This window comes from Lutra lutra, chromosome 15 (assembly GCF_902655055.1).
Source record: "Lutra lutra chromosome 15, mLutLut1.2, whole genome shotgun sequence".
In the NCBI taxonomy this organism is placed as follows: domain Eukaryota; kingdom Metazoa; phylum Chordata; class Mammalia; order Carnivora; family Mustelidae; genus Lutra; species Lutra lutra.
In genome coordinates, this window is record NC_062292.1 from 64,093,174 (window position 1) to 64,348,401 (window position 255,228).

The 255,228-nt window shown below is 53.3% G+C and overlaps 3 protein-coding genes and 63 non-coding genes across 73 annotated transcripts; 30 read left to right on the forward strand and 36 right to left on the reverse strand.

Annotated features, from left to right (window-relative positions):
* Nucleotides 1-256: 256 nt before the first annotated feature.
* Nucleotides 257-47,953, reverse strand: LOC125085926 (Fc receptor-like A). 8 transcript variants are annotated; one of them, XM_047704864.1, is made up of 8 exons: nucleotides 47,753-47,953; nucleotides 43,964-43,984; nucleotides 42,383-42,637; nucleotides 39,335-39,589; nucleotides 38,659-38,781; nucleotides 36,810-36,866; nucleotides 34,670-34,707; nucleotides 34,216-34,585 (listed from the first exon to the last, which is right to left on the reverse strand). In XM_047704864.1, exons 1-8 carry the CDS (start codon nucleotides 47,862-47,864, stop codon nucleotides 34,508-34,510), a joined length of 939 nt encoding a protein of 312 aa, XP_047560820.1. In that variant the 5' UTR covers nucleotides 47,865-47,953; the 3' UTR covers nucleotides 34,216-34,507. The 8 variants fall into 8 exon arrangements, with proteins under 8 accessions (XP_047560817.1, XP_047560818.1, XP_047560823.1 ...); XM_047704863.1 differs by having other exon boundaries at nucleotides 42,383-42,640; XM_047704866.1 differs by lacking the exon at nucleotides 36,810-36,866.
* Nucleotides 47,954-95,539: 47,586 nt separating this feature from the next.
* On the forward strand, nucleotides 95,540-102,186 carry LOC125086328 (low affinity immunoglobulin gamma Fc region receptor III-A). Its single transcript, XM_047705575.1, has 5 exons — nucleotides 95,540-95,677; nucleotides 96,364-96,384; nucleotides 96,734-96,988; nucleotides 99,807-100,061; nucleotides 100,805-102,186. The coding sequence occupies exons 1-5, from the start codon at nucleotides 95,638-95,640 to the stop codon at nucleotides 100,981-100,983; spliced, it is 750 nt and encodes a 249-aa protein (XP_047561531.1). The 5' UTR covers nucleotides 95,540-95,637; the 3' UTR covers nucleotides 100,984-102,186.
* Nucleotides 102,187-103,695: 1,509 nt separating this feature from the next.
* On the reverse strand, nucleotides 103,696-103,769 carry TRNAN-GUU (transfer RNA asparagine (anticodon GUU)). Its single transcript has one exon. It is a non-coding gene; the product is annotated as a tRNA-Asn (tRNA).
* Nucleotides 103,770-112,582: 8,813 nt separating this feature from the next.
* TRNAD-GUC (transfer RNA aspartic acid (anticodon GUC)) lies at nucleotides 112,583-112,654 on the reverse strand. Its single transcript has one exon. It is a non-coding gene; the product is annotated as a tRNA-Asp (tRNA).
* Nucleotides 112,655-113,506: 852 nt separating this feature from the next.
* On the reverse strand, nucleotides 113,507-113,578 carry TRNAG-UCC (transfer RNA glycine (anticodon UCC)). Its single transcript has one exon. It is a non-coding gene; the product is annotated as a tRNA-Gly (tRNA).
* A 548-nt stretch (nucleotides 113,579-114,126) lies between these two features.
* Nucleotides 114,127-114,209, forward strand: TRNAL-CAG (transfer RNA leucine (anticodon CAG)). The gene has a single exon. It is a non-coding gene; the product is annotated as a tRNA-Leu (tRNA).
* Nucleotides 114,210-119,752: 5,543 nt separating this feature from the next.
* Nucleotides 119,753-119,823, forward strand: TRNAG-GCC (transfer RNA glycine (anticodon GCC)). The gene has a single exon. It is a non-coding gene; the product is annotated as a tRNA-Gly (tRNA).
* Nucleotides 119,824-127,736: 7,913 nt separating this feature from the next.
* TRNAE-CUC (transfer RNA glutamic acid (anticodon CUC)) lies at nucleotides 127,737-127,808 on the reverse strand. Its single transcript has one exon. It is a non-coding gene; the product is annotated as a tRNA-Glu (tRNA).
* Nucleotides 127,809-128,113: 305 nt separating this feature from the next.
* On the reverse strand, nucleotides 128,114-128,185 carry TRNAG-UCC (transfer RNA glycine (anticodon UCC)). The gene has a single exon. It is a non-coding gene; the product is annotated as a tRNA-Gly (tRNA).
* Nucleotides 128,186-128,999: 814 nt separating this feature from the next.
* Nucleotides 129,000-129,071, reverse strand: TRNAD-GUC (transfer RNA aspartic acid (anticodon GUC)). The gene has a single exon. It is a non-coding gene; the product is annotated as a tRNA-Asp (tRNA).
* A 559-nt stretch (nucleotides 129,072-129,630) lies between these two features.
* On the forward strand, nucleotides 129,631-129,713 carry TRNAL-CAG (transfer RNA leucine (anticodon CAG)). The gene has a single exon. It is a non-coding gene; the product is annotated as a tRNA-Leu (tRNA).
* A 1,617-nt stretch (nucleotides 129,714-131,330) lies between these two features.
* Nucleotides 131,331-131,401, forward strand: TRNAG-GCC (transfer RNA glycine (anticodon GCC)). The gene has a single exon. It is a non-coding gene; the product is annotated as a tRNA-Gly (tRNA).
* Nucleotides 131,402-135,101: 3,700 nt separating this feature from the next.
* TRNAE-CUC (transfer RNA glutamic acid (anticodon CUC)) lies at nucleotides 135,102-135,173 on the reverse strand. Its single transcript has one exon. It is a non-coding gene; the product is annotated as a tRNA-Glu (tRNA).
* Nucleotides 135,174-135,478: 305 nt separating this feature from the next.
* Nucleotides 135,479-135,550, reverse strand: TRNAG-UCC (transfer RNA glycine (anticodon UCC)). Its single transcript has one exon. It is a non-coding gene; the product is annotated as a tRNA-Gly (tRNA).
* Nucleotides 135,551-136,364: 814 nt separating this feature from the next.
* TRNAD-GUC (transfer RNA aspartic acid (anticodon GUC)) lies at nucleotides 136,365-136,436 on the reverse strand. Its single transcript has one exon. It is a non-coding gene; the product is annotated as a tRNA-Asp (tRNA).
* A 558-nt stretch (nucleotides 136,437-136,994) lies between these two features.
* Nucleotides 136,995-137,077, forward strand: TRNAL-CAG (transfer RNA leucine (anticodon CAG)). Its single transcript has one exon. It is a non-coding gene; the product is annotated as a tRNA-Leu (tRNA).
* A 1,618-nt stretch (nucleotides 137,078-138,695) lies between these two features.
* On the forward strand, nucleotides 138,696-138,766 carry TRNAG-GCC (transfer RNA glycine (anticodon GCC)). The gene has a single exon. It is a non-coding gene; the product is annotated as a tRNA-Gly (tRNA).
* Nucleotides 138,767-142,465: 3,699 nt separating this feature from the next.
* Nucleotides 142,466-142,537, reverse strand: TRNAE-CUC (transfer RNA glutamic acid (anticodon CUC)). The gene has a single exon. It is a non-coding gene; the product is annotated as a tRNA-Glu (tRNA).
* Nucleotides 142,538-142,842: 305 nt separating this feature from the next.
* On the reverse strand, nucleotides 142,843-142,914 carry TRNAG-UCC (transfer RNA glycine (anticodon UCC)). Its single transcript has one exon. It is a non-coding gene; the product is annotated as a tRNA-Gly (tRNA).
* Nucleotides 142,915-143,729: 815 nt separating this feature from the next.
* Nucleotides 143,730-143,801, reverse strand: TRNAD-GUC (transfer RNA aspartic acid (anticodon GUC)). The gene has a single exon. It is a non-coding gene; the product is annotated as a tRNA-Asp (tRNA).
* A 559-nt stretch (nucleotides 143,802-144,360) lies between these two features.
* On the forward strand, nucleotides 144,361-144,443 carry TRNAL-CAG (transfer RNA leucine (anticodon CAG)). Its single transcript has one exon. It is a non-coding gene; the product is annotated as a tRNA-Leu (tRNA).
* A 1,611-nt stretch (nucleotides 144,444-146,054) lies between these two features.
* On the forward strand, nucleotides 146,055-146,125 carry TRNAG-GCC (transfer RNA glycine (anticodon GCC)). The gene has a single exon. It is a non-coding gene; the product is annotated as a tRNA-Gly (tRNA).
* A 3,704-nt stretch (nucleotides 146,126-149,829) lies between these two features.
* Nucleotides 149,830-149,901, reverse strand: TRNAE-CUC (transfer RNA glutamic acid (anticodon CUC)). Its single transcript has one exon. It is a non-coding gene; the product is annotated as a tRNA-Glu (tRNA).
* A 307-nt stretch (nucleotides 149,902-150,208) lies between these two features.
* TRNAG-UCC (transfer RNA glycine (anticodon UCC)) lies at nucleotides 150,209-150,279 on the reverse strand. The gene has a single exon. It is a non-coding gene; the product is annotated as a tRNA-Gly (tRNA).
* A 1,463-nt stretch (nucleotides 150,280-151,742) lies between these two features.
* TRNAL-CAG (transfer RNA leucine (anticodon CAG)) lies at nucleotides 151,743-151,825 on the forward strand. Its single transcript has one exon. It is a non-coding gene; the product is annotated as a tRNA-Leu (tRNA).
* A 1,607-nt stretch (nucleotides 151,826-153,432) lies between these two features.
* Nucleotides 153,433-153,503, forward strand: TRNAG-GCC (transfer RNA glycine (anticodon GCC)). Its single transcript has one exon. It is a non-coding gene; the product is annotated as a tRNA-Gly (tRNA).
* Nucleotides 153,504-157,027: 3,524 nt separating this feature from the next.
* LOC125085602 (collagen alpha-1(I) chain-like) lies at nucleotides 157,028-159,812 on the forward strand. The gene is made up of 5 exons (XM_047704065.1): nucleotides 157,028-157,071; nucleotides 157,252-158,038; nucleotides 158,085-158,226; nucleotides 158,403-159,009; nucleotides 159,110-159,812. Exons 1-5 carry the CDS (start codon nucleotides 157,028-157,030, stop codon nucleotides 159,810-159,812), a joined length of 2,283 nt encoding a protein of 760 aa, XP_047560021.1.
* TRNAE-CUC (transfer RNA glutamic acid (anticodon CUC)) lies at nucleotides 157,101-157,172 on the reverse strand. Its single transcript has one exon. It is a non-coding gene; the product is annotated as a tRNA-Glu (tRNA).
* TRNAD-GUC (transfer RNA aspartic acid (anticodon GUC)) lies at nucleotides 158,363-158,433 on the reverse strand. The gene has a single exon. It is a non-coding gene; the product is annotated as a tRNA-Asp (tRNA).
* Nucleotides 158,996-159,082, forward strand: TRNAL-CAG (transfer RNA leucine (anticodon CAG)). Its single transcript has one exon. It is a non-coding gene; the product is annotated as a tRNA-Leu (tRNA).
* Nucleotides 159,813-160,661: 849 nt separating the features above from the next.
* TRNAG-GCC (transfer RNA glycine (anticodon GCC)) lies at nucleotides 160,662-160,733 on the forward strand. The gene has a single exon. It is a non-coding gene; the product is annotated as a tRNA-Gly (tRNA).
* A 3,669-nt stretch (nucleotides 160,734-164,402) lies between these two features.
* On the reverse strand, nucleotides 164,403-164,474 carry TRNAE-CUC (transfer RNA glutamic acid (anticodon CUC)). The gene has a single exon. It is a non-coding gene; the product is annotated as a tRNA-Glu (tRNA).
* A 304-nt stretch (nucleotides 164,475-164,778) lies between these two features.
* TRNAG-UCC (transfer RNA glycine (anticodon UCC)) lies at nucleotides 164,779-164,850 on the reverse strand. Its single transcript has one exon. It is a non-coding gene; the product is annotated as a tRNA-Gly (tRNA).
* Nucleotides 164,851-165,665: 815 nt separating this feature from the next.
* On the reverse strand, nucleotides 165,666-165,737 carry TRNAD-GUC (transfer RNA aspartic acid (anticodon GUC)). The gene has a single exon. It is a non-coding gene; the product is annotated as a tRNA-Asp (tRNA).
* Nucleotides 165,738-166,297: 560 nt separating this feature from the next.
* On the forward strand, nucleotides 166,298-166,380 carry TRNAL-CAG (transfer RNA leucine (anticodon CAG)). The gene has a single exon. It is a non-coding gene; the product is annotated as a tRNA-Leu (tRNA).
* Nucleotides 166,381-167,997: 1,617 nt separating this feature from the next.
* TRNAG-GCC (transfer RNA glycine (anticodon GCC)) lies at nucleotides 167,998-168,068 on the forward strand. The gene has a single exon. It is a non-coding gene; the product is annotated as a tRNA-Gly (tRNA).
* Nucleotides 168,069-171,743: 3,675 nt separating this feature from the next.
* On the reverse strand, nucleotides 171,744-171,814 carry TRNAE-CUC (transfer RNA glutamic acid (anticodon CUC)). Its single transcript has one exon. It is a non-coding gene; the product is annotated as a tRNA-Glu (tRNA).
* Nucleotides 171,815-172,119: 305 nt separating this feature from the next.
* Nucleotides 172,120-172,191, reverse strand: TRNAG-UCC (transfer RNA glycine (anticodon UCC)). Its single transcript has one exon. It is a non-coding gene; the product is annotated as a tRNA-Gly (tRNA).
* An 813-nt stretch (nucleotides 172,192-173,004) lies between these two features.
* Nucleotides 173,005-173,076, reverse strand: TRNAD-GUC (transfer RNA aspartic acid (anticodon GUC)). Its single transcript has one exon. It is a non-coding gene; the product is annotated as a tRNA-Asp (tRNA).
* Nucleotides 173,077-173,635: 559 nt separating this feature from the next.
* On the forward strand, nucleotides 173,636-173,718 carry TRNAL-CAG (transfer RNA leucine (anticodon CAG)). The gene has a single exon. It is a non-coding gene; the product is annotated as a tRNA-Leu (tRNA).
* Nucleotides 173,719-175,335: 1,617 nt separating this feature from the next.
* Nucleotides 175,336-175,406, forward strand: TRNAG-GCC (transfer RNA glycine (anticodon GCC)). Its single transcript has one exon. It is a non-coding gene; the product is annotated as a tRNA-Gly (tRNA).
* Nucleotides 175,407-179,079: 3,673 nt separating this feature from the next.
* On the reverse strand, nucleotides 179,080-179,151 carry TRNAE-CUC (transfer RNA glutamic acid (anticodon CUC)). The gene has a single exon. It is a non-coding gene; the product is annotated as a tRNA-Glu (tRNA).
* Nucleotides 179,152-179,456: 305 nt separating this feature from the next.
* Nucleotides 179,457-179,528, reverse strand: TRNAG-UCC (transfer RNA glycine (anticodon UCC)). Its single transcript has one exon. It is a non-coding gene; the product is annotated as a tRNA-Gly (tRNA).
* Nucleotides 179,529-180,342: 814 nt separating this feature from the next.
* TRNAD-GUC (transfer RNA aspartic acid (anticodon GUC)) lies at nucleotides 180,343-180,414 on the reverse strand. The gene has a single exon. It is a non-coding gene; the product is annotated as a tRNA-Asp (tRNA).
* A 559-nt stretch (nucleotides 180,415-180,973) lies between these two features.
* Nucleotides 180,974-181,056, forward strand: TRNAL-CAG (transfer RNA leucine (anticodon CAG)). Its single transcript has one exon. It is a non-coding gene; the product is annotated as a tRNA-Leu (tRNA).
* Nucleotides 181,057-182,673: 1,617 nt separating this feature from the next.
* Nucleotides 182,674-182,744, forward strand: TRNAG-GCC (transfer RNA glycine (anticodon GCC)). Its single transcript has one exon. It is a non-coding gene; the product is annotated as a tRNA-Gly (tRNA).
* A 3,676-nt stretch (nucleotides 182,745-186,420) lies between these two features.
* On the reverse strand, nucleotides 186,421-186,492 carry TRNAE-CUC (transfer RNA glutamic acid (anticodon CUC)). The gene has a single exon. It is a non-coding gene; the product is annotated as a tRNA-Glu (tRNA).
* A 305-nt stretch (nucleotides 186,493-186,797) lies between these two features.
* On the reverse strand, nucleotides 186,798-186,869 carry TRNAG-UCC (transfer RNA glycine (anticodon UCC)). Its single transcript has one exon. It is a non-coding gene; the product is annotated as a tRNA-Gly (tRNA).
* An 814-nt stretch (nucleotides 186,870-187,683) lies between these two features.
* On the reverse strand, nucleotides 187,684-187,755 carry TRNAD-GUC (transfer RNA aspartic acid (anticodon GUC)). Its single transcript has one exon. It is a non-coding gene; the product is annotated as a tRNA-Asp (tRNA).
* Nucleotides 187,756-188,314: 559 nt separating this feature from the next.
* TRNAL-CAG (transfer RNA leucine (anticodon CAG)) lies at nucleotides 188,315-188,397 on the forward strand. Its single transcript has one exon. It is a non-coding gene; the product is annotated as a tRNA-Leu (tRNA).
* A 1,584-nt stretch (nucleotides 188,398-189,981) lies between these two features.
* On the forward strand, nucleotides 189,982-190,052 carry TRNAG-GCC (transfer RNA glycine (anticodon GCC)). The gene has a single exon. It is a non-coding gene; the product is annotated as a tRNA-Gly (tRNA).
* A 3,701-nt stretch (nucleotides 190,053-193,753) lies between these two features.
* Nucleotides 193,754-193,825, reverse strand: TRNAE-CUC (transfer RNA glutamic acid (anticodon CUC)). The gene has a single exon. It is a non-coding gene; the product is annotated as a tRNA-Glu (tRNA).
* Nucleotides 193,826-194,130: 305 nt separating this feature from the next.
* On the reverse strand, nucleotides 194,131-194,202 carry TRNAG-UCC (transfer RNA glycine (anticodon UCC)). The gene has a single exon. It is a non-coding gene; the product is annotated as a tRNA-Gly (tRNA).
* Nucleotides 194,203-195,016: 814 nt separating this feature from the next.
* On the reverse strand, nucleotides 195,017-195,088 carry TRNAD-GUC (transfer RNA aspartic acid (anticodon GUC)). Its single transcript has one exon. It is a non-coding gene; the product is annotated as a tRNA-Asp (tRNA).
* A 559-nt stretch (nucleotides 195,089-195,647) lies between these two features.
* TRNAL-CAG (transfer RNA leucine (anticodon CAG)) lies at nucleotides 195,648-195,730 on the forward strand. Its single transcript has one exon. It is a non-coding gene; the product is annotated as a tRNA-Leu (tRNA).
* Nucleotides 195,731-197,340: 1,610 nt separating this feature from the next.
* TRNAG-GCC (transfer RNA glycine (anticodon GCC)) lies at nucleotides 197,341-197,411 on the forward strand. The gene has a single exon. It is a non-coding gene; the product is annotated as a tRNA-Gly (tRNA).
* A 3,714-nt stretch (nucleotides 197,412-201,125) lies between these two features.
* On the reverse strand, nucleotides 201,126-201,197 carry TRNAE-CUC (transfer RNA glutamic acid (anticodon CUC)). The gene has a single exon. It is a non-coding gene; the product is annotated as a tRNA-Glu (tRNA).
* Nucleotides 201,198-201,503: 306 nt separating this feature from the next.
* On the reverse strand, nucleotides 201,504-201,575 carry TRNAG-UCC (transfer RNA glycine (anticodon UCC)). Its single transcript has one exon. It is a non-coding gene; the product is annotated as a tRNA-Gly (tRNA).
* Nucleotides 201,576-202,930: 1,355 nt separating this feature from the next.
* Nucleotides 202,931-203,001, reverse strand: TRNAG-GCC (transfer RNA glycine (anticodon GCC)). Its single transcript has one exon. It is a non-coding gene; the product is annotated as a tRNA-Gly (tRNA).
* A 1,617-nt stretch (nucleotides 203,002-204,618) lies between these two features.
* TRNAL-CAG (transfer RNA leucine (anticodon CAG)) lies at nucleotides 204,619-204,701 on the reverse strand. Its single transcript has one exon. It is a non-coding gene; the product is annotated as a tRNA-Leu (tRNA).
* A 559-nt stretch (nucleotides 204,702-205,260) lies between these two features.
* TRNAD-GUC (transfer RNA aspartic acid (anticodon GUC)) lies at nucleotides 205,261-205,332 on the forward strand. The gene has a single exon. It is a non-coding gene; the product is annotated as a tRNA-Asp (tRNA).
* An 813-nt stretch (nucleotides 205,333-206,145) lies between these two features.
* On the forward strand, nucleotides 206,146-206,217 carry TRNAG-UCC (transfer RNA glycine (anticodon UCC)). Its single transcript has one exon. It is a non-coding gene; the product is annotated as a tRNA-Gly (tRNA).
* Nucleotides 206,218-206,523: 306 nt separating this feature from the next.
* On the forward strand, nucleotides 206,524-206,595 carry TRNAE-CUC (transfer RNA glutamic acid (anticodon CUC)). Its single transcript has one exon. It is a non-coding gene; the product is annotated as a tRNA-Glu (tRNA).
* Nucleotides 206,596-209,456: 2,861 nt separating this feature from the next.
* Nucleotides 209,457-209,530, forward strand: TRNAN-GUU (transfer RNA asparagine (anticodon GUU)). The gene has a single exon. It is a non-coding gene; the product is annotated as a tRNA-Asn (tRNA).
* A 12,336-nt stretch (nucleotides 209,531-221,866) lies between these two features.
* On the forward strand, nucleotides 221,867-221,938 carry TRNAE-UUC (transfer RNA glutamic acid (anticodon UUC)). The gene has a single exon. It is a non-coding gene; the product is annotated as a tRNA-Glu (tRNA).
* Nucleotides 221,939-227,605: 5,667 nt separating this feature from the next.
* On the forward strand, nucleotides 227,606-227,678 carry TRNAV-CAC (transfer RNA valine (anticodon CAC)). Its single transcript has one exon. It is a non-coding gene; the product is annotated as a tRNA-Val (tRNA).
* Nucleotides 227,679-255,228: the final 27,550 nt, after the last annotated feature.

A 255,228-nucleotide genomic window follows, 5' to 3' on the forward strand; every position in this document is an offset into this window, starting at 1 on the left:
TCCAATTGAAACCGCTGCATTAAATCCATCTCACTGATTTTCTTTCAGTCACCAGATTCTGGTCTGGGCAAAGGAAGGTAACTCCTGGTCTACAGAGATCAGAACTTATATTATGAGCGAATATATAATTATGGCTAAATTCTGAGGATCACTCTGTGCACATTTATTTATACTCACCTATCTCTGTTACTCTAACAAAATACTAGGCAATTTGTAAGACTATTTATGTGTGTGTAAAGGACAGAAAGAGGAAAAGTAGAAAAAGTCGAATTTATTGGGAGTAGTTGAGCAACACTGCAAGTGAATTATTTACTCATATTTGGCAGAACTCTTTGTGGTCTCAAGCTTCAGGAGGGCAGATAAGTTCCTCAGTTCTGTGACCAGGTGACCAAGGAGAGCTCTCATATCCTGCATTTGTTTGAGAAGAATGCCCATCTGGTGATGCAGATGGGGATCTGGCACCTGCGCAGGAGCAGAGAAGCCTGGATCCTTCGAAGGGGTGGACAGTGGAGGCTGAGGTCCAGGGGAGCCTGCTGGAGTAGGTTCTGGAACAGCTGATTTCTGAGGAGCTGGATTCAAGGTGGGGGGTGCAGTCAAGCTGGAGGGACCTGCATTTTGAGGTAAGAGGCACATATTATCAGAGTGAAGTCTGACTCTGGCCCTAACCTCATATTCATGGTCAATCTTTCTTGTTTTCTGAAAGTGGCTGAAGACTCCCTCGTGGTCAAAATTTGAATCTGAAGCTTGGCTACCTCAGTTTGAAAATCTTTAGTGATGAGGCTTCATCATTATAGGGCTATAGATATTAGCCAATTCTTTCTATCAAGGCAGAACCTAATTCTGGACAGTGTGGATGTGGTAATTGGTTCTAGGTCAACATCTTCACTGTATATGACATTAGTATAATTCCTCGTCTTTGTGCCAGCCTTCAGTGTTTTGAGGACACCTTCACTGGCCCCTTGGGTCACCTCTTCTTCAAGATGAGTATCTTCTGCTCCCTCCATTATTTTTCTTATGACATGGCTTCAAGCCCCTCATTGCCCTAGTTACCACCTCCTCTGGATATATTATTTCAGGTCAAGTGCAGCCTTTTTAATTGGGGGTCCCTGAACTGAACATAAACTCCAGACTACCTCATCTTCATTCTAGATACTATATTCCTGTGGATTCCCAGAGTTCATGTAGGGAGCAGAAGGTCTATGGGGCAGCAGCTGTGGAGCTGGCTCAGGTCTTGGTTTGGTGAGTTGTGCACCGTGGTCTGAGAAAGAAGTTCCCTATCTGTGTTCTCTTCCATCCCCAGGGACTCTGGCTTATTGTTCCTGGCTCCTCTGTGTCCTTCTTAACCTACTTATACCAAACCCCAGCTCATGGGTTCAATCTTTTCCATCACTTTTCATACACATCTGACAAACACGCACTAACTTACCCTGCACCCGGATCTCCAGCTTGGAGCTCTGTTTCCAAACCTGGTTGTCCTCAGTTGCTGCCTCACACCAGTAGGACCCAGAGTGTGCCTCTGAAGCTGTGGGGATCTGTAGTTCTGGGGAGAGGCCTCTGGCACGCACTATCCTGCTGTCCTTATAGAAGGAGTAGAAGAGGCGGGCGGTTGACCTCTGCAGGGGCAGTTTTGTCTGACAGCTCAGGGTCACCGGGTCTCCCTCTTGAGGCTCAGCTGAGGGGGTGGCTCTGAGAAGTGGGACTGGAAATAGTTCTGAGGGAGAGAGAGGTGAGAAAAAAGAGTTCAGCCATCATACATTCAGGTGGACCCATGCCAGGCAAAGAACCCAGCCACAGTTTCTTTCCACTATTTTCATCAGTAATAAACACTCTTAGCAAAGCAGGATCTGAGCCTTTCAAATCTTCTCTCTCTTCAACTAGACAAGATTAGGAAAGACCCAGAGATGGACAAATCTGACAATAGTCCAGACACCCCATCAGTGAACACTGGGAAGCATGGATCTGTAGGATAGAGCTGTGGTAAGCACACTGGGCTTGGAGAGGGCTGAATGACTTGAGAACGTAATAAGGAGATGCTGTCCCTCCTGAAACCCAACTTGGGCATTTGCCAACAACCTGTTCCTTAGCCTTCAGTGATCTTGCCACCTCCAGTAACAGACAGTCTTGGTCCCTCTGTGTCTCTCCACCTGCCCTTGCCATAATGACATTCCCTTCAGCTCTCACCTTGGACCTTGATGGCCACAGGAGATGCTGTTTCTGGGCTCCCAGGACCAGGGCTTCTGAAGATGCCACTGCAGTGATAGTGCCCGCTGTCGGCCTCTCGTACCACGGCAATGGAGAGTTCCCTCTTGGGTCCAGGAGGACCCATTGCTGAGCCATCTCGGTAGAAGGTCACTTGGGTCAATGGCCAGTCTTGCCAGGCCTGGCAGCGTAGAATCAGTGGGTCTCCCTCAAATATAGGGCTGACTGGACCTTGGAGGATCAGCCAGTCTGTGGCTCAAAGCAAGAGTTGAGTGTGACCCTCTGCCTTCCTTAGGAGTTCCCCATGGTACCCACATAGACTTCTCCCTAAGCTTTCTCTGAGAGTCCAGGTAATTCTTGCCCCTAGCTGGGAAAGCAGAACAACTTCTTTAAGGACTAAGACTGAGGGAACCCTGGCTTTTGTGGGCTGAATATGGCAAAGAAGGCACAGTAGTCCCCCCTCATCCACAGTTTTGTTTTTCATGGTCAACTGCAGTCCAGAAGCAAATGATCCTCCTTCTGATATATCATCAGAAGATCAATAGTAGCCTAACACTACATCACAAGGCCTAGTCATTCCCCTCCCTTGCCTTATCAAGTAGGCATTTTATCATCTCACATCAGCACAAGATAGGTAAGTATTAGTACAGTAAGGTATTTTGAGAGAGGGAGAGACCATTCTTATAACTTTTACCATAGTACATTGTTATAACTATTCTATTATTAGGTATTGTTTCTAATCCCTTACTGTGCCTAATTTATATTTTATCATAGGTATGTATGTATAGAAAGAACAGTATATTTAGGCTTTGGTACTCTCTGCAGTTTCAGGCATCCACTGGGGGTTTTGGAACATATCCTCCATGGATAAGGGGCAGGAGGAGCTACTGTATCTCATCCCATGGCCAGTTTCTGAGGGGCAACTTCCTGAGTGGGTTGGCGGGCTAAACAGGCAGGCTGGGGAAATGGGAGAAAGAGAAGGTCTGTACTTCCCGAGATCTCACCGTAAGACACAATCAGATGGAAGGGTTTACTGAAAGTGTAGCCCTTGACCTGGAAGTCAACTTCCCTTGGGGCTGTGAAGTCCTCCTGGGAATCGCAGCTGCTGTCCTGGGTCCTGACTGGTCCTTCACATTGCAGCATCTCAAAGCTGGCAGCTGAGGAGGGCATGGTTTGAGAATCAGAAAACAATGTTGTGACTTGGAGGAAGAAGACTTCCCTCCACAAGGGAATCTCCAGGGGGATCATCCTTTTTAGAATGAAAAGGAGAAGATGCCAAAACCCATACGGGTCTCTTGACCCAGTACTTTGAACTTGATTCACTGGCTTTCCAGGGTTTTCAGTGAATGGACTGTGGTATGAGGAAGAGGGCAGGGAGAGAATGGCAGAACGTGAACTCACCAGCATGACATCCAGCTGCTGGCACAGGAAAACAGAGGCCAAAGGCAACGATGACCCCAGAGCAGGCAGACACAGGACACAAGGGAAAGGCAGATGATCAGATTTTAACACTTACTGGGAAGTGTTTAATGTACGCCACACACCACGAGACACTTGAACACATGATTTTACTTAGTCTTGACAAGTTTTCTAGGTATGTGATTTCATGCCCCATTTTATAAAGTTAAGAGAAACAGGCTTAGAATAGTTCAATAACTTACCCAAAATTTCAAAAGGAGTAGGGAATGGAGCAAGAAAGAAAGGTTGTCTGAGTCCAAAATCAGTGTTCTCTTCACTTCACTGTTTAGACTTGATCAGCTGTAGGTCTCAGACCTTCCTTGGGGATTTCCTTCCAGATTTTCATTCTCTCAAAATTCCCTTGGTTCTTCATCCATGAATATATTATCTACCAATGAGCTTTCAGGACCTAGTGGTGTCTCCTCCTCCCTTGCTCCCTCCTTTCAGGTCTTCATTTTTCAGCTATCTCTACCTTGATGCCCACTGTCCCCTAAACTTTCCTGGCAGCTGTAGAGCCCTTCCAGTGTCTTTCTCTGCTCCAAACCTCTGTTCCCAGTCTGTACCGGTAACTGTGGAACAATTCTTTCTTTGCTTCCAGGTTGAAACTCAGAGTTTATTCCTCACTGCTTCTCCTCCATCTATCTCTTCGCTCCATGGTTGACTCAAGCAAGGTAATTTCCATTCTTCCCATTTTCATTCCTGTTTCTTGTCCCTTAATCCCTCTCCCCTTCTTCTGGCCCCATAACCATTCCCATACACTCAATCCTTCACTCCATTCTTTCCTGACCCACTTGCCTTTATTCCACTCCTGAAAGCCCAAAACTCTTCTTCAACCCTGTAACTTCCCCTAGCAAGGTCCTTTTCCACTTCCTAATTCTCACTGCATCAGTACGAGGTGTTTTCTTTAGATCCTGCTTCAACTCCCCTCGCCACCCCGCTGCTACCTTTTTCAGTTCCTCTGCTATCATTCAACTAGACTCAGCCTCCACTCCGTTTTGAAAATGAACTTGTGGGTTGCCAGGCACTTTCACTCAGTAAATTATGTGGTAGGTATTAGGCTCATTTTACGAATAAGAAAATGGAATTAGAGGGGCACCTGGGTGGCTCAGTTGGTAAAGCATCTGCCTTCAGCTCAGGTCATGATCCCAGGGCTCTGGGAGTGAGACCTGCATCAGGCTCTCTGCTCAGTGGGGAGTCTGCTTCTCCCTCTCCTGCTACCCCTCCCCAACCCCAGCTTGTGCTCACTCACTCTTTCTCCCAAATAAATAAAATCTTTTTTAAAAAAATAAAATGGAATTAGGGCTACAAAAAGTGAATTTTCCAAGGTGACATAGAGCTAGTTAATAGAAGAAGGACACCATGAAACCAGACGTCTGGAGTTCTTGCCATGATATCAGTGCTGTGTCTTCATACAGTCACCCAGTCCTATTTCTACTTCAGTAAAAGGATTCAACAATTTTTTTTGGGGGGTCAGGGACAAAGCAGATGCTAAAAATTCAAACATAAATTTGACAAGGTTAAAAAACAAAAGCAAAAACAAAAAGCGCTGTCCCTGTCTACAAATAACTTGGTTTAGTGGACAGCAAGGTCATATGAGGAGATGATTTCATGAGGAGGAAGGTAATAACAAAGACATGCAACAGGCAGCCCCTGGGGCAGAAACAAGGGTTCAAAGAAGCTTCCCTGGAAGATGGTACCCATGCAGAATCATCAGGGGATGCCTAAAAGTTTGTGAGTGAGAGGGAATGGGGCCATGGAAAGAGTTCATTTCAAGCAGAGGTAGGAGTTTGAGTGCAGCTTGGAGATAGGGAAGAACGTGGTGTGTGAGTGGATAAGTACGAGCCGGTTGGGGTTTATTACAGCATAATATGCAGGCCTCCCGGATAACAGCAGAGGCTGCAGGGTTAAATAGGAACCAGGTGATGGTGGGCCGCATGTGCATTGGCTGCAGAGCGCAGAATCCATTTCAAGGGCACAAGGCTGAGACATGGAGGTTAGTCAGGAAGTTACTGGACTATCCAAAGTCCACAATGATGAGGGCTTTTCCTAGCATCCTATTAGTTCTGTCTCTGAGAACAGTTTAGAAGATACACTTTGCCAAACTTGCTGATTGATCATATGCAGAGGATGAAGAGGGAGGAGTCTAGGTGTTCTCCCAAGTTTTTAGCCTCCATGCATGGGTGGGTGTTATGAACTGAGACAGACACAGTGAAAGATGAAATTAGGGAGAGGTAGGGGCCAAGAGGACAGCTCTGGTAATATTGAACTGAGATACCTGTGAAACATGCAGATAGATATGTCTTGTGCAAAGTTGGATCTTTGTGAAACTCAAAAGCACAATTAGGGTGGGTGATATGACTTTGGATTCTTAAGTAGATAGCTGGAGTGGTAAAAATGATACAGATAAATGAACTCACTAAGGAGATTGTGTAAAGAGTGTAGGGTAGGGAGGCAGAAATTCAGCAGTAGAAAACACCAGCCTATAAGGGGAAGAGAATAGAAGCCACCAAAGAGACAAAGACAGGTACATGGAGTGCAAGGAGAAAATGGCATGTGGACAAAGACTCGTACATGGAATGCAAGGAGAAAATGGCATGTGGAAGTCAGGCAAGCAGGGAATGCCGAGAAAGAATAAGTGACCAACACTGCCCAATGCAGCAGAGAAGTCCAGCAGCAGAAGAGCTAAAGGGTGGGCAGTGGCGCGGTCAATATGGAAGTCATTGCACCCGAGGCAAAACTTTCCAGTGGAAGCCAGACTGGGAGCACTGAGGTAGGAGTGAGAAGTGAGGAAGTGCAGAAAGCAAATGCAAACTACTCTTTCAAGAAATTTGAGAAAAGGAAGGAAAAAGGTTGAGATGGTAGCTCAATAGGGTATCACAGTCAAGGACACTTTAAGAATGGAAAAGGCTTGAAGATTTTTATATTCAGAAAGAGCCATTCAATCCAGCACACCAGACTTTCTAATACCTATCCTTCACTTCCCACCTGCACATTGCTTTTCGGGGCCAAAGTCAGTCCACATATCTTTCCATTGATCAAAGTCAGGCATATCTCCAGTCCCACACCAATGTTCAAACATATCACTTACCCAGTAGCATCTGTACTGCCCAGAGCACGGTAGGAGAAAAGTAAAGGACCCCAGCTGTGAGGACACAGCCCAGCTTCATGGTGACTCTGTTTAGGTCTTCTGCAGCCTCTAACACACTGATTTTCATCAACATGAAACCTCTCAAATTAGAAAAGAGGAAGTAATCTAACTGTCTCATCTCCTTGCATCTGGGGCCTATTTTCAACTTCGTGATTGGCTTTCACCAGTCAGATTTGGCTAGGTTGGCCCCAGCATCATCTACACCCTTAGGGTTGTGGATGAAGTATCAGCACTCTCAGTTGTTCGAGAACTCCCCCACAGAGCTCAGAGAACTTCCCAAGCACAAAATTGTCTGATATCCTTCTGGACTTCATGACACCCTGGGAAGGGCCAGTACAACAACCCTTCATTTCACTGGTGAACCAGCTGGGGACAAGGAGGAAGAAACTGCTTGAAGGCAACACGGAAATTCACTGGGAGAGCAACGATGAGAATTCACGTCCTGCCCTATCTTGCTCCAAGGCTTCTATGTTTCTAGTGACCAGACCATCAGAGGGGGAAGTAGGTTGGTAATGGCACCCGATCAGATATCAGATTAGTCCCTTGGGTGCTCCAACCATTCAAAGCCCACACAAATTTGTACACAAATTTCTCTATTCTCATGTCTCAGCTCTCTGTTTCTGCAGCAAGATTAAGGCTATTCAGCCTCAGAGGAAATCTGAGTATGAGGCAGGGAGAGTCCCCTGGGAAAGAGGAGAGGAAAGAAGAAAAATGACTTCCAGTGGACACAGCAGTAAGCCCAGGGCTCAGGCTCAGGGCCAAAGCTTGAGCAGCTGATTCTGGGGAAATTAGAGACAGGAGGCATCTGATAGCTGGAGAAACCTAAGGAGACTCAGGAATACGGGTGATATGGAGGCTATAGCATCTCTCTGTGGCTCCAGGTGGCTTTATGGGGACTGTTGTCCTTGCCTCTGAATGTTTGCTGTTGGATCGAGTCCTCCTTAATGGCAAGGCTTATACCTCTTGTCCCAGGAACGACACTCCTTAACCCTCCCCATCACAATACTCACCATGAGATGAAACAAGTCATCAGAAATGGGAGAAATGCAGTCCTGCTTGAAGGCAGAGGGAGGGCCAGCATGACCCTTCAACTGTGCAAAAACCACAGATCAGAGCAGACATATTAGCAAAATGAGCATGAGAGAACGGATATTTCTCTATCTAAAATAAGTCTTAGAATAAATTTTCCATTATCAGAGAGGCATATATTTTTGTGCAGGTGGCCCCAGGGAATCCATCGGGGGTTGAATATGGGCGTGGGGAGAGTCAGTGAGGCAGTAAGCCTTGCAGCTGACGTGATGTGAAAGACCCAGCAGCCTCAGAAGAGGAAGAAAATTCTTGGCCAGACCTGACCAAAATTAAGAAAACGAAATGTGTTTATACGGACCTCCACTCCTCATACTCCCTAGAATAGAGTCTCAAGGGTTAGATAGGTCTTCGAGGGGCTTCTAAACCAACCACAAAAAATCTTTCCCTTCTCACGCCACCCACACTATCATACCTGCATTGAAACCCTCTTCCATACCAACTGCATCAACTCACAAGATCTCAATATGAGAAGCAAAAAAGCCTCTGAAGACATGGGGTGAAGCTACATATTCTTTACACTTAAATTCCTACTAAGGCTCTGGGAAATTTTACTCACTTGAAGCCTGATCAATGAACTATTTAGAGTAGGAGAAAAAGGCAACCTTGGGTCTTGCTATGTGCTTATGAAGACTGAAATCCAGTTCACTGAGTCAGCTCTGCCATCAAGATCATCCCAGAATTCTCATGGGGAGATGGGACAAATCCTTGATTTGACCCCATCCCAACACCATGGGTTAATGGCTGTTACCATTCCTAGCTGCACCTGGCTTGTCACTAGTGGGCTGATGCTTATTTTTCCTTTGTTTTTAATTGAGTAAAGATACTCATAAAAATCTGATTTATGATACTCATAAAAATCATACCTCAGTGCTCCCAGTCTGGCGTCCACTGGAGGTTTAAAGAATAATGACGTAATATGCAGTTTTGTACCCTCACCCAGTTGAAGAAATAGAGTGATACCATTATCCTGGATATACAGTGTGGGTCCCTTCTGATGACATTCTCCTTCCTTGTGATAATCATTCACAACCCTGGTCTTGTGTTTATTGTCCCCATTATTTTATAGTTGCAAAATTTAGTAGTTTTGAACTTTTAATAAATAGAATCATATTATATTTATTGTTCTGAGACTTGCTTTCTTCTTTTTTCTTGTGAATTTCTTTTATTAGCCTTTTGCTTGGTCCTTAATTCCTTATCTGCCATCCTTCAGGTTAGGTGTGTGTGTGTGTGTGTGTGTGTGTGTGTAGGACATTTAAACACAATTTTTTAAGAGTAGTTTTTTCTTTTAAGAATAATTTTAGATTCACGGTTTTCGATTTTAGATTTACAGTTAAGAGTAGTTTTAGATTCAATTTAAATTGAGGGGAAGGTGTAGACAGTGCCCATGTACCCCTTGCCCCTACACACCCACAACCTCTGTCATTGCCAACATTCTCCCAAGAGTGGTACATTTGTTACAGTTGGTGAACCTACACGGACACATTATCATCACTCAATATCCATAGCTTACATTTGGGTTTATTCTTGGTGGTTACACTCTAGACAAATGTATAGTGATAAACACCCATTATTATAGTATCATGTGGGGTATTTTCACTGCCTTAACCACTCTGTGCTCTGATATTCATCCTAAATCCTAGTAACCACCAGTCTTTTTACTGTCTCTATAATTTTGCCTTTTCCAGAATGTCACAGAGTTGGAATTATACAGTGTGTAACTTTTTCAGATTCACTAGCTTCACTTGGCAATGTGTGTTTGGGTTTCTTCCATGTCCTTTTCTGGCTTGATGGCTCATATGTATATATTTTTTAGCCCTAAATAAAATAAATAAAACTACTATGGATATTATATACCAGCTGTTGCATACACAATGGCTTATTTATTTATTTATTTATTTATAGGGAGATATAATTGAAATATAACATTATATTAGTTTCAGGTGTACAACGTCATTATTCAGTATTTATATGTCGCAGAATGACTACCACAACTCTAATTAACATCCCTCACCACACGTAGTTACACATTTTTTTCTTGTTTTGAGGACTTTTAAGATCTACTCTCTTATCAGTTTTCAAATACACAATCCAGAATATTATCTTGAGTCACTACGCTGTAGTTATTGCCCCAGGACTTACCAGCTTTCATTTTTACTGAGCAAACAACAGTAGACTGGCTGCCTCCAGAAGTGTAGGTGTATGCTTCACTTTTTTATTTTTAAGTTATTTCTGTAAGTATGTATTATGTGTGGATTGCTATAATTTTTATTGTCATAAAATACACGTAACAATTGACACATTACCCATTTTTAAGTGTCCAGCTCAGAGGTATTAAATACATTCGTAATACTGGGCCACCATGGCCACCACCTATCCCCATCACTCCTTCATCTGTGAAACTGAAGCTCTGTCCCTGTTGAACAATAACTCCTCATCTTTCCCAGCAGAAGTTCATCCACTGTTCTACCTTTTATCTCTATAATTTTGACTAAGTACCTAAGATAACTGAATCAAAGTATTTGGCTTTTTTGTGACTGGCTTAGTTCACTTATTATAACATCTTTAAGATGCATCCATGTTGAAGCTTATGTCAGAATTTCCTTTCTTTTTGGGGGTGCCTGGGTATGTCAGTCAGTTAAGCATCTACCTTCAGCTCAGGTCATAAACCCGGTGACCTGGGACTGAGCCCCACATCAAGCCTTGCATCGAGCTCCTTGCTCAGCGGGGAGACTGCTTCTACCTCTGCCTGCCTCTCTGCCTGCTTGCGCTCTTATTCTCTCTCTCTGCCTCTCTGACAAATAAATAAATAAACTCTTTTAAAAAATTTCTAAAAGAATTTTATTCCTTTTTAAGTGTAAATAATAAATATTCTACTATATTTTGTATATACACATATATATGTGACATGTATATATATGTGTGTGTCTGTATATACACATATATAATATGTGTATATACAGACACACACATACCACATTTTGCTTATCCATTGATGGACAGTTGGGCGGCTTCCACAATTCAGCTATTGTGAATAATGCTGCTAATAAGTACATGGGTGCACAATATCTCATTGAGACCCCTCTTCCAATTCTTTGAGGTATATCCTCACAAGTGGAATTTCTGGATCATATAATACTATTTTTAATTTTCTGAGGAACCACCATTCACCTGCCACAGCAGCTGTATATTCCCGCCAGCAGTGCACAAGTGTTCCAATCAAGTGCTCAGAAATACTTGGCATTTTCTGTTTTTTGTGGGGTTTTTTTTTCTGCTAGTAGCCATCTTAATGGGTATAAGGCAGTATCTCCTTATAGTTCTGATTTGCATTTCCCTAATGATTAGTGATCTTGAGCATCTTTTTATGTGCTTATTGGCCATTTGTTTATCTTCTTTAGAAAAATGTCTATTCAAATTCTTTGCCCATTTTAAAACTTGATTTTTTTGTTGTTGTTGAGTTTTAGGAGTTCTCTATATGTTCCGGACATGAACTCCTTAGCAGATTTATGATCTAAATGTTCTCACTCATTCTGTGGATTGTCTTTTCATGATGTGGACATTGTCTTTTTTTTTTTTTAAGATTTTTATGTATTTATTTAACAGACAGAGATCACAAGTAGGCAGAGAGAGGTGGGGGGAAGCAGTCTCCCCGCTGAGCAGAGAGCCCGATGCAGAGCTCCAACCCAGGACCCTGAGATCATGACGTGAGCTGAGGGCAGAGGTCCCAACCCACTGAGCCACCCAGGCACCCTGGACATTGTCTTTTGACGCACAAAATGTTTAAGTTTTTATAAAGTCCAATTTGTCTATTTTTCTTTTGTTGCCTGTACCTTTGATGTCATATCCAAGAAATCAATGCTAAATTCAATGCCATGAAACTTCTGCAATATGTTTTTTTCCTAAGAGTTTTTTAGTTTTAAGTCTAGTATGTTTAACTCTTTAAGAAACTGTCATGCTGTTTTTTTAAAGTTGTTCAACCATTTTACAAACCCACTCACAGTGTAGGAGAGTTTCAGTTGCTTATTCATTTCTTGCAAAAGAAAGACAAAAGGAATGAAGGGAGGGAGCGAGGAAGGGAGAGAGGGAGAGAAGGATGGAAAAAGGGAAGGAAGGAGGGGAAAAATCAGGAAGGGAAGAAAGGAGAGAGGCAAGGGGAGGAAAAAAATAAAGAATACACTCAGGGCTAGCTTCAGGTTGCTCAAGTAGAAGCTGAAAGTGTCCATTTAAGCCAGACGTGAATTGACATATGCTAGACGCATGCTTTCCGTGCACAGATTTTAGAACATACATTCAGAAAGCATGCGCAAGGATGCCCTGAGTCTGCTAGGCACCAAACCTATCTTGCTCAACTATTTCTCTTTCAGGAAATGGCTCCAATTCCTTGAGAAAACTAATCCCTTACCCCCAGGACACTAGAAGTATGAGTAACTCACTCTGCTGCCAGGTGAGTCTCATTTCATAAGGAAAATGAACATTTTCCAGGAAGATAGTGCCCTGAGCTTTTCCTTTAACTTGACACCTGGCAGCAAATAAAAGAATTAAGGATATTTCACAAAGGATAGTGCCCTGAGCTTTTTCTCCTGGAGAAATTAATACTGGTTGAGGCTCTTGGGCCACAAAAATTAAAATAATATATATGTGCGTGTATCTTTTTCTTATGCTGTGATGGGTCTGCAGAGTCTTCCAGCAAAACAGTAATTCTGAGCTGGCAAGATACAGTACAGAGAGGGCCAGGTTCCTGCTGGAGCCCAAGGTGATGGTCTCTCTCCCTTGTCTTTGCTGCTTTATTTGGTCCCGTCAACACAGAGCACAGCCTTCAGTTCTCAGCTGCCCCGTGTATTGCTTCATGGCATTTGTTAATTAACTGAAATACATCTCTCAGTGTCTTTGTCGAAGTAGACTATCTAGCAGAACTAAAGTCTTTCCCATACCTCCAACATACATGAATGAAAAATGAGTGTGTCAAGTAACTACTTCCTATTTGACAAGCAATCTTACAACTATGTATTCTGTGCAGAAATGCAGAGATGTAGAGATGTCAATTACAACATTACTGCCCAGACAACACACTCTAAAATAAGATAACCAAAAAGAATCATGGATTTCCTTCGGAAAGTGATTTTCATTGAATATGGCAATTTTTTAAAGAAGTTCTTCTATGAGTCCCCCTTAGTCAAGTTTTACTTCCAAAACAGATTGATATTAACACAGCAAGTTGGTAATTATGAATATTCACACAAGTCTCTAACTGCTCAGGAAAACAAGACTGACTTTCCTGTGAAAGTGGTTAGTTTAACACCTTAACAAACTGGATTTTTTAGGCCAGCTTTTATGATGTAGAAGGATAATGCTCCCTCTGTTGATTCAGAAGAGAAGGCACGCTTCTTTCATACCTTTCTAGACTCCTTTTATTAGTTACAAAGACTTTCATTTTTAAGTTTAGGGCCTGAAATTTTATTGGTTTATCACTACAAGCAAAAAGAAGTCTATAAAACTCTATTTTACTGTTAGAAATAAGTAAGATTTTAGTTAATATAACAACATAAGACACACAGTTCTGTACCTATTAAGCTTCCAAATATTTTTTGCAACAATACTTGCTCATTGGAGAAAGTGTAGAGAATACAGAAAAAGGAAATAAAGATATAAAAATCATCTGTAATTCTTCTACCTCGAGACTTTTCTTATTGATATTTTGGTTTATTTTCTTCTTGGGTATTCCCCCCACCCAACAAGCTCAGGGGAAACATAGACTGTGATTAATTTTATGTACTGATAGAAAATAAAAATGTAAATATGTATATTAAATACATAAATCTCTTGGGGCGCCCAGGTGGCTCAGTTGGTTGGGTGTCTGACTTTTTTTTTTAAGATTTTATTTATATCTTTGACAGAGAGAAAGATCACAAGTAGGCAGAGAGACAGGGGGAAGCAGGTGCCCTGCTGAGCAGAGAGCCTGATGTGGGGCTCAATCCCAGGACCCTGAGACCGTGACCTGAGCTGAAGGCAGAGGCTTAACCCAGTGAGCCACCAAGGCACCCCTGAGTGTCTGACTCTTTATCTAAGCTTGGGTTTTGATCTCATGGTCACGAGTTCAGGCCCTGTGTTGGGCTTCACACCAAGAATGGAACCTACTTAAAAATAAACAAAACAAACCCCCACAAACAAACAAACAAAAATACAAAACTCTAAAAAAATTTTTCTAAAACTCTAGAAATCTGGAATAGGAAATGTGGAATAGAGGTACTCTTCCTTATTTCCTTACTAAATGAAACTAAAAATTTTGGACATTACATATAAAAATAAAACCTTTAAAAATGTAAAGAAGAAAGCAAACCAGTTAGGGCTCTTGGAACCCAGGGAACAAATGACGGTAAGTTCCCTGGGTTTTCCTTTTGCTTTTTATATCTCAGACTTGGAGTTGAAAGAGCCAGCAACCCAGAAATGCAGTGGCACAGAAAAAAAAAAAATCCCCAGCAAAAGTCTGCTCTCTTTAGTCAAAGGACTGGGAAAGGGACAGTTTAGCATGACTGAAACCATTTAGACAGTAAATGTTCTACTTCAGCAACATCAGAGGAAAAAGACATCCCATATGTATATATGCTAAACAACAGATCTGCAAAACATGTGAAGCAAAAATGATAGAAAAGTGGACAAATTTACAATTATAGTTGAAAGCTTCAACACTCCTCTCAACAACCGTTGAAACAACTAGATAGAAAATCAACAAGGATATAGAAGAACCTACAACACCATCAACCAACAAGATCTAATCCATAAGAGGAGAAAGGACATTCTTTTTATGTGTCTGTATACTAAAATAGACCATATCCTGGGCCAAAAAAACTGCTCAACAAATTTTCAAAAATTAAAATCATGCAGAGTGTGTTTTCCAGCCACAATGGAATCAAACTAGAAATCAATAATAGAAAGAGAGCAGAAAAATCTCTAAACAGTTGGAAACCAAGCAACATACTCCCAAATAATCCACAAGTCAAGGGAAATTAGGGCACCTGTGTGGCTCTGTCAGTTAAGCATCTGCCTTCAGCTCAGGTCATGATCTCAGCATCCTGGGATGGAGCCTGACATTGGGCTCTCTGCTTAGTGGGGAGTCTGCTTCTCCCTCTGCCACTCTGCCTACTTGTGTGCTCTCTCTCTGTGTCAAATAAATAAATAAAATCTTTTTTAAAAGGGGGAATTAAAAAAAGATACACTGGACTGAATGAAAATGAAGATACAACATATCAAAATTTGTAGGACATGGTTAAAGCAGTGTTGAGAAGGAAATGTATAGCACCAATTGCATACACTAGAAAAGAGAAAAATCTTAAATCAATTATGTAAGCTTCCTAGAAAAAGAAGGGCAAAATAAATCCAAACAAGAAAAAAGAAGGAAATAATAAAGAGCAGAAAAACAATAAAATTAAAAATGGAAAAACAATAGAAAAAAAATCAGTGAAGTTAAAAAAGAGAAAATTAATTTTTCCTGGAAAGACTAATAAGACTGACAAACCTCTAGCAAGGCTGACAAAGTAAAAAGAGAGGAAGAAGACATAAATCAGCAATATCTGGACAAAACAGAGGATATCACTACAGAAACTGCAGATATCAAAAGGAGAGTAAGGAAATACTATAAATAATTTTATACACATAAATCTGACTTAGATCAAATGGGCCAATTCCTTGAAAGCCCAAACTACCACAATTTATCCAAAATTAAATATATAAGTGAATAAACCTATAATTTTTAAAAGATTTTATTTTCTTGACAGAAAGTGAGAGAGACCGAAAGAGAGAGCACAGAAGGAGAGAGAGAAGCATACTCCCTGCTGAGCAGAGAGCCTGACATGGGGCTCAATCCTAGGACCCTGAGATCATGATCTGATCCAAAGGCAGACACTTAACTGACTGAGATACCCAGGCACCCCAAATAACCCTATAATTATAAAGGAAATTGAATTCACAATTTTAAAACTCCCCCAAAAGAAATCTCAAGGCCCAGATGGTTTTTCTGGGGAATTCTGCCAAAAATTTAAAGAATTAACTTCAATTCTACACAGTTTTTTTGGAATATAGAAGAGGGGACACATCCCAGGTCATTTTAGGAAGTTAATGTTACCCTGATACTGAAGTCAAACAAAGAATACATGTTATTTTCAAGTGCCCATGGAACATAGTTCCATGGAACTATATACTGGGGCAAAACAAATACAAGCTTAACACACACACACATCACAGACTCGTATCTGCCATGAATATAAATGCAACAATCCTTAACAAAATATTAGCAAATAGAGTTCAGTAACATATAAAAGGAATTATACACCATGCCAATGTAGGGTTTATTCCTGGAATACAAGGATGGTTCAATATTTTTAAAGTATTCCATTTAAGCCACTGTATTAACAGCCTAACTAAGAAAAGTCACATAATAATGGTATTCAACTCAAAAAAGCACTTGATAAAATCAACACCCATTCATGATTTTAAAAACTCTAAAAAAGGGGGGTGGAATAGAAAGGAATTTCCTCAACTTGATAAAGAGCAGCTACAAGACCTACAGTTAACATCATACTTAACAATAAGAGACTGCATGCTCTCCCCAGAGATGGGAAGCCAGGCAAAGATGACTGCTTTCAAAATAACTCTCTACCTTGGGCCAACTGTCTAGCCCCAGTGTTGTTGTTAGGGACGCCACTGGGTGATCCAACAGTCAATTTTTTTTTCTCGCCTCTGGGATACCCCTGGAGAGATCTAATTTTCTCTCACTCTTTCCTAATGCCTGAGAGCCCCACACTTCTTTTCAGTAGAGGTATTAACACTCATACTGATACCCCTGGACGGACAAGCAGTTGGCTCCCCCTTCATAGATGTTGATATCCATTCCCAGATCTGGGCAACTCAAGCTCAAGGGGTTTGGTCCTTAACACCAGGGCCTGTTCCATACACCTTAAGGACCCTGCAGCTTTCCCTCATAGAAAAGGTTTTTTGGGCATAACAGGACACTGTTGCTCGTGGATACCAGGATATGTAGAAATAGCACAATCCCTCTATCGATTGCTCAAGGATACTGAGACATCTGGTATCCATCTATTAATGTGGGATCCAGAGTCAGAAAAAGTTTTTAAAAATCTCAAGAGGGCCTTCCTCAGCACTCCAGCTTTAAAGGGAATGGCCTTGGGTGCCCTAACCCAGGGCCAGGGGCCAGGTCACCAGAAAGTGGGACATTTATCAACTAGACCAGAAGAGAAAAGGTGGCTCCAGTATCACAAAGGGAACTGACTGGTTTTCCTTCTATTTCCAAAACTGCCTGAGGTACTGGGTTCCTTATGGTGAGCTGTTTTGGAGGAGCCACCATGGAGACACCTGGGTCCCATCAGTCCCAATCAGGGGCACTGGCCACCTGAGTCCTCATCGACTGAGGTCCCTGAGGGCAGATTTCCAGTGTCCTCCTCCACAAATGGGACAAGGGTTACAGGGCCTTGGTTTTTGCCACTTGGGACATTCTCACTTCCTATATCCTGGGCGGCCACAGTGGCCAGAGCTTAGGGAGGCTAAGCGACCCACTGGCAGCTTGTTAGAACTCTTCTAGGATCCCCTCAGGGCCAACAGCCAACTTCTGCATTTTTTCCATATATCTGGGAGCAACTGGGTCTTTAAGAATGATCTTGGCCTCAGATCGAACTGGGGGAGGTAGCTATGTATTTAATGAGAGCCTCTCATAAGAATACAATAAGAGGGACACGTGGGTGGCTCAGTTGGTTAAGCATCTGCCTTCAGCTCAGGTCATGCATAAGTCCAGGGTCCTGGGATCCAGTCCCACATCTGGCTCCTTCCTCAGCAGGAAGCCTGTCTCTCCCCCTGCCTCTGCCTGCCATTCCCCCTGCTTGTGCTCTTGTGGTCTTTCGCTCTCTCTCTCTGACAAATAAATTTTGTCAGATTTTATTTATTTATTAACAAATAAATAAAAATCTTTTTAAAAAGCACAACATTAAAAAAAGATTACAATAAGAAAACTCTTGGTGTTTTCTCCCTGAGTTTGGGTTGACAGCATCATGTTTACCAAGAGACCCAAATAGCCAAATACCAGAGACTCTGAAGGCTATCTTAACAACTACACATGAAAACTTTGAGACGGACTAGATTAGACACCATTTTTTACCAACAGACCCAAATATCCTTTAAAAGCACAAACCTATGTCTGATAATCAATGCTTTAGCACTTCATCATATTTGGAAAAGACACAGATGTAATCCCATTTATCATCCAAAAAAACTTACTTGCCAATTACCCAGGAAGATTTTGAAACAGACAAGATGAGCTGCCATTTTAATGGGAACTTACTTGACCTTCAGCAAACCTAGATAGAATCATCCCCGGTTCTAAACCACATCAGCTCAGACAGAGGAGGAGATGCCGTGTTTTTTTCCACCAAATTGGAAACACACAGTTCGTGGAAGCCCAGAGGAGACAGGGAATTTCCCAAAACAGAGTTTCAGCAGCTGCTTAGGAATATTCCTTAAAGTCTCTGACCCGAGGCAGAACTAAGCATAGTTGGCTCCAATTATAGCCATTGACCTGGGAAATGAATGAGGGAGAAAACCCCATGTACCGCTCAGTCCCTGTATGATGCAGGCTTGGAAGTGATAGCGATACCAGTTTCCAAAGAAATCATTAGGGTCCCAACTGGGGTCTTGAGGTAGTACAGCATGGTCTCTAGTCAGAAACTGAAGCCACCCATGGACTCATTCATCCCTTGATCCTGGTATCTTTCAGCAGTGGCCAGAACCCCACATTTTTCTGCTTTGGAGAGGGTCTGATTTAACAGACCCAACTTTGGAAAACTTTGAGGTACCCCTTCATCTCAGGTCTTGTAGTGGCACCTCCACTTGGTCCCTCTTGGAGCACTACCTGTTCGTGCAGAGGGTAAAGCCCTTGAGCACCTGCAGAGGTTCCAACATCGGGTGGGACATGTACGGGGATTTGATCTTACCCGGGGAAAGTTGGAGCCAGTGGTGGAAATTCCACTGCGGACTCCACTTACCTATCTACTTTTGATGTGGAGGTGGTGTTTCTTTGTTTCTTTGCCCCACCCAGGAGGGGTGGGGCCCAGAAGACAGCAGCCCAAGTCTGGAATCCATTCTACCTTGCTGAGATCAGAACAAAAGAAAATGAGCTGCATTTTTCCCTGTTGAAACTTGGAAGTCAAAGTCCCTCAGGTGGCCATGCCCCTCCTCCAACTTGTTGTACTATGGCCATGCCCCAGAACAAAAGAAAATGAGTTGCCTTAATCCAATTAAAACCAGGAAGGCATCTAAGTAAATGATACATTGAGTGATTTACTGGTCTGATTCTCTTCCTGTAGCCTATAATGCCAGGAAGGGATTGTAAAGGAGTAAAGATCTGGGTCAGGTCTACAAGGAAAGAGGAAAAGTTGTCCCTTACCTCAGTTTCTTATAGTTGATCAGGGAGACTTGGGAAGAAAGGAAAAGATGTCCCCCACCTCAGTTTCTCATCTTTTTCCTGGTGTGTGGCCCTAGCAACTCATGTCACTGACAGCCAGAGCCCCTGTGCCCTCTCTGAGACTTGCTGGGAGTAGTAGCACTTACCCAGGCTTGGCCCTCCTTCCAGAGAGTGACTCTGGTTTCCCCACCCTTAAATCTCCCTTAGAAGTTGATAGATACACTAGACTTCTTTTAGTAGAATTGTTCTGTCCAGCATAGCCACATGAAGGGACAAGATGGGGCACCCAAGGAGGGGAAGTGCACCTGGGTTAAGCCCTGATTGAACTGAAAAGTTAGAAAATCTTTTAAATCTTAGTTATTTTGCCCTGCTTGGTCATTTCTTCACATGGGTGGTATAGCCAGTCTGAGCGTTGTTCTAGTAATCAAGATAGTGGACCTGAGAGGGTTGTCCTAGGAAAAGCAGTCTTGTCAACAAATAGTTACTAAAGCAATTGTTTTTCCATAGACAAAAAAAAAAAAAAACAAAAAACACCAAGACAAAAACCCAACCCAAGTCTCACATCTCATTGGAGAAAAAAAAAAAAAGAAAGAAAGAACAGAAGGAAGGAAGGAAGAACTCCAAATGGATTGTGGACTTAAACACAAAATGTTAAAACTTCAAATCTTTTTAAAAAAATACAGGAGAAAAAAATACAGGAGAAATTTCTTTGAGATCTAGTCCTAAGAGTTCTTAGACATGATAGCAGAAGCATGATCTATAAAAAGACAGAAGGTTTCACTGGATATGTTGCAATCATAAATTGATGGATTTAATTTATCTAAGAGTAGTTATAGAAATCTATGTTACAAGGTGTTTGATGAAAAGTCTTAAGTAATCTTGTTGATAGAAACTGTATAATTTAAACACTCTGATGAAATTGTGGTTTTCATAAAAATAAAAGGAGATAAATAAGGAGTATTTAATTCCAGTGAACACAGGAATACAGTAAACAAAGAGACTACACTGGTGAGGGAAATATCTTAGATGATTTTAAATATGCACATATTCCTTGGTATTTAAAAATATAAAAGTATTAGAATTAGGGAAGTGGATATTATTTAAGACTAAAAGTTATTGCAGGGCGCCTGGGTGGCTCAGTCGTTAAGCATCTGCCTTCAGCTCAGGTCATGATCCCAGGGTCCTCGGATTCCAGGGTCCTCAGATGGAGCCCCACATCCTGCTTGGCAGGGAGCCTGCTTTTCCCTCTCTCACTCCTCCTGCTGGTGTTACCTCTCTCACTGTGTCTCTCTCTGTCAAATAAGTACACAAAATCATTTAAAAAATTAAAAAATTAAAGTTATTGCAAATAGAAAAGATTATAAGGTACAAGATAGAAGACAAACAAGAGAGAAGACTTGATCGAAATATCAAAAGTTAATTCTGTGAAAAGCCCAATAAAATAGGCCTTTGACAGGTCTGATTAAGACAAACAGAGGTGTAACAATGTCTCTAGTATTCAACCGTTAAACAACAATATTTTGTTTCATATCTATGAAGTCCTGTGATGACCACAAATCTTGGTCCTGTTGTTATAGAAAATTGAGTTATAGGGAGTTGAGTTTATTTCCCTGAAGAGGAAAATGGTAATAAGAAGGAAGATCCTTTTCCTGAAAGATCCCAAGAAAGGTTCAGGAATGGGAGGAATTAAGTACAACACAAGATATAGATCAGGAATAATTTTGAAAATAAAAGGCTATCTGGAAAGCCTGTATAAGCCCTGCCCCACCCCACCACCATAGTTAGATTCTCAAGAGAAATTGAACAAGCTAGCACGTGCAGGTGAGTTAAGGTGAGTTGAGTAGGTATGAGGTGGGGTATCAGTGGCATCCAATATACCATCCAGGCACCCTTTTTCAGGACTCCTTGGCAAAGTCATTTCAGCCAAGCAAGGAAGTAAACCAAGAAATAGGAAGACTTAAGATTCAGGGAAAAGGTTTAATACAAAAGACAGATCCAGGAAAGTCTCAGGACAACAGCAATTCAGGGGGGCCTAGACCTCAAATGATCCAAATTAGTGCCAAAGAACAGAGAATTCCAAAGTAGACTTTTTGCTGATGAAAATAGGGGGGAGAGAGAAGAAAGAAGGAAAAAGGAAGGAAGGAAGGAGAGAGAGAGAATGAGAAAGAAAGAAAAGGAAGGAAGTAAGGAAGAGAGAAAGGAAGAAAAGAATGGAGAAAGAAAGAAAGAAAGAGGGTTATCTTGATGATTCAGTTGGTTAAGCGACTGCCTTTGACTAAGGTCATGATCCTGGAGTCCCTGGATCGAGTCCCGCATCGGGCTCCCTGCTTGATGGGGAGGCTGCTTCTCCCGCTGACCTCTCTCCTCTCATGTTCTCTCTCTCTCATTCTCTCTCTCTCTCAAATAAGTAAATAAAATCTTAAAAAAGAAAGAAATGAAAGGGAATGGAATGGAAGGGAAAAGGAAAAGGAAAGAAAAGAAAAGGTGAAAAACTTCCTGGTACATTCAACCACTTGGGAAATAGTATTAAGTTGTTTCAGAATGTTTTTGAAAAATTTGGGCTAAGCTAATAATAGACGCATAGACAACTAACCAAATGACAAAAATGAAGCAGTTATTATCTCTAGAGAGGAAAAGATTGTTCAGAAAAGGAAATGTAATCAGAGAACACTGTGTGTCTCAGTAATGAACAGTAGTCATAAAATCGTGATAAAGCTGCATTGGAGCAATGGGTAAGGAAAGTGGGAAGTGAGTAACTATGGTATAATAAGACTAGTCTTCATATTCTATGGTAGGAAATCAGATGGATAATATCTAATATTGAAAAATCAAGAAATAGCAACAGATTATACCATTGGGAAAAAGGAGGTAAATTAACAGAAGACATAGTTAAAATTGTTGAAAAGCATTGTTTCCTGGGAACAGGACAGAGGAGAGGCAAGGAAAAGGTAAAAAAACAGATATTTCTTATTATATGCCTTATGTTCTATTACATAATTCAGATTGTGTGTGTATTACTCTAAAAGAAAATTTTAAAAATTATCTTAAAATGAAAGAAAGCACTACCTTCACATATACATTAAAAAACATTTAATGCAGAAAAATCATAGACCACATCACCATGCAATGAAAGCAGAAAATAACAACAAAGACAATAACGCTTATTCCTCCTGGAAATAAAACAAACCAAGAAAATACAACAGCCTTCTATATCAAACTTAAGAAGAAAGTAGAACTAGGGGCACCTGGGTGGCTCAGTCAGTTGAGCATCTGCTTTTAGGTAGGGTCATGATCTCAGGGTCCTGGGATTGGCTCCCAGCTCAACAGGGAGTCTGCTTCTCCTTTCCCTTGCCCCTCCCCCAACTCGTGCTCTCACACTCACGCTTGCTCACTCTTTCTCTCTCAAATAAATAAACAAATAAAATATATGAAAGAAGAAGAAAGTAAAACTAAAGCTATAGATCATCTGTAAACAAGTAACGACAGGAAGACATAATGAAAATCCAATGGATGTAGCCAAAATAACAAAAAGAGGAAAAGTTATAACCTTTGTGAATTTGTTTATAAACAGTTTAGAAATAAATGAGTGATGCAGTAAATCTAAGCCCAATAAAATAAGCCTTTGACCCACCTGATTAAGATAAGCAGTGGCCTTTATTAAATCTAAATACATAGAAGAAATAATGCATTAGGAAACAAAATGCAAAGATGTGATTGATAAGACAAAATCTGTGACAGGACTAATAAAACAGACAAGGCTTTGGCAAGTCTGATTAAGACAAACAGAAAAAGTGGTCAAGGTGGTTGTCTCTCAGAATGATTATGGTGGGTTATGGTGGGTGATTATGGTGGGTGATTACCTGTTCTAGTGATTGATTTAAGAACCCATGTTACTAAGTATGTTACTTAGTCCTGACCAATATGATATGGCAAGCTTTCTGGAGAAAGTTTGAACACTCTTTTTTTTTTTTTTAAGATTTACTTTTATTTATTTGAGAGAGAATGAGAGAGGGAGAAAGAGAGAGCATGAGAGGGGGAAGGGTCAAAGGGAGAAGCAGACTTCCCCATGAGCAGGGATCCCAATGCAGGACTCAATGCTGGGACTCCAGGATAATGACCTGAGCTGAAAGCAGTCTTTTAACCAACTGAACCACCCAGGTACCCCAAGGTTCAACACTCTTAAGAAAGAGACACATAGAATGGATAGTTAGTCCCTCTCTTTCTCTAGATTTTTGGGTATGATGCTCAGAGCTGCTATAATCATCTTGCTGCTAGCCCAAGGGCAGTGCCTAGGGAGTTGCAGAAAACTGAACCCAGAGTCTTGATGTACTGGAGACATCCTGTCTCGACTTTTTTTATGTGAGATAATATATTTCCTTATTGTATAAGCCAATTTGAATCACGCTTTCCTGTTATTTCCAGCTGAAATCATCTAACTGATAGAAGAAAGCAAGCCCAAAAGCTAGGTATGAGAGGGGGGAATGTATATACAGAAACATAAATTATTATCAAAAAGTAGAAAAAATATAGTGTACAGTTACATACCAGTAAAATGGATTTTTCAAACTTGACTCCAAAAGAGATAGAAAAGCCTGAGGAGGCGGATAATGACAGGACACAAAAGTTTGTCAAAGATCTATCCCAAAAAAGGCATAAATCCCATAGGATATTATAGAAGGAGTCTATCAACTTAAAGTATCTACTATAAGGGGAAGTTGACAGACCTTAGAAACTACAAGAAACAGCGCAGATTTAAGGATGTAGGAAGTTGGTCTCATTCAGGCAGTGCCACTGGGATGAATGAACTTCACCTGCCTCCAGTCTAATCTGTTCCAGATTTAAATTCTAGGGAAACAGCATGTACTTGACCAGTTTGGGCACTCGCTATCCTCCGGAATCAGGTTTGAAGTCCACCCACCTACCCACATGGACTGAAAGAGGCAGTAGATCTCTTCTGCCAAAGCAAAAGCAGTCTTTGTTACTAAAATTAGGGGAAATTCGCGCTGGGTAGGGAACAGTAACAGAGTGTATTCTAGTCAGATAGGCAAAAATTAAGTGCCCAACATTGACAAGGGTCCCAGGAAATGGGCACTCTAAAATACTTTGGGAGGATACGTAAGCTGCTTTTTTTAGAGACAACAGGAGAGTATCCTTTAAGCCAATGATTCTACTTTAGGAATTTATCCTTCAGAAATAGTCACACATGCTGTCAAGGATATCATCCACAGAAGTTATTTACTGCAGCATTGTGTACGATACTGATCAATTGGAGACATTTGAAGTGTTGGTTAAATAAAATATGGGGCGCCTGGGTGGCTCAGTGAGTTAACACCTCTACCTTTGGCTCATGTCATGATCTTAGGGTCCTGGGATTGAGCCCCACATTGGGCTCTCTGCTCAGTGGGGAGCCTGCTTCCTCCTCTCTCTCTCTGCCTGCCTCTCTGCCTACTTGTGATCTCTCTGTCTGTGTCAAATAAATAAATAAAATCTTAAAAACAAACAAACAAATAAATAAAATATGGTCTAGCATTTATACTATGGGATACTATATAACCCTTAAAAAGAAAAAAAAGTTCCACGGAAAGAGCTCCATAATATATTGCTAATCAAAAGAAACCAACTGCAAAAGCATATGTAAAGTATGGTCCTACTTATGGTCTTTTAAAAACCATAAAAAAACATAAATATGTGTTAGATGCATACAGAAAAGTCCAGAACCAAATCCACACCAAATGTTCAACAGGAGTTACTTGTAGAACAGGGAACAAGATCAGGTGTGGTGAAAGGGAACATTCACTCTTACTTCTTTATATGTCTGTAGTGTTTGAATTACATGCTTACAGTGAGCATTTGTTTCTGCCTATGTGTGTTTATGAACATGTAAAAATATTATATGATACAATTTTTTAAAGATTTTATTTATTTATTTGACAGAGAGGGAGATCACAAGTAGGCAGAGAGGCAGGCAGAGGGGCAGGGGGAAGCAGGCTCCCCACTGAGCAGAGAGCCTCACGTGGGGCTCGATCCAAGGACCCTGGACTTAGCCCACTGAGCCACCCAGGTGCCCCGATGTGATCCAATTTTTAAAGTACATGCACCTATTGCTACTGAGAGGAACACAGATTGGCACCCTTTAAATGTTAACATTGGTTGTGGCTTATAGGCTTATAGGTGTTCTTAATTATCTCTTTTGCTTATCTGTATTTTAATTTTATAAAAAGAGTATTAGGTAATAAAATAGCTTACTTAGAAATCTTTATTTCCTTTTGGAAATAAGTTGCTACCATGTAATTTATAAATTACATTATTACTATAAAAATGGGCAAGAATATGTGAACAGGAAAATCACAAAAGAAGAAATATGAATGGCTCATACTCTGAAAGTCTCTAATTCTATAGTTTGGCATAAAGTAAACCCTCAATAACCTAGTAATCGTATTACTACTATTCCTTCTTATAATGATAGGTGAGTGTGAAATCTGATTGTGGGACTATAAAATGTGAGTATCATAGGGATGGCTGAGCCACCTGGATAACTCTGTCTGTTGAGCATCTGACACCATTTTGGTTCAGGTGATGATCTCAGGGTTGTGAGATCAATCCCTGCATCAGGCTCCACACTGGGGGATGGAGCCTGCCCAAGATTCTCTCTCCTTCTCCCCCTGTCCCTCACCTACTCTGCTCACATGCACACAGGCTCTTGCTTTCTCTCTTTATATATATATAAAATAAAATAAAATAAAATAAAATAAAATAAAATAAAATAAAATAAAATAAAATAAAATGTGAGTATCATGGAAAGCCATGGGAACTATACAGGAAAGGAAGCTGCTAAATCCTGAATGCAAAAATGCTACACAATGAAATCAGAGGCCCAGGAAAACAAGGCCTCTGCAAGGGCGCCGGCCAGACCCCCAGAGAAGCTGTCAGTCATGTTTTTAACCTGCCAGGATGGCTTCCCTGAGAAGGTCACATCCTTCTGGTAAGTACAGGAGAATAGCAGGGTCAGGAAGAGTCAGCAGTCTCCATGAGAACTCATCTGAAGTTTTGCTTCCGAGAACTGGTATTGCAAACAAAATGATTGTTTTTTTTGCCGTGGGAGGAAGAGGAAGAAGACGTGGAAACTGTTGGGTCCACGGTCAAAGGAGCGAGACTGATACAAAGCGAAGGTCAAGCAAAGCTTTATTTCGCGCCAAGCATTGAGAATCAAACTGACCGGCGAGGGCCGTCTCTTGCGAAGAGGCAACCCCTCCCAGCCTCACAGACTAACTTTTATAGAGTAAAGGTCATGTGGTTGAGCCTGACCACACACAGGTGGCCAATTGAATTACAATTCACCCTATAGTAGCTATTTGAACTAGCCTATCACTCTGGTCAGAATTGGTGCCCGAAAGGCAGGGCCCACATTCTCGGGTGGTTAGGGAGGTGCTTTCCTGATTGGATGTCTCCACTTGGCTTGACTCATCCTTGTATTCTGGGCTCTCTTACCTCCCCCTGACCTGACACGTCCTGGTATATGGGCTCTGTTATCAGGGGCTGGTCGGTCATATTTTACTGGTTTCCCAGACTTGTTTCTTAGTAAGTTCCTCTCGGGGGGGTGGGGGGGGCAGGGTCAATCTAAGTTTACTGCAAAAACAACAAAATGGCTCGCTCTGGCTAAGTAGGCCCTTACAGAAACCAGGAGACCATTTTTAAAGAAGAGTGTTCAGTTTTAAGAAGAGGATGCTTGGGAGTCAAGATGGAGGAGAAGTAGCAGGCTGAGACTACATCAGGTGGCAGGAGATCAGCTAGATAGCTTATCAAACCATTGCAAACATCTACAAATCCAACAGGAGATTGAAGAGAAGAAGAACAGCAATTCTAGAAACAGAAAATCCACCACTTTCTGAAAGGCAGGACCGGCGGAGAAGTGAATCCAAAGCGACAGGAAGATAGACCGCAGGGGGAGGGGCCAACTCCCAGCAAGTGGCAGAACAATGGAGCACAAAATCAGGACTTTTAAAAGTCTGTTCCATGGAGAGACATCGCTCCAGAGGCTAAACCGGGGTGAAGCCCACGCGGGGGCAGCATGGCCCCAGGTCCTGCAGGGTCACAGAAGGATTGGCGGTGTCTGAGTGTTGCAGAGCTCGCAGGTATTAGAGGGGGGAAGCTGGGTACAGAGACAGAGCCGAGGAGTGAGCTCTCAGCTTGGGGTTACCTTGAATTGGTCACAGGCTGGGTGAGCTCGGAGTGCACCCGGAGGCCGGGGAGACGGGAGTGATTGAGAGTTTTTTTTCCAAGCCTGGCCAGAGGCCAGGGAGACAGGAGTGACTTTTTTTCTGAGGGCGCACTGAGGAGTGGGGCCCCGAGCTCTCAGCTCCTCCGGGCTGGAGATTGGGAGGCCGCCATTTTCATTCCCATCCTCCAGAATTCTACAGAAAGCATTCAGGGAACAAAAGCTCCCGAAAGTGAACCCAAGCGGATTACTTAGGCTGGCCCCTGGTAAGGGTGGTGCAATTCTGCCTTGGGCAAAGACACTTGAGAATCGCTACAACAGGCCCCTCCCCAGAAGATCAACAAGAAATCCAGCCAAGACCAAGTTCACTTACCAAGGAGAACAGTGGAATTCCAGAGGAAGAGAAAGCAAAGCATGGAATTCATGGCTTTCTCCCCATGATTCTTTAGTCTTGCAGTTAATTTAATTTTTTTTTATTTTATTTTTTTTTCTTCTGCTAATTTTTTTTAACTTTTACCCTTTCTTTTTTAACATTTTTAACTAGTTTATCTTAACAATACCTCTCATAAAAAATAATAATCTTTTTTGAACCTTCATTATTATAGTCATATTTTATCCTTCATTGTATCTAACTTTATTTTTTATATACACATAGGGTTTTTTCTTCTAAAGAATTTGGGATACAACTTCTTCTAATAGGACAAAATATACCCTAAATCTAGCTCAGGGCTTGTTCTAGTCTCCAGCCTGAGCAAATTTCTCTCCACTTTCTTTTTCTTTATTCTCCCAACTAACTTATTTTATCGACTCCTTTTTTAAAAATTAAAAAATTTTTTTTTCATCTTTATAGGCATATTCCACTTCATTGTGTTTACCCTTATATATGTTTTTCATTCTTTAAAATTTTTTTTGGGGGGGCGCCTGGGTGGCTCAGTGGGTTAAAGCCTCTGCCTTCAGCTCAGGTCATGATCCCTGGGTCCTGGGATCGAGCCCCACATCGGGATCTCTACTCTGCAGGGAGCCTGCTTCCTCCTCTCTCTCTCTGCCTGCCTCTCTGCCTACTTGTGATGTCTATCAAATAAATAAAAAAATAAATAAATCTTTAAAATTTGGGGAGGTAGTTTCTTCTAAGAGACCAAAATACTCTCAAAATTAAGTGGGTGATCCTGTTCTTGTCACCAGTCTAATATATAGATATTTTTTCTTTTTAAATATTTTTTCTTTATTTGTTTTCTTTTTTAATTTTTTTTTTCCTGAACTTCTTTTTATCCCCTTTCTCCCCCCCACAATTTGGGGTCTCTTCTGATTTGGTTAAAGTGCGTTTTCCTGGGATCTTTGCCACCCCTTTACTATTTTATTTGCTCCTTCATATATTCTTATATGGACAAAATGACAAGGCAGAAAAACTCACCACAAAAAAAAAAAATAAAGAAATAAAAATAAAAGAACAAGAGGTAGTACCGAAGCCTAGGGACCTAATCAATACAGACATTGGTAATATGTCAGATCTAGAGTTCAGAATGACGATTCTCAAGGTTCTAGCCAGGGTCAAAAAAGGCATGGAAGATATTAGAGAAACTCTCTCTGGAGATATAAAAGCCCTTTCTGGAGAAATAAAAGAATTAAAATCTAACAAAGTTGAAATTTAAAAAGCTATTAATGAGGTGCAATCAAAATGGAGCTTCTTACTGCTAGGATAAATGAAGCAGAAGAAAGAATTAGTGATATAGAAGACCAAATGACAGAGAATAAAGAAGCTGAGCAAAAGAGAAAAACAGCTACTGGACCATGAGGGGAGAATTTGAGAGATAAGTGACACCATAAGACGAAACAACATTAGAATAATTGAGATTCCAGAAGAAGAAGAAAGAAAGCAGGGAGCAGAAGGTGTATATTGGAGAGAATTATTGTAGAGAATTTCCCTAATAAGGCAATGGGAACAAGCATCAAAATCCAGGAGGTGCAGAGAACCCCCCTCAAAATCAACAAAAATAGGTCCACACCCCACCACCTAATAGTAAAATTTACAAGCCTTAGTGACAAAGAGAAAATCCTGAAAGCAGCCCGGGAAAAGAAGTCTGTAACGTACAATGATAAAAATATTAGATTGGCAGCAGACTTATCCACAGAGACCTGGCAGGCCAGAAAGAAGTGGCATGATATATTCAGAGCACTAAACGAGAAAAACATGCAGCCAAGAATACTATATCCAGCTAGGCTATCATTGAAAATAGGAGAGATAAAAAGCTCCCAGGACAAACAAAAACTGAAAGAATTTGCAAACACCAAACCAGCTCTACAGGAAATATTGAATGGGTCCTCTAAGTAAAGAGAGACCCTAAAAGTAGTAGATCAGAAAGGAACAGAGACAATATACAGTAACAGTCACCTTACAGGCAATACAATGACACTAAATTCCTATCTCTCAATAGTTACCCTGAATGTTAATGAGCTAAATGCCCCAATCAAAAGACACCGGGTATCAGAATGGATAAAAAACCAAAACCCATCAATATACTGCCTACAAGAAACTCATTTTAGACCTGAAGACACCTCCAGATTTAAAGTGAGGAGGTGGAAAACAATTTATCATGCTAATGGACATCAGAAGAAAGCTGGGGTGGCAATCCTTATATCAGATCAATTAGATTTTAAGCCAAAGATTATAATAAGAGATGAGGAAGGACACTATATCATACTCAAAGGGTCCGTCCAACAAGAAGACCTAACAATTTTAAATATCTATGCCCCTAATGTGGGAGCAGCCAACCATATAAACCAATTAATAACAAAATCAAAGATACACATCAACAATGATACAATAATAGTAGGGGACTTTAACACTGCCCTCACTGAAATGGAAAGATCATCCAAGCAATAGATCAACAAGGAAATAAAGGCCTTAAATGACACAGTGGACCAGATGGACATCACAGATATATTCAGAACATTTCATCCCAAAGCAACAGAATACACATTCTTCTCTAGTGCACATGGAACATTCTCCAGAATAGATCACATCCTGGGTCATAAATCAGGTCTCAACTTGTATCAAAGGATAGGGATCATTCCCTGCATATTTTCAGACCACAATGCTCTGAAGCTAGAACTCAATCACAAGAGGAAATTTGGAAAGAACCCAAATACATGGAGACTAAACAGCATCCTTCTAAAGAATGAATGGGTCAACCAGGAAATTAAAGAATAATTGAAAAAAATTCATGGAAACAAATGATAATGAAAACACAATGGTTCAAAATCTGTGGGACATAGCAAAGGCAGTCCTGAGAGGAAAATATATAGTGGTACAAGCCTTTCTCAAGAAACAAGAAAAGTCTCAAATAACAACCTAACCCTCCACCTAAAGGAGCTGGAGAAAGAACAAGAAAGAAACCCTATACCCAGCAGGAGAAGAGAAATCATGAAGATCAGAGCAGAAATCAATGAAATAGAAACCACAAGAACAGTAGAACAAATCAACGAAACTAGGAGCTGGTTCTTTGAAAGAATTAATAAGATTGATAAACCCCTGGCCAGACTTATCAAAAAGAAAAGAGAAAGGACCCAAATAAATAAAATCATGAATGAAAGAAAAGAGATCACAGCCAACACCAAAGAAATACAAAAAATTATAAGAACATACTATGAACAACTTTACGCCAACAAATTTGACAATCTGGAAGAAATGGATGCATTCCTAGAGACATATAAACTACCACAACTGAACCAGGAAGAAATAGAAAACCTGAACAGACCCATAACCAGTAAGGAGATTGAAACAGTCATCAAAAATCTCCAAACAAACAAAAACCCAGGGCCAGATGGCTTCCCAGAGGAATTCTACCAAACATTTAAAGAAAAATTAATTCCTATTCTCCTGAAACTGTTCCAAAAAAATAGAAATGGAAGGAAAACTTCCAAACTCATTTTATGAGGCCAGCATCACCTTGATCCCAAAACCAGACAAGGATCCCATCAAAAAAGAGAATTACTGACCAATATCCTTGATGAACACAGATGCGAAAATTCTCACCAAAATACTAGCCAATATGATCCCGCAGTACATTAAAGGATTATTCACCACGACCAAGTAGGATTTATTCCAGGGCTGCAAGGTTGGTTCAACATCCACAAATCAATCAATGTGATACATTAATAAAAGAAAGAACAAGAACCATATGATACTCTCAGTAGATGCTGAAAAAGCATTTGACAAAGTACAGCATCCCTTCCTGATCAAAACTCTTCAGAGTGTAGGGATAGAGGGCACATACCTCAATATTATCAAAGCCATCTGTGAAAAACCCACCACAAATATCATTCTCAATGGAGAAAAACTGAAAGCTTTTCTGCTAAGGTCAGGAACACGGCAGGGATGTCCTTAATCACCACTGCTATTCAACATAGTACTAGAAGTCCTAGCCTCAGCAATCAGACAACAAAAAGAAATTAAAGGCACCCAAATCAGCAAAGAAGAAGTCAAACTATCACTCTTTGCAGATGATATGATACTATATGTGGAAAACCCAAAAGACTCCACTCCAAAACTGCTAGAACTTGTATAGGAATTCAGTAAAGTGTCAGGATATAAAATCAATGCACAGAAATCAGTTGCATTTCTCTACACCAACAACAAGACAGAAGAAAGAGAAATTAAGGAGTCCATTCCATTTACAACTGCACCCAAAACTATAAGATACCAAGGAATAAACCTAACCAAAGAGGCAAAGAATCTATACTCAGAAAACTATAAACTACTCATGAAAGAAATTGAGGAAGACAAAAAGAAATGGAAAAATGTTCTATGCTCCTGGATTGGAAGAACAAATATTGTGAAAATGTCTATGCTACCTAAAGCTATCTACACATTTAACGCAATCCCTATCAAAATCCCACCCATTTTTTTCAAAGAAATGGAACAAATAATCCTAAAATTTATATGGAACCAGAAAAGACCTCGAATAGCCAAAGGAATATTGAAAAAGAAAGCCAAAGTTGGTGGCATCACAATTCCGGACTTCAAGCTCTATTACAAAGCTGTCATCATCAAGACGGTATGGTATTGGCACAAAAACAGACACATAGATCAATGGAACAGAACAGATAGCCCATAAATAGAACCTCAACAATATGGTCAACTAATCTTCAACAAAGCAGGAAAAAATGTCCAGTGGAAAAAAGACAGCCTCTTCAACAAATGGTGTTGGGAAAATTGGACAGCCACATGCAGAAAAATCAAATTGGACAATTTCCTTACACCACACAGGAAAATAGACTCAAAATGGATGAAGGACCTCAATGTGAAAAGGAATCCATCAAAATGCTTGAGGAGAACACAGGCAGCAACGTCTTCAACCTCAGCCACAGCAACCTCTTCCTAGGAAGATCACCAAGGCAAGGGAAGCAAGGGCAAAAATGAACTATTGGGATTTCATCAAGATCAAAAGCTTTTGCACAGCAAAGGAAACAGTTAACAAAACCAAAAGACAACTGACAGAATGGGAGAAGATATTTGCATACGACATATCAGATAAAGGGCTAGTGTCCAAAATCTATAAAGAACTTAGCAAACTCAACACCCAAAGAACAAATAATCCAATCAAGAAATGGGCAGAGGACATGAACAGACATTTCTGCAAAGAAGACATCCAGATGGCCAACAGACACATGAAAAAATGCTCCACATCTCTCAGCATTAGGGAAATACAAATCAAAACCACAATGAGATACCACCTCACACCAGTCAGAATGGGTAAAATTAACAAGTCAGGGAATGACAGATGCTGGCGAGGATGCAGAGAAAGGGGAACCCTCCTACACTGTTGGTGGGAATGCAAGCTGGTGCGACCACTCTGGAAAACAGCATGGAGGTTCCTCAAAAAGTTGAAAATAGAGCTACCCTATGACCCAGCAATTGGACTACTGGGTATTTACCCTAAAGATACAAATGTAGTGATCCGAAGGGGCACGTGCACCTGAATGTTTATAGCAGCAATGTCTACAGTAGCCAAACTATGGAAAGAACCTAGATGTCCATCAACAGATGAATGGATAAAGAAGATGTGGTATATATATATATATAATGGAATACTATGCAGCCATCAAAAGAAATGAAATCTTGCCATTTGCAATGATGTGGATGGAACTAAGGGGTATTATGCTTAGCGAAATAAGTCACTCTGAAGAAGACAACGGTCACATGATCTCCCTGATATGAGGAAGTGGAGATGCAACATGGGGGGTTTGGGGGGCAGGAAAATAATAAATGAAACAAGATGGGATCAGGAGGGAGACAAACCATAAGTGACTCTTAATCTCACAAAACAAACTAAGGGTTGCTCGGGGGAGGAGGGTCAGGAGAGGAGGATGAGGTTATGGACATTGGGGAGGGTATGTGCTATGGTGAGTGCTGTGAAGTGTGTACACCTGGCAATTCACAGACCTGTACCCCTGGGGATAAATATACATTATATGTTTATAAAAAAATAAAAGAAAGAAAGAAAGAAGAAGAAGACACTCACTGTACACTCCAAAGCTTCCCTCTCCTCCACCTTACCCACTACCACCGTCCCAAGATTTTTATCCTCGAAAAGAAACAGATCAATCCACACTCCAACCAGTACAGCCTTTGAAAGGTAAAGGGCATGTTGTTTCTATATTTTATTATAAACGTAATACATGGTCTCTACAGAAAGAGAGTCTTGATGGCAAGAAATGCTGAGACTCAAAAGGAACCAGGACAGTCAGTCATCTGGGACCACACTCTCTGCGACTTTCACGACTTCAAGCTTCAGGATTCACACAGGTGTTCCTGGAAGGGTCCTTATCTTCCTTTGGAACCGTGGCAGTCCTCTTGTCCTCCCTCAGGGGAACTGGGCCAGGCATCCTGGTGTCTCTGATTCTCTTTCCCCCAGGGCCGCAGGCAAGATAATGAAGGCTAAATTTGGTTCTGGTAATCTGCCTCTGCCTCTTCCTCCGGGTGCAGGAGAAGTGAGTAGGTGATGGTATTCTCAGCCTAGGGAACACAGAAGGGAGTAATTCACAGGAATGAAGGCAGCAGAGGAGGAGGCGGAAGGAGGAGATGGCTGGGGTGGCTCACCTCAATTTTGGCAGCCTCTTCAGTATCAGTGACATAGGCTGTGGGCAGAAAGAACTGAGGTCAGGGATGCGTGGGAGTTCGGTCAGTCAAGGGTTAACCTTCTGCTGAGGTCACAATCTCAAGGTCCTGGGATGGAGCCCTGAATCTGCTTCTCCCTCTTCCTCTGCCCCCCACCCCCACTCATGCTCACTCTCTCTTTCTCTCTCAAATAAATAAATACAATCTTTAAAAAAAAAAAATTAGAACAGAGATCAGCCCACTGCACGGTGGTGGCCGCTACAGAACGAAGGCCCCAACCAGACACGAAGAAACAAGGACCTGCAGACCGAGTTCTCTGCGCAGACTCAGCCTCTGCTCCTGGCCACAAGGGCAGAGGGAGGCCCTCATCTGCCCTGCATGCTTTTCAGAGAATTGCTGACTTTTTCTAGAAATCAACCTGCCAGCTTTAGGAACCGGAGATCCTGGGGAAGAGATGGGGGGATGTTCAGTTATCACCGGGAGGTCAAGTTCAGTTTTTTGGTGGCCACAGTCTTCAGGGAGAGAAGACTGGGGGGCAGTTCAGCACTGGCCCTATGCAGCGGGTTGGGGAGGCGGGGCCTTTGAAGAATGTGAGGCTCCGCCACATTAAAACGGAAGAAAGCGCAACAGTGAAAGCAGCGGAGGGAAGGAAGCAAGCCAACAAACCAGGACTTTCCCTGGTAAATAGCTAAAACACACCAAATTCCCACATGTTTTTTGCCAGTGAACTCACTCACTCACTCACTCACTCACTCACTCACTCACTCACAGTGTGAAAAGTAGTCTCAGTATCTGCAAAGCAGCATTCCTTAGGCAGGGGTGGGGGTGGGAGGGTGAGACAGTGCCTCCTATGTCTCCACTCAGCCCCACCCCCACCCTGCACACAGTCTCTGTTTGCCATGCTCCAGATTCTGGAACAAAGCACCCCCTGAATTCTCCTTCTAACGCATTCTCAACGATCCTAGTGACCTAGCTCACTGATGGGAAACCATAAGACCCCCTGCCTCACTGTGGCGGGAGTGCTGGTGAAATGGATTTGTGCCGGTGGAGACAGAGCCAAACCTCTAAGGGGCTGTTCCAGCTGTGTTTGGGCTTTTCTCTAGATCTGGCTTGGCCTGGTGCGGGCTCAGGCCTGCATCCCATTGGTCACGGCCAAGAACACCAGGGCCTTGCTCAAAGCACAGCAGGACAAGTGCCATTGCGCTCAAGCTCTCGAATCTGTTGGTTCCGCTCTGAGTCATACTCCGGCCCACTGACGCAGAGCCCCTGAGGGCCTCTTTTTCCTCTGCTTCTGCTAGCCAGGAGCCCCTCGAGAAATTTCCAGGTTCCCTGGCGCTCTCGCTTAGCTACAGGCAGGAGGTCACCTGGGATACTCCTGCTCCCACCTGGGCCAGGGGTTGGAGAGTCATGGACTCTCAGAATGTCAGACCCAGAAGGGCTTTGAGGTCATCAGGCCAATCCGCCCATTTCCTCAGGGAGGTGACTGCATGCCATAGTGGGGAACGTGCAAGTTTCCACCTGCTGCTGGTGACAGAGCAATGGCCAGGCCCATGTTTAATAAACTTACACACGTGGGCACCAGAGCCAAACTCTGCCCAGCAGTGAAGCCCGGGAATGTACCCAGTCCCCTAGAACTTTCTCCAGCCCACATGTCCCCGTAATGCCTCATTCTTCCCCCATCACTCCCTGAGACAGACTCCTCAACCTGTCCAGGGATCATTTCCTGGGTCTCCCTCTCTTTTCCTCTTATTCCCATGTGTCTCAGTCTCACCACTCCTAACCTCTGGCCAGCTCTGCCAAACCCCACAGAAGGACCCAAACGTCTCTGGTGTCCTGTTCTGGAAACGTTCCCAGCATTCCCGGTTCCAAAGTTTGGACACAACCCTCCCCTCTCTATCTGCGGCAGGTGGTCCTTTCCCTCTCATCCCCAGTGAGGTCCTCTTCAGGCCCAGGAGTTAGTCTCAGAACGGACCAAGCGATTTGAGCCCCTGCCCTCCTCCACCGCCCCCTCCCTCTCCTGTGCTCCCAGCCGAACTCACACAAGCTACTTGCTGTGGGCTCCAATCCACCTGGCAGCCCCAGACAGGGCACCTTGAGCCCCCAAGCAGGGAACAGCACTCACCTGGTTCCTCAGGGAGGGGCTTTCCCATTTCCCTGTGCTTGGGGTTTCCTAGGGGAGCTATGAGGGGCACAGAGGAGGTTAGTAGAGGTACAGGGTGGGGCCTGAGTCCTCAGGCAAGGACCAGGGGCAGGAACGGGTTAGAACCAACAGAGACCCTCCCCTCCCCCACCCCCATGGAGATGCTTCTCTTCCTCCTCCTCCTCCTCCTCCCCTGCCCCAGACCTGCCCACCCTATAGAAGGGCCATTGAGTTAACCATGGGGACCCCTGGGACTGTCAGAAAGGCCATTTAGCCGTATCTTTCTCAGGCTTGCCCTGCCCTGTAAAAAGCTCTTTTCCCTCCCTCTCAGAGTCTCTGTGCATCTCCGTGGGGAGCCTGGCTGTGCACCGACCCAAAGGGCCTTGTGAGGTACGAGGAGCATCTTTTCTCCTCCCCTGTGGCTCCGAGTCTTTTTTCCTCTTCCTCCTCTTCTATCTCCGGGTGTCTTTAGACTTTCTCTCCTGCCAAGCTAGCTTTCCAGGCGATGAACCGTGACAACGTGCCTATTCCATTTCTAGGGCTCCTCGCCTCCTTCTCAGCTCCTTCAGGGTGGTACAAGGGGGGAAGGAACCGCTTTCCAAGAGTCAGAGTTCTTCAGGGCACCCGTCTGTGAACAGACGCACAGTGACCCGGACTCCCTGCTGGCAAACCGCGCTAGGAGCAGGGGCAAGGAGGGGACATGAACGAGGACTTCCCGGGACTTCCTTCCTGTCGTCTTGCCACCCACTCTGGAACACAGTTTCTGTTCTCTAATGTGGCCTCTGTGGTCTGCATGACCCGGCCCTTGCCCAAGTGTCTGCCTAGCCTCATCTGCCCTCCCTGCGCCTTGCAGGTTTTGGTTTCCAGCCGCACAGCCCTTACTGCCCCCTCCTCGCTCCTCCCCCAGCCCCTGTCCCAGCCACAGTGCTCTTCCTTCTGTGCCTTGGCCTCCAGCCAAGCAATGCTCTTCCAGGCCTCTCTGTCTGGCTGACAGCTACCAGCTACCCTCCAACACGTTCCCTCCTCTGTCAGGAGAGCGGCTCTCTCTCGTGTGCTGTTATGTACCCCACACTGGGCTGAGTGCTCAGCCCTGCTCAACCCCATACCATCCAGTGAGGTAGGTCCTACTAGTGCCTTCATTTTCCAGATGAATCAATACAGGCACAGAGATAGTGAAGAACTCACCCAAGGTCACACAGCTGGTGAGCTGTGGAGCTGAGATTTAATCGGGGGTGGGTGGGCGGTCCGGCTCCCCCTACGTGTGTTTTGGTCACTACATATACCACTGCCTCTTGCAAGCTTCTCTAACCTCTCACCTGGGCTGCATCACGTGGGCTCTCGTGGCCCCCCCTCCCCCCATCACAGCCTTGGTGACTCGACTACAGCTTTCATCCCACCTAACTTTAATGATTTACTTGTCCTGTCTTCCCCACCGCACTGGGAATCCCTGGAAAGCAGGGACTGGACTTCCTACCACCCAGGGTGCCTAAACCCATAAGGAAGTTTTTTCAAGCCTTGTTGAATAAATGCATGAATTTATTTAGCTCAGTCTGCTACGTCTGCATCTGCCTTCCTGCCTTTGGCTCAGGTCGTGATCCCAGGCTCCCTGTTCCACGGGGAGCCTGCCTCTGCCTCTCTCTCTCTGTCTCTTATGAATAAATACATAAAATCTTTTTTAAAAAAAGCGAATGAATTAACAAATAAAACATGGGGCTATATCTGAACTACAAGGATTCTCTGAGCCCAAAGAGGAGGGTCCCGGCTATGGTTGGGGTTAAAGCCTGGGCCAAGTAGGAACTGACAGCAAGAGGAACCCAGAAAAACCACGAACCTGAAGTTTGCTTTTGCCTGAGGCAGAACCAGGCCACAGCAGCCACGAGGATGGCCACTGCAGCCGAGCCAGCGACTGCAGCCATGACCGTCATCATCACGGAGGAGTCACTCCGGTCGGACTCTGGGGAAGACAGACCTCAGGACACGCAGCAGCCTCCCACATCCCACCCTGTACTCCAAGGCTTCTCTCCAGGAGCTGCTTTGTGTCTGGGTCCCTTGTCCCTTGTCCCTTGTCTGGGTCCTCCCCAAACCTCATCTGTGGGGATGACACGGCAGCTGGACTTGTGCCTCCCTGCCGACAGGTGTCTCTGCTCATCCAATAAAGGCAGACAACTGAGTGTGTGGGGCCTGAGCTCAGAGAGAGAAGGGAGGGGGACCCAAAGCCTCCCCTATTTGGAGGCTCCGAGACTCAATCCCACAAGGGCTAGAACTGTTGGGGACAAGTCATGTCTTGGGGGAGTGAACGGACATAACATGTGACCTGACTCGGAGCTCTAGCCCCTCCTGCTGCCCAGGGCCAATATTCTTCATGCCCCGTTCCTCCCCGCTCTGCCTCTGTGCCCACATGTGTGTGCTCTGACATTTCTTAGATCTCCCAGGAGGCCCCTACGACCTTAGCCACAATTGCCCATCCCCTCACTGTCCTCCTCCCTCCATCCTGACGGAGTTCCCACCTTGGACAGTGATGGCCACAGGCTGTGAGAGGCGCAGCATCTGGCCTATCATTCCCGTGCAGTGGTAGTCACCGCTGTGACTGAGGTTGGCTTCTGGGATGAAGAATGTGGAATTCAGGGAGGAGAACTGCTTGGATTTTCCATCCTGGAAGAAGGTGATCTTGTACAGGTGCCGGTTCTGCCAGCTGTGGCACCTCAGCACGATGGGGTCCCCTATCTGGAACACCAGGCGTCGGGTCTGGAGCAGCAGCCAGTCTGAAAGACACAAAGGGACCCTAGGACCTGGGAGGTCTTGACTCATCTCTGAGGCCATCCTTACTGGTGGGACACGCTGTGGGCGGAGGGAAGAGCTTGACACCTGGTGTCTCAGGGTAGCTCCATTTTGGGGGAGCTCTGACTTCATGGGCCTCTTCTAGGTCTTGGGTTCCTCCTCTGTGAAGATGGACATAACAATTCCACGCAGCTACAGCAGTTCCTGGCACATAGTAGGTGTTCAGGATAAGCTTGTCTTCTCTTTCCTGTCCTGGGAGAAGGCAGCTGCTGCCCTGTCCTGCCCAACAGGCTCTTTCAGGAGGAGAGCCCAGGGTGCATTCTGACCTAGGAGATAACATGTGAGGGGACACAGCAGAGACAAGTCTTTCGGAAGAGTGAGAGGTCATGGACCTCCAAGAAGTATTAGCTTATTTGATGTAATTTGGTAAATGTGGAGTTTTACTTCAGCAGAGTCTTTGAGGTCATTGGCCTGCTGTCTTTTTTCCCTCCCGATGTTCATCCTCTGACTGAGGAAGACGAAATATTTAGTATGTTTGTTGTGTAGGGAATAAAGCCTAAGGTAGAAATTTGTACTCCTGACCTCAGCTCACATGCTCCTTTACCCTAAAGCTGGAGGATGGAGCAGAGCTGGAATTGGAAAGAGAGTTAGAGGAGAAGACAACAGCAGAATCAGAAGGGGGGCACCTGGGTGGCTCACTGGGTGAAGCGTCTGCCTTTGGCTTTGGTCATGATCCCGGGGTCCTGGAATCGAGACCCTGTGTCGGGTTCCTGCTCAGTGGGGAGCCTGCTTCCCCCTCTCCTCCTGTGACTGCCTTCACCCTCAAACTCATGCTCTCCCTCTCTCTCAAATAAATAAATGAAATCTTGGGGAAAAAAAAAAAGAATTAGAAGGGAATGAGGGCAGGGGGGCAGGGTGCAAGAAGAGTGACGAGGCCAACCAAGTCTCAGCACTGGCTGGGGACACAGCCACGGATGCAGGAGGAGATGGTCAGTACCAAGGGAGTGAGTGACGACACAGAGAAGTCAGCTGCAGCTACAGCGGGAATTCGAGGGGTGGAGGGTGGCACCAGACCCTGTTCCTTGGGTGCCACGAGCTGGAAAACCCCAGCCCTCCTGTCAGGGAGGCACGTCTACCTTCCACCCAAATCCCTGCCTTACCACACTGCACAATCCTCCCCTTGGAGGACTGAGACCCTGGCTGGGCACTACGCACCAGGATGAGGCTGAGCCATCCTGGTTCCCTAGACTGCCTCTCTCACGAGATTGGATTAGGGCAGGTGGGGATGCCGAGATGTGTAAAGCGTTGAAAAAAATAAAGTAGAACCCAGAGAAAATACCAATGTTGCCATGTAGCACCAGCAACCAATTCCGGCACTTCTCTTCCCTGCCGAGGGAATCCCCATCACAGAAGACCTACACGGCTGGGAATGGTTTTTCTTCTGCGGAGTCTCTGCTGCTACCAGGTTATAACCTGGATAATGGGGACTATCTGCCTTCGGCTGGTCTGTGCAAGGGGGGCAACTTAGCACTCCTTAAGAACATTTGTCTTGGTGCAGATCTTAAAGGCAGGGTCAGGTTCCTCTCCATGGCACTCATGAGAGGTTCTTCAAGTAATCGAAGGGCTTTCCCACCCATCTGGGAACAAAACTCCTCTGCATTCTCCCGGAAGCCTTTCGGAGAAGTGATAATGCCCACACCTTCTTCACATGCCAGTGGCTACGTGGGGACACACTCAGTCTCAGGGGGTGGGATGCCCTCACCTCCTTGCCTTCCTGCAGGGGCAGGGGCACAGATGTCAGGCCTCAGGAGCTTCCCTCTGGGCCTGTCACTTCCTGCTGCCTGGAGAGGGTGGGGGTGACAGGCCTGCTGTGTGCTTTTGAGGAAAATGTAGGCGTCTGGGGAGGGAAAGGGCCTCCATGAAGAGTGATGATGACAATATTCATTGTCATCGCATGGTGGCTCTACTTTTTTGCCAGAAGCTTTGTAAAATCATTCATTTGTTTAACAAATATTTATTAAACCCTGCCTTTGTCAGGGGCTAGAAATGCAAACATAGTTAAAACACAGCTTCTAGGGGGCACCTGGGTGGCTCAGTTGGCTAAGTGTCCAACTCTTGGTTTCGGCTCAGGTCATGAGCTCAGGGTTGTGAGATGGAGCCCTGTTTCGGGCTCTGTGCTGGGTGTGGAGCCTGCTTGGGATTCTCTCTCTCGTCTCCCTCTGCCCTTCCCTCCCCCTCTCTCTCTAATGAGGAAAAAAAAGATCAACACAATTTTCAGGTCAAGTTGCATGGGTGCAGGGAGATGCTGATTCCCACAAGGACCTGGGGAGGGAGGCATTAATACCCCCACGAGTAGACAAGGAATCAAATCCAAGGGCAGATGAATCACCATGGATGGTGGTGTCCAGGCTGAAGACCCGGTTGTAGTCTGTCTATGCTTTGTGATGGCTACAAAAATGGGTTTTTAGGCAGTCAGAATTTCCTTCTGCTTCTCTCATACCCTACATGCTTGTCTGTAGCCTTGTAACCTTGCTCCATCAGGACTGAGGCAAAAGTGAGGACTGAGGAATCTCTTAGGACCGTCCACTGCCACCACACATACTAAGCAAAGGGGGTGGATGAAAAGGGAAGTGAGTGGACAAAAACATCTTCCAACAACTCACAGCCCTGCTTCCCAGGAAACAGGCTACCCCCCTTCCCTAAAAACCTCTGCCATGTTAGCAGATTTCATCTTTCCTTATTCACCCAGTCCCTCCCTGGGCCCTTCCTCCACTGACCGGAAGTCACGTCCAGATGCACAGGGTCACTGAGGCTGGTCTGGTCGGTCTGGCACCTGTACTCCCCACTGTCCTGTTTTTTGGCCTTAAAGCTGTAGTTGGAGTTGACCAGGGTTGGGATGGAGCTCCCATTATGGAACCACTGGGTGACATGGTCTGCAGCGGTGTGGGACCCCTGGCACTTCAGGGTCACATGATCCTCCTGGAGCACATTGACCCATGGGGGCTCGAGGTCCAGCACAGCCTTCGGGAGACCTGCTAAAGGGCAGAGAGAGGAAGAAGCAGGAGGAAAGGGGGACCCAAGAGCCGAAGCAGCCCCCGAATTTCAGTGAAGCCCCGTACTGTTGTATGACTATAGGTAATTCCTCTTACTCATGCGTCCCACCACAGGGGCCTACAGGAAGCCAGGTCCACTCAGGGAGCTTGACCTTTCCTCAGGAAGAGAGGGCAAGGTAAGAGAAAGGAAGAAGGGGTAAAAGAAACACAAGAAATATATGTATACCTCAACAGGGGTCACCTGAGGCAGTTCTTTCTTTTCTTTTTTCTTCCTTCCTTCCTTCTGTCCCTCCCTCCCCACCCCCACCCTCCCTCCTCCCTCCCTCCTCCCTCCCTCCCTATCCGTTCCTTCATTTCTTCCTTCTTTCTTTCCTTCCTTCCTATTTCTTCTTTCCTTTCTTCCTTCCTCCCTCCCTCCCTTCCTTCCTTCCTCTGTTTCTCTCTCTCTCTCTCTCTCTCTCTCACACACACACACAGACACACACGCACGCACACACGTGCACGCATGTGCACCCACACACATACTACACATACATACCTTTCTGGAACTCACCTTCTTCCCCTATAAACAGAGGTCTTTTGGATATTAGATAAACTCTCTCCAGAGCCGGATGAAGGCATCTGGTGGAGGTATCCAGCATGAGTCAGACATCAGTAACCTGATGTCAGTCTTTGCCCCTTAGAATAACCTATCCTCACACCCAAGTACAGAGGAGTCTCTGTGTTCTCAGAAGGATAAAGAAAGAGAAAGGCTGGAGGGCCAGTCTAGGGAGCCCTGGGTTCAGTGCCTCAGGGAAAACCGCACCCCACCCTCCTGGGATTCCTGGGAGGCAGGGAGTTAATTGCCACAGAGAAAGAAGTGTCCGGCAGAGTTTACAACACCAAGCTGCAATCTGGGGTATCTCCTCCTACTTCTTTCCAGGCCTTGAAGCCCTCGGATACATGCAAAGTGGAGGATTTATCAATACGGGAGATAACCTTGGCAGATGATGGGATTTTGTGTGCAACTGAGACTAAAAATGTCTGGGGTCTTGATTTTACTGAGAGAGAGGACAAGCTATTTTCTGTGACAGTATCTGTGATGTCTCACCCTAACAGAACCAGAAGGATTCAAGCACCTGCTGCCTATCCTGGGCTCCCTGGGAGGAGGGGAAAGAGAAAGGGGAGAGGGAGGGGCAGGGCATCTGCTTCCTGGCCCCACCCAAGTACTAGGTTACTGGTGCATTCAGGGCACCTCCAAGTGGGTGCTGGGAGCAGAGGAAGAGTGTGGCTGGGGGAGGGAGAGGATGTGGGTGGAACACTTACCAGGTGTCCCAGCAACTGGAGCTGTAAGAAAGTGAAGATCAGTCCAGAGTTTAGATTTGATGATTCATCATTACAAGAATCACTTCAAAAAAAAAAAAAATCCCTCCATGCAAATTCCCTTAACCCCCTTGCCCTTCCTTGTCTCTTGTTAAATTCAGCTATACAGTCCATGCCTTTACTTGTTCATCTGTGGGTCACTAAAATGAGCACACAAGCAGACGGATCAGTATCTCTATAAATTTGGGGTCACCATTTTCAAAAGGACATTGAACTGCCATTCTGACACGTTTTTCTAGTAAATTTGCTCTGCTGTTCTCAGCAGGGACACTCATCTTTTCCTCACTCCCAGAACTTTCCTGTCTTCTGCCTCCAATCCCTTCTTGCTTAAAGTGGATGTTTTCACAGAAAACAAAAGCAGTTGGGCAAGAAATCTCACACCTTCCCTCAACTCAAATGTCTAACCTCTCTGCCCCTCTGCCCAACTTCCTTTCTTGCTGTTCCCTAGGAAAGTCTCTCTCCTCCTCTCCAAGATCAGTCTCCACTCTGGTTCACAATCCCTGTCACCCTCACAAGGATTTCCCTCTCTCTGTTATCCCCATGCTCTTCTGCATCACCAATTTCTCCTCAGCTGGTTCTTTCCTATTAACATAAGCATAGTCCAGATCTTTCATTTAAAAAAAAAAAAAAAAAAGCTTCTCACTCGATCCCACATATAATTTCAAAATTATTTCTCTGCTCCCTTTCATAGCCAGATTTCTCAGGGTTGTTTTGTTTTGTTTTTTGTTTTCTACATGGACTGCACTCCTTTCTACTCATTGAGCTCCCATAACACCAGCCTTCTTTAAATTCTTCTCACTTGCCGCTCTTGTGTATGCAGATCCCTCCTCTAGACCCAGTTTTCTTTATCTCTTCAAATGGCTAGATCCTTGGGACACCTGGGTGGCTCAGTTGGTTAAGCAGCTGCCTTTGGCTCAGGTCATGATCCCAGCGTCCTGGGATCGAGTCCCACATCGGGCTCCTTGCTTGGCAGCGAGCCTGCTTCTCCCTCTGCCTCTGCCTGCTACTCTGTCTGCCTGTGCTCACTCTCGCTTCTCTCTCTATGACAAATAAATAAATAAAATCTTAAAAAAAAAACAAAACAAATGGCTAGATCCTTGCCTTACTCAAAGTCCCAGCTCAAGTGTCACCTCCTCAGAAAAAGCTTTCCTTATCATCCTGTTTATTATCCTCTCTTCTTCCCCACAAAGACTCTTCTTATCACAGTATACTGTTTACATCTTTGTGGCCCTTTCCAATTTATTATCCAATTTATTTATGCCTATTTATCCATTTATTTGTTGTTTATATCTCCCAGGAGAATGGAAGGTCAAAGGGGGCAGCAGCCATATCAATTTTATTTGCCAGTGCTCTGGGAAATCACTTATTGAATGAGTCTAGGTGGGAGATAAAAGGGGCCACAGTTGTATTGACAATAGGATGTGAAGAATATATGCACATGAGGGAAAATTTTTCTTAAGATTTTATTTATTTGTTTGAGAGAGAAAGAGTGAGAGAACTTGAGCAGGGTGGGGGGCAGAGGGAGAGGCAGAAGCAGACTCTCTGCTGAGAAGAGAGTCTGACTTGATCCTGGAACTCCAGAATCATGACTTGAGCCGAAGGCAGATGCTTTACTGACTGAGCCACCCAGGTGCCCCCACATGAGAAATTTAAGAGGCAATATTGGGGGAAGCTGGCCCTTGATGAGAGTGAGGGTAATGTGAGTGGATGGCTAGGGAAAAGGTTACTCATGCTCACACAAATAGAAATGTTAGGAAGAGGAGTACATCTGTAAGGGGAAGATAAGTTGAGTTTGAATATAGTTTGTTTCTGAGCCGGTATATCAGTGTGAGGGTGTCCAACCAGCAGGTGGAAACACAAAACTGTAGTTGACACAAGCAAGAAAGACAGGTCTGGAAGTTGTTGACACAGCAGTGATAGCTGAGAACCAGAGTGTGTCAGATTGGCAAGACGGATGATGTAAAAAGAAGTAGAACCTAAGAGGAGGGGAGGAGGAGCAACAAGAAAGAGATGAGAAGAGTGGAGAAAAGTCGTCAGCCATTTATTCATTCCACACTCAACCAACAGTCATGAAAACACACTCAATGGAGTCATTGTAAGGCAGACAAAGACCTTGTGCTTTAAGGTCAGGAAGGCTGTCTGTCTTGTTCATTGGTACATCTCCAAGTCCTAGAACAGGGCGTATTCACGCATTTATTTAAAGTTTAAACAAGGCAGTTTGTGGAATCTGTAGAAAGTAGGAAATGCAGTGTCCACATTGCCTGGCTGTAGAGGAAGAGCCATTTGGGGCAATGGGAATGTAGTGAAGAGGGGGCAATGGGGGCCTTAGTTAGTACACAACAGAGCAGCCCTGGAGGCATTTAAGTGTGGTGACTCAGCTGCACTTGAAGACGTCATGGCCTTGGTGTGCGGCACAGATTCAGAGGAGAGGAGACAGGAGCAGTCAAGATGGGGCCAGAGGTGTTGTCAAAGCTGGGTTATTGAGGGATGCAGTCAAATGCTCTACCCCCTGGTTACTGAGGTATGAAGACTTAAAGATAGTGCTCCAAATAAGGATGGGGAAAATGGAGCCCATCCTGGGTGACTTAACGAAAGGGCAAGTGGAAGAAAAGATCAAGTTTTGCCCAGGCGACTGGCACATTGGTGGCTGAGATGGACAAGCATATCTATCACCTCTCAAGGTCTGAGCTTCCTTTCCTTCACGTGAAAAATGACATAGTCCAATGCTCCTTTCACATGTTATTCAACTTCAGTCCATTTCATCCTGCTCATGAAGGAATACTCTCTCCTCTTCACCTCCACTTCTTACCTCAGTGTCATTTAGCAGTGAGGGTCGAAGGCTCCCAGAGATGACCAGATTTTACTATCAGTCATAGCACCTAACTCAAGAGTGGCTCCATGTCTTCCTCTGGGGCCATCGTAAGGTGTATTTAAGGGTGGGAACTCTAGGAATTGAGCTTGGAGAGATAATCCTAGCAACAAGGCTCCCCTAGCTGGCCTCCTAGACTTCCTCCCACTGGCACCCACCGTCCCTGACCTCCATCTTGACCTAGGACCCTGACTTTCTCCCTGATCACAGCCAGGACCTATCCTCATGTGTGTGTACAAGGAAGTATGCATGATTTCTCCAGCCGTACAATTGACAATTCTAGAACTTCCCAGGTTGTGTGTTCTCTCAACCCCTGCTCCCTGGATAACCTGGACCCTCTTTGCTTCTTCCCAGGGAAATCCAACACATAAACAGAATAAGCTGCTGCTGCTTAACAGAGAATGGTTACTTCCATCTCCACCCTAAGTGTCCTATTGCTTCCTCCCCACCCTTTATCTAAGACAGCATTCGTCCTTCCACCTAAGATTTGGTCCCTGTGAAACACAAATTTCTAAGGAAGGAAAACACCCTGGCCACTCATTAGTGACTCAAGTCCGCGTCACTAGACTTTCCTCAAGCAGGTTCAGGTGTAGGTGGTGGCAGAACGTCAGGGACCTGGCTGCCCAGTGATACTGGGCAAAAGACACTAAAAACTACAACAAACACTCTGCCAGTTTTATCATTTGCCAAGGCCAGTGGGTCTGTCAGAGTTTGTCTTCATCAGCCTGCTTCACCCTCCTCATTTTCCTGAACCGTTCCCATGCTACCCCTCATCCTCGCCAAAGCTCAGCCCAACCTGACAAAACAGCAGCTGAGTTAGGAAGGTGCAACTGCCTCTGTCCCTCATGAGGACACGGACTCACCCAGAAATAGCAGAGCTGTCCACAGCAGCATGTCCCCCAAAGGATGGCAGGGCATGCAATCGGCCCAGTCACCAGCAGCAACAGGGATGGGGAGGAACGAGGGAATCCGCATCAACTGTGGCTCACGTTGGCTCCAGCAGCACCAGGGTGGCAGGCGGAAGCTTCTCTTGAGACTTGACAGATTGTACCCGAGAGGACGGACAAATTCTGAAGTCCAAAAGAGGAAGTGAAAAGAAATGTTGTTTTATCATAGGCTCCTCCCCTTCCACCCTTTTTCCTCTTCACTGTTCCCTCCCAGAAGATTCGGAGCTTCCCAGAACAGGTCTGGCTCAGCCCAATTCCAAATTCACGGAAATTTTAGAAACTGGGAAACAACTTCCTCTTCTTTTGGGACACAGCTAGGCTCAACCTCTGAGAGTAGGAGGGGAATAGTCATCCAATTCAGCTCAAAACTTCCTATCTGTTCCTATCTCTTTAGAAAAGGCAACAAAGTCTACGGCCATACCACCCTGAACGCGCCCGATCTCGTCTGATCTCGGAAGCTAAGCAGGGTCGGGCCTGGTTAGTACTTGGATGGGAGAAAAGGCAACAGAGCAGAAGGTGCAGCCAGTTTTCTCTGACTTCTAGCTCCATTTGGAGGCCCAGATGCTCCTGAAACTGGTGATGGTGGGCTTGAGGCCACCCACCATCATTTGATTTTCTTTGTTATCATAATCTCTGACTTACTCCTGGATTGTGGAGCAAGAACAAGGATGTGTGTCAGGGTGGCACTAGGGTGGTAATGCTCATCCTCTTATTCCAGCATTCATTCCTTTATTTTTTTTTAAGATTTATTTATTTATTAGAGAGAGCACACTCATGCATGTGAGTGTGCAAGGGGAGGGGGAAGGGCAGAGGGAGGGGGATGAGAAGACTCCCCACTGAGCACAAAGCCAGACATGAGGCTTCATGTCAAGACCCTGAGATCATGACATGAACCAAAATAAAGAGTTGGACATCCAACTGACTGAGCCATCCAAGCACCTCTCACATTCATTTTTTTTTTTTGCTTGTTCCTTCAACAGACAATCTTCTGAATACCAACTTGTGCCCTGGTTCTTTATCTTTACCATCTTCAATCCCATCACTGCTTCTATCACTATGGCATGGTGAAGGAGCATGGGCCTTGAGGCTATATAAGTCTAGTTTTGAATGCCAGCTCAGATTGCTTGTCTAGGAAGGTAATCATGCCTACCCTTCAAGCAGGATTTCTCAGCCTCAGTACTTTTGACATTTTGGGTCAAATAGCTCTCATTGTGAAGAACTATCCTGTACATTGTAGAATGATTAGTAACATCTCTGGCCCCACCCACTAGATGCCAGTTTCACCCCTAGTTGTGAAAATAAAAATGTCTCTAGACATGGACAAATGTCCTCTCAAAGGCAAAATTTCCCCAGGTAGAGAATCAATGCATTCAAGGTCTTTGGAAAAGAAAAGAAAATTCAAGTACTAGCAAAATGCCTGGTGCATCATGCGTATCCAATGGAAGGCTGGTTTCCTTTTCCTGCTTTCTGTCATCATCTTCATCACTGTTTGTTCACCCTCAACATCTCTAGAAAATAAATTGCTCTTCTTTGGGCCCCTTCCTGGGGCCTCTTTCCCAAATGCCCTCATAGGAAGCAAGCTGCAAAACTCAAGGAACTAACACTGTAAAATCTCTTCTCAGATCCATAATCTTCAGAAATCCTCAGCTACAGGCTTTTACTACTGGCCCCATTCAGTGTTCCTACCCCAATCTACTTCCAGCTCTTATCTGATTTTTTTAAAAAATGTATTTATTTATTTGAGAGAGAGAGAGAGAACACGAGATGGGGGAGGGCCAGAGGGAGAAGCAGACTCCCTGCCGAGCAGGGACCCCTTTGTAGGACTGGATCCCAGGACTCCAGGATTGTAACCTGTAACCTGTAACTACCTGAGGTAGTTGCCCAACCAACTGAGCCACCCAGATGTTCTCTTATCTGATTTTTAGGTGAATTTCTTGACCAGTGACAAGATTCCAATGATCTGACATCAATACTTCAAAAATATCATTAGAAACTGATAAAGTTAACTTGTATATTAAGACCCACAAAATGGAAGCCCCACTGCCAGTGGCCTGGCCCATGACACAAAATCTAAACCTAAGTCAGCTTGCGCTTACAGGAAACACCTGTCAAGGAAACCTTAGAGACACCAATCACAGTCTTCCAACTCAGCTTTAGATAGCTTACCTTATCCTAGAAAATAGGACCTGCAGACCTCATAGGAAAATCCCCAAACTTCTAGCCAATCAAGCTATTTTCTAGTTGCCTCTTCTATTGCTCTATAAAACTCACTTTTCCTGGGATACCTGGGTAGCTCAGCTGCTACAGTGATGTACACTGTAAAGCACTGCACAGTCCTCAACCCAGTGGTACATCCCTTGTAGTTACTAATTTGGTTCTGTGAGACGTAAGGCTTAACTAAGGAAATGGGATCCTCAGTTTTCAAAGAATCAAGCGTGTCATTCTCTAGCATACCTGCTTAGTTGATGTCTAAGAACCACAGTCCTGGAAGCTGTAGGCATCTATAAAAATGGCAAAATCTTACTAAGACAAGCTAGAATTACAATGGCTTTAATGGGAAACACTCTGGCTTGACAAGATCATTCATTTAAGAAATGCACTTGAAAGTAAGATTTCCAACTCAAACAAACATAATGGGCTATTTTAATTGGTATGCAGAAGCTTCCAAAAGTCTTCAAGGTTCCAAAATTTATTCATTTATTTGAGAGAGAGAACATGAGAAGTGGGGGATCAGAGGGAGAAGCAGACTACCTGCTGAGCAGGGAGCCTGATGTGGACTGGATCCTGGAACTCCAGGATCATGACCTGAGCTGAAGGCAGTTGTTTAATCAACTGAGCCACCTGGGCACCCTTTGAAAGTTTTTTTTTTTTAAATAGCTCCATGGTCAGAAGTTGACCAAATTGGAAGCTGATATTCAGAGCCCAGTAGAAACTTTTTTTAGGTCTTCTCTCCTGAGCTAAATGAAACTATATACTCAGAAGAGAAGAAAAACATTCCAAAGACAAATAGCCATAAATTTAGAACATGGATTCTTTTGATTTGTAAATTAGTGGAAGGTATTTTCTCTGATATAAAGAAACCAACTGAAGAAAATGTAGTTGGCTGAGTGGGTCAACCTTTCAATGTCATTCAGGCTGCAACCCAGTTCTTTGAGGAATTAAAAACAGCTGTTTTTGTCTTATGAGTTGACTCTTTGCAAGAACAGAAATGCAACTCTACAAGCGATTCAAAGCCCATCTATCCTTTTTACCACTTCCAAAACCACCTGTATTCTTTTCAGAAGGCTTGTGGTATTGTCAAATTCTGGATTTAGGAAGTGGAAGTCCTTCTTGGAGGAACTTGCACTCTTCCCTGTGCTTTTGAAATAAAAACATACTACCCACTCTTCTCTATGAACTCCTATCCCATCTATCTCTTTGAAATGCAAACTTTAGATGGGTAATTCTTTTTTGTTTGTTTTTGTTTTTAGTTTCAGAGGTAGAATTTAGTGATTCATCAGTTGCATATAACACCCAGTGACCATTACATTATATCAAGTGCCCTCCTTAAAGCCCATCACCCAATTATCCCTTCCCTACCCCCACCTTCCCTCCAGCAACCCTCAGTTTGTTCCCTAGAGTTCATCATCTCTTGTGGTTTCCCTTCCTCTCAATGTTCATCTTATTTTATCTTTCCTTCCCTTTCCCTATGTTCATCTGTTTTATTTCTTAAATTCCACATGAGTGAAATCATATGATAATTGTCTTTCTCTGATTGACTTATAACTCTTAGCATAATACCTTCTGGTTCCATCCACGTCATTGCAACTGGTGTGATTTCAGTCTTGTTGATGGCTGAGTAGTATTTCATTGTGTATAGCCTACATCTTCTTTATCCATTCATCTGTCAATGGACATCTGGGTTCTTTCTATAGTTTGGCTATTATGGACACTGCTGCTGTAAACACTGGTGTGCAGGTGCCCCTTCTGATCACTATGTTTGTATATTTTGAATAAATACCTAGTAGTGCTTTTGCTGAGTCATAGGGTAGCTCTATTTTTAAGTTTTTGAGCAACCTCCATACTTTTTTCCAGAGTGGTTGCACCAGTTTGCATTTAGAATATAATTCTTATCAGGGGGAAAAAAAAAAAGGAAAGGCTATTTGGAAATTAGGCAAATGAAAAATCTTTAAAGTTTTCACAAATATTAATGAAAAGTTTAAACTATCTGAGCAGTTAACTTTAACTTATTCAATCTACCAGAAAAAGAATGTGGATCCAAGTGTCTCTTAAATTCCACATATGAGTGAAATTATATGATAATTTTTGCTTTATCATAGCTGTCACATGGTTTTACCAAAGCTTTATCATAGCAACCTCACAACTAAAATTTTAAAACAAAGGTTATGAAACCTCTGGTTGCATCTATCTGTAGGTCTATATTTGTATGCATGTTATAAATGTGTGATTTTTTTCCTATCTCCAGATGGTATTGCCAAAATTAATCTATAAAGAGAGCTCTATCTGATTGGTTTAAAGAAAATTAAGCATTTGTATAAGTCAAGTACACTCTCAGAAATTTAGAAAATAATGTTTTTCAAAACATTTCAAAAATGTTTTACAAATTCACATGATTTAGGATAATCTTCAGTAAGCAAATGCTAGTTTAAATTTATTGCTTTAGGGGTGCCTGGGTGGCTCAGTGGGTTAAAGCCTCTGCCTTTGGCTCAGGTCATGATCTCAGGGTCTTGGGATTGAATCCCACATCGGGCTCTCTGCTCAGCAGGGAGCCTGCTTCCTCCTCTCTCTGCTGCCTCTCTGCTTACTTGTCATCTCTGTCTGTCAAATAAATAAATAAAATCTTTTTTAAAAATTTTATTGCTTTAATAAAATGAGCATGTATTTAGACTTAGCATCATAAAGTATAATACTTCTATTCTACTGAGGTTTACTAAAAGTCACATAAGCTCATTTTATCTCATCTATCATCTTATAGAATTTGTCAGCAGGAAAGCTAAGTTCAAAAGATGGTTAGCTGTTTAATGTCCCTTGAATCTTTCATGAGTAATCTGAACATAAATATTAAGAACGAGCATATTAAATAGATGTAAGTAAGACAAAAGTTTATAAATTTCTTTTCAACAATAATGACGTTTTATGGTACATCTGCTTAAAAATAGTTGCCAGGGTGCCTGGGTGGCTCAGTCAGTTAAATTTTGACCTTTGATTTTAGCTCAGGTCATGATCTCAGGGTCATGATCTTAGGGCTGTGAGATTGAGGCCATCATCAAACCCCTGATCAGGCTCTGTTCTCAGTGTAGAGTCTGCTTGTCCCTCTCCCTCCCCTCACTCACACACTCTCTCTCTCTCAAATAAATAAATAAAATCTTAAAAAAAAATAGCTTCCAAAATCTTTTTGATAATTTGCAATTTTAATGTTATGCTAAGATATGTTAAATAATGGGCATTTGTTGACTATCTAGATCATTTCCAAATAAAACAAAATACTGAAATATTAATTATGGAACATAGGTTTATCCACTTTTGGCCTCCTTTTACAGAATAAGTAAAGGTGTCTGGGTGCCACATTGAAAACATTTACTATGAGGAAGAATACACTGCTAGAAACTATGAAATGTATTTATAAATTTGCTAATTCAAGGAATGCTAATCTAACAGTCCCCAATTATTTACTTCTTAGTTCAGTAAAAATTAATGATTTTGAGGGTTATGCATTCTAATATATGAAATAATACTGCTAGAAATAATAAAGGAAACATCTCTATGCAAGGAACATAGGACATGTTTTTGGTGATAAGTATGATGTAGGGAGATGTGTTTTTGTTAAGGGAAAAACAGAGTAATTTTGTCCCAAAGTAAAATAATTGTCTCAGAATGAGAAAGAAGGAAAAAAATCAGACAAAATTTAAATGGGTACAAAAAGTTATAGAATGCTTGTGGAAAAGGAATCTTGGGAAAGTAATTTTAGATGTCAAGCTGGCTAAGACTGGAATGGACCTATTTAAGTTTTTTTTTTAATTTTAAAGAATTTTAATTGAAAAAAATATACGATTAGAATTTGGTTTTCTCTTTGTAGCTGGCTCTGGAGGTTCCAAACAGACCAGGTCTGGCCACTCACCATTGAAAAAATCCAGACAGAGAGATAAGTGGTGGTTAAACAAGAAAGGAATGTATTTCACAGAGGCTGTCACGGGGAAGACATTAGAAGAATGTCTCAAAGACTGTCTCCAAAGTGCTGAAAATACTTCCAGGTTTATATAAGAAAAACGTGAGACAAAGGTCAGTGGGTACATGTAAGTAGGCAGTAAAGGTCATGTCAATCATTATTTGGGGAGGCAGCTGGGTGGCTCAGTGGGTTAAAGCCTCTGCCTTTGGCTCAGGTCATGATCCCAAGGTCTTGGGATTGAGCCCCACATCAGACTCCCTGCTCAGCGGGGAGCCTGCTTCCACCTCTCTCTCTCTCTCTCTCTGCCTACTTGTGATCTCTGTCTGTCAAATAGATAAATAAAATCTTTTTTAAAAAAACATTATTTTGGGGTCAGTTATGGCTAGGGGCTTGCTGGCTCAAAGCAATCCTTATTGCTTGAAGGGTAGTTTAGGTTCCCATTAAGGGACGCTTTGCCCACAGGGTCTTTTGCCCGAGTTGAGCTATGGGGAAAGAAGAATTTAATCAATTAGAAAGCTTGAGGTCAAATATCCCTGATGAACATGGATACAAAAATTCTTACCAGGATACTTGCCAATAGGATCCAACAGTACATTAAAAGGATTATTCAGTGGTGCCTGGGTGTCTCAGTGGGTTAAGCCTCTGCTTTTGGCTCAGGTCTTGGTATCAGGGTCCTAGGATTGAGCCCCACATCAGGCTCTCTGCTCAGCAGGGAGCCTTCTTCTCTCTATCTGCCTGCCTCTCTGCTTACTTGTGATCTCTGTCTGTCAAATAAATAAAATCTTTTTTAAAAAAGGATTATTCACCATTACCAAGTGGGATTTATTCCTGGGATGCAAGGGTGGCTCAACACTCACAAATCAATCAACATAATACATACATTAATAAAAGAAAGGATGAGAACCATACGATCAAAAAAAAAAAAAAAGAACCATATGATCCTCTCAATAGATGCTGAAAAAGCATTTGACAAAGTACAGCATCCTTTCTTGATTAAAATTCTTCACAGTGTAAGGATAGAGGGAACATACCTCAATATCATAAAAGCCATATACAAAAAACCCACAGCAAATATCATTCTCAATGGGGAAAAACTGAGAGATTTTCCCCTAAGGCCAGAACATAGCAGGGATGTCCACTATCACCACTGTTGTTCAACATAGTATTAGAAGTCCTAGCCTTAGCAATCAGACAACAAAAAGAAACAAATTCAGATGGCAATTCAGGCATCTGAATTGGCAAAAAAAAAAAAAAATAGTCAAACTCTTACTCTATGCAGATGACATGATACTCTACGTGGAAAACCCAAAAGGGTCTACCCCAAAATTGCCAGAACTCTACAGGAATTCAGCAAAGTGGCAGGATATAAAATCAATGCACATAAATCAGTTGTATTTCTATACACCAACAGCAAGACAGAAGAAAAAGAAATTAAGGAGTCAATCCCATTTACAATTGCACCCAAAACCATAAGATACTTAGGGATAAACCTAACAAAAGAAGCAAAGGATCTGTACTCTGAAAACTGTAGAACACTCATGAAGAAATAAAGGAAGACACAAAGAAATGGAAAAAACATTCCATGCTCATGGACTGGACAAACACACATTGTTAAAATGTCTATGCTACTATTGCAATCTACACATTCAATGCAATCCTTATCAAAATACCATAAATCTTTTTCACAGAGCTGGAACAAATAATCCTAAAATTTGTATGGAACCAGAAAGACCCCAAATAGCCAAAGGAATATTGAAAAAGAAAACCAAAGCTGGTGACATCACAATTCCAGACGTCAAGCTGTATTACAAAACTATAATCATCAAGACAGTATGGTACCAGCACAAAAACAGATACAAAGATCAATGGAACAGAATAGAGCCCAGAAATAGAGCCTCAACCCCATGGTCAACTAATCTTCAACAAAGCAGAAAAGAATGTCCAATGGAAAAAAGACAGTCTCTTCAACCAATGGTGTTGGAAAATTGGACAGCCAAATACAGAAGATAGAAACTGGACCATTTCCTTACACCACACACAAAAATAGACTCAAAATGGATGAAAGACCTCAATGTGAGACAAGAATCCATCAAAATCCTTAAGGAGAACACAGGCAGCAACCTCTTCGACCTCAGCCACAGCAACTTCTTTCTAGATGCATTTCCAAAGGCAAGAGAAACAAAGGCAAAAATGAGCTACTGAGATTTCATCAAGATAAAACACTTCAGCACAGCAAAGGAAACAGTGGATGAAACCAAAAGACAACTGACAGAATGGGAGAAGATATTTGCAAATGTCTTAACAGATAAAGGGCTAGTATCCAAAATCTATAAAGAACATCTCAAACTCACACCCAAAGAACAAATAATCCAATGAAGAAATGGGCAGAAGACATGAACAGACATTTCTCCCAAGAAGACATACAAATGGCCAACAGACCCATGAGAAAATGTTCAACATAACTCAGCATCAGGAAAATTCAAATCAAAACCACAGTGAGATACCACCTCATACCAGTAAGATGGCTAAAATTAACAAGTCAGGAAATGACATGTTGGCGAGGATGCAGAGAAAGGGGAACCCTCTTATATTGTTTGTGGGAATGCAAACTGGTGCAGCCATCTGGAAAACAGTATGGAGGTTCCTCACGAAGTTGATAGTAGAGTTACCCTATTACCCGCAATTGCACTACCAGGTATCTATCCCAAAGATACAAATGTAGTGATCTGAAGTGGCACATGCACCCCAATGCTTACAGCAACAATGTCCACAATATCCAAACTATGGAGAGAGCCCAGATGTCCATCGACAGATGAATGGATAAAGAAGATGTAGTATATATATGTACAACAGAAAATTACTCTGCCATCAGAAAGGATGAATACTTACCATTTATACTGACATGGATGGAACTGGGAGGATATTATGTTGAGTGAAATAAGTCAGTCAAAGACAATTATCATACGATTTCATTTAAAATATGTGGAATTTAAGAAACAAAACAGAAGATCACAGGGGAAAGGAGGGAAAAATAAAACAAGACAAAATCAGAGAGGGAGACAAACCATAAGACTCCTAATCATGGGAAACAAACTGAAAGTTGCTGGAGGGGAGGAGGAAATAGGGTAACTGGGTGATGGACATTAAGGAAACACATGATTCAGTGAGTACTGAGTATTATATAAGACTGACGAATCACTGAACTCTACTTCTGAAACTAATCATACACTATATGTTAATTAATTGAATTTAAATTAAAAAAAAAGAAGTTTGAGGTCAAAATGGCGGTAGTTGAAGGCCTCTTTCAGAAGGACAAAGTTTTGTTAGACTATTGGTCTTCTTTTTTAATTGAAATATAGTTGACACACAATGTTGTATTAGTTTCAGGTATACAACAGAGTGATCTGTACAATTCTATACTATGCTATGCTCACCACAACTAAATACCATCCGTCATTATACAACACTATCACAACACCATTGACTATATTCCCTATGCTGTACCTTTCATCTGCATAATTTATTCATTCCATAGCTGAAAGCCTGTACCTCTCACTTCCTTTCTCCCATTTGCCCAACCCTACCACCCCCACCCCTATGGCAACCACCAGTTTGTTCTCTGTATTTATGGATCTGTTTTTGTTGTTTGTTTGTTCATTTGTTTTTGTTCATTTTGTTCATTTGTGTTTGTTCATTTTGTTTTTTAGATTCTACTTATAATTGAAAATATATAATATTTTTGTTTGATTAACTTCATTTAGCATATCCTCTAGGTCCATCCATATTGGTCTGTTCTTGATAAGAGATTGTGAAAGTTTCTCCTTTTTTTTTTTTTTTTAAATTTATTTATTTGACAGAGAGAGATCACAAGTAGACGGAGAGGAAGGCAGAGAGAGAGAGAGAGAGGGAAGCAGGCTTCTTGCTGAGCAGAGAGCCCGATGTGGGACTCGATCCCAGGACCCTGAGATCATGACCTGAGCCGAAGGCAGCGGCTTAACCCACTGAGCCACCCAGGTGCCCCAAAGTTTCTCCTTTTTTAATCTTCTGGGTAATGTACCTGGAAAACAAAGATTTGATATCTTACCAAATAATTTCCTGTGCTTCATGTTGTCTTTATCAGGTCTTTGATTACTTAAGAAAACCCAGACTTCTCAAATTCAAAAGAGTTTAAGTTTTGCTCATAACTATGTAATTTTCCATATTTGATTTAAGATCTTCTATTGTCACTTTAAATAATTATGTATTATTTCATAATGATCTGTGGTTTTATTTAGTCAACTGTTCCAATCTTTGCCATTTGGACAACTTTCTTAAATCAAATCCTTTTTATTTCCTAAAGGGTCTCTGGAAACCTCAAAGGATTTATCACCTTGGGAAGGAGAGAGATTAAACTGATTAGGTGTACTTGGTATGTTAAATTATATGGGAAACACTGTAAAATAAAAAGTGATGAGGGGCACCTGGGTGGCTCAGTCGTTAAGTGGCTGCCTTGGCTCGGGTCATGATCCCAGGGGCCTAGGATTGAGCTCCACATGGGGTTCCCCGCTCAGCAGGAAGCCTTCTTCTCCCTCTCTCACTCCCCCTGCTTGTATTCCCTCTCTTGCTGTCTCTCTCTGTGTCAAATAAATAAATAAAATCTTAAAAAAAAAAAAAGAAGTGATGATAAGCCTTCGTAGGTTTTATGTGTGTGGCTATATGTTGCTGATTTAGGATTCCAGAAATTGTTTAAAGGTTCTAGAAACTTGTCAATACTCTCATTGTCTAACTGTTATCCTAAATTATTTTTTGCAACAGAAATAACTACATTTCCTTATTGAATGGGAAATTCTGACACCACTAGACAGATCAAAATTATAGCTCCTGGCTGGGTTGGCCAAAACTATTGACAAACAAAGTCGAATAAACGCAATACAAGTGAAGTCAATAACTCAAAAGATGAGATTTTGGAAAAAAGAAAGGGAGACATTTGTTTTGGGGGCTGGCAGCCAGGAGAGGTGGCCGGCTCAAGCCTTCACAACTGACCACTTAGCCCACAAGATGGACGCCTAGAGTTTTCTAAGGAGAGGTTGGAATGGGGGTGGTATGTGCAAGAGAGCAGGCTGAGGGCACATGATCATGGGGGGGTTGGCATGTGTTCAGCCCATGATCATGGGGAGGGAAGTGTGAGGGCCTATTTAGCCAGAACGATTCCATCTTGTTAAACAGTCATTTTGTTGTTTATGCAGTAAAACTTAAACTGACTCTGCATCCCCCCATCCAGGGGACTTACTTAAAAGCAAGCCCAGGAGCACCTGGGTGGCTCAGTGGGTTAAGCCACTGCCTTCGGCTCAGGTCATGATCCCAGGTCCTGGGTTCGAGCCCCGCATCGGGCTTTCTGCTCAGCGGGGAGCCTGCTTCCTCCTCTCTCTCTGCCTGCCTCTCTGCCTACTTGTGATTTCTCTCTGTCAGATAAATAAATAAAATCTTAAAAAAAAAAAAAAAAAAAAAGCAAGCCCAGGAAACCAGTCCCAGGCAACAAAGCCCAAATACAAGGGTGGGTCAGGCCAGATGGAGGTATCCAATCAGTGGGGGCGCATACTGTCTCCCTAGCTACCAAGGAGTGTGCGTCCTGCCTTTTGGGTGCCCATTCTGACCAAGGTGATAGGCTAGTTCAAATATCTACTATAGGGTAAACTGTAATTCAATTGATCACTTATGTGTGACCTAGCATGACTGTGCAGCTTTCTCTGTGTGTTACAATCTCATTGGCCACCTGTGCGTGGCCAGGCCCAACTACATGGCCTTTGCCCTTAAAAGCTAGTCTGTAAGGCAGAGAGAGGTCGCCCTCTAAGAGGCGCGGCCCTGGTGGGTCGGTTTGATTCTCGATGCTTGGCGCGAAATAAAGCTTTGCTTGACCTTCGCTTTGTATCAGTCTCGCTCCTTTAATGACGGACCCATTACTGGGGGACCTTTCAGGAAGGGGATGTGTGGGGGCAAGGGGTGTGGTCTTCCACAGGGCTTTTCAGGCCTGGCAATTGGGATGTTCTCAGTCACTGCACAACATCTTAAATCTTCATCATTGCCTCAAGAAAGTGAAATGCGGAATAAGCACAATGGGTTTTAGTTAGAGCATGAGTTAAGTGGTTTCTTTATTTGGCTCCCTAACACTTTAGCAAAGGTGAGATTCATAGAAAGAACCCTACTAAGAATTCTTGACCACTGACACTCTGCCAAATTACATAGTGTTGAACTGTGAGTGTATATATGGCAACTGAGGAAAGCTCCACCTGGTATCTGGTCCTGCATGCATGCCAGAGACTTCAAAATCAAGCCCATTAGAATGAGAAGATGCTGACATTGGTCCCTTCCCTTCTTGTCATGACCTCCATTCACCACTTTGTACCTGTTTTACTATTCTTCTTCCTCTTTCTGCCGCTTAGAAGCATAATGCTGTCACGTGTATTTCTGGAGCTCTTGCAAAGTGGGAAACCTGTTTGATCATTAGGTTTGCCTCCAAAGACTACACTTGGTCCATGATGCTTGTGATCCTGTAGTTCTGCCTGTTACAAACTTCTCCCTAATTTCCAATGCTTCGGTTTAATGGATCAAATGAAGCCCCTTCTCTACATGTCAGATTCCCTAAAATAAAGGACATCAAACGTGTTCCTTCATTGTCATTCAAAACAAAAACACAAAGCGATATACAGTTAACACATTAAGAGACCAAAATCAATACGTTACTATGTAAGCATATGAATGCTTACTAGAGAGGAAACATTTTATATATATTATCTCTAACACAACAATTTCAGAAGGTAAACTATACCCATCCTCATTTGCCCATGAAGAAACAGTTAAAGATAAACTGAGGCATACTAAAATTTTTTAGGAGTTTATTTCAGCAAAAATCAATTTCCATTGGGAATCCGGAAGTGGTTATGAGCGGTCCACAAACAGAACCTTAGGGAAGGACTTGCATAGGGAAAAAGTGGAAGCAAAGCAAGGTAATCATTTTGTCGGGTATACTTTAAGCATTTGCATTATTTGCAAAAGCCTAATTGGCTGTCCGTGATTTGTTGTGAAGGGGAACAGAATATGTCATCCCAAAATATGCGTCTTTGGCATACAGATTATGTTGAGGTGGTTATTTTTAAGTAACAGCAGACACATGAGAAGTTCTGAAAACCAAGTAGCAGCGACCCTTCTGTAAGGGACATTTACATTTATAAGGAAATCTCCATTTGTAAGGGGGTCTCCTCCCTTCAGGTGCCAGGGTGAGAAGGATGACTCTGAATCACAGGAAACTCTTTATCATTGGAGAAGGCACAGACTTAAATCTGTATAAGAACGTTACCCTTTACTGTGCTTTTCCTGATAACCTCCTATAAATGGCTCCTCCCTTCCCCTTGTAAATTTTTTTTCTTTTGTGTTTAGCTGAAGATCATATTTAAGTGATGGCTTGGGCCGTTGTGGGGAGTCACTCAGTTTTCCTGGATATTTCCCAGGATACAGGACGTATTGGTATTATTCAAATTCTGTTTTTCTGCTGTTAATCTGTCTTTTGTTACTGAGGAGAGGGAAGTTGTCTCAGCCCAGATCCTAGAAGGGTAGGGGGAAAATTATTTCTCATCCCCTACAAAACCAAATACAAGTCTCTCTATAGAAGTAGGAGCCTCTCTTTCCCATCACAGCTGGGAAAAGGCTAAAGAACAAAATACAAAGAGGTATTTCTAAAAGAAAATGGATATAAGTATACAGGCACATAATTTTTTTTTTTTTTTGAAGATTTAATTTCTTCATTGAGAGAGAGGCAGAGAACACAAACGGGGAGGTGCAGAGGGGAGGGAGAAGCACACTCCTTGCAGAGAAGGGAGCCCCACGCTGGGCTCATCCCAGGACCCCAGGATCATGACCTGAGCTGAAGGCAGACACTTCACCAACTGAGCCACGGTACCCCTATTTATTGAAACTGAAATATGGTAATGAGAAAGACTTGTTAGAAAGAAACAGTTTGATATTGATGTATTTGTCTGGAGATAGGAAAGGTATGAATTGTTTAAAAATAAGGAAAGCCCGGTGATTACGTGCATGGACTTTGGAGATAGCAAACCCAGATCAAAAGCCTTACCACCCTTACCAGATGTGTAATCCTAGATATATTACCCATCTTTTTAAAGCTCTGTTGTTTCATTTTTTAAATGGAGATTGTATTAGCATTTACTTTATAATGTTGCAAAGATTAAATGAGAAAATCCATGAATGATGTTGTTTTAAAAAAACAAAAGTCAACCGAGTAGATTTTGAAGATCTTATTGATTCTATTCAATGATTCATTAATTGGGCAGCATCCAATCTAGCAGATAGGAAGGAGGTCCGAGGAGCTACACAAAACGAAAAATTTTATAGGCAGAAGGGAGCAGAGAGAAGGAAGTTGTATAAGGCCAAAAAGATGATTGGTTATGGCAAGACTGTTTTCCTTTGCCGGGGCAGGGGGTGGGGGTGGCGATCATCAGGTAGATGACCTAACTTACGGAGATCAGGCAATTAGTGATTGGGATAAGATTCTATTTCTGTTAGAGCCAAAACTGTAGTTAGGTCTCAGTTTGACGACATGGAGTGTAGCATGTTGGGTTTTTCGTCTTGTTCTCAACAATGCTTAACACAGAACCGGGGGGCACCTGGGTGGCTCAGTCGGTTAAGTGTGTGTCTCGGGCTCCGGTCATGAGCCCAGGGTCCTGGGATGGAGCCCCACATTGGGCTCCTTGCTTAGCAGGGAGCCTGTTTCTCCCTCTCACTCGGCCCTCCCCCTGCTTGTGTGTGTGCTCACTCGCTCTCTCTCTGACAAATAAATAAGTTAAAAAAAAAAAAACCCGCCTGACATACAAATTTAGTCTTCATCATTACTGTCATCAAAGGACCAGGAGAGTCTCTTCTACTCTAATGAGGAACACTGTTTATGGACCCAAGTTGGAGAAGGCCAATCAGTGCTGTAAACTCCAGTGACTCCAGGTCCAGACACTCCCAGATTCTAGTCACCTGATTCAGGAGGTACTCTTTTCTCTCTTCTCTGCTTGGCTAGGTTCTGTTTCTCTTCCCCTTAACACCCTGACCACTCTTTTAGTGGATTCCCGTGATTGTTTCATCAGTTCTCTCTAAGGTTTCCTCATTACACCCACTTCCTCCAGAGCCCAGCCACCCACACAGCACTACAATCAGCTGCTGATCCCAAAAGAAGAGGAAGTCAGGGAGGAAAGGCAACCACAGAAGAGAAGAAAGGAGAAAGAACGATTGAGGTATGGAGGCTCTGGTTTGGGGTATCACATCCAGGTCCCACAGTAGCATCACCAGACCATCCTGGAAATTTCCTCTAGGAGTCCATGTCTTTAAATTAAAGTGTTGTTGTCTTTATATTGAAGTGTTTTCATCTTTAACAGCATTTTAGAAACACAATTGTCCTAAGCTGTGTGGGTCATTAACTTCAGAGGATGCATTTGTGTACCAGTCATCCTTTCTCAGAACAGCAGAGTACCCAAGAATTCTTGCAGAGGAGGGAGAAATAACATGACAGAAGGGCTCTTTCCCAGGAAGCCAAGACCTATGACAAAGTGAGGGGCTTAGACAACAGAAGGCTCTTTATCTCTAAGGACCTAAGTTAGGAAGGGAGGGGTGAGATCTGATTTTAGACCTACCTTTGCCACTCAGTGGTCTTGGACAAGGCATTTTGTTTCTCTGGACCTCAGCAAAATGAAGGCGACAGACAGGATGCTCTTTACCAGATATAACTTGCAAATATTTTCTCCCAGTCGGTGACTTGACTTCTGATTCTCTTGACAACCTTTACAGAGCAGAAGTTACTAATTTTAACAAAACCCAGCTTATCAATTATTTCTTTAATGGATTATACTTCTCATGTTGTATGTAAAAAGCCATTACCATATCCAAGGTCATCTAGATTTTTCTCCTCTGTTATCTTCAGGGAGTTTTATAGTTTTGCATTTTACTTTTAGGTCTGTGATTCATTTTGAGTTAATTTTTGTGAAGGGTTTCAGGTTGGTGGCTAGATTCACATTTTGTGGATGTCCAGTTGTCCCAGCACCATTTGTTAAAAAGACTGTCTTTTCTCCATTATATGGCTTTTGCTTCTTTGTCAAAAATCCGTTGAGTGTATTTATGTGGGTTTATTTCTGGGCTCTCTATTCTGTCCCACTATGTGTTCATTCTTTTGCCAATAACCAGGTGTTCTTTAAGAGTTCTTCTTGGTTTTGCCCCTTTATTAAGGAAGTTTGCTGAGTGTATCTTCAGCGAACATGCAACGAGGGAGAGCAGCCCCAGAGTCACCCGCCAGACACCCAGGTTTGCAGTGCGCAGCAAACCCTGCTCCTGCTAGGGACCAAGGTGTCACCAGCAGCGACTCCCACAGTGATGATGGAGGGGGGCCCACTCCAGGGCTGGTGACCACCAGATCTGTGTTTGGGAGGAGAAAAGGGAAACTAGGAGGTACACAAGGAAGGAAGAGAAAAGGCTAATTAATTTAAACCCATGTGTTCTCCATCATTGGGTACAACTTAACATTTCATAATGAATTTGTTGTGAGAAAATAATACAATTAAAAGTATTTGTGCAATTAAAAAAAAAGTTCTTCTTGTTTGGAGGCACCTGAGTGGCTCAGTTGGTTAGGTGTCCAACTCTTAATTTTGGCTCAGGTCATGATCTTGGAGCTATGAGATGAAGCCCTGTGTTGGGCTCCACACTGGATGTGGAGCCTGTTTAGGATTCTCTCTCTCTTGGGGCGCCTGGGTGGCTCAGTGGGTTAAAGCCTCTGCCTTCAGCACAGGTCAGGATCCTGGGGTCCTGGGATAGAGCCCAGAGACCTCAGGGTCTCTGCTCCGCGGGGGGCCTGCTTCCTCCTCTCTCTTGCTGCCTGCCTCTCTGCCTACTTGTGATCTCTGTCTGTCAAGTAAATAAATAAAATCTTTAAAAAAAAAAAAAAAAGGATTCTCTCCTTTCCCCAAATCCTCGCAAGAGAAATGTGTTCTCTCAAAAAAAAAAAAAAAAAATCAAAAACGTGTGGCACCTGCCTGGCTTAACTGGAAGAGCATGTGATGCCTGATTTTGGCGTCATGAGTTTGAACCCCATGTTGGATGCAGAGATTACTTAAAAATAAATAAATAAACTTTCGGGAAAAAATATCAAAAAGATTTTAAAACACTTAGTCAAATAGGATCATAGGTCACTACATAATAACTAGTGATACTTAGTTATCCGTTTAACCATGGTGACAATTAAAGATTTTGCAGACAGGGGGTCCTGGGTGGTTCGGTTATTGGGCATCTGTCTTCAGCTCAGGTCATGATCCCAGGGTTCTGGGATTGAGCCCCACATCGGGCTTCTTGCTTGGCAGGAAACCTGCTTCTCCCTTCCCACTCCCCCTGCTTGCATTCCCTCTCTCGCTGTGTCTCTCTCTGTCAAATAAATGAATAAAATGTTAAAAAAAAAAGATTTTGCAGACAAACACAATGTTAAATGGCTGTAAAAAGGGCAAACTTCGTTCTTATAATATTGAGAAGATTCGGTTTTCTTAAGCAGTCAAAGACCTGATTAAGACAATGTGAAGCACCAAACATTATTTTGATAAACACAACATTTTTGTTTTCTAGGCATGTCACTTCAAATGCAAAGAAAAGCCCCTCATAAGCTCTTGTTATTAAGAGCAGAACAACAGTCCAAGAAAATTTTGTCCTCTTAACAGATAGAACAAATTTTGGGGTGCCTGGCTGGCTCAGTCTGTTGAGTATGGGACTCTTGATCTCAAGGTTATGGGTTGTTAGTTCAAGCCCCACACTGGGTATAGGAGATGACTTAAAAAATAAAATCTCAGGGGTGCTGTCAGTTGAACGTCCAACTCTTGATTGTGTCTCAGGGTCATGAGATCAAGATGCGGGTCAGGCTCCAACTCAGCTTGGAATCTGCTTGAGTTTCTAGCTCTCCCTCTGCCCCTCCCCCTGCTCACAAGCACCCCACATGCTGTCTCTCTCTCTCTGAAATAAATAAACAAATCTTTAAAAATATGCCTTAAAAACAATAAAATCTTTAAAAAACAAATTTTAATTTTCCTTCTTTTGGGTGTTAAAACCCATTTTCTTAATTAAATCATTCCAATCTTTGCTAGTCTTGAGCATACATAAAATTCACTTTCAAAGATTTCTTTTCCACAAACCTTCTATGACTTCCATTTTGTTATGTTCAGATTTTGTCATTTCCTCTTTCCCATAACCAGTTTTACTTTAGTACAAATTTTCTTTCTTTTCCCTTAACCAAAACATCTCAATATCTCATACTTTTTCTTATCCAAAATATGTCCTATTTTTACTTAATACAAGCTGTTTCCTTATTACTTCTAGTAGTTTTAACCACATATATTATTTAAAACTAACTCTTAGACACTTTAATTTCTAGTGAAAACTAAGAAGCCAGCAACTGTGACCTGTTATGCCAGCATTCTTCGATTGGCAAACATATGAATATATGTCATAACTCCTAGAAACATGCAATTCTCTGTAGTACAGTCTTTCAATAAAGCACATGTTTATTCAATAAACTTGTGTTTATTAACAGACCCAAATTTATCTTTACTTTCTCTGTAATAAGGAGTCCGAAGTAGAGAAACCTATGCTCAGTAACTAATGGTTCTTTTTTTATCTTATGTAGAAGTGATCTAGATATTTGATAAATTTCCATTATTTGACTTAACTTGGCAAAAGTTTAAGGTTTTAAGTACCAAGGATATTTGGGAAACTATTTTTAAACACTGAATTATTCCTTAAAAAAGTTCACCTAAAACCCTGCTATTCTTCTTACATCTATTTAATTTATTGGTTATTAATAATTATGTTTAAATTACCCATGAAAACTTCATGAAACATTAGACAAAATCAGCCATTATTTTTTGCTCTATTTTTTGCTGACAAATTTTGCAACAGAGATGATGTAAACTTGTAAGCAAACCAAACCTTCCTTGGTGGGTTAGAAACTGGACCAGGATGATTCATCCCACAAAGAACACTTTTGTATGCAGCAAATAAGGAGATCAGGGGGAATGGCTTCCAAAATCTTAACTCCCTGGGGCTCCTGGGTGGCTCAGTTGTGATTCCAGGGTCCTGGGACTGAGCCCCAGATTGGGCTCCCTGCTCAGCAGGAAGCCTGCTTCTCCCTCTCCCGCTCCTTCTGCCTGTGTTCCCTCTCTCACTGGGTCTCTGTCAAAAAAAAAAAAAAGAAGAACCAAAGCCTTGACTCCCCAAGAAAGAGTGAATAGGTTCCTTTTGCTTGGAGTTGGGATGAAAATTTAGATAAGGAAGCCTTGTCAAGTATATAGAGGGGGCAAATGGTCATGCATGTGCCTTAAGGAACCATGTCCACCTGTACATTGTATGTTATGTAAATGAGGTTTGTGTTCCTCCTTGGGTGGAGATTTTAGTGTGATAATGAGGTAAAGGTAATGGTAGGTCATCTGAGCAGGCATGAGTTGGGGAAGAGAGGAGGAAGTGGTGTTTAGGGGAGTGGGGGAGGGGTGTCTGGTGGAGATTTTATCAGGGCAGTTCACTATCACCTGGAGGGGTCTGGGTGTTATTCTGGGTTTCATTTCCCTGAGTTAAGAAGAAGGCAAAAAAGAAGGGCTTAAGGAAGAATGTAAGACAAAGGTTAGTGAGTAGAAGCAAGTGGGCAGGAAATGACAAGTCTTAGGGTCTAGGTGATGACACACTTATTTGGCTAAGAAACCTAAGTAGAATAAAAGGTTGGATATCTGGGTGCCTGGGTGGCTCAGTCAGTTAAACGTTTGCCTTCGGCTCAGGTTATGATCCCAGGGTCCTGGGATAGAGCCCCAAGTTGGGGACTCTCTGCTCAGCAGGTAGTCTGCTCCTCCCTCTGCCCCTCCCCCCTCTTGTGCTTGCTCTCAATCTCTCTCTCTCTCAAATAAATAAAGTCTTTAAAAGAAGAGTTGAGGGGTGCCTGGGTGGCTCAGTGGCTTAAAGCCTCTGCCTTCAGCTCAGGTCATGTCCCAGGGTCCTCGGATCAAGCCCTGCATCGGGCTCTCTGCTCAGTGGGAAGCCTGCTTCCTCCTCTGTCTCTGCCTGCCTCTCTGCCTAATTGTGATCTCTGTCTGTCAAATGAATGAATAAAAATCTTTTAAAAAAATAAAAGAAGAGTTGAATATCTGCATTATATTCAATGTTAGTAACTCTAATACCTGTCTGTATTATTTAAACCAACAAATTCAAGGGCACCTGGCTGGTTCAGTTGGTTTGGTAGAGCATACATCTCTTGATCTTAATTTAAGGTCATGAGTTTGAGCCCTATGCTGGGCACAGAGATTGCTTAAAGAAAAGCTAACAAACTTAAACTAACTTTTATTTTCTGAAAATTATCCTAGAGCCTAGAACTTGAAAAAAATCTGGGTTAGTTTCTATTGTGTATCTGAAATTTAGAAATGGTTTATCTGTAAGTGCTTAATTTTAAGCCAATTAAATAGAACTCTTTTACAAATTAATCTTAGCAACACCATCCAGAGGTCAAAAAAACCCCACCTTATCTAAAATGTACATACATATAAACACAGAGATCTCACAGCTTCTGTTTCAAAACAATATAAAACACACTAGCTTATAAATAATAGTTGGAATAAATTTAATTTTACTCAACCCAATGGCTGGCCTATTACTATCTGTAGAGAAAACTTTGAAGATGTGTATCTGTCCGTGAAAGTAATCTTAAGGAGGCTATGGTATCAGGTTTGAGCACAAGAGCCCTTTACATATAGTCTGTATTTTTTAAAAGACTGTTTTTTCATTCTTTTTCTTTTTTTTCTTTAGTCTTTGGTGAGTAGGGGCATTGTTTCAGATACTTCTACAGTTGAAAACTGACCTCTGTGCTTCGGAGCCAAACATAATGCAAAAACAGTGACTGGGTATAAAGAAGTAAGATAGTTGATTGCTTTGCTGAGCAGAGGAGGCTGCAGAACGCTAAGGCTTTCAAAAACTGGAGGCCCCCCGGAAGGAGAGATGGGCGGATTGTGGGGTGGGTTAATAGGAAAACACAGGATCTACAGGGTCTAGCTGGGTTCCACAGGAATTGTGTCTGTGAAGCTTCAAAGACATGGTAACATTTATATCTTCAAGGGACAGAAAAAGTATTTCAGTTTCTCCAAGGACTTTGTTTTCCTAAGGTCAAATGATTTACAAAATCCTGTGAGAGAAATAGGGAGAGTTGTATGTTTGGTAAAAAGGAATAAATTGTTTTGTTTGTTTGTTTTTTTAAGTACTTATTTATTTGACAGAGAGAAACAGAGATAGAGAGAGAATACAAGCAGGGGGAGTGGGAGATCGAGAAGCAGGCTTCCTACTGAGCAGGGACCCCAAACAGGGCTGGATCCCAGGACCCCGGGATCATGACCTGAGCTGAAGGCAGACGCTTAATGACTGAGCCACCCAGGTGCCCCATAAATAGACTTTGGATTGCCTTTAGTGCTGCATTATTTATTTATTTATTTTTCTTGTTTTGCAAAGATTTGTAAGATAAGGACAATTGCTTTCAATTTTTTTCTTTTCTTCTTAAGTGGAGGACAATTGTACTTCCAATGCACTGATTTTTTTACAATATCTGCAAATGTCTGAAGGTCAATAGGAAGGGGTCTGAGTGGACCTTGATTTTTGTTCTAAGTGTAATTTCGGTTCTTCCATCTTATTAAGGGAGTCCCTATGGCTAGCTATTACACCAATAAGACCAGCGTTTAGAATGAGAGCTGTCCAAAAAATTTTTTTTCTTTCAAATATAGCCAATTTAAAGGATCCATCATCTGGTCATTGGTGAGTAGGATTTTATATTAATCTCAGAAGAGACTTAAACCAATAAGCTTCTTTATGGCTTAACCAAAGATGTGAGAGATATACTATAATAGAGTGCAAAAAAATGCAGCCTTCACAAGATCCAGAAAGTTCCTTCCCAAAGATAGCCTAAGAAAACAGGGGCGGTACTAATAAGGGCCCTATTTTAAACAGCTGTTTCAAAACACAGGAAATCATGTGTTTTCCCTCCTTTTGAACAGAATATGGTGACTTACCAAGCCAAAAGTTCACCACCTCCCTGCCCCCTTTTTAATTCCCTAACCTTGGGTCCTCAGCCTGTTCAGTCCCCAGCCTGCCAGATGCATATGCACCCCGTCCAGCTGATGGAGACCAGAGAATATTCTCACTGATCATAAAGGAGACAAAAGAAAACAATGACTGTCTCTGGGAGAAAAAAGGACCCATAGGACACAAAATTACCTACAACAAACTTTTACCAATTTGCTATCCCCAAGGAATTAGTTTCACAAGTATTTCCTTCTGTTTATCTGAATTTAGATTTTAAAAATGTACTCTTACCACCAGCACCTCCATTAGATCCTGCCAGCATATTTCCAGAAGACTGACTTGATAAGAAGTCTCACCTGCTCAGGTTTTACCAGAAGTCTCAGGATCTCTCAGCTGCGACAGTCCTGGGTGAACAATGTCCAGTCAAAGTTTATCCTGCCAAGGACACTGACTGCTGGGGAAGGAAAAACAGTTCCTTTACCCTCTAATACTCCTTTGATGGGGCTAAGAGTTAAATTGACGTGAGGCAGAAAATCAGTGCAATTACATTCATACAGGGGCTCCATCAGAATAGGAAGCCCCCAGGCAGTCAGGCAATTGAGGCTGGTATACCATCCAGAGCTAAAGAAAAGGGGGTAGGGGCCTGGGACTTCAAAGGGAAGGAACCTAATCAGAAATATGAAAAGGAGTAAATGTTGGGTAAAGAAATGTCTGTTGGACCATACAGAAACAATGGGACATAGAGAGGAATTTTAAGAAACAGACTTTGCTAAGTTTTTCCCTGTCTACCACATCCAGCTCATATTATACTGTAGGTAACTATGGTAATAGCTCCCTTCCTGGAAAAGCTCCTCTGTCTAAATTCCTTTAGGCAGTTTGTATAAGGTCAAAGTTCCCTCTTGAACCTTCCATTTGTTAAAAGTAATTTGCTACAAGTAGCCACACACCAAAGAGGCATATTTTAGGATGCATATTTTGCTCCCCGACCTTATTTCCAGTTTTACCCAGTATAGGCTGCAGACTCAGCTTTCTCTAATGCTGATTTCCAGCCTGAGGGTGAACAATTTCTCATAACCTGTTGGGAATGAGAGAGTTAGGATCCTAGAACACACCCAGGCAGACTGTCTTCTGAGGCAACAAACAGAAGGGTGAAACTAAGATACAGCTTACTATAAGAGCTAAACAGGCACTGAGCCAGAAGTGAAGAGGAATGTGATCACCTGGACAGAAAGCAGAAAAGTTTGTAGCCAGAGAAGCTGGTTAATGAGGTCTCTAGAGCAGAAGTACTGGAGGATGAAGAATCAGAAATAGATGAAGTGTGGTAGGTCTAGACTCAGTTTGGGACAAATCTCATCAACACAAAGGTCCTAAAATTTGTCCTTGTTATGCATCGATTGGAGGATTGCTAGGAAAAGACAAATCCTAGAAGCACAGGAAGGCAAGTGAAGATCTCTTCTGACCATAGCAGTTGAGTGAAGTTGCAAATATGAAAGGTATATGTTGTTCACTGAGGAGACTTAAGGAAAAGTACATCCAGTGGGCTTCAGTTTGTTAGTCTAGAAACTGGGAAAAGTCATTTTGAATAAGATAGTGGTAGTCACCTGCTCATCATCTGTTCTTTCCTGTGGCCCCCAGTCTCAGTAGAAGTCCCAGAAAAAGAGTCTACTCTAGCAAAGGTGCAGAGCAGGTGGGCAGGCTAGGGCAAACTTGAGCCCTGGCAGAATTGTGGAAGTGAAGCTAGTCTTCTGGAACCACTGGAGGGAAATGATACTGAGGCTAGCAATAACACCAAGTGCTGAGCAAGGGAGAACTTGCCCAAGGGTGTTTACTAGAAACTGAGTGACTCAGCCAATACCCAGTATTCTAGCCCTGTGTTGGCACTATACTCATAAAAGAGGTGGAGTGGAGGTGGGAGGAGAAGATAAAGAAATAAGAAGAGTCTCTGCCCTGAGGAAAATATCAGTATAATGGGGAAGAGATGATGCATGCAGAAGACAGATAGAAAAATAGCACAAATGCATCCTATGCTTCACCTGTATTAGCAGAATACAAAGAAAATTTCAATTTATGACTGAATCAAAAATTGAGGGAAAGTATCAATGTTAGTAAAAATGATTATTGATTGTAGTGTCAAAGTATTTCATCAAGACAGTTTGACTTTGGACACATCTACAGGTTAGCTGCAAAGTAGGTCTGCATATCAAGCAGTAATAACATACATGTGAGAAAACACTGAAGAACACAGTAGCTAAGAGAGGCTTAGACCATTTGTGTTCTGGGTGGTCATAAAATTGACATGTTTATATTACAAACAACATAGTCTCAGAGAAAACAAATACCAGTATCATGCAGTGGTGAGAACTTAGCATAGGAGAGACTGTAAAGTGTACATATAGTGATGAGAAGAACATAAAGAAAAGTCTAACACCATAGCTTGGCTCCTGCTTGCATAACCTCCTAGTCAAAATCAGGGGATGACTCTCAGTCACTTCAGATGAGGACTTTTATTTCTTATTTATTTATTTATTTATTTATTTATGTTTATTTTAGAGAGAAAGAGAGAACAAGCATGAGCGGCAGAGGAGGGGCACAGGGAGAAGAAAAAGAGAGAAACTTAAAGAGACTCTGTGCCAAGTGTGGAGCCCAACACAGGGTTCAATCTCATGACTCTGAGATCATGACCTATGCTGAAATCAAGTCAGATGCCCAACTGACTGAGCCACCCAGGCGCCCCTGGATGAGGACATTTAAAGCACACCATTTCTATACAGAAACAAGAAGAATGGGCCGAATGGGGATACAAAACAACCAGAAGGCAAACAGTAGATGGCAGTAGTGTCTTGACAAGTCAATAATCACTCTAAATACAAATGGATGGAATTCACCAACCAAAAGGTACAGAATGGCTAGACAGATTTTAAAAAACAAGACCTGGAGTACTTGGCTCGCTCAGTCAGTGGAGCATGTTACTTTTGCTCTCAGGTTGTGAGTTTGATCCCCATGCTGGGTGTAGAGATTCCTTTAAAAAAAAAAAAATCTTAAAAAAAAAAAGATCCAACTAAATGCTACCTACAGGAGACTCATTTCAGCTCTAAAGACACATACTGGCTCAAAATGAGAAAATGGAAAAGGATATTGCATGCCAGTGTAAACCAAAAGAAAATGGGCATAGCCATTCTAACATCAGAGGAAATAGACTTCAAGCCAAAAACAAAGAAAGACAAAGAAAGCCATTCTACAAGGATAAAAAGGTCAATACAAGAATACATGACAATCGTATACATGCCCTCAACATCGGATCACCAAAATATATTAAGTAAATACTAACAGATCTAAAGAGAGAAATAGATAACAATACAATAATAGAAGGGGACCTCAATATCCTCCTGTCAGCAATGGATAGGTCATCCAGACAGACAATCAACAATGAAATCTTGGAATTGAACCACACTCTAGAACAAATAAATTTAACAAGTATATACAGAACTTTCCATCCAATAGTAGAATACACATTCTTCTCCAGTGCACATGGAATGTTCTCCAGGATAGATCAGATGATAGGACACAAAACAATCTTAGCAAATTTAAGAAGATGGAAATCATACCAACTATCTTTTCTGACCACAATGGAATGAAACTAGAAATCAACAACTGAAAAAAATTGGGAAGTTACAAATATATAGAAACTAAACAACACACTTTTTTTTTTTCAATGAAGCTTTGATCTTTTTTTTTAAAGATTTTATTTATTTATTTGAGACAGAATGTGAGAGGGGAGAAGGTCAGGGAGAGAAGCAGACTCCCCACGGATCTGGGAGCCCCATGTGGGACTTGATCCCGGGACTCCAGGATCATGACCTGAGCCAAAGGCAGTCACTTAACCAACTGAGGCACCTAGGTGCCCACATTTGATCATTTTATTAACAAAATATAAGCAAGAAATACATCCCTCTCTGGTGCAACTTTTCAAATAATCTTACATGGAGAGCCTTGAGATGTATCAATTACAAAACATTAAACAACACACTTCTAAACTACAATGGGGCAAAGAAGAAATCAAAAAGGAAATAAAAACTTATCTTGAAACAAATAAAAATGTAAATACACCATATCAAAACTTATGGGATGTGGCAAAATCAGTTTTGAGAGGAAAGTTTATAGCAATAAATGCATATACTAAAAAAATGAGGGGCACCTGGGTGGCTCAGTGGTTTAAAGCCTCTGCCTTCAGCTCAGGTCATGATCTCAGGTCCTGGGATCAAGCCCCGCATCAGGCTCTCTGCTCAGCGGTGAGTCTGCTTCCTCCTCTCTCCTTCTTTGCCTGCCTCTCTGCCTACTTGTGATCTCTATCAAATAAATAAATTAAATCTTTTTAAAAAATGAGAAAGCTCTCAAATAAATAACTCACTGTATACCTCAAGGAACTACAAAAAGAACAAATTAAGCCTAAAGTTGGCAGAAGGAAGGAAATAATAAAGATCAGGGTGGAAATAAATGAAATAGAGACCAGAAAAACAGTAGAAAGGATCAATGAAACTAAAAGCTGGTTCTTGAAAAAGATTTTAAAAATTAACAAATCCTTATCTAGACTAACCAAAAGAGAGAGAATACTCAAATAAATAAGATTAGAAATAAAAAGGGACATTACAACTGATACTACGGACATGCATAAGACCATAAAAGAGTATTATGAACAATTATATGCCAACAAATTAGATACGCTAGAAGAAATGGACACATTTCTAGAAACACACAACCTACCAAGACTAAATTAGAAAGAAATAGTAATTCTGAACAGATCAATAACAAGTAAAGAAATGGAATCAGTAATCAAAAACTTCCCAACACAGAAAACCCAAAGACCAGACAACTTCACTGGAGAATTCTACAAAACATTCAAAGAAGTTAACACCAATCCTCAAACTCTTTCAAGAAGTTGAGGAGGAGAAGAAACTTCTAAATTCATTCTTCAAGGCCAGCATCACCCACCCAGAAAGAACACCATGAGAAAACGATAGACCAATATCCCTGGTAAATATAGTTGCAAAAATTCTCAACAAAATATTAGCATAAAACACATAAAAAGGATTCAAGAACACATAGAAAAGATTATACATCATGACAAAATGGGATTTATCCCCAGGATGCAAGGATGGTTCAACACATACAAATCAATAAATGTAATATATTTCATTAATAAAATGCAAAATAAAAATCACATGATCATCCTAACAGATGTAGAAAACGCATCTCATGAAAGATAAGATTCGTTCATGATAAAAACCCTTAGTAGATTGAGTATAGAAAAGGCATACCTCAACATAATAAAGGCCATATATGACAATCCCATAGCTAACATTCTACTCAATGGAAAAAAAATGAAAGGTTTCTACTGAAATGAGCAAAATATGATGTCCACTCTTTCTACTCCCATTCAATGTAGTACTGGAGGTCCTAGCCACAGCAACTAGTCAAGACAAAGAAATAAAAGGCATCCACATCAGGAAGGAAGAATTAAAACTGTTGCTATTTGCAGCTGATATTTTGCAAATTGAAAATGCCAAAGCCTCAACCATAAAACTATTTGAACTAATCAATGATTTCAGTAAAGTTTCAGGATACAAAATCAACTTACAGAAATTAGTTGCAATTCTACATACCAATGATGAAACATCTGAAAAAGAAATAAAGAAAAATATCCTATTCATGTTAGCATCAAAAACAACAAAATACTTAGGAATAAATTTAACAAAGGAAGTGAAATAATAAATTTAACAAAGGAAGTTCAACTAAAACTACAAGATTTTCCCGAAAGAAATCAAAGAAAACCTAAACATGAAAAGACATCCCATGTTCATGGATTAGAACTAATATTTTTTAAATGTCCATACTACCCAAGGCCATGTACAGATTCACAATGCCCATCAAAATATCAATGGTATTCTTCACAGGAATTACAAAAGAAAAAAGAAATCTAAAATTTGTATAGAACCACAAAAGTTCCTGAATAGCCAAAGTAATCCTGAGGAAAAAAAACAAAACTGGAAGTATCACAGTTCCTCTCTTCAAACTATATACCACAAAGCTACAGTAATAAAAACAGAATAGTACTGGTCTAAAAATAGACACATAGACCAAGAGAGTCCAGAATTAAACCTTGTTTGTATGGTCAACTAATATTTGACAACCCAGTTAAGAATACCCAATGGAGAAAGGGTAGTGTCTTCAATAAATGGTGCTGGGAAAACTGGACAAACAGATGCAAAGTGATGAAATTGGACCCCTATCTTGTACTACCCCCCAAAATTTACTTGAAATGGATCAATGGCTTAAACATAAGACCTGATGCTATAAAACTCCTAGAATAAAACTTAGAAGCTCCTCAACATTGGCCTTTGCAATGATTTTTTGGATATGACACCAAAAGTCCAAACAACAAAAGCAAAAAGTCAACAAATGGGGGACTGAATCAAACATGAAAGCTTTTGTACAGCAAAAGAAACAATGGACAAAATAAAAGGCAGCCCACAGAATGGGACAAAAAATTTACACACCTTATATCAGATAAAGGGTTAATACCCAAAATATATAAATAACTCATACGACTCAATAGCAAAAACAAAACAAAACAAAACCCCGAAAAACTTGTTGTAAAAATGGGCAGAAGAACTATACTGAGGTTTTTCCAAAGAAGATAGTCAAATGGCCAATAGGGACATGAAAAGATGCTTATCATCACTCATCATCAGGGAAATGCAAACCAAAACCATAAAGAGATATCACATATACCTGTCAGGATGGCTTTCATCAAGGAGACAAGAGGTAACAAGTACTGCTGAGGATGGGAAGAAAAGGGAACACTTATACACTATTGGTGGGGATGGGAATTGGTTCAACCACTATGGAAAACAATATGGAGGTTCCTCAAAACATTAAAAATAGGTCTACCCTACATTGAGCAATTCCACTCTGGCCAAATACCCAAAAGAAATGAAAGAAGAATTTTGAAGAGATATATGCACTTCCATGCTTACTGCAGCATTATTAACAACAGGCAAGACATGGGAACAACTGAAGTGCCCATCAATGGATGAATGGAAGATGTGCTATGCACACACATGTGCACGTGCACACACATACACAATGGAATGATATTTAACCATGAGAGAGGAGGACATCCAGCCATTTGTGACAACATGGATGGACTGTGAGCACATTATGTTAAGTGAGACAGAGAAAGACAAGTATTATGTGATATCTTTTATATGTGGAATTTCAAAAAGCCAAACTTATAAAAACAGACAGTAAAATGATGGCTATCAGAAGTTAGGGGTGAGACAGATGTTATTTAAGGGTACAAACTTACAATCAATAATAAAAAAGCCCTAGAGATCTAATGCACTGTACGGTGAATTTAGATAGAAATACTGTATCATAATCATGAAACTTGATAGGTCTAGAACTTAATTATTTCAATTACTGAAGAAAGGATAAATTTTTTAAAATATCTTATTTATTTATTTGATAGAGAGAAAGAGCGGGCATGAGTTGGGAGGGGCAGAGGCAGAGGGACATGTAGACTCCCCCTGAGGAGGGAGCCTGACACGGGGCTTGATCCCATGACCATGGGATCATGACCTGAGCTGAAGGCAGATGCTTAACTGTCTGAGCCACCAAGGCGCCCTAAATGGGGAGTACCCTAAAAATTACCCTAAAAAGGACAATTATGTAATGTGACAAAGGTGATAATCCTCACTACAATGGCAATCATATTATAATACATAAATGTATGAAGTTAACAAGTGCACCTTCAATTTATATGCTGTCAGATGTCATATATATTTCAAGAGAAATATATCAGAGAATATATCAGAGAAATAATCAGTGTCTTGAAGGGGGGGTTCATAGATATTAACCAAGCTGAAATTCAAAGGGAAAAGAAAGTGAAAAAAAGAAAATAGAACAGAGCATCTAAGACATGTAGAACAATGTAAAATGGTCTAACAGAAGTGTAATTGGAATTCCAAAGAAGAAAGGATGGGCAGAGGAAACGTTTGAGGAAATAATGGATCAAACCAGAGATCCAAGAAGCTGAGAGAACCCTAAGCAGGCTAAGCACACACATGCCACCTAAACACATCCTATCCAAATTCCTGAAAAACCAAAGAGAAAGTCATCAAAATACCAATGGACCTTTCTTTTTAAAAATCCCAGAGAGCTGGGATATCCGTGCCACCACCTTAGCCAGCCACCAATAACGTAACTGCTCCAGAGGCTATCATAGAGATCAACACAGCTAAATCGAAAATTTTTTTAAAGATTGTATTTATTTATTTGAGAGACAGAGCATGGAGGGAGAGTGAGAGGGAGAAGCAGACTCCTGGCTGAGCAGGGAGCCCGATGTGGGGCTCAATCCCAGGACCCTGAGATCATGACCTGAGCTGAAAGCAGCCGCTTAACCGATGGAGCCACACAGGTGCCCCTAAAATGAAAAAAAAATTTTTTTTTAAGAAATCAAAATGAGCAAAAGGAGAATGGCTGAGTCCGGTTTCTAAAGGATGCCATACAACTGTAGTCTCCTTCCAGAATAGGTAGAAACCTCCATTTAGCCGGACCTTATTTCCCAGCCTTCCCTTCAAGATGGAGATGTCAGGTCACCTCCTCCAGCTCCAGGTGGCAGCAGAAGGCTACCTACCTTCCCTCTTCCCTTGTAGGGGAAGTCCCTTTTCTTTCTAAAATTCAAAGTTTCCTCCCACTGAGTTGTCGAGATGTTGCCTTGGGTTCTCATAGGAAAAGCTCCTTCCATCAGAAGCACAGGGACTATTCAGAATCATCCCCCCTGTCTAAGAAGGGGCTTTGGAACCCCAGGGACAGGATATAGTCCTGTGTGATGTATCATTGCATTTTTCAGGCCCCAAATACTTTGATGTTGCTCATTACCTCTTTCCTCATGACTTAGGGTCCTCCTTGTTGCCCCTCTGATGATTCTTGTTACTCTCCCGAATGCTCATCTATCTTTACCCACCCATTAAATATTGGTGTCTGTTCAGCTTTCTGTCCTGAACATACTTCTCTCTCTTCCAATGATCTCTTTTTTTCATTTTTTTAAAGATTTTATGTATTATTTGGCAGAGAGAGACACAGCGAGACAGGGAACACAGGCAGGGGGAGTGGGAGAGGGAGAAGCCCAAGCAGGAGGAATGGGAGAGGGAAAAGCAAGTTTCCTGCTGAGCAGAAAGCCCTATGTGGGGCTCCATCCCAGGACTCTGGGATCATGACCTGAGCCCAAGGCAGACGCTTAACGACTGAGCCACCCAGGCACTCCTCTTCCACTGATTTCTTAAGTGGGGAGAGACCCCCCACCCAGGGCATGTATCAGAATAGGAAAGGAAAAGAGAGGTAGAGGTATAGTTTGGAAAGCTTATTCAGCATTATTATACCTTTATACTTATACATTTGACAAACCAATTTTGAAATTTAAGATATAATTAAAGAAAGATTAAAAATTTTTATGTTTATGTTTAAAAGGGTTGCGAATGGACTTCAAAGAATTGAGGGGCGCAGGCTGTCTTGGTCAGTGGAGTCTGTGACTCTGGATCTTGGGGCTGGGAGTTCAAGCCCCCCATGGGGTGTAGAGATTACTTTAAAAAATATCTTTAAAAAATTTTATTTGAGAAACATGATTCTGTACTTTTTTTAAAAGATTTTATTTATTTTATTTGACAGATAGAGATCACAAGTAGGCAGAGAGGCAGGCAGAGAGAGGAGGAAGCAGGCTCCCTGCCGAGCAGAGAGCCTGATTCGGGGTTCGATCCCAGGACCCTGGGATCATGACCTGAGCCGAAGGCAGAGGCTTTAATCCACTGAGCCACCCAGGCGCCCCTGATTCTGTACTTTTAAAATTATTTATTTTTTAAAAAAGATTTTATTTATTTATTTGACAGACAGAGATCACAAGAAGGCAGAGAGGCAGGCAGAGAGAGGAGGAAGCAGGCTCCCTGCCGAGCAGAGAGCCTGATGCGGGGTTCGATTCCAGGACCCTGGGATCATGACCTGAGCCAAAGGCAGAGGCTTTAACCCACTGAGCCACCCAGGTGCCCTGAACTTTTTTTAAATAAAGATTTTATTTATTTATTTGAGAGAAATAGCACAAGGGAGCAGCAGAACATGAGTCGGGGGAGGGGCAGAGGAAGAGGTAGAAGCAGGTTCTCTGCTGGGCAGGGAACCCAACACCGGGCTCAATCCCAGGACCTCCAGATCATGACCCCACCTGAAGGCAGACACCTAACTCACTGAGCCATCCAGGCTCTTTTTTTTTTTTCTAAATAGGCTCCAGGGTGGAGCCCAGTGAAAATATTGAACTCAAGACCCTGAGGTCAAGACCCGAGCCGAGATCAAGGGTCAGACACTTAACCGACTGAGCCAGCCAGGATTTCAATACAGCCAGAAATCCTGTACATTTCTTATTTCTTCTAATTTTATCCACACTTATGGTTCCTTCTACACCAGTAGTTCTCAACTGAAGTGATTTTGCCTCCCTGGGGACATTTGTCAATGTCTGGAGATAGTTTTTGGTTATTACAAACCAAAGGCTATAGTGGGTAGAAGCCAAGGATGTTGTTGAATATCCTCTCATGGACACAGCGACCCCCACCACAAAGACTCCTCTGGCCCCAAATGTCAACAGTGCTGAGGTTGAGAACCCATGCCTTGCTCCTTATAAGATGACTCTCTGGTCTTTGTTTTCACTCAACACTTTCCTCCTAAATTCTAGAGAAGTGTATCCAGCTACCTATACACTATTTCCTCTTCAACATTTTTTTTTCTAAAAAAATTCTCTTGCTCCTCCAAACTTGCACTTCTTTCTCTACGATCTACTGTTTCCTAAGTCCATGGACTTCACTTTATCCTAGGTCCCTTATTCTGCTTCCTTCCTATCCAACCAGTGATTAAGTGCTCTCAGCTTCTTTTCCTCCTGCCAGTTGTTAGCAGCATAAAATTTTGAGCAAGTCACTTAATCTTTCCATGTCTTGGTTTTCTCATCTGTGAAATAGGGACAATCATAGTACAACTAGCCTCATGGGGTTGTGGAAGGATTAAATAAGTTTAAGTGCTAGTACAAGGCATAGAAAGTGCCATGTACATACTTGCTGCTATTATTACCATTCGTAGTAGTGTAGTATTTCATGTCCTCATTAGTCCTTGCCTAAATTCCTGAAACAGAATCTTAACCAAGCTTCCTTCCTTCCAATCCATCTTCTCTACTGTTTTCAAAAAGTCTTACCAAGCTTTTTCATCAAAAGACGTCATTTAACAAATGAGTAACCATGAACGAGGAGAAGATATCTACAACGGGTGTATCTGACGAAGGAGTCTTATATCTAGAAGCCATAAGGTACTCCTACAAATCGGTAAGAAGACAGACAACACAATTAAAAAGTGAACAAAAGATTCAAACAGACACTCGCATAAGAGGATATCCAAACAGCCAAAGCGCATGAGAAAACACCCAACATCATTACTTACCAGGGAAATGCAAATTAAAAATACAATGCGATATAGCTATATGCCCCCTGACAGGCTAAAATTGAAAATGACAATACCAGTATATATACCTCAGTTAAAAACAAAACCAAAATTGGCCAACAGATCACGTTACCACCCTGCCCCCAGTCCTTCAGCGACTTCCAGGATGATATTCAACGCTTCAAGATGGCATCTGTACCCATCAGGGTGGCACATAGCATCTGAGGACACATCTATCACAGCCGTTTGCACCCCAATCCTGTGCTCCACGAATACCTACCTCCTTGCTATCCCTAAGTTCACCATGTGTTGCCATGTTTTTGCCCACGCTATTTTCTGTGAACAAAACTATTTTGCCAACGCATACTCACTCTTCAAGGCCAAACTTCTTCATGAAGCCCTCCGTGAGTTACACAGAGCTAAACTGTTGTTTGCAAGAGGAGGAGTCAGAAAAGAGTTGCTGACTCTCCAGGGATTTCCCTCTCACCACAGAGATCTCTCGTTCATGAACACATGAAGCCTGATGTGCCATATATAGGGACCTGGACATTGGGATAATGTAAATGGACTTTTTCTCTGAGCTTAGAAATGGAAGCTGTTCGCTGCTCTCTACTGCCCTCTGTTGAAACTAAGTGGGCAATGTGAGTCTAGGCTGCCTGACAAAGATACTCAGTTTTCAAGAAAACTAAACAAAGGGGCGTCTGGGTGGCTCAGGTCATGATCCTGGGGTCCTGGGATGGAGCGCCACCCCCCGCCCCCGCATCAGGCTTCCCTGCCCAGCGGGGAGCCTGCTTCTCCCTCTGCCTCTCCCACTGCTCATGCACACTCGCTCACTCGCTCTTTCTCTCTCTCTCAAATAAATAAATAAAATATTAAAAAAAAAAAAACTAAAGAAAGATCTGAGTGAGTGGCTTAACACAAAAAAACAGCCAGTCTAAGAGATTGGAAAATAGGAATGAGTCAGGTTCAGGAGCAAGAAGAACCTGATAATACTTTAAGCCACTTGCTCTGTTCTTCTGCTTGAGTGACTCTTGACATCAGACAATGACATTCAGAAACGATCTTACTTTCATTCATCTGCACCCTGGCTTTGGGTCCTTAGGGGCAAGGGTAGGATTTGAAGCTGTAGCAGAAAACTAAGAGTTAGATCCCAACATTTAAGGTCTGCAGTTCATCTAGGTTAGACTCTCCCTCTCAGTCCTGCTTTGTCCTTTGTCCACTGTACCAAGAGCGTGGGTCTTCAGCGAGGGTGAAGATTCGGGGGCTGGAGGGGAAGGAACACCGTCCTAAGCCAAGCATGTCAAGGGTTGCTTCTGGGGAGAGCGAAGCTGGCTTGCTCGGAAGCAAGTAATATTCCACCGGAACACTTGAAGAACTAACTGTAAATGAGATCTAAGTGAGTCAACATTAACTTCGTGTCACTAGAAATACATTTACCTCAAGGTCTCAGCAAATAAAGGAATCACTTTTATGGCTTCCAGTTAATTTCCTAAAGCACAATTCAGCTCGAGTCTGCCCTCTCCTTCCTGATGTTAAACTGACCCTGATCACTCACCTTTATGTCCCATGAGTACCTCAAGCCTAGAGTCTCCAAACCTGGACTTACCATGTTCCCCCAGCTCCATCCCGCCTAAATTCCTTCCCTCCATATTTCCTACCTTAGGAAAAGGCATCTCCTAAGCCAGAAATCTGGGTATCATTGTGGCTTCCGTCTTCTTTTTCATAATCCACATCTAACTTTGCTAGTTCTCTTTGTTAAATATCTCAACCCCACCACCATCACCTTAGCAAAAGAATCCAAAAAAGGATTGTAAAGTTTTATCTGCACTCCTGTGTTCCTTGTAGCATTATTCACAAGAGCCAAGACATGGAAACAACACAAATGGCCAGATAAATACAGATTAAGAGACAAATACTAAAAAAAAAAAAAAAAAAAAAAAAACCACTAAAAAAAGAGAAAGAGAGAGACAAATACTAAAGAAAATGTGACATATGCATCCGGTAGTATATTAGGCAGCCTCAAAAAGAGGGAAATCCTCTCACATGCTACCTCATGGATGAACTTCAAGGACATTAAATTAAGCAAAAAATGCCAGTCACAGAAGGACAAATACTATACCATTCCACTGAAAAGAAGTATCGAAGGTTGTCAGAACCATAGAATCAGAAAGTACAAAGGTGGGTGCCAAGGGCTTGGGGGAGGGGAGAGGGAGAATTGGTGTTCCATGGGTAAAGAGTTTTAGTTTTACAAAATGGGAAAATTCTAGAAACCTTTTGTATAGCAATGTGAATAGGTTAAACACTGCTGTACACTGCAAAATGGTTAAGGCGGTAAATCGATGCTGTGTGTTTCTAACCACAGTTTCTTCTGAAGTAGGGAGCTTAATAAAGCAAGTTGTTAGACAAACATCAAAACTCACAAATATATTTCAGAAGGACCACAGGGTGAGCCAGAAGAACCAAGCCATAGGAAACCCAGACTATAATAGAACTGAACGGTGATCAAATTCTCTCCAGGAAGAAAAAGATTTCTAAGCCTGGGGGGTAAGACAGAAGGAGGGAAAAACTTCTACATTTTAAAATTCCTGAGTAATACAAAACTAAAATCAGCTCAAAATAAACCACCAACTGCAAATTTTGCAAAAAAAAAAAAAATTTTTTTTTACTTATGCCCCCCCACCAAAGAGGTATTTTTATTATACAAGCCATCAAGGAGAAAAATAGAGATTGCTTCTCTGCCTTTTGGCTAAGATCAAGTGTAAAGAGAAAAACATAGAGTCCTGAGCAATAGGCAGGGCGGGTGTACCAACAGACATCCAAAGACATTTGGATAAACAGACCTTAAATGTCTGAGTGTGCCAGAGTGTGTCTTAAGTACTTCCCATCTAATAGAAATATACGAGAGGTGGGTGCCTGGGTGGCTCAGTGGTTTAAAGCCTCTGCCTTCAGCTCAGGTCATGGTCCCAGAATACTGGGATAGAGTCCTGCATCAGGTTCTCTGCTCCGCAGGAAGCCTGCTTCCTCCTATCTCTCTCTCTCTCTCTCTCTCTCTGCCTGCCTCTCCACCTACTTGAGGTCTCTGTCTACCAAATAAATAAGTAAAATCTTAAAAAAAAAAAAAAAAAAGAAAGAAATATACAAGAGGAAATGCAGCCAGTACAATCCATGGGAAGTGCTCAGCCATGGTAGTAATCAAAGAAATGCAAGTTAAAATGATGAAACCCCATTTTCTTTTTTTTTTTAATTTAATTTTATTTTTTTCAGTGTTCCAAGATTCAGTGTTTATGCATCACACCCAGTGCTCCACGCAATACGTGCCTTCCTTAACGCTCACCGCTTAACCCTAACCTTAACCCTAACCCTAACCCAAGCAAGACTCTTAACTACAGAGAGCACACTGCTGGTCACCAGAGAGGAAGTTGGGGGAGGACAGGTGATGAGTACTGAGTAACGTACAGAATCGTTAAATCACTCTATTGCACATCTGAAACAAATATAACACTGTGCATTAATGATACTGGAATTAATTTAATAAAAAGATTGCAAGGGGCACCTGGACAGCTCAATCGGTTAAACTTACAGCTCTCAATTTCGGCTCAGGTCATGATCTCAGGGTTGTGAGGTCAAGCTCTGCCTCACGTTCCGTGCTAAACAGGGAGTCTCCTTTCCTCTGGGCAAGGGAAGTGGGTCTCGAAGTGGGTTCTGGGACCAGCAGGACCACCATCACCTGGAAACTTACTAGAAATGCAAACTCAGGGCACCTGACTGGCTCAGTTGGTAGAGTATGTGACTCTTGATCACAGGGTTATGAGTTCAAGCCCTAGGTTGGGTGTAGCAATCACTAAAAAATACGTAAATAAACTGAGAGAAAGAGGAAGGAAGGGAAGAAGAAAGGGAAGGAGGGAGGAAGAAAGAAAGAGAGAGGAAAAAAAAGAAAGAATAATGCAAATTCCCAGGCACACCACAATCAGAAAATCTGAGAGTGAGGCCCACTGGTTTGTACTTAAACAAGCCTTCTAGGGAAGCCTGGGTGACTCAGTCTTTAAGCGTCTGCCTTGGGCCCCAGGCCCTGATCCCAGCATCAGGCTCCCCACTCAGTGGGAGGCCTGCTTCTCCCTTTCCCACTACCCCTGCTTGTGTTCCCTCTCGGTGTCAAATAAATAAAATTTAAAAACTAAAAAAAGGAGAGGGGGCCTTTAAAAAAAAACAAGCCTTCCAGATGACCCTGATGCAGCTCAGATACGAGAAGTACTGACTTACGTGAACCAGAGGTCACTCCCTGAGGCTAGGAAGAGGTCTGACCTCCATCTGTCTGAACAAACTCATGTTCTGTTAGCAAGAGAGAAACGGCGACAGAGCAGAGAGCCTCCTTCCAGGTGAAAGTCCCTGTTCTGGTGCCAATAATGACCTGAGCCTTTTAAGAATCCAAGTCAAAGGAGCAACACTGTCTCTTCCTTTCCACACATCGCTTGAAAATATTTAACATTTTTTTTCTCCAATGAAAAAAATGTGGCAAATGTTGTGTAGTGTAGGCCTGTGTGTATGTGGAATTACCATAAAAAATCCAGTTGCAGAAAAATCTCGTAATGCAATATGTAAACAGTATCTGCAACAAATGAACAGAATATAGAGATGTGTAGATGGTTATGTGTTCACACAAATATGAATGCATAGGGCAAGTTCGGGAAGGACACAACGTTCTCCGTGGTTCCTCTGGGGAAGGGAGAAAAGTCATTAAGAGTCACTTTCACTTTTGCTTTATTAACTTCTGAAGCGCTTCAGTTATTTAGTAACAAGAGTATATTATCGATTCATGTGCACATTTTCAAACAGAAAATGTTTAAAGCAGACAACGACCAAACACTGGTGAGAGGGACAAGGACTGAATCTTCAGGGCTGGTTCTGGGCTCTCCTCATACTCCTGCTGAGGCCTCCAAGCCCCTCATATCCCGAGAGATGGTATCAAGTAACGAAACCAAACTGTTTTTCCATCTCCTTTCCTAACCTTCTCTTGGTGTTACCTTTTATTTTCCTGAATACTGACTAGTTTGCATGTGAGTGAAAGTATGAGTTCAGGTTTTATGATTAATTTTTATATCTTAGAGGTACTCATTTGCTAGCTCTGCTAGAAAATTCCTTTAGTTCCCCAAAGTTGCCCAATGGCTTTCCTTAGGATTTTTGGAAGACAAAGTCCACAGCATTCTGTCGTGTCTAGAAATTACCATTGGAAGCCAGCCTATTTAAGATAGAAGGAGCTAGACATAATCATTACCTCACTTGAGGAATAAAGAAACAGGGGTTTAGGGAAGAGAAGTGGCTTGACAGCTAGCCATAGTCCTACGGAAACCGAAACCTGGATTTCCTTCCTCCTTGGCCCCCAAAACCACACCATCAACACTTCTTTTGAAACTTTAAATGTTTGCAAGTCGGGGCGGGGGTACTCTAAGTGTGTTCTCACGGGGATACCAAGGCAGGGCATTTATAAGTTGCTTTAGCAGACAATTTCAAAATTCTAGAACCTTCTTTAATGTCAGTAAGCTGTATCATGTTAATGAGCACAGCCAAAGTAAACAGGCTGTCACTTAAAGTCACACCACAAAACCAATTTTATTTCTGTGTTGTTTTCTCCCCCAGCCCCTGCATCTATGACTTCCTGTTGTTTGGAGTTGGCTTTTCTCTTTCCCCACAACCACCCCTGTATGTGCCACTGCACGCGTATCTGTTCCCAGACCTCTGCGTGCCTGTCTTGTGCTGTGTGTGTTTTCCAACTACATTTGAGACTCAGGGGTCTGTGAACCCAGGTACCTCTCCTGTTACCTTTTACTTTTCCAGGGTTTTCTCTACCTTCTGCTTCCTTGTGTCTCACTCTCTGCCTGGCCCCCCGCCACCTCCTTCTCTTCGATTCTGCCAGTTTCCTTTTCTGTTTCTTTTCCTCACTTTACTGGACGTTAACAGTGAATCTTTTTTTATTAAATGACTCTGATATTGATTGTATTTCAAGTTCAGAGATTACTACATTTTGCTATTAAAATGACCAAGTAGACTATTTCCTTTAAAAGGGAATTACATTTCTTTTTCCTCTCTCTGGGCCTTCATTGTTCATTTCTTTGTGGATCAGCGATGCTTACTGAAAAGTAAGGAGACATCTTTCCTGTAGTTAACATTCATTAAGACAGAACTGTCTTATCAGAGAGGATCTTTTTTTTTAAAGACTTTATTCATTTATTTGACAGAGAGATATCACAAGTATGCGGAGAGGAAGGCAGACCCCGCTGAGCAGAGAGCCTGATGTGGGGCTCGATCCCAGGACCTTGAGATCATGACCTGAGCCAAAGGCAAAGGCTTTAACCCACTGAGCCACCCGGTGCCCCTAATCAGAGAGCATCTTAACAAACACAGAGGCCATCTTCTCCTCTGCTAGTTGTAGAGACTGAGACCTGGTGGGATTCGGTGACTTGTTCTGGGTCACATAAGTTCGGTCTAGAACTCCTGGCCTCCCCATCAATATTCTTTCTCTTCATTAAATGCCAGATTTTCTCTCCTATTCACTAGTAGCTCTTTCCAGAAAGAGAGTTTTGTATCCTTTTAGTTGGTACTCTGTAAATAACCTATGTATCCATTAGGATGCCTTTGTCTCCAAGTAGCAAGCCTTGACTTAAACAGGCTAAAACAATAAGGAAATGTACCTCAGATTATAAAAATCTGGCCTGGTTGCCTCAAAAGTTCGGTGATATCAACGAGGCCACATTCTACCCCTCCCCTCCCTTCCTCTCTGCCCTCTTGGATGGTATGGCTTTGGCTTCATGCCGGCTGCCCTCAAAGTCTTACCAAGAGCTGCCCACAAACCTTGAGACATAATGAGTCCTTGTTCATGTCCAGTGGAAGAGAGATGCCCTTTCGCCCAAATCTGACATATAAAAGCCAGTCCTTTCTCCCCAGTCGGATCTTTTGGACAATGTCCCCTCTTCCCTCCCTTAGCCAATAAGAGCCAGGAGAAAGCTCTACCCTCGTGTCTTAGACCAGTCAGGATTCACCTCTGTATGTGGGATGACCTGAGCGCCTGAACCAAATCAGCACTGTATTAGGAAGGAAGAAGGTTGGATATTGGGTAGTGTCATTCCCTCATTGTACACCGTATTCCGCTTATTAAGTCAACAGAGTCCTAGCGATTTTTGAGTTGCAGAGAACTCGGAGATTACTGTGGATCTGAGTTCAAGAAGTCCTTTTTTCGTGGATATTTCAGCAATTGCACTACAGGGCCGAGCTGGGAAAATGCCATGAGGTTCACTGCTTTCTCGTGGCCATAATCGTACTCAGACTCTTGGGAGAGAGGGAGGAAGGGTTCCGTAATGTCTGCCTGGCTTTCTTCTTTCCAGTTAATACCAACCATCTCCCTTCTTCCTGTGATTGTTCTTGAATAAGATGAAAATTCTTTCCTTCCTTCCATTCTACACCCTCCCATATGTATGCACGGAGACTCTCTATTTTGAAGATTTTGCTTTAGGGGCTCCTGGGTGGCTCAGCAGGTTAAGCATCTGCCTTTGACTCAGGTCATGATCCTAGGGCCCCGGCATCTAGTCCTGCCCTGGGCCCCCTGCTCTGCCCGGAGTCTGCTTCTCCCTCTCCTTCTGCTGCTCCCTCTGCTTGTGCTCTCTCCATGTCTCTGTCAAATAAATAAATAAAATCTTAAAATAATAATAATAAAGATTTCATTTTAATCACTGTGCCCTCAAAGGATCAGGAAATCCTCTGAAAGTTACCAAAGTCGCTAGCTGTGCCACAACTGACATATGGCTACAAATTCTTTGACATTCTCTCCATCAAGAGATGGATCTGTATCTCCTACCCTTGACTGGGGGAGGGGAGGGACTTATAACTGTTCTTGTCACCAGGTGAACTGGGAAGACCCCAGGCCCTGGGCCCTCGACCCAGCCTGTCCCAAAGATGTCACCAAAGTTCTTGGTCGCCTCCAGAGATAGAATTCAAGGACAGACACAAGCAAGCAACCTAAGGGGAAAGTTGGTTAAAGTGAAAGGTACCCTCTAGAGATGTGAGGGCCTGTGAGCTCAAAAGATTGCTGCTAGCCCCTGGGGTTGAGTTTCTAGTGCTTTCTGAGAGTTGTTAACTAGGGGGTGGAATATTCATTACTTTAGGACAGGAAGCAGGGTTTTGCACTTTTTCTTCCTTATTTGGTCAGGGGTTTCCATCGTGGCATGGGGAGAGTGCTGTCTGGTTTGATCCGGCTCTGGTGGCCGGCTGCCGGGAAGGCCTCTGACTCTCCTGGTGCTGCTTGCAGATGTCCAGGTCTCCTGTTAGAACCTACCTAACCGCCTACGCTAACATTCTGGCTAGTGGGCGGCCGCGGAAAGTGAAGCCGTTCACCAAAGTGGCCGTTAAGAAAGCCAAAAGGCCTGTGGAGAAGTTCAAGTCTTTCCCTTAACACAAAACAAAATCTCCTTTTCTTTCCTTGATCCCCTCTAGCTACCATCTTCTCATTCTCCTTTCTTACTATCTTACTCGGGGTTCTGTAAGCAACTGTATCAGAATCTAGGTATATTAAGGAAAGGAAAGGAATTCCCTAGGTGGAAATTGGAGGCAGGTCAGTCTCTCCACTGCTGTGATGACCAGCAGCCAACCATCTCCTTCCCTTATGAATGGACCTCCCTTACAAGTAATAAGTGTCACTTATTCAGGATTCAACATTCCAGAAGTTGGCGAAGCCTAGATCACATGCCTGGTCCTTGGCTTCCGGTCTGAGTCAGCTCAGGCTGCTAATAACAAAACAGCACAGACCAGGTGGTTTAAAGAACAGAAATTTTGGGGTGCTTAGGTGGCTCAGTTGGTTAAGCAACTGCCTTTGGCTCAGTTCATGATCCTGGAGTCCCGGCATCAAGTCCCACATCAGATTCCCTGCTTTTTGGGGATTCTGCTTCTCCCTCCGACCTTCCCTCTTCTCATGCTCTTTCTCTTGGTCTCATTCTCTCTCTCAAATAAAGAAATAAAATCTTAAAAAAAAAAAGAACAAAAATTTATTTTCTCACAGTTCTGGAGGCTAACAGTCTGAAACCAAGGTATTGTCAGGGGTGGTTTTTTCTGAGTCCTCTCTCCTTGGCGTGTAGATGGTCATCTTCTCCTTGTGTGGCCACACAGCCTTCCGTCCGTGCCTGTCTGTGTCCTCGTCTTCTCTTCTTGTAGCGACACCAGTCATATTGGATTAGGACACACTCTAATGACTTTATTTTAACTTAACAGCCTTTCCAAGGTTCTGTCTCCAAATATGGTCACACTCTGAGGTACTTGGGGTTAGAACCTCAACAAATAGATTTGTGAGAAACACAGTTTAGCACATTACACTGACCCAAGGCAGGGGGGAAGGGGGCTCTGGCCCACTTGGCTTAGGTAGTAGAAACCAGTCACCACTTTCTATTAAGACTACTCACAGTGGGGGCTTCTTCAAGGGAAAATGAAATGCTGATATGAAGGGCAGTGGGTAAGAATCCTGGACAGCCTCAACAAAGGTCCATGATGCCTTCATAACGGAGATTCTCAGAAATAGTAGTAATTGATGAAAACACTTTCTCACTTCCGTTCGATCTTCAACCAAAAGTTATGAGTTTCTCTCCCCCAACCCCAGCCCCTGGAATTGTTCAGGCCAAGGTCAGGAAGAGCTCCCAGAAGCCCATGTTGAAAGGACTTCTTGAACTTTCTATAGCACTTAAACTCTATTGACTTCTGCCTCCTTAAAGGTCTCTGCTGCCTGGGCTTCCCTATTCTCCCCTCTTCTCTAACACCTCCCACACAATCTCCTTTGTCAGCTGTTCTTCCTTTTCACACCCTGAAAAGTTGCTGGGTGCCAAGTTTCTGCCATTGCTCCCCTTCTTCTCCTGCCCCTCCCTCCCATCTCCTCTACTTCCTTCCCTCACTGGACCTCCCCCTTTTTTTCTCACTCAATAGTCTGACAGTCAGAGAGATCTTACCCATACTATATCTGAACCTAGGTTCTCTGGATGGGCTTCATATGAAATGTCTTAAGTTATAGGGAAATTTATGTGTATATTTATTTGCATTTTTTCTTAGGAAAAGGACTAAACCTGTTATCAAAAGTTTAAAACAGCATGTTGATGCCTTCTAAATCTTATCTTTTGTCCAGCCCTGCCTTCTGAGTTCCCAGGTCATATACCCAACTGCCTACTTAGAATCTCCACCTAAGATCATAACTACCTCCAGCTTAATAATGTCAAGAGCTAAGATCATTATCTCCCCCTCAAAGCCTGCTCCTCTTCCTTCACTTCTTATGTCCATGAAATGTACCACCATCCTCCTGCTAACCAGATCATTGCCCAGACCCCTCCTTCTCTATGACAGAACCAATCACTCATCCAAATCCTGTCCTTTCTCCTTTCTTCACAAGTCTCTTAGAGGCTTCCGTTGCATTTCCACTTCTTTAACAGGGAGTCCCCTCTTGGCTACACTGTTAAAATAACTGCCCAACTTTTCCCTCCACCTTTGATCTCTCTCCTCTCCAATTTATTTATTGGACTGGTAGCAGAGTAATTTGTATAAAACATAAAACCGATCATGTCATTCCCCAGCTCAAAATGTTGGTGATTGCTTTTACATTCTATAAAAATTATTCTGAGAGAATCTAAGAAGGCATCGACTGTTCACCATGACATACAAAGTCCTTCATGATCACTCCGTAGATACTAAGTGCCAAGTACGTTGTAGGCACTGTGCCAAATGCTGGGGATACAACATAAACAAGAGGAACAGATTCCCTGCCCTCAAAGACCTTACTGAAATTTGACGATACCACAAAGGAAAAGCAAAGCTTGGGAGTAAGGAGATAGGGGGTGTCACAACTTCATTTGCGTCACCAGGGAAGGCCGTCAGCTCCTAGCCTGCACTTCTTTTTTTTTTTTTTTAAAGATTTTATTTATCTGAGAGAGAGAGAGAGAGAGCACAAGCAGGGGGAGCGGCAGGCAGAAGGAGAGGGAGAAGCAGGCTCGCTGCTGAGCAGGGAGCCAAGCAAAGCCGGGCTCAATCCCAGGACTCTGAGATCATGACCTGAGCTTGAGCGGAAGGCAGAGGCCCAACCGACTGAGCCACCCAGGCACCCCATCCTTAACCCTTTAGCTAGTGCTTCTCCTTTGTGGTTCTCACTAATCTGGTGGAGCTATCCCCGGCTCCGCAAACACGGCAGCCTACTTTACCCCATCTTTGCTCATGCCTCTCTGTTTGCCTGAAATGCCTTTCTCTCAAAACTTTCCTGCCAAACATACAATTGTCTTTTGTGATCCAATTAAAGTGTTCTCTCTCCCAAGTGGACCCGTCCCACAGATGCCTTCTTTATGCACAAACAGAATTTTGCAAATACTCTCATAGTCCCTACAGCACTGCAAGTGCTTATCTGCTGGTCTCCCCCTATGAAGGTGTGAGTCCCAGGGGGATGAAAACTGGCCTGGTAATCTCAGAACCTGGTGCTGTGGCTGGCATTTCAGTGTTGAAGGGAAAGTATGGGGAGAAAAGAAGGGAGAGGGGAAGGGTGCCTGGGTGGCTCAGTCAGTTAAGCATCTGCCTTTGGCTCAGGTCATAATCCTGGGGTCCTGAGATCCAGTCTCACCTGAGGCTCCTTGCTCAGTGGGGAGCCGGCTTTTCCCTCTGCCTGATTCTCCCTCTGCCTGCCGTTGTGCTCTCTCCCTGACAAATAAATAAATAAAGTCTTTTTAAAAAAGAAAGAAGAGAGGAGCTAGACCAAGAACATCTGTCTTTTAAAAACCGTGCATTTTAGCTACCCCATAAAATTAGCCCTTGCCACCCCACGCCCAAGCTGAGGCTGGCTCAGTAAGCCTTATGAAAACCTGCAGAGTGCTCCCCACTCTCACAGTCCTCCTGGGGCTCCCTCCTTCCTCTGCAGCTGATAGTTCCTCCCTGTACATGAAGACCACAGACAGAAGATGAGTCAGAGGAGACCATAAAACTGCAGAGAAGGCAAACTAAAGGGAATGCCACGGACCGCGAGCCACGTGCGAGAAAACCACGCAGAACTGTGAAGAACAGAGAGCGCAGGGGTGGGGTGGGGAGTCCTCCTTCAGCCCCAGGGTGGGGGCACTCTCCGGGCCTAAGTTACCCAGAGAAGCATCCTGTGCTGTAGCATGGGGCTTTACGTTTTCAGATGCTGGTCTGGATTTTGATGGATGTAAATGCTTCTCTTAAGAGGGAGCACTAGAGGGGCGCCTGGGTGGCTCAGTGGGTTAAAGCCTCTGCCTTTGGCTCAGGTCATGATCTCAGGGATCCTGGGATCGAGCCCCACATCAGGCTCTCTCTGCTCAGCAGGGAGCCTGCTTCCCACCTCACTCTCTGCCTGCTGCTCTGCCTACTTGTGATCTCTCCCTCTCTCTGTCAAATAAATAAATAAAATATTAAAAAAAAAAAAAAGAGGGCACCTGGGTGACTCAGTGGGTTGGGGCCTCTGCCTTCGGCTCAGGTCATTATCCCAGACTGGGATCGAGTCCCGCATCGAGCTCTCTGCTCAGCAGATAGCCTGCTTCTCCATCTCTCTCTGCCTGCCTCTCTGCCTACTTGTGATCTCTGTCTGTCAAATAAATAAATAAAATCTTTAAAAAAGAAAAAGAAAAAAGAAAAAAGAAGAGGGAGCCCTAGAAGGGATGCCTGGTTCCCAGTCCAAGTGGATCCTAACCAGACAGCTAACTGTGGGGGAGGCTCTGCTACCAGAAGTGGGTAGATTAAGGCGTGCACCAATGATCTCTACTAGGAGCAAAACAAAGCAATATGAAATCCTGAGAAGTGGTTTTGATATGATTTTGGAGTGGACAGGGGCATTGGTCCCAAGCAGTGGTCAGCAGACACCTGTGCCTGCTCCTCCTCCCCTCTACCACTGCCAAATGTCACATTTGTCTGCTGCTTACCTCCTGGCCATTTCCAAAGCTCTTCCAAGTGAGACCTGTCCCTGCTATCCAGGAGCCCACTGGGGCAGTGGCACGGCCAAACAGAGCCCTTTGATTTTCTGTCTGCAACCTAGATTTAAACAAAGTGGGGAGGGGAAGGGTACAGAGGTGCATGTGTTGGGAAGAAGGGTGCATCTGGGGAGCACAGAACTGGTTCCCAGTCACAGCACCTCCACCTTCTCCAGCAAAGAGCTCAGGCTAGCCCAGACCCAGTGGGTCCCTGAGGGCTGAGCTCACCTGAACTGCTGTGACTCAGCTCAGCCCTGGTAACGGTGGGATGAAGGTAAAGGGCTCCTGCTCTCTCCTCCCCGCTGCCCTTCCCTCCCTTTCTCCTTCCCTGCCTTCCCTGCAACCAGTGACATTCCCCCTCCCAGGGCCCTATTCCTACCCCACTGCCTGGGTTTCCTTTAACAGAGGATGTGAACCTCGTGGTCAAATTCATGCTAAGAAGTGCATTGCAGATCCCAAGGCACATGCATTTTGAATTTTGAAAAATATGCCGGTGCAGATAACGCTCGAGGGCGGGACACTCTCTGGCATCTCCAGATTTAAAAGTATGCAGGTGAGTGCTGGCTGGATGGAGCCAGGTCCAGGCAGTGACAAGTTCTGAGGTACAAACAGAGGTCACTCAGTGAAGGTTCTCCCCTCTTGAGTCTGGTCCCCAGGGTCCTGATATCTTGTTTTTGTTGCGGAATGGATGCAAATCCATAGGTTGGGGGAAAATACCTTGAGATGTACCAGGAGTCATTCTCACAGACTCTGCGTCACTGAATCCCTACGGGGGGGGGGGGGGGCGCACATGCCAACTCGGCTTCTCGACCAGACTTTTTTCTTACCCTTCCTGCCCTATCGTGGGGCTCACTTGTCAGAATTCTGGTTCAGAAATCAGATGACATTCTGGGAAAAGGAACCTAGAGAGTAATGAGCTGGGGGGTGGGGAGAAAGACTATTTACTTCCTCTCTTCAAGGGAGCTGCATGTGTCCCTCACGGGCTCAGTGAATCTGCGGTGACTCGTTCACTCTGATGCGGCAGCATGTGGCAGCTGCTGCCCTCAACGGCTCTGCTGCTTGTAGGTGAGTCAGAGTCACTGGGACTGAGAGAGAAGCTCCAGAGGCCCTGGGTTCAGCGGAGCCCACTTTTCAGGCCAGGGAGGGTATCCCTACCAAGGAATAGGACCCCTTATGGCACGGCACGGAGCGGTCTCCTTGGAGCTCCCAGGACAAACTACCGGGGGCCTAGAGACAAGAACTCGGGCTCAGATTTGGGGATAACCAGAAAGCGAAGGGGGCCTGGGGAGTCTCTGTTACTTCACGCTGCTGGGGCTCAGTTTCCCTATCTGTACACTGAAGACTATGGACCAGATAGATGGTCCCGAAGTTCTGTCTCTTCTGTTCTGACATCCCTGGGTTCCCCTCTAGGACTTCTGATTTCCACCCTTTGCGGAGGACTTGGGTTGAGGCAGTCTCTGGCTTGATTCAGGGAAAATCGATCTGTGCCTTTGTTTTGGGTGTTTGAGTTGGGACTGAGGAGGAACGGAGTGGTGCTGAAAGCAGGGGTGTGGGTGGAAAGAGGACAGGAGGCATAGACACTGGTGACCAGAAGGCAGGCGGCGGGAAAGCTAGCTGCCATACATATCTTGATTCTTGGTGACATAGGACTCTCAGGGCAGGGGCTGGCAGGGCAACGTACACTCCTTCCACACTCCAGCTGCCTGATCTATGCTTCTGCTCAATATTTGTTTCACTGTTTTGTCTTGCAGTTTCTGCCGGCACGCAAGCTGGTGAGTCTGCTCTGTGGTCTGGGATGGAGGGAAGGAGGGAGGTGTGCAGTGTAACAGCCGTGGAACTTTGGGAAATCTGCACCGTGTGGGAAATGGCTGGCTTCGGGGTGTCAGGGGGCACTTTTCCAGTACAGTCGGGCTTGGCCCTAGGCTTCTCTGGTTCATCTTCCTCAGGTTAGTGAGAGGCCAGAAATAGGGCTAAGTCCCTTGAAGCCAAGATGCTCTAAGTCTGAGTCACAGACCAAGGCAGAGTCGCCAACGTGGGCTCGCTCTGGCTCTGAGCCTCCCCGGGAATGCCAGTGTAAGACCCCCCCTCCCTGCCCTAACCCACCCTCTCTTGGCTCCTCAGCGGACCTCCCAAAGGCTGTGGTGGTCTCAGACCCTCCAGGCAATAGGGTCCTCACGTTCGACAGTGTGACTTTCAAGTGCCAGGGGGCCAATCCTTCTGGGAACCATTCCACCCGGTGGCTGCACAATGGGACCCTCATCTCAAGTCAGACCAGCTACGTCATCGAAGCTGCCAGCGTTGAAAACAGCGGCGAGTACAGGTGCCAGACGGGCCTCTCCGAACTCAGTGACCCCGTGCAGCTAGAAGTCCTCGTGGGTGAGTGGGTGAAGGGGAAGGGGGGACTCACCAATAAATGGTGAAAACGGAAGACTTGAGAAGAGCTGAGTCTTGGGGGTTAAAATTGAGATGAGATGACCTGCGGCCCCCCTGACTTACATCACCATTGTAGTCTTAGCCCCAGGCAGGCCTTAGGCCAAATGTCAAAAGCTGGCGCCTAATGGACCCAGGACTCTGCAGGGCACAGTCCCCGCAATCACCGTCCCCATAGAATGTACCCCAGGGAATGGCGTCACCTGAAGGTCAGGCTGTGCCCTTAATGCTCTCTCATATTTATTGAGTAATGAATGAATCTGTTCTTATGACCTCCATCTCCTTCTGACCCTTAGATGCACATGTTCTAAGTGACCCTCCAAACCCTGCTGGGCAGCCCAAGGTCCTTTCCACCTCTCTGTCCCCATCAGTGCCACATCAGTGCCACACTCAAACTTAAAACTTCAGTGTAGGGTCGCCTGGGTGGCTCAGTTGGCTAGGTGTCTGACTTCAGCTCAGGTCATGATCCCAGGGCCTCAGGATCAAGACCCACATAGGGCTTTCTTCTCAGTTGGGGCACCTGCTTCTCTGCCCCCCTACCTGCTTGTGTTTGCTCTCTTGCTCTGTCTCTCTCTTATTTAAACAAACAAACAAACAAACAAAAACCAAAAAACAAGCTTCACTGTAAATCTCTCCACTCAGAAAAAGGTGAGGGAAGGGTATCAGACACAGGCTGTGTCTGCTGTCCCTGGAGTCACACCACCTGGCCCAGAACCCACAGTGTCCCCTCAAAAGCCTGATGCTACTTCAATGGCTGCCTCAGTTGCGCGATGTGTATGGGTGGAAGGAACCTGGAGGAGAAGGGGGGGCCCTGATGGTGGTGGGCTTGTAAAGGATTTCATGGAACTGGGCCTCTGGCGCTGATTCTTATGGCTCCTTAGCCTCTGACCACCATGTAGCTGACACGGTCCTCCTGCTACGGAGTTACGGGGAGGAATGTGTGTTCTCTGACTAGGTGAGACATGGCTACCTTTGACCAAATAAAAGGGAGAATTACCAATAAGAAGCAATAGAAAAATCAAGCCTGAGAGCTCTTAGTTTGCCTCAGAGTTTGGTGTAGAAGCTGGCTTTAGAAGTCCCGTCAATAAAGACTGTACTAAGATGTGACTATAAGCATTAACTTCACCAGGAGAAATTCTTGACTGTCTTTTTTTTTTTTTTAAGACTTTATTTACTTATTTGAGATAGAGAGAGCATAAGCAGATGGAGAGGAAGAAGCAGGCTCCCCTCTGAGCCAGGAGCCAGATGCAGGACTCAATCCCACGACCCTGGGATCATGACCCTGGGATCATGAACCAAGCCAAAGGCAGCTGCTTAACTAACTGAGCCACCTCGGTGTCCCTACTGTTCTGTTCTTATTTCAAAAGTCATCTGGGTTCAATTTCTAAAATATATTTGGGTTCTAAATTTCTAAAATATAATTGGGCTCAATTTCTAAAATATAGAAAAGTAAAAGGGAGAAAACTAAGATGGCTGGTAGTCCTGTCCCTCGGGGAAAAGCCCTACTAATGTGTAAGCACATTTTCTTCTTCTTTTTTCTCTGCTTATCTGTTTCTTGTATTCTGTCTTTCTAACTCGGCCTCGTCGACGTTTTTCTTGTGTCATTTAGAAATGTATCTGCAATGCCGTCTTTCATTATTTTGGTCAGCTTCCTGACCGTGATTTCGTGTTTTCTAGGGGTGAACTCCGGTTACGTGGCAAGACAGTCCTGGTGATATAGGATTTTCTGTCTTGAAGGTTCTGCTCAGTGGTGAAGCTGGCCTTGCAGAGGCCCTGGGGCCCTTGAGAAAGGACCAGCTACCGTGAGCACTACCGGTCACGTCCCTCTTTCCTCTCCTTGACTTTCATTCTGAGTTGTGCTTCGCAGTTTCTGTAGCCACTTCAGGGGACACCCAATGACCTTATTCCCACAACTATCTATTCCTTCTGAAGTCTACCCTTCCTTTATTTTTTTTTAAAGGATTTCATTTATTTATTTGACAGAGAGAGGGAGAGAGCACAAGCAAGGGGAGTGGCAGGCAGAGGGAGAGGGAGAAGCAGACTCCCCGCCGAGGAGGGAGCCCGAAGTGGGGCTCGATTCCAGGACCCTGGGATCATGACCTGAGCCGAAGGCAGACTCTTAACCCCCTGAGCCACCCAGGTGCCCCTCTACCTTTCCTTTAGTGGAGCAAATCATCATTTTCTCTCTCTTTTTTTTATTTTAAGTTATTTATTTATTGAGAGAAAGAGAGCATGTGCGTGCATGGGTTGAGGGGCAGAGGGAGAGCGGAGAATCTGCAGCAGATGCCAAGTTGAGCACGGAGCCCGACGTGGGGCTCTATCCCACGACCCTGAGGTCATGACCTGAGCCAGATCCAAGAGCTGGACATTCAACCAACCGAGACACCCACCCTTTGGTGCTCTACAAATCATCATTTTCAAATGCAAATTTTACTCTTTGACCTAGAACTTATGGTGGCTGCTCCTTACCTGTCATAGCAAACCCCAGGGCAACCCTAAGGACCCTGCAGATGGCTTCCCCCGACCCTCTTCTCTTAGATCCTCTGCCCTACCCTTATGGTTTGATTTGTGCATCCCTCTTCCCCACTAGACAAAAAGTCCTGGTGTGATGTGAGTTCTCCTGCAGGGTCCCGTGGGCATTCTCCCAAAGCGAGCTCTGCAGGGATGGCTCCCAGGCCGGCTCTCTGTGACGCCCTAGGATCTGGGTGTTGAGTGTCCCCTTCCCGCTGAAGCCTCCTGGGCCTGTGGTCTCTGTGTCTTTCAGGCTGGTTGTTACTCCAGACCCCTCGGCGGGTGTTCCAGGAGGGGGAGCCCATTCGGCTGAGGTGCCACAGCTGGAAGAACAAGCCCGTCTGGAATGTCCAATACTTCCAGAATAGAAGAGGCAGAAAGTTTTCTTATGATAATTCTGAGTTCTACATCCCAGCAGCAAGAAGTGAACATAATGGCTCCTACTTCTGCAGGGGGCTTATCGGGAAGAGAAATGAGTCTTCAGAGGCTGTGGACATCATCATTCAAGGTAAGAGCTGTGCAGCCCTCGAGGGTCTGGGACCCCTGGGCAGGAAGTCTGCATTTGCGCTGTGAAGATGAGTGGAGAGGAGATTCTGGACTGTTCCACAGGCTTTTTTGACAAGGGGTTCTGAAGGCTGTCGTTGACTTGGCACGAACAGAAGCCACATTTCCTGCCCCATAAGTACACCTGTCCCTCCTTACCCCGATCAAACCATGTCCGCAAGGTTCTATGTCCCTACAGTGCTGACCCATCTTCGCCTGCCCTTCTTCCTCTCCAAGCCTCAAGTCCTAGCCAAGAGCCAACCTGGTGGGCGCCCCTCGCATGCTCACAGAGAGACCATAGGAACTGGGTCCTGGCTCTGCTGTTCATTAACCACGTGACAGCGGGTAAACCAGTAGTCTCTCTGAATCTCCAGTTCCCTTTCTGTAATGTAACAAAGACAAGACGACATTTATTGGGTACCTTTCAGTGCGCTGGACACTGTGCTAAGTGCCTCTTTCCACGCACCCGGTTTGACCATCCCAATGACCCCTCACCACAACGATATGAGGTTATCGCCTTTACAGATGAAGTAACTGTAACAGAGTGGGGGAAAGGGGAGGGGCGTTAATGGGTCTCTAGGATCACACCAAAGATTCAAAGACCTTTATATTTATTTAACCACTAAATAAAAGGAAAGAATTGGACAGATGCCAAATTTCATGCCTTAACAACTGTCATTTTTCTCCCCCCTCTTCTTCTCCCATTAGGTCCACCGGTTCCATCCACCTCATCACTCCTCCCATTTTGGCCCCATATCCCTTTCGCCGTGGTGATGGCACTCCTATTTGCAGTGGACACGGGACTGTATTTTGCTATGCAGAGAGACCTTCATAACTCAAAGCGGGCCTGGAAAAACAGCAAAGTCTCCTGGAAACAGGGCCCTTAGGACAAATGGGGGTAGTAAAAGCAGCACCTCTGAGCCTCTTTCTGGATTCACCATCCCATCCTCCCCACTAGGCAGCTCTGGGAGCAGCAGGAAAAGCACACCTCAGGGTCTAGGCTGAGGGTCCTCCACTCAACTCCATTTTCTCTCGGTCTCTGCTAGAAAGGAAAGGTCTGTGATCTCAGAGGCCAACCATGAAGCCTCAGCGAGCAGACACAGTACTCAGACTTGAAGTCTCAACGCTACCCAGATACTTTCTCTGCCCGACTGTCTGTCACAACAAAGCCACAATGCCGACTCTGGATGGTGACCCGATGTATAAAGTAGTTCTTAAATAACAGGATAAGGAGATAAGAAAATTATGGCCAAGGACCAGCTGAGTAGTGGTCTACATCTGTTGCTCCAGGACGGGTTGCCTTCTAGGCACCCTAAAACCCCTTCCAGACAGATTGTGGGGGCTGTTGAGAGTCTAGGGGAGAACAGCACAACCAGCGAAGGGAGTGGTTGAGAAAGAGCAAGGCAGTCCAGGACCGACCGGGGAGACCCCGGCCTGCGCTGTCTTCCTAGAACGTGAGCGGTGCTGTAGGTACAGAAAAATCACAGGGGTGATGTAGAATTGATTTTTGGGGGGAGCCCCTGTCAGAACTGGGACGGCGTGTGAGTACTTAATGATGAACCGCTCTCAATGGCAGGAGTAGAAAATGCTCCCAGAATGGGGTTAGGGATGGGAGGTCCTGGAAAAGAGAGCACAGAAGAAACTGTGTCCATAGGGAGGAGAGACACATCGCTGCCGCAGAAGCAGCTCAGTGAACAGAGATCCCTCTGGGTCTGAACTGAGAAAGCATGACGGGAAAGAGCCAATGAGAGCTGCTCAGGAGACAATGGGCCAGCGGTGAGGACATGTGTGGGCCAGGATAGTAGGAATTAGGGAGAGGAGATGAGGGGACTGTCACCCGCTTTCTGCTTCAGTATTTAATATATACCTCCAGCTTCACACTATTCATCTGACAAATGCTGGATGCACCATATGAAATGTACTCGACTCTGCTGTGCTGAACTCTGAAACTTGGAAATCCCTTCCCCAGTCAGTGACTATGGATTTGGGGAGTGGGGTCACGAGCGTTACTTGTGGGAGAAAGCTTAGCTGTCTTTCTGTATTAGAAGCTTTCAACAGAGCATTTCCTGATTCCAATAAAGCTTTGGACAGATCTTGCTAGCTGCTCTCTGAAGAAGGAAAAACTGTGATAATAAGACCCAAATGGTAAAATCCATTTTTCCTCCTGTTGTCTGAAAATCTATCAGGGATGAGTTTGGATACTGAAATCATATCCGCACAGCTCACATGAACCAACCAGTTGTGGACTCACCAATGTTGCTGAGGCAACTGAATGAAGGGACTTTTATGGGTGGTGCGGGATGGGAAGGTGGGTGGCCAGGTGGGTGGCCCTTAGAGTCAGTTCCTGGCAGGTGGTGGGCAGGAGAAGGCACCCCCAGGAAGGAGATAGGGGCCTGGACAGAGGCATAGATAGGGTCAGTCTCATTGTGTGGGTTATGAGCTATACCCCAACACGATTGAAACTTAATGTCTGAATATTACATGAGATCCAGACATGAGGCAAGTGCATCAGGAAACCCCAGATGGCCAACTCACATCTAGGGTGCCTGGGTGGTTCAGTAGGTTGGTGTCTGCCTTGGCTGAGGCTCTCCACTCAGCGGGGAGTCTGCTTCTCCCTCTGCCCCTCACCCTGCTCGCTCGCTCTCTCTCACTCTCTTTCTCTCAAATAAATAAATAAAATCTTCAACTCACATCTGTTTAGTACCTATAATGCCCCGAGCTTGGGTTTAGGTGCCGAAGATAGAGAGATGAACAACACGGAGCCATTCCTGGAGGGGCTTTGGTTCCAGGGAGAAAGGCGGGAGGAGAGAAGGAGGAACAGCCTCGGAGAAGAGGCTCGGTTTCCCAGTGCGGAAGGACGAGTGAGGGTTTACCAGGCAAAGGGGACAGACGCCGAAGGTCTATGCGCAGAGGTTCAAAAGCCAGAGGCGGACTCAAGAAAGTAGGTTCGCTGTTTTCGAGGGTAGAGAGCCAGGGAGGGAGAGGAGCGAGGTGAGGGCCGGATCTCGAGAGGCCCTGCCTTCCCAGCTAAGGAGAGCCCAGCCGGCTGAGCAAGCCCTGGGGGATTTTAAGCAGAACACGTTTGCGTTTTAGCAACAGGTTTGAAGGCGCTCTGGCAGCTGCGTGGAGAAAGGAGGGCAGAGGGGCGTTGAAGACTGGGGACCCCCCTCAAGTCAGGTAGTTACTGCAGTGACCCGACGGGGGAGTGGTGAGGCAGTGGAAGGCCGGGAGGAAGGCGCCGGCCGGACAGGTGCTCGGAAGGCGGCCTCCCCGGACGCGGGTCCGCAGGGGGACCGGAGGGACTGAGGGCCCAGGCTCCGGACGCGCCTGTCTCCGAAGTCAGGGAACCCACGCACGAAGGCCCGCAGCCTCAGAGGCGCTACCGAATTCGTCTCCGGCTCGTCAGGACGCGTCTCCTTTGCTCGCAAACATTCTGAAAACACCAGTTTCACGGGGCCCTTTTCGTAGAACCTGACTCAAGCCGCCAAAAGTCTTGCTACCGACCGCGGGGCGGGGAGCGTGAGAACCCCCCACGGTCGGCGCCTCCGCGGCTTCCGCCGCCCGGGAGGCACACCCCGGGGTTCAAAACGCTCAGGCCCCGTCCCTGGGTGGGCTCGAACCACCAACCTTTCGGTTAACAGCCGAACGCGCTAACCGATTGCGCCACAGAGACAGGCGGGAGTTGCGGCCTCTGCCAAGTCAGTTCAGCGCAGAGAACGTTCGCGCGGCTTCCTCCTGCGCCCCAAAACCCGGGGGTGGGGGTGGGGGCGGCCCCAGGGAAGCCGGGCGCTCCCCGCGCTGGCTCGGGCTCGCCCTGGGGCCGCCTCGGGCTCCCCGACCCGCCGCGCAGCCGGAGCAGCCGCGTCTCTGGGGGGAGCCGACACCGAGGCTCCCCGTGGGCTCGCGCGCTCGCTTGGTTTTGCTCCGGGAAGCGCAGCCAACTTTCCCCCCCGCCCCGGTCTGGCCAGTTGCTGTGTCCGCGCCAGCCTGTCCCTGTGCATATTTAAAACACGGCATCGCGCGTCCGCTCCTGCCCCGCAGCATGAAACCTTGAAGCAGCCACAGAGCGAGGCCACCTCCGCCCCCGCTGCTCCGACGGTTTCCGCGAGCGCCTTGGGCCCCGGACGGACGCAGAGTTTCTAAAGGCCGTGACTTGGGGGCTTTCCCACCGAAGTATCCGGATCTAAACAGCCAAGGGCAGGGACCCCGCACCCAACACCATCAGCGCCGGGATCCTGGTCCGGGCTGGGCCCCCCCTTCGCTCCTGCCCCGGGGAAGCTCCGCTTCCGGTTCTCGGCGCACGTGGCGGCCACAGGCCTACCCACCCGCTCCCGCCGTTCCTGGCCGCACCCGGCACCCACAGCGTGAGGAGGGTCCGGGGGCCCCTCGCAGCCTCCGCCCAGAACCTCCTCTTCCTTCGGCACCACCACCCTCTACTCGGGTCCTGTTAGGTCAGGCCACAGTGTCCCGTAACGCTGGTGAAATGAGCGAACACACGAGTGTAGACGGATGTCCATCGCGCGCGCGCGCGCGTGTGTGTGTGTGTGTGTGTGTGTGTGTGTGTCCGATAAGTTCGCCAAATGATCTCCGCATTGAGACTACCTTTTTTCTTGCAATTTTACAAAAGTTTGTTTTTAAGTGTTCTTTACTTTATAAAATTATGGTGAGGATAGATGATAGTTGGGGCTGTGGTTGTTTTACAAATTTCCTAATTTGGCAAAATAAAAAGTTGGCAACTTTATACTGATCATCAACATGTTACGGGAAATTCTACTCATCCGAGAAGTCCAGCTTTGAGGACCTCTACTGTCACCTTCCCCTCTTTTGTTGGACCGGCAGCAGGAATTAAAAATTACTTTGCAGTTCATTCTAAACACACATACATTTCCTGTGCTTCACTTTGCCTGTACCCAGTAACCAGAAAAGAAAGCAAAAACAAAACAAAACAACAACAACAACAAAAGAAAACACCACACACACACACACACACACACACACACAAAACAAAAACAAGAAAAACTGGGGCATGGCAAAGAAAATACAAAATGGGATGGTAAAATAAATCCAAATATAACAGTGAAATCAGAATATAAAGAAATGGAGAAATTTGCCAGTTAAAGTGGATTTTTTTAAAAACATATTTTATCCTGTTTTAGAAAAATAACATTAAAACATTAAAAAGAACCAGAAAGCTTGAATGAAAAAGAATGGAAAAAGATATGCCAGGAATAGCTAACAAAAAGAAAATTGGCATATGGCTATATCATCTCAGACAAAATAAAGTTTAAGAAATAATGCATTATGGGATTGAGATAGCCATCAGATGGTAATAAAAGATTAAACTTGTGACAAACACATAATAATTCTAAAAACATATGTATCTAATAAAACAGCATTAAAATATAAAAACAGGAACTATTTGACCTGCAAGGGAAGATTGACAAATTCATTTACAGTGACTCTTTGAATTCTACAGTGAGAGATTTCAACATATTACTTTCAGCATTCAATAGGTCAAGCAGAGAAAAAAATTAAGTATATAAATATGTATATTTATATATATTTGGTTTAATTGGTTTAATATATATTTAATATTTAATATATATTTACAACTTGGTTTAATATATATTTACAACTCTGCAACCAATAATTTTTGGTGACACAGTCTTCTCAAATGCTTATGGAACATTTACAAAATTTGACTTTATATGAGGCCATAAAACAAGTCTTAACATGTATCATGAAATTGGCACTATATAGAACATAATTTTTGAACATAATGCAGTTTAACTCAGAAATCAATGACAAAATACCTTTTAAAACCCTCACATATATGGAAAATTTAAAACTTGTGTTATTTAAGCACGCGATGGATCAAAGAGAAATTGAATGGAAATTGAAAAATACTTAGATTGAATACTAATAAAAATATAAACACACCCATATTGTGGATTGCTCAAGGTTTTACATGTGTTCTAGGGAAAAGGAACATTATACCAACCTTTAGTGTTTAGCACATGTATTAAACAGTATTTTCTGTTAAATATATCTGTTAGAAAAAAAATAATAGTCAACTTTTAGAATGCAATTAATCCTGTTACAAGAAGGGAAATATACAGGCAATAACATTCTGTTTTGTTTTTTTTTTTAAGATTTTATTTATTCATTTGAGAGACAGAGATCACAAGTAGGCAGAGAGGCAGACAGAGAGAGAGAAAGGGAAGCAGGCTCCCTGCTGAGGAGAGAGCCCAATGTGGACTCGATCCCAGGACCCTGGGATCATGACCTGAGCCAAGGGCAGAGGATTTAACCCACTGAGCCACCCAGGCGCCCCCGGGCAATAACATTCTGATTAGTCAGGGCCATACCAGCTAACTCTCCCTCAGGAAGAGTCATCTTCTAGGGTCTGCTTTGGCTCTCCCTGGACACCCCAGAAAGCCAGTCCCCATATCACTGTGGGCCAACTCTAGGAAACTCTATGTGGGCACTGCCCAGAGGCCATTCATTGCCTCCCAACCTGCAGGTTCAATTTAAGCCAACCTACTGCGAGTCCTGGTTATAGGTCCCTGTCCCTGTTTGTCTCCCAGGACAGGGCTACCTGAACCCTGGTCCAGTGAACAAGAGCCCAGTGTCAATTTGCCCTCCCCTAAGACCGTGGCTGCCTAATACCACTCAGTACTACTCTGTGGTCACCCTTGCTTGGGGCCACTTGGGGGAACTGAAGCCTCCACCCAACCTTGGTACCAAGAATCAGGAAATAACAGAGAGCAGCACATCAGCCAAGTGTTGTGGCCTTTGCTGGCACTGGTGGCCAGCCTGTGGTAGGAGGGAGGCTGTAAGGCCAACCGGGCCATGGGGGAAATGTGGGGTTCAAAGGTGACTGAGGGACAGGCATCCCTTTTCCTCAACTATATTGTATTTTACCTTCAATTCATGGGACAAGGTTCTCTTTTTTTAAATGGTTGGGAGGCCAACCATTAATAATTGTCTTAGGAATAGAAGGATAATTAATGCTTACTCATTGCAGGCTACCATTCTAAACATCTATTAACTCATTTGAGAATTATAATTATCGTCATTATTCCTTTTCACATATGAGGAAACTGAGACAGAGAGCCAGGATTCAAAAACAGGCAACTCCACAGAGCCCCTGCCTCACAGCTGTACTATGTTGCCAGCCTGAGTGGCTATGGCCAAGATAATTACACATACCATTCCAGTAAATGATCATTGTGTAATAGAGAAAACAGATGTATAAAACCCTCAGACAATATTTTTTTTAAAGATTTTATGTATGGGGGCGCCTGGGTGGCTCAGTGGGTTAAAGCCTCTGCCTTCGGCTCAGGGCATGATCCCAGAGACCTGGGATCAAGCCCCACATCAGGCTCTCTGCTCAGCGGGGAGCCTGCTTCCTTCTCTCTCTCTGCCTGCCTCTCTGCCTACTTGTGATCTCTGTCTGTCAAATAAATAAATAAAATCTTTAAAAAAAAGATTTTATGTATGTATATATGTATTTAGAGTACCTGGTGGGGTGGTGGGTGGGAACTGAAGGAGAATGAGAGAGAGAACCCCAAGCAGACTCCCTGCTGAGCTCAGAGCCCCATGGGGAGCTTGATCCCACCACCTCAAGATCACCACCAGAGCCAAAATCAAGAGTCAGATACCCAACCGACTTAGCCACCCAGGTGCTCCACAGTTAATATTTTAAAGCTAGGGGGAAAAACGTATTACAGTTGCTGATTCAACAGAAGATGACAAAGGATTCAGTACCATTAATACCTATCCTTTCCTAATTTCAGGAAAAAAGTCACCTAATGGCTATCAACCTACTGGAAAGAAATTGCAGGAAGTTGTTATAGTTCCCCATGTTAAACCAGGGTTCAGATAGCAGCATCATTTAGCTAGTGAGAGCTGTATCAAACAAAAGCAACAATTATTAAAAATCAAATATTTAGGAGATGATTTGGAAGGTTGTTGGGAGGCCACGGCATGGTTGGAGTCGTGGATCAAACCAGGCCTTGACCTGTGTCTCCTTTAAAGTCTGGATGCCTTGATAAGTGGTTAAGGACAGGAAAGTTGAGTAACACCGAGAAAGGGTCTGTGCTACGTGTCGTGCGCTCACCTGTGTGACTTCCCACACACTCTCCCTACAGAAGGGAACAATGTGGTCAGGGTCATGAATTCTTAGTTGGTCCTTGTTGTTCCTGTACTTTCCATAACCCACTCCCTGGTTGATTGTAACTTCTTGTATCAATAGTAGCTAATGGCATTAGCCGTAACTACCTGGCATCACGAGATCTGTTTGTAGTTAATGTAAACTTGTTATAGGAACTTGCGGTTATCTGACTAGATACTGATGTATTATTCCTTCTATTGTGGTCTGCCTTATAAATGCTTGTAAGATGTGGAATAAAATCAGCACTGTGGGACATCCTCCTCAGTGGTCCTCCTGCCCCCATCTCTTTGTCTCTTAATTTCTTTTCACCATCCTCTTACCCTCACATTCCTGATCGATTTGTCGCGCCAGCCGCGACAGAAGGTTGACATAGTATTTGCACTACAACTTACATTACCTGGGAACCAGTTTTATGAGATACATAAATGCACATTTATCTATCTATCTATTTAAGGACTAATATGGAATAGATGAAATACATAAACTGCAACTGCATAAAATCTGAATACCATTCATGGCCACATGTGTCAATATGAATGAATCCTATAAAAATAATACTGTGTTAAAAAAAACAAAAACAAAAAAACGGGACGCCTGGGTGGCTCAGTTGGTTAAGCAGCTGCCTTCGGCTCAGGTCATGATCCCAGCGTCCTGGGATCGAGTCGCACATCGGGCTCCTTGCTCATCGGGGAGCCTGCTTCTCCCTCTGCCTCTGCCTGCCATTCTGTCTGCTTGTGCTTGCTCTCTCTCCCTCTCTCTCTCTGACAAATAAATAAATAAAATCTTTTTAAAAAAAAAAAAAGCACCTGAGTGGCTCAGTGGTTTAAGTGGCTGCTTTTGGCTCAGATCATGATCCAGGGTGCTGGGATCAAGCCCCGCATCAGGCTCCCTGCTCAGCAGAGAGCCTGCTTCTCCCTCTCCCTCTGCCTGCTGCTCTGCCTATCCGTGCTCTCTTTATCTCGCTAATAAATAAATAAAATCTAAAATAATAATAATAATTTTTAAAAAACTAGTTGCAAAAGAATATGTACCATCTGATACCAGTTACATAAATTTTTAAAGTGTAAAAACATAAATATATATATATATATATATATATATATTTGATAATGCATACACATGTATTGAAATTATTACAAAAGCCAAAGAAAGAATATACATAAAATCAAGAATAAGGGTTGCTCCTTAGTGGGAGAGAGACGCCAGATGTAGAGAGATTACTTAGATTGCTTCCCATTCAAGGATGGGCACACAGTAGGGTTCTTTATCACAAGCAACAGAATCTACTCTAGCTTATTTAAATACAAAAGGATTTAGGGTTAGGGTTAGGGTTAACCCTTATCTGGAGGGCTTTGCCCTTCATGGTGAGGTTAGCCTCCATAAGGGGCTAAAGGGCTAACAAGGTTAGCCCTTTATGGAGGGCTACAGATAACTCACCAGGCATTGGGAAGCCTGAAGAAAGAGACTCCAGGCTGACTTCCAGGAATAACTCCCGGGAACCATTATGTATACAAGGTTGCCATGCTATCTGGCAAAACTGCTACAAAATAAATTACAAAGTTTCTGCTGTTTCCAGTCACCCGCTCTAGAACAAAGTTGCATTGGCCCCTATTTACCGGTCTAAATTTGGACCGGTAAATTCTCTGTGTCTCTCCATGTAACTCAGTTACAAATCAAAATCTCACTGAAGTACACACCGTTGGTGAAACCTAAGTTTCAGAACCCCAGCTGCAGAGGAATCTAGAAAATGTCATTTTTAGCTCCTCCTCAACAGCACAGGAAAGTAAACTAGAATAATACTGGGACAGGTGTTGAGCAAACCAACCCACATATCTACTACAGTGAGTAAACTGGAAAGTAAAAATAAAATAAAACCAACACCAAATTAAAATATAAGCAGAGCATGTTCCCACCTCTGCCTCTAACATAGAGAATGAGGGGATGAAAAGTTCTAAAGAAATACGGTGTCATGGACTAGGGTGGGTATATTCTGATAAACTGTGGCAAAGTTCTGTGCCTCTTTTTGTTCTTAAAAGACAACCTGGGAGTGGAGAGAAGGAAGGGCTCCAGGTCCATGTGTTGGATTCCTCCCAAATTCCTGTGGAAAAGATCCCAATGGTGTAAGAGGAAAATTTATATCATCCCATTGACCCACAATATCTAAGAGAAAGTTTGCCATCTACTAGGTTCATGATAAACAGTTCATAATTCAAGTGGAGTCAAAACTGTCTTGGAAATCAGAGTGGGACATCATTCCCAGAATTGAATATCAAAATCATGAGCAAGAAAAGACAAGAAAGGACAGCAGCATAAAAGAATGCAAGCCATTCTCTCCCAGTCATTCACAATATCCAAGAGGAAGCTTGATATCTTCTGGTTTCTCTATTGTCTCATGGACCCAAGCTGGGACTAGAGTCAATTATGTGTTTTGCTTTGTTTGAGAAGGATGTTTGGATTAGTAGCCGTCAATGATGCAATTTCAAATCTGTGGTTGAGGGATAGGCTAGTCAATGAATTGAATGGAGAACCATCAGGTGGAGGGTTGGGAATAGAGTTATAGACTTACCGCATGTTATATCTCAAAATAATGTCAGAAAGAATTAAAGGGATAATATCAAAAAGCAAAAGGAAATAAAATTACTAAAAGGAAAAAAGGGCAAAAACTGATCTGATATTGGGGTGGGAAGGAATTTTCTATATATGAAAAAAAGTTTTAAAACTGCCAGGGGAAGTATTTGACTACATGAAAATTAGAAACTTCTGAAGTTCAAAAACACTATGAATAAAATTAAAAAGCAATCCCACTTTCCATCATGGTGAAGAAGTTGCAGGATGCTAACCACTCCATGGATAACAATTATAAACTCGGAACAACAACAACAAAAAAACCTCATCTGTAAGGCAATCAAATCAGATTGAAAATAAAGAGCATTCAAGCCCCAGAAGAAGGAATCAAAATGGGTGAGATCCTCATCATGAGGGCACTCAGACTCAGTGGTGTAAATGAATGCAGAAAATTAGTCTTACTCCCCACGCTTTCAGTGAGGCAGGGCTTAGGGCTGCCAGACTGGATGGAAATTGAAGAAGTCAAAGGCAGAAAAGAGATAGTCTCATCCAGGAAAACCAAATCTACAAATCAAGCCCTCTTATCTTTGGCTCACCCTTGAACTGAGTATGCACTGACCACAGATTTCATGGAGGCCATCATGAAAGTAATTGCTGGGGGAGTGGAAGAGTACACAGCAGAGATTTCAAGAGCTGGTTCAAAAGCAGAAAAACACTGTGACAACAAAACTGCTCAAAAACAGGAGATTCCTTAAAGAAATGATGATGTGGCCCTTAATATAGCACAACGAAGCCATTAAAATAGTGTTTTAGACTAGCATTTAATGAATTTAGAAATAGTTGCATTTTAAAGTAAACACCCAAGTAGGTTAAAAAATGATTTGCACAATGTGATTCCAGCTTCACATTTTAAAAATGCAGAAGAGCTAAACACGCAGCAAAATATTAGCAGGGACTTCCTGTGTGATGGAAATATGGATGCTTCTTCTTTCTTTGTGGTTTGCTTATCTCCCATATTTTCTACATGGACTATCTTACTCTTATATTCAGGAAAATCAGTATCTTTTCAAAGCATGAGCATATACTGTGTGCCAGCTGCCAGTGCAGGGCACTACTTCAAAGGACTTTAGCCCCAAAGAGTCTGGAAAATTCTTGGCTCCTCCACATTACAGATGAAGAAACCAAAACTCAGAGGAAAAAAAAATGGCTTGAACAAAAGCAAAGAGCTGCTTAGTGGTGAAAGGACCGGGATTCTGATTGCCAGACTAGTGCTCATTTCTGTTTACTCACCTTCGTTGCAGTGAGGCCGCGGAAAGATCGCAAACTTTTGAGAACGTGGGCTGGCCTCTGCTGGATAGCGGTATACCCAGGAGAAAGAAAGAAGGAGGTAAGTCGTTCGTGTGGGAGAGGGCAAGAAAGAACGGACAGTTTGGAGTACAAGGCTCAAGGTAAGTCCGGGATCCTGGAATTGTCCCCCAGTGGGCAGCAAGAAATCATGGGGATGGGAGAGGTTAAGCCCAGGCGCAGGCCTCTTGGGTGGAAACTTGCTTGCAGGGTTAAGAACCAGGGTCAAAATAACAGTGCCCTCCAGTACTCCTGGCCATCATCAAGAAACTCACATGTGACAACCATGCTCCTAGAGAGAACCTAAAATTATTTAGGAATAACTTTTGTTTTTGCAGTTAGCAAGAATGCAGACCAAGGAAATTTCGGGAAAAAAAGAAAAAAAAAAAAGCCTTTTCTGTCTCCCCGTCGGGGAATCGAACCCCGGTCTCCCGCGTGACAGGCGGGGATACTCACCACTATACTAACGAGGAAAACCGCAGCACACTCTTCAAATTCATCATTTAGGAAGTTACTACTAAGATGCCGGGACATTGGATTCCGTGGAAGATGCCGGCAGCGCCGTGCCTTTCCTGCCTCGACTGGCACGTCACAACCGACAAGGGGAGAGCCCTCCGAGTATTTAAATTTTCTTGCAGCCACGTTAAAAAGAAACATGTACTAATTTTAATACCACATCTTATGTGAGCCAAGATTTCCAAAATATTGTTTCGACATGTAACTAATATAAAAATATACATAGATTTTTTTTTCCGTCCTTAGTTTTCAAGCCAGTACGTATTGCACACTTGCAGACAAACCCTTTGCCTCCCGGGCGTTAAATTCCGATTTCAGAACTGGGTCGGGACTTCGGTTTCATAACGTTTGCAGTTGAAAAAGTGGATTCCTATCCCTAAGTTGCTCCGAGCGTGCTTAAACTTCCTCCAACAGCTAAATCGGGCATCTTTTTAAAACGTTCCATTTATTGACTTCAAATAATTGATCTGCTTGCTGACGGAGACCCGCGAGTGCCGTTCCTCGACATGAGGGGACGCACCCGCTCATGTCCCTGCACGCAGGCCCCGGGGAGACTCGGCACCCGGACCGGGAGGTTCCTCGGCGGGTGGAAGCGCTCAAAGGCAGGCGGGAACGCGCGGCGGAGAGGAAAGCGCTCAGAGTGCAACACCGCCCAAACGCAGCTGGCGGGGCGGGGGAGGGGGGGCGGGGCGGGCTCTGCGGCGACGCGCGGAGCCCTGGCGAGGAAGAGCAGCGTCGGCCCTTCCCAGTTTGGGTGCGAGCTTTTAAAAAAGCGCCCCGCGCGCCCTTCCTGGAGGAAAAGGAAGGTTTGCGTTGGCCGGGAATCGAACCCGGGTCAACTGCTTGGAAGGCAGCTATGCTCACCACTATACCACCAACGCCGGCGCTCCACGGTTCCCGGCATTCCGTATATAAGGAAAGTGGAGGCGGCGAATTTTTCTGACTTCAGAGTTCTATGGTCGCGGAGTGTACGGAGCCTTCCCTTGGCGAGGATGGACCCGAGATTACTCCTAGTAGGTCCGCCAGCCACCGAGGCGGGCTGGGGTTGAGGGTTCGAGGAGCCCCGCGGGGAAGCGGAAGCCTCGCTTGGCGGGGGATTTTCCCCCGCCGCCTGCTCTGACCCGCGCTCCCAGCTCCGCACTCGGCGCGCCCCAGCTCTGGATCCGCCGGTACCGGCGATCTGCGGCCGAGGGTCGGAGGGAGACCGGCGGGAAAGGGCGCAAGGAAAAACGGATCTTTACAGTTTAGGATGGTGGAGAAGGAGAAGGGAGGAGTCAGAGACTGTGTTACTTTCCGTACTTTGCCAAGGACCCCAGGGAGAGTTCTAGTTTTAGTTAAAACAATAAAGGCAGCATCGACATGACCTGACGTCATGATACAGCGCTGTGGGACAATCTGAAAGTGAAATATGAAAAGCCTGGGCTCCCACGTCAGGATGGCCGAGCGGTCTAAGGCGCTGCGTTCAGGTCGCAGTCTCCCCTGGAGGCGTGGGTTCGAATCCCACTTCTGACAAAACTTCCTTTTTCCCCTCCTCACTTTGTTTCAAACAACAAATACAATTGAATTCATGGAGAAAGGAGCATTGCTTAATCGACACCTTTTTGCCCTGCGTATCTGTATATGAATATATGCTTCATTGTGATTATGGGACTGAATCTATTTTTCTTTTTTTCTGTATTGTAGGCAGGAGAGGTCTATGAAATCAAGAAGCAGTTGAGACTCAGACCTATACCTAAGTATGAAAAAAAAATCTGAACACTTTCTATGTGCCAAGCACACTAAGGTAGGCAGATATCAAATTGTCCTCCGACTGAACAAGGAAAAGCTCTCAACTCAGATCCCTTCATTTTGCTAACTTGGCCGGAGTCTTCTAATGCTCAGACAGCAGTGTCAAACTGTGGTGGACCTCATGTTTCCCACCATCGTGCCCCGCCCAGTCCTACTGTTGCGGGGTGGACTGGGAGACCCCTGGGCCCAGAGGCCGCCACCCAGGCAGTCCCTCGGATGTGGACGGAGGCTCTTAGTCTTATGACAAGAGAAAAATTCAGGGAGAGACCTTGGTGGTTGAGCGGTGAAAGTGAGGAGTTTATTAAAGGGAAAGAACGCACTCTGGAGATGTGAGAGCCGGAATGATCAGGGGAAAGTTGCGCTCAGGGTTCGGGTCTCTTCTATTGACAGTTGTTAAGCAGGGAGTCGAGTCTTTATCAGTTGGGGAGGAGATTTCTCTGGGAGCAGGGTTTCCGTCCTTTTCTCCCTTACTTGGTCAGTTTCAGGCCTTCTTTGTTTTGGACCTGTCTGCTTGATCTGCCTTTCTTGTGGCTTTAGTTTTGGAATGCTGCCAGGCTAGGCATCTGACTTTTCTGATAGATAGAGGACCCTGACTCCTTTGCTGCCGTCCAGACCCCCAGTTAAAACCTAACCAGCTGCTGACTCTACCGCCACCACCAATTCTAATTCAGTCCGTTTGCTTTGTCACCAAAACCCAGGAAATGAATTCAACAGAACGAATCAGGAGACGTAACACAGAGGAAAGGTAAACTTGCGGAATTTGTTTTTGCAAGAGCTACTTTCTCCTGGTGATCACAAAAAAGATGCTTTCAGATGTAGGAGGAACTGGTTATGAAAAAATCCTGTTGCCCTTCTGGGAAGAGGACAGAACTGTCAAGATGAAGAGGCTGAATGTGTGAGGTTCACGAGTGCAAGGGGGGTGAGAACAGATGGATTCTTCAGGTCTACTGAGAACAGTTTGCCAAACAAACTGCATTCTTTGTTATTTACTAGACCTTGGTCTTGGGAAGTCTGCCTGCAGCATAACCTATACAGAGTTGTTGGGAGGCTTAGATGAGAGCCTAGGAGCTTATTAGAAATGTGGACTGCAGCCTGCATCTCAGACCCACCAGACCCAAAGTCCATAAGATCTCCAGGTGAGGCACGTACATACGAAAGCTTGAGAAGCACTGGTCTAATTTAAGTGCCTTTGCACAGGTTGATCTTCAACTTGGAATATCCTTTCCCTTGCTTCTCACCAAGACACGTTTTACTCAGTATCAGCTGAGCGCTCACATATGTCAGACACCAGGCCTAGAACACAAGATCAAACGTTAAATTAAAAACTGTGTCTAAATGAAAGTGACACCGTATTCATAAGAGAGACATGAAAAAAGATCAAGTTGACCTTAACCATGTGATTAAGGTGAACATCACTGGTGAGTCATCCTGTTGCCATCACATACCCTTGATCAGATTCATGGGAGATGGGCACTTCATCCAGTGGCATTCTTCTCCAAAACCTTGGTCTAATCATGAAAAACATCCCATAAACCCAAACTGAGGGACAATCTGCCAAATACCTGGCTGGTACCCTTAAAAACATCAAGGTCATGAAACACAAGGTCATGAAACACAGGGAAGATTGAGAAACCATCACCGATTGTGGGTTAAACATGACGACTAAATGCAGTGTAGGATCCTGGGTCAGCTTCTGAAATTGTTTAAAAAAAAATTAGTGGAAAAACTTGAAATCTGAATACAGTCTACAGTTCAGTGATCTGTATTATACCAATATCAGCTTCTTAGGTTTGACAAGTCAGATCTTAACCTTAGGGGAACCTGGGTGAAGGATATATAGTGACTTTCTGTAGTATCTTCACAACTACTTGGTCAATCAAAAATCATTGCACAATAAAAAGTCCCTTAAAAAAACAAACTTAAAAATGGCTGCCTGTGAGGAATTGAAAGTGGGGCAAGAAAATGTTCCTTTTTTCATTAGAAGCCTTGTGGCAACATTTGATTTTTAAATATTGGGTGTGTATTTTGATTTAATTAGCTGTAATATTTTTGAGGAGGAACTGAGTGACATAGGTGTTATTACACTAACCAAACTACGTTAAAAAGAGAACCACAGGCCCAAGATGGAGTCACTTATGCCGGGCCAAGTCACCAAACTGGGGCTTAATACCTAACCTAATAGCGGTTTCAATCTCCCCCAGAAATAGTCTTAACCAGTCAGTCAGGGATGTTCTAGTCAGTACCAATGAAGGAATCCCTCACCCGGGCCCACTGCATCCCCCAAAGGAGGAAGAGGTAAGATTCCCCCTGTTCTTAGCCCTAAAGGAAGGTGACCTTGTCTGGAACAATCCTTTCTTTTCTTTTGCCAATAACTTCCTTGCCCCACCCTTCTTCCTATAAAAACTTTCTATTTTGAATAAGGCATTGGAGCTCCCCTTTGCTTTCTAGATGGGATAGTGCCCAATTCTCACTTACTCGAGCCAATGAGATCTTCAGATTTACTCATTTGAGATTTTGTTCCTTAAAGATGCCTATTACAGGGGCACTTGGGTGGCTCAGCGAGTTGAAGCCTCTGCCTTTGGGTTGTAGTCCCAGGGTCCTGGGATCAAGCCCCGCGTGGGCTCCCCACGTGGGCTCTCTGCTGGGCGAGGAGCCTGCTTCCTCCTCTCTCTCTCTCTGCCTACTTGTGGTCTCTGTCAAATAAATAAAATCTTTAAATAAATAAATAAAGATGCCTATTATACAATAAACAGTCCCCAAAGAAACAAAACTGGTAACAACGGTCATTTAAAAGTAGATGAAGTCGTGTGTTTAATAGATACAACACAAATGAGAGGATCTGAAATGTTTTCATGACAAAGCACAAAAGAACTTTCCTTCTTACACCCTCTATCTGTTTACACCCTCTATCTGTTTTTAAAGAGAGAATGAGATATATGTTGTTGAAATGCTAAGGAACCTTGTGAGTGTTGTGAGTAGGCAGTTGAGTTCCAAAAGGAGACCTGGAAGCCAGCAGCGAGGAAGCCATGACCAGCTCTGGGAAGGTCAGAGGCCCCCCAACAAGGAGCCAGATGGAACCGGGCAGGCCCAAGATGGCGGATGCTGTAACAGGAAACCCCTGACCAAATGAGGAAGAAAAAAGCTTGAAACCCTGCTTCCTGCCCCACGTAATAAATATTCTCTGCCCCTTACTTAACAGCTGTGAATAAGAGATAGAAACCCAAACCCCACCCAGTCCCAAACCCAAACCCAAACTCTCTCTTTCCCTCCTCCTCCCTCCCTCGCTCCCTCCCTCTCACTTGGCCTCTCTCATATCTGCTCTCATATCGCAAGAGTGTACTTTTCACTTTAATAAACTTTCCTGCTGGTGTCATTTGTCCACAGTGCTGTGTTGTCTGCCCTGAATTCATTCTCTTGACAAGACCAAGAACCTTCAGTGACTCCTTAGGGTCTAGCTGGGTTGAGGCCGGGGTCTCCCCGGTTCACCAGGCAACACAAGTACCATCATTCCTCTAGGGAAGTACAAACAAGTTGGGTGGTCTGTGTTGGAAGTTGGGAGGAAATTCAGGAAGGGGAAAGTATTAATACAGAGTGTGTATGCGATATCTTCTTTTGGAGAGCAGGTTCCTTCAATTCAAAACCAGGATGCCTTTTATAGAAGAAACAGGACGTAGGCCAGATGCAAGGAAAAGAGAGTAGTTAAAAATGCGAAATAACAGGTACAGGAGAAGTGGGTTGTTTCTGCAACCCTCTTTCCACCCACTAGAGACAACCCTTAGCTGCCATTACTGTAGCCTTGCCCCAGCCAAATCCACCTGCATTTCTGAGATACAAATGCATCTCCCGTTGCTCATAGGAGAGATATAGTGTGAACTGGGTTACCTGGGAACTAACTCATGCCAGTCCGTCCTTGCTCTCATAGTGTCATTTACTTAACTGGCAGTAACACCGAGCCTGAGGATACTTCCCAGCTTCAGTCATTTGCTATAAAAAGCACATATTCACTTAGTGAATAATGTAAATCGTACAATACAATACACACTTTTCTGTATTCTACAAGAATAACATATCCAATTTCACAACATCTGGGGGAAATTCTGATAATAAGTAGAGTTGCCACCTGTTTGTGAGGTGACAACGCACAGGCTCTAGAATCAGGAAGGACAGGATTCTCAATTCCAACATGCCCCCCGCCCCCGCACACCTAATCTCTGTGTGACCTTGAGTAAAGTGCTTAACCTCTCTGAACCTCAGAATCCTCATCTTCCAAAAGAGCTACTCCCCTATGATGTTGCCTTGGGGATTAAATTAGATTATGCATGATGCGTGACAGGTACTTACTACATAGTTGACACTCAACTAAGTTAATTAGTAACTTAGTATTTGTTGCTCATATGGTGTATGTCTAACATTCTTCCTCACTTCTTTCCTAGATAATTAATTGAATCCTCTTAGCCCTCCTGAGATAGGTCCTATTTCATCACCCCCTCCCCCATATAGACAGTGAAATTGAACCTCAGAGAGTTTAACTTGAATCATATACAAAGGAATGGAGCTACAAACCTAAGCAGTCTGGTTCCAACATTGTCATTATGACCCACGATCGTCAATTTTATTATTACTACGATCATCAACATCACCGTCACTCCAGGGCCCAGATGGGCCCACGCTATTTCTCTCGCACACATAAGAGCAACAGTGACTTTAATCACACCACTCGAGGTACTCTCTCCAGAGTCCGGAGAAACTCCTTCTCCAGTGTCCGGGAGTGGGGCTAGTTTCCTGAAAGAACAAGGGATAAAGTCACTGGAATAGAGATAGCTAATTAGCATGTGAATGATCTCAGGGTATTAGGACATTAGACAAACTAGAATCCCAATATATGAATTTTTATCTTAAGGTCACACATGGGAACCTTGCCAGGACTTAAAGTTTCTCTCCATTCTCCACTTTTCCAAATCTATCTCCTTAGGCTCTAACTCCCCGAGAGGGCAAACGCTCCCCGCGGCGGGTGCTGCCGGAGCCGCGCAGCCGCCAAAGCCGAAAGCGTGGCGCCGTGCGGATAGAGCCGAGGCTTCAGGGCCAGGACGTCCGAGAGCCTTTTTGTTGTTGTTGTTGTTCTTTTTTGAGTCGTAACATTTTCCTGTCGTGGAACAGAAAGGCACCACTTTCGAAAGAATGACTCAGCAAGGGCCGGATCCCGTGGTGGAAGGGAGCTGGGGAAGCAGACGAAGTTAAAGGATGGCGCCAGGGCTAACAGGACGTGGGCATTGGTGGTTCAGTGGTAGAATTCTCGCCTGCCACGCGGGAGGCCCGGGTTCGATTCCCGGCCAATGCAAACCCGAGGTCTGTTTTTTGTTTTTGTTTCTTTTTTTTCTTTTTTCCTTTTTAACCAATTGCTTTTCTATTCTTGGATTTGCGACAATGAACTAAACGAAACCAGCTAGCTGGAGCCAGTATTCTTTTGTTTTGTTTCTCCCCCTTTACCAAGTCACTTCCCTCTGAGGAACGGGGGGCCTGGAAGGAGGAGGCCCTGAGCTGCGGGGAAAATACCCGGCTCTTGAAACCCGTCCCTGATGCTCCCTCGGGTTTCCGAGGGGCAGAGGGGCTGTGTCCCAGAGGCCGGCTGGAAAACACAGGATGCCAAAAGGAGGAGACTTTTCGGAGTCGTGAGTGTGGAAGTGGAAGAAAGAAAACAAAATGCTTTTGTCATTTGCCCGCTGGGGAGTGGGACCGGAGTCTCCCAGGCAGGCAGAGACACTCCCTCCTACACTCACCAGGCCAGTCCCTAAGAGTATGTGATACATTGCAAGATTAAACTTCAGTAGTTTATTAAAGGAACTTAAAGTTGACTTTTGTGTAATATACTGTTATTGGCCTAATTCAAAAGGAACTAATTTTTAAAAAGAGAAACAAAAACCCGTTCTCCAGAAGTGGCTGTTTTCTCCTCAGAGGGCTTGAGAACCCTTCTGGAAGCTCAGGGGGTCTTTGAAGAGGGAGGGAGGGAGGAGTCAGGGTGCAGAGGTCAGCCTGGCTTCTGGACTGGGTTTCTTGATCAACACTCTCTCTCTCCCGGTGTACTGGTGAGAAGGAGCTGGCAAAGTTTGCTACTGGAGAGATCAGCTATACTGGAATCAGTCCTGGTGATGGGTCCAGGAAAAAAGGGAATGTTTGAAGAAGTGTGGAATGAATGACTTCCACAGTGGAAAATCAAACAGTCCTCAAAAAGAAGGAACCTATTTTATAGCCCCAGAAGAAAGAGGAACTGTCAGCTTTAAATTCACTCACTCTTGGAGTCTAGGCCAGCCAGGCCTGGGTTTCACATTTGGGACATTTTAGCCAAGGGCCTGCAAGAGAAGGGTCCTCACCTCAGGAGGAAATGTGGTCTGGCCTGGGATCTGTGCTCTGGCTTGTTCAGAGACTGTCTTGTCCCAATTCCTCCAACATTCTCTCCCAGCCCTCAGCAGCTCAAAGCCCCACCCATCCACCCACCCTCAAGAATTCCAGGGAAAGCTAAAGCAAGCCCCGGACATTAACCACACAAGCACGCTTCCAGAGTCATTCATTTCTTTAGTTTTTAATTCAGAAAGTTTCCAATATAGAGGAACATATGTTGCTGCGCTGACTTCAAACACACATTTAAATACATCCACTTATGTTTAGTAACTTAGCTTGTGTACCTTCAGAAGTGGAACAAATTTAAAGTGATAACATAAACAGGCATTATGAAGTGGAGGTGCCCATGATCCAGTACTGAGTGCAAAAAGCACGCTGTAAAGAAAAGTGCATAGAACAATCCAAAACTGTGTATATAAAGGTTTATAACACCAACTACCTGTGTATCTTTGAACAAGTCATTTCGACCACCTGGGCAATACCTTCCTCAATTTTAAAATGAGGAGATTAAACTACATTATTTATAAGGAATTTCTAGGCTTTAAATTCTGATTTCAGGGCACCTGGGTGGCTCAGTTGTTAATTTTCTACCTTTCATGCTCAGGTCATGCATGATCCCAGGGTTCTGGGATCGAGCCCCACTCAGGATCCCTGCTCAGGGGAAAGCCTGCTTCTCCCTCTCCCACTCCCCCTACTTGTGTTCCCTCTCTCGCTGTGTCTCTCAATGTCAAATAAATTAAATATTTAAATTTTTTAAAAAATTAAATAAAATTCTGATTTCAAATGCTAAAGAATGTACTTATTCCACGAATTTTTGAGTGCGTTATCATGTGCCAGTCACTGACCTACACTCTAAGTATGGCAGTGAACAAAACAAAGGCCCAGCTTTCCTGGACCTCACATGCTGATAGGAGGTGGGGTAGTCAGGCAAAAAACTTTGTTCATTAAACAAATGAAAACATGGTACATCAATTGGTAATGAGTACAGTGAGGGAAAATAAAATGGGAGACAGGGATGGTGAGGGAGTGGGGTTACGATGTATGATAAAGAAGACCTCATGATCAGGTGACATTTAGGTCAAGACCATGATGAAGCACGATGTGGATATCTGTTAGGAAGAATATTCCAGAAACAGAAGTCACATGACCCCTGAACAGAAGGATAACAGAGCAGTAGATGAGGTCAGAGAGAAGGAGGGGGCAAGCTCATGCAACACCTGGTGGGACATTGCAAAGCCTTGGCTTTTACTTTCAAGTGCGAGGAGAAGCTATTGCTCAGCCTTGGGTAAAGAAGTGACAAGTACAACGCACGTTTTAGAGGACAATCTGGCTGTTGTGGTGAGAATAGACTTTCCGGCGGCAAGCACGAGTGTAGAAAGACCAATCAGGGGCCCATTGCCACAATCCGGCCCAAGTGAGAGATGATAGTGCCTTGGACAAGGTGCTAGTGGTCAGCTTGCTGGACTTATTTTGAAAGTAGAAGCAGAATTTGCTGAGTTTCCATGCATTTGAGGAGCCTCTGTCTGGGATCTGTGAAAACATATTTGCTGTGAGTTCCTGTAGAGCTGCCTGGGCTGACTCTGGGCCTTGACCTTCAGAAATCCAATGAGGGTAGGGCCTCTTACAACATAGCTCTGGAGATCACAGGCCCCCTTTTTTTTTTCTTCAGGCTAAAGGGTAGTTGGAGGCTCCTCAGCCAGGTTGCTGTGGAGAGGGGCTGGGGGAGGAGGAAAGCTACCGCCTGAACCGAGACTGCTGCCGCCACTGCTGTTACAGTTTGGCAAGAAAGGCCATTGGAGGGCCCTGGCTCTGATTGACTTTGCAATTTCTCCAGTCTCCCTTTGAGCTTTGAAAGTCTCTCTACACCGACAAAGATAGCCTCGTGTCCAGGCAAACGGGAGTCCCATCACTCGGCAGAAGGTGATTTGATACCAAGGTGGAAAGATGAATAGAATTGCCAGATGTATAGGAGATGCAGAGGGACAGGGGGAAATGATGGTTGTTCAGGCAGAAATGTGGAATAAACAGTCAGGTCCCCTGTGGGGAGCCTTTGTGAAGTCACCCAAGCCAGGGGCTAAGGCCAAGGCCAAGACCCATCAGGCAGCCCAGGAAGTCTTCAGAGAGTCTCTTCATCTCTCTCTCTTCCCAAATAAAGCACTGGATCAGCATCTCCTGAAGGGTGACCTTGGGTGCATCTGTTCTGAGGACACTGATACAAGTTACAGAGGAAGAAGGATTCTGTGGTTACCTAGCTTTTGGCAAATGCCTTATATAACTTAGTTTAAAAGTTTTCTTTGCAATAGGGCTTCTTGGAGTCTTTAATGGGCCTTATGAATATACAAGGAGAGAAACAGCGTAATGGAATTTCTGCATTATTTTGGCCACAGAACCCTTCATTCCGAAAAGCTGAGTCTCAAAGAATTATGGGACTAGGGAGCAGCTTTTGGAAAACATGGAGCTGGGAAATCCAGACCATATCAGCAGGTTCACTCACTACTTCCTCTGAGCGCAGAACTGGGTAGTATTCACTGACCAACACAAGTGAGACCCCCAAAGACCCCAATAATTAGACAGCAGCAGCTAACAAACAAGATGGGTTCCCTCAGATGAGGGGAAAGAAACTAACGTTTTAATCAGGCCGAACGACTGCGGGAAACAAAGGCAGTCAGTGTATTAGCATAGGCAGGCAGTTAGGTCCTAACAGGAGACCTGGAAGAGCAGTGAGGAAGCCATGGTCAGCTATTGGGAAGGTCAGAGGCCTGTCCCGGCAGCCCTCTACCAGAAGGCAGATCAAACCAGACAGGCCCAAGATGGCAGGTGCCATGACAAGATACCCTTGACCAAATAAGGAAGAAACATCCTGCCCCAAGTAATGAAATTTTCTGCCCCCTAGTTAACAACTGTGAATAAAAGATAGAACCCCCCCCTCCCCAGGGCACACATCCCATACTCTCTCCCCCTCTCCCCCTCCCCTCCCTTGTCTCGCCATAAACTTTCCCACTTGTTAGCTGCTCTGTGTCTCTCCTGGAATTCCTCCTCATGACAATGATGTAGTTCTTTTCAATGTTGGTGTGTTATTGGTGGGGTCTGAGCTGACATCCAAGAAAGAACTCTTGAGATGTCTTTAGTACAAAATGGTGGTTTTATTAAAGCACATGAACAGGACCCATGGGCAGGAAGAGCTGCTGTGTGCTGCTCCCTGCTGCCCTGGGATTGTGAGGAGCAAGTGATTATATACCTTGGGGTCAGGGGAAGTAAAGATAAGGGAAGGGACTTTCAAATGTTAAAGAAGATTCAGGATCTTGGGGAATGTTACAATCTGCCTATCTTAAGTATTGTCACTGGGCTGCAGGTTATAAAGACATTACAGGTAAATGGGAGAGTGTTCTGGGTGAATAGCAAAGGCAATACCAGTTGCTGTTTGCTAAATAGAGATGGATTTTCCATTTTTACTAAGGATACGGAGTAGACACACACCACCAGATAAAGGGCTAGGAGAAGAAATAGCATCCTGGTAAACCTGACGGGTAAATTCGTTGCTAAGCATACCTCAGCGCAGTGCGGTCCAATAGAAATGCAACATGAACGACATATTTAAATTCACATATGTAATAGCTTCATTTGTAAAAGTAAGAAGTAAAAAAAGTGAAAGTAAAAAAAAATCATCTCATCTCTAATGGCGATGATCCCTCTAGCTTTTATGAAATTGCAAGTCTATAATTTTTACATTCTTTCTCATGATACATCTAGATACAATAGCCACAACCCAGGGAAAAAATAGGTAATGTCAGTGTCTATTTTCAATAGAAAACCGTTTGCAGATACCTGACATACGTGCCCCCACTTCCTGCGCCCTGCTCACAGCTAGAAGAGGCAGCCCTAGGTCTTTCAGGAGGGAAAAGCCCTCTGACACCTAACTCCTTCACTCTCCTCCCGCTCCAGGTCAGGCGGGGACTTAGCCTTACCCAAGGAGGACAGAGCTCACAGAATCACCAATGACTAATGAGACTTTGAAATTAACTGAGAGGCAAAGACTTCAGGTAGATGATGGCAGGTACTTACTTGAAAGAGCACGTCAAGTGAGACCACATTAGGTCATGTAACAAGAAAGCAAGCCACCTGAGAGAAGGTGAGGGGAAGGAAGGGAGGACAAAAAGCAGATAGGGGGAGACGGCAAGAGAAAATGAGAGTTGGTTGAAATTGTGGAGAGTAGCAGAGACAAGAGCAGACAAGTGCTGTCCTGTCTTCCATTTCCTGCTTCCGGAACACACTTCCGGTTTCGCTTTCAGTCGGCTCACGTCATGCTTCTTCCCCTGTTTTTGAAGATCTCTGAGGTTTCCTTTCATAGGTTTACAGTGCATTTATTTAATCTCGTCAGACTGAGCTTTGTTTCTTTACAATCAACTTTCTTCTCTTGTTGAGGACAGTCAGTAATACCGTGGGGAGACTCAGGAACTTGGCCTGGTAGTTTGCTCAGAGGAGACAAAGATCTAGCCCTGGGAATGCACAGCAGTGAGGGAGCGGTCCAGTGAGAGGACAAGGGAGCTCAGGGAAGGGGTGGAAGGATGGGAACAAAAAGCAATTAACTTACAATTCCACTGAAGGGTCATCCCATTCCTTTTGATGAGTGGATAAATTATTTTCTTCTTCAGACCACCCACCCCAAATCAGAGAAAAAGTCAAATAAGTGATTTATTCTTCCAGATTTTTGCACTGCAGTCTGCCTCCACTATAATTCCGATCACATGTCCTCATCACAATTTTTCATGAGGCCACGATACACACTCTCCAGAGCTGTGAGGGGAGGAACAGGTATTCTTTCCATCAGCGACATGGGCGGCTTGACTCCGTTCTCATTACCTTAACCATGGAAGATTTCCCCTGTGGGTATCCGTCCACTTCAGCTCTCATGCCACACAATGAGGAATATGCTTTATCGCTTTGGTTTAAAATGGGATTGCATGATTTTCCAGAGATAGATACCTCGCTTCCACAAGGTATTAGAAGAAGAAAGAGTCAGGGCCTTCTTTGAGACACATAAAATTAATTTAATAATATATTTTATTTAACCCAATGTATTAGCTTTCGACGGCTGCCATAATAAAGGTGGCTTTACCATTTATTTGCCATAAATATGGCAATAAAGTTGCCATAATGTTGGCTTAACCAACATAAATTTATTGTTTCACGGTTTCTGAGGCCGGAAGTCAATTCAACACAGCTGCAGGGCTATGCTCCCCCTGAATGCACTAGGGAAAGATCTGTTCCAGGCCTCTTTTCCAGCTTCTGATATTTCGTTGGCTTCTGGCAGCATAGCTCCAAACTTCACCTGGAGTTCTTCCCATGTGAGTGTGTCTGTGTCTTTGAATTTCCCGTTTTTACATGAACACTCATCTATATTAGTAGGCTTCTCTACCCCAGGATGACCTCATCCTAACTAATTAAATAGGAAACAGACATCCTATTGCCAAACAAGCTCACATTCTGAGGTACTGGAAGTTAGGACTGCAATACATGAATTTTGAGGGGACACAATTCAAGCCATAAAACCCAATATATCCAATATAGTACTATGTCAATATGTAATCAATACAAAAATATAGAGATTTTTTAGACTCCTGTTTTCAAATTACATCTTTGAAATTCACTATATATTTTACATTTATAAGACTCTTCACTTTGGACAAACATCTTTTCAAGTGCTCAGTACTACACCTGACTAGTGGCTACCATATTGGAAAATAGAAATATAAACATTCTAGAATCACAGAAATTCTATTTTTAAAAAATTATTTATTCATTTGACAGAGAGAGAGCACAAGTGGGGCAGTAGCAGACAGAGGGAGAGAAAGAAACAGGCTTCCCACTGAACAGGGAGCCCCATGAGGAGTTGGATCCCAGCACCCGGGGATCATGACCTGAACCAGAGGCAGATGCTTACCCACTGAGCCACCCAGGCACCCCTCGCAGAGACTCTATTAGAAGCGTGCTCTGAAAACCAAAATTAGGCAATGATAACAGAAACCAAATCAACTACCTCCGGAAGGCGACAAGAAGGAGGAGATTACAGAGGGGCATGAGGAAATGTTTGGGAGTGACCGTATATTTTCATTATCATGATGCTAGTAACGGTTCTATATGTGAAAACATAACGAGTAGTGCACTTGGACGGTGTACATGTTATTGTATGACATAATACACCAATAACCTCAATCATACATCAATTTAAACACTTACTTCTAAAAAACTTTCAAATATTAATATAGACAAAAGACGTAAGCCCTCATTTACAATATTCTTAGGTTTTGAAATTCAGGTTTACATGAAAAGTATATAATTTATCATTTTACATAATATATATTTGCATTTATCATATTGTAATCCCATCGTAGTAAACTACAATTAATTTTTTTTAAGACATTTAATTTATTTGAGGGGGGCCTAGTGGCTCAGTGCGTTAGGCCACTGCCTTCGGCTTAGGTCATGATCTCAAGGTCTGGGATCAAGCACCGCATAGGGCTCTCTGCTCGGCGGGGAGACTGCTTCTCCCTCTCTCTCTGCCTGCCTCTCTGCCTGCTTGCGATCTCTGTCTATCAAATGTATAATAAAATCTTTAAAAAATTTTTTATTTATATGAGAGAGAAAGACTGGGCAAGAGTAAGACCTTCACCGCACCTACAAAAGCCAAATGCTTATGATGCCCCGAGAAAACTCAAGACTTGGATGGGAGCGGGATGCTGCAATGGTGAGTGCGCCCTAGCTACGAAAACAGGGAGAAGCCATGGAGCTCGGGCTAAAAGGGGGTGCGTGCCACAGCGCTGCGGAGGTGGGTAAGCCGAGAGGAAGAAGAAAGGCTTCCCTGACCGGGAATCGAACCCGGGCCGCGGCGGTGAGAGCGCCGAATCCTAACCACTAGACCACCAGGGAGCGTCGGGTGCCGTGCCTGGCCCGCACCCCCTGGACCCCGCGCCTCCGTACCACCCACTCGCCTCTGCTTTGGCTCCAAGGCCCCCGCCTTGCCACCGCCAGCCACCCGCCCGCCCTGCCGATCCACCTGCCCCGCTGGCAGCGCCCTCAAAACGCCGTGCGCCTCCTCCTCTCCCACCGGGCGCTCAACCCGGGGTCCCGGCCCGCCTCAGCAGCTCAGCACGCCGGCCCCCGGCACTCCGGGCTCCCGGCTGCCACCGGGCCTGGCCACCGGGGCCCTGGAGACGCGCAAAAGGTCGGCCAGCTGCGTTGGCCGGGAATCGAACCCGGGTCAACTGCTTGGAAGGCAGCTATGCTCACCACTATACCACCAACGCTGCACAGCCCGGGCCGCCCCCAGACGCCCGCCCAGGGTTCGCCCCGGCGCCTGCACGCGCGCTCTGGTCACCGCCTCTGGTCACCCACTCGGACGCCCAGCGCGCCTCGGCCCTGCCCCGACGACCCGCCCATCCACAGCGCCAAGCTGCTGCACGCGCCAGCAGCGGCCGCCGGGCGGCCCACTCGCGCCGGCCCCACTGGGCTGCGCGGCTCCGCGGGGCCGCCAGCCGCCTCTGGGGGGCGCTCGGGCCGCCGGGCCGCCGGGCGGCTCCTGGTACCACCCCGGCCCCCCGCACCCCGCCTCTGCCGGCCGGAAAACCCCGTCCCCCGAGATCCGCGTCCCTCCCGCCACGCGCTCGCCCCCGGCCCTTCTCCACAGGGAGCTGGGAGAGGCCACATCCCGCGCCCACGGAGGACCCGACACAACCGCGGCCCACCCGTCCCCCGCGGCCCGCCCCGCCCCGCCCCGCCGCGCCCCGTCCGGTCCGGTCCCCTCCATCCGTCCCCCGCCCCCGCCCCTGCCGGACCCGGCAGCGTCGAATAAACGGGGAGCCCGGGCCGGCCGGCCACTCGTCAGGTGCCCTGGGCACGACGGAAGGCCCTGGCTGGGCTGTGGCGAGCCCGCAGGCGCGCGGCCCCGACGCCGAGGAAGGCAAAAGGGTGGCGGTGGTCCACGGTGAGCAGGCCGGGCGGCCGTCGTGGCCTGGGCGGCCTTTGGCCACACGCTGGACGAAGGAGGACAAGGGCCCCGGCGGGGCAAGCGCTTGCACAGAGCGGGGGCGGCGCGGGCGGCGACCAAAAAGGGCGTCTCGCCTCCCCGTCGGGGAATCGAACCCCGGTCTCCCGCGTGACAGGCGGGGATACTCACCACTATACTAACGAGGACGGCGGCGGCCCTCCGGCCGCCCGACCCCTCTCCGCCTGCCTGCCCACGCCTACCCCTGCCCTCGACGCCCTGCCTTCCACGGGCGCCCGCCGCCTGCCGCACCGGACCCGACCCCAAACCAACGTCGTCCGCCATCCCAGCAGCGCCCCCTGCCCGACTCGGGACGGACCCCGGACCCGGACGCCGGCCCAATACTCCCAGGGCGCCACGGTCTCTGGCCTGCCAGGCGGGGATCGCGCGGGGAGAAGCCGCCCACAGGACAAGCGAGGCTGCGACCGGGAGGACGGGCGCCCAGGAAGGGCAGAGGCCGAGGAGGGAGCGGGGGAGGAGCTGGGGGGAGCGGCGAGAGAGGCGGGCCCGACGCCGCCCTCTGGGTGCGCGCCCGGGGATGGGCGGCGGCGGCGGCGGCGGCGGCGGCGCCAGGCGAGGGGGCTGGCTGTGCTCCCGCTCGGCGGCGGCGCGCGGCCCGTCCCTGGCGCACCCACACCGCCGCCAGCCAGCGGCAGCCTTCGCGCGCCGCGCCCCAGCCAGGCGAGCGGCGACGCGCCCAGCCGCGCCGTCAGGATGGCCGAGCGGTCTAAGGCGCTGCGTTCAGGTCGCAGTCTCCCCTGGAGGCGTGGGTTCGAATCCCACTCCTGACAAGCCCACCTTTTGGCCTGCCCTACCAGGGCACGGGACCCCGGCGGGCCTGGACCCCGCCCTACGGCAAGCCCTGTTCTCGCCTGGCGGGCCGCGCCAGCCTTGCACCCCAGCGCCAGGGGCCCAGGACGGAGCTCCGGCGCCTCGACCCTCCCTCCGGACCACAGGCTTTGCGCGCGCACGCCCTCCTCCACCGGCTCGCGCGCCTTTCCCACCTGCTGCCACACCCGCAGGCCTGGGCAACTTGGCGGCACCTCCCTCCTCACCTGCTTTCCCAGGGCTGTGTTCCTGTCCCTCCCAACGGCCCCTGCAGACCAGCGGCCTGCGCCAGTGCCCGAAGCCCTCCGCCGCCCTCGGTTCTCCCCCAGGCTCGTGCCCGCTGAACAGTGCCTCGCTCTCGGAGCCGTGCGCTTCCGCCCCCAGGAGCACCCGGTGGGACACCCTGTCCTTTCCGCCCGGCCCCCATGCCATTCTCGCCACACCCCACTCGGGTGGCCCGCGCTGCCCACGAGCATTTTCCACCTGTCTGCCTCCCGCCGGGGACGCAGGTGGCCCAGCCACCTGCTCGCTGGCCCACCACGCGGCCCTGCCTTCGGTGGGCCTGGCCCAGGAGTCCAACCCGGCATTATTGCTCCCCTGGAGCGCTGGGCGGAAGGAAGTCCTGCATCCCCAGGCCTCCCACCTGGGCGCCCCAAGCCCGGCTCGCCGGGGCCGGACCCGAGGACCCCAGCGCGCTCCCTCACCGCGCTCCCTGTCCGCCAGCTAGCCAGCAGCCCCTCCGCCGAGCGCTCCTGCCTCTCCACCACCGCCCGAGTTGGACCCCCAGGGAGAGCTGCGGGCCAGAGCTCAGACAGCTCGCTTTGCTCTCCTGGCCTCAGCGGTACTCGCCGGCGCCCGCGGCGCTCCGGGGCCTCCATCTCCTACACACGACACACGTGTGGCGTGCACGAGCCCCCGCACACACCCACCCAACCCACCAACCGCACACACCCACCCACCCACACTCACGCCACCCCACGGCACCCCACGTGCGCACGCACAACGGCAGCTCCGTTCCCCAGCCCCGCGGGATCGCGCCCACACGGCACAGGCGGGAAAGCCATCCGCCAAAGGGCCTTTGGGTCCGGCGGAGAGTAGCTGCCCAAGGGAACGGCAGTGCTCAGCTGCACCTGCCCCAGATGATCGCCCGCGCTGGGTGGGGTTGGGGCTCTGGCCAGGCTTGGCCCGGCTCCCGGCTTCCGCGGGCGACCCCGGCCGGGCAGTGTCTGGCGGCGGCCCTGGATCAGGGAGAAAACGCAGGAGGAACCTAGTCCGCCTCCGAGCGCCTGTGCCTCGCTCCGCCCGTCTCCGCCGCGGCCGCCGCTCCCAAGCGCTCTAGACATGTCGGCAGTCTCCTCTCCGGACCGCCCGGCCGCCTCCTGCTCCAGCGGAGCCTGAGGCTCACACGACTGGCGCTGGCGCTGGCGCTGGCCCTGGTCCTGACCCCGACCCGGCCCTAGCCCTGGCCCTGGCCCCGGCGCGGCCCTGGCCCTGGCCCTGGCTTGGCTCCGGCTCCGGTTCTGGCCCTGGCTCTGACCCGGACCGCCGTTTGGAGCCGTCGGTGGGCTGCTGCCATCGGTGCATGGGTGGTTCAGTGGTAGAATTCTCGCCTGCCACGCGGGAGGCCCGGGTTCGATTCCCGGCCCATGCAGCACGCCGTCCTCCCCTTTTGGCCCAGCAGCCACAGCGCGCATAAGTGCGCGCGCGCTCCCGGCTTCCTCTCTCCCAGGCTCGAGCCCACTGGCCTCAGCCAGCTCCGCTCCTGCCCCGACGCCCCTTCCCTTCCCCCCTGCCCCGACGCCCCTTCCCTTCCTCTCCGCTTGGCTCGCCCAGGGGACCAAACTCCACCCACTCCCCAAGGCCCCTGGCCCCTGGCCCGCCCACACGCTCTCCTTGCCCCTTTGCTCTTCAGGACCCTCAGCACCCGCTTCCCTTCCGGCCCTGCCGCCGCCGCCCGACCACACACCCACCCGCCCCGCAGCTCCCCCACGCGGGCGCCACGCCCTACCTCCACGCCTTTCGCCACACTTGCACGCTCCCTGCCTCACTCCACCCACGGCCCCAAGGTTCTCCTCTCTTGGCAAAACCAGGAGCCATGAACTTGCCACCCCTAGCCCTGATACATCCCATTCTCCCGCAGGGGCCCACACAAACCCTCTAGGGCCCGTACTCCCCCCCCCCCCGGAGGCCCCCCCCCACCTGCCACCCCCACCCGCCCTGCGCTCTGTATCCACTCTCTGCCCCGCTTGGCCCCAGTGTGCTGCCCACTCCGCCGCGCTTCCAACGCTAAGACCACCGCCAGCACCAAGCTCTCCCTCCACCACCGCCAACCTTCCCCTCTTGGCAACAGCAGCAGCCGTGGCGGCAGCAGCGGCGCCACCAAGCCCACCAGCATAGCGGCGCCTGGCTCACTGCCAGCACCGGCACCAGCACCCCTGCGGCCGCCATCGCCACCGCCACCAGCAGGACCAAGTCCACCGCCACCACACCGCCACGGGCTCCGTGGCCAACAGCGCTCAAGTCCTTCACCATCACCGCCACGGTCACCGACGCCATCACCAACAGTACCACGTCCACCTCCGGCGTATCGCCGCGGGCATCATTGCCAACGGCGCCCAGTCCTCCACCGTCAGTTCGGCCACCCCGCGCCCCACCGAGTCCGTCACCCTTCCCCAGGACCGGCGGCGGCAGGACCTAGTCCACTATCGCCACAGCGGCTCCGGCACCAGCGCCCACAGCACTGACGTCCTTCACCGTCCCCGCCGCCGTCAGCAGCACGACCGAGCCCGCCACCCGGGCTCCAGCATGGGCTTCGTCGCCAGCAGCACCAAAGTCCTCCTCCTCCTCCACCACCACCACCCCGGCACGGACAGCGTGGCCCACAGTACCGACGTCCGTCGCCTGCCCCGCCGCCGCCGAAATCGCCGCCGCCGCCAAGACCACCGACACCACCACCACAGCAGCCCGTGCCCCGTCACCCGTGGACGGCAAAGGTCCACCACCACCATCATCACCAGCAGCGGCGGCGGCACACAGTCGTCCACCCCCAGCGACACAAGGGCCAGCGCGGCCCGCGATTCTACCGCCACCAGGCCCTCCCGCCCCAACATCCCCACGCCTGTCCCCGGCCTCCACGCCCCCTCCTAGCCAAGTCCTTCTCAGGGGAGAAAGGGAAAAAGATCCAGCGTCGCCTTGGTCCCTTTGGCCTCTCGGAATCTCAACCCCGGGACGACCCCCGAGACGTGACTGTCCGTCCCGATGACAGGCGGTTGAGATCTCCCGGGCGGTGGATCTCCCCACCGGCCGCCCCCCGAACCCCCGGCCCGAGCCCCGCTAGGCCTGGTCCTAGACCCGGTCCGCTCACTCTCTCTCGGTTGCCCTGGCCTGCCTGCCTGCCCGCCCGCCTGCCTGCTTCCCACCCACGCCCCTTGTACCCCACCCATTGGTCCCACGCCACCACACAGCACAGCACAGCACAGCACAGCACAGCACAGCAGAGCCAAAGCAGAGCAGTCTTCGCTGCCCCCCACACCTCCTCCTCCGCCTGGGTCCTCTCCCACCACGGGGGGCCTCCATCTTTCTCGCACCACACCGGGGCCCACTCCCCACCACTCGCTGCCGCGTGCTGCTCCTGCCAGCCTCCAGGCTCCACCCGTCCGCCCCCCACCCTTGTACCCCCCACCCACCTCGCACATTCAAGGCCGGCCGTCGTTGTCTGCCTCCCACGGGATCCTCAGGCACACCCTGCCTCTGTGCCCTCCCGTCCCTCGCATCTCATCCTCCCGCACAGGTGTACACACGTGCCGGGCAAGGCGCTGGGCAAGGGACCCCTGCCGCCCCAGGCCTCTGCAGAGACCCTGCCCGAGTGGCCAGCTACAGTCTCCCCGCCGGGTCCCACCAGACCCACAGTTCCTCGCTCCGCACCTCCCCCGCCAACGCACACACCCTTGCGGCTCCCGGACCTCCCCTCTTTCTGGGATCCTTTTCACCCTGTGCCCTCACCCCCGTGGGAGGCCCCCCAGGGCAGCCAACACCTTCATCCTGCCCTATCCCCCACCGCCGCGGACTCGACCCCCACCCCCCCACCCCCACCCCCACGCGAGGGTGCTGAGGGGCCTTCCTGAGATGACGGTGAGCATCTGGACGCCCACAGGGCCTCCTTCCCACCGCTGCTCCGACCTCGTCCCGGTCCTGCGGGGCTGGGCTGCTGCGACAGGTTGGGGCGGCGCACGGGCTGTCCTCTGGGGCTCCGTAGGAGACCATCTCCGAGAAGACAGCAAACCCTCGGCGGACAGGGGGTGCGTGCGGGTGCTGGCGTGAAGGAGACTGTGCTCTGTGACTGAGCTGAAGGAGCATCCGGACAAGAGGAACCCCCGGGCACGGGGTGGAGAGAGGGGCGGAGGAGATGCGGGCTAGGTGTGCCCTGAGGCGCCAGTGGGAAAGCCTGAAAGCGTGGGGGCTGGAGGGGAAGGGAGGCGTCGCGGGGAACACGCTCGCCACTTTGCCTTGGACTCGGGCGACTGGTGACGCGATTCGAAGGGCGTGTTGGCCCCAAGCCCACCCTGTGTGTGTCCGGTGTGGCGTCCACACCCTCGCGGCGGCCGGGCTGTTGGGCTCTCCCCGGCGGCCTTCTGCATCTCCCCGCTCTCCTACCTCCACTCCCGGTGGTCGGGCTGCCTGGATGCGCCCAGATTCGCTTTGCCCACTCCACGTGCCAGGCGCCGCGGTGCGCCTCTCTGCTCGCGTCCCCGCTCGAGCCCGCCACCCAGGTGACCCACCGCCGTCGGCGCCGGGGAGAAGCCACCAGCCCCGGGGGTGGCCCGTGGTGGGGAAGCTGGCCCCAGCGGCGGCTGGCCCGAGGCGGGGGGCGAGGGAGGGGAACAGGGGCTCCAGCAGATGACCCGACTGCCACCCCCACCGCTCCCTCCTCTTCAAGGCACCGACGCCGCCAACTAGCACCTCAGGAAGCAGCAAGGGGTCGCTCGTCACGGGCGGCCCCAGTGCCGCGGGAGAGTCCAAGCCCCTGCCGTGGCCGGCCGTCCGGGCGTCGGTTGGTGGCCCCTCCGTGAGGACAGAGGCGGCCGTGGCCTCTGGGGTGGTGGCTGAGGGGGGAAGGGGGGGAGCGGGGGGAGGTGAGCGGACAGGGGAAGCGCCGAAGTCCCACCCCACCTGCGAGGCCAAAAGGCTCAGCCTGGCGGAGGCGACAGGGCAAGGCTTGGGCTGGATGGGGCGGCCGGCCTGGTGCGGGCGCCCTGGCCACGGGGCCAGGGAGAAGCCATGGAGCTCGGGCTAAAAGGGGGTGCGTGCCACAGCGCTGCGGAGGTGGGTAGGCCGAGAGGAAGAAGAAAGGCTTCCCTGACCGGGAATCGAAGCCGGGCCGCGGCGGTGAGAGCGCCGAATCCTAACCACTAGACCACCAGGGAGCGTCGGGTGCCGTGCCTGGCCCGCACCCCCTGGACCCCGCGCCTCCGTACCACCCACTCGCCTCTGCTTTGGCTCCAAGGCCCCCGCCTTGCCACCGCCAGCCACCCGCCCGCCCTGCCGATCCACCTGCCCCGCTGGCAGCGCCCTCAAACCGCCGTGCGCCTCCTCCTCTCCCACCGGGCGCTCAACCCGGGGTCCCGGCCCGCCTCAGCAGCTCAGCACGCCGGCCCCCGGCACTCCGGGCTCCCGGCTGCCACCGGGCCTGGCCACCGGGGCCCTGGAGACGCGCAAAAGGTCGGCCAGCTGCGTTGGCCGGGAATCGAACCCGGGTCAACTGCTTGGAAGGCAGCTATGCTCACCACTATACCACCAACGCTGCACAGCCCGGGCCGCCCCCAGACGCCCGCCCAGGGTTCGCCCCGGCGCCTGCACGCGCGCTCTGGTCACCGCCTCTGGTCACCCACTCGGACGCCCAGCGCGCCTCGGCCCTGCCCCGACGACCCGCCCATCCACAGCGCCAAGCTGCTGCACGCGCCAGCAGCGGCCGCCGGGCGGCCCACTCGCGCCGGCCCCACTGGGCTGCGCGGCTCCGCGGGGCCGCCAGCCGCCTCTGGGGGGCGCTCGGGCCGCCGGGCCGCCGGGCGGCTCCTGGTACCACCCCGGCCCCCCGCACCCCGCCTCTGCCGGCCGGAAAACCCCGTCCCCCGAGATCCGCGTCCCTCCCGCCACGCGCTCGCCCCCGGCCCTTCTCCACAGGGAGCTGGGAGAGGCCACATCCCGCGCCCACGGAGGACCCGACACAACCGCGGCCCACCCGTCCCCCGCGGCCCGCCCCGCCCCGCCCCGCCGCGCCCCGTCCGGTCCGGTCCCCTCCATCCGTCCCCCGCCCCCGCCCCTGCCGGACCCGGCAGCGTCGAATAAACGGGGAGCCCGGGCCGGCCGGCCACTCGTCAGGTGCCCTGGGCACGACGGAAGGCCCTGGCTGGGCTGTGGCGAGCCCGCAGGCGCGCGGCCCCGACGCCGAGGAAGGCAAAAGGGTGGCGGTGGTCCACGGTGAGCAGGCCGGGCGGCCGTCGTGGCCTGGGCGGCCTTTGGCCACACGCTGGACGAAGGAGGACAAGGGCCCCGGCGGGGCAAGCGCTTGCACAGAGCGGGGGCGGCGCGGGCGGCGACCAAAAAGGGCGTCTCGCCTCCCCGTCGGGGAATCGAACCCCGGTCTCCCGCGTGACAGGCGGGGATACTCACCACTATACTAACGAGGACGGCGGCGGCCCTCCGGCCGCCCGACCCCTCTCCGCCTGCCTGCCCACGCCTACCCCTGCCCTCGACGCCCTGCCTTCCACGGGCGCCCGCCGCCTGCCGCACCGGACCCGACCCCAAACCAACGTCGTCCGCCATCCAGCAGCGCCCCCTGCCCGACTCGGGACGGACCCCGGACCCGGACGCCGGCCCAATACTCCCAGGGCGCCACGGTCTCTGGCCTGCCAGGCGGGGATCGCGCGGGGAGAAGCCGCCCACAGGACAAGCGAGGCTGCGACCGGGAGGACGGGCGCCCAGGAAGGGCAGAGGCCGAGGAGGGAGCGGGGGAGGAGCTGGGGGGAGCGGCGAGAGAGGCGGGCCCGACGCCGCCCTCTGGGTGCGCGCCCGGGGATGGGCGGCGGCGGCGGCGGCGGCGGCGGCGCCAGGCGAGGGGGCTGGCTGTGCTCCCGCTCGGCGGCGGCGCGCGGCCCGTCCCTGGCGCACCCACACCGCCGCCAGCCAGCGGCAGCCTTCGCGCGCCGCGCCCCAGCCAGGCGAGCGGCGACGCGCCCAGCCGCGCCGTCAGGATGGCCGAGCGGTCTAAGGCGCTGCGTTCAGGTCGCAGTCTCCCCTGGAGGCGTGGGTTCGAATCCCACTCCTGACAAGCCCACCTTTTGGCCTGCCCTACCAGGGCACGGGACCCCGGCGGGCCTGGACCCCGCCCTACGGCAAGCCCTGTTCTCGCCTGGCGGGCCGCGCCAGCCTTGCACCCCAGCGCCAGGGGCCCAGGACGGAGCTCCGGCGCCTCGACCCTCCCTCCGGACCACAGGCTTTGCGCGCGCACGCCCTCCTCCACCGGCTCGCGCGCCTTTCCCACCTGCTGCCACACCCGCAGGCCTGGGCAACTTGGCGGCACCTCCCTCCTCACCTGCTTTCCCAGGGCTGTGTTCCTGTCCCTCCCAACGGCCCCTGCAGACCAGCGGCCTGCGCCAGTGCCCGAAGCCCTCCGCCGCCCTCGGTTCTCCCCCAGGCTCGTGCCCGCTGAACAGTGCCTCGCTCTCGGAGCCGTGCGCTTCCGCCCCCAGGAGCACCCGGTGGGACACCCTGTCCTTTCCGCCCGGCCCCCATGCCATTCTCGCCACACCCCACTCGGGTGGCCCGCGCTGCCCACGAGCATTTTCCACCTGTCTGCCTCCCGCCGGGGACGCAGGTGGCCCAGCCACCTGCTCGCTGGCCCACCACGCGGCCCTGCCTTCGGTGGGCCTGGCCCAGGAGTCCAACCCGGCATTATTGCTCCCCTGGAGCGCTGGGCGGAAGGAAGTCCTGCATCCCCAGGCCTCCCACCTGGGCGCCCCAAGCCCGGCTCGCCGGGGCCGGACCCGAGGACCCCAGCGCGCTCCCTCACCGCGCTTCCCTGTCCGCCAGCTAGCCAGCAGCCCCTCCGCCGAGCGCTCCTGCCTCTCCACCACCGCCCGAGTTGGACCCCCAGGGAGAGCTGCGGGCCAGAGCTCAGACAGCTCGCTTTGCTCTCCTGGCCTCAGCGGTACTCGCCGGCGCCCGCGGCGCTCCGGGGCCTCCATCTCCTACACACGACACACGTGTGGCGTGCACGAGCCCCCGCACACACCCACCCAACCCACCAACCGCACACACCCACCCACCCACACTCACGCCACCCCACGGCACCCCACGTGCGCACGCACAACGGCAGCTCCGTTCCCCAGCCCCGCGGGATCGCGCCCACACGGCACAGGCGGGAAAGCCATCCGCCAAAGGGCCTTTGGGTCCGGCGGAGAGTAGCTGCCCAAGGGAACGGCAGTGCTCAGCTGCACCTGCCCCAGATGATCGCCCGCGCTGGGTGGGGTTGGGGCTCTGGCCAGGCTTGGCCCGGCTCCCGGCTTCCGCGGGCGACCCCGGCCGGGCAGTGTCTGGCGGCGGCCCTGGATCAGGGAGAAAACGCAGGAGGAACCTAGTCCGCCTCCGAGCGCCTGTGCCTCGCTCCGCCCGTCTCCGCCGCGGCCGCCGCTCCCAAGCGCTCTAGACATGTCGGCAGTCTCCTCTCCGGACCGCCCGGCCGCCTCCTGCTCCAGCGGAGCCTGAGGCTCACACGACTGGCGCTGGCGCTGGCGCTGGCCCTGGTCCTGACCCCGACCCGGCCCTAGCCCTGGCCCTGGCCCCGGCGCGGCCCTGGCCCTGGCCCTGGCTTGGCTCCGGCTCCGGTTCTGGCCCTGGCTCTGACCCGGACCGCCGTTTGGAGCCGTCGGTGGGCTGCTGCCATCGGTGCATGGGTGGTTCAGTGGTAGAATTCTCGCCTGCCACGCGGGAGGCCCGGGTTCGATTCCCGGCCCATGCAGCACGCCGTCCTCCCCTTTTGGCCCAGCAGCCACAGCGCGCATAAGTGCGCGCGCGCTCCCGGCTTCCTCTCTCCCAGGCTCGAGCCCACTGGCCTCAGCCAGCTCCGCTCCTGCCCCGACGCCCCTTCCCTTCCCCCCTGCCCCGACGCCCCTTCCCTTCCTCTCCGCTTGGCTCGCCCAGGGGACCAAACTCCACCCACTCCCCAAGGCCCCTGGCCCCTGGCCCGCCCACACGCTCTCCTTGCCCCTTTGCTCTTCAGGACCCTCAGCACCCGCTTCCCTTCCGGCCCTGCCGCCGCCGCCCGACCACACACCCACCCGCCCCGCAGCTCCCCCACGCGGGCGCCACGCCCTACCTCCACGCCTTTCGCCACACTTGCACGCTCCCTGCCTCACTCCACCCACGGCCCCAAGGTTCTCCTCTCTTGGCAAAACCAGGAGCCATGAACTTGCCACCCCTAGCCCTGATACATCCCATTCTCCCGCAGGGGCCCACACAAACCCCCTAGGGCCCGTACCCCCCCCCCCCCCCCGGAGGCCCCCCCCCACCTGCCACCCCCACCCGCCCTGCGCTCTGTATCCACTCTCTGCCCCGCTTGGCCCCAGTGTGCTGCCCACTCCGCCGCGCTTCCAACGCTAAGACCACCGCCAGCACCAAGCTCTCCCTCCACCACCGCCAACCTTCCCTCTTGGCAACAGCAGCAGCCGTGGCGGCAGCAGCGGCGCCACCAAGCCCACCAGCATAGCGGCGCCTGGATCACTGCCAGCACCGGCACCAGCACCCCTGCGGCCGCCATCGCCACCGCCACCAGCAGGACCAAGTCCACCGCCACCACACCGCCACGGGCTCCGTGGCCAACAGCGCTCAAGTCCTTCACCATCACCGCCACGGTCACCGACGCCATCACCAACAGTACCACGTCCACCTCCGGCGTATCGCCGCGGGCATCATTGCCAACGGCGCCCAGTCCTCCACCGTCAGTTCGGCCACCCCGCGCCCCACCGAGTCCGTCACCCTTCCCCAGGACCGGCGGCGGCAGGACCTAGTCCACTATCGCCACAGCGGCTCCGGCACCAGCGCCCACAGCACTGACGTCCTTCACCGTCCCCGCCGCCGTCAGCAGCACGACCGAGCCCGCCACCCGGGCTCCAGCATGGGCTTCGTCGCCAGCAGCACCAAAGTCCTCCTCCTCCTCCACCACCACCACCCCGGCACGGACAGCGTGGCCCACAGTACCGACGTCCGTCGCCTGCCCCGCCGCCGCCGAAATCGCCGCCGCCCGCCAAGACCACCGACACCACCACCACAGCAGCCCGTGCCCCGTCACCCGTGGACGGCAAAGGTCCACCACCACCATCATCACCAGCAGCGGCGGCGGCACACAGTCGTCCACCCCCAGCGACACAAGGGCCAGCGCGGCCCGCGATTCTACCGCCACCAGGCCCTCCCGCCCCAACATCCCCACGCCTGTCCCCGGCCTCCACGCCCCCTCCTAGCCAAGTCCTTCTCAGGGGAGAAAGGGAAAAAGATCCAGCGTCGCCTTGGTCCCTTTGGCCTCTCGGAATCTCAACCCCGGGACGACCCCCGAGACGTGACTGTCCGTCCCGATGACAGGCGGTTGAGATCTCCCGGGCGGTGGATCTCCCCACCGGCCGCCCCCCGAACCCCCGGCCCGAGCCCCGCTAGGCCTGGTCCTAGACCCGGTCCGCTCACTCTCTCTCGGTTGCCCTGGCCTGCCTGCCTGCCCGCCCGCCTGCCTGCTTCCCACCCACGCCCCTTGTACCCCACCCATTGGTCCCACGCCACCACACAGCACAGCACAGCACAGCACAGCACAGCACAGCAGAGCCAAAGCAGAGCAGTCTTCGCTGCCCCCCACACCTCCTCCTCCGCCTGGGTCCTCTCCCACCACGGGGGGCCTCCATCTTTCTCGCACCACACCGGGGCCCACTCCCACCACTCGCTGCCGCGTGCTGCTCCTGCCAGCCTCCAGGCTCCACCCGTCCGCCCCCCACCCTTGTACCCCCCACCCACCTCGCACATTCAAGGCCGGCCGTCGTTGTCTGCCTCCCACGGGATCCTCAGGCACACCCTGCCTCTGTGCCCTCCCGTCCCTCGCATCTCATCCTCCCGCACAGGTGTACACACGTGCCGGGCAAGGCGCTGGGCAAGGGACCCCTGCCGCCCCAGGCCTCTGCAGAGACCCTGCCCGAGTGGCCAGCTACAGTCTCCCCGCCGGGTCCCACCAGACCCACAGTTCCTCGCTCCGCACCTCCCCCGCCAACGCACACACCCTTGCGGCTCCCGGACCTCCCCTCTTTCTGGATCCTTTTCACCCTGTGCCCTCACCCCCGTGGGAGGCCCCCCAGGGCAGCCAACACCTTCATCCTGCCCTATCCCCCACCGCCGCGGACTCGACCCCCACCCCCCCACCCCCACCCCCACGCGAGGGTGCTGAGGGGCCTTCCTGAGATGACGGTGAGCATCTGGACGCCCACAGGGCCTCCTTCCCACCGCTGCTCCGACCTCGTCCCGGTCCTGCGGGGCTGGGCTGCTGCGACAGGTTGGGGCGGCGCACGGGCTGTCCTCTGGGGCTCCGTAGGAGACCATCTCCGAGAAGACAGCAAACCCTCGGCGGACAGGGGGTGCGTGCGGGTGCTGGCGTGAAGGAGACTGTGCTCTGTGACTGAGCTGAAGGAGCATCCGGACAAGAGGAACCCCCGGGCACGGGGTGGAGAGAGGGGCGGAGGAGATGCGGGCTAGGTGTGCCCTGAGGCGCCAGTGGGAAAGCCTGAAAGCGTGGGGGCTGGAGGGGAAGGGAGGCGTCGCGGGGAACACGCTCGCCACTTTGCCTTGGACTCGGGCGACTGGTGACGCGATTCGAAGGGCGTGTTGGCCCCAAGCCCACCCTGTGTGTGTCCGGTGTGGCGTCCACACCCTCGCGGCGGCCGGGCTGTTGGGCTCTCCCCGGCGGCCTTCTGCATCTCCCCGCTCTCCTACCTCCACTCCCGGTGGTCGGGCTGCCTGGATGCGCCCAGATTCGCTTTGCCCACTCCACGTGCCAGGCGCCGCGGTGCGCCTCTCTGCTCGCGTCCCCGCTCGAGCCCGCCACCCAGGTGACCCACCGCCGTCGGCGCCGGGAGAAGCCACCAGCCCCGGGGGTGGCCCGTGGTGGGGAAGCTGGCCCCAGCGGCGGCTGGCCCGAGGCGGGGGGCGAGGGAGGGGAACAGGGGCTCCAGCAGATGACCCGACTGCCACCCCCACCGCTCCCTCCTCTTCAAGGCACCGACGCCGCCAACTAGCACCTCAGGAAGCAGCAAGGGGTCGCTCGTCACGGGCGGCCCCAGTGCCGCGGGAGAGTCCAAGCCCCTGCCGTGGCCGGCCGTCCGGGCGTCGGTTGGTGGCCCCTCCGTGAGGACAGAGGCGGCCGTGGCCTCTGGGGTGGTGGCTGAGGGGGGAAGGGGGGGAGCGGGGGGAGGTGAGCGGACAGGGGAAGCGCCGAAGTCCCACCCCACCTGCGAGGCCAAAAGGCTCAGCCTGGCGGAGGCGACAGGGCAAGGCTTGGGCTGGATGGGGCGGCCGGCCTGGTGCGGGCGCCCTGGCCACGGGGCCAGGGAGAAGCCATGGAGCTCGGGCTAAAAGGGGGTGCATGCCACAGCGCTGCGGAGGTGGGTAGGCCGAGAGGAAGAAGAAAGGCTTCCCTGACCGGGAATCGAACCCGGGCCGCGGCGGTGAGAGCGCCGAATCCTAACCACTAGACCACCAGGGAGCGTCGGGTGCCGTGCCTGGCCCGCACCCCCTGGACCCCGCGCCTCCGTACCACCCACTCGCCTCTGCTTTGGCTCCAAGGCCCCCGCCTTGCCACCGCCAGCCACCCGCCCGCCCTGCCGATCCACCTGCCCCGCTGGCAGCGCCCTCAAAACGCCGTGCGCCTCCTCCTCTCCCACCGGGCGCTCAACCCGGGGTCCCGGCCCGCCTCAGCAGCTCAGCACGCCGGCCCCCGGCACTCCGGGCTCCCGGCTGCCACCGGGCCTGGCCACCGGGGCCCTGGAGACGCGCAAAAGGTCGGCCAGCTGCGTTGGCCGGGAATCGAACCCGGGTCAACTGCTTGGAAGGCAGCTATGCTCACCACTACACCACCAACGCTGCACAGCCCGGGCCGCCCCCAGACGCCCCGCCCAGGGTTCGCCCCGGCGCCTGCACGCGCGCTCTGGTCACCGCCTCTGGTCACCCACTCGGACGCCCAGCGCGCCTCGGCCCTGCCCCGACGACCCGCCCATCCACAGCGCCAAGCTGCTGCACGCGCCAGCAGCGGCCGCCGGGCGGCCCACTCGCGCCGGCCCCACTGGGCTGCGCGGCTCCGCGGGGCCGCCAGCCGCCTCTGGGGGGCGCTCGGGCCGCCGGGCCGCCGGGCGGCTCCTGGTACCACCCCGGCCCCCCGCACCCCGCCTCTGCCGGCCGGAAAACCCCGTCCCCCGAGATCCGCGTCCCTCCCGCCACGCGCTCGCCCCCGGCCCTTCTCCACAGGGAGCTGGGAGAGGCCACATCCCGCGCCCACGGAGGACCCGACACAACCGCGGCCCACCCGTCCCCCGCGGCCCGCCCCGCCCCGCCCCGCCGCGCCCCGTCCGGTCCGGTCCCCTCCATCCGTCCCCCGCCCCCGCCCCTGCCGGACCCGGCAGCGTCGAATAAACGGGGAGCCCGGGCCGGCCGGCCACTCGTCAGGTGCCCTGGGCACGACGGAAGGCCCTGGCTGGGCTGTGGCGAGCCCGCAGGCGCGCGGCCCCGACGCCGAGGAAGGCAAAAGGGTGGCGGTGGTCCACGGTGAGCAGGCCGGGCGGCCGTCGTGGCCTGGGCGGCCTTTGGCCACACGCTGGACGAAGGAGGACAAGGGCCCCGGCGGGGCAAGCGCTTGCACAGAGCGGGGGCGGCGCGGGCGGCGACCAAAAAGGGCGTCTCGCCTCCCCGTCGGGGAATCGAACCCCGGTCTCCCGCGTGACAGGCGGGGATACTCACCACTATACTAACGAGGACGGCGGCGGCCCTCCGGCCGCCCGACCCCTCTCCGCCTGCCTGCCCACGCCTACCCCTGCCCTCGACGCCCTGCCTTCCACGGGCGCCCGCCGCCTGCCGCACCGGACCCGACCCCAAACCAACGTCGTCCGCCATCCCAGCAGCGCCCCCTGCCCGACTCGGGACGGACCCCGGACCCGGACGCCGGCCCAATACTCCCAGGGCGCCACGGTCTCTGGCCTGCCAGGCGGGGATCGCGCGGGGAGAAGCCGCCCACAGGACAAGCGAGGCTGCGACCGGGAGGACGGGCGCCCAGGAAGGGCAGAGGCCGAGGAGGGAGCGGGGGAGGAGCTGGGGGGAGCGGCGAGAGAGGCGGGCCCGACGCCGCCCTCTGGGTGCGCGCCCGGGGATGGGCGGCGGCGGCGGCGGCGGCGGCGGCGCCAGGCGAGGGGGCTGGCTGTGCTCCCGCTCGGCGGCGGCGCGCGGCCCGTCCCTGGCGCACCCACACCGCCGCCAGCCAGCGGCAGCCTTCGCGCGCCGCGCCCCAGCCAGGCGAGCGGCGACGCGCCCAGCCGCGCCGTCAGGATGGCCGAGCGGTCTAAGGCGCTGCGTTCAGGTCGCAGTCTCCCCTGGAGGCGTGGGTTCGAATCCCACTCCTGACAAGCCCACCTTTTGGCCTGCCCTACCAGGGCACGGGACCCCGGCGGGCCTGGACCCCGCCCTACGGCAAGCCCTGTTCTCGCCTGGCGGGCCGCGCCAGCCTTGCACCCCAGCGCCAGGGGCCCAGGACGGAGCTCCGGCGCCTCGACCCTCCCTCCGGACCACAGGCTTTGCGCGCGCACGCCCTCCTCCACCGGCTCGCGCGCCTTTCCCACTGCTGCCACACCCGCAGGCCTGGGCAACTTGGCGGCACCTCCCTCATCACCTGCTTTCCCAGGGCTGTGTTCCTGTCCCTCCCAACGGCCCTGCAGACCAGCGGCCTGCGCCAGTGCCCAAGCCCTCCGCCGCCCTCGGTTCTCCCCCAGGCTCGTGCCCGCTGAACAGTGCCTCGCTCTCGGAGCCGTGCGCTTCCGCCCCCAGGAGCACCCGGTGGGACACCCTGTCCTTTCCGCCCGGCCCCCATGCCATTCTCGCCACACCCCACTCGGGTGGCCCGCGCTGCCCACGAGCATTTTCCACCTGTCTGCCTCCCGCCGGGGACGCAGGTGGCCCAGCCACCTGCTCGCTGGCCCACCACGCGGCCCTGCCTTCGGTGGGCCTGGCCCAGGAGTCCAACCCGGCATTATTGCTCCCCTGGAGCGCTGGGCGGAAGGAAGTCCTGCATCCCCAGGCCTCCCACCTGGGCGCCCCAAGCCCGGCTCGCCGGGGCCGGACCCGAGGACCCCAGCGCGCTCCCTCACCGCGCTCCCTGTCCGCCAGCTAGCCAGCAGCCCCTCCGCCGAGCGCTCCTGCCTCTCCACCACCGCCCGAGTTGGACCCCCAGGGAGAGCTGCGGGCCAGAGCTCAGACAGCTCGCTTTGCTCTCCTGGCCTCAGCGGTACTCGCCGGCGCCCGCGGCGCTCCGGGGCCTCCATCTCCTACACACGACACACGTGTGGCGTGCACGAGCCCCCGCACACACCCACCCAACCCACCAACCGCACACACCCACCCACCCACACTCACGCCACCCCACGGCACCCCACGTGCGCACGCACAACGGCGGCTCCGTTCCCCAGCCCCGCGGGATCGCGCCCACACGGCACAGGCGGGAAAGCCATCCGCCAAAGGGCCTTTGGGTCCGGCGGAGAGTAGCTGCCCAAGGGAACGGCAGTGCTCAGCTGCACCTGCCCCAGATGATCGCCCGCGCTGGGTGGGGTTGGGCTCTGGCCAGGCTTGGCCCGGCTCCCGGCTTCCGCGGGCGACCCCGGCCGGGCAGTGTCTGGCGGCGGCCCTGGATCAGGGAGAAAACGCAGGAGGAACCTAGTCCGCCTCCGAGCGCCTGTGCCTCGCTCCGCCCGTCTCCGCCGCGGCCGCCGCTCCCAAGCGCTCTAGACATGTCGGCAGTCTCCTCTCCGGACCGCCCGGCCGCCTCCTGCTCCAGCGGAGCCTGAGGCTCACACGACTGGCGCTGGCGCTGGCGCTGGCCCTGGTCCTGACCCCGACCCGGCCCTAGCCCTGGCCCTGGCCCCGGCGCGGCCCTGGCCCTGGCCCTGGCTTGGCTCCGGCTCCGGTTCTGGCCCTGGCTCTGACCGGACCGCCGTTTGGAGCCGTCGGTGGGCTGCTGCATCGGTGCATGGGTGGTTCAGTGGTAGAATTCTCGCCTGCCACGCGGGAGGCCCGGGTTCGATTCCCGGCCCATGCAGCACGCCGTCCTCCCCTTTTGGCCCAGCAGCCACAGCGCGCATAAGTGCGCGCGCGCTCCCGGCTTCCTCTCTCCCAGGCTCGAGCCCACTGGCCTCAGCCAGCTCCGCTCCTGCCCCGACGCCCCTTCCCTTCCCCCCCTGCCCCGACGCCCCTTCCCTTCCTCTCCGCTTGGCTCGCCCAGGGGACCAAACTCCACCCACTCCCCAAGGCCCTGGCCCCTGGCCCGCCCACACGCTCTCCTTGCCCCTTTGCTCTTCAGGACCCTCAGCACCCGCTTCCCTTCCGGCCCTGCCGCCGCCGCCCGACCACACACCCACCCGCCCCGCAGCTCCCCCACGCGGGCGCCACGCCCTACCTCCACGCCTTTCGCCACACTTGCACGCTCCCTGCCTCACTCCACCCACGGCCCCAAGGTTCTCCTCTCTTGGCAAAACCAGGAGCCATGAACTTGCCACCCCTAGCCCTGATACATCCCATTCTCCCGCAGGGGCCCACACAAACCCTCTAGGGCCCGTACTCCCCCCCCCCCCCCCCCCCGGAGGCCCCCCCCCACCTGCCACCCCCACCCGCCCTGCGCTCTGTATCCACTCTCTGCCCCGCTTGGCCCCAGTGTGCTGCCCACTCCGCCGCGCTTCCAACGCTAAGACCACCGCCAGCACCAAGCTCTCCCTCCACCACCGCCAACCTTCCCCTCTTGGCAACAGCAGCAGCCGTGGCGGCAGCAGCGGCGCCACCAAGCCCACCAGCATAGCGGCGCCTGGATCACTGCCAGCACCGGCACCAGCACCCCTGCGGCCGCCATCGCCACCGCCACCAGCAGGACCAAGTCCACCGCCACCACACCGCCACGGGCTCCGTGGCCAACAGCGCTCAAGTCCTTCACCATCACCGCCACGGTCACCGACGCCATCACCAACAGTACCACGTCCACCTCCGGCGTATCGCCGCGGGCATCATTGCCAACGGCGCCCAGTCCTCCACCGTCAGTTCGGCCACCCCGCGCCCCACCGAGTCCGTCACCCTTCCCCAGGACCGGCGGCGGCAGGACCTAGTCCACTATCGCCACAGCGGCTCCGGCACCAGCGCCCACAGCACTGACGTCCTTCACCGTCCCCGCCGCCGTCAGCAGCACGACCGAGCCCGCCACCCGGGCTCCAGCATGGGCTTCGTCGCCAGCAGCACCAAGTCCTCCTCCTCCTCCACCACCACCACCCCGGCACGGACAGCGTGGCCCACAGTACCGACGTCCGTCGCCTGCCCCGCCGCCGCCGAAATCGCCGCCGCCGCCAAGACCACCGACACCACCACCACAGCAGCCCGTGCCCCGTCACCCGTTGGACGGCAAAGGTCCACCACCACCATCATCACCAGCAGCGGCGGCGGCACACAGTCGTCCACCCCCAGCGACACAAGGGCCAGCGCGGCCCGCGATTCTACCGCCACCAGGCCCTCCCGCCCCAACATCCCCACGCCTGTCCCCGGCCTCCACGCCCCCTCCTAGCCAAGTCCTTCTCAGGGGAGAAAGGGAAAAAGATCCAGCGTCGCCTTGGTCCCTTTGGCCTCTCGGTTTTTTAATGATGCGGCGACCACCGAGACGTGACTGTCCGTCCCGATGACAGGCGGTTGAGATCTCCCGGGCGGTGGATCTCCCACCGGCCGCCCCCCGAACCCCCGGCCCGAGCCCCGCTAGGCCTGGTCCTAGACCCGGTCCGCTCACTCTCTCTCGGTTGCCCTGGCCTGCCTGCCTGCCCGCCCGCCTGCCTGCTTCCCACCCACGCCCCTTGTACCCCACCCATTGGTCCCACGCCACCACACAGCACAGCACAGCACAGCACAGCACAGCACAGCAGAGCCAAAGCAGAGCAGTCTTCGCTGCCCCCCACACCTCCTCCTCCGCCTGGGTCCTCTCCCACCACGGGGGGCCTCCATCTTTCTCGCACCACACCGGGGCCCACTCCCCACCACTCGCTGCCGCGTGCTGCTCCTGCCAGCCTCCAGGCTCCACCCGTCCGCCCCCCACCCTTGTACCCCCCACCCACCTCGCACATTCAAGGCCGGCCGTCGTTGTCTGCCTCCCACGGGATCCTCAGGCACACCCTGCCTCTGTGCCCTCCCGTCCCTCGCATCTCATCCTCCCGCACAGGTGTACACACGTGCCGGGCAAGGCGCTGGGCAAGGGACCCCTGCCGCCCCAGGCCTCTGCAGAGACCCTGCCCGAGTGGCCAGCTACAGTCTCCCCGCCGGGTCCCACCAGACCCACAGTTCCTCGCTCCGCACCTCCCCCGCCAACGCACACACCCTTGCGGCTCCCGGACCTCCCCTCTTTCTGGGATCCTTTTCACCCTGTGCCCTCACCCCCGTGGGAGGCCCCCCAGGGCAGCCAACACCTTCATCCTGCCCTATCCCCACCGCCGCGGACTCGACCCCCACCCCCCCACCCCCACCCCCACGCGAGGGTGCTGAGGGGCCTTCCTGAGATGACGGTGAGCATCTGGACGCCCACAGGGCCTCCTTCCCACCGCTGCTCCGACCTCGTCCCGGTCCTGCGGGGCTGGCTGCTGCGACAGGTTGGGGCGGCGCACGGGCTGTCCTCTGGGGCTCCGTAGGAGACCATCTCCGAGAAGACAGCAAACCCTCGGCGGACAGGGGGTGCGTGCGGGTGCTGGCGTGAAGGAGACTGTGCTCTGTGACTGAGCTGAAGGAGCATCCGGACAAGAGGAACCCCCGGGCACGGGGTGGAGAGAGGGGCGGAGGAGATGCGGGCTAGGTGTGCCCTGAGGCGCCAGTGGGAAAGCCTGAAAGCGTGGGGGCTGGAGGGGAAGGGAGGCGTCGCGGGGAACACGCTAGCCACTTTGACTTGGACTCGGGCGACTGGTGACGCGATTCGAAGGGCGTGTTGGCCCCCAAGCCCACCCTGTGTGTGTCCGGTGTGGCGTCCACACCCTCGCGGCGGCCGGGCTGTTGGGCTCTCCCCGGCGGCCTTCTGCATCTCCCGCTTCCTACCTCCACTCCCGGTGGTCGGGCTGCCTGGATGCGCCAGATTCGCTTTGCCCACTCCACGTGCCAGCGCCGCGGTGCGCCTCTCTGCTCGCGTCCCCGCTCGAGCCCGCCACCAGGTGACCCACAGCCGTCGGCGCCGGGGAGAAGCCACCAGCCCCGGGGGTGGCCCGTGGTGGGAAGCTGGCCCCAGCGGCGGCTGGCCCGAGGCGGGGGGCGAGGGAGGGGAACAGGGGCTCCAGCAGATGACCCGACTGCCACCCCCACCGCTCCCTCCTCTTCAAGGCACCGACGCCCGCGCAACTAGCACCTCAGGAAGGCAGCAAGGGGTCGCTCGTCACGGGCGGCCCCAGTGCCGCGGGAGAGTCCAAGCCCCTGCCGTGGCCGGCCGTCCGGGCGTCGGTTGGTGGCCCCCTCCGTGAGGACAGAGGCGGCCGTGGCCTCTGGGGTGGTGGCTGAGGGGGGAAGGGGGGGAGCGGGGGGAGGTGAGCGGACAGGGGAAGCGCCGAAGTCCCACCCCACCTGCGAGGCCAAAAGGCTCAGCCTGGCGGAAGGCGACAGGGCAAGGCTTGGGCTGGATGGGGCGGCCGGCCTGGTGCGGGCGCCCTGGCCACGGGGCCAGGGAGAAGCCATGGAGCTCGGGCTAAAAGGGGGTGCATGCCACAGCGCTGCGGAGGTGGGTAGGCCGAGAGGAAGAAGAAAGGCTTCCCTGACCGGGAATCGAACCCGGGCCGCGGCGGTGAGAGCGCCGAATCCTAACCACTAGACCACCAGGGAGCGTCGGGTGCCGTGCCTGGCCCGCACCCCCTGGACCCCGCGCCTCCGTACACCCACTCGCCTCTGCTTTGGCTCCAAGGCCCCCCGCCTTGCCACCGCCAGCCACCCGCCCGCCCCCTGCCGATCCACCTGCCCCGCTGGCAGCGCCCTCAAAACGCCGTGCGCCTCCTCCTCTCCCACCGGGCGTCTCAACCCGGGGTCCCGGCCCGCCTCAGCAGCTCAGCACGCCGGCCCCCGGCACTCCGGGCTCCCGGCTGCCACCGGGCCTGGCCACCGGGGCCTGGAGACGCGCAAAAGGTCGGCCAGCTGCGTTGGCCGGGAATCGAACCGGGTCAACTGCTTGGAAGGCAGCTATGCTCACCACTATACCACCAACGCTGCACAGCCCGGGCCGCCCCCCAGACGCCCCGCCCAGGGTTTCGCCCCGGCGCCTGCACGCGCGCTCTGGTCACCGCCTCTGGTCACCACTCGGAACGCCCAGCGCGCCTCGGCCCTGCCCCGGACGACCCCGCCCATCCACAGCGCACAAGCTGCTGCACGCGCCAGCAGCGGCCGCCGGGCGGCCCACTCGCGCCGGCCCAACTGGGCTGCGCGGCTCCGCGGGGCCGCCAGCACGCCTCCTGGGGGGCGCTCGGGCCGCCGGGCCGCCGGGCGGCTCCTGGTACCACCCCGGCCCCCCGCACCCCGCCTCTGCCGGCCGGAAAACCCCGTCCCCCGAGATCCGCGTCCCTCCCGCCACGCGCTCGCCCCCGGCCCTTCTCCACAGGGAGCTGGGAGAGGCCACATCCCGACGCCCACGGAGGACCCGACACAACCGCGGCCCACCCGTCCCCCGCGGCCCGCCCACGCCCCGCCCCGCCGCGCCCCGTCCGGTCCGGTCCCCTCCATCCGTCCCCCGCCCCCGCCCCTGCCGGACCCGGCAGCGTCGAATAAACGGGGAGCCGGGCCGGCCGGCCACTCGTCAGGTGCCCTGGGCACGGACGGAAGGCCCTGGCTGGGCTGTGGCGAGCCCGCAGGCGCGCGGCCCCGACGCGAGGAGGCAAAAGGGTGGCGGTGGTCCACGGTGAGCAGGCCGGGCGGCCGTCGTGGCCTGGGCGGCCTTTGGCCACACGCTGGACGAAGGAGGACAAGGGCCCCGGCGGGGCAAGCGCTTGCACAGAGCGGGGGCGGCGGCGGGGCGGCGACCAAAAAGGGCGTCTCGCCTCCCGTCGGGGAATCGAACCCCGGTCTCCAGCGTGACAGGCGGGGATACTCACCACTATACTAACGAGGACGGCGGCGGCCCTCCGGCCGCCCGACCCCTCTCCGCCCTGCCTGCCCACGCATACCCCTGCCCTCGACGCCCTGCCTTCCACGGGCGCCCGCCGCCTGCCGCACCGGACCCGACCCCAAACCAACGTCGTCCGCCATCCCAGCAGCGCCCCCTGCCCGACTCGGGACGGACCCCGGACCCGGACGCCGGCCAATACTCCCAGGGCGCCACGGTCTCTGGCCTGCCAGGCGGGGATCGCGCGGGGAGAAGCCGCCCCACAGGACAAGCGAGGCTGCGACCGGAGGACGGGCGCCCAGGAAGGGCAGAGAGCCGAGGAGGGCGCGGGGGAGGAGCTGGGGGGAGCGGCGAGAGAGGCGGGCCCGACCGCCGCCCTCTGGTGTGCGCGCCCGGGGATGGGCGGCGGCGGCGGCGGCGGCGGCGGCGCCAGGCGAGGGGGCTGGCTGTGCTCCCGCTCGGCGGCCGGCGCGCGGCCCGTCCCTGGCGCCACCCCACACCGCCGCCAGCCAGCGGCACAGCCTTTCGCGCGCCGCGCCCCAGCCAGGCGAGCGGCGACGCGCCCAGCCGCGCCGTCAGGATGGCCGAGCGGTCTAAGGCGCTGCGTTCAGGTCGCAGTCTCCCCTGGAGGCGTGGGTTCGAATCCCACTCCTGACAAGCCCACCTTTTGGGCCTGCCCTACCAGGGCACGGGACCCCGGCGGGCCTGGACCCGCCCTACGGCAAGCCCTGTTCTCGCCCTGGCGGGCCGCGCCAGCTTGCACCCCAGCGCCAGGGGCCCAGGACGGAGCCCGGCGCCTCGACCCTCCCTCCGGACCACAGGCTTTGCGCGCGCACGCCCTCCTCCACGGCTCGCGCGCCTTTCCCACCTGCTGCCACACCGCAGGCCTGGGCAACTTGGCGGCACCTCCTCCTCACCTGCTTTCCCAGGCTGTGTTCCTGTCACTCCAACGGCCCCTGCAGACCGCGGCCTGCGCCAGTGCACGAAGCCCCCTCCGCCGCCCTCGGTTTCTCCCCCAGGCCTCGTGCCCGCTGAACAGGCCTCGCTCTCGGAGCCGTGCGCTTCCGCCCCAGGAGCACCGGTGGGACACCCTGTCCTTTCGCCCGGCCCCCATGCCATTCTCGCCACACCCCAATCGGGTGGCCCGCGCTGCCCACGAGCATTTTCACCTGTCTGCTCCCGCCGGGGACGCAGGTGGCCCAGCCACCTGCTCGCTGGCCCACCACGCGGCCCTGCCTTCGGTGGGCCTGGCCCAGGAGTCCAACCCGGCATTATTGCTCCCCTGGAGCGCTGGGCGGAAGGAAGTCCTGCATCCCCAGGCCCTCCCACCTGGGCGCCCCAAGCCGGCTCGCCGGGGCCGGACCCGAGGACCCCAGCGCGCTCCCTCACCGCGCTCCCTGTCCGCCAGCTAGCCAGCAGCCCCTCCGACGAGCGCTCCTGCCTCTCCACCACCGCCCGAGTGGACCCCCAGGGAGAGCTGCGGGCCAGAGCTCAGACAGCTCGCTTTGCTCTCCTGGCCTCAGCGGTACTCGCCGGCGCCCGCGGCGCTCCGGGGCCTCCATCTCCTACACACGACACACGTGTGGCGTGCACGAGCCCCCGCACACACCCACCCAACCCACCAACCCGCACACACCCACCACCCACACTCACGCACCCCACGGCACCCCACCGTGCGCACGCACAACGGCAGCTCCGTTCACCAGCCCCGCGGGATCGCGCCCACACGGCACAGGCGGGAAAGCCATCCGCCAAAGGGCCTTTGGGTCCGGCGGAGAGTAGCTGCCCAAGGGAACGGCAGTGCTCAGCTGCACCTGCCCCAGATGATCGCCCGCGCTGGGTGGGGTTGGGGCTCTGGCCAGGCTTGGCCCGGCTCCGGCTTCCGCGGGCGACCCCGGCCGGGTCAGTGTCTGGCGGCGGCCCTGGATCAGGGAGGAAAACGCAGGAGGACCCTAGTCCGCCTCCGAGCGCCTGTGCCTCGCTCCGCCCGTCTCCGCCGCGGCCGCCGCTCCCAAGCGCTCTAGACATGTCGGCAGTCTCCTCTCCGGACCGCCGGCCGCCTCCTGCTCCAGCGGAGCCTGAGGCTCACACGACTGGCGCTGGCGCTGGCGCTGGCCCTGGTCCTGACCCCGACCCGGCCCTAGCCCTGGCCCTGGCCCCGGCGCGGCCCTGGCCCTGGCCCTGGCTTGGCTCCGGCTCCGGTTCTGGCCCTGGCTCTGACCCGGACCGCCGTTTGGAGCCGTCGGTGGGCTGCTGCCATCGGTGCATGGGTGGTTCAGTGGTAGAATTCTCGCCTGCCACGCGGGAGGCCCGGGTTCGATTCCCGGCCCATGCAGCACGCCGTCCTCCCCTTTTGGCCCAGCAGCCACAGCGCGCATAAGTGCGCGCGCGCTCCGGCTTCCTCTCTCCCAGGCTCGACCCACTGGCCTCAGCCAGCTCGCTCCTGCCCCGACGCCCTTCCCTTCCTCTCCGCTTGGCTCGCCCAGGGGACCAAACTCCACCCACTCCCCAAGGCCCTGGCCCTGGCCCGCCCACACGCTCTCCTTGCCCCTTTGCTCTTCAGGACCCTCAGCACCCGCTTCCTTCCGGCCCTGCCGCCGCCGCCCGACCACACACCACCCGCCCCGCAGCCCCCACGCGGGGCCACGCCTACCTCCACGCCTTTCGCCACACTTGCACGCTCCTGCCTCACTCCACCCACGGCCCCAAGGTTCTCCTCTCTTGGCAAAACCAGGAGCCATGAACTTGCCACCCCTAGCCCTGATACATCCCATTCTCCCGCAGGGGCCACACAAACCTCTAGGGCCCGTACTCCCCCCCCCCCGGAGGCCCCCCCACCTGCCACCCCACCGCCCTGCGCTCTGTATCCACTCTCTGCCCCGCTTGGCCCCAGTGTGCTGCCCACTCCGCCGCGCTTCCAACGCTAAGACCACCGCCAGCACCAAGCTCTCCCTCCACCACCGCCAACCTTCCCCTCTTGGCAACAGCAGCAGCCGTGGCGGCAGCAGCGGCGCCACCAAGCCCACCAGCATAGCGGCGCCTGGATCACTGCCAGCACCGGCACCAGCACCCCTGCGGCGCCATCGCCACCGCCACCAGCAGGACCAAGTCCACCGCCACCACACCGCCACGGGCTCCGTGGCCAACAGCGCTCAAGTCCTTCACCATCACCGCCACGGTCACCGACGCCATCACCAACAGTACCACGTCCACCTCCGGCGTATCGCCGCGGGCATCATTGCCAACGGCGCCCAGTCCTCCACCGTCAGTTCGGCCACCCGCGCCCCACCGAGTCCGTCACCCTTCCCAGGACGGCGCGGCAGGACCTAGTCCACTATCGCCACAGCGGCTCCGGCACCAGCGCCCACAGCACTGACGTCCTTCACCGTCCCGCCGCCGTCAGCAGCACGACCGAGAGCCGCCACCCGGGCTCAGCATGGGCTTCGTCGCCAGCAGCACCAAAGTCTCCTCCCCTCCACCACCACCACCCCGGCACGGACAGCGTGGCCCACAGTACCGACGTCCGTCGCCTGCCCCGCCGCCGCCGAAATCGCCGCCGCCGAAGACCACCGACACCACCACCAGCAGCCCGTGCCCCGTCACCTGGACGGCAAAGGTCCACCACCACCATCATCACCAGCAGCGGCGGCGGCACACAGTCGTCCACCCCAGCGACACAAGGGCCAGCGCGGCCGCGCGATTCTACCGCACCAGGCCTCGCCCCAACATCCCCACGCCTGTCCCGGCCTCCACGCCCCTCCTAGCCAAGTCCTTCTCAAGGGAGAGGAAAGGGAAAAAGATCCAGCGTCGCCTGGTCCCTTTGGCCTCTCGGAATCTCAACCCCGGGACGACCCCCGAGACGTGATGTCGTCCGATGACAGGCGGTTGAGATCTCCCGGGCGGTGGATCTCCCACCGGCCGCCCCCGAACCCCGGCCCGAGCCCCGCTAGGCCTGGTCCTAGACCGGTCCGCTCACTCCTCTCGGTTGCCTGGCTGCCTGCCTGCCCGCCGCTGCTGTCCACACCCACGCCCCTTGTACCCACCCATTGGTCCCACCCACCACACAGCACAGCACAGCACAGCACAGCACAGCAGAGCCAAAGCGAGCAGTCTTCGCTGCCCCCACACCTCTCCTCCGCCTGGGTCCTCTCCACCACGGGGGGCCTCCATCTTCTCGCACCACACGGGGCCCACTCCCACCACTCGCTGCCGCGTGCTGCTCCTGCCAGCCTCCAGGCTCCACCCGTCCGCCCCCACCTTGTACCCCCCACCCACCTCGCACATTCAAGGCCGGCCGTCGTTGTCTGCCTCACAGGGATCCTCAGGCACACCCTGCCTCTGTGCCCTCCCGTCTCGCATCTCATCCTCCCGCACAGGTGTACACACGTGCCGGGCAAGGCGCTGGGCAAGGGACCCTGCCGCCCCAGGCCTCTGCAGAGACCTGCCGAGTGGCCAGTACAGTCTCCCGCCGGGTCCCACCAGACCACAGTTCCTCGATCCGCACCTCCCCCGCCAACGCACACACCCTTGCGGCTCCCGGACCTCCCCTCTTTCTGGGATCCTTTTCACCCTGTGCCCTCACCCCCGTGGGAGGCCCCCAGGGCAGCCAACACCTTCATCCTGCCCTATCCCCACCCGCCGCGGACTCGACCCCCACCCCCCCACCCCCCCCCCCCACGCGAGGGTGCTGCTGAGGGGCCTTCCTGAGATGACGGTGAGCATCTGGACGCCCACAGGGCCTCCGTTCCCACCGCTGCTCCGACCTCGTCCCGGTCCTGCGGGGCTGGGCTGCTGCGACAGGTTGGGGCGGCGCACGGGCTGTCCTCTGGGGCTCCGTAGGAGACCATCTCCGAGAAGACAGCAAACCCTCGGCGGACAGGGGGTGCGTGCGGGTGCTGGCGTGAAGGAGACTGTGCTCTGTGACTGAGCTGAAGGAGCATCCGGACAAGAGGAACCCCCGGGCACGGGGTGGAGAGAGGGGCGGAGGAGATGCGGGCTAGGGTGTGCCCTGAGGCGCCAGTGGGAAAGCCTGAAAGCGTGGGGGCTGGAGGGGAAGGAGGCGTCGCGGGGAACACGCTCGCCACTTTGCCTTGGACTCGGGCGACTGGTGACGCGATTCGAAGGGCGTGTTGGCCCCAAGCCACCCTGTGTGTGTCCGGTGTGGCGTCCACACCCTCGCGGCGGCCGGGCTGTTGGGCTCTCCCCGGCGGCCTTCTGCATCTCCCCGCTCTCCTACCTCCACTCCCGTGGTCGGGCTGCCTGGATGCGCCCAGATTCGCTTTGCCCACCTCCAGTGCCAGGCGCCGCGGTGCGCCTCTCTGCTCGCGTCCCCGCTCGAGCCCGCCACCCAGGTGACCCACCGCCGTCGGCGCCGGGGAGAGAAGCCACCAGCCCCGGGGGTGGCCCGTGGTGGGGAAGCTGGCCCCAGCGGCGGCTGGCCCGAGGCGGGGGGCGAGGGAGGGGAACAGGGGCTCCAGCAGATGACCCCGACTGCCACCCCACCGCTCCCTCCTCTTCAAGGCACCGACGCCGCCAACTAGCACCTCAGGAAGCAGCAAGGGGTCGCTCGTCACGGGCGGCCCAGTGCCGCGGGAGAGTCCAAGCCCCTGCCGTGGCCGGCCGTCCGGGCGTCGGTGGTGGCCCCTCCGTGAGGACAGAGGCGGCCGTGGCCTCTGGGGTGGTGGCTGAGGGGGGAAGGAGGGAGCGGGGGGGAGGTGAGCGGACAGGGGAAGCGCCGAAGTCCCACCCCACCTGCGAGGCCAAAAGGCTCAGCCTGGCGGAGGCGACAGGGCAAGGCTTGGGCTGGATGGGGCGGCCGGCCTGGTGCGGGCGCCCTGGCCACGGGGCCAGGGAGAAGCCATGGAGCTCGGGCTAAAGGGGGTGCGTGCCACAGCGCTGCGGAGGTGGGTAGGCCGAGAGGAAGAAGAAAGGCTTCCCTGACCGGGAATCGAACCCGGGCCGCGGCGGTGAGAGCGCCGAATCCTAACCACTAGACCACCAGGGAGCGTCGGGTGCCGTGCATGGCCCGCACCCCTGGACCCCGCGCCTCCGTACCACCCACTCGCCTCTGCTTTGGCTCCAAGGCCCCGCCTTGCCACCGCCAGCCACCCGCCCGCCCTGCCGATCCACCTGCCCCGCTGGCAGCGCCCTCAAACGCCGTGCGCCTCCTCCTCTCCCACCGGGCGCTCAACCCGGGGTCCCGGCCCGCCTCAGCAGCTCAGCACGCCGGCCCCCGGCACTCCGGGCTCCCGGCTGCCACCGGGCCTGGCCACCGGGGCCCTGGAGACGCGCAAAAGGTCGGCCAGCTGCGTTGGCCGGGAATCGAACCCGGGTCAACTGCTGGAAGGCAGCTATGCTCACCACTATACCACCAACGCTGCACAGCCCGGGCCCGCCCCCAGACGCCCGCCCAGGGTTCGCCCCGGCGCCTGCCACGCGCGCTCTGGTCACCGCCTCTGGTCACCCACTCGGACGCCCAGCGCGCCTCGGCCCTGCCCGACGACCCCGCCCATCCACAGCGCCAAGCTGCTGCACGCGCCAGCAGCGGCCGCCGGGCGGCCCACTCGCGCCGGCCCCACTGGGCCTGCGCGGCTCCCGCGGGGCCGCCAGCCGCCTCTGGGGGGGCGCTCGGGCCGCCGGGCCGCCGGGCGGCTCCTGGTACCACCCCGGCCCCCCGCCCCCGCCTCTGCCGGCCGGAAAACCCCGTCCCCCGAGATCCGCGTCCCTCCCGCCACGCGCTCGCCCCCGGCCCTTCTCCACAGGGAGCTGGGAGAGGCCACATCCCGCGCCCACGGAGGACCCGACACAACCGCGGCCCACCCGTCCCCCGCGGCCGCCCCGCCCCGCCCCGCCGCGGCCCCGTCCGGTCCGGTCCCCTCCATCCGTCCCCCGCCCCCGCCCCTGCCGGACCCGGCAGCGTCGAATAAACGGGGAGCCCGGGCCGGCCGGCCACTCGTCAGGTGCCCTGGGCACGACGGAAGGCCCTGGCTGGGCTGTGGCGAGCCCGCAGGCGCGCGGCCCCGACGCCGAGGAAGGCAAAAGGGTGGCGGTGGTCCACGGTGAGCAGCCGGGCGGCCGTCGTGGCCTGGGCGGCCTTTGGCCACACGCTGGACGAAGGAGGACAAGGGCCCCGGCGGGGCAAGCGCTTGCACAGAGCGGGGGCGGCGCGGGCGGCGACCAAAAAGGGCGTCTCGCCTCCCCGTCGGGGAATCGAACCCCGGTCTCCGCGTGACAGGCGGGGATACTCACCACTATACTAACGAGGACGGCGGCGGCCCTCCGGCCGCCCGACCCCTCTCCGCCTGCCTGCCCACGCCTACCCCTGCCCTCGACGCCCTGCCTTCCACGGGCGCCCGCCGCCTGCCGCACCGGACCCGACCCCAAACCAACGTCGTCCGCCATCCCAGCAGCGCCCCTGCCCGACTCGGGACGGACCCCGGACCCGGACGCCGGCCCAATACTCCCAGGGCGCCACGGTCTCTGGCCCTGCCAGGCGGGGATCGCGCGGGGAGAAGCCGCCCACAGGACAAGCGAGGCTGCGACCGGGAGGACGGGCGCCCAGGAAGGGCAGAGGCCGAGGAGGGAGCGAGGGGAGGAGCTGGGGGAGCGGCGAGAGAGGCGGGCCCCGACGCCGCCCTCTGGGTGCGCGCCCGGGGATGGGCGGCGGCGGCGGCCGGCGGCGGCGGCGCCAGGCGAGGGGGCTGGCTGTGCTCCCGCTCGGCGGCGGCGCGCGGCCCGTCCCTGGCGCACCCACACCGCCAGCCAGCCAGCGGCAGCCTTCGCGCGCCGCGCCCCAGCCAGGCGAGCGGCGACGCGCCCAGCCGCGCCGTCAGGATGGCCGAGCGAGCGGTCTAAGGCGCTGCGTTCAGGTCGCAGTCTCCCCTGGAGGCGTGGGTTCGAATCCCACTCCTGACAAGCCCACCTTTTGGCCTGCCCTACCAGGGCACGGACCCTGTTCTTGCCTGGCGGGCCGCGCCACGCCTTGCACCCCAGCGCCAGGGGCCCAGGACGGAGCTCCGGCGCCTCGACCCTCCTCCGGACCACAGGCTTTGCGCGCGCACGCCCTCCTCCACCGGCTCGCGCGCCTTTCCCACCTGCTGCCACACCCGCAGGCCTGGGCAACTTGGCGGCACCTCCCTCCTCACCTGCTTTCCCAGGGCTGTGTTCCTGTCCCTCCCAACGGCCCCTGCAGACCAGCGGCCTGCGCCAGTGCCCAAAGCCCTCCGCCGCCCTCGGTTCTCCCCCAGGCTCGTGCCCGCTGAACAGTGCCTCGCTCTCGGAGCCGTGCGCTTCCGCCCCCCAGGAGCACCCGGTGGGACACCCTGTCCTTTCCGCCCGGCCCCCATGCCATCTCGCCACACCCCACTCGGGTGGCCCGCGCTGCCCACGAGCATTTTCCACCTGTCTGCCTCCCGCCGGGGACGCAGGTGGCCCAGCCACCTGCTCGCTGGCCCACCACGCGGCCCTGCCTTCGGTGGGCCTGGCCCAGGAGTCCAACCCGGCATTATTGCTCCCCTGCAGCGCTGGGCGGAAGGAAGTCCTGCATCCCCAGGCCTCCCACCTGGGCGCCCCAAGCCCGGCTCGCCGGGGCCGGACCCGAGGACCCCAGCGCGCTCCCTCACCGCGCTCCCTGTCCGCCAGCTAGCCAGCAGCCCCTCCGCCGAGCGCTCCTGCCTCTCCACCACCGCCCGAGTTGGACCCCCAGGGAGAGCTGCGGGCCAGAGCTCAGACAGCTCGCTTGCTCTCCTGGCCTCAGCGGTACTCGCCGGCGCCCGCGGCGCTCGGGGCCTCATCTCCTACACACGACACACGTGTGGCGTGCACAGAGCCCCCGCACACACCCACCCAACCCACCAACCGCACACACCCACCCACCCACACTCACGCCACCCCACGGCACCCCACGTGCGCACGCACAACGGCAGGCTCCGTTTCCCCAGCCCCGCGGGATCGCGCCCACACGGCACAGGCGGGAAGCCATCCGCCAAAGGGCCTTTGGGTCCGGCGGAGAGTAGCTGCCCAAGGGAACGGCAGTGCTCAGCTGCACCTGCCCCAGATGATCGCCCGCGCTGGGTGGGGTTGGGGCTCTGGCCAGGCTTGGCCCGGCTCCCGGCTTCCGCGGGCGACCCCGGCCGGCAGTGTCTGGCGGCGGCCCTGGATCAGGGAGAAAACGCAGGAGGAACCTAGTCCGCCTCCGAGCGCCTGTGCCTCGCTCCGCCCGTCTCCGCCGCGGCCGCCGCTCCCAAGCGCTCTAGACATGTCGGCAGTCTCCTCTCCGGACCGCCCGGCCGCCTCCTGCTCCAGCGGAGCCTGAGGCTCACACGACTGGCGCTGGCGCTGGCGCTGGCCCTGGTCCTGACCCCGACCCGGCCCTAGCCTGGCCCTGGCCCCGGCGCGGCCCTGGCCCTGGCCCTGGCTTGGCTCCGGCTCCGGTTCTGGCCCTGGCTCTGACCCGGACCGCCGGTTGGAGCCGTCGTGGGCTGCTGCCATCGGTGCATGGGTGGTTCAGTGGTAGAATTCTCGCCTGCCACGCGGGAGGCCCGGGTTTCGATTCCCGGCCCATGCAGCACGCCGTCCTCCCCTTTTGGCCCAGCAGCCACAGCGCGCATAAGTGCGCGCGCGCTCCCGGCTTCCTCTCTCCCAGGCTCGAGCCCACTGGCCTCAGCCAGCTCCGCTCCTGCCCCGACGCCCCTTCCCTTCCTCTCCGCTTGGCTCGCCCAGGGGACCAAACTCCACCCACTCCCCAAGGCCCCTGGCCCCTGGCCCGCCCACACGCTCTCCTTGCCCCTTTGCTCTTCAGGACCCTCAGCACCCGCTTCCCTTCCGGCCCTGCCGCCGCCGCCCGACCACACACCCACCCGCCCCGCAGCTCCCCCACGCGGGCGCCACGCCCTACCTCCACGCCTTTCGCCACACTTGCTCGCTCCCTGCCTCACTCCACCCACGGCCCCAAGGTTCTCCTCTCTTGGCAAAACCAGGAGCCATGAACTTGCCACCCCTAGCCCTGATACATCCCATTCTCCCGCAGGGGCCCACACAAACCCCCTAGGGCCCGTACTCCCCCCCCCCCCCGGAGGCCCCCTCCACCTGCCACCACCACCCACCCTGCGCTCTGTATCCTCTCTCTGCCCCGCTTGGCCCCAGTGTGCTGCCCACTCCGCCGCGCTTCCAACGCTAAGACCACCGCCAGCACCAAGCTCTCCCTCCACCACCGCCAACCTTCCCCTCTTGGCAACAGCAGCAGCCGTGGCGGCAGCAGCGGCGCCACCAAGCCCACCAGCATAGCGGCGCCTGGATCACTGCCAGCACCGGCACCAGCACCCCTGCGGCCGCCATCGCCACCGCCACCAGCAGGACCAAGTCCACCGCCACCACACCGCCACGGGCTCCGTGGCCAACAGCGCTCAAGTCCTTCACCATCACCGCCACGGTCACCGACGCCATCACCAACAGTACCACGTCCACCTCCGGCGTATCGCCGCGGGCATCATTGCCAACGGCGCCCAGTCCTCCACCGTCAGTTCGGCCACCCCGCGCCCCACCGAGTCCGTCACCCTTCCCCAGGACCGGCGGCGGCAGGACCTAGTCCACTATCGCCACAGCGGCTCCGGCACCAGCGCCCACAGCACTGACGTCCTTCACCGTCCCCGCCGCCGTCAGCAGCACGACCGAGCCCGCCACCCGGGCTCCAGCATGGGCTTCGTCGCCAGCAGCACCAAAGTCCTCCTCCTCCTCCACCACCACCACCCCGGCACGGACAGCGTGGCCCACAGTACCGACGTCCGTCGCCTGCCCCGCCGCCGCCGAAATCGCCGCCGCCGCCAAGACCACCGACACCACCACCACAGCAGCCCGTGCCCCGTCACCCGTGGACGGCAAAGGTCCACCACCACCATCATCACCAGCAGCGGCGGCGGCACACAGTCGTCCACCCCCAGCGACACAAGGGCCAGCGCGGCCCGCGATTCTACCGCCACCAGGCCCTCCCGCCCCAACATCCCCACGCCTGTCCCCGGCCTCCACGCCCCCTCCTAGCCAAGTCCTTCTCAGGGGAGAAAGGGAAAAAGATCCAGCGTCGCCTTGGTCCCTTTGGCCTCTCGGAATCTCAACCCCGGGACGACCCCCGAGACGTGACTGTCCGTCCCGATGACAGGCGGTTGAGATCTCCCGGGCGGTGGATCTCCCCACCGGCCGCCCCCCGAACCCCCGGCCCGAGCCCCGCTAGGCCTGGTCCTAGACCCGGTCCGCTCACTCTCTCTCGGTTGCCCTGGCCTGCCTGCCTGCCCGCCCGCCTGCCTGCTTCCCACCCACGCCCCTGTACCCCACCCATTGGTCCCACGCCACCACACAGCACAGCACAGCACAGCACAGCACAGCACAGCAGAGCCAAAGCAGAGCAGTCTTCGCTGCCCCCCACACCTCCTCCTCCGCCTGGGTCCTCTCCCACCACGGGGGGCCTCCATCTTTCTCGCACCACACCGGGGCCCACTCCCCACCACTCGCTGCCGCGTGCTGCTCCTGCCAGCCTCCAGGCTCCACCCGTCCGCCCCCCACCCTTGTACCCCCCACCCACCTCGCACATTCAAGGCCGGCCGTCGTTGTCTGCCTCCCACGGGATCCTCAGGCACACCCTGCCTCTGTGCCCTCCCGTCCCTCGCATCTCATCCTCCCGCACAGGTGTACACACGTGCCGGGCAAGGCGCTGGGCAAGGGACCCCTGCCGCCCCAGGCCTCTGCAGAGACCCTGCCCGAGTGGCCAGCTACAGTCTCCCCGCCGGTCCCACCAGACCCACAGTTCCTCGCTCCGCACCTCCCCCGCCAACGCACACACCCTTGCGGCTCCCGGACCTCCCCTCTTTCTGGGATCCTTTTCACCCTGTGCCCTCACCCCCGTGGGAGGCCCCCCAGGGCAGCCAACACCTTCATCCTGCCCTATCCCCCACCGCCGCGGACTCGACCCCCCCCCCCCCACCCCCACCCCCACGCGAGGGTGCTGAGGGGCCTTCCTGAGATGACGGTGAGCATCTGGACGCCCACAGGGCCTCCTTCCCACCGCTGCTCCGACCTCGTCCCGGTCCTGCGGGGCTGGGCTGCTGCGACAGGTTGGGGCGGCGCACGGGCTGTCCTCTGGGGCTCCGTAGGAGACCATCTCCGAGAAGACAGCAAACCCTCGGCGGACAGGGGGTGCGTGCGGGTGCTGGCGTGAAGGAGACTGTGCTCTGTGACTGAGCTGAAGGAGCATCCGGACAAGAGGAACCCCCGGGCACGGGGTGGAGAGAGGGGCGGAGGAGATGCGGGCTAGGTGTGCCCTGGGCGCCAGTGGGAAAGCCTGAAAGCGTGGGGGCTGGAGGGGAAGGGAGGCGTCGCGGGGAACACGCTCGCCACTTTGCCTTGGACTCGGGCGACTGGTGACGCGATTCGAAGGGCGTGTTGGCCCCAAGCCCACCCTGTGTGTGTCCGGTGTGGCGTCCACACCCTCGCGGCGGCCGGGCTGTTGGGCTCTCCCCGGCGGCCTTCTGCATCTCCCCGCTCTCCTACCTCCACTCCCGGTGGTCGGGCTGCCTGGATGCGCCCAGATTCGCTTTGCCCACTCCACGTGCCAGGCGCCGCGGTGCGCCTCTCTGCTCGCGTCCCCGCTCGAGCCCGCCACCCAGGTGACCCACCGCCGTCGGCGCCGGGAGAAGCCACCAGCCCCGGGGGTGGCCCGTGGTGGGGAAGCTGGCCCAGCGGCGGCTGGCCCGAGGCGGGGGGCGAGGGAGGGGAACAGGGGCTCCAGCAGATGACCCGACTGCCACCCCCACCGCTCCCTCCTCTTCAAGGCACCGACGCCGCCAACTAGCACCTCAGGAAGCAGCAAGGGGTCGCTCGTCACGGGCGGCCCCAGTGCCGCGGGAGAGTCCAAGCCCCTGCCGTGGCCGGCCGTCCGGGCGTCGGTTGGTGGCCCCTCCGTGAGGACAGAGGCGGCCGTGGCCTCTGGGGTGGTGGCTGAGGGGGGAAGGGGGGGAGCGGGGGGAGGTGAGCGGACAGGGGAAGCGCCGAAGTCCCACCCCACCTGCGAGGCCAAAAGGCTCAGCCTGGCGGAGGCGACAGGGCAAGGCTTGGGCTGGATGGGGCGGCCGGCCTGGTGCGGGCGCCCTGGCCACGGGGCCAGGGAGAAGCCATGGAGCTCGGGCTAAAAGGGGGTGCGTGCCACAGCGCTGCGGAGGTGGGTAGAGCCGAGAGGAAGAAGAAAGGCTTCCCTGACCGGGAATCGAACCCGGGCCGCGGCGGTGAGAGCGCCGAATCCTAACCACTAGACCACCAGGGAGCGTCGGGTGCCGTGCCTGGCCCGCACCCCTGGACCCCGCGCCTCCGTACCACCCACTCGCCTCTGCTTTGGCTCCAAGGCCCCCGCCTTGCCACCGCCAGCCACCCGCCCGCCCTGCCGATCCACCTGCCCCGCTGGCAGCGCCCTCAAAACGCCGTGCGCCTCCTCCTCTCCCACCGGGCGCTCAACCCGGGGTCCCGGCCCGCCTCAGCAGCTCAGCACGCCGGCCCCCGGCACTCCGGGCTCCCGGCTGCCACCGGGCCTGGCCACCGGGGCCCTGGAGACGCGCAAAAGGTCGGCCAGCTGCGTTGGCCGGGAATCGAACCCGGGTCAACTGCTTGGAAGGCAGCTATGCTCACCACTATACCACCAACGCTGCACAGCCCGGGCCGCCCCCAGACGCCCGCCCAGGGTTCGCCCCGGCGCCTGCACGCGCGCTCTGGTCACCGCCTCTGGTCACCCACTCGGACGCCCAGCGCGCCTCGGCCCTGCCCCGACGACCCGCCCATCCACAGCGCCAAGCTGCTGCACGCGCCAGCAGCGGCCGCCGGGCGGCCCACTCGCGCCGGCCCCACTGGGCTGCGCGGCTCCGCGGGGCCGCCAGCCGCCTCTGGGGGGCGCTCGGGCCGCCGGGCCGCCGGGCGGCTCCTGGTACCACCCCGGCCCCCCGCACCCCGCCTCTGCCGGCCGGAAAACCCCGTCCCCCGAGATCCGCGTCCCTCCCGCCACGCGCTCGCCCCCGGCCCTTCTCCACAGGGAGCTGGGAGAGGCCACATCCCGCGCCCACGGAGGACCCGACACAACCGCGGCCCACCCGTCCCCCGCGGCCCGCCCCGCCCCGCCCCGCCGCGCCCCGTCCGGTCCGGTCCCCTCCATCCGTCCCCCGCCCCCGCCCCTGCCGGACCCGGCAGCGTCGAATAAACGGGGAGCCCGGGCCGGCCGGCCACTCGTCAGGTGCCCTGGGCACGACGGAAGGCCCTGGCTGGGCTGTGGCGAGCCCGCAGGCGCGCGGCCCCCGACGCCGAGGAAGGCAAAAGGGTGGCGGTGGTCCACGGTGAGCAGGCCGGGCGGCCGTCGTGGCCTGGGCGGCCTTTGGCCACACGCTGGACGAAGGAGGACAAGGGCCCCGGCGGGGCAAGCGCTTGCACAGAGCGGGGGCGGCGCGGGCGGCGACCAAAAAGGGCGTCTCGCCTCCCCGTCGGGGAATCGAACCCCGGTCTCCCGCGTGACAGGCGGGGATACTCACCACTATACTAACGAGGACGGCGGCGGCCCTCCGGCCGCCCGACCCCTCTCCGCCTGCCTGCCCACGCCTACCCCTGCCCTCGACGCCCTGCCTTCCACGGGCGCCCGCCGCCTGCCGCACCGGACCCGACCCCAAACCAACGTCGTCCGCCATCCCAGCAGCGCCCCCTGCCCGACTCGGGACGGACCCCGGACCCGGACGCCGGCCCAATACTCCCAGGGCGCCACGGTCTCTGGCCTGCCAGGCGGGGATCGCGCGGGGAGAAGCCGCCCACAGGACAAGCGAGGCTGCGACCGGGAGGACGGGCGCCCAGGAAGGGCAGAGGCCGAGGAGGGAGCGGGGGAGGAGCTGGGGGGAGCGGCGAGAGAGGCGGGCCCGACGCCGCCCTCTGGGTGCGCGCCCGGGGATGGGCGGCGGCGGCGGCGGCGGCGGCGGCGCCAGGCGAGGGGGGCTGGCTGTGCTCCCGCTCGGCGGCGGCGCGCGGCCCGTCCCTGGCGCACCCACACCGCCGCCAGCCAGCGGCAGCCTTCGCGCGCCGCGCCCCAGCCAGGCGAGCGGCGACGCGCCCAGCCGCGCCGTCAGGATGGCCGAGCGGTCTAAGGCGCTGCGTTCAGGTCGCAGTCTCCCCTGGAGGCGTGGGTTCGAATCCCACTCCTGACAAGCCCACCTTTTGGCCTGCCCTACCAGGGCACGGGACCCCGGCGGGCCTGGACCCCGCCCTACGGCAAGCCCTGTTCTCGCCTGGCGGGCCGCGCCAGCCTTGCACCCCAGCGCCAGGGGCCCAGGACGGAGCTCCGGCGCCTCGACCCTCCCTCCGGACCACAGGCTTTGCGCGCGCACGCCCTCCTCCACCGGCTCGCGCGCCTTTCCCACCTGCTGCCACACCCGCAGGCCTGGGCAACTTGGCGGCACCTCCCTCCTCACCTGCTTTCCCAGGGCTGTGTTCCTGTCCCTCCCAACGGCCCCTGCAGACCAGCGGCCTGCGCCAGTGCCCAAAGCCCTCCGCCGCCCTCGGTTCTCCCCCAGGCTCGTGCCCGCTGAACAGTGCCTCGCTCTCGGAGCCGTGCGCTTCCGCCCCCAGGAGCACCCGGTGGGACACCCTGTCCTTTCCGCCCGGCCCCCATGCCATTCTCGCCACACCCCACTCGGGTGGCCCGCGCTGCCCACGAGCATTTTCCACCTGTCTGCCTCCCGCCGGGGACGCAGGTGGCCCAGCCACCTGCTCGCTGGCCCACCACGCGGCCCTGCCTTCGGTGGGCCTGGCCCAGGAGTCCAACCCGGCATTATTGCTCCCCTGGAGCGCTGGGCGGAAGGAAGTCCTGCATCCCCAGGCCTCCCACCTGGGCGCCCCAAGCCCGGCTCGCCGGGGCCGGACCCGAGGACCCCAGCGCGCTCCCTCACCGCGCTCCCTGTCCGCCAGCTAGCCAGCAGCCCCTCCGCCGAGCGCTCCTGCCTCTCCACCACCGCCCGAGTTGGACCCCCAGGGAGAGCTGCGGGCCAGAGCTCAGACAGCTCGCTTTGCTCTCCTGGCCTCAGCGGTACTCGCCGGCGCCCGCGGCGCTCCGGGGCCTCCATCTCCTACACACGACACACGTGTGGCGTGCACGAGCCCCCGCACACACCCACCCAACCCACCAACCGCACACACCCACCCACCCACACTCACGCCACCCCACGGCACCCCACGTGCGCACGCACAACGGCAGCTCCGTTCCCCAGCCCCGCGGGATCGCGCCCACACGGCACAGGCGGGAAAGCCATCCGCCAAAGGGCCTTTGGGTCCGGCGGAGAGTAGCTGCCCAAGGGAACGGCAGTGCTCAGCTGCACCTGCCCCAGATGATCGCCCGCGCTGGGTGGGGTTGGGGCTCTGGCCAGGCTTGGCCCGGCTCCCGGCTTCCGCGGGCGACCCCGGCCGGGCAGTGTCTGGCGGCGGCCCTGGATCAGGGAGAAAACGCAGGAGGAACCTAGTCCGCCTCCGAGCGCCTGTGCCTCGCTCCGCCCGTCTCCGCCGCGGCCGCCGCTCCCAAGCGCTCTAGACATGTCGGCAGTCTCCTCTCCGGACCGCCCGGCCGCCTCCTGCTCCAGCGGAGCCTGAGGCTCACACGACTGGCGCTGGCGCTGGCGCTGGCCCTGGTCCTGACCCCGACCCGGCCCTAGCCCTGGCCCTGGCCCCGGCGCGGCCCTGGCCCTGGCCCTGGCTTGGCTCCGGCTCCGGTTCTGGCCCTGGCTCTGACCCGGACCGCCGTTTGGAGCCGTCGGTGGGCTGCTGCCATCGGTGCATGGGTGGTTCAGTGGTAGAATTCTCGCCTGCCACGCGGGAGGCCCGGGTTCGATTCCCGGCCCATGCAGCACGCCGTCCTCCCCTTTTGGCCCAGCAGCCACAGCGCGCATAAGTGCGCGCGCGCTCCCGGCTTCCTCTCTCCCAGGCTCGAGCCCACTGGCCTCAGCCAGCTCCGCTCCTGCCCCGACGCCCCGTCCCTTCCTCTCCGCTTGGCTCGCCCAGGGGACCAAACTCCACCCACTCCCCAAGGCCCCTGGCCCCTGGCCCGCCCACACGCTCTCCTTGCCCCTTTGCTCTTCAGGACCCTCAGCACCCGCTTCCCTTCCGGCCCTGCCGCCGCCGCCCGACCACACACCCACCCGCCCCGCAGCTCCCCCACGCGGGCGCCACGCCCTACCTCCACGCCTTTCGCCACACTTGCACGCTCCCTGCCTCACTCCACCCACGGCCCCAAGGTTCTCCTCTCTTGGCAAAACCAGGAGCCATGAACTTGCCACCCCTAGCCCTGATACATCCCATTCTCCCGCAGGGGCCCACACAAACCCTCTAGGGCCCGTACTCCCCCCCCCCCCCCCGGAGGCCCCCCCCCACCTGCCACCCCCACCCGCCCTGCGCTCTGTATCCACTCTCTGCCCCGCTTGGCCCCAGTGTGCTGCCCACTCCGCCGCGCTTCCAACGCTAAGACCACCGCCAGCACCAAGCTCTCCCTCCACCACCGCCAACCTTCCCCTCTTGGCAACAGCAGCAGCCGTGGCGGCAGCAGCGGCGCCACCAAGCCCACCAGCATAGCGGCGCCTGGATCACTGCCAGCACCGGCACCAGCACCCCTGCGGCCGCCATCGCCACCGCCACCAGCAGGACCAAGTCCACCGCCACCACACCGCCACGGGCTCCGTGGCCAACAGCGCTCAAGTCCTTCACCATCACCGCCACGGTCCACCGACGCCATCACCACAGTACCACGTCCACCTCCGGCGTATCGCCGCGGGCATCATTGCCAACGGCGCCCAGTCCTCCACCGTCAGTTCGGCCACCCCGCGCCCCACCGAGTCCGTCACCCTTCCCCAGGACCGGCGGCGGCAGGACCTAGTCCACTATCGCCACAGCGGCTCCGGCACCAGCGCCCACAGCACTGACGTCCTTCACCGTCCCGCCGCCGTCAGCAGCACGACCGAGCCCGCCACCCGGGCTCCAGCATGGGCTTCGTCGCCAGCAGCACCAAAGTCCTCCTCCTCCTCCACCACCACCACCCCGGCACGGACAGCGTGGCCCACAGTACCGACGTCCGTCGCCTGCCCCGCCGCCGCCGAAATCGCCGCCGCCGCCAAGACCACCGACACCACCACCACAGCAGCCCGTGCCCCGTCACCCGTGGACGGCAAAGGTCCACCACCACCATCATCACCAGCAGCGGCGGCGGCACACAGTCGTCCACCCCCAGCGACACAAGGGCCAGCGCGGCCCGCGATTCTACCGCCACCAGGCCCTCCCGCCCCAACATCCCCACGCCTGTCCCCGGCCTCCACGCCCCCTCCTAGCCAAGTCCTTCTCAGGGGAGAAAGGGAAAAAGATCCAGCGTCGCCTTGGTCCCTTTGGCCTCTCGGAATCTCAACCCCGGGACGACCCCCGAGACGTGACTGTCCGTCCCGATGACAGGCGGTTGAGATCTCCCGGGCGGTGGATCTCCCCACCGGCCGCCCCCCGAACCCCCGGCCCGAGCCCCGCTAGGCCTGGTCCTAGACCCGGTCCGCTCACTCTCTCTCGGTTGCCCTGGCCTGCCTGCCTGCCCGCCCGCCTGCCTGCTTCCCACCCACGCCCCTTGTACCCCACCCATTGGTCCCACGCCACCACACAGCACAGCACAGCACAGCACAGCACAGCACAGCAGAGCCAAAGCAGAGCAGTCTTCGCTGCCCCCCACACCTCCTCCTCCGCCTGGGTCCTCTCCCACCACGGGGGGCCTCCATCTTTCTCGCACCACACCGGGGCCCACTCCCCACCACTCGCTGCCGCGTGCTGCTCCTGCCAGCCTCCAGGCTCCACCCGTCCGCCCCCCACCCTTGTACCCCCCACCCACCTCGCACATTCAAGGCCGGCCGTCGTTGTCTGCCTCCCACGGGATCCTCAGGCACACCCTGCCTCTGTGCCCTCCCGTCCCTCGCATCTCATCCTCCCGCACAGGTGTACACACGTGCCGGGCAAGGCGCTGGGCAAGGGACCCCTGCCGCCCCAGGCCTCTGCAGAGACCCTGCCCGAGTGGCCAGCTACAGTCTCCCCGCCGGGTCCCACCAGACCCACAGTTCCTCGCTCCGCACCTCCCCCGCCAACGCACACACCCTTGCGGCTCCCGGACCTCCCCTCTTTCTGGGATCCTTTTCACCCTGTGCCCTCACCCCCGTGGGAGGCCCCCCAGGGCAGCCAACACCTTCATCCTGCCCTATCCCCCACCGCCGCGGACTCGACCCCCACCCCCCCCCCCCCCCCCCCCCGCGAGGGTGCTGAGGGGCCTTCCTGAGATGACGGTGAGCATCTGGACGCCCACAGGGCCTCCTTCCCACCGCTGCTCCGACCTCGTCCCGGTCCTGCGGGGCTGGGCTGCTGCGACAGGTTGGGGCGGCGCACGGGCTGTCCTCTGGGGCTCCGTAGGAGACCATCTCCGAGAAGACAGCAAACCCTCGGCGGACAGGGGGTGCGTGCGGGTGCTGGCGTGAAGGAGACTGTGCTCTGTGACTGAGCTGAAGGAGCATCCGGACAAGAGGAACCCCCGGGCACGGGGTGGAGAGAGGGGCGGAGGAGATGCGGGCTAGGTGTGCCCTGAGGCGCCAGTGGGAAAGCCTGAAAGCGTGGGGGCTGGAGGGGAAGGGAGGCGTCGCGGGGAACACGCTCGCCACTTTGCCTTGGACTCGGGCGACTGGTGACGCGATTCGAAGGGCGTGTTGGCCCCAAGCCCACCCTGTGTGTGTCCGGTGTGGCGTCCACACCCTCGCGGCGGCCGGGCTGTTGGGCTCTCCCCGGCGGCCTTCTGCATCTCCCCGCTCTCCTACCTCCACTCCCGGTGGTCGGGCTGCCTGGATGCGCCCAGATTCGCTTTGCCCACTCCACGTGCCAGGCGCCGCGGTGCGCCTCTCTGCTCGCGTCCCCGCTCGAGCCCGCCACCCAGGTGACCCACCGCCGTCGGCGCCGGGGAGAAGCCACCAGCCCCGGGGGTGGCCCGTGGTGGGGAAGCTGGCCCCAGCGGCGGCTGGCCCGAGGCGGGGGGCGAGGGAGGGGAACAGGGGCTCCAGCAGATGACCCGACTGCCACCCCCACCGCTCCCTCCTCTTCAAGGCACCGACGCCGCCAACTAGCACCTCAGGAAGCAGCAAGGGGTCGCTCGTCACGGGCGGCCCCAGTGCCGCGGGAGAGTCCAAGCCCCTGCCGTGGCCGGCCGTCCGGGCGTCGGTTTGGTGGCCCCTCCGTGAGGACAGAGGCGGCCGTGGCCTCTGGGTGGTGGCTGAGGGGGGAAGGGGGGGAGCGGGGGGAGGTGAGCGGACAGGGGAAGCGCCGAAGTCCCACCCCACCTGCGAGGCCAAAAGGCTCAGCCTGGCGGAGGCGACAGGGCAAGGCTTGGGCTGGATGGGGCGGCCGGCCTGGTGCGGGCGCCCTGGCCACGGGGCCAGGGAGAAGCCATGGAGCTCGGGCTAAAAGGGGGTGCGTGCCACAGCGCTGCGGAGGTGGGTAGGCCGAGAGGAAGAAGAAAGGCTTCCCTGACCGGAATCGAACCCGGGCCGCGGCGGTGAGAGCGCCGAATCCTAACCACTAGACCACCAGGGAGCGTCGGGTGCCGTGCCTGGCCCGCACCCCCTGGACCCCGCGCCTCCGTACCACCCACTCGCCTCTGCTTTGGCTCCAAGGCCCCCGCCTTGCCACCGCCAGCCACCCGCCCGCCCTGCCGATCCACCTGCCCCGCTGGCAGCGCCCTCAAAACGCCGTGCGCCTCCTCCTCTCCCACCGGGCGCTCAACCCGGGGTCCCGGCCCGCCTCAGCAGCTCAGCACGCCGGCCCCCGGCACTCCGGGCTCCCGGCTGCCACCGGGCCTGGCCACCGGGGCCCTGGAGACGCGCAAAAGGTCGGCCAGCTGCGTTGGCCGGGAATCGAACCCGGGTCAACTGCTTGGAAGGCAGCTATGCTCACCACTATACCACCAACGCTGCACAGCCCGGGCCGCCCCCAGACGCCCGCCCAGGGTTCGCCCCGGCGCCTGCACGCGCGCTCTGGTCACCGCCTCTGGTCACCCACTCGGACGCCCAGCGCGCCTCGGCCCTGCCCCGACGACCCGCCCATCCACAGCGCCAAGCTGCTGCACGCGCCAGCAGCGGCCGCCGGGCGGCCCACTCGCGCCGGCCCCACTGGGCTGCGCGGCTCCGCGGGGCCGCCAGCCGCCTCTGGGGGGCGCTTCGGGCCGCCGGGCCGCCGGGCGGCTCCTGGTACCACCCCGGCCCCCCGCACCCCGCCTCTGCCGGCCGGAAAAACCCCGTCCCCCGAGATCCGCGTCCCTCCCGCCACGCGCTCGCCCCCGGCCCTTCTCCACAGGGAGCTGGGAGAGGCCACATCCCGCGCCCACGGAGGACCCGACACAACCGCGGCCCACCCGTCCCCCGCGGCCCGCCCCGCCCCGCCCCGCCGCGCCCCGTCCGGTCCGGTCCCCTCCATCCGTCCCCCGCCCCCGCCCCTGCCGGACCCGGCAGCGTCGAATAAACGGGGAGCCGGGCCGGCCGGCCACTCGTCAGGTGCCCTGGGCACGACGGAAGGCCCTGGCTGGGCTGTGGCGAGCCCGCAGGCGCGCGGCCCCGACGCCGAGGAAGGCAAAAGGGTGGCGGTGGTCCACGGTGAGCAGGCGGGCGGCCGTCGTGGCCTGGGCGGCCTTTGGCCACACGCTGGACGAAGGAGGACAAGGGCCCCGGCGGGGCAAGCGCTTGCACAGAGCGGGGGCGGCGCGGGCGGCGACCAAAAGGGCGTCTCGCCTCCCCGTCGGGGAATCGAACCCCGGTCTCCCGCGTGACAGGCGGGGATACTCACCACTATACTAACGAGGACGGCGGCGGCCCTCCGGCCGCCCGACCCCTCTCCGCCTGCCTGCCCACGCCTACCCCTGCCCTCGACGCCCTGCCTTCCACGGGCGCCCGCCGCCTGCCGCACCGGACCCGACCCCAAACCAACGTCGTCCGCCATCCCAGCAGCGCCCCCTGCCCGACTCGGGACGGACCCCGGACCCGGACGCCGGCCCAATACTCCCAGGGCGCCACGGTCTCTGGCCTGCCAGGCGGGGATCGCGCGGGGAGAAGCCGCCCACAGGACAAGCGAGGCTGCGACCGGGAGGACGGGCGCCCAGGAAGGGCAGAGGCCGAGGAGGGAGCGGGGGAGGAGCTGGGGGGAGCGGCGAGAGAGGCGGGCCCGACGCCGCCCTCTGGGTGCGCGCCCGGGTATGGGCGGCGGCGGCGGCGGCGGCGGCGGCGCCAGGCGAGGGGGCTGGCTGTGCTCCCGCTCGGCGGCGGCGCGCGGCCCGTCCCTGGCGCACCCACACCGCCGCCAGCCAGCGGCAGCCTTCGCGCGCCGCGCCCCAGCCAGGCGAGCGGCGACGCGCCCAGCCGCGCCGTCAGGATGGCCGAGCGGTCTAAGGCGCTGCGTTCAGGTCGCAGTCTCCCCTGGAGGCGTGGGTTCGAATCCCACTCCTGACAAGCCCACCTTTTGGCCTGCCCTACCAGGGCACGGGACCCCGCGGGCCTGGACCCCGCCCTACGGCAAGCCCTGTTCTCGCCTGGCGGGCCGCGCCAGCCTTGCACCCCAGCGCCAGGGGCCCAGGACGGAGCTCCGGCGCCTCGACCCTCCCTCCGGACCACAGGCTTTGCGCGCGCACGCCCTCCTCCACCGGCTCGCGCGCCTTTCCCACCTGCTGCCACACCCGCAGGCCTGGGCAACTTGGCGGCACCTCCCTCCTCACCTGCTTTCCCAGGGCTGTGTTCCTGTCCCTCCCAACGGCCCCTGCAGACCAGCGGCCTGCGCCAGTGCCCAAAGCCCTCCGCCGCCCTCGGTTCTCCCCCAGGCTCGTGCCCGCTGAACAGTGGCCTCGCTCTCGGAGCCGTGCGCTTCCGCCCCCAGGAGCACCCGGTGGGACACCCTGTCCTTTCCGCCCGGCCCCCATGCCATTCTCGCCACACCCCACTCGGGTGGCCCGCGCTGCCCACGAGCATTTTCCACCTGTCTGCCTCCCGCCGGGGACGCAGGTGGCCCAGCCACCTGCTCGCTGGCCCACCACGCGGCCCTGCCTTCGGTGGGCCTGGCCCAGGAGTCCAACCCGGCATTATTGCTCCCCTGGAGCGCTGGGCGGAAGGAAGTCCTGCATCCCCAGGCCTCCCACCTGGGCGCCCCAAGCCCGGCTCGCCGGGGCCGGACCCGAGGACCCCAGCGCGCTCCCTCACCGCGCTCCCTGTCCGCCAGCTAGCCAGCAGCCCCTCCGCCGAGCGCTCCTGCCTCTCCACCACCGCCCGAGTTGGACCCCCAGGGAGAGCTGCGGGCCAGAGCTCAGACAGCTCGCTTTGCTCTCCTGGCCTCAGCGGTACTCGCCGGCGCCCGCGGCGCTCCGGGGCCTCCATCTCCTACACACGACACACGTGTGGCGTGCACGAGCCCCCGCACACACCCACCCAACCCACCAACCGCACACACCCACCCACCCACACTCACGCCACCCCACGGCACCCCACGTGCGCACGCACAACGGCGGCTCCGTTCCCCAGCCCCGCGGGATCGCGCCCACACGGCACAGGCGGGAAAGCCATCCGCCAAAGGGCCTTTGGGTCCGGCGGAGAGTAGCTGCCCAAGGGAACGGCAGTGCTCAGCTGCACCTGCCCCAGATGATCGCCCGCGCTGGGTGGGGTTGGGGCTCTGGCCAGGCTTGGCCCGGCTCCCGGCTTCCGCGGGCGACCCCGGCCGGGCAGTGTCTGGCGGCGGCCCTGGATCAGGGAGAAAACGCAGGAGGAACCTAGTCCGCCTCCGAGCGCCTGTGCCTCGCTCCGCCCGTCTCCGCCGCGGCCGCCGCTCCCAAGCGCTCTAGACATGTCGGCAGTCTCCTCTCCGGACCGCCCGGCCGCCTCCTGCTCCAGCGGAGCCTGAGGCTCACACGACTGGCGCTGGCGCTGGCGCTGGCCCTGGTCCTGACCCCGACCCGGCCCTAGCCCTGGCCCTGGCCCCGGCGCGGCCCTGGCCCTGGCCCTGGCTTGGCTCCGGCTCCGGTTCTGGCCCTGGCTCTGACCCGGACCGCCGTTTGGAGCCGTCGGTGGGCTGCTGCCATCGGTGCATGGGTGGTTCAGTGGTAGAATTCTCGCCTGCCACGCGGGAGGCCCGGGTTCGATTCCCGGCCCATGCAGCACGCCGTCCTCCCCTTTTGGCCCAGCAGCCACAGCGCGCATAAGTGCGCGCGCGCTCCCGGCTTCCTCTCTCCCAGGCTCGAGCCCACTGGCCTCAGCCAGCTCCGCTCCTGCCCCGACGCCCCGTCCCTTCCTCTCCGCTTGGCTCGCCCAGGGGACCAAACTCCACCCACTCCCAAGGCCCCTGGCCCCTGGCCCGCCCACACGCTCTCCTTGCCCCTTTGCTCTTCAGGACCCTCAGCACCCGCTTCCCTTCCGGCCCTGCCGCCGCCGCCCGACCACACACCCACCCGCCCCGCAGCTCCCCACGCGGGCGCCACGCCCTACCTCCACGCCTTTCGCCACACTTGCACGCTCCCTGCCTCACTCCACCCACGGCCCCAAGGTTCTCCTCTCTTGGCAAAACCAGGAGCCATGAACTTGCCACCCCTAGCCCTGATACATCCCATTCTCCCGCAGGGGCCCACACAAACCCTCTAGGGCCCGTACTCCCCCCCCCCCCCCGGAGGCCCCCCCCCACCTGCCACCCCCACCCGCCCTGCGCTCTGTATCCACTCTCTGCCCCGCTTGGCCCCAGTGTGCTGCCCACTCCGCCGCGCTTCCAACGCTAAGACCACCGCCAGCACCAAGCTCTCCCTCCACCACCGCCAACCTTCCCCTCTTGGCAACAGCAGCAGCCGTGGCGGCAGCAGCGGCGCCACCAAGCCCACCAGCATAGCGGCGCCTGGATCACTGCCAGCACCGGCACCAGCACCCCTGCGGCCGCCATCGCCACCGCCACCAGCAGGACCAAGTCCACCGCCACCACACCGCCACGGGCTCCGTGGCCAACAGCGCTCAAGTCCTTCACCATCACCGCCACGGTCACCGACGCCATCACCAACAGTACCACGTCCACCTCCGGCGTATCGCCGCGGGCATCATTGCCAACGGCGCCCAGTCCTCCACCGTCAGTTCGGCCACCCCGCGCCCCACCGAGTCCGTCACCCTTCCCCAGGACCGGCGGCGGCAGGACCTAGTCCACTATCGCCACAGCGGCTCCGGCACCAGCGCCCACAGCACTGACGTCCTTCACCGTCCCCGCCGCCGTCAGCAGCACGACCGAGCCCGCCACCCGGGCTCCAGCATGGGCTTCGTCGCCAGCAGCACCAAAGTCCTCCTCCTCCTCCACCACCACCACCCCGGCACGGACAGCGTGGCCCACAGTACCGACGTCCGTCGCCTGCCCCGCCGCCGCCGAAATCGCCGCCGCCGCCAAGACCACCGACACCACCACCACAGCAGCCCGTGCCCCGTCACCCGTGGACGGCAAAGGTCCACCACCACCATCATCACCAGCAGCGGCGGCGGCACACAGTCGTCCACCCCCAGCGACACAAGGGCCAGCGCGGCCCGCGATTCTACCGCCACCAGGCCCTCCCGCCCCAACATCCCCACGCCTGTCCCCGGCCTCCACGCCCCCTCCTAGCCAAGTCCTTCTCAGGGGAGAAAGGGAAAAAGATCCAGCGTCGCCTTGGTCCCTTTGGCCTCTCGGAATCTCAACCCCGGGACGACCCCCGAGACGTGACTGTCCGTCCCGATGACAGGCGGTTGAGATCTCCCGGGCGGTGGATCTCCCCACCGGCCGCCCCCCGAACCCCCGGCCCGAGCCCCGCTAGGCCTGGTCCTAGACCCGGTCCGCTCACTCTCTCTCGGTTGCCCTGGCCTGCCTGCCTGCCCGCCCGCCTGCCTGCTTCCCACCCACGCCCCTTGTACCCCACCCATTGGTCCCACGCCACCACACAGCACAGCACAGCACAGCACAGCACAGCACAGCAGAGCCAAAGCAGAGCAGTCTTCGCTGCCCCCCACACCTCCTCCTCCGCCTGGGTCCTCTCCCACCACGGGGGGCCTCCATCTTTCTCGCACCACACCGGGGCCCACTCCCCACCACTCGCTGCCGCGTGCTGCTCCTGCCAGCCTCCAGGCTCCACCCGTCCGCCCCCCACCCTTGTACCCCCCACCCACCTCGCACATTCAAGGCCGGCCGTCGTTGTCTGCCTCCCACGGGATCCTCAGGCACACCCTGCCTCTGTGCCCTCCCGTCCCTCGCATCTCATCCTCCCGCACAGGTGTACACACGTGCCGGGCAAGGCGCTGGGCAAGGGACCCCTGCCGCCCCAGGCCTCTGCAGAGACCCTGCCCGAGTGGCCAGCTACAGTCTCCCCGCCGGGTCCCACCAGACCCACAGTTCCTCGCTCCGCACCTCCCCCGCCAACGCACACACCCTTGCGGCTCCCGGACCTCCCCTCTTTCTGGGATCCTTTTCACCCTGTGCCCTCACCCCCGTGGGAGGCCCCCCAGGGCAGCCAACACCTTCATCCTGCCCTATCCCCCACCGCCGCGGACTCGACCCCCACCCCCCCACCCCCACCCCCACGCGAGGGTGCTGAGGGGCCTTCCTGAGATGACGGTGAGCATCTGGACGCCCACAGGGCCTCCTTCCCACCGCTGCTCCGACCTCGTCCCGGTCCTGCGGGGCTGGGCTGCTGCGACAGGTTGGGGCGGCGCACGGGCTGTCCTCTGGGGCTCCGTAGGAGACCATCTCCGAGAAGACAGCAAACCCTCGGCGGACAGGGGGTGCGTGCGGGTGCTGGCGTGAAGGAGACTGTGCTCTGTGACTGAGCTGAAGGAGCATCCGGACAAGAGGAACCCCCGGGCACGGGGTGGAGAGAGGGGCGGAGGAGATGCGGGCTAGGTGTGCCCTGAGGCGCCAGTGGGAAAGCCTGAAAGCGTGGGGGCTGGAGGGGAAGGGAGGCGTCGCGGGGAACACGCTCGCCACTTTGCCTTGGACTCGGGCGACTGGTGACGCGATTCGAAGGGCGTGTTGGCCCCAAGCCCACCCTGTGTGTGTCCGGTGTGGCGTCCACACCCTCGCGGCGGCCGGGCTGTTGGGCTCTCCCCGGCGGCCTTCTGCATCTCCCCGCTCTCCTACCTCCACTCCCGGTGGTCGGGCTGCCTGGATGCGCCCAGATTCGCTTTGCCCACTCCACGTGCCAGGCGCCGCGGTGCGCCTCTCTGCTCGCGTCCCCGCTCGAGCCCGCCACCCAGGTGACCCACCGCCGTCGGCGCCGGGGAGAAGCCACCAGCCCCGGGGGTGGCCCGTGGTGGGGAAGCTGGCCCCAGCGGCGGCTGGCCCGAGGCGGGGGGCGAGGGAGGGGAACAGGGGCTCCAGCAGATGACCCGACTGCCACCCCCACCGCTCCCTCCTCTTCAAGGCACCGACGCCGCCAACTAGCACCTCAGGAAGCAGCAAGGGGTCGCTCGTCACGGGCGGCCCCAGTGCCGCGGGAGAGTCCAAGCCCCTGCCGTGGCCGGCCGTCCGGGCGTCGGTTGGTGGCCCCTCCGTGAGGACAGAGGCGGCCGTGGCCTCTGGGGTGGTGGCTGAGGGGGGAAGGGGGGGAGCGGGGGGAGGTGAGCGGACAGGGGAAGCGCCGAAGTCCCACCCCACCTGCGAGGCCAAAAGGCTCAGCCTGGCGGAGGCGACAGGGCAAGGCTTGGGCTGGATGGGGCGGCCGGCCTGGTGCGGGCGCCCTGGCCACGGGGCCAGGGAGAAGCCATGGAGCTCGGGCTAAAAGGGGGTGCGTGCCACAGCGCTGCGGAGGTGGGTAGGCCGAGAGGAAGAAGAAAGGCTTCCCTGACCGGGAATCGAACCCGGGCCGCGGCGGTGAGAGCGCCGAATCCTAACCACTAGACCACCAGGGAGCGTCGGGTGCCGTGCCTGGCCCGCACCCCCTGGACCCCGCGCCTCCGTACCACCCACTCGCCTCTGCTTTGGCTCCAAGGCCCCCGCCTTGCCACCGCCAGCCACCCGCCCGCCCTGCCGATCCACCTGCCCCGCTGGCAGCGCCCTCAAAACGCCGTGCGCCTCCTCCTCTCCCACCGGGCGCTCAACCCGGGGTCCCGGCCCGCCTCAGCAGCTCAGCACGCCGGCCCCCGGCACTCCGGGCTCCCGGCTGCCACCGGGCCTGGCCACCGGGGCCCTGGAGACGCGCAAAAGGTCGGCCAGCTGCGTTGGCCGGGAATCGAACCCGGGTCAACTGCTTGGAAGGCAGCTATGCTCACCACTATACCACCAACGCTGCACAGCCCGGGCCGCCCCCAGACGCCCGCCCAGGGTTCGCCCCGGCGCCTGCACGCGCGCTCTGGTCACCGCCTCTGGTCACCCACTCGGACGCCCAGCGCGCCTCGGCCCTGCCCCGACGACCCGCCCATCCACAGCGCCAAGCTGCTGCACGCGCCAGCAGCGGCCGCCGGGCGGCCCACTCGCGCCGGCCCCACTGGGCTGCGCGGCTCCGCGGGGCCGCCAGCCGCCTCTGGGGGGCGCTCGGGCCGCCGGGCCGCCGGGCGGCTCCTGGTACCACCCCGGCCCCCCGCACCCCGCCTCTGCCGGCCGGAAAACCCCGTCCCCCGAGATCCGCGTCCCTCCCGCCACGCGCTCGCCCCCGGCCCTTCTCCACAGGGAGCTGGGAGAGGCCACATCCCGCGCCCACGGAGGACCCGACACAACCGCGGCCCACCCGTCCCCCGCGGCCCGCCCCGCCCCGCCCCGCCGCGCCCCGTCCGGTCCGGTCCCCTCCATCCGTCCCCCGCCCCCGCCCCTGCCGGACCCGGCAGCGTCGAATAAACGGGGAGCCCGGGCCGGCCGGCCACTCGTCAGGTGCCCTGGGCACGACGGAAGGCCCTGGCTGGGCTGTGGCGAGCCCGCAGGCGCGCGGCCCCGACGCCGAGGAAGGCAAAAGGGTGGCGGTGGTCCACGGTGAGCAGGCCGGGCGGCCGTCGTGGCCTGGGCGGCCTTTGGCCACACGCTGGACGAAGGAGGACAAGGGCCCCGGCGGGGCAAGCGCTTGCACAGAGCGGGGGCGGCGCGGGCGGCGACCAAAAAGGGCGTCTCGCCTCCCCGTCGGGGAATCGAACCCCGGTCTCCCGCGTGACAGGCGGGGATACTCACCACTATACTAACGAGGACGGCGGCGGCCCTCCGGCCGCCCGACCCCTCTCCGCCTGCCTGCCCACGCCTACCCCTGCCCTCGACGCCCTGCCTTCCACGGGCGCCCGCCGCCTGCCGCACCGGACCCGACCCCAAACCAACGTCGTCCGCCATCCCAGCAGCGCCCCCTGCCCGACTCGGGACGGACCCCGGACCCGGACGCCGGCCCAATACTCCCAGGGCGCCACGGTCTCTGGCCTGCCAGGCGGGGATCGCGCGGGGAGAAGCCGCCCACAGGACAAGCGAGGCTGCGACCGGGAGGACGGGCGCCCAGGAAGGGCAGAGGCCGAGGAGGGAGCGGGGGAGGAGCTGGGGGGAGCGGCGAGAGAGGCGGGCCCGACGCCGCCCTCTGGGTGCGCGCCCGGGGATGGGCGGCGGCGGCGGCGGCGGCGGCGGCGCCAGGCGAGGGGGCTGGCTGTGCTCCCGCTCGGCGGCGGCGCGCGGCCCGTCCCTGGCGCACCCACACCGCCGCCAGCCAGCGGCAGCCTTCGCGCGCCGCGCCCCAGCCAGGCGAGCGGCGACGCGCCCAGCCGCGCCGTCAGGATGGCCGAGCGGTCTAAGGCGCTGCGTTCAGGTCGCAGTCTCCCCTGGAGGCGTGGGTTCGAATCCCACTCCTGACAAGCCCACCTTTTGGCCTGCCCTACCAGGGCACGGGACCCCGGCGGGCCTGGACCCCGCCCTACGGCAAGCCCTGTTCTCGCCTGGCGGGCCGCGCCAGCCTTGCACCCCAGCGCCAGGGGCCCAGGACGGAGCTCCGGCGCCTCGACCCTCCCTCCGGACCACAGGCTTTGCGCGCGCACGCCCTCCTCCACCGGCTCGCGCGCCTTTCCCACCTGCTGCCACACCCGCAGGCCTGGGCAACTTGGCGGCACCTCCCTCCTCACCTGCTTTCCCAGGGCTGTGTTCCTGTCCCTCCCAACGGCCCCTGCAGACCAGCGGCCTGCGCCAGTGCCCGAAGCCCTCCGCCGCCCTCGGTTCTCCCCCAGGCTCGTGCCCGCTGAACAGTGCCTCGCTCTCGGAGCCGTGCGCTTCCGCCCCCAGGAGCACCCGGTGGGACACCCTGTCCTTTCCGCCCGGCCCCCATGCCATTCTCGCCACACCCCACTCGGGTGGCCCGCGCTGCCCACGAGCATTTTCCACCTGTCTGCCTCCCGCCGGGGACGCAGGTGGCCCAGCCACCTGCTCGCTGGCCCACCACGCGGCCCTGCCTTCGGTGGGCCTGGCCCAGGAGTCCAACCCGGCATTATTGCTCCCCTGGAGCGCTGGGCGGAAGGAAGTCCTGCATCCCCAGGCCTCCCACCTGGGCGCCCCAAGCCCGGCTCGCCGGGGCCGGACCCGAGGACCCCAGCGCGCTCCCTCACCGCGCTCCCTGTCCGCCAGCTAGCCAGCAGCCCCTCCGCCGAGCGCTCCTGCCTCTCCACCACCGCCCGAGTTGGACCCCCAGGGAGAGCTGCGGGCCAGAGCTCAGACAGCTCGCTTTGCTCTCCTGGCCTCAGCGGTACTCGCCGGCGCCCGCGGCGCTCCGGGGCCTCCATCTCCTACACACGACACACGTGTGGCGTGCACGAGCCCCCGCACACACCCACCCAACCCACCAACCGCACACACCCACCCACCCACACTCACGCCACCCCACGGCACCCCACGTGCGCACGCACAACGGCAGCTCCGTTCCCCAGCCCCGCGGGATCGCGCCCACACGGCACAGGCGGGAAAGCCATCCGCCAAAGGGCCTTTGGGTCCGGCGGAGAGTAGCTGCCCAAGGGAACGGCAGTGCTCAGCTGCACCTGCCCCAGATGATCGCCCGCGCTGGGTGGGGTTGGGGCTCTGGCCAGGCTTGGCCCGGCTCCCGGCTTCCGCGGGCGACCCCGGCCGGGCAGTGTCTGGCGGCGGCCCTGGATCAGGGAGAAAACGCAGGAGGAACCTAGTCCGCCTCCGAGCGCCTGTGCCTCGCTCCGCCCGTCTCCGCCGCGGCCGCCGCTCCCAAGCGCTCTAGACATGTCGGCAGTCTCCTCTCCGGACCGCCCGGCCGCCTCCTGCTCCAGCGGAGCCTGAGGCTCACACGACTGGCGCTGGCGCTGGCGCTGGCCCTGGTCCTGACCCCGACCCGGCCCTAGCCCTGGCCCTGGCCCCGGCGCGGCCCTGGCCCTGGCCCTGGCTTGGCTCCGGCTCCGGTTCTGGCCCTGGCTCTGACCCGGACCGCCGTTTGGAGCCGTCGGTGGGCTGCTGCCATCGGTGCATGGGTGGTTCAGTGGTAGAATTCTCGCCTGCCACGCGGGAGGCCCGGGTTCGATTCCCGGCCCATGCAGCACGCCGTCCTCCCCTTTTGGCCCAGCAGCCACAGCGCGCATAAGTGCGCGCGCGCTCCCGGCTTCCTCTCTCCCAGGCTCGAGCCCACTGGCCTCAGCCAGCTCCGCTCCTGCCCCGACGCCCCGTCCCTTCCTCTCCGCTTGGCTCGCCCAGGGGACCAAACTCCACCCACTCCCCAAGGCCCCTGGCCCCTGGCCCGCCCACACGCTCTCCTTGCCCCTTTGCTCTTCAGGACCCTCAGCACCCGCTTCCCTTCCGGCCCTGCCGCCGCCGCCCGACCACACACCCACCCGCCCCGCAGCTCCCCCACGCGGGCGCCACGCCCTACCTCCACGCCTTTCGCCACACTTGCACGCTCCCTGCCTCACTCCACCCACGGCCCCAAGGTTCTCCTCTCTTGGCAAAACCAGGAGCCATGAACTTGCCACCCCTAGCCCTGATACATCCCATTCTCCCGCAGGGGCCCACACAAACCCTCTAGGGCCCGTACTCCCCCCCCCCCCCCGGAGGCCCCCCCCCACCTGCCACCCCCACCCGCCCTGCGCTCTGTATCCACTCTCTGCCCCGCTTGGCCCCAGTGTGCTGCCCACTCCGCCGCGCTTCCAACGCTAAGACCACCGCCAGCACCAAGCTCTCCCTCCACCACCGCCAACCTTCCCCTCTTGGCAACAGCAGCAGCCGTGGCGGCAGCAGCGGCGCCACCAAGCCCACCAGCATAGCGGCGCCTGGATCACTGCCAGCACCGGCACCAGCACCCCTGCGGCCGCCATCGCCACCGCCACCAGCAGGACCAAGTCCACCGCCACCACACCGCCACGGGCTCCGTGGCCAACAGCGCTCAAGTCCTTCACCATCACCGCCACGGTCACCGACGCCATCACCAACAGTACCACGTCCACCTCCGGCGTATCGCCGCGGGCATCATTGCCAACGGCGCCCAGTCCTCCACCGTCAGTTCGGCCACCCCGCGCCCCACCGAGTCCGTCACCCTTCCCCAGGACCGGCGGCGGCAGGACCTAGTCCACTATCGCCACAGCGGCTCCGGCACCAGCGCCCACAGCACTGACGTCCTTCACCGTCCCCGCCGCCGTCAGCAGCACGACCGAGCCCGCCACCCGGGCTCCAGCATGGGCTTCGTCGCCAGCAGCACCAAAGTCCTCCTCCTCCTCCACCACCACCACCCCGGCACGGACAGCGTGGCCCACAGTACCGACGTCCGTCGCCTGCCCCGCCGCCGCCGAAATCGCCGCCGCCGCCAAGACCACCGACACCACCACCACAGCAGCCCGTGCCCCGTCACCCGTGGACGGCAAAGGTCCACCACCACCATCATCACCAGCAGCGGCGGCGGCACACAGTCGTCCACCCCCAGCGACACAAGGGCCAGCGCGGCCCGCGATTCTACCGCCACCAGGCCCTCCCGCCCCAACATCCCCACGCCTGTCCCCGGCCTCCACGCCCCCTCCTAGCCAAGTCCTTCTCAGGGGAGAAAGGGAAAAAGATCCAGCGTCGCCTTGGTCCCTTTGGCCTCTCGGAATCTCAACCCCGGGACGACCCCCGAGACGTGACTGTCCGTCCCGATGACAGGCGGTTGAGATCTCCCGGGCGGTGGATCTCCCCACCGGCCGCCCCCCGAACCCCCGGCCCGAGCCCCGCTAGGCCTGGTCCTAGACCCGGTCCGCTCACTCTCTCTCGGTTGCCCTGGCCTGCCTGCCTGCCCGCCCGCCTGCCTGCTTCCCACCCACGCCCCTTGTACCCCACCCATTGGTCCCACGCCACCACACAGCACAGCACAGCACAGCACAGCACAGCACAGCAGAGCCAAAGCAGAGCAGTCTTCGCTGCCCCCCACACCTCCTCCTCCGCCTGGGTCCTCTCCCACCACGGGGGGCCTCCATCTTTCTCGCACCACACCGGGGCCCACTCCCCACCACTCGCTGCCGCGTGCTGCTCCTGCCAGCCTCCAGGCTCCACCCGTCCGCCCCCCACCCTTGTACCCCCCACCCACCTCGCACATTCAAGGCCGGCCGTCGTTGTCTGCCTCCCACGGGATCCTCAGGCACACCCTGCCTCTGTGCCCTCCCGTCCCTCGCATCTCATCCTCCCGCACAGGTGTACACACGTGCCGGGCAAGGCGCTGGGCAAGGGACCCCTGCCGCCCCAGGCCTCTGCAGAGACCCTGCCCGAGTGGCCAGCTACAGTCTCCCCGCCGGGTCCCACCAGACCCACAGTTCCTCGCTCCGCACCTCCCCCGCCAACGCACACACCCTTGCGGCTCCCGGACCTCCCCTCTTTCTGGGATCCTTTTCACCCTGTGCCCTCACCCCCGTGGGAGGCCCCCCAGGGCAGCCAACACCTTCATCCTGCCCTATCCCCCACCGCCGCGGACTCGACCCCCACCCCCCCCACCCCCACCCCCACGCGAGGGTGCTGAGGGGCCTTCCTGAGATGACGGTGAGCATCTGGACGCCCACAGGGCCTCCTTCCCACCGCTGCTCCGACCTCGTCCCGGTCCTGCGGGGCTGGGCTGCTGCGACAGGTTGGGGCGGCGCACGGGCTGTCCTCTGGGGCTCCGTAGGAGACCATCTCCGAGAAGACAGCAAACCCTCGGCGGACAGGGGGTGCGTGCGGGTGCTGGCGTGAAGGAGACTGTGCTCTGTGACTGAGCTGAAGGAGCATCCGGACAAGAGGAACCCCCGGGCACGGGGTGGAGAGAGGGGCGGAGGAGATGCGGGCTAGGTGTGCCCTGAGGCGCCAGTGGGAAAGCCTGAAAGCGTGGGGGCTGGAGGGGAAGGGAGGCGTCGCGGGGAACACGCTTGCCACTTTGCCTTGGACTCGGGCGACTGGTGACGCGATTCGAAGGGCGTGTTGGCCCCAAGCCCACCCTGTGTGTGTCCGGTGTGGCGTCCACACCCTCGCGGCGGCCGGGCTGTTGGGCTCTCCCCGGCGGCCTTCTGCATCTCCCCGCTCTCCTACCTCCACTCCCGGTGGTCGGGCTGCCTGGATGCGCCCAGATTCGCTTTGCCCACTCCACGTGCCAGGCGCCGCGGTGCGCCTCTCTGCTCGCGTCCCCGCTCGAGCCCGCCACCCAGGTGACCCACCGCCGTCGGCGCCGGGGAGAAGCCACCAGCCCCGGGGGTGGCCCGTGGTGGGGAAGCTGGCCCCAGCGGCGGCTGGCCCGAGGCGGGGGGCGAGGGAGGGGAACAGGGGCTCCAGCAGATGACCCGACTGCCACCCCCACCGCTCCCTCCTCTTCAAGGCACCGACGCCGCCAACTAGCACCTCAGGAAGCAGCAAGGGGTCGCTCGTCACGGGCGGCCCCAGTGCCGCGGGAGAGTCCAAGCCCCTGCCGTGGCCGGCCGTCCGGGCGTCGGTTGGTGGCCCCTCCGTGAGGACAGAGGCGGCCGTGGCCTCTGGGGTGGTGGCTGAGGGGGGAAGGGGGGGAGCGGGGGGAGGTGAGCGGACAGGGGAAGCGCCGAAGTCCCACCCCACCTGCGAGGCCAAAAGGCTCAGCCTGGCGGAGGCGACAGGGCAAGGCTTGGGCTGGATGGGGCGGCCGGCCTGGTGCGGGCGCCCTGGCCACGGGGCCAGGGAGAAGCCATGGAGCTCGGGCTAAAAGGGGGTGCGTGCCACAGCGCTGCGGAGGTGGGTAGGCCGAGAGGAAGAAGAAAGGCTTCCCTGACCGGGAATCGAACCCGGGCCGCGGCGGTGAGAGCGCCGAATCCTAACCACTAGACCACCAGGGAGCGTCGGGTGCCGTGCCTGGCCCGCACCCCCTGGACCCCGCGCCTCCGTACCACCCACTCGCCTCTGCTTTGGCTCCAAGGCCCCCGCCTTGCCACCGCCAGCCACCCGCCCGCCCTGCCGATCCACCTGCCCCGCTGGCAGCGCCCTCAAAACGCCGTGCGCCTCCTCCTCTCCCACCGGGCGCTCAACCCGGGGTCCCGGCCCGCCTCAGCAGCTCAGCACGCCGGCCCCCGGCACTCCGGGCTCCCGGCTGCCACCGGGCCTGGCCACCGGGGCCCTGGAGACGCGCAAAAGGTCGGCCAGCTGCGTTGGCCGGGAATCGAACCCGGGTCAACTGCTTGGAAGGCAGCTATGCTCACCACTATACCACCAACGCTGCACAGCCCGGGCCGCCCCCAGACGCCCGCCCAGGGTTCGCCCCGGCGCCTGCACGCGCGCTCTGGTCACCGCCTCTGGTCACCCACTCGGACGCCCAGCGCGCCTCGGCCCTGCCCCGACGACCCGCCCATCCACAGCGCCAAGCTGCTGCACGCGCCAGCAGCGGCCGCCGGGCGGCCCACTCGCGCCGGCCCCACTGGGCTGCGCGGCTCCGCGGGGCCGCCAGCCGCCTCTGGGGGGCGCTCGGGCCGCCGGGCCGCCGGGCGGCTCCTGGTACCACCCCGGCCCCCCGCACCCCGCCTCTGCCGGCCGGAAAACCCCGTCCCCCGAGATCCGCGTCCCTCCCGCCACGCGCTCGCCCCCGGCCCTTCTCCACAGGGAGCTGGGAGAGGCCACATCCCGCGCCCACGGAGGACCCGACACAACCGCGGCCCACCCGTCCCCCGCGGCCCGCCCCGCCCCGCCCCGCCGCGCCCGGTCCGGTCCGGTCCCCTCCATCTGTCCCCCGCCCCCGCCCCTGCCGGACCCGGCAGCGTCGAATAAACGGGGAGCCCGGGCCGGCCGGCCACTCGTCAGGTGCCCTGGGCACGACGGAAGGCCCTGGCTGGGCTGTGGCGAGCCCGCAGGCGCGCGGCCCCGACGCCGAGGAAGGCAAAAGGGTGGCGGTGGTCCACGGTGAGCAGGCCGGGCGGCCGTCGTGGCCTGGGCGGCCTTTGGCCACACGCTGGACGAAGGAGGACAAGGGCCCCGGCGGGGCAAGCGCTTGCACAGAGCGGGGGCGGCGCGGGCGGCGACCAAAAAGGGCGTCTCGCCTCCCCGTCGGGGAATCGAACCCCGGTCTCCCGCGTGACAGGCGGGGATACTCACCACTATACTAACGAGGACGGCGGCGGCCCTCCGGCCGCCCGACCCCTCTCCGCCTGCCTGCCCACGCCTACCCCTGCCCTCGACGCCCTGCCTTCCACGGGCGCCCGCCGCCTGCCGCACCGGACCCGCCCCCAAACCAACGTCGTCCGCCATCCCAGCAGCGCCCCCTGCCCGACTCGGGACGGACCCCGGACCCGGACGCCGGCCCAATACTCCCAGGGCGCCACGGTCTCTGGCCTGCCAGGCGGGGATCGCGCGGGGAGAAGCCGCCCACAGGACAAGCGAGGCTGCGACCGGGAGGACGGGCGCCCAGGAAGGGCAGAGGCCGAGGAGGGAGCGGGGGAGGAGCTGGGGGGAGCGGCGAGAGAGGCGGGCCCGACGCCGCCCTCTGGGTGCGCGCCCGGGGATGGGCGGCGGCGGCGGCGGCGGCGGCGGCGCCAGGCGAGGGGGCTGGCTGTGCTCCCGCTCGGCGGCGGCGCGCGGCCCGTCCCTGGCGCACCCACACCGCCGCCAGCCAGCGGCAGCCTTCGCGCGCCGCGCCCCAGCCAGGCGAGCGGCGACGCGCCCAGCCGCGCCGTCAGGATGGCCGAGCGGTCTAAGGCGCTGCGTTCAGGTCGCAGTCTCCCCTGGAGGCGTGGGTTCGAATCCCACTCCTGACAAGCCCACCTTTTGGCCTGCCCTACCAGGGCACGGGACCCTGTTCTTGCCTGGCGGGCCGCGCCAGCCTTGCACCCCAGCGCCAGGGGCCCAGGACGGAGCTCCGGCGCCTCGACCCTCCCTCCGGACCACAGGCTTTGCGCGCGCACGCCCTCCTCCACCGGCTCGCGCGCCTTTCCCACCTGCTGCCACACCCGCAGGCCTGGGCAACTTGGCGGCACCTCCCTCCTCACCTGCTTTCCCAGGGCTGTGTTCCTGTCCCTCCCAACGGCCCCTGCAGACCAGCGGCCTGCGCCAGTGCCCAAAGCCCTCCGCCGCCCTCGGTTCTCCCCCAGGCTCGTGCCCGCTGAACAGTGCCTCGCTCTCGGAGCCGTGCGCTTCCGCCCCCAGGAGCACCCGGTGGGACACCCTGTCCTTTCCGCCCGGCCCCCATGCCATTCTCGCCACACCCCACTCGGGTGGCCCGCGCTGCCCACGAGCATTTTCCACCTGTCTGCCTCCCGCCGGGGACGCAGGTGGCCCAGCCACCTGCTCGCTGGCCCACCACGCGGCCCTGCCTTCGGTGGGCCTGGCCCAGGAGTCCAACCCGGCATTATTGCTCCCCTGGAGCGCTGGGCGGAAGGAAGTCCTGCATCCCCAGGCCTCCCACCTGGGCGCCCCAAGCCCGGCTCGCCGGGGCCGGACCCGAGGACCCCAGCGCGCTCCCTCACCGCGCTCCCTGTCCGCCAGCTAGCCAGCAGCCCCTCCGCCGAGCGCTCCTGCCTCTCCACCACCGCCCGAGTTGGACCCCCAGGGAGAGCTGCGGGCCAGAGCTCAGACAGCTCGCTTTGCTCTCCTGGCCTCAGCGGTACTCGCCGGCGCCCGCGGCGCTCCGGGGCCTCCATCTCCTACACACGACACACGTGTGGCGTGCACGAGCCCCCGCACACACCCACCCAACCCACCAACCGCACACACCCACCCACCCACACTCACGCCACCCCACGGCACCCCACGTGCGCACGCACAACGGCAGCTCCGTTCCCCAGCCCCGCGGGATCGCGCCCACACGGCACAGGCGGGAAAGCCATCCGCCAAAGGGCCTTTGGGTCCGGCGGAGAGTAGCTGCCCAAGGGAACGGCAGTGCTCAGCTGCACCTGCCCCAGATGATCGCCCGCGCTGGGTGGGGTTGGGGCTCTGGCCAGGCTTGGCCCGGCTCCCGGCTTCCGCGGGCGACCCCGGCCGGGCAGTGTCTGGCGGCGGCCCTGGATCAGGGAGAAAACGCAGGAGGAACCTAGTCCGCCTCCGAGCGCCTGTGCCTCGCTCCGCCCGTCTCCGCCGCGGCCGCCGCTCCCAAGCGCTCTAGACATGTCGGCAGTCTCCTCTCCGGACCGCCCGGCCGCCTCCTGCTCCAGCGGAGCCTGAGGCTCACACGACTGGCGCTGGCGCTGGCGCTGGCCCTGGTCCTGACCCCGACCCGGCCCTAGCCCTGGCCCTGGCCCCGGCGCGGCCCTGGCCCTGGCCCTGGCTTGGCTCCGGCTCCGGTTCTGGCCCTGGCTCTGACCCGGACCGCCGTTTGGAGCCGTCGGTGGGCTGCTGCCATCGGTGCATGGGTGGTTCAGTGGTAGAATTCTCGCCTGCCACGCGGGAGGCCCGGGTTCGATTCCCGGCCCATGCAGCACGCCGTCCTCCCCTTTTGGCCCAGCAGCCACAGCGCGCATAAGTGCGCGCGCGCTCCCGGCTTCCTCTCTCCCAGGCTCGAGCCCACTGGCCTCAGCCAGCTCCGCTCCTGCCCCGACGCCCCTTCCCTTCCCCCCTGCCCCGACGCCCCTTCCCTTCCTCTCCGCTTGGCTCGCCCAGGGGACCAAACTCCACCCACTCCCCAAGGCCCCTGGCCCCTGGCCCGCCCACACGCTCTCCTTGCCCCTTTGCTCTTCAGGACCCTCAGCACCCGCTTCCCTTCCGGCCCTGCCGCCGCCGCCCGACCACACACCCACCCGCCCCGCAGCTCCCCCACGCGGGCGCCACGCCCTACCTCCACGCCTTTCGCCACACTTGCACGCTCCCTGCCTCACTCCACCCACGGCCCCAAGGTTCTCCTCTCTTGGCAAAACCAGGAGCCATGAACTTGCCACCCCTAGCCCTGATACATCCCATTCTCCCGCAGGGGCCCACACAAACCCTCTAGGGCCCGTACTCCCCCCCCCCCCCGGAGGCCCCCCCCCACCTGCCACCCCCACCCGCCCTGCGCTCTGTATCCACTCTCTGCCCCGCTTGGCCCCAGTGTGCTGCCCACTCCGCCGCGCTTCCAACGCTAAGACCACCGCCAGCACCAAGCTCTCCCTCCACCACCGCCAACCTTCCCCTCTTGGCAACAGCAGCAGCCGTGGCGGCAGCAGCGGCGCCACCAAGCCCACCAGCATAGCGGCGCCTGGATCACTGCCAGCACCGGCACCAGCACCCCTGCGGCCGCCCTCGCCACTGCCACCAGCAGGACCAAGTCCACCGCCACCACACCGCCACGGGCTCCGTGGCCAACAGCGCTCAAGTCCTTCACCATCACCGCCACGGTCACCGACGCCATCACCAACAGTACCACGTCCACCTCCGGCGTATCGCCGCGGGCATCATTGCCAACGGCGCCCAGTCCTCCACCGTCAGTTCGGCCACCCCGCGCCCCACCGAGTCCGTCACCCTTCCCCAGGACCGGCGGCGGCAGGACCTAGTCCACTATCGCCACAGCGGCTCCGGCACCAGCGCCCACAGCACTGACGTCCTTCACCGTCCCCGCCGCCGTCAGCAGCACGACCGAGCCCGCCACCCGGGCTCCAGCATGGGCTTCGTCGCCAGCAGCACCAAAGTCCTCCTCCTCCTCCACCACCACCACCCCGGCACGGACAGCGTGGCCCACAGTACCGACGTCCGTCGCCTGCCCCGCCGCCGCCGAAATCGCCGCCGCCGCCAAGACCACCGACACCACCACCACAGCAGCCCGTGCCCCGTCACCCGTGGACGGCAAAGGTCCACCACCACCATCATCACCAGCAGCGGCGGCGGCACACAGTCGTCCACCCCCAGCGACACAAGGGCCAGCGCGGCCCGCGATTCTACCGCCACCAGGCCCTCCCGCCCCAACATCCCCACGCCTGTCCCCGGCCTCCACGCCCCCTCCTAGCCAAGTCCTTCTCAGGGGAGAAAGGGAAAAAGATCCAGCGTCGCCTTGGTCCCTTTGGCCTCTCGGAATCTCAACCCCGGGACGACCCCCGAGACGTGACTGTCCGTCCCGATGACAGGCGGTTGAGATCTCCCGGGCGGTGGATCTCCCCACCGGCCGCCCCCCGAACCCCCGGCCCGAGCCCCGCTAGGCCTGGTCCTAGACCCGGTCCGCTCACTCTCTCTCGGTTGCCCTGGCCTGCCTGCCTGCCCGCCCGCCTGCCTGCTTCCCACCCACGCCCCTTGTACCCCACCCATTGGTCCCACGCCACCACACAGCACAGCACAGCACAGCACAGCACAGCACAGCAGAGCCAAAGCAGAGCAGTCTTCGCTGCCCCCCACACCTCCTCCTCCGCCTGGGTCCTCTCCCACCACGGGGGGCCTCCATCTTTCTCGCACCACACCGGGGCCCACTCCCCACCACTCGCTGCCGCGTGCTGCTCCTGCCAGCCTCCAGGCTCCACCCGTCCGCCCCCCACCCTTGTACCCCCCACCCACCTCGCACATTCAAGGCCGGCCGTCGTTGTCTGCCTCCCACGGGATCCTCAGGCACACCCTGCCTCTGTGCCCTCCCGTCCCTCGCATCTCATCCTCCCGCACAGGTGTACACACGTGCCGGGCAAGGCGCTGGGCAAGGGACCCCTGCCGCCCCAGGCCTCTGCAGAGACCCTGCCCGAGTGGCCAGCTACAGTCTCCCCGCCGGGTCCCACCAGACCCACAGTTCCTCGCTCCGCACCTCCCCCGCCAACGCACACACCCTTGCGGCTCCCGGACCTCCCCTCTTTCTGGGATCCTTTTCACCCTGTGCCCTCACCCCCGTGGGAGGCCCCCCAGGGCAGCCAACACCTTCATCCTGCCCTATCCCCCACCGCCGCGGACTCGACCCCCACCCCCCCACCCCCACCCCCACGCGAGGGTGCTGAGGGGCCTTCCTGAGATGACGGTGAGCATCTGGACGCCCACAGGGCCTCCTTCCCACCGCTGCTCCGACCTCGTCCCGGTCCTGCGGGGCTGGGCTGCTGCGACAGGTTGGGGCGGCGCACGGGCTGTCCTCTGGGGCTCCGTAGGAGACCATCTCCGAGAAGACAGCAAACCCTCGGCGGACAGGGGGTGCGTGCGGGTGCTGGCGTGAAGGAGACTGTGCTCTGTGACTGAGCTGAAGGAGCATCCGGACAAGAGGAACCCCCGGGCACGGGGTGGAGAGAGGGGCGGAGGAGATGCGGGCTAGGTGTGCCCTGAGGCGCCAGTGGGAAAGCCTGAAAGCGTGGGGGCTGGAGGGGAAGGGAGGCGTCGCGGGGAACACGCTTGCCACTTTGCCTTGGACTCGGGCGACTGGTGACGCGATTCGAAGGGCGTGTTGGCCCCAAGCCCACCCTGTGTGTGTCCGGTGTGGCGTCCACACCCTCGCGGCGGCCGGGCTGTTGGGCTCTCCCCGGCGGCCTTCTGCATCTCCCCGCTCTCCTACCTCCACTCCCGGTGGTCGGGCTGCCTGGATGCGCCCAGATTCGCTTTGCCCACTCCACGTGCCAGGCGCCGCGGTGCGCCTCTCTGCTCGCGTCCCCGCTCGAGCCCGCCACCCAGGTGACCCACCGCCGTCGGCACCGGGGAGAAGCCACCAGCCCCGGGGGTGGCCCGTGGTGGGGAAGCTGGCCCCAGCGGCGGCTGGCCCGAGGCGGGGGGCGAGGGAGGGGAACAGGGGCTCCAGCAGATGACCCGACTGCCACCCCCACCGCTCCCTCCTCTTCAAGGCACCGACGCCGCCAACTAGCACCTCAGGAAGCAGCAAGGGGTCGCTCGTCACGGGCGGCCCCAGTGCCGCGGGAGAGTCCAAGCCCCTGCCGTGGCCGGCCGTCCGGGCGTCGGTTGGTGGCCCCTCCGTGAGGACAGAGGCGGCCGTGGCCTCTGGGGTGGTGGCTGAGGGGGGAAGGGGGGGAGCGGGGGGAGGTGAGCGGACAGGGGAAGCGCCGAAGTCCCACCCCACCTGCGAGGCCAAAAGGCTCAGCCTGGCGGAGGCGACAGGGCAAGGCTTGGGCTGGATGGGGCGGCCGGCCTGGTGCGGGCGCCCTGGCCACGGGGCCAGGGAGAAGCCATGGAGCTCGGGCTAAAAGGGGGTGCGTGCCACAGCGCTGCGGAGGTGGGTAGGCCGAGAGGAAGAAGAAAGGCTTCCCTGACCGGGAATCGAACCCGGGCCGCGGCGGTGAGAGCGCCGAATCCTAACCACTAGACCACCAGGGAGCGTCGGGTGCCGTGCCTGGCCCGCACCCCCTGGACCCCGCGCCTCCGTACCACCCACTCGCCTCTGCTTTGGCTCCAAGGCCCCCGCCTTGCCACCGCCAGCCACCCGCCCGCCCTGCCGATCCACCTGCCCCGCTGGCAGCGCCCTCAAAACGCCGTGCGCCTCCTCCTCTCCCACCGGGCGCTCAACCCGGGGTCCCGGCCCGCCTCAGCAGCTCAGCACGCCGGCCCCCGGCACTCCGGGCTCCCGGCTGCCACCGGGCCTGGCCACCGGGGCCCTGGAGACGCGCAAAAGGTCGGCCAGCTGCGTTGGCCGGGAATCGAACCCGGGTCAACTGCTTGGAAGGCAGCTATGCTCACCACTATACCACCAACGCTGCACAGCCCGGGCCGCCCCCAGACGCCCGCCCAGGGTTCGCCCCGGCGCCTGCACGCGCGCTCTGGTCACCGCCTCTGGTCACCCACTCGGACGCCCAGCGCGCCTCGGCCCTGCCCCTACGACCCGCCCATCCACAGCGCCAAGCTGCTGCACGCGCCAGCAGCGGCCGCCGGGCGGCCCACTCGCGCCGGCCCCACTGGGCTGCGCGGCTCCGCGGGGCCGCCAGCCGCCTCTGGGGGGCGCTCGGGCCGCCGGGCCGCCGGGCGGCTCCTGGTACCACCCCGGCCCCCCGCACCCCGCCTCTGCCGGCCGGAAAACCCCGTCCCCCGAGATCCGCGTCCCTCCCGCCACGCGCTCGCCCCCGGCCCTTCTCCACAGGGAGCTGGGAGAGGCCACATCCCGCGCCCACGGAGGACCCGACACAACCGCGGCCCACCCGTCCCCCGCGGCCCGCCCCGCCCCGCCCCGCCGCGCCCCGTCCGGTCCGGTCCCCTCCATCCGTCCCCCGCCCCCGCCCCTGCCGGACCCGGCAGTGTCGAATAAACGGGGAGCCCGGGCCGGCCGGCCACTCGTCAGGCGCCCTGGGCACGACGGAAGGCCCTGGCTGGGCTGTGGCGAGCCCGCAGGCGCGCGGCCCCGACGCCGAGGAAGGCAAAAGGGTGGCGGTGGTCCACGGTGAGCAGGCCGGGCGGCCGTCGTGGCCCGGGCGGCCTTTGGCCGCACGCTGGACGAAGGAGGACAAGGGCCCCGGCGGGGCAAGCGCTTGCACAGAGCGGGGGCGGCGCGGGCGGCGACCAAAAAGGGCGTCTCGCCTCCCCGTCGGGGAATCGAACCCCGGTCTCCCGCGTGACAGGCGGGGATACTCACCACTATACTAACGAGGACGGCGGCGGCCCTCCGGCCGCCCGACCCCTCTCCGCCTGCCTGCCCACGCCTACCCCTGCCCTCGACGCCCTGCCTTCCACGGGCGCCCGCCGCCTGCCGCACCGGACCCGACCCCAAACCAACGTCGTCCGCCATCCCAGCAGCGCCCCCTGCCCGACTCGGGACGGACCCCGGACCCGGACGCCGGCCCAATACTCCCAGGGCGCCACGGTCTCTGGCCTGCCAGGCGGGGATCGCGCGGGGAGAAGCCGCCCACAGGACAAGCGAGGCTGCGACCGGGAGGACGGGCGCCCAGGAAGGGCAGAGGCCGAGGAGGGAGCGGGGGAGGAGCTGGGGGGAGCGGCGAGAGAGGCGGGCCCGACGCCGCCCTCTGGGTGCGCGCCCGGGGATGGGCGGCGGCGGCGGCGGCGGCGGCGGCGCCAGGCGAGGGGGCTGGCTGTGCTCCCGCTCGGCGGCGGCGCGCGGCCCGTCCCTGGCGCACCCACACCGCCGCCAGCCAGCGGCAGCCTTCGCGCGCCGCGCCCCAGCCAGGCGAGCGGCGACGCGCCCAGCCCCGCCGTCAGGATGGCCGAGCGGTCTAAGGCGCTGCGTTCAGGTCGCAGTCTCCCCTGGAGGCGTGGGTTCGAATCCCACTCCTGACAAGCCCACCTTTTGGCCTGCCCTACCAGGGCACGGGACCCCGGCGGGCCTGGACCCCGCCCTACGGCAAGCCCTGTTCTTTCTGGCGGGCCGCGCCAGCCTTGCACCCCAGCGCCAGGGGCCCAGGACGGAGCTCCGGCGCCTCGACCCTCCCTCCGGACCACAGGCTTTGCGCGCGCACGCCCTCCTCCACCGGCTCGCGCGCCTTTCCCACCTGCTGCCACACCCGCAGGCCTGGGCAACTTGGCGGCACCTCCCTCCTCACCTGCTTTCCCAGGGCTGTGTTCCTGTCCCTCCCAACGGCCCCTGCAGACCAGCGGCCTGCGCCAGTGCCCGAAGCCCTCCGCCGCCCTCGGTTCTCCCCCAGGCTCGTGCCCGCTGAACAGTGCCTCGCTCTCGGAGCCGTGCGCTTCCGCCCCCAGGAGCACCCGGTGGGACACCCTGTCCTTTCCGCCCGGCCCCCATGCCATTCTCGCCACACCCCACTCGGGTGGCCCGCGCTGCCCACGAGCATTTTCCACCTGTCTGCCTCCCGCCGGGGACGCAGGTGGCCCAGCCACCTGCTCGCTGGCCCACCACGCGGCCCTGCCTTCGGTGGGCCTGGCCCAGGAGTCCAACCCGGCATTATTGCTCCCCTGCAGCGCTGGGCGGAAGGAAGTCCTGCATCCCCAGGCCTCCCACCTGGGCGCCCCAAGCCCGGCTCGCCGGGGCCGGACCCGAGGACCCCAGCGCGCTCCCTCACCGCGCTCCCTGTCCGCCAGCTAGCCAGCAGCCCCTCCGCCGAGCGCTCCTGCCTCTCCACCACCGCCCGAGTTGGACCCCCAGGGAGAGCTGCGGGCCAGAGCTCAGACAGCTCGCTTTGCTCTCCTGGCCTCAGCGGTACTCGCCGGCGCCCGCGGCGCTCCGGGGCCTCCATCTCCTACACACGACACACGTGTGGCGTGCACGAGCCCCCGCACACACCCACCCAACCCACCAACCGCACACACCCACCCACCCACACTCACGCCACCCCACGGCACCCCACGTGCGCACACACAACGGCGGCTCCGTTCCCCAGCCCCGCGGGATCGCGCCCACACGGCACAGGCGGGAAAGCCATCCGCCAAAGGGCCTTTGGGTCCGGCGGAGAGTAGCTGCCCAAGGGAACGGCAGTGCTCAGCTGCACCTGCCCCAGATGATCGCCCGCGCTGGGTGGGGTTGGGGCTCTGGCCAGGCTTGGCCCGGCTCCCGGCTTCCGCGGGCGACCCCGGCCGGGCAGTGTCTGGCGGCGGCCCTGGATCAGGGAGAAAACGCAGGAGGAACCTAGTCCGCCTCCGAGCGCCTGTGCCTCGCTCCGCCCGTCTCCGCCGCGGCCGCCGCTCCCAAGCGCTCTAGACATGTCGGCAGTCTCCTCTCCGGACCGCCCGGCCGCCTCCTGCTCCAGCGGAGCCTGAGGCTCACACGACTGGCGCTGGCGCTGGCCCTGGTCCTGACCCCGACCCGGCCCTAGCCCTGGCCCTGGCCCCGGCGCGGCCCTGGCCCTGGCCCTGGCTTGGCTCCGGCTCCGGTTCTGGCCCTGGCTCTGACCCGGACCGCCGTTTGGAGCCGTCGGTGGGCTGCTGCCATCGGTGCATGGGTGGTTCAGTGGTAGAATTCTCGCCTGCCACGCGGGAGGCCCGGGTTCGATTCCCGGCCCATGCAGCACGCCGTCCTTCCCTTTTGGCCCAGCAGCCACAGCGCGCATAAGTGCGCGCCCGCCCCCGGCTTCCTCTCTCCCAGGCTCGAGCCCACTGGCCTCAGCCAGCTCCGCTCCTGCCCCGACGCCCCTTCCCTTCCCCCCTGCCCCGACGCCCCTTCCCTTCCTCTCCGCTTGGCTCGCCCAGGGGACCAAACTCCACCCACTCCCCAAGGCCCCTGGTCCCTGGCCCGCCCACACGCTCTCCTTGACCCTTTGCTCTTCAGGACCCTCAGCACCCCGCTTCCCTTCCGGCCCTGCCGCCGCCATCCGACCACACACCCGCCCTACCACACACCCACCCGCCCCGCAGCTCCCCCACGCGGGCGCCACGCCCTACCTCCACGCCTTTCGCCACACTTGCTCGCTCCCTGCCTCACTCCACCCACGGCCCCAAGGTTCTCCTCTCTTGGCACAACCAGGAGCCATGAACTTGCCACCCCTAGCCCTGATACATCCCATTCTCCCGCAGGGGCCCACACAAACCCTCTAGGGCCCGTACTCCCCCCCCCCGGAGGCCCCCCCCCACCTGCCACCCCCACCCGCCCTGCGCTCTGTATCCACTCTCTGCCCCGCTTGGCCCCAGTGTGCTGCCCACTCCGCCGCGCTTCCAACGCTAAGACCACCGCCAGCACCAAGCTCTCCCTCCACCACCGCCAACCTTCCCCTCTTGGCAACAGCAGCAGCCGTGGCGGCAGCAGCGGCGCCACCAAGCCCACCAGCATAGCGGCGCCTGGATCACTGCCAGCACCGGCACCAGCACCCCTGCGGCCGCCATCGCCACTGCCACCAGCAGGACCAAGTCCACCGCCACCACACCGCCACGGGCTCCGTGGCCAACAGCGCTCAAGTCCTTCACCATCACCGCCACGGTCACCGACGCCATCACCAACAGTACCACGTCCACCTCCGGCGTATCGCCGCGGGCATCACTGCCAACGGCGCCCAATCCTCCACCGTCAGTTCGGCCACCCCGCGCCCCACCGAGTCCGTCACCCTTCCCCAGGACCGGCGGCGGCAGGACCTAGTCCACTATCGCCACAGCGGCTCCGGCACCAGCGCCCACAGCACTGACGTCCTTCACCGTCCCCGCCGCCGTCAGCAGCACGACCGAGCCCGCCACCCGGGCTCCAGCATGGGCTTCGTCGCCAGCAGCACCAAAGTCCTCCTCCTCCTCCACCACCACCACCCCGGCACGGACAGCGTGGCCCACAGTACCGACGTCCGTCGCCTGCCCCGCCGCCGCCGAAATCGCCGCCGCCGCCAAGACCACCGACACCACCACCACAGCAGCCCGTGTCCCGTCACCCCTGGACGGCAAAGGTCCACCACCACCATCATCACCAGCAGCGGCGGCGGCACACAGTCGTCCACCCCCAGCGACACAAGGGCCAGCGCGGCCCGCGCCTCTACCGCCACCAGGCCCTCCCGCCCCAACATCCCCACGCCTGTCCCCGGCCTCCACGCCCCCTCCTAGCCAAGTCCTTCTCAGGGGAGAAAGGGAAAAAGATCCAGCGTCGCCTTGGTCCCTTTGGCCTCTCGGAATCTCAACCCCGGGACGACCCCCGAGATGTGACTGTCCGTCCCGATGACAGGCGGTTGAGATCTCCCGGGCGGTGGATCTCCCCACCGGCCGCCCCCCGAACCCCCGGCCCGAGCCCCGCTAGGCCTGGTCCTAGACCCGGTCCGCTCACTCTCTTTCGGTTGCCCTGGCCTGCCTGCCTGCCCGCCCGCCTGCCTGCTTCCCACCCACGCCCCTTGTACCCCACCCATTGGCCCCACGCCACCACACAGCACAGCACAGCACAGCACAGCACAGCACAGCAGAGCCAAAGCAGAGCAGTCTTCGCCGCCCCCCACACCTCCTCCTCCGCCTGGGTCCTCTCCCACCACGGGGGGCCTCCATCTATCTGTCACCGCACCGGGGCCCACTCCCCACCACTCGCTGCCGCGTGCTGCTCCTGCCAGCCTCCAGGCTCCCCCCGTCCGCACCCCACCCTTGTACCCCCCACCCACCTCGCACATTCAAGGCCGGCCGACGTTGTCCGCCTCCCACGGGATCCTCAGGCACACCCTGCCTCTGTGCCCTACCGTCCCTCGCATCTCATCTTCCCGCACAGGTGTACACACGTGCCGGGCAAGGCGCTGGGCAAGGGACCCCTGCCGCCCCAGGCCTCTGCAGAGACCCTGCCCGGTGGCCACCTACAGTCTCCCCGCCGGGTCCCACCAGACCCACAGTTCCTCGCTCCGCACCTCCCCCGCCAACGCACACACCCTTGCGGCTCCCGGACCTCCCCTCTTTCTGGGATCCTTTTCACCCTGTGCCCTCACCCCCGTGGGAGGCCCCCCAGGGCAGCCAACACCTTCATCCTGCCCTATCCCCCACCGCCGCGGACTCGACCCCCACCCCCCCACCCCCACCCCCACGATAGGGTGCTGAGGGGCCTTCCTGAGATGACGGTGAGCATCTGGACGCCCACAGGGCCTCCTTCCCACCGCTGCTCCGACCTCGTCCCGGTCCTGCGGGGCTGGGCTGCTGCGACAGGTTGGGGCGGCGCACGGGCTGTCCTCTGGGGCTCCGTAGGAGACCATCTCCGAGAAGACAGCAAACCCTCGGCGGACAGGGGGTGCGTGCGGGTGCTGGCGTGAAGGAGACTGTGCTCTGTGACTGAGCTGAAGGAGCATCCGGACAAGAGGAACCCCCGGGCACGGGGTGGAGAGAGGGGCGGAGGAGATGCGGGCTAGGTGTGCCCTGAGGCGCCAGTGGGAAAGCCTGAAAGCGTGGGGGCTGGAGGGGAAGGGAGGCGTCGCGGGGAACACGCTTGCCACTTTGCCTTGGACTCGGGCGACTGGTGACGCGATTCGAAGGGCGTGTTGGCCCCAAGCCCACCCTGTGTGTGTCCGGTGTGGCGTCCACACCCTCGCGGCGGCCGGGCTGTTGGGCTCTCCCCGGCGGCCTTCTGCATCTCCCCGCTCTCCTACCTCCAATCCCGGTGGTCGGGCTGCCTGGATGCGCCCAGATTCGCTTTGCCCACTCCACGTGCCAGGCGCCGCGGTGCGCCTCTCTGCTCGCGTCCCCGCTCGAGCCCGCCACCCAGGTGACCCACCGCCGTCGGCGCCGGGGAGAAGCCACCAGCCCCGGGGGTGGCCCGTGGTGGGGAAGCTGGCCCCAGCGGCGGCTGGCCCGAGGCGGGGGGCGAGGGAGGGGAACAGGGGCTCCAGCAGATGACCCTACTGCCACCCCCACCGCTCCCTCCTCTTCAAGGCACCGACGCCGCCAACTAGCACCTCAGGAAGCAGCAAGGGGTCGCTCGTCACGGGCGGCCCCAGTGCCGCGGGAGAGTCCAAGCCCCTGCCGTGGCCGGCCGGCCGGGCGTCGGTTGGTGGCCCCTCCGTGAGGACAGAGGCGGCCGCGGCCTCTGGGGTGGTGGCTGAGGGGGGAAGGGGGGGAGCGGGGGGAGGTGAGCGGACAGGGGAAGCGCCGAAGTCCCACCCCACCTGCGAGGCCAAAAGGCTCGGCCTGGCGGAGGCGACAGGGCAAGGCTTGGGCTGGATGGGGCGGCCGGCCTGGTGCGGGCGCCCTGGCCACGGGGCCAGGGAGAAGCCATGGAGCTCGGGCTAAAAGGGGGTGCATGCCACAGCGCTGCGGAGGTGGGTAGGCCGAGAGGAAGAAGAAAGGCTTCCCTGACCGGGAATCGAACCCGGGCCGCGGCGGTGAGAGCGCCGAATCCTAACCACTAGACCACCAGGGAGCGTCGGGTGCCGTGCCTGGCCCGCACCCCCTGGACCCCGCGCCTCCGTACCACCCACTCGCCTCTGCTTTGGCTCCAAGGCCCCCGCCTTGCCACCGCCAGCCACCCGCCCGCCCTGCCGATCCACCTGCCCCGCTGGCAGCGCCCTCAAAACGCCGTGCGCCTCCTCCTCTCCCACCGGGCGCTCAACCCGGGGTCCCGCTCCCGCCTCAGCAGCTCAGCACGCCGGCCCCCGGCACTCCGGGCTCCCGGCTGCCACCGGGCCTGGCCACCGGGGCCCTGGAGACGCGCAAAAGGTCGGCCAGCTGCGTTGGCCGGGAATCGAACCCGGGTCAACTGCTTGGAAGGCAGCTATGCTCACCACTATACCACCAACGCTGCACAGCCCGGGCCGCCCCCAGACGCCCGCCCAGGGTTCGCCCCGGCGCCTGCACGCGCGCTCTGGTCACCGCCTCTGGTCACCCACTCGGACGCCCAGCGCGCCTCGGCCCTGCCCCGACGACCCGCCCATCCACAGCGCCAAGCTGCTGCACGCGCCAGCAGCGGCCGCCGGGCGGCCCACTCGCGCCGGCCCCACTGGGCTGCGCGGCTCCGCGGGGCCGCCAGCCGCCTCTGGGGGGCGCTCGGGCCGCCGGGCCGCCGGTCCGCCGGGCTGCTCCTGGTACCACCCCGGCCCCCTGCACCCCGCCTCTGCCGGCCGGAAAACCCCGTCCCCCGAGATCCGCTTCCCTCCCGCCACGCGCTCGCCCCCGGCCCTTCTCCACAGGGAGCTGGGAGAGGCCACATCCCGCGCCCACGGAGGACCCGACACAACCGCGGCCCACCCGTCCCCCGCGGCCCACCCCGCCGCGCCCCGTCTGGTCGGGTCCCCTCCATCCGTCCCCCGCCCCCGCCCCTGCCGGACCCGGCAGCGTCGAATAAACGGGGAGCCCGGGCCAGCCGGCAACTAGTCAGGAGCCCTGCGCACGACGGAAGGCCCTGGCTGGGCTGTGACGAGCCCGCAGGCGCGCGGCCCCGACGCCGAGGAAGGCAAAAGGGTGGCGGTGGTCCACGGTGAGCAAAGAGGGGAAGGTTGGCGGTGGTGGAGGGAGAGCTTGGTGCTTGCGGTGGTCTTAGCGTTGGAAGCGCGGCGGAGTGGGCAGCACACTGGGACAAGCGGGGCAGAGAGAGGATACAGAGCGCAGGGTGGGTGGTGGTGGCAGGTGGAGGGGGCCTCGGGGGGGGGGGGTACGGGCCCTAGAGAGTTTGTGTGGGCCCCTGCGGGAGAATGGGATGTATCAGGGCTAGGGGTGGCAAGTTCATGGCTCCTGGTTGTGCCAAGAGAGGAGAACCTTGGGGCCGTGGGTGGAGTGAGGCAGGGAGCGAGCAAGTGTGGCGAAAGGCGTGGAGGTAGGGCGTGGGGCCCGCGTGGGAGAGCTGCGGGGCGGGTGGGTGTGTGGTCGGGCGGCGGCGGCAGGGCCGGAAGGGAAGCGGGGTGCTGAGGGTCCTGAAGAGCAAAGGGGCAAGGAGAGCGTGTGGGCGGGCCAGGGGCCTTGGGGAGTGGGTGGAGTTTGGTACCCTGGGCGAGCCAAGCGGAGAGGAAGGGAAGGGGCGTCGGGGCAGGGGCAGGGGCTCCCGGGAAGGAGCGGAGCTGGCTGAGGCCAGTGGGCTCGAGCCTGGGAGAGAGGAAGCCGGGGGCGCGCGCGCACTTATGCGCGCTGTGGCTGCTGGGCCAAAAGGCGAGGACGGCGTGCTGCATGGGCCGGGAATCGAACCCGGGCCTCCCGCGTGGCAGGCGAGAATTCTACCACTGAACCACCCATGCACCGATGGCAGCAGCCCACCGACGGCTCCAAACGGCGGTCCGGGTCAGAGCCAGGGCCAGAACCGGAGCCGGAGCCAAGCCAGGGCCAGGGCCAGGGCCGCGCCGGGGCCAGGGCCAGGGCTAGGGCCGGGTCGGGGTCAGGACCAGGGCCAGCGCCAGCGCCAGCGCCAGTCGTGTGAGCCTCAGGCTCCGCTGGAGCAGGAGGCGGCCGGGCGGTCCGGAGAGGAGACTGCCGACATGTCTAGAGCGCTTGGGAGCGGCGGCCGCGGCGGAGACGGGCGGAGCGAGGCACAGGCGCTCGGAGGCGGACTAGGTTCCTCCTGCGTTTTCTCCCTGATCCAGGGCCGCCGCCAGACACTGCCCGGCCGGGGTCGCCCGCGGAAGCCGGGAGCCGGGCCAAGCCTGGCCAGAGCCCCAACCCCACCCAGCGCGGGCGATCATCTGGGGCAGGTGCAGCTGAGCACTGCCGTTCCCTTGGGCAGCTACTCTCCGCCGGACCCAAAGGCCCTTTGGCGGATGGCTTTCCCGCCTGTGCCGTGTGGGCGCGATCCCGCGGGGCTGGGGAACGGAGCTGCCGTTGTGCGTGCGCACGTGGGGTGCCGTGGGGTGGCGTGAGTGTGGGTGGGTGGGTGTGTGCGGTTGGTGGGTTGGGTGGGTGTGTGCGGGGGCTCGTGCACGCCACACGTGTGTCGTGTGTAGGAGATGGAGGCCCCGGAGCGCCGCGGGCGCCGGCGAGTACCGCTGAGGCCAGGAGAGCAAAGCGAGCTGTCTGAGCTCTGGCCCGCAGCTCTCCCTGGGGGTCCAACTCGGGCGGTGGTGGAGAGGCAGGAGCGCTCGGCGGAGGGGCTGCTGGCTAGCTGGCGGACAGGGAGCGCGGTGAGGGAGCGCGCTGGGGTCCTCGGGTCCGGCCCCGGCGAGCCGGGCTTGGGGCGCCCAGGTGGGAGGCCTGGGGATGCAGGACTTCCTTCCGCCCAGCGCTCCAGGGGAGCAATAATGCCGGGTTGGACTCCTGGGCCAGGCCCACCGAAGGCAGGGCCGCGTGGTGGGCCAGCGAGCAGGTGGCTGGGCCACCTGCGTCCCCGGCGGGAGGCAGACAGGTGGAAAATGCTCGTGGGCAGCGCGGGCCACCCGAGTGGGGTGTGGCGAGAATGGCATGGGGGCCGGGCGGAAAGGACAGGGTGTCCCACCGGGTGCTCCTGGGGGCGGAAGCGCACGGCTCCGAGAGCGAGGCACTGTTCAGCGGGCACGAGCCTGGGGGAGAACCGAGGGCGGCGGAGGGCTTCGGGCACTGGCGCAGGCCGCTGGTCTGCAGGGGCCGTTGGGAGGGACAGGAACACAGCCCTGGGAAAGCAGGTGAGGAGGGAGGTGCCGCCAAGTTGCCCAGGCCTGCGGGTGTGGCAGCAGGTGGGAAAGGCGCGCGAGCCGGTGGAGGAGGGCGTGCGCGCGCAAAGCCTGTGGTCCGGAGGGAGGGTCGAGGCGCCGGAGCTCCGTCCTGGGCCCCTGGCGCTGGGGTGCAAGGCTGGCGCGGCCCGCCAGGCGAGAACAGGGCTTGCCGTAGGGCGGGGTCCAGGCCCGCCGGGGTCCCGTGCCCTGGTAGGGCAGGCCAAAAGGTGGGCTTGTCAGGAGTGGGATTCGAACCCACGCCTCCAGGGGAGACTGCGACCTGAACGCAGCGCCTTAGACCGCTCGGCCATCCTGACGGCGCGGCTGGGCGCGTCGCCGCTCGCCTGGCTGGGGCGCGGCGCGCGAAGGCTGCCGCTGGCTGGCGGCGGTGTGGGTGCGCCAGGGACGGGCCGCGCGCCGCCGCCGAGCGGGAGCACAGCCAGCCCCCTCGCCTGGCGCCGCCGCCGCCGCCGCCGCCGCCGCCCATCCCCGGGCGCGCACCCAGAGGGCGGCGTCGGGCCCGCCTCTCTCGCCGCTCCCCCCAGCTCCTCCCCCGCTCCCTCCTCGGCCTCTGCCCTTCCTGGGCGCCCGTCCTCCCGGTCGCAGCCTCGCTTGTCCTGTGGGCGGCTTCTCCCCGCGCGATCCCCGCCTGGCAGGCCAGAGACCGTGGCGCCCTGGGAGTATTGGGCCGGCGTCCGGGTCCGGGGTCCGTCCCGAGTCGGGCAGGGGGCGCTGCTGGGATGGCGGACGACGTTGGTTTGGGGTCGGGTCCGGTGCGGCAGGCGGCGGGCGCCCGTGGAAGGCAGGGCGTCGAGGGCAGGGGTAGGCGTGGGCAGGCAGGCGGAGAGGGGTCGGGCGGCCGGAGGGCCGCCGCCGTCCTCGTTAGTATAGTGGTGAGTATCCCCGCCTGTCACGCGGGAGACCGGGGTTCGATTCCCCGACGGGGAGGCGAGACGCCCTTTTTGGTCGCTCCCGCGCCGCCCCCGCTCTGTGCAAGCGCTTGCCCCGCCGGGGCCCTTGTCCTCCTTCGTCCAGCGTGCGGCCAAAGGCCGCCCGGGCCACGACGGCCGCCCGGCCTGCTCACCGTGGACCACCGCCACCCTTTTGCCTTCCTCGGCGTCGGGGCCGCGCGCCTGCGGGCTCGCCACAGCCCAGCCAGGGCCTTCCGTCGTGCCCAGGGCGCCTGACGAGTGGCCGGCCGGCCCGGGCTCCCCGTTTATTCGACGCTGCCGGGTCCGGCAGGGGCGGGGGCGGGGGACGGATGGAGGGGACCGGACCGGACGGGGCGCGGCGGGGCGGGGCGGGGCGGGCCGCGGGGGACGGGTGGGCCGCGGTTGTGTCGGGTCCTCCGTGGGCGCGGGATGTGGCCTCTCCCAGCTCCCTGTGGAGAAGGGCCGGGGGCGAGCGCGTGGCGGGAGGGACGCGGATCTCGGGGGACGGGGTTTTCCGGCCGGCAGAGGCGGGGTGCGGGGGGCCGGGGTGGTACCAGGAGCCGCCCGGCGGCCCGGCGGCCCGAGCGCCCCCCAGAGGCGGCTGGCGGCCCCGCGGAGCCGCGCAGCCCAGTGGGGCCGGCGCGAGTGGGCCGCCCGGCGGCCGCTGCTGGCGCGTGCAGCAGCTTGGCGCTGTGGATGGGCGGGTCGTCGGGGCAGGGCCGAGGCGCGCTGGGCGTCCGAGTGGGTGACCAGAGGCGGTGACCAGAGCGCGCGTGCAGGCGCCGGGGCGAACCCTGGGCGGGCGTCTGGGGGCGGCCCGGGCTGTGCAGCGTTGGTGGTATAGTGGTGAGCATAGCTGCCTTCCAAGCAGTTGACCCGGGTTCGATTCCCGGCCAACGCAGCTGGCCGACCTTTTGCGCGTCTCCAGGGCCCCGGTGGCCAGGCCCGGTGGCAGCCGGGAGCCCGGAGTGCCGGGGGCCGGCGTGCTGAGCTGCTGAGGCGGGAGCGGGACCCCGGGTTGAGCGCCCGGTGGGAGAGGAGGAGGCGCACGGCGTTTTGAGGGCGCTGCCAGCGGGGCAGGTGGATCGGCAGGGCGGGCGGGTGGCTGGCGGTGGCAAGGCGGGGGCCTTGGAGCCAAAGCAGAGGCGAGTGGGTGGTACGGAGGCGCGGGGTCCAGGGGGTGCGGGCCAGGCACGGCACCCGACGCTCCCTGGTGGTCTAGTGGTTAGGATTCGGCGCTCTCACCGCCGCCGCCCGGGTTCGATTCCCGGTCAGGGAAGCCTTTCTTCTTCCTCTCGGCCTACCCACCTCCGCAGCGCTGTGGCACGCACCCCCTTTTAGCCCGAGCTCCATGGCTTCTCCCTGGCCCCGTGGCCAGGGCGCCCGCACCAGGCCGGCCGCCCCATCCAGCCCAAGCCTTGCCCTGTCGCCTCCGCCAGGCCGAGCCTTTTGGCCTCGCAGGTGGGGTGGGACTTCGGCGCTTCCCCTGTCCGCTCACCTCCCCCCGCTCCCCCCCTTCCCCCCTCAGCCACCACCCCAGAGGCCGCGGCCGCCTCTGTCCTCACGGAGGGGCCACCAACCGACGCCCGGACGGCCGGCCACGGCAGGGGCTTGGACTCTCCCGCGGCACTGGGGCCGCCCGTGACGAGCGACCCCTTGCTGCTTCCTGAGGTGCTAGTTGGCGGCGTCGGTGCCTTGAAGAGGAGGGAGCGGTGGGGGTGGCAGTCGGGTCATCTGCTGGAGCCCCTGTTCCCCTCCCTCGCCCCCCGCCTCGGGCCAGCCGCCGCTGGGGCCAGCTTCCCCACCACGGGCCACCCCCGGGGCTGGTGGCTTCTCCCCGGCGCCGACGGCGGTGGGTCACCTGGGTGGCGGGCTTGAGCGGGGACGCGAGCAGAGAGGCGCACCGCGGCGCCTGGCACGTGGAGTGGGCAAAGCGAATCTGGGCGCATCCAGGCAGCCCGACCACCGGGCAGTGGAGGTAGGAGAGCGGGGAGATGCAGAAGGCCGCCGGGGAGAGCCCAACAGCCCGGCCGCCGCGAGGGTGTGGACGCCACACCGGACACACACAGGGTGGGCTTGGGGCCAACACGCCCTTCGAATCGCGTCACCAGTCGCCCGAGTCCAAGGCAAAGTGGCAAGCGTGTTCCCCGCGACGCCTCCCTTCCCCTCCAGCCCCCACGCTTTCAGGCTTTCCCACTGGCGCCTCAGGGCACACCTAGCCCGCATCTCCTCCGCCCCTCTCTCCACCCCGTGCCCGGGGGGTCCTCTTGTCGGGTGCTCCTGTTGGTAAAATGCACACCCCTCTCTTGTTCATAATCTGCACCCCAGTGTGTTGTGTAATCATTTACAAGTGTTTAATATATCTTCCTTATACTAAGGTTTCCTAACTCTCTTTCGTTGTTAATCTCCTCTGTTCAATATCTCCCTTTTGCAACACTTCTCCTTTTTGGTAGCTTTTCTCTTTTTTGTATATTTTCGCACCATTTGGTATTTTTGTGGCCTTCCTGGCAATAAATCAAGTTGGTCCTGGTAGACTTGGTGATCCTGGTCCTGACTTCTCCACTTTCTCATTTGTTTCTAGGCATTTAGCCTCTAGTCATGTGCAAATGTCATCTTTTAAGTCACTATCTTTGTATACTCTGAAACTATGGGCTTCTTTTTTAAAAGATGATAAGAAGATATAAGGGGTGTTTAAGGAACTTGTTGGCCTTGTTAACCTAGGTGTCTGTCGTAGTCCCTGTAAGTCTAGGTAACTTGGCCAGTGGATTTTTATAAAAAGCTTTTGAACCAATCCAAGATATATCCAGGAGCAATCAGTGTCTTCCACGCATATGTGCTTTATTGTCTAGCATAGAAATGGCATGCTATTATTTTCTATTTTGTGAAGATAACTTTGATCACATTTTACAAGCTGCATGCGCTGAATTAATTCTAGAAGACTAAACATATGTAAAGTACCACTATTGGTGTTTTTCTGGGCGTAAGCAGGTATAATGGAATATTTGCTTTTCTCTAGCCAGGAATTTATGGATGGCCATATCTACTTGTGGAAATGTCAGAGGGTTTGGTGTAAATACCCAGGCTATACAAAACCCTGAAAAATTATGTTCTTAGAATTTCACAGAGCGGGGAAAATGACATTCATTACTAAAACTTTTTTTCCTCATTTAAAGTAACTTGCAGAATGGCTTCACATTTCACATTTCAGGGTAAGAAATTATAGTTGTTCTCATTATAAATTAGTAAATCTCTGTGGAGAGCCAGGGCCCTTTGGAGGTTTTGAATCGCTATGTGGGTGAAGGGAGGAGTATGGGGGTGGGGTGGGGCGGGGAGTGTTCAAGCTACTCTGTATCTCAGGTCTCCAAAGGCTGTTTGGCTCCCCACGGGTTGTCTAGTACTGCCTGAGAACCACACTCAGGTTGCACATTGGAGATCACTACCATTTTTTTTTAAGATTTTATTTATTTATTTGACAGAGAGAGATCACAAGCAGGCAGAGAGGCAGGCAGAGAGAGAGGAGGAAGCAGGCTCCCTGCTGAGCAGAGAGCCCGATTCGGGGCTCGATCCCAGGACCCTGAGATCATGACCTGAGCCGAAGGCAGCGGCTTAACCCACTGAGCCACCCAGGCGCCCCCTCACTACCATTTTTTTTAAGTTACGTTTTTAAATAAACACTCAACATCTGCATTTAAAACTCAGAACTCGGGGTTTAAATTCATTAAGAGGTTTTGTAAGGGGTTTTCATCGATCGCGAAAGAAGAGCGTCAGACTGATTTCCCAAGCGGTCCAGATCAGCATCAAGTCGTTTTCCCCGCACTCACCCACCCCTGCTCCATTCCCTGCTGCCTCAAGCCATCATCACGTTCCTCTGGTGGGGAATTTGGTCTTACTTGTGCGCACGCCTCAACTTTGGGAGAAAGAGCAGGCTCTTCTTGCTGGTGCTAAGAATTGGGAAGAAAGGAAGCAAGGATCCTAGGGTCGCACAACAGGGGTGATTTAGTGTTCTGGCTTTTAGAATCACACAACCGAGACCTACTTGCAATCTCAAGGTGAGAAAATGAATCCTATAGAACAATGCTAGGATTTGACTAATGATCTAATGATCTAAATATGTTCTGCAAGAAGAGAAACACAGCGATGGTCTCTGTGGCGCAATTGGTTAGCGCGTTCGGCTGTTAACCGAAAGGTTGGTGGTTCGATCCCACCCAGGGACGCCCGGAATGGTAGCCTTCCCTTTTTTTCAGTCCTTCCTCTTAAACATCAAACTTCTACTTCTAATCCAAAATTTTACGCACTACCCATCTAGTAAGGGCCATTTCCTAGCTCTTGCATCCTATAAGACCAGGAGCTTACTATGGCCAAACTAGAGATGCTACATTCTTTTCCCTCTACAAGTGAAACCTTTCAGAACTGCTTTTCTGCAGAATTCCACAGCCAGCGGGCCTTTGCAAATGAGTGCTGCTAATACAGAAATCAGCTAAGGGTCTTTCCCATTTAGTTAATTCTTGTAGGAGATGCTAAACACCTGAAGAAACTCAATGATCTCTGACCAAGTTTAAAGGGGATTCAAGTTTAAAGGATTTCGTGCATTAATGTGCTCTAATTTCTCCTGCTACTCACTTACAGTTGAACACTGCTCTTATACATAGGACTGCAGTGAAGGTCCTAGAAATAATCTTTTAAGGGCTTTACCTGTGGCTCCAACTCTGGTCATTTCATATTACACTCATGTTTTGTGTGTGTGTGTGTGTGATCTTGTCAACTTTTAAATTTGTGTCTCCAGCATTTCTCTGAGTCCTTAACCTTTCCATGTATCCACCAGCCTGCTTCACATGACCCCTCCCCTTCCTGGTCATCCTCTCCCAAACGGAATCCAACTTCTCCCCAGTCCCCTAAGCAGGAGTCTTCTCCAGTGTTCCCTCTCTCAGTGAATGGCAGTACCATCACTTTTAGGGCAAGAGGCCAGGCAGCAAGGCAACTTCCTTGAAGTTTCTTTCCCTCACCCAGCAAACCCAACAGTCATCAAGTTCCTCCCATTTGACTTCCCTGCCTTCCCTTCCCATTAGCCCACTGCCAGTTTCCCTGGGGAGTGGGCCCAGGTCAGCTTGAAAACTCCTGGTATAGTATGAAGAATGTGTTGCCAGAGCTCTGGTCTCTGTTCCCTGGCCAGGAACTCCAGTGAGCTGGACGTTTCATCCTCTGGGATGTCCTTCTTGGCTCAGGAGTCTGGACAGGAAGACCATGGATAGAAAACTCTGTTGGCTAAATCAAACTTTCTTCCTGAAGGCTTTTAGAAAAACAAAATCCTGGCTTGTCCCTGGTCTCTGAACATGTACCTGTTATCCATCTTATTTATGCACACATGCATTCATTCATCAAACAGATACTGACAATGGTTATGTGCCAGGTTTGTGCAAGGCACTGCAGATATGGTAGAGCAAGAAAACAGGTACAGTTATCATACCTACTCAGATCATAAGCAACTTCCTGTAATTCCTGAAAACGTGAACAGGGTAATCCAGCCGTGCTCTCTGGGGGACTTTCCGGTACAAATGGCACCCCACAGTCCTTAAATCTTCTCTCTGCCAAAGCTACAAGGCTATCTATGGAGGCTACAAGGCGATGCTGTGCACTTGCCCCATACTGGCTGAAGGAAAATGGCTTCTGGAATCATCCAGATCTGTTGTGTTACCAGGTTTTCAGGCTCAGAATCACATTGCAGGGTCTTTGGCTGCATAGATGTGAGCTGGCTGCAGTGCTGGACCTGGGTCCTGGCACTTAGCTCAGGGTATACCCTGGTGTTTGGCCACAAATTACTCAATAGGAACTGCCAGCCCATGGACTCTGCCTAATCTTTGTAGTGTAACGAGTTAGACTTTCTGCTGTTAGGCGAATGCTTGGTGTTTTCCAGTGCTCCCAGAGACTGCTACCCTTTGAGCCGCAAACATCCTTCCTTTGCTCCCAGAACTCCATGTTCTCCATCTCTTCATAAGCTACTTATCTCCTTTCTGAATTGTTCCTGGTATACATGAGGTTCCTTGGGCAGTTCCTTTTTTTCTCTCTCTCTCTTTTTTTAATCTTAAGTAGGTTCTATGTCCAGTGTGGAGCCCAATGACTCAGAGCTCGAGCTCGCAATCCTGAGATCATGACCTGAGACAAAATCACGAGTCAGACACTCAACCAACTGAGCTTGTGCAGTTTCTTCTTGGTCAAAAGACTTCTGTGCTTACTTTGGCAGCAAGCACACATACTAAAACTGGTCAAAAGGCTTTGAGTAAAGGAATAAGTTACCTGGCCCCCACATCTCTAATATACAATGTTGGGACAGGTGTGGGTCACCTGCTGTTGACACTTCCATTCGGAAGGGGGAAGTTGAAGGCACGTGGCAGTCACTGGTCATGTCACTGACATCCAGTCAGGTACATGTTGCCAGTTCCCTGATGAAGCCCCATTACTACTCACTGGGTATGATTCTCTGTGGCTCTCATTTCTACCTTCTGGAGTAGCCTTACTTTTTCATAAGAATAGTCAGTGTTTGCAGCTGATCATTTTCTCAGCCTACTTCCTGACCATAGGATTTTGGAGCTCCAAGGGCTTCTTTCAATTTTGTACTGTCTCTGTCCCTTTCAATCTAATCTGATGTATTTCCTTTAAAAGCTTAGAGTTTTTTATAAATATATCAATATATACTCCACTTATTAGGCAAAAGCCACACTCACAAATCTCCTAGAAATCAGCCCTTTTCTATATTGGGCCCCTGGTAATGTTGCTGTGTGTGAATGTCCTTAAGATCCTTAAAAAGCCTCCTTAACAGGAAGGTCTCTGAGACCTGCCCTTAAGATTGATAAAACGCCTCCTTTGTGAACCCAGGTGTCCATTGACAGATGAATGGATAAAGAAGACACACACACACACATACACACACAGGAATATTACTCAGCCATCAAAAAATGAAATCTTACCATTTGCAATGACATGGATGGAGCTAGAGGGTATGATGCTAAGCAAAATAAATCAGAGAAAGACAGATATCATATGATTTCACTCATCTGTGGAATTTAAGAAACAAAACAGTTGAACATAGGGGAAGGGAGGGGAAAATAAGACAAAAGCAGAGAGGGAGACAAACCATAAAAGACTTTTAACTATAGGAAACAAAATGAGGGTTGCTGGAAGGGAGGAGGTTGGGAGGATGGGGTAACTGGGTGATGGGCATTAAGGAGGGGCACGGGATGTAATGAGCACTGGGTGTTACATGCAACTGATGAATCACTAAACTCTACCTCTGAAATTAATAATACACTATACAGTAATTAATTGATTTTAAAGAAAATGAATGAAATGAAATGAAAGCCTTCTTTTCGGTCTGAAAGAGTCTAGGAGGCACTACTTCAGTCTTCTTGAGGTCTTAACAGAGAGTTCTGTAGATACAGCTCTCCCCTGGAACCATGTTTTCCTGACAGTGCCTGGGTTTGATCTCTTCAGCCCACCCTTTCTTTCTGAAGCATATCCTGGAGGGAAACTGTCCCCAGCCTTTACATCTCCTCCAAATTCCAACTGAAACTGAATAATTAGTCCTTTAGCTCAACTCTATTTTCTCGTGTTTTGTTATAGGCAGTGCAGGGGAGGGAAAATTCTTTTCCCTTATACCCTCTTGGTTCTTTGGCTGGGGACGTATAAGATCAAGACTGGCAAAGGACAGGTCACAAGAGAAAAACAGTTTATCAAAGCATGCAGCTTACATCACACAGGAGAAACCTCATGATGAGTAACTCAAAGGGGTGGTTAGAACTTGGGCTTATATAGCATCTTAACAAAAGAAAAATAAATGTGTACAGAAATGGCAAGACAAAGGAAAGGGGTTTTACTTTTCCATGGCAGCAAACTGTGGGATGGTTAATATATGAGCGAACTAATAGAGTAAGGTTTGCTTGTGCAGGTTCCTCTTGGAACTGACTTTATGTCTCCTCCTCCTCCTCCTCTTCCTCCTCCTTCTTCTTTAAGATTTTCTTAAGTTTATTTAAGCAATCTCTACCTTTAACATGGGACTTGAACTCGAAACCCCAGCATCAAGTCATGTGGTCTGCCAACTAAGCCAGCCAGGGGCCCCGCTTTACGTCTTCTTCTATAAAACCTTCCCAGGAGGGGGGATTTATGGTAATCTTCAATTATCAGAAGTTTCTGCTTTTAGTCAGATAAGAGAACTCTGGGAAAGCTATCTTTCTGCATCCATTGATGTTCATTTGTCTCAGTTTAAAATAATCCTTAAAAAAATAATCATTATGCCAAAGTGGCATATTTTCGGTAGCATATTCTGGTCCCCTACAGCAACTAAAGGAATCCAAACAACTCTTCAGTCCTCTCTGTGGAAAATCACCTAGCTAATCCCTGGATTCACTAGGTGCATTTTCTATTCTTCACGCTACTGCAGGAAACAGTGCTGAGGTACTTTCTGATACTACAAAACAAGGGTGCCTCTTCCCGTTGGTTTCCAATTATATACTCCTCATTTCACCTCAAGCCATCACGGTCAGTCTTCTTGAGGCCCATCAGGTTCCCAACGCGGCCAGTGCTCCAACCAGCGCCACCTGTTTTAGCTATTGTTATGGTAGTGTTCCTTTTCCAGGCACCAAATTCCATTCTGATGATCTAGCACTGCGTATAAAAACCACGCTAAATGCAGGGGCAGAAAACAGTGTCAACGATGTTACACTGGGGACTCTACAAGTCAGGCTTCAGGTGTAGTTCCCACCGGCCATTCAAGAAATAGAATGTCACGTTACACAAAATCTCTGAGAGACTAGAAAAAGGGGAGTATGTCCCATCTCATTCTAGGCAATCAATAGAGCCTGGTGAAAAGCCACTTAAGCACAGTGAGAAAGAGAAAAATAAAGGTATGGTTGTTACCTTGGGGGAACGAGGGGAATCATTTGATGAGAATAGAGAGCATTGCAAAGGCACTGCCCTTAATATATAATAATATTATGTATTATATTCTGCATTAGGGCCTATGAAACATTTGGGCTCTTTTTTATTTTTTATTTTATTTTAAGATTTTATTTATTTATTTGTCAGAGAGAGAGAGAACACAAGCAGCAGAGGCAGAGAGAGAGAGAGACAGAAGCAGGCTCCCTACTGAGCAGAGAACCCAATGTGGGGCTCGATCACAGGACCCTGGGATCATGACCTGAGCCAAAGGCAGGGGCTCAACCGACTGAGCCACCCAGGCGTCCCTTGGGCTCTTTTTAAAATACTCATTTTTACTTGTGTTACCTAGAGGTACTAGATTCCATTTCATTTAAGTTTGGTGGATCAAGAGAGTTGATGGGGATAAGTATAGTGATTTCCTCACTTTTCATTGCTGACTGCCAATATGTATATTTAAATACCATAAAAGAGAAAACAAAAATTAAAAATCTAAAATGTACAAATATGACTATAGTGAATTGTGTTCCCCAAAAAGGTACATTCAATTCCAAATAGCCAGTACCCATGAATGGGATCTTATTTGGAAATAGGATCTTTATAGATGCAATTAAGTTAAAATGATGTCATATTTTATTAGAGTGAACCTTAATCCAATGACTACTGTCTTTATAAGAAAAGGAGAGGATATAGAGACACAGGGAAGAAGGCCTTGTGAAGACAGAGGCAGTGATTGGAATGTTACTGCTATGAGCCAAGGAAGGCCAGAGGTTGCAGGAAAGTCAGGAAGAGGCAAAGAAGGATCCTCCCCTATGGGTTTCAAGGGGAGTGTGACCCTGCAGCACCTTGGTTTTGGGCTTTTGGCCTCTAGGTCTGTGAGCGGATACATTTCTGTTGTGTTAAGCCTGTGGTACTCAGTTATGGCAGCCCTAGCAAACGCATACAATTGATGAAGTTTTAGAATATAAGTGAGCTTCAGTGGGGTGAGGTCCGGAGCCAATGACCAAGAAAGAACTGAGATGTCTTTGGTGCAAAATGGTGGTTTATTAAAGCATGGGGACAGGACCCAGGGGCAGAAAGAGCTGCCGCCCCGGGGCTGTGAGGAGTGAGTGGCCCATTATATGCTTGCAGGTTGGGAGGGGGTCAGGGATGGCGTAAGCCTCTAAGGAATTTTGGAAGCACTGTTTCCAGGACCTTGAGGGGCTAGCTGTTGTTGGGAAAAGGTCATTTGTTACCGTCTAATAAAACCTTAGTCAGGAGACCCTTCAGATGTGTATCGGTGGGCCGTATGCTTGGGGATGATTGCCAGCACAGTATCTTGGAGGATTTAGAGATAAAGGAAGTTTCCAAAGGAATTTTTACATGTTCAAGTAGACTTACAGGATCCTGGTTGGGGGTAGGGGTCGGGTCAGGCTAGGGTTGCCTTTTGCCCTTAGCAAAGTGTTAAGGTAGAGGCAGTTGAGTCCCCAGAGGGAAGGTCACGCTGCCTGTTTCAAGGACTTGTCAGTGGGCTCTAGACAGTAAGGAAATTTAAAAGCTTTTCTTCTGCCTCTTTCCCACATAACAATTACCATCATATTAAAGTTCATTTGAAGTATGACGAGAGGAAGAGAGGAGCTCTGGGGGGAAGTGGCAGTGTGTTAATTTCTTCATACTTCAGCTTGGGAAGTGTCAAAAAAGAACCAGAGCTGAACAGTAGTCAAAGCAGCAACAGCAGACTGTGTCCTGGAACTACTGCAACAAAGGAAAAGAGAACCTCAGGATAGAGCTGGGCTCAATTCCAACAAGTAGGGACTTAGAGCCAAAGATCAGAGTGGGTGTTAGCACATATGAAATTACTAAGAGAAAATATCAGCTAAGGGGGCATTCTGGCTAAACTGACCTAAATGAATTCTTGCTCAAGGCTGGCCAGTGTGATCAGATATCAAGGTTTTCTCTAAATGGACCTTGCAGGGTTATTGCTAAAAACTGGGCCATGCAGGCTTGACAAAGATAAAGGCTGAAGTCCAAGGTCAAAGCTGAGTTGAGAAGAGGACTTAGAGGAACCTGACTCTGGTTCAGTCAAGGGAAGAGTCTTTGTCCGAAGTCAACACACACTGTCAAAAAGAAAAAAAAAAGAATTAAAGATCCATATGGTATCATGACTATATACATAAACAACAGATGAGATAAAGAGATGCTGAACGTTTGAACTTAGAGAAAGAAAACACAACAAAGAAAACATAGATCACAGAGTAAAATATAAATAATATAAAAGTTATCTTACACTGAAATGAACAAACTTAAATATCTGTAACACCAATAAATATAAAATGGGATTATATCACATACTAAGGAAAACAAATCAAGGGAATCTGGTCCCCAGATCAAAACCAGTGGCAGTCGAGCTTTCTGATCATGTGGACCTCAATTCTTGGGGAATACAAATGTGAGTCTGAATAAGGTCGGGAACCCTCTTTGCTCTAAAGAAGATGAAGTACAGGCATATTCTATTTAATATGTGACCTTAGTTCTTTCACTTATTTGTGGAGCATAACAAATAGCATGGAGGACAAGGGGAGATGGAGAGGAGAAGGGAGTTGAGGGAAATTGGAAGGGGAGGTGAACCATGAGAGACTATGGACTCTGAAAAACGATCTGAGAATTTTGAAGGGGTGGGGGGTGGGAGGTTGGGGGCACCGGGTGGTGGGTATTGTAGAGGGCACGGATTGCATGGAGCACTGGGTGTGGTGCAAAAATAATGAATACTGTTATGCTGAAAAAATAAAAAAAAATTAAATAATATGTGACCTTAGTTCAGTGGGCTCTAAGTTACTTCCCTAGATTCTGATTCAAGAGCCAATAATATGTAGAATCATGAACAGTTTAGAATTCATTTATCCAGGAAGTCAAAGCCAATGACCGTTCCTATGATTTCCTTACCAGACTCTTTCTCTGGCACGAGTTTGGCTCTATTTCTGACCTCCTATCTCCCCTTTGGTTATTCCCTTTATCTGAGTCTGGTTGTTAATTCTCGTGAATGTATGACCCACCAATAACTTCTCAATTAATTATTTTTCTGCTTAATTTGCTAAGTTTATTTATGTTATTTGTACCCAAGACTACTAAAATTAAAACATTGGTAACAGAAATACATGGGTATCTGAAATGGTGAAAGGGCTCTGCTGGGGTAGAAGGCAGGCAAGATATTGTGAATATTCTAGAAAGAGACTAACTTGGGACACCTGGGCGGCTCAGTTGGTTAGACGACTGCCTTCGGCTCAAGGTCATGATCCCGGAGTCCCGGAATCAAGTCCCGCATCGGGCTCCCAGCTCCATGGGGAGTCTGCTTCTCCCTCTGACCTTCTCGCTCATGCTCTCTCTCACTGTCTCTCTCTCAAATAAATAAATAAATAAATCTTAAAAAAAAAAAAGAAAGAGACTAACTCAGCATCTGCTGTATAGCAGTTAATGGTCATCTGTTGTCATCTGGGAATCTGCATGCCTAATGACTTAGGATTTTAATGACTTAGGACTTTGTCACAGATGTGAGAAACTTAGACTCAGAAAGTCTAAGTTAAAAGAGAATGGTGTAATCAATCCCCTACATTTTCAATTTACGGCACAGGTTAAAATGAAGAGACTTCAGTGACCTCCAAAAGGGATATACAAAATTGTTTTGCCTTGTTTCTTTTTCAGCAATTTATTATTTAACATACAACAACCTGCCCATATTTAAATTATACAGTATGATATTTTGGCATAGTATGCACTACTGAAGCTATCATTATAATCAAAATAATGAATATATCCATCACCCCCAGAAGTTTCCTCATAGCCCTCGATTAAATCTCCTTTCTGCCCCTCACTAAGTCATGCCCCCACTGACCTGTGCCTCTCAAGCAAATACTGAGCTGTTTATGATCACTGTAGATTAGTTGGCATTTCCTACAGTTTTACGTAAATGGAGTCATATAGGAAATCCTCTCTTTTGTTTGGTATCGTGAATCTTATTATTTTAGTCATTCTAGTACATGTGTGGTGTTACGTTCATATCCACTAGGATTGCTATCATTTTAACAAAAACAACAACAATAGAAAATTAAAAGTGTTGGGCGCCTGGGAGGCTCAGTTGGTTAAGAGCCTTCAGGTCAGATCATGATCCAGGAGTCCCAGGACAGCTTCCTGCTCAGCCAAGAGTCTGCTTTCCCTTTGACCCTCCCCCCTCTTGTGCTCTCTCTCTCTCTCTCTCTCTCTCACTCAAATAAATAACGTCTTTAAAAAAAGAAAAGAAAAATTGTTGGCAGGAAGGAGACATTAGAACCACCAAACATTGCTGGTGAGAATGTAAATGACCCAGTGATTTCACTACAAAATAATTAACACCCGATTCTCAAAAGTAGTCCTTGCACACGAACCTTCATAGCTGCACTACTCACAGCAGCCAGAAGGTGGAGACAACCCGAGTGTCCATCCCTGGAGGAACGTGTGAGCACGTGGCGTAGACAGACGGTGAAATATTATTCAGCCATAAAAAGGAATAGAGTACTCACCCATGCCACAGCTTGAATGAACTCCAACAGTAAGCTGAGTGAAAGCAGCCACGGGCAAATCACATACTGTGTGATTCCATGCATGCGAAACATCTAGAAGAGCTAAGTCCCTCAGAACAGAACGCAAGCTGGTGGCTCCTGGGAGCTAAGTCCCTGGAACAGAACGCAAGCTGGTGGCTCCCGGGAGCCGGGAGGGGCGCATATTGAGGAATAATTGCTCACAGGGGATGAATGTGGGCTTTACTTTGGGATGATGAATGAATGTGATTTGGAACTGGTTAGTGAAGGTAATCACACAACCGTAAGAATGTACTAAATGCCGCTGAATTGTTCACATTAAAACGGGTAAACTTATGTTATATGCATTACGATTAAAAAACAACAAGAACTCAGCAAGGTCCCTGAAGTCCGCTGGTCAGCAGGTTTGATCATAAATCAATATATTGGTGGTTCAAGCCCTCCAGGGGAGGTGTGTTGCTCACCTCTCCCCCAGCCCTGTTGCTTCTCTGCCAGAAGGGACTTCTCCTTTCATTCTTTCTTTCTTCTTTCTTTCTTTTTTTTTTTTTGAAGATTTTATTTATGTATTTGTCAGAGAGAGAGAGCGAGTGAGCACACAGGCAGAGTGACAGAGAGAGAAGCAGGCTCCCCGCTGAGAAAGGAGCCCGATGCAGAACTCGATCCCAAGATCCTGGGATCATGACCTGAGCTGAAGGCATCCACCTAACCGACTGAGCCACCCAGGCATCCCCAGAAGGGACTTTTCTTTCCTAACTCATCCCTGTTATGTGACCAGACGAAAGCACCTTGCACCATACCCTGACGGGGCAGGTCTCTGAAGAAGCAGTGACCCTAAACTGAAGCCTAACCAAGGCAGTTTTCCCTTCTTGTGCTTAGACATGGAGTCCCCTTCTGATGGTTAATTTTATGGGTCAACTTGACTGGGCCATGGGGATGCCCAGATATATGCATAAACATTATTTGGAGGTGCCTCTTCGAGGATGTTTTTGGATGGGCTTAACATTTCAGTCAGTAGAGCACCTGGGTGGCTCAGTCCTTAAGCATCTGCCTTCAGCTCAGGTCATGACCCCGGGGTCCTGGGATGGAGCCTCACATCGGACTCCCTGCTCAGCAGGAAGCCTGCTTCTCCCTCTCCCCCTGCTTGTGTTCCCTCTCTCGCTGTGTCTCTCTCTGTCAAATAAATAAAATCTTTAAAAAAACACACAAATTTAAATTAGTAGACTGAACAAAGCATATTGCCCTCCCTAATGGGGGGGGGTGTCAGCCAATCAGACGGAAACCTGAACAGAATAAAAATGCTGCCTGTCCTCCCTCTAGTAAAAGAGACCTCCTCCTGCTTGACTGCCCTTGAACTGGGGCATCGGGTTTTCCTGCTTTCAGGCTTGGACTGGAACATCCGCTTTTCCAGGGTCTCAAACCTGCTGGCTTTGGCCTTTGGATGTGAGCTGCACCAGCAGTTCCCCTGGTTCTCAGGCCTTCAGACACCACCTGGAACTAAGCTATCACCTCTCCTGGGTCTCCAGCCCGCCAGCTCACTCAGCAGGTGTTGGGACTCCATCATCAGGAGACCCTCTGAGGCAGCTGCAGATGTGGACCTCCCATCGGTCCCGCTCCTCTGGAGAACGCTCATACGCCTTCCCTGCAGGTCCCTTCTTCTCCCTCCTCTCATGAACTCCTGGCAGAAAATCTGAGGGTTCCTCAAATGACAGGAAACAGAAACAGCTTTCTAATTTCTTTTTTTAATTGGAAACATTCTACTGAATGCAATTTGGTGGAGAAAAATGCATATCTGCTGGCTCAGTGCCTTCAAAGCACATGGAAGCTGCTTGAGCTGCTGAGGTGGAAACACTCCCCAGAGAACCTGGCAGTGTCCTCCCGAGACGGAGAGTGACAGAAGTGCAGACAGGACTGTGTGCTTAATGGATATGATGGGTAGTAAAGGTTCTGAGTTTATTTCCAAGGGTTCTGGGATTCACCAGGGGTGGGGCCTGGGGAAGGGCTCCTGGGTTGGGGGAATGGAGAGACGACTCGGTTTGGGAGAGTGTGACCTTAGATCCAGTGGTGGGGTGAGGAGCTGATGGCCTGGAAACTCAGAGAGTGGCTGGGCCTAATATTTGCAGCCGTGGGGAACAGAACAAAGGGAGGGTCACACACCCTATGTCTAAACATTTTAAATTTATCAATTGAGCTAAGAAACTGTAAAATATAATAAGATCTTCCCACCTACCTTGACACAAAGACCTTCTTAAGGACCCATGAGGTCAGGTTTGCATGAAGAATTGTGGGACTCCTCAGAGCTCTGTGTCTGAGCACACAGTGGCTCAGGGCAGACCCTCTGCTCTCAATTCTAAGTCCTTCCTGCAGGGAGAGGGGTCTAGTGCAGGTGTGTGGGCACCTCACCTCCCACTACCAGGAGCTGGTCAGACCCCTGCAAACAGCCTTCTTTCGGCCACCTGTTGGTCCCCACCGCCACACCCTGGAGGCCTAGTTCAGCTCGGGACACTGATGGGCGGAGAGCCCTAACCAAACTTCAGGCACCTGTGCAGGCCCTGCCAGGCCCCAAATAACAGAGTCAGGCCTGGAAGAGGGGGCAGCTCCAGGCGGGCCTGTCCCACTGGCCAAGGATATCCCTCCTTCTGCATCGGGGAGGCCCATAGTGGGAGGAGATGAGGAATAAGATCCTTTTGTGGGAGGCAAGGGACCCAAAGAAAGACATGTCTTCCTCCCCCAACCATGGGGAAACTACAGAAGTGGGAGAGGCCCAAACATTTTAGGAATGAAGGGGGCAAAAAAGAAAGAAACACGAGAAACGCTTGTGGTCTGAGGGAGTCAGTGATGAAAATGTAGGAAAAATTGTTCTCTTCCCTGGCTTGACTTGTGACCATCTCTGTTGCAACCTTTCTGCCACCAAAGTCCCCTTCCAGCTCCTGACCCATGTGGCAGTCACTGCCTCCAGCAGCACACACCTGCTTCACGACCTTCCCCAGACGTTTCCAGAGTCTCTGACAGGTGCCATCATCATTCTGAGGATCGTTCGTCTTCCAGGAGATGCTGCCTAAACTGCTCTCACACCTGTCCCTGGTGGTCTAGTGGTTAGGATTCGGCGCTTTCACCGCCGCGGCCCGGGTTCGATTCCCGGTCAGGGAAGTTAAGGTTCCCCCCTTTTTTTTTTTTCTTTTTCTTTGTTTCCTTTTCCCTTCTCACCACCACCAACATTGTATTGTTGCTGGAGCCTGACTGCAATTCAGGCGGGTTGCACTCAGTCTCCCAGGTCAGCCAGTGCCCTCGAGGCTCCTGACGCCTGCCAGCCAAGGCCAAGTCCCGGGATCCCCACACGAAGATGGTGGTGGCACAGTCCACGTGCCTCTCAAGCTTTCCCCAGGTGATCCGGAAATCAGTTTTGAGAACCTCAGAAGGAAGTCACTGCGGAACCAAAGACTGGGGTCATATAATTGGCTATTTTAATAAGGTCAGTTCTCATCTGTTTATGATAATTCCGGTCTTACAGGTAAAGTGAACTAATTACCATATAAAACTACATTCTTGTTTTTACAAAAGACCAAACGGCAGAGGATATGGTAAAATTACCTGAATGGTCTGTATCTCTGGAATGTAACTTAGGGTTTCAGTGAATGGGGAAACATTACATCCATTACTGAAAGCGTGCCTATGCCAATCCAACCCTAAGAGATGCAGAATCTTGTGCTATACTCACACTTGTTTCATGTAGAAATTCTCGCATTGGGAAAAAAAATAAACCCGTAATTTCCAATCGAGGCAGAGGCGAGTTTGAGTTCAGGTAGAGGAATTTCTCATTCTTCACAGGTACCTTGTTCCCTCAACACTGATATACCTCAGAACCAGATGACAAGCGGGATGCGCAGAACCGAGCCTGGGTGAAAACGGAGTCGCTCAGAATAACAGTAGAACGCGGGTGGTGATCAGAAAGAAAAGATACTTCCCTGACTGAGAATCGAACCCAAGTCGTGTGAGTAAAAGCACCAGATCCTAACCAGTAGACCACCAGGGAGAAAACAATGGGCCTGGGGGAGCAGCACCTCCTGACAACAGATCTTGGGATTCATTCAAACATACATTAGTAATGGGGGGGGGGGTGTCTGAAAAATGTCCTCAAATTTTTAAATAATTTTGATGGTGTGTTCTGTAACTGGAGTCCAGAGGAACAACGGCGCCTGCGTAGGGACAGAGAAGATGTCGGCAATATTCTTGTTCTCCTTCCTCGTGGCCCATTTGTGCATAGCATCTGCTGCCTCAGTTGAACACAGAATCCCGGACAGACCCGGCATGCAGTGGGCGTTCAGAGACTTAAGGTGAGTCTACAGCAAGCCCCTTGGCTCTGCGACGGAACAAACTGACCCTCCAGCTCAGAGGCCGCGCTTTCTATTCCAAGCAGAATTTGCTTCAAACAGAGAAAGAAGACAATGGTGCCCTAAGAAAAACCAAGGTCCAAGAAATCCTGTCATATCCTGTCTTACGTTATTTCCGGTATTAGCCACCACTTATGGTGGAAACAATGACACAGAAAGAAAGGCAAAGACAGCGCAACCCAGAATTCCTTTTCCTTTCGGGCCTTCCCTACTTACCAGTAAGCCGAAGGTAGAATGTGTGTATTTAGAAGTAAACTAAGAACAGTTGAGTGAATTCTGTGCAACATTTCCACTAGTCTGATAAGGACAAAAATTCGTGTGCCCATAGGAGCTAGGAAACATGGATTATGTGACTTCAGTGGTTCTGCCTGGGTTAAATGCTTTTATATTTGCACCGTTGGCTAAAAACAAATCCGGAGTTAAGTAAGGAGAGATTCTCAAAAAAACGATTGCAATAGAGAGAAAGGTCCAGTCTCAGAAATCTGCAAATATCTCAACATTAAATGGCAAAAGGTGTTCCCTTCACAGGGAAGGGTACGCAGAGCTTAGCAGAAACTTTCAAGGGGAAATTGAGGCAGCAGGGCCGAGTGAACAGAGAACACAATGAGAAAGCCGTTTCCCAGAAAACGTATTTGCCTTTGGCCAGTGGATAGGCAGCATAAGCTGGTAAGCGGGACACGTTCTGCATATGGGTGCTTGCTCGATCTTGGACACAAGCCAAAGTCTAAGGGCCTCTGGGGAGGAGAGAAGCTTGACTACGAATCGGCACAGGCTAAAGCAGAGGATGAGAACGGGGCCTCATACAATCTAATGATATCCGGCAAAATTCATCCTAATTATTTGAATGTTTTTTTTACATAGAATGACATTAGATAGCAGATTAAAAAAAAAAAATCACAACAAGTTGGGAGGGAGGCCACAGGAGAAGGGGAAAAGCTTTATATTTCACGACCTCCAGCAGCCCTCTTCTTGCTCCCTTCTGAGCAAGAGGCTCACGTTTTCATCTTCCATCGGGCTCCACAACTCCATGAGCTGCTCCTAGTACCAGATGGTAAGTTGCCTTTCCGGGTCTACATTTGTATTATCGTGATTTCCGGCTTCTTTCTCAAACTTCCCAGCTGGAATTCCAGTTTTGTTACCCATCTTCACTGTTCTGGGGTTTGAACAAGCAACCTAAGACCTTGGCAACGCCCACGCTACACCTCCCACACAGGCGTCCGTAGGGGCCCTGGACCCAGCTGACTGCTTTGCTTTGCCTGGAGGATAGAGGTCAACAGCGGTTCGTGGCAATCACCAACCGCCCTTTCCTCCGGCAGGAGCTGAGCAGGGCAGACATCTCTCCAGAGCCCTCGGTTGGATTTTGCTGACCCATTGCTTTTGCAAGGCCCAGCCGCACCTCTGCTGGCCCATTCCTGCGTGGGGCCCCTCAGCCTCACACCTCCCAGCAAACTCTGTGTCCCCGGTGGGAAGAGGGGGTGTCTCTGACCACCTGTGGGGCCAGGTGGACTTGGGCGGGGAAGGGGTGGAAACCCGGCAATGTTTCTGGCATTTCCACCTTGTGCCACCCCTATACTGGTCTCTCGCTGTGGCAGCGGGGACTGGACACGGGTGGTCTCCTAGGAGCTAGGGCACAAGAGCCATCAAAACCTTGTAGCTTGGGGCACCTGAGTGGCTCAGTCATTAAGGGTCTGCCTTCGACTCAGGTCATGATCCCAGGGTCCTGGGGCTCCCTGCTTAGCGGGAAGCCTGCTTCTTCCTCTACCAAACCCCCTAATTGTGTTCCCTCTTTCTCTGTCAAATAAATAAATAAAAATCTTAAAAAAAAAAAAAAAAAAAAAGCCTTGTAGCTTGCTGGACCCAAACTAGAACAACTCAATAACCAACTTTGACCAAAACCCCCATCTCCTTCCTCACTAGCATGGCGGTGACATTCCCATCTGTCACGCGAGGTTGGGATTTAATTCACCGGCCATTTAACTCGTTTGTTACATCATTTTCACTTACTCCTCTTACTTCCCAGCTTACAAGTAAAATCAAGCAATTTGTTACCATATAGAAAGACACTGCTGTTTTACAAGTCCAAAGGGATTAAGCGTCGCATTCCTGACCTCACAAGCCCAGCTCGTGTATTTGCATGGCTCTGGACTGCCCCACGGAGCACTTGAACACTGGCAGAAAGGCCAAAACGGTAAAATTACTGGGCCACCTAGAACTCTAATTTTAACTAGCTTTAGGGTTACAAAGTGAGAGAAAGTTCTGTAATTACTAACACTGTGTTTCTATCAGCAGACCCTTTCTAGATTTCGCAGGTATCTGAAATATTATGCATGTTTCCGAGTGAAAGTTTAATAACAGATCAGTGATTCCTCGGCGGGAGCGGGGGAAGCATTTTGGAATTACTGAAAGGACAGCTGCAATCTTCAGAGCTTCCCTGTCCCTCCAGGGCCCATCAACCTAGCAACCGGGTGTTGGACTCTGCCCTTTGTCTCTCTTGAGAATCCCAGCGAGAAGGACCCGGAGCTCACCACCATGCCTGATTTCCACCTTCGAGTCAATGATCAACGTTCTGACCTTTAAAATATATTTCAGCGAGAAGTCGTGAAACTGGCTTACAGAAGAGGTCGCTGAGATGCCGAGACGCCCACTCCAGCCACCCCCTCTCTCGGTCCCAGCCCAGGGTCCCTCACCCAGCGCAGGGTCCATTTTAATTCTCGACTCAGGTCTCGGCTCTGGGGAAAAGAAGCAGCGGCCTTCCTCGGGAGCAGGGCGTAGATGTGGGCGAAGCCAAGTTCTGAGCTCCAGAAGCTGTGTGGACTTCCACATCTGCTTGTGGAATCAGCCCGTCTGTCCTGCCACCAGGCTCAGGATCACCACACCGGGTGCAGGGCCTTGGTGAGCTCAGCGCTGGACCCAGCAGGGCTGAGCGCCAAGTGCAGACTTACCTCTCTTCACCAGCACCTGGACAGACTTACCTGCTGAGCCGCGCTCGCGAGCATGTGGGGCGCTGCCGCCTGCCACCTCCTGCCACCTTCCGCTTTTAACTCCTACTCGGGGGGTGCGATCCCCTCCCTGGACAGCCTTTCCCGACACAACTGTCCTGCTGCCCTCTGCGTTTCAGTTTGCCTTCCCTAGTTCTCCAACTTCCTAAGTCTTAGTTTTGGTCTCTGCTGAGGGCCCCAACTCCTCTTCCCCTGACGCGGAGAGAACATGCTAGTGTCTGTCTGGCTAAAGTGTTAGGACTTGGAAAATAATGGCGCCCAGTCCTAACACGCCAATTGACTGAGAGACCCTGCCGCCGTCATGTGACATTGAGATATCGCAAGAAATGTGGGCTTTGGTCTTCATCCCAGGACCTCCGCCAGAGCTCCTAAAACTTTTGTAATTTCCTAAGAAAGAAAGAGGCTGGGAGGATGTTTCCTTCTCCCCTTTCTTCTTTGCCCTGGTTCCTGTCCCAGAGCTCCTAAGTCCCTTGGAACTCCCTGGAGAGGTGTGTGTTACAGTCTAATGAGGTGACTCCTGAGGAGCTCCTGGAGAGCTTCAGGATGGTGTCTGGTCACCAGAAAAACTATTATGATTAGAAACTTGGAAATTTCCGTTGACATCCCCCACCTCCTCTGGAGAGAGGCTGGAGATTGAGTTCATAATGGATCGTGCCTCCTTGATGAGGCCCCCACAAAAATAAATAAATTAATAAAATAAAATATCCCTGAGGTAGGGAGTCCGCAGCGCTTCCAGGCTGGGGAACCCATGGAAACCCTATGCCCCTTCCCACCTACCCTGCCCTAGGCATCTCCTCCATCTGGCGTTCCTGCGTCGCATCCTTTTCTCACAAACCAGTACTGGAATGTGTGACCCGTTTTCCTGCGTTCAGGGCGTCATTCTAGCCCGTGATCAAGCGGGAGGAGGAGGTGGTGGGAAGCTCTGTCTATACCCGGGTGGTCCCAAGCACAGGTGACAACTTGCACTTGTGACAGGTGCCTGAGGCGGGGGGGGGCGCGGGGAAGTGGGGTTGGGGTCCGGTGGGACCGAGCCCTGAATCCGTGGGATCTGCCGCCACCCCTGAGGGGCCGGGGCGGGGACAGAGCAGAACCGGGAACGGAGCGGAACCCGGTGTCCCGGGACGCGGCTGGCGTGGGTGGGGGAGCGGCGCGGCCCGCGTTTCCCGAGCCCCTCGCGGCAGTCGGCGGCTCCCCCCCGCAGCGGCCGCGGCTCTCTCCCCCCCCCCCGCAGCGGCCGCGGCTCTCCCCCCCCCCCCCGCAGCGGCCGCGGCTCTCCCCCCCCCCCCCCCCCCGCAGCGGCCGCGGCCCCCCAGCTCGCGCAGGGCCGGAGCTTCCCGGCGGGGGCGGAGCTTCCCGGCGGGGGCGCATCGGTCCCGCCCGCGGCCGCCCAGCGGCAAGGCGGCTTTGCAGGCGGCGGCTGCCGGCCGGTTTCCGTAGTGTAGTGGTTATCACGTTCGCCTCACACGCGAAAGGTCCCCGGTTCGAAACCGGGCGGGAACACGCGTCCCTTTTACCCCGTCGGGGTCCTGCGGCCGAATCTCCCCCCACCCCGGGGCAGGAGGCCGGTCGGCAGGTGGCTTGTCCCTGCGGGGGGCAGCGGGCGGCTTTGCAGCCCCCGCTCCGCCTCCTTTGCTTTGTCACTTTCCGGCCCCAGAAAGCGAAAGGAAGCCCGCGGTTCCCATGCGGCCCCTGGGGGTTCTCGGTCAGACTCGGCCCAGGGGCCCGCCTCTCGGCTGGGGGCGCCCCCTCCGGGGAATCGCCCAGCCGGTGCGGGGGCCCAGCCGGTGCGGGGGACCGGATGGCCCGCAGGACGGAGAGACCGAGGAGCGGGTCCCCACCAAACCCGCCTTTCCCGGCTTCTCCGTTTCAGCTGCCACCACCCGGCCGCGTCTCAAACGTGATCTCCTTTCTCCCTCCCTCTTCTCGGTCTCTCCCCACGAGGACTCCCCAGGTCCTCGGTTCTCAATCGGTGGAAACGGTATGTTTCCCTCTGATTAAAAACTTATTCTCACAATCCAACCTCTCCCTCACCAAAAGTAGGCAAAACATTTGAACAGACACGTCACCAAAGAAGACAGATGAACAGATGATCGCAAGGAAAGGTGTTCAACGTTATTTATTAGAGCAACGCAAATTAAAAACAATGAGCTACCACTAGGTTATTCTGAAAGCCTGCCCTATCCGGCGGTCAACAGTGGGACAAACGGATGCACGCGGGCACTCCTGCTGTGAATCCAAAATCCACTTTGAAGTTTCTTTAAAAGTTCAACTACTACACTATGATTCTGCCATTCTAATCCTTGGGATTTATGTAAAAAAAAAAAAAAAAAAAAAAAGCAAATGTGGTATGAAGACGGGTACCCGAATGCTCATAGCAGCTTTACATGTAATAGCCAGAAACTAGAAACAACCCAAAGGCCGATTAACAGGTGAAGGTAAATTGTTGTATCCCCATGCAACAGAACACTCCTCAACACTTCACGCCCCAGAAGGGAATGAACTATTGATAAACGACATGGATCTCCAAATAATTATGCTGATTGAAAGCCCAACCCAAAGAGAGTACTATATAAATTCCATTTATATAAAATTCTAGAAAATGGGGGCCCCTGAATGGCTCAGTCAGTTAAGTGCCTGACTCTTGGTTTCGGCCTGGTCGTGATCGCAGGATCCTAGGATCAAACCCAGGAGTCCCAGTCTGTGCTCACTGAGTCTGCTTGTCCTCCCTCTGCTCCTCTCCTGCTCTTTCTCTGTCTCTCTCTCAAATAAAGAATAAAATCTTTAAAAAGAAGATTATAAAATTCTGGAAAATGAAAACTATAATGATAGAAGCAGATCATAGGTTGCTTTGGCAGTGGGAGGAGAATGGCAGGGGATAAGAATTAAAAAGGGGCCCCAAGAAATTTTATGGGAGAGGAATGGGGGTGAATATGTACAGTATTTTAATTGTGGCCAGCTCTGTTATGACTTTTATTGCCCATAGGCACTTTGACCTTCTTGGGCCACTTCCTTCATAAGAACATATTTTTTAAATATTAAAAGCCTTTAAGAATACATCAGTATAAAAATATTTTACAAATGTGTTGGTATAAGGATGAATATCAATATGTGAAAATATCTTAATATAAAAATTCACTATTTTCTTTGAATTTAAAATAATTTTTTAAGAATTAAAGCATTTTGGGGGCACCTTGGTGGCTCAGTGGGTTAAGCCTCTGCCTTTGGCTCCAGTCATGGTCTCAGGGTTCTGGGATGGAACTCTGTGTTGCTGTCGCTGTCAGGTTCTCTGCTCAGCGGGGAGCCTGCTTCCCCTCTCTCTCTGCCTGCCTCTCTGCCTACTTGTGATCTCTCTCCATGTCAAATAAATAAATAAAATCTTTTTTAAAAATGTAAGCATTTTTAAATTTACAATAAATTAAAGCATTTTCATAGATGTCTGACTATGGTGCATAACAGGCAAGTCAGCCCTGGAGTTTAAAATGGTTACATAGATCAATACATGTGCCAAAACTTAACAAGTTGTACATTTTAAATACGTACATCTGCATGTCAAGCTGGCCTTAACATAGCTGTTAAAAACTGTTGTAGCTTTTCTTAGAAAAAATAAACATATATGTGAAGCTTGTCCTGGATACTCATATAAATATATATTTTAAAGTTTTTTTTTTTATTAAAAAGTTTGTATGAGGGGCGCCTGGGTGGCTCAGTGGGTTGAAACCTCTGCTTTCGGCTCAAGTCATGGTCCCAGGTTCCTGGGATTGAACCCGGAGTCAGGCTCTCTGCTCGGCGGGGAGCCTGCTTCCCTCTCTCTCTCTGCCTGCCTCTCTGCCTGCTTGTGATCTCTGTCTGTAAATAAATAAAATCTTAAAAAAAAAAAAGTTTGTACGAGGGGCACCTGGCTGGCTCTGTTGGTCTCTATTGGCAGAGCATGTGACTCTTGCTCTTGAGGTTATGGGTTTGATCCCTACACTGGGAGTAGAGATTATTAAAAATAATTTTCTTAAAGATTTTATTCATTTATTTGACAGAGAGAGACACATCGAGGGAGAGGAAACAGAAGCAGGGGGAGTGGGAGAAGGAAAAGCAGGCTTCCTGACCAGCAGGGAGCCCAATGTGGGGCTAAATCCCAGGACCCTGGGATCATGACCTGAGCCAAGGTAGACGCTTAACGACTGAGCCACCCAGGCGCCCCTAAAAAAAAAAATTTTTTTTTAAATTCTAAGAAATCTAAAAAAAAAAAAAGTTTGTATAGAACAAAAATATATAATCACAACATTAAATAATTTTTACATGGATCACTGTCTTCTCTCCACCCGGATGAGTACAAAACTATTTGGGGGGGGTCTAATGTCTTTTCTTTTATCCCTATTCCCTACTCCCACCCTCGCTAATGTGTTTGATACGTACCTTGGATGGTGTGTATCCTTGTAAAATGTGCAGCTGTTGTGTGTATAATTTTTGCACTTGGCACTGTGACTTCATGGTCTCCCCATGTTCTTGTCTGCACATTTAGTCCTTTGTTTCTAGCTGCTGTAAATAATTATATAGTGAGCATCTGCCCACTTCACTTTCCCTTCCTCCATGATGGATATCAGACTGTGATGCACTCCCTGCTATGACAAACAATGCCATTGTACATTCTCTTAAACACATATTTATCGAGAGCCTAAGTGCCAGGTACTGTTCTGACCTCTGGGGACTGGGTCATGACAAAAAGAGAGACAAAACAAATCCCTTCCCTGCCCGCATGGAGTTTACATTTTAGTGGATGAAACAGACCATCACAAGATAAAAATATATAGTATATTCAGTGATGATAAGTACTAAGGGGAAATAGAGAGCAGCAGAATATGAAATGTCTGGCAGTGCTCATTTGTGCGTGGCAGGGGTGGAGTGGGGGGGAAGCGTTTCAGAAGTTTCAGATAGCGTGGCCAAGGAAAGGCCCCTGAGAAAGTGATTTTTTGAGTTAAAACCTGGAAGAAGTGAGGAAATTAGCCCTGTGTCTAGCTGGGCGCTCAGCTTCCTGGCTTGGGGTGGTGGCAGCAAGTACAAAGGTCCCGAGGCAGGAGATGTTGTGTTCCAGAAATAGCAAAAAAAAAGACCCCTATACCTGGACCAGAGAGCGCTAGAGGGCAGTAGAGTGCCTTGTAAGATAGAGTAAGACATTCTGGCCTTTGCTTTGCTGAGAGTTGGGAAGGTGGGAAATGCATTTCCCCGTGTTGCACATAGGGCAGAGAATGCGTCCGAGAAACTACAGCCAAACAGCAGAGGAGGAGTAACTGCGGTTCCTCTGGTGAGCCTGCTGCTGTCTCTGTCTGGAGCCCGAAATGATTGGTGGCTCTCCCTCACCCTTGTTCCGGACAAACTACTCCAGCATTCCTTGGTTACCCATCCCCCTAGCTCCTTTCTGAGTAGATGCCAGGAAGCTGGGCTGGCTGGGTTAGAGAAGGGTGGGCAAATTCCTCTGAGCTTCGCGGACCTTGAGAAAAGTCCTTCCCTGTTGCTCAGATTTCGGGGCTTTATGGAGGGTACAGAGAATTAGTAGTGGCAGGCCTTTACCACCCAGACTGGCCAGGACCTTCCGAAGTCTGATCCTTGGTGGGACACAAATGGGAAATTCAGGGACGGGAAACAGACTTCGTTTCCAGGAGCAAATGAGTCCACGGCTTAAGTTGTAAAGTAAACTGCAGGAAGCACGGTGGTCTCCTCACCCTGCTCCCTTCTTTGCTGTCAAGCAGGACCCAGGCTGCTGTCACCCCGGGTCCAGGGAAAGTATGATGAGCCTTCTGAAGTGTTTCAGACTAGAAACAGTGAGACTTGCCTAAGAAATAAGAAAATGGCTGGGTCACAGGTGTTTGGGGCCTGGAAAGAGTAGTCTGCACGTTAGGGTAGACAGTTCGGTTCTAAAAGCAGACCCGGAAGCCAGCAATGAGGAAGCCACGGCCGGCAACGGGAAGGTCAGAGGCCTGTCCTGGCTGCCCTCCATGGAAGCGGGATCAAACCAGACGGGCCCAAGATGGCAGGTGCCGGGACTGGAAACCCATGACCAAATAAGGAAGAAAAAGGGCAAAACCCTGCTTCCCACCCCAAGTGATAAATATTCCATCCCCTAGTTAACTGTAAGGACCTACTTAGCAAGAGGCTTTCATTAAAGTTAAACTGTCCCTGCTCCCCTTCCCCCAGGGGATACACTTAAAAACAAGTCCCAGAAACCAGCTCCAGGTAACAAAGCCCAGATACAAGGGTAGGTCAGGCCAGGGGGAGACATCCGATCAGTGGGGGGCATGCATACTGTCTCCCTGGTTACCAAGGAGTATGGGCCCTGCCCTTTAGGAGCTTTTTGGGTGCCAATCCCAACCAAGGTGATAGGCTGGGTCAAAGATCTACTAGGGTAAATTGTAACTCAATTGGTCACCTAGCATCACTGTGGAGTTTCCTGTGTGTGTTACAATTTCATTGGCCACCTATCCGTGGCCAGGCCCGACCACATGACCTTTGCCCTTAAAAACTAGTCTGTGAAACAGAGAAGGGTCGCCCTCTCTTTTAAGAGGTGTGTCCCCGAATGTTCGGTTAGATTCTTGATGCTTGGTGCGAAATAAAGCTTTGCTTGACCTTCGCTTTATATCAGTCTCACTCCTTTAATCACGGACCCGTTATTGGGGCATAACATTAACAAGGTCAATAAATGATAGAAACCCAACCCACAGGGAATGCGGGTCTCTCTCCTGAGCTTGACCACTCTCCCTTCTCAAGAATATACTTTTCGCTTTAATAAACTTTCCTGCTTATGTTACCCATCTCCTGTGCCGCGTGTCTGTCCTTGAATTCGTTTTTGTGACAAGACCAAGAATCCTTGGCGATTCCCTCAGGTCTGGCTGGATGGAGGCCTCGGGGCTGGGGGTGCGGTGGGGGGGGCTAACTCCTCAGGTCACCTGACAACATGCACCACTGTTACCTATTTGGGGGGGGGGGGGGCGGGGCAGGCGGCCAGGGATTTCCAACAGATGCGAAAGCAGCCTTTCAGAGAGGCCGCACTACCCAGGCCAGTAATTCTCCAGTTTTGGTACTGCAGGCAACGGCCTCACATGCTGCTGGGGGAAGTGCGCTCCATCCGGCTGAGCGAGGGGTCTCGGGCATCACCATCCTGCCCGCTTCAGTTAGAAGACGGGACAAACTTCCCCCTTTGGTTGGAAACAGCCAGTGCATGGCAAAGGCCAGAAATGCATCTGTAATTCCCACGGTTGGACCGTCTGTCTAAATGGTCAAAAAGCTGGAAGTACCTTAAAGCCCAGCCGTAGAATCCTGCATTGTGCCTCACGTTGGGACTCATTCAGGGGCTCTAAGTTACGTTAATTGAAAAAGACTCGGGGGCAGAGCGTGTGTAGAACGTGTGGTGTTTGGGTGAGGAAAAATGGAGAAAATACATGTATGTGATGTGGAGAACAAAGGCAAAAAAAAAAAAAAGATAAAATTACATTTCCTTGTAACACTGACAAATACTTGAGACCGGCAGAAGGTAACACTCCTGCAGGAACCCCCAAACTTATGTTAATGCCTTGCTAGAGAGAAAACCACCTCAGCTTCACAACAGCCAGGCCTCCAGGATCCCGAATTTTCTTTAACATATGCAATATCCTTTTGAGGGGCGCCTGGGTGGCTCAGCCGTCAGGCATCTTTGGTCCTGGGATCGAGCCCCTAATCCGGGCTCCCTGGCTAGGCAGAAACCCTGTGCCCTCTCGCATTCCCCTGCTTGTGTTCCCTCTCTCACTGTCTCTATCAAATAAATGAATAAAATCTTAAAAAAAAAAAAAAAAGGAAAATCCTTTTGGAGACTTCCCTTTATCTTCACCTCCCCCAACTCCAAAATATAAAATCAATTGCTCCTCGCGGATATCCCAGGCTAGCTCTCTCTGCCCAAGAGTCCTGCCCCTGAGCTGTAACAGAACCACATTTTTGCAGGAAACGGTCTCAAAAATTCTTTCTTGGCCCTTGGCTCCCGAACCCTACTTCAAACCATACCATATGCACATATAAATAGCCACGTGTATAAGTTGTTCAAGAAGCCCCTACAAGAAACGTAGCCGTGGTTGCTTCTAGAATGGGGAACCGAGGGCAGAGCCATGAAGGAGACTTACTTTTCCTCGCATATACGTTAATGGTTGAGTTGTTTTTATTACGTTCCCATATTATCTACCCCAAAATGTCAAATGTTTTTAAAATAAAATGAAAGTTCAGTGCAACACAAACTTCAAGTGTGATCAAAAGACATGAGGTATCACGGAAAATGAGCAGCGCAGATTACGAGTAAATTTTCATTACAAAGATAAACAGGGACACGTTAACGCTCATTTCCCCCAAATTAGTTCGTCACTCGGTGATTTCGCCTTCCTACTCCCGGGGCCGTCCGAGTGACGTCTAATCCCTGACCCCTTTCGCGCACGAGTCACACCCGGGGCCACGGAAGAGTCGTCCCGGGAACATCGACGCTGCACACCGGCCAACCTCGCCAGCTCGCCAAACATCCCGGAAAACCCAGACCCGTAGCGACGCTGAACCCGGAGCAGCCGGGGACGGCTCCGTCCTCTGACGTCCCCGTACCCCGCCCCTTGTCACGTCTGGCCCCGCCTCCTGCCGGCGGAAGTCCCCGCCCCCTTGCCCTCAGTCACGTCCGGCCCCGCCTCCCGCCGGAGGAAGTCCCGGCTCCCCCGCTCCGGTCACATCCGGCCCCGCCTCCCGCGGGCCGACGCCCCCGCCCCTCCGCCCCCAGTCACGCCCGTGCCCCGCCCGCCTGTCGCCCGCGGACACCCCCGCCCTCGCTCGGGTGGCCGCCCCGGCGGTCGGTAGGGTTCCCGTCAGTGAGGCTGAGTCAAGACCGGAAAGCGGGGACGAGCTGGTGTCGGTTCCCGGCAGTGAGGGCAGGATGACGCCAGACGGGCAACGCGCCGCGGGAGGGAACAGGGCCGAGCTGGGGGTCGCGGCTGGGACGGGAGAAGGGGCAGGTCCCAGTCGGCCGCCCCGCAGCGTCTCCCGGGCGTCCGTGGCTTGGGCCCAGGCGCTGGGAAAGACCGGGCCCGCCCCGAGCGGAGTAGGGGTCCACAGGCCTGGTCACCCGGCACTCAGGCGTGGCCGTGTTCCGCCCGCTGGCGTTCGCTCGGCTGCTGCGTCTGCGCCCTAAACCCTCTGATCGCGAATCCAGCTGTGCTCTGTGAACGGATTCTATGGATACTGACGGGAAGGTTCTGGTTTTAGGAGAGTGCAGTTCTCTAGCGTGCAGAGTCTTGACTTTGCTAATACACATTTTTTAATCATAACTAATTTTTGTTTTCCATTTGCCTTGTATGAGACTAAGTGATTCACAATGCCACTTAATCGTTTTAACAGTCTTAGGAGATAATCACCATCAAAATCCAACAGATGAAATTAAGTTGTAAAGGGACTTGCGGGAGGTGCCAGTCTAGCAATGGGGCAAGAGCCAAACCCAGGTCATCCATAGTGATGTCCACAAATCGCTTTTTAAATTGGGGCGTCAGGAGAGATCAGCCCAATGAATGAAGCACTTGGGCTCGGAGTCCCTGGAGAGGGCAGCTGTGAGCTCCATGTCAGACAAGGGAATGTGGCCCCCTACCCTAGGATGGAAGAGAATGGACTGCCCCCTTTGACCACCGGGTGAGGTATAACCGTCCTTCAGAATAACACACTGCTCAAAATACAACTTTAACAGATGAGGAGTTGTACTGGTCACGCAAGCATGCTTAAGATGACCTTGAGACAAACGTCCTAGCAGCAGGCCTCTGGTGGAGGGGGTGATTGGCATCCTAGAAGCTGAATGGCTGGGAACGCCTGGCCCGCTCAGGTCCCCTCAGGTTGGAATGCCACCCTGCTTCCCCTCTTCATTGTCTCCCCTACCTCTGAGAAAGCCTCCTGCTAAGGTAATCCCTTTAAGTGTGCTTGTACAACTGCAAATCCACGCTGCTGGACCAGACGCACATCACTCCTCTTCTTTACCTCCTTTACCTGTTAAGACTTGTGACCAGCGTGTGACTCACATTCCTTCTTGTTTACCTACTAGACATAAATGGCTATTGTATCACCTTCTTTTCTTCTCCTTTGTTGCTATCTTGTATCTAATAAATACTGGACTGAGGAGTTATTGGGGCGACAGTCCTTCCAGCTGTCATCCCCTGCTCACTCTTACAGCTGACTTGTTTGTGCCCCATTCTTCTCCTGTGCACCGTTAGGACAGCGCAGTGAGACAGTGCAGAACCAGCAGTGCTTGTTCTGCAACTCCCTACACCCCTTGCAGGACATACCCAAATATTCCCATGAAACCTTGCTGTGGGGCCTGTGCCGGAGGAATCAGATCCTCTTGCTCCCGAGGAAATGGATTAAAAAACGCTGGGAGTAGGAAGGGAGAACACGCAGCTATCCAGCTAATCCGGGCGCAGTGGGAGTTTGGGGAGATGAAGAGAAGAATGGATTCTGAAGAGACTGAATTCCTATCTCCTTCCAAGGGAAGACACCTAGACAAGAACAAATGTCTTTTGTAAACAAGGGAATGGAACAGAGCAGCCCGTCGGGCAGACACTTTGCAACTAGAGGGAAATGGGTGAACTAGTTAATGTCAGGATGAGACTCCAGAAGGCCCAGCAGAGCAGCTCAACTCAGCAAAGGTCCCCAAGAACAAGGCCAACATAGCAGAGAGCAGGGAGGTCTCAGAAGCCAGCCCAGGGACCTGAGGTTGCCTCCTTTTCTCTGCTGCCATGATAGTTCCATGCTTGCTCAGATGCCGCTGGAGGGAGTGTTCTGAGCACTGCTGTGTAACAAACGGCTCCAGGGGCAAGAACTGGGAAAGAGTAGAATGGGGACAGTTTCTGTTCCAAAATGTCTGGGACTTCTGCTGGAAGACAGACCTAGAGGTGACTTAACAGGCTGGTGCTGGCATTACCTGGAGTCACACCACATGCTTGGAGGTTATGCTGGCTTAACCAGGTTCCACGTGGCCTTGCCAGAAAGTCGGCTTCCTCACATCAGGTGGCTGGATTCCGAGAGAGAGCAACCCAAGAGCATCGAACAGAAGAGATTTTTTTTTTTTTTTTTGCTTCGTATCACTTCCACCTTAGAAGCCCCCCCGAAAGGTGTGTACCCCAGAAACTACATATTAGTGGTTCCATCCCATTCTATAGGTCGAAACAGGTCACAGGGCCAACTCTAATTCAAAGGGAGAGGAAACAGACTCTCCCTCTTGAAGGGCAGATGCCCGGGGCACATAGCAAAAGAGCTTTTGGGGTGGGACATGCGGGTGTGGTCTCTTTGGGGAACAATCACCACTGCTATGCAAAACAAGAAGAAATAGATCTTAAATTTGGCAGTTAAATTTTCTCCTATCTCTCCCCATCTTGTGAGACAGAGGCTTAGGAACAAAGTTAGGTCAGTTATAAAATATGCTACCTCCTCCCCTGCGCCTGGCATATTTGACTATAAAGGTAAATCGTGAGCCACTACATATGTCAAAATACCAGTCTGCACTAGAAAAAAAAGTGTAAATGTTGTGAATGCCCACCAACAGGGCAATGACTGAGTTATGTCTCCATGATAGAATATTAGACAATCATGTAAAAGAATGAGACAAACCTACCTAAGCTCGTGGTTCTACCCTGTTGAGCATCTATGACTCCATTTGGCTATTGAGCCTCTGAACTTACTTCCTGTGTTTGGGGGACCACCCCCCACTTCCGCCTTAGAAGATACAGTTTCCTCCCACTGTAAAATATTTGATACTCATTTTTCTAGCTTCCATTGCAGCTGGAAGATCTGCAGTTTAGATGCTGTGGTCCCACATCTTGAACTGAGAAGGTGAGGGAGAGCAGCGGGGAGGACGGTGAATGATTCTTGGTGAGGGTCAGTGGCAATCGGGACAACTGTTTCTAGAGTTTCATCTAGTTTCTAGAGTTATAGTGACACTGACTCTAATAGCAACACCCAGTATCCAGCACCTAGGACTGACCACCTGACTTGTAGGGCTCAGTGCAAAATGAAAATGAGGGGACCCTTGTTCAAAAAGTATTTTGGGAATTTCAGGATGGAAACAACAGAGTATGGTGCCAAGAGCACAACCTTTCTAAGTGCAGGGCAGCAGGTAACTGCGTAGCCCACGTGTCATGGGGCCAGCTGGGAGCACACCGGTGAGTCACACATGGAAGCCACAGTGGTGTGCCCAGTGATGGTGGCAGTTCTGGGGGCCAATTGTGCAAGATGATCAGGAATAACTTAAAAGCTAGTAACTTCAAGTCTAATTCTCCAACTTTGCCAGAAACTATACAAGCTACACAATGTCTTTTCATGAGCTACTTTTATGCTGAATTGGCCAGAGTTGGTCTGTGTTTCTTTCAACCAAGGACTCTGATCTCTCATAGATATGTTAAATGAAAAAAGGCAAGTTGTAGAGTAATGTGTATAGTACAATAAGACATAACAATCTGGAAGGATACATAACAAGGGCTTATAATTATTTAGTGACAACCTGGGACTGTAAAACTCCCAGAAGAAAACATAAAAGGTAAACTCCTTAACATCAATCCTGGTGATAACTTTTTGGATCTGGTTCCAAAAGCAAAGGCAAGAAAAACAAACAAACAAACAAAAAACAAGGGGGAATACAGCAGACTAAAGCTTCTACAGAACAAAGGAAATCATCAACAAAATGAAAAGGCAACCTAGCAAATGGGAGAAAATATTTGCAAATCATGTATCTGACAGAAGGTTAATTAATATTCAAAATATATAAAGAACTCATACAACTCAACAGCAGAAAACACAAACATTCTAATTGAAGAATGGGCAGAGGATCTGAGAGTAGACATTTTTCCCAAAGAAGACATACAATGGCCATTGGGTCCATGAAAAGATGCCCGGCATCACTCATCATCAGAGACATGCACATCGAAACCACAGTGAGGTAGCACTTCGCAGCTGGTAGAAAGACCATCATCAAGAAGACAAGATAAGTGCTGGGGAGCGTGTGGGGAAAAGGGAACCCTCCTGCATGTGCCCTGCTGGAGGGACTGTAAACTGGGGCAGCCACAGTGGAAAACAGTATGAAGTTTCCTCAAAAAAAGGAAAAACAGAACTACAGGGGTGCCTAGGTCGCTTGGGGAAGTGTCTGACTTCAGCTCAGGTCATGATCCCAGGGTCCTGGGGTTAAGCCCTGCCTCTGGCTCCCTGCTCAGCGGGGAGGCTGCTTGTTCCTCTCCCTCTGCCTGCTCCTCCCCCACGCTTGTGATCTCTCTCCCCCTCAAACAAATACATAATATCTTTTTTAAAAAACAGAACTAAAGTATCCTCCAGCAATTCCCTTCTGGGTATTTACCAGAGAAGACAAAGACACGTAACACCTTCATGTTCATTGCACTGTACTGTTACACTTTCCACTGTAAAGTAAGTTCTAGGGATATGGTCCAGGAAGGTGACTGGAGTTAGTAACACCGTATTGTACATTTGAAAGTTCCCGAGAGAGCAGATCTTAAACGTCCTTATAAGAAAAAAAAATGATGTCAACTAGACATCGTGGTGATCATTTCACAGCATACAAATACTGAATCATTATGTTGTCCTCCTGAAACGAATGGCATGTTATACATCAACTTAAAGGGAAAAAAAAATCAAGAGATTATTTGGTGCCAGAAACAGTTCCCTAATATAGTTCACCCCCTGCGACTCCTACATGAATATAATTTCTAGTTGGGCATGTAGCCTCTCAGAACAAAAAAAACTGTATTTCCTGGTCTTTTATATCTGCAACTCTGCATGGCCATGTGATGCAATGAGATGTAAGGGGAAATGTCTGTGTGTGACAGTTTTAGAGATCGTTCCCTCAAAATAGCTGCTCTGTACCCTTTGGAACTTCGGCCATCTTGGACTTGAAGATCCGATCTTCAAGTCCTTGAAGATCCCGCCCTTGAGGTGGATGACAGTGAGCTGGAAGGAGCCCCAGACCCTGAACAAGCCTGGACCCCATACCTCTTGGTTTTTACATAGGGGCAAATCGACTTCTGTATATTTTAAGCCACTCTTAATTTGGATTTGCTGTCACTTGCAGCCAAATCTACTCAAACTAGAACAGGTATTTTCACCCAAGGAAAATGAGATTGGCATGCTGTGTATGGCCTTTTTTCTTCTTTTTAAAAATTTATTATTAGAGAGAGAGAGAGAGAGGGCACATGCGCACATGAGTGGGGGATGGCGAGGAGCAGAGGGAGAAGGAAAGAGAGAATCTTAAGCAGGCTTCACGCTCAGCACAGAGCCCAACACAGGGCTCAGTCTCAGGACCCCAAGATCGCGCATGACCAGAGCTGAAATCAAGAGTCGGATGCCCAACTGACTGAGTCACCCAAGTACCGTGCGTGTGGCTTTCTTTACACATCTCTGTTTGATTTACTAGAGTTAGAACATATTCCTTCTGTAATTAAAAAAAAAAAAAAGACCTCTGAAATTATGGTCAGAGGACCTAGATTCTAATTTTAGCTCCAAAATTCTTTGGTTACAGCCTTGGACAAATTACTAAGTTTCTCACTATCTCATTTTTAAAAATTTTTCTAAATGAGAGAAAATAATTCATATACTCTTTTAAAGTAGTTGAAAAAGACAAAAGCAACATTGCATGCAAGGTTTTGCAACATCTCAGCTGAGAAAGTTCCTTGAGATGCTTCATGAAAAATAAGTCCAGTAGGTCGAGTAAGCAGAAGAGGGACTGCCTGTCCTCTCCCTCTGCCACTCTCAGAGTCTCCGTGCTCATTGGGAAATTCAACACTGGAGAATTCCCACAGGAAAGAAGTCCCTTTCACCTCATTAAGTCAATCAGATGAAAGGAGGGCAGGAGACTTTCGATTTCAGAGTCCGGATCTTTACAACAGGCCGGTCTGGGCCCATGACAGCTGATTTTGCAACTTCCCAGCGGGGCTGCTGTAGACAGTTTCACCCCTTCCTGGGTTTCCCTTTTCTCTTATGTAAATGTACCAATGCTATTCTCATTCTGTTGCGAAATCATCAAGCACGAAGGTCAAGAAAAATGTTTTAGGGTTGCGACTTACTGAAGTAGGCCCGGGACAGGACCCCTGGGGCAGAAAGGGCCGAGGTTTGGCTGAATCGAGCTGTTGATGACAGGCTTAATGCTCATGGGGGAGGAGATGGGCAGGCCGTGTTCCATCCATCATGAATGTTTCTTCGAAGGTCTGCTGGTAAAACCGCTTTTGCAAGATTTCTCTGGTGCTTATCATTTAGCTCCGTAGTGACTCTGGGTGAGATGTACAGGCAGGCACTCGTGAGACCCTGTAAGAATTTAGCGCCCAGGGGCACCTGGGGGCTCAGTCAACTGGGCGGCTGACTTTGGCTCAGATCATGATCCTAGAGTCTGGGGATGGAGCCCCAGGTCAGGCTCCCTGCTCAGTGGGGAGCCTGTGTCTCCCACTCCCTCTGCCCGGTGCTCCCTGCTGCTCGTGCTCTCCCGCGTGCTCTCTCATTCACTCTCTCTCTCAAAAAAAAAAAAAACAAAAAAACAAAACTTAAGGACTTAGCACTCAGCTCCTATTTGATGCTTAGGAGAACCCCACAGGCCATTCATCAGCCTTCTGGGCTAAAGCTGGACATTTCTCTGTCCCCAGCCCCCAGTTTTACACGGGGTTGTTGGGAAAATAAGTTAAAACTTTGGCATATTTTAATGGCTTGAAAAATGATGATGGCACTGATGGCAGTTGTCTGATCCAGACTTTTTAGGGAATTACTGACACTGTGCCTGGTTCCTAACGAAAGGAAAAGGAAAGGGTAAAAGTCAGGAGTGGTGCGAGGCCTGAAGGATGACCTCGGGGTGTCTGCGTGCGGGTGGCGGCTCTGGACAGAAGCTCCTGCAGGGCCATGAAGTGGGAGGCGAGAGCGCTCCTGCCAGCATCGTGCACCTGCACAGGGCCACTCCCCACTTCTGCCGGCGTGGGTCACTGGTCACCGGGACGGCTTCCTCCTACTACTTGGCAGTCCTCGGGGAAGTGCACGCTACTTGTTTTTCTTCAAGTTTTTATTGTGGCAAAATACACATAACAGAAAACTTATCATCTGAACCCTTTTTAAGTTCACAGTTCAACAGTATTAAGTACTTTCATACTGTGGGGCAACCACCACAGAGAAGGGGGCAGGCAGAGGGGGTGAGAATTCTAAGCAGGCTGGGCGCCCAACACAAGCCCCACACAGGGTTTGATCTCATGACCCTGAGATCATGACCTGAGCAGAAATCAAGAGTCGCGCACTTAAGGGACTGAGCCAACTAGGCCCACCCCCGCCACCACCATTCTACTTCCTGTCTCCACGATTTTGACTAAGTCCTCATAGAAATGGGATCATTCGCTACTTGTCTTTCTGTGTCTGGCTTACTTCTTTGAGCATCAAGCCCTCATGGTTATCCATGTTGCGGCATACGCCAGAATTTCCTGCCTTTTTAAGGCTGAACAACATTACTGTGTATAAGGTTCATAATTCTTTTTGTTACATTAAAAACTAGGGTCTGAAAAACGTTATGACCTGGGGCCTGCCCTTCAGCAACGTGTTTGGGGAAAGAGACATGCTTTGGCCATCAGCTGTCTTCCTCGTTGATGGACTCCTCGAGAACTGTGTTGCAGTCCACACCCGGGAAGGGTTACCACACCGGGTTAGCCCAGTGTTTTCCCTACAGAATTTCAGTGCGTCTGGAAATTCACCTTTTAAAGAGAAGAAGTGAAGGCAGGACAAAGAAAGGTAAAGGTGCGGGAGTTTCCGTGCGCAGTTTCCTGGACAGCATTCTCCAGCTCTCCGGCCACAAGAGCAAGACAGAGAGGGAATTCGGGAGGAAGATTTCATAGGACCAGTAAATGAACTTAGGATAGCCTGTATTTAGTGTTCATTTCTTTTTGATTCTTACTGAAAACATAAAGGGGATTGGAGACACACACGGAATCAGCAGCTCCCAGATATTGCTGACCAAGGGGGAGACCACAGAGGGATGCAGGGGGGAAGCGTGGATACACTCTTAGAGCTGGACCAGCTGTGAGCAGACTCTCCACTTGGAAGGTTTCCCTGCCAAGGGAGTTTTCCACTGAGTGGCTTCCAGTAGCTAAGGTCAGATGAGACCTACAGTGGCGAGAACACAAGGATCCTCCCATTGTTCCCCCAGAGGCCACTTCCAGAGTGGGCCAGGCTGAGGCCCTCCCCACCAGGCATGGAAGACGCTGTGCCAGGGCTTTTCCCCGGACCGGTCTCGGGGAAGAACGAGCTTTCACACATCTGACTGCAGCATCCGACCCCAACGTCAGCGAGGCTCTGGGAGAGTCCCGAGGGATGGGAGGGATGCCTGGAAGTCATCCCCATCACACCTTAGCTGATTCCTGAGAACCCCTGTTCTCTGTCCCTTGTCCCCTTCGTCAGGGCTTCCCCTGAAGGCAATGCCTTGTGGGTACCGGGTGACATCAGCATGTTAGTCACCTCTCTCTGGCCCCGGGCGGTGGGAATCCTCCACCCACAGGAAGCTCAAGTTCCTCCCAAGTCTTCCTCCCCCAAGTCTTCAAGGCTCTCAGTCCATCCTGTTCCTCATCCTCCCAACTTCCTTCTAAAACTTGAATCTGGGGGCGCCTGGGGGGCTCAATGGGTGAAGCCTCTGCCTTCGGCTCAGGTCATGATCTCAGGGTCCTGGGATCCAGCCCCGCATAGGGCTCTCCGCTCAGTGGGGAGCCTGCTGCTCTGCCTACTTGTGATCTCTGTGAAATAAATAAAATCTTTAAAATAAAAAAATTAAAATGACTATCCCTGACTCTTTGCTCTCCCGTTGCGCAGAATCGTCTACACCATTCTCCCGCTGGTGTCTCTAGTACTCACGTAATTTAAGGAGAAGGGGGGCGGGAGACAATGAGCAGAAATTTCCTTTGTAGTGCAGGGTTCCGGGGACTAGTTATACAACTAGCCTCAGCTAGAGGGAGACTTCGTCTCAGAAAAGAAAAGATGGGCCATCAGGTCGAGGGGAAGCAGTGGTGTTAATTAACTCTTTTATCTAGTTTTGTGTTGTGGCCAACTCTTAAAAAAAAAAAAAACACCAAAAACTTTGTTTTGAAAATAGTAGAATTCATTTGGCTTTTTTTTTTTAATTTTAGGAATTGCTTTCACTTTTAAATTTATAATTATTTAAAACATTTACATAGTTTTAAAAATCAACTCTCCAAAACATGGTAGATTCCAAGTTTCTCTTCTAACCCCGTCCTTTCCACCTTATTCTTCCCTCTTCCCAAGCATACTGTTTATTTTTCCATCTTTTTGGGTTTTTTTAAGATTTTAAGTATTTATTTGGGAGAGAGACAGAGACAGAGAACGAGCAGGGGGAGGAGGGAGAGGGAGAAGCGGGCTCCCCGCTGAGCAGGAAGCCTGACAAACAGGAACATACTATTCGCAGGCACCTGTCCTACCCCTGGCTCTATTCACGTGAGGTACTTCCCTCACGTGAATTCATTCATTCCATAGTAGCATTCATTCATTCCATAGTAGCACTTTAACTCATTGCTTTTTTTTCTTTTTTTTTTTTTTTTAAATCAGCTCTAAGCCCAAGGTGGGGCTTGAACTCCAGACCCCAAGTTCAAGAGCCACGTGCTCTGTGCACTGAGCCGGCCAGGCACCCGTGCAATTGCATAATACTCCATTGTGTGGAAGTACCATAGTCTTACTGACGTGCCCGCTGTTAAAATAACGCTGTGTTTAGTAGCGTGTACTTCTGTTCCTATTTTTGCTGGAGTATCTCTGAGATAGATTTCCAGAAGTGGGACTGATGTGGGAGCAAAGGCAAAAGAAAAATTTTCTTTCTACTTGCAGCCCATCGCCCAGACCTTGAAACAGGCAGAGTGACATCCTTTAAGAACACAGCCGCCTGGATGTTCATACTCTGCTAAGCGCAAAAGGCAATCATAGCTTAGTATCGTCCAGACTCCCTAGGGTCTTGTAAGTCTTCTTTAACATATAAAAATTCCTTTGGAAACCGCCTTTTTCCTTATGCCCCAAGATACATATTGGCAACCCTCCTGCAAGCATAAGCCCCTCAATACACATCTGAAGGTTCTCATGACCAGTGTTTTATTAGACAGTAATAAATGGCCTCTTCCCAACAACAGTTCACCCCCTCAAGGTCCTGGAAACCTTGCGGCCAAAATTCCTTAGAGACTTGGGCTCTCCTTAAACCCCTCCCAACTTGGAAATATAGAATGGGCCACTCTCACGGACCCAGCACTGTTCTTTCTGCCCACGGGTCCTGTCTACATGCTTTAATAAAACCACTGTTTTGCGCCAAAGACGCTCAAGAGTTCTTTCTTGGCCGTCAGCTTCGAACCCCAAACACTTCTTACATCAGGATTGCTTAATTAAAAGGTATTGCTGGTTGTGCCAGCTAGCTACTGCCACATCTATGGTGGAGGTTGTCCCCGTCTGCATGTGCGCACCCGGTGTATGGGGAGTGTCTGCTTCCTCACAGCCCCGCCAAGAGAGTGTGCGATCAGCATTTCAGACGCATGCCAATCCCAAGGCTGAGCTATGTATCTCCCTGTCGTCTTGATGCGCATTTTTGAAAAGTTATGAGCAATGTGGTACATTTTTATATGGTAAATAGCAATTTCTTTCTTTCCCCGTGATATGCCTGATGATATCTCTAGCCCAGTTTTCTATAAGCTTATTAGGATTTTTTTCTTCTGTATTTTTAGTTTTTATCAGTAATCTTGTCTGTAATTTTTTTAAAGATTTTATTTATTTATTTGACAGATGGAGATCACAAGTAGGCAGAGAGGCAGGCAGAGAGAGGAGGAAGCAGGCTCCCTGCCGAGAGAGAGCCCGATGCAGGGCTCGATCCCAGGACCCCTGGGATCATGACCTGAGCCAAAAGCAGAGGCTTTAACCCACTGAGTCACCCAGGCACCCTTGCCTGTAATTTTTTACATATTTCCCAGTTGTCTTTTCACTTTGCCTTTGGTGGTTATTATGTATTAAAATCTGTCAGTTTGCATATGGAGATAATCACACATTTTGTTTCACTTTGGCTAAATTAATATGATAGATTTTAACGGATTTCCTAATCTGACTGTCCATTCTTGCATTCACAGAGTTATCGGCCACTTGGTCATGAATATTTTTTTAATATGCTGTTGGATTCTGCTTGCTAATGTTTTGTGTAAGATCTTTGCATGGGGGAGCCTGGTGGGCTCTGTCCAAAGAGTATGTGACTCTTGATCTTGAGGTCGTGAGTTCAAGCCCCATGTTAGGTGTAGATATTACTTAAATAAATAAAAATTTTTAGAAAAGATTTTTGCCGGCGCCTGGGTGGCTCAGTTGGTTAAGCGCCTGCCTTGGGCTCAGGTCATGATCCCAGGGTCCTGGGATGAAGTCCTGCATCTGGCTTCCTGCTCAGCGAGGAGCCTGCTTCTCCCTCTCCGTCTCCCCCAGCTTGTGCTCTCTCTGTGTCCAATAAATAAATAAAATCTTTTTTTAAAAAAAGATTTTCACATCGATATCAATAAGTGAAATGACCTACCTTGTTCTTTTTTATTATAATCTTTGTCAGGGTTCCAAAATTCAGGTTTGGGAATTCGTAATTCCCTTCATGACATGAATTTGGGAGTTTTCCTTCTTTCTCTACGTTCTAGAGTGAGTTAAGAAGGTTTTATTTTGTAAAGTTTGATAGGATCCCCTAGTGAAACTGTCTGAGCCTGTTCTGTTTTGTAGGAACTCTAACTAGTTTAATTTTGTTTATGTTAAGTGGTCTGTTTAGACTTTCTGTCTCCACAGGGGTCAATTGTGTTAAATTTTTCTACAAAATTATCCACATAATGTAGATTTTTAAATATACTTACACAGAATATTTTTAAAATTTCCTCTCCTATGTCTCTTCATTTCTAATTTCATGTATTTGTACTGTCTCCCCCACCTTTTTTTTTTTTTTAAGATTTTCTTTATTTATTTGACAGAGAGACAGCAAGAGAAGGAACACAAGCAGGAGGGATGGGACAGGGAGAAGCGGGCTTTCTGCAGAGCAGGGAGCCTCGAGTGGGGCTCAATCCCAGGACCCCAGAATCATGACTGGAGCCGCCCAAAGACTGAGCCACCCAGGCATCCTCCCCCGCTTTTCCTGAGTAGTTTAGCTAAGAAGGTAACTTTATTTTTTCAAACAGACTGGCTGGGACTTTAGTGTTACTTCTTGTTGTGGTTGTTTACAAACTGTTAATCTCTGCCTTTCTTTTTACTTATTCCTTCCTTCTGCTGTCAATGTTGTAATGTTTATTCATTCGTTTTTACTTTAATTTATATAAATATTTGATATCATAAATATTTCTGATAGCTATTTTAACTATTTCTCATAGATTCTGGTTTTCATTATTACTATTTTTCCTTCTTTTTTTAATGAATGAGTTTTGTTGTGTTTTTTTTAAAGATTTTATTTATCTATTAGACAGAGAGAAAGAGCACAAGGAGGCAGAGAGGCAGGCAGAGGGAGAGGAGGGAAAAGCAGGCTTCCCGCTAAGCAAGGAGCCCGACGTGGGATTTGATCCCAGAACCCTGGGATCATGGCCTGAGCCCAAGGCAGGCGCTTAACCAACTGAGCCACCCAGGCGCCCCCATCATTACTAATTTTTTTTTTAAAGATTTTTATTTATTTATTTTGAGAGAGAGAGAGACAGAGTGAGAGAGAGCATGAGAGGGGAGGTCAGAGGGAGAAGCAGACTCCCCATGGAGCTGGGAGCCTGATGTGGGACTCAATCCCAGGACTCTGGGACCATGACCTGAGCCAAAGGCAGCTGCCTAACCAACTGAGCCACCCAGGTGCCCCCATCATTACTATTTTCAAAAAAATTCTACAACTTGTGTTGCGTTTCCCCTTTGACCCAAGAGTGGTTTAGCAGCATTTTTTTTTTTTTACATTTCCTGTTAGAAGAGTCTTTTTTGTTTGTTGTTGTATTTTAAAACCTACTTATATTCCATTGTGGCCCTAGAATACTATTTGTTTTATTATTTTTTTCCCTTGGAATTTACTGAAATTTTCTTTGAGGCCGAAGATGCGAATGTGTTGTGAATGCTTTAAAATGTTTGGGGGGTCCCTGGGTGGCTCAGTCAGTTAAGAGTCTGTCTTTGGCTTGTGTCATGATCCCAGGGTCTTCGGATCGAGTCCCATGTCAGGCTGTTTGTCTCTCTCCTCCCTGCTTGTGCTCTCTCACTATCTCTGTCTGTCTCTCAAATAAATAATAAATAAAATCTTTTAAAAAATGCATTTGGGGGCGCCTGAGTGGCTCAGTGGGCTAAAGCCTCTGCCTTTGGCTCAGGTCATGATCCCAGGGTCCTGGGATGGAGCCCCGCATCGGGCTCTCTGCTTAGTGGGGAGCCTGCTTCCTCCCCCTCTCTCTGCCTGCCTCTCTGTCTACTTGTGATCTCCATCTGTCAAATGAATAAAATCTTTTAAAAAAATGCATTTGGGGGGGAAAAAGCATATTCTCTATTATCAAGTTTCAGAGTTTAATACACATTAAATCTATCTTGTTTATTACGCTATCTGGGTTTCTATGCCCTGGCTATTTTCGTGATCACTTCATCGTTCTAGATCTGAGAGGTCTAGTACAGTCTCCCGTTACTGGTGTGCTACTCTTTCTTCCTGTATTAAACGTAATTCTCTCTTCTTTTTTCAAATTGCAATAGACGTTTACCTCGTAAAACGTTTTAGTCCGAATTCTCCTTTCTTGGATAATGACAATTGCGGTCCCTGCTTCAGTTAAAAAAACCAAAAACAACAACAACAAAAACCTCTGGTCCATTTTTGTTTCAGTCATTTATCGTTAGCCTTCCTGAGTCTCCTCATTTCAGGTGTTTCATTTGCACGGCACGCTGCTGGGTTTTGCTTTGTCAGATCATTTTCTTTAACAGGCACATGGTAGACTCCTTAATAAATTTATTGATGCGATCAATATGTTTGACCTCTGATCTGCCTGTTTTATATATATATGTGTGTGTGTGTGTGTGTGTGTGTGTATACATATATATATATATATATATATATATATATATATATTTTTTTTTTTTTTTTAAAGATCTCATTTATTTGAGAGAAAGAGAGAGGGATGACCCAGGGTAGGGGCAGAGGGAGAGGGACAAACGGACTCCATACTGAGCAGGAGCCTGACATGGGGCTGATCCCAGCACCTCGAGAGATTGTGACCTGAACCGAAGTCAGATGCTTAACCAACTGAGCACCCAGGCACCCCTATGTTATATTTTTATATATTTAAGTCTTTCACTATATGATCTATTTCATTTGCTTCCCTCTCTCCCCTCATGTCCATTTTTTAACATAGCTTCTGGGATTTGGGAGGAGTTTGTATTTTTGTTCTAATGGTTAACTTTATCCTAAAACTTTTATACAGTACGTAAGTTCTCTCTTTTTGGCTATTGTCCGTGTGGCCACGTGAGAAGATAGAAAATATCTATAATGGTCTTTGCCCCTTCCAGCCCTGTTCCTGGCAGAGCTCCTAAAACCCTCTTAGTTTCTTAAGTGATTAGAGCGCTAGGAGGATCTTTTGCTCTGATGTTTGGTCTCTGACCCTAGTTTCTTACACAGAGCTCCTAAATCCCTTGGAATCTCCTGGGTAACAGGAGTGTCTTTTGTTCTGAAGCAACTCTGGGGTTGCTCCTGCATGGGGGCTGGTCACCAGAAAGAGGGAGACCTGATTAGAAGCCTGGAATTTTCGGCCCCCTCCCATTCTCCGGAGAGGGAGGAGGGGCTGGAAATGGGGTTAGTGACTGACCACGCCTAGGTGACGAGGGTTCCCTAAGAATCTCAATAGTGCAGGGTTTGGGGGGCTTCCAGATGGGTGGGTACGTGGAGATCAGGGGTGAAGGGTGTGCCTGGGGAGGACGTGGAAGCTCCACGCCCCTGCCCGAAGCCTCTCTTCCCACGGTATCCTTAATCATATCCTCTTATAATAATGAGCTGGGAAACAGGACGCAGAAGAGTTTTCCTGAGTTCTGCGAGCCACTCTGGCAAATTAATTAAACTCAAGGAGGGGCTCCTGAGAACCCCTCCCTTACAGCCATCAGGCAGAAGGCCAGGTGAGAGTTGGGAGTTGGCAGCTGGCACCTGAACTGGGGGTGGCTGGAGGGGGACGGTCTTGTGGGACTGAGCCCTTGACCTCAGGGACCTGATGCACTCTCTAGGTGGACTGTGTCGGGATGGGGTTAAATTGTAGGCTGCCCAGGTAGACTCGCAGAACTGCTTGCTGTGGACCACTCCACCCCCCACATCTGGTGTCAGCAGTGCCCACTGTGACAGCAGTGTGCCCTTAATATGGAGAAACATCAAACCAATCTAGGAATCTCTCTCTCTCTCTCTTTAATGTCTTGCTGAGCACTTTCTATAACTTTTTTTTTTTTTAAGTGGGCTCTACACTCAACTTGAAGCTTGAACTCACGACCCCTAGGACAAGAGTTAAATGTCTCACCCACTGAGCCCGCCTGGTGCCCCAGTCTAGGGCTCTCTTAACAGCCTTCTTCTTGCTCTCCTCTAGCATCTAACCGGAGGCAAACTCCTTCTAGTCCTAGTTAACATCTCTGTGCCTGACAGTGACTGCTTCTCACAAACTCTGCCTCAACTCTCCTCACTGATAGCTGCACCAGATTTCAGGGCTGCCAGAAACCTGGGAACATAAAAGAATACATATTCATGGTTTCTTGAGATCGTGTTTCAATACATGATAAAGTAACAGTATCTGTTTTCAGACTTTCTGGCCACCCTCCTTGTTGTCCAAGCACACAGCTATCATACGCTACAGTTTCCATTACAGCCAAGGAAACACAAATTTAATTCTTACCACTGGTGAGAGATATTGATGTCTCTCGAGTCATTTTGGTTGTACACAGCGTGTTCTCTGGATTCCTCAGGAAGGGTTCTGATCAATAATAGTCTTCTTTTAGGGAGTGTGTGGGGAGATATAATAGTTTCTAAAAGAGGGGAAGAAAATAGAATCAGAAATCCGTAATCTATAGAGAAGTTTTGAAGTAGCTTCTGTCTCTGCAGCCGGCCATCTCTTCTCTGCTTACTGTGCACAGAGCTGTACCATGTGTCGAACTCTAAGGGAATATACAGAAGCCATGGGACATGGCTAGTGCGAAGGTGAGCCAGTAGCTTGGTTGGATAAGATCCTGTGAGCCCAGGAAACTAGGCACTAGCTAGGTTCTAGTCTAAGACTCCCTGCCACCTGCCCCAGTGACGTAGCAGGCAGGGTATCTTGGAACTATCTGGAAGAAACCTTGGGGAGCTGATGGTGTGACTAGAGACAATGATTCAAGGGTCAAATTGTAATAGATGAGATGCCCAAAGTTTTCCTAATGAGGGCTTGCTAATGATTTCTGGTTCCAAAAACTACCATGGGGAACAAATACAAATAAAATTACCATGGGAAGAAAAATACATCAAAAGTACATGTTGCTGACTTTTGGCTGTTATAAGTTAGAAAGCGCCCAATAAGGTAGTTTATCTAACAATGCTTTTTTTTTTTTTTTTTTTTTAAGATCTTTACCTATTTATTTGACCGAGGGAGAGATTACAAGTAGGCAGAGAGGGAAGCAGAGAGAGGGCGGCGGGCTGAGGTGACAGGATGGGAGCGGGAAGCAGGCTCCCTGCTGAGCAGAGAGAGAGCCTGATGCAGCCTTGATCCCAGGACCCTGAGATCATGACAAAGGCAGAGGCTTAACCCACTGAGTCAACCAGGCACCCCTAACAATGCAAATGTTTGAGGGAGAAGTTACTCTAGCTTTAATATCTAGGAAGGAGTATGGGATGAAAGCAACTTAGAGATCTAATCAATTCTATCGGGACTCCAAATTTGCCAGAAAATCTGACACATGGCTGGAGGGGGTGTAACCTCTTAGGAAGGCAACCGGGCACTATCTATCAAGATCAGCAGGGCGCCAGGCTGGCTCAGCTCATGGAGCGTGGGACTCTCCATCTCAGGGTATTAAGTCTGAGCCCCACGATGGGTATAGAGAGGACTTAAAAATAAAATCTTAAGGAAAATGCAAAACCCTGTATAATTTCATTTCTGTAAATTTATCCCTCAAATATGCTCACAAAGATGCAAAATAACACCTGTACAAAGTTACTCATCTCTGCATTATTGTAACAGCAACAAAACTGCATGTTCAACAATAGGACCCTGATTAGATAAAGTGTAACGCATCACCCTGCGCTCCTGTGCAGCTGTAACAGAGCTCCTTATGCGCTACTGTGTAATGGTACTCCAAATGTAATTTTCTTTTGTTAACATTTCATTTTTAAGTAATCTCTACACCCAACATGGGGTTCAAATTCACAACCCCGAGATCTAGAGTCACACACTGCACTGACTGAGCCACCCAGGCGCCCCCGAAATACCTCTCTTAATCTTAACGTAAGTAGTATGGTATCCTACTTACCATTGTTGTGTAAAACGTAACAGCGATTAATAAAATACATGTTTCTATTTATCATTTATATTTCTTGTATAGGCACACCACCTTTGAAAAACTACACAAAAACTGCTAACTGGTTGTGGGAAAGTTATTACTTATTTTCTTAAAAAAACACCCACTGGTTCAAAGCAAAGGCAGGAAATCTTTATCATCTCTGGTCTCTCTCCACTGAAAGTGACCAGCATTCTTTTCCACCCTCTCTTTCTCTCCTATTACATTAGTTAAGACTCTGATTGCAGGAAAGATACAAGCCCAACTGGCCTGAAGATGCTGGCTTGGCTTGCGCAGAAGTAAGAATAAAGCACTCTGGTAAAAAACAGATAGAAAAAAAACCTCTCTTCCTGAACATGTTCTACCTTTCACATTCTCGTACCCTGTAAGGCCCAACCATGCTTTTTGCTTTTGGAATCTGCTATAAATCTCCTATAACTTTATAAATAAATTTCCCCCTTTTCTTTTTAAGGTAAACTGCATAGCTACCTCTTTTTACTGGGCAGTCTTGAGCCAGCAGGGATGCCAAAAGTACTGAGCACTCACTATGCCTCGGTGCCCTCCTGGCAATGTCACAAAAGTTTACTACTCAAAACTAAGCCTACACCTACTTCATGCCCTAAAGGAACTGAGATGAGAAAGATAAGTCACTTGTCCAAGGTCACACACTTCCGGAAGAGCTAGAATTTAAGCCAGGCAGTCTGACTCCAGAGTTCACATGGGCAGTTGCCCTCCATTAGGTACAATTTATCTGTTCCCTATAGATAACAAAGTACACTTGTAACTCAATGCAGATGGTCACAATCCAAATAAAAGATTTCCCGAGGTCTAATTTCTGGCATCAGAGAACTCAGGCCAACAATGAGAGTATCTTGAGGCATATTTTGTGAATGGGACCTTTACGAGGCCTTCCAACTTTGAAAGAGTTAAATCTGGTCCAACGAAAGACCATCACCTGTGCCTGAAGGCAACCAGTCAATCTGAAGAAAAACTAAACTTCCGCACAATTTTATTAGAAGCTTGAAATTGCCTGTTATTATTTACAATTTCCTACTGTTTGTGAAATTCTAACTAGAGAATTCACACAGGACCAAGCCAGGATTGGATTTTAGCAAGACAGATAACCTAAAATGGGCACCTTTCCCCCAAGAACAATAGGTTAGAGGATCCAGAAACAGACCTGAGTAAATTAAGGAATACATTAAAGGTGGCATTTCAAATCAGAGGGGAGAAGACAGTTTATTCCATGCATGATGCCGAGACGAACCGTCAGGCATCTGGAGCCTGATCTTAGTGTAGTCACCAAAATAAATTCTAGGAGGAACAAAAATTTAAAAATAAGAACTATGCGAAAATTATCTTTTTAAAGACTGGAATTCACAAAAAGCTATTTAAAGCATAAGATCCAGAAGCATAGAAAGAGCTAGCATTGGGGGCGCCTGGGTGGCTCAGCCGTTAAGCGTCTGCCTTCCGCTCAGGTCATGATCCCAGTGTCTGGGGATCGAGCCCTGCCTCAGGATCCCAGCCCAGAAGGAAGCTTGCTTCTCCCTCTACCACTCTTCTGGCTTGTATTCCCTATCTCGCTGTGTCTGTCAAATGAATAAAATCTTTAAAAAAAAAAAAAAAAGAGCAGTAAATTTGATTATATAAATATTTTTAAAAACATGTCCATGGTGGGCGGGGGGGAAAGGTGGCTACAAACAAATTAAATGACAGACACACTGGCAGAAAATGTTTGCAACATATTTGACAAAAGGACTAATTTCTGAATATATAATGACTTTAAACAGATTAGTAAAAATGATCAACAGCCCAACAGCAAGTGGCAAAAGATACACAAGGTTATTTTTAGGAAAAAAAATAAATAAAAGAAATTAAAAGGCTCATAAACATGTGCAAAAAATCATAAAATTGAGGAAATGAAAATTTAAAACAATGCTACACCATGTTTTACTTCCAACATAAGAGACAATATAGTGTAATGGTTAAAATTGAAGGCTTGAGGGTGCCTGGGTGGCTCAGTTGGTTGAGCGTCTGCTTTAAGTTGGGTCATGGTCCCAGTGTCCTGGGATCGAGTCCTGAATCAGGCTCCCTGCTCAGTGGGGAGCCTGTTTCCCCCTCTCCCACTCCCCCTGCTTCTGCTCTATGTCAAATAAATAAATAAAATCTTAAATAAAAACTGAGGGCTCTAGAGTCAGAATACTTGGGGTTATATCCTGGCTCTACTCCTTACTGTGTATGCCCCAGCTTCCTTGACTGGGGTGGTTATAGGAACCAAATGAGAAAATGTAATAAAAAGCAATCAGAACCGTGGCTGGCGTATGGCAACTATATTCATTCTTATCAGGTTGACAAAAACAATAAAAGCATGAGTAGTCATGTTGGAAAGAGAGGACTCATGGTCAGAACTTGTACAAGCTGGCACAATGTCTTTGGCAACTCACATTCTAAATGCACAAGCCATCTGCCTTTGCAACTCGCTTTTAGAAATGCATCCTATCAATCACATGTTCATAAAATTATACACCTA

Excerpts from the sequence above, each read along its gene's own strand:
- LOC125086328 (XM_047705575.1), top strand. The coding sequence starts at position 95,638 with ATGTGGCAGCTGCTGCCCTCAACGGCTCTGCTGCTTGTAG. Across the intron at positions 95,678-96,363 it reads AACGGCTCTGCTGCTTGTAG|TTTCTGCCGGCACGCAAGCT; the intron begins GTGAGTCAGAGT and ends TTTGTCTTGCAG. Across the intron at positions 96,385-96,733 it reads TTCTGCCGGCACGCAAGCTG|CGGACCTCCCAAAGGCTGTG; the intron begins GTGAGTCTGCTC and ends TTGGCTCCTCAG.
- LOC125085926 (XM_047704861.1), bottom strand. The coding sequence starts at position 6,824 with ATGAAGCTGGGCTGTGTCCTCACAGCTGGGGTCCTTTACTTTTCTCCT. Across the intron at positions 1,712-2,181 it reads TGTGGCCATCAAGGTCCAAG|AACTATTTCCAGTCCCACTT; the intron begins GTGAGAGCTGAA and ends TCTCTCCCTCAG. Across the intron at positions 609-1,426 it reads GCTGGAGATCCGGGTGCAGG|GTCCCTCCAGCTTGACTGCA; the intron begins GTAAGTTAGTGC and ends CTCAAAATGCAG.
- LOC125085602 (XM_047704065.1), top strand. The coding sequence starts at position 157,028 with ATGGAGCTCGGGCTAAAGGGGGTGCGTGCCACAGCGCTGCGGAG. Across the intron at positions 158,039-158,084 it reads CCGCGGCCCCGTCCGGTCCG|CGTCGAATAAACGGGGAGCC; the intron begins GTCCCCTCCATC and ends CGGACCCGGCAG. Across the intron at positions 158,227-158,402 it reads AAGGGTGGCGGTGGTCCACG|GCGGGGATACTCACCACTAT; the intron begins GTGAGCAGCCGG and ends TCCGCGTGACAG.